This window comes from Prionailurus bengalensis, chromosome C2, assembly GCF_016509475.1.
Source record: "Prionailurus bengalensis isolate Pbe53 chromosome C2, Fcat_Pben_1.1_paternal_pri, whole genome shotgun sequence".
In the NCBI taxonomy this organism is placed as follows: domain Eukaryota; kingdom Metazoa; phylum Chordata; class Mammalia; order Carnivora; family Felidae; genus Prionailurus; species Prionailurus bengalensis.
Window position 1 is genome coordinate 154,937,311 of NC_057350.1, and position 288,358 is coordinate 155,225,668.

Here is a 288,358-nt window from a genome sequence, read left to right on the forward strand (position 1 = left end):
TGGGTCGCTGACAGGATGCTGTGGGGGTGCCGCCACACACAGGAACCTGGGAGGCAGGACCTCCAGGATTTGGGGAAGGCGCTCGTGGTGTCGGCGTGAGGCTGGGGGATGCGGAAGCTGGTCCACTGGCAAAGGTTCGCTGGTGCCGACGTTTCCCTTCAGCCCCCCAGAGCCATGGGGGGTGGGGCGGGGCATGGTAAGGGTGACAAAGATGACCAAAAAAACTGGATCAAAGTAACTCTGGAGAGGTTTCATGGCTCTTGTGAGTCCACAGCGCCTTACAGTGGAACTTGTTTGTGGCCTTTGGGGCTTGCTGTTGGTTGCTGTTCAGTTATCCCCCGGGACTATTGCTTACTGGGGTTCCTGTCTATTTCCACCGACGTGTGGAGTCAGAGCAAGTGCGATCCCCAGAGGGGAGCCCGTTTGGTGACAGCTTTCACGTGGCCCAGAGAGACTGAGTCCCGAGGCTTCTGCCTGCATGGATTTTGGAGACTGATTTGGGGAACTTGGAAAATGATGGCTTCTATCTCTTCCCGTCCAGCGAGGCAGGGGAATTCTGGTCATTGTGATGGGGAATAAGGGCAGGTGCCACCATGGACATCTTAGGATTGATGAAGCTCAGGCGTTTATAGACCAGTAGGGAGGTAGGAGGGGCCTGGCAGGGCACTCTGCTCTAGAGGGACAGGTTCTTGGACGACTGGACCAGTCATGGGCACTGGTGGAGGGGATTCGGCCATCTCAGCGAGGCAGGGGGCTATGAGGACTTTCTCCATTCTAAAATGGTTTAGGGTGGTGTGCCATTTGCCTTTAGGAGTCAAAGAGGCATCGTGCTCTTTTTTTTTTTAATGTTTATTTGTTTATCTTGAGAGAGAGAGAGAGAGAGAGCACACGAGTGGGAGAGGAGCAGAGAGAGATGGGGGGAGAGGGAGAGTCCCAAGCGGGCTCCATGCTCCCTGCAGAGCCCGACACGAGGCTTGATCTCACAACTGTGAGGTCATGACCTGAGCGGAAATCAAGAGTCAGACTCTTTTTTTTTTAAATTTTTTTTAATGTTTATTTATTTTTGAGACAGAGAGAGATAGAGCATGAACAGGGGAGGGTCAGAGAGAGGGAGACCCAGAATCCAAAACAGGCTCCAGGCTCCGAGCTGTCAGCACAGAGCCCGACACGGGGCTCGAACTCCCGGACCGCGAGATCGTGACGTGAGCCGAAGTTGGCCGCTCAACCGACTGAGCCACCCAGGCTCCCCAAGAGGAGTCTGGCATTTAATTCATGCTTTGGAGCTCACTGCCTTTTGTATTTTCTCCTGCTTTTAACTGGCCTTTCTTCCCCTGCTGACTTACCCTGGATTTCTACCCCAGGTCTGCTATAATAGTTAACACTTGCTGCAAAACAACCAAACTCAATGGCTTTGGGCTGGGAACGTGGGCTGGGCTGGGCTGGGTGGCCCTGACCTAGGCAGTGCTTTGTTGTTCTTGGTTAGAGTAGGTGACATGGCTGGGTCCTCCTCAGTCCGTGTGGCTGCTCCGCCTCCCGCAGGCCTGCCTGGGCCTGGTAACATGGCAGCGGAAGGGTCCCCAGCACGAGGTTGGTAGCTCTCCGTTCTCTTCAGGTTCAGCTTTGGAGCTCCGTGCGATCGCTTACACTACATTTCTGGCTGGTGCGATTCACACAGCCAGCTCGGATTTAAGGGGCCAGGAGACAGTCTTGACCTCTCAATGGTGGGAGCTTCCTGGGAGGGTAGAATCTATGGCCACTATGGCATTCTACCACATCTCCCGTGCCCAGCATGGAGGACCAACCGTCCTCACGGACCCGCTCACCTCTGCGAAGCTGAATTCCCGCCTCTTAACACTCACGGTGGAAGGGCAGGAACTATGTGGGCTCCTTCCTCAGTCACCAGGAAAAAATCATGTGCGCATTCAGGTCTTCGCTCAGCTTGTCGTGATAAGGGTGCTTGTCCTGAGTCCTGCCCTGTGCCAGGCCCCGGGGATACAATGGCGTCTTGTGCAATATGGCATCGTATCGGCTGTCAAGAAGCTCCATCTTGTGGGGGAGACAGGCCCCAAGGCTGATCATTTCATGCAGCGTATTAAGTGGAATGAAGGAGATATTCACAGAGTTCCATGTGTGTAATGAGTAACAGTGGGCATTTAGGAGCACGGACACAGAGCCAGGATCTGTGACAGGCCCTTGATGTCTTCTCAGCGAATCCCAGACAATCACAGGATAGAGGCTTTATTATCTCACCCTGCATCCCTGGCCAGAGCGAATTTTTGAAGCAGGGATTTAATCATGTCACCGCCATTTAAAAATGGCTTCCTGCTATGTTTTGAACCGAGCTCCTCACTGTGGCCTATGGAAGCGGAAGGAAACTAACCTCCCGATTCCCTGCCACCCCTCTCCCAGGGGCTAGCGCGGCTGTCCTCGCACAGACATCGTCGTGCCTTCTCAAGCACAGTCAGCGCCTTCTGGGCCTTCGCACTGGTTCTTTGCTTTCTCTGGAATGATCTTCCTCCAGCCCTTGAGGGTTCAGCTCAAATGCTCTCTCCTTGAGAAGCTGCCTCCCCGAGACGCCGTCCCATCCGCCTGTTTCGCTAAAGTTCACTAAAGGAGCTTCTCAGTGTCTGTAGCACTTAGTTTGTCTACTCGTCTGCGCCTCCCCGTCCTTCGCACCGCTAGCATATACCCTTCAGGAGGGCGGGACCTTCTCTCTTTTGTTCCCGAAGGTATCATCCACGTCTAGACCAGTGCCTGGACAATTTGAAGCTCGTAATAAATACTTGTTGCATGAACGAAGAAACCCCTGATTTACCGATGAGGACCCTGAGGACCCCCGTCACACTGTTGTAAGCGGCGGAGCTGGGATCTGAACCCATAATTGTGGAAGCCATCCATGGCCGTTCCCGCCATGCCATCTTGCTTAGAGAACCTGGGAACGCAGACCTCTCCCCTTTTCTGTATTTTGATCCTACGTTTTACGACCTTGCCTTTGGTGTCAGGGTGGGATCACCGTGGCCGTCCCTCTAATGGCAAATACCAAGAGCTGAGTCGCTGTGAGATGGAATCTCCGTGGCTGTTCTCTTTCATTCTAAAAGGGATACTTTTCCATATGGTGACATTTCTTTAATTGGAGTGCATTCTACGCTTGATGAGCACTTAATATAGGCTCCTTTGCCCCTTGAAAGCTCTTATTAAACCTAGGGTATACCCCACAGTGATGGTGTCCTAGAATCTGGAAACCAATTGCAGTGAAAACTCTAATTGTTTTCAAGAAAGCAGCGGTACTGGAATAAATAGCGGAGATGTCTCTCTTTCCTGTGGGTTATCTTCTTTCTCTTGTATGCAGATAGCATACAGAGCAGCCTCAGATATTTCTTTTGTTGTTAACGGTATATTTTTTCCTCCTTGTCTATCTGCCTGATAGAATCTGGGAATTGAATAATACGAGAACATAAAGATATATCTAGATTTGTTCTGACAAGTTTCATATCACCGAATATACTTGGAAAAGAATATTTGACCTTAAGAAAAATTACATTGAGAAACCCAGCTGCTGTTATAAAAACCGTGCAGCACAGAGGAAAATGATGCTCTGTCTGTTGCGGTATCCGTGTAATTTATGTCAACAGAAAGCCAATAGCTTCATCAAGATCTGAAAATAGATTTCACTTGAGAGATCTTGGGCCCTCCCTTGATCTGATAAGAAGGAAGCATGTGTATACATTCTCTGCTCCAACTCCCCAGAAGAACTTTGGTGGGAGGAAGGTGGGGGTGGGGGAAGACGGACGGTTCTTAGATTGTTCTCGTTTCACGCCAGCCCTCACCAGGGCTCCCTGGCCTTTGACAGAGAGATTTATACAGGAGCATCATGGAGGTAACTCTGGAAACAGGAAATACTTTAATAAGCATTCTTGCTAAAACTAAAGAAGCCATTTTATTTTTTTTTTTAACGTTTATTTTTGAGACAGAGAGAGACAGAGCATGAACAGGGGAGGGGCAGAGAGAGAGGAAGACACAGAATCGGAAACAGGCTCCAGGCTCTGAGCTGTCAGCACAGAGCCCGATGCGGGGCTCGAACTCACGAACCGCGAGATCATGACCTGAGCCGGAGTCAGCCGCTTAACCGACTGAGCCACCCAGGTGCCCCAGGAAGTCATTTTAAATTGATATGTTGAAATCGATATGTTTCTCCATCAAATGTAGTTTCACACAATCTTTTTTTTTTTTTAATCTGCGCGTAATGCAGGTTGCTTCATTAACCTTTTGACCTCAGTTTCCCTATCTGGAGGCAGCTGGTATGAATATTAGTCTGAAACAAGGGATGTGCATCATTTTATTTTCTGTCAGTTGAATGATGTTTCGACTGTGTCCTCCCAGTCTGCTGGCTGAGGGTGCAGTGGGCAGTGACCTCAGCCATTCATTCCGCATTTGATCACAGCCCTGGGGGCTTGCGAAATGCCACGTCAAGGGCGGCAGGCTTCAATGATCAGTCCCATGGTTACTGCTGACACACCTCCGTCCCAGCCCACCTGTCTGCTGCTCCCTAGCCACCCTAGGGCTTGGGAATCCTTTGTTCAACAGTCCATAATCTTCTTTGGAGTCTTGACCCGCCAGTGGCCCTCCACTTGGATCCCTGGGGCTTCTGGAGCCTATAGGATTCTATTTCCTCAAGCCAGGAAGGACCACTTGGAATGGTTGGGGAGGGGGATTCTCCTTTTCTCTCTGTAAGCTCCTTTCTCCTTCCTTACACCCTCCATAGACCTTCCAAATTCTCCCCTGGGCAGGGCTGGGATTAAGGCGAAGTGAATGGGGATCCATCTCAGCTGCTAAATTTAAGGGTGTACCTTAAAAATTGCAGATTTTTTAGGGTATTAACTTCGATTTTTTAAACGATTGCATTAAAATATTAATTTTCCTGATTTCCAAGTTTTTTGGTTTTTTGTTTTTGTTTTTGTTTTTGTTTTGGTGACTCCTGAAATTTTGCAGCCTCACCTGCCTCGCCCTACAGCTGACCATGGCTTTTGCAAACAAAACCAGAAGATCGTACGGTTTACTTGCCTTTTCTGTCTTGCCATGTACCTTGAGAACCAGCTTGAATTGAAGGAAAGAGGGAGGGCAACTCAGGGAGGACAAACCATCAATTAATATGCCAATGCACATGCAGGGGTACCTGGGTGGCTCAGTCGGGTTAAGCATCCAGCTCTTGGTTTCGGCTCGGGTCATGATCTCATGGTTCATGAGTTCAAGCACCACTTTGGGCTCTGCGCTCTGCGTGGACAGCATGGAGTCTGCTTGGGTTTCTCTTTCTCCCTCTCTCTGCCCCTTCCCCGCTTGCGCGCTCTCTCTCAAAAGAAATTATAAATAAATATTAAAAAAAAAAGGCACATCTAGTCACACAGAGGCGGAGGGTGGGGTTCTATCTATCACAAAAGCGTTCCAGCTTTCCCGTCTGTGCTTCCAGACACACGGAGAAGCTGGTGGGCAGGTGTGCACAAGGAAGATGCTTGATCCTCACCCACCTCCGCCCAAATTGTTTTCAGCTCAGATTCTTGGCTGCGGAGATGCGGCCACTTGACAAAGCATCCCTGGCTAGAAACATCACAGCGGGATCGAGCGTGGACCCTTCCCTGCTGGAAGGTTCTTACTTCCGTCTTCCTCATTTCTTTGAGGCTCACCTGCTTGCTTTCTGGCTGTGGCTGCGCTGCCCCTTTGCCCTCATTAAAAAACAAAAACGCAAGCCCTTTTTCCAGAAGCGTCTCCATTCTCCAAAATGTGATCGCAGGAGTTTGATTCTGTTTTTATAAAAGGCCTGCCTTTGGCCCAAAGGCACCAGCATCTTCAGACCGGAGGGTGATCCCTTTGATGGTGCTTCTTTCTTTAAACTTGCCCTCGGGGGTGGAAGCCAGTCCCAGGGAAAGCAGGGAAGGTTGTGAGAAGTCAGCAGGGCTGTTCCCCAGCCAGGAATCAGAGGGCCCAGCCTTTGTAACCGCGAGGCAGCCGCTTTCAAACTGCCCTGCGCGGCTTTTCAGCCCTCCTAAGAATCATTCGAGGGCTGAACATTGCTGTTTTTTCTCTGCTTTGCCTATTCCCTTGAAAATAGCAGAAGCACCGTGGGACGTTTTGTCCTACATTTGTGGCTTCTGAGTATTTTCCGTGGCCAGGCTGTGGGACTCGGGCCACCTTCTGCGGGCTCTGAGTGACTGAGCGTGGGTCTGGTCTTCTCAGGCTCTGCCTCCATTGTTTGGTCTGATCACCCTCAACGGAATGGAGCTGGCCGTGACCTCTCCTTCCCCCGCTTCCCTTAGCTCTGACTTGTTCCTTCCTTCCTTCACGGCAGCGGGTAGCATGCACATCCGTGCGAGGTTCATCCCCAGCAGGAATCGTGATGTTGCAAGGGCACCGCGCAGCCCAAGCGACTCAGGGAGAGTGGGCGCTTACCGCAAGGTCATGGGGGCCCCGCCGAAAAGGTCGCATGGGAACCAGAGGTCCCCTGCGCAGACTCTCCAGCCTCTCCCCGCGGACCAGGGGCTTTCAGCTAAGCCTTGGCTGGGTGTCCTCTCCACCCCTGCGTACCAGCCCGCTTCACCCCGGCTTCTGGGGCTTGCTGGCTCATGGTGGTGCGTGTGCTGCGTCAGCTCTGGCTCCGGACTCTCCGTGACCTTATAGCGTGTCCCATCAGAACTGGCTGGCTCAGCCACAGGGATCTGTCTCCAAATTCCTGGGAAAGGAATTCTGGTAGCCTGCTTAGGTCAGGTGTCTGCCCCTAACCCCGTCAGCTGTGTGTGATGCTGGGGCAGGCACATGGCACCTTCCGGAGGAGGAATTGAGGGTAGTTTTTCCAAGAGGACAGTGTGGGCTGGGCAGGAGAGAACTGGCACTTCCAGGGCCATCGCTGAGTGTCATCTCCTGCTTGCTGTCCGGTGCTCGGGGGCACACCCGTGGTGAGCCTCCCTTTCAAAGAAACCTGATGGTATTCCAGTGCTCTGACTCCCCGATCTTGTGATCTTGTCTGTTTTGGGTTCTGATGTTGACACATTGCCTAGAGGCACCCCCACCCCAAATGCCAGGATTAAATATTAAAACTATTTCCTATGTATATCTTTATTCAACACTTAAACTATAAATATTTCATCCGTCCAGAATTTGTTTTGGCACAAGGAGTTAGGTAGGGAATTCAATTCTATTCCCCCCCCCCCCCCCCCCGCCCCGGTGGCTAGCCAGCTGCCCTGACATAATTTTTCGACTTACCCCATGCAATTACTTTTTTTATTTTTTGTGTTTTTTTTTTATTTTTTTTAATATGAAATCTATTGTCAAATCGGTTTCCACACGACACCCAGTGCTCATCCCAACAGGTGCCCTCTTCCATGCCCATCACCCACCCTCCCCTCCCTCCCACTCGCCATCAACCCTCAGTTTGTTCTCAGTTTTTAAGTGCCCCATTCGATTAAAGACATTTGTTTTTCTGATGCATGAAATCAATCAGCATATAAATCAATGTATGTCGACTATATTGAGTTTCGTTCACCTGTTAGCCCATGTACCCTATTTTAATTACCCCAGGCCACTGCTTCTAAACTGCGGAGTCACTTTGTAGATCCAGTGAGGTTTTTTTTGATTGAAGCGCAGTTGACCCAATGTTACGTTAGCTTCAGGTGTACAATGTAACGCGTGGATGAGACTATACATCATGTTGGGGTCACCACTGGCGTAGCTCCCATCTGCCACCCTGAAGCGGGGCTACAGTACCACCGACTATATTCCCTATTTTGCGCCCTTCGGCCCTGACTTACTCTCTCCACAACTGGAAGCCTGCACCTCCCCCTCCCCTTCACGCTTTGTTGCCCCTCCCCCGCCCTCTCCCCTTCTGCTCATTTTTCCCCTTGCTTATCTGCACAGCTCAGACCGGTCTCTTTTGTACAACACTGGACACTGGCTGAGAGTCTTTCTGTCCATAGAGGGAGCCGTCTCGCCATGGGAGTGCCTCCTTTTTGTTGGGCATTTCCCCATCACGTCCCCTGGAGCGGACCAAAGCTGCCAAGGTCAAGTTCCCCTCCCCAGCCTGCAGGGTGCGTGGCGGGAGCCATTGGCAGCGGGAGCCGAGTACCGGTGCAGCTCTCCGCCCACGCCCGTCGTGCACGGAGGGGTGAGGGGTAGAAATGAGAAGAGCAGCTAGAAGGAGTCAGAAGGAAATCATTTTATTTAATTTAATAAGTATTTCAGACAACGCTGGATATCCATTTCTTAAGCTTATAATCCATACTCAACCATAAAAGCAAAACAAAATTGCAAATTAACTTCAAATAAAGCCACGGCATAATGCATGGCAACCTGTTGGCGTGGGTGATGTTTTGCTTCCCCTAAATTGCCTTCACTGCAACTACGGTCCTTACTGTTCTGTCCACACTCTTCGGAGTTAGGTGTACTTACCGCCGTGAACCCTGTGATGCCTCTGTTTTTACCCCATTTTTCTGCCATCACTATGGAGCTCGAAGCTGAGCCCTTGGGCCCTTAGTATAAACACTCCCTTGAGCACTTAGCCCACCATTGTTCTGTTCCATGAACATGGAGCACCGGGCACAAACTTCCCAGCACTATCTTCACAAATGCAAAACAAAGGCGTCTGTTTCGATGATTTTATCAGTCCCGTGATCCGGCATGAGTTTGCAGGAAGTTTTTAGGCCATCGTGAAAACATACAAACAGCTCACGGATCTGGGAGAGAGCCTTCGGATCCTGAGCATCCCATCCAGTTTGAGATGAAAGCAACTTTCGGTTTGACGTTGCTGGACAGACCATGGACAGACAGGCAGAGACAGACAAACCAGACCTTTCCCAGTCTTGGGCAGCAGGTGGCGCTCTTGACATTTGGAATCTGCATTGCAGGGTCAGCTTTGGATAGAATTTGCCAGTGTTGCATTGCAGTAGGTTTGTTGTCTTTTTATCTTTAAAAACACTCTCCCTGGGATAACCTTATCTGGGCCAAGTTTAGCCTCATGCAGCACAGGCTGGTGACGGGGCTGGGGTTTGGTCGTTAGGTTGCATTCAATTTTTTTCTAGCCTATGAAAGCAGTCCTGGCCCTTCCCTCGCCGCTGATGGTTTTGCTAGATTTTTGGACCCTCTTAAGCACAGGCAGCCAGCTACTTGGCCCTGGTCTACTCCAGAACCCCACACCTGTAGGTTGGCGGGTTAGTTCTAGTGCTAAGGAAAAGGCGCGGGTCTGCTCTGGCCCCCGACCAGTCTAAGGAGTCCGTGAAAATGCAGGGGTGGTGGTTCCCCCTTAGCAACATGGAAATCCAGCACGTGCGTTTTTCTTCACGGGGGTGGCAGTCATCAGGCACTTCATTTTCAAGTTGCTACGTGGCCTTGAGTTTCCATTCAGAAACTTGGGATAGCAGCATCCGCTTAGGGACGGTCGCTTACAAGATGCCTCACTTATATGATTTTTAATGCAAGCCACGTGAGCGCTTCAGGACAGATAAAATGCAGACTTGATCATAAAATTTAAGATGCAGAGATCACCTTCTGCATCTTAACTCTTTTACATTTGAACATCTGATGCCCAGGGAGGGGAAATAAACTTGCTCAAGGGGGCACGGTGAGCGGGTAATGAGCTTAGCTCTTTCCCGTCCCCATCAAGTTCTTAAAAACAAAAAAAATTAAAACGTAATGAATGTTTTCCTCCACGATAGCCCCAACTGTATGCCCGCTACCACCCCAGCCCTGTGTTCTGGGCTGCTCATCTGCTCTCTCCTACCCAGGTAATTCCTAGTGCTGAGAATGAGGGAGCCCACACCAAGAACGAGAATATTATATAGATTCGGTGTTACTTAACCCAATCCAACTTTCTAGTGTCCTAAAGTGTGGCAGTCGCATTTTTATAGACTGAAGGTATCTTTGATGACATATACATTTGTCCGTTTCCAGATTTTAGAGATGCCCATAGCAAGTGTGTGTGTGTGTGTGTGTGTGTGTGTGTGTGTGTGTGTTTTAAGTCGAGGGCTATTTAATATACAATAAAATGCACCAGTCTTAAGTATTCAGCTTGATGAGTTTTGACAACCATGTAATTGCTTTTGGAGGACAAACCTGACTATAGATCTAAGTCTTAAGGAGGATGGAGTAATACAATTTGTATCCGAGGGAAAGAAAACCACCGTCTCAAGGCTTGTCTGGAAAGGGACAAAGACTTACATGAGAGACCCTGTCAGTTCTCCTGGATCTCTTAAGAGGGGCAGCCCCTGGCTGTGCGGCCCCAGGAATTCACTGTCCTTCCTACAGCTTGTAGGAGACGATGCTCTGGCCAGCGTCGCTGAGATCTCAGGAGACAAGGGGGCCACACCAAGCACCTGTTGCTGCAAACCGCAGGTCTGATTTATGCCTCCAGGAGGCCCTCCTTAACAGCCTCACCCGCGTGGTCCACACCAGGCCCGTCTAGGTCCTCCGCGGGCACTGCGTGTGGCCCTGGGCTTTCAACGCTTGGATTTTAATCCCATACTTCTGAGGCTTTGCCTCCAGTCCCCATTTTCAATTTCCTCCTGGGTCTCTGTAATGCTGGTGGTAGGTTCCTGCAAAGCTGCTTCCTGTCAGTATGTTTGGAGTGGTTGAATCTGAGTTTTTAACTAGGGTGTGTGGGGAGGATCGCCTTTCTTCTTTTCTTTTCTTTTTTAAAAAATGTTTTAAAGTCTTGACTTATGATTTTTGAGAGACAGAGTACGAGCGGGGGAGGAACAGAGAGGGAGACACAGAATCTGAAGCAGGCTCCAATCTCTGAGCTGTCAGCACAGAGCCCGATACGGGGCTCGAACCCACGAACCGTGAGATCATGACTTGAGCTCAAGTTGGATACTTAACTGACTGAGCCACCCAGGCGCCCCACCTTTCTTGTTTTCTAATGCTGAACTCCATTCTGCTGGGGTGACTGGAAGTTTCACCCAAGTGTTACCGTGGGCATCTCTCTATCCTGGAGTTGTGTCAGGGTCCTGGGGTCATTCCCAAGGGTAAAGCGAAGGGGGGCCTCTCCCATCATGAGTCATGGGTCCACACTGGTTGATGCTGAGACATGCACTGTCCCAGCCCACTGGGCCTGTTCAGGTTCAGCCTGGAACACCAGAACCTTTGGTGAGGGCTTTGAGCTTTGGGTCTTTGGGTCTAGCTTCCCCTGTCCTAGTATCCCCTTGAGGGCTTATGACCTACCCCACCCCCACCCCACCTCCCTGCTCACCTGCCTCAGAGTGCTGTCCCCATGACTCAGGCATTCCCAACATCATAGATGTGGGACTCCTAGATATTCCCACCCTTGTCCTGCACTCTCTCCTCGCTTCTCTCTGTCCACTCCACATCTGGGACACCTCGTATTTCTTTCTCAGGGGTCCATTATAGAGCACTGGAGGAGGACAAGCTTCTAACCTCAAGATCCATCTGTATCCTGTTCTGTAAAAAATCCCCCAAGAGAAGAACTACAAAGGCTACTTGCATGAAATCCAAGGAGATAAAAACAGCCCTAGGAAAACATAGGCTAATATCTCCAAAAACAAGTATCCTGCAATTGTTTACAGTACGCTGATGGTCTGTTTTGCTTATGGTGCTCTAGAATTTTCTCTCGTGCTCCCTCTGCAGAATGTTCCAAACCCCCCATTGTCTGCTGTGATTTCTCCGGCACGATCAGGAGTCTCATGGCAGGGGCATAGGGAATATTTTTGCCTGGAAATAGTCACTTCCCGAACCCAGTTGAGCTGAAAGAACACGCCCTCCCAGCACCATAATCCTCTCTGGGGCCTCTGTCTTCAGCCACATTACTGTTCAGTTACCACCCCCCCCCCCATCTCCTCGTGTTCGCAGTAAGAGTTTTGAGGAGAGCTGGGTCTTGCCTCCTTGTGGCGTTTTAACCCACGATGCGCATGAGTTGTAAGGAGAGGTGTACTCTCACGTATTTGAAAGAAGCCTGGAAAAGGTAAAAAGAGAACTCCAAGCTGTGCCACTGGCCAGGGAATAATTTGGCAGCCGTAGATTTTCATTCTGGGTTGAGGATGGCCCTTGGAGATCACATTCGAAGGGTAAAAGGACCCTGCGTTCCCCGGGGGGCAGCCAGGTAAGGCTCTCCCTGTTGACATCTCCAGCCTCTGCAAAGAGGGGGAGGACCGGTAGGAAAGTCTCACACAGCGCAGCATCCACGTGGGCGGGCACCTTGCAGGGTTGGTCTGGCTGATGGGGTGTCTAAGGCACCCCAGCAAAGAAAATGGGTAAATGGCCTTATTTCAAATGGAACCGAGGTTTGGCGGCGTTTTTTTCTCACCACGCCCATCACCAGAACCAGGAAAATCCGGACAACTAAACAGGAGTGAGCAGGTGGGAGACATAACTAAAGACAGAGCGAAGTCTGACTTTTCTGAGTCCTCCTTGAGGTTTTGCTGGTATGTTTAGGCTCTGCAGGCTGACCCATCGTCAAGGAGCCACCAGGTGGCGTTGTGAGCAGCGTCGCTGTGGGCCACTCCGCGGGGAGGCCCCGGATGGGCCCGTGTCCCCAGGGCACCGCGTGTTGGGCCTAGGGAGCCAGCTTGGCTCTGATGCTCTGATCAGGGAATGACCTCCGTTGTACAAAGCGCAGTCCGGCTGCTGCGTCCTGACCCTGTACCTGAGGGATCCGTGTTGTATCGGCTTCTGATAAACGTTTTCCCTGACAATCTGGGTTTGGTATCTTTCTCATTTTCCGCCCTGCTAGGTTTAGTCTCTCAAAATGGGATGTTTCTGTCAGGCGAGATAAGGACGGTGTCACTGTAACAAGATGTTCTTGCTCCTGGCAGTGGAAAGCTTCGTGGATAAGCTCCAAAGTGTGCACGTAGCTCTGCCCTGATCCTTACCTAGACTCCCCGACTTAGCTTACCCTGCCCCCCGAGGTCGGGGTGGTAGGGAGTGTGGATGGACAGACCAGGCATGGGCTGGAGCTTGGACAAGGGACCAGGGGAGGGATGAGCTGAGGCCGTTGGGGGGTCAGAGGAAGGGTCTGTTAATGGGGAAAGGTTCAGATTCCAGGACACCGAAGGCTGGGGTGCAACTGTGGGAGGGGCTCGTGCACATCCTCTGTAAACATGCAAAACGGAACACTTTTATACTTTCATAAAGTCCATGTTTCTATATATGCCTTAAAAGACCAAAGAAAAACATCCTAAAGGTTCGAAGAGCCTTCCAGATCGCTGCCTTGAAATGTCCTGATTCATCACATGGGAGACTCAGGGGGACCGTCTCTTCCTGGGTTACCTGAGACACACGCCGGTGGGCTGGGGGCAGGAGTCAGGGCTGTGGCCACACTTGGAGGTGCAAAGCAGTCTGGGTTCGTGTCCGCCTAACTCTCCATCCGTGAGAAAGAAACAGGTGGTCAGGGTTTGAATGTCAGTTCTGGGAACAACCATGTCTCTCTTTCAATAGGTAACCGTGCTGATTCCTGGCTTTGGGAAGCAATAAATGTCTATGGCTACTTTGCCCAAGCCTGCCTGGAACCAGCTGTCACGAAAAGGAGATAAGATCTTGGGCTGAAATGTTTGAATTGTACCATTGTTTTCCCCCTAATAACAGAGTTGCTAACAGTTGTGAGGCTTATACCGTTTTAACCTTCTGAAAGAGTTAAGGGTCAGCCAACATTTTCAAATCGGAGTTAAATTGTGTTAAATGTACTCACAACACACTTTTGGTTATGGGTCCAGAAACCTGAGTTTTCGTATGTTGAAGAAGACAGATTTGTTATAAAAGAATTCTCTTTCTATGGTGAGAATGTGTTTTTTATCCCTGTGCAATGCAAAGCCATAGAAATATTTAGGTTTGAAAGGTGTTTGTCTGTGTGTGTGTGTGTGTGTGTGTGTGTGTTGGGGGGAGGTGTGTATAAGAGAGTCTAAAGTTTGGGGACTCAGGATGTTTAGTTTTCTGGAGAAGTTTTTGGCCAACTCCCAGGATTGGTTGAAAGTTTCTCAGAATCTCCTAGAATGCTTCTCACGTCTAGGAAAAAGCATTGCTTTTTCTAGGTAGGGACAGTCAGGCCAAGTCAAATACACAGGAGGAATGTATACATATTATCTTACCTAGAGACAGGCCTTTTCCACATTTGTCACCAGCACTGTCCTGCCCTTCTTTCCATGAGGAGAAGAGAGACATAATCCTTAAATAATTAAGCTCCCAGGTGCCCATGGTTGTCCACAAATTGAAAAATCTCCTTGACAAAATTCCCTGAGTTTTTTGGAGAGAGAAGCATGGTGAGTGCATCAGTCAGCTATCACTGTGTAACAAGCAACCACAAACAAATCTCAGTGGCATACAACAGAAAGCATTTTTCGGCTCATGCATCTGTGGGTCATCTAGATGCCTCTGTGGATCTCAGCCTGACTTGTTTATGCATCACCAGTTGGCTGAAGGTTGTCTAACCAAAGCGGGGCATGGCTGAGCCATTAGGCTTTGTCTGTGATGGCTAGGGAAACTCCAGTTCTCACTCGAGTCTCTGGGTCTCTGGCAGTGCGTCTCATCCTCTCTGGACCAGCAACCCACCCAGGGCATGTCTTTCTCATGGCAGGGGCAGAAATACAAGAGGGAGGGCCCCCCAGCAAGAGCTGGCTTTGTGTCCCATCTCCTAAGATCCCATTGGCCAAAGCAAGTTTTGTAGCTGGTCCCAAAGTCAAGGGGCGGGGAAATGCACTCACTCATGCTTACACAGGGGAACTGCAAAGTCAGATGGGAAGGGGTGTGGCTACAGGGAGGTGTAAAAAATACCCCTCCCCCCAAAATGTAATCTACCACAGTGTGAACGAGACTCTTCTGTGCATTGTATAGAAAACATCGCTGCTTCTGCATTGCCCTAAGCTTGGCACTCAGATGTAAAGGGATTCTTTCGTTACCTTTCTCTGTAACTTTTTATAGCCCTCCTCTGCTCACCCCCTAGACAAATACATCTTTTTTTTTTGCTTTGTTTTAATTAATTAATTAGTGAATTGATTGCAGAGTGGGGAAGGGGCAGAGAGACAAGGAGAGAGAGAGATTCCCAGGCAGGCTCCACACACTGAAGTGCGGTTCGAACTCACAAACCACGAGATCGTGACCCGAGCTGAAGTCAGATGCTTAACCGACGGAGCCACCCAGGCGCCCCTGTCTTTTGTTTTCGATTTACTTCTTCTTTTTTTTTTTTTAAATTATTTCTTAAAAAATTTAAGTTAGTTAACATACAGCGTAATATTAGTTTCAGGAGTAGAACCCAGTGGTTCATCACTTCCATACAGCACCCAGTGCTCATCCCAACGAGGGCCCTCCTTAAGGCCCATCCCCCATTTAGCCCATCCCCCCACCCACCTCCCTCCAGTAACCTCCAGTTTGTTCTCTGCATTTAAGAGTCTCTTATGGTTTGCCTCTGTCTCTATTTTTTGTTTTACTCCTATGCTGTATGGAGTTTGGGCATTCTTGGAGGAGACTGAGGTCATGAGGTAGGGAGGCTCTGGGCCTCATCTCTGCTATATGTTTCCCATAAAATTCCATCTAGAGGAAACAAAAGGGTTTCACAACTAGCAGGAGTTTCCAAACCACTGCTCCACGGCGTTTTACACACTCCTTAAGACGGTCTGTAATGGCAGATAATCTCCAAACCCCATTCTGCAATGTGATAAAGTGAGAAGTGGGGCTTAACACATTTCTTTTTTGTTTACGGGATCATAGAAACACTTCCAGGGGAGATGAACAGAAATGTGTCTCTGGCAAAAAAAAAAAAAAAAAAAACAAAAAATTTAGCCGTGTTGTTTTTTTAACATTGAGAGAAAGGCCATTTGACCCCAGTTCAACATTTCTGTTACGTTTATTCATTTATTTTGAGAGACAGAGAGACAGAGAGAGACAGAGAGATAGCGCACAAGCAGGGGAAGAACAGAGAGAGAGGGAGAGAGAGATCCCCAAACAGGCTCCACGCTGTCACTGCAGAGCCTGACGAGGGGCTTGAACTCACCAACTATGAGACCATGACCTGAGCTGAAATCAAGAGTTGACGCTTAACCAACCGAGCCACCCACGTGCCCCCCAGTTCAACATTTCCAACCGGAGTCTCAGTTTCTGCATCTGTCAAAGGGGGATTATCACTAATGGGGACTGTCCCCAGCGCAGGACCCCGCACCATGGACCAGCTGGTATCAGCACGCCTCTGATGGACACTTCCATAGACTTTGTCAGCGTCCCCAGAACACATTTGAGAGCACAACTCAAGATGTCTCTCTGTTTTGCTGTCCCGGGGATTCCCGGGGAGGCTGCCCAACCTCACGCAGGCACAACCCAAAAACGCCGAGGACTCAGTGCCCCAGGGATGACCCTCAAGGAAAGGGAATGGGAGTCCACCACGAATTCTCTGGTGCCTTCCGTCTTCTGGCACAATTACTTCTGAGATGTGTCCTATGCAATTCTGTAGAGTCCACACTGGCATTGAATCCCAGCGGCCCACGATGGAAATTAACTCAGGAATTCATCTTTTATTGATGTCAATGTCCATCAGCCAAAGACCACAGGACCCCTTCCAAAGTCAAGCAAGGCGAGGTTGATTAGTTTGCCTCAACAGGGAGAACACAAACCATGGGCAACTGTGAGAGAGAGAGAGAGAGACTTTTGTAGATAAAGGTGTGGACTTACGTTGGGTGATTTTGAAAAAGATTGTAAGAAGCGAGTTGGTTTTTTTTCCCCCCTGAATTGACTGCTGAATTGGGGGCTGAAGGCAATTTGATGAGTTGGTATTTTAATAATTTTTGTCTAATAGGCAGGACCAGCAAAGCAGAGCTTGGGGTGTTGTTGATAAAGGAGAAGGACTCACTTATGTCAGAAAAAAGGGGATATTTGATTATTTTCGTGATCACAAAGCGTCCTTACCTTTGTGCGATTATGGACTGGTCTTGCTTTTGTCTTGTCCTCCCGTGAGAGGCCTTATCTGATTCTTTCTGAGAGTCTGGACGTTTCTTTGTTGTCCGCAACAGTTGCCCACATTAAGCCCTTTTATCCTGCCTATATCGATTTTCCTTCCTTTCTTGTCTCTCCCCACCCCTCACCTGTACTTCCTGGGGTCACGCCTCTGATAAACTGGCTGCACCCCAGTCTCAGCTTTGCCCTTGTGAGAACCCAAAGCAGCACAAGACTTTTTTTTAAGGAACTGGACTCCTTGGGTTCCTGGAATATCTTTAAAAATCCAGAGGCAGGTCTGGCTCCGAAAATCTTAAGGCTTTTATTTATTATTATTTTTTGAACACCATAATGACTGTTACATTATGGGAGTCTGGACACAGTTATCTCCTCCCTGCCTCAGAAATATTCACTCATGAATGAAGCACATATAAATCAAAAACCAAAAGGAAACATAAAGCACAGGAACATTTCACAGCCCTTCCCAGTTTCTGCCACCTGCTGTCAGTGTTATCGGGAAGGAGTCCTCCTGTCATTACGACCTTCAGCCTTAATTCAGAGATGTCTGACCAGGAGGTTTCCTCCCACTTTTCACCACTGGCTTCTCAGCATCTTGTGACACTCCGTTGCGGCTGTACGTGTCGACGCTGGACCATCCCCCACGTCTGGCATGTATACATCAGTCATTAGTCTCGGTCACAACATGGCCTGTTCCTCCATTGAGAGAAAGACCAGATGCTCTACAAGGCAACAGGCAGGGCAGCTGGGCAGTGTGTAGGGTTATTGTTATTATTACAATTTTTCCTGATTAATAGACGTTATTTTTTAAAGACAGGTCTAGATTTACGGAGTAATTAAGCGGATAGTCCACAGAGTTCCGTGTACTCATTGTTCAACCCTTCCCCTCGCCCCTCTCCCACAAGCACAGTTATCCTGTAGTTGGCCTCTTGGGTTTGTGTGGTCCGTTCGTTACGCTCAATGAACCAACACTGATACATTACTATTAACTATAATCCCCAGTTACATGAAGGTTTGCTCTTTGTGTCACACAGTTCTTGTGGGTCTTGCCAAACGCGTACAGACATATACCCACCATTACAGTTTCGTACAGAATGATGGTTTCACCACCCTAAACATCTCTTGTGCTTCGCCGACTCACACCTACCCTCCAGTCCCCCCTTTCCCAACCCCCCCAGCTCTGTTGTGATAAATGGATTAGGAAAGGCAGGACACAATTCGACAGCCCTGGCATAGTAACTAGGGTGGCTTTGCCTCTTGACTTCTGTTTCCTCAGGAGGGCCGGGAGGGCTCCCGTATCTGTGGCCATCCTGCCGGGTTATGTGGAACGTCGTCCTGAGGGAGACGATGTGGGCAAGGTGCTCTGCACCTGGTAGGAGGCCTGGTGCGGGTTGCCCCTCTCCCCTTCCCCGTTGTGGCTTAGCTGACTGAGGCTTGGCAGTTGGAGAGAAGTGTGGCGCAGGCCCAGACACCCAGGTAATTGTCTATTCTTACGATAACTGTTTTCTCTGTCTACCTCTCAAGGGGATGAACGAGTGGCTTCTCTGGCCCCAGGCAGGAGAGAGATCTGGTGGGAAATTTAATTTTCTTTGTGAGTTTAGGAAGTCAGGCGCCGAGACTCTCATTAATCACCATGAGGACCCTCTGTTGCCCTGTTGCTTGTGAGAGTCATCTGCTCTGAACTGTCCTCTTAGGGCCAGCCGTTCAGAACAGCCTGAATTAACACCTCACGATTGGTTCAGACCTACCCTGACACCACCTGCTGAAGGCTGGCTTCCTCCAGCAAGCCCCCCACCCACCCCTCGCTGTCAGCCTTCTCAGACATTGGAATATTTCTTCCTTGCTGCAGACTCAGTCCTTTGTGGCGGGATTTCACCGTACGGACATTTCTCTCTAGCACAAACTTTCATAATGCAGATCGGAAATGATGTGATCGCTTTCTGGGGAAGCTTGGTTTGCAGTGTGGGGAGAGATGTTGGCGCTAACGTGGTGCTTGCTCCATGAAGGTAGGAAAACGTTGTACTTCGTTGGGGTGGCTCTGTGCTTGCCGTATCGTACCGGCGGTGGATTGGGCAGGGTCCTACAGGAAACAGATGGCACTTGCCAATGTAATTGAGGAGAGATCAGTGAGATGGTGAATGTTCGCAAAAGGGTACCTAGGGTGAAAGGCACCGGCAAAAGATGGTGATGCGTGGAAGGCCCAAATCAATGGGAAAGAGTTGCCTCCCGTGATGGGCGGGGGATGGTAATAGCAACTTGGCAAGACCTATAACTGTCGGAGAGGAGCTGTTTGAAAGGAGCTGTAACTTGGTGCAGACGTTTGCAGACATTCATCAAGGTATTTTCTAGCTGGGAGGGAGCTAGGGATTAAATACGTAACTTCTCTCCCCTGCCCTTCAGTTGCTTGGTGGTACCTCCATTTGCCAACAGAAGCCAGAGGGAAAAAGAGTCTGGGTGATACTTTCCACCAAGGTCAGCCTTCTGGGGTCAAGGGCAGGGCAGGGACAGGAGGACAAGAGCTGGGGCGCGGCAAGTGGTGAGTACTCAGCACGGGTGGGTTATTTAGCAGGACAAAAGTGATAAGAATGTGTGAGAAGACCAGAGCTACTAAATAAGCTGGTGGTGAAAGGGAAACACGGGCATTAGTGTGGCCCAATAGCCATGTGAAATAAAATGATACATTTTATTAAATTTCACTAAAATGAGCCCGGTGATATTTAATTTTGCGACTATAGGATAGAACTATTTAAAAAAAAGCTCTTATCTAAAATATCTACAGGAAAAATAACCCATGAATGTAAAATTCTTTTTTAAATTTATTTATAATTTATTAATTTTATTTTTTTAAATTTACATCCAAATTAGTTAGCATATAGTGCAACGGTGATTTCGGGAGTAGATTCCTTAATGCCCATTTAGCCCTTCCCCCTCCACAATTCCCCAGCAACCCTCTGTTTGTTCTCTGTATTTAAGAGTCTCTTCTGTTTTGTCCCCCTCCTTGTTTTTCTATTATTTTTGTTTCCCTTCCCTTATGTTCATCTGTTTTGTCTCTTAAAGTCCTCATATGAGTGAAGTCATATGATATTTGTCTTTCTCTGATTGGCTAATTTCACTTAGCATAATACCCTCCAGTTCCACCCACGTAGTTGCAAATGGCAAGATTTCATTCTTTTTGATTGCCGAGTAATACTCTCTTGTGTATATATACTGCATCTTCTTTCTCCATTCATCCATCGATGGACATTTGGGCTCTTTCCATACTTTGGCTATTGTTGCTAGTGCTGCTATAAACATGGGGGTGCATGTGTCCCTTCGAAACAGCACACCTGTATCCCTTGGATAAATACCCAGTAGTGCAACTGCTGGGTTGTAGGGTAGTTCTATTTTTAGTTTTTTGAGGAACCTCTGTACTGTTTTCCAGAGTGTCTGAACCAGTTTGCATTCCCACCAGCAGTACAAAATCCTCTTTCTCTGCATCCTCGCCAGCATCTGTTGTTTCCTGAGTTGTTCATTTTATCCATTCTGACAGGTGTGAGGTGGTATCTCATTGTGGTTTTGATTTGTATTTCCCTGATGATGAGTGATGTTGAGCATTCTTTCATGTGTTGGTTGGCCATCTGCATGTCTTCTTTGGAGAAGTGTCTATTCATGTCTTTTGCCCATTTCTTCACTGGATTATTTGTTTTTTGGGTATTGAGTTTGATAAGTTCTTCATGGATTTTGGATACTAACCCTTTATCTGATATGTCATTTGCAAATATCTTCTCCCATTCTGTCGGTTGCCTTTTAGTTTTGCTGATTGTTTCCTTGGCTGTGCAGAAGCTTTTTATTTTGATGATGAGGTCCCAGTAGTTCATTTTTGCTTTTGTTTCCCTCACCTCCAGAGATGTGTTGAGTAAGAAGTTGCTGTGGGCAAGATCAAAGAAGTTTTTTCCTGCTTTCTCCTCAAGGATTTTGATGGCTTCCTGTCTTACACTGAGGTCTTTCATCCATTTTGAGTTTATTTTTGTGTCTGGTGTAAGAAAGTAGTCCAGGTTCATTCTTCTGCTTGTCGCTGCCCAGTTTTCCCAGAACCACTTGCTGAAGAGACTGTCTTTATTCCACTGGGTATTCTTTCCTGCTTTGTCAAAGATGAGTTGGCCATATGTTTGTGGGTCCATTTCTGGGTTCTCTGTTCTGTTCCATTGATCTGAGTGTCTGCTCTTGTGTCAGTACCATACTGTCTTGATGGTTACAGCTTTGTAGTATAGCTTGAAGTCCGGGATTGTGATGCCTCCTAATTTGGTTTTCTTTTTCAAGATTGCTTTGGCTATACAAGGTCTTTTCTGGTTCCATACAAATTTTAGGATTATTTGTTCTAGCTCTGTGGAGAATGCTGGTGTTATTTTGATAGGGATTTTCTTGAATATATAGATTGCTTTGAGTAGTATGGACATTTTAACAATATTTGTTCTTCCTATCCAGGAGCGTGGAATATTTTTCCAGTTTTTTGTGTCTTCTTCAATTTCTTTCATAAGCTTTCTATAGTTGTCAGTGTATAGATTTTTCACCTCTTTGGTTAGATTTATTCCCAGGTATTTTATGTTTTGTTATGCAATTGTAAGTGGGATCGATTCCTTGATTTCTCTGTCGCTTCATTGTTGGTGTATAGGAATGCAACCAATTTCTGCGTGTTGATTTTATATCCTGCAACTTTGCTGAATTCATCAATCAGTTCTAGCAGTGTTTGGTGGCATCTTTTGGGCTTTTCCATATACAGTATCATGTCATCTGCAAAGAGTGCAAGTTTGACCTCCTCCTGGCCGATTTGGATGCCTTTTATTTCTTTGTGTTGTCTGATTGCAGAGGCAAAGCTTCCAATACTATGTTGAATAACAGTGGTGAGAGTGGACATCCCTGTCTTGTTCCTGACCTTAGGGGAAAGGCTGTCAGTTTTTCCCCATTGAGGACGATATTAGCATTGGGTTGTTCATATATGACTTTTATGATCTCGAGGTATGATCCTTCTATCCCTACTTTCTTGAGGCTTTTTATCAAGAAAGAATGCTATATTTTGTCAAATGCTTTCTCTGCATCTCTTGAGAGGTTCATATGATTCTTGTCCTTTCTTTTATTGATGTGATGAATCACATTAATTGTTTTGCAGATATTGAACCAGCCCTGCATCCCAGGTATAAATCCCGCTTGGTTGTGGTGAATCATTTTTTTAAATGTATTGTTGGATCCGGTTGGCTAATATCTTGTTGAGGACCTTTGCATCCATGTTCATCAGGGAAATTGGTCTATAGTTCTCCTTTTTAGTGGGGTCTCTGTCTGGTTTTGGAATCAAGGTAATTCTGGCTTCGTAGAAAGAGTTTGGAAGTTTTCCTTCCATTTCTATTCTTTGGAACAGCTTCCAGAGACTAGGTGTTAACTCTTCCTTAAATGTTTGGTAGAATTCCCCTGGAAAGCCATCTGGCCCTGGACTCTTGTTTTTTGGGAGATTTTTTATTACTAATTCGATTTCCTTACTGGTTATGGGTCTGTTCAAATTTTCTATTTCTTCTTGTGTCAGTTTTGGTAGTGTGTATGTTTCTAGGAATTTGTCCATTTCTTCCAGATTGCCCATTTTATTGGCATATAATTGCTCATAATGTTCTCTTATTATTGTTTTTATTCCTGCTGTGTTGGTTGTGATCTCTTCTCCTCCATTCTTGATTGTATTTATTTGGGTCCTTTCCTTTTTCTTTTTGATCAGACGGGCTGGTAGTTTCTCAGTTTTGTTAGTTCTTTCAAGTGAAGGTAAAGTTCTTGAAGCCCTACCTTTTTACCATATCATTTATACCCCCATAATCACTGAAATAATAATACATTTTTTTATGGTAGGAAAAAACACGTAACATAAATTTACCATCTTAACAATTTTTACGTGTACAGTACGATGTAGTTAACAATATGCGCACTGTTTTACAACAGATCTGTAAAAGTTTACCGTCTTGCATGACTGCATCTTTATACTATTAAGCAACAACTTCCCTTTTCTCTCTCTCTCTGCAGCTCCTGACAACCTCCATTATACTCTCCCTTTCTATGAATTTGACTATTCCAGGTACTTCCTGTAAGTGGAATCCTGTGCTATTTGTCTTTTTGTGATTGGCTTATTTCTCTTCGCGTCATGACCTCAAGGTTCATCTGTGTTGTAGCAACAACAATCTACGAACAGAGGGAAGTTTACCTCTTAGTTTCCGATTTCATCAGATTTTATTCCTTTTTCTTATCTGGTGGCTGTGTCCAGGATTTCTAGTGTTACACCGAATAAAAGTGGCAAGGGTTCGCATCTTTACTTGGTTCCTGATCTTAGAGGGAAAGCTTTCAGTGTTTTCAACGTTGCTTAGGACGTTAGCTGTGGGCTGTTTATATATGTCATTTATTATGTTGAGCTACTTTTCTTCTATTCATAGTTTGTTGAGTGTTTTACCATAAAACGGTATTGAATTTTGTCAAATGTTTTTTTCTGCATAATTGAGATGACCATGCGATTTTTGCCCTTCATTCTGTTATTGTGGTATATTACACGGATTTGTTTGTGTATTTTGAACCATACTTGCATCCCAGGGATAAATCCCAGTTGGTCATGGTGTGTGACCCTTTAAAGTGCTGTTAAATTCAGTTGGCCAGTATTTTGTCGGGGACTTTTGCACCAATGTTCATCGGGGATATGGGCTATAGTTGATGTTTTTGTTGTTTTTCTTGTACCTTTGTCTGGCTTTGGTTATCAGGATAATTCCATCCTCATAAAATGATTTTAAAAGTATTCCATCTTCAATTTATTTATTAATATTTTATTGTTTTTGAGAGAGACAGAGAGAGTGAGTTGTGGAGGGGCAGAGAGAGAGAGGGAGAGAGAGAATCCCAAGTAGGCTCCATGCTGTCGGCCCCTGGCATGGGGCTCGAACTCACGAATCGTGAGATCGTGACCTGAGCAGAAACCAAGAGCTGGATGCTTAACTGATTGAGGCACCCAGGCACCCCCTCCACCTTCAACTTTTAAAAAGAGTTTGAGAAGGATTAAAAAAAACCCCTTTTTTTAAAATGTGTGGTAGAGGGGCGCCTGGGTGGCGCAGTCGGTTAAGCGTCCGACTTCAGCCAGGTCACGATCTCGCGGTCCGTGAGTTCGAGCCCCGCGTCGGGCTCTGGGCTGATGGCTCAGAGCCTGGAGCATGTTTCCGATTCTGTGTCTCCCTCCCTCTCTGCCCCTCCCCCGTTCATGCTCTGTCTCTCTCTGTCCCAAAAAATAAATAAACGTTGAAAAAAAAATTAAAAAAAAAACGTGTGGTAGAATTCTCTAATGAAGCCCTTTGGTCCTGGACTTTTTTCATTGGAGGATTTTGATTACTGATTTAATTTTCTTACCAGTTACAGATCTGTTCAGATTTTCTATTTCTTCATGACTCAGTCTTGGTAGACTGTATTTTTCCAGGAGTTGATCCATTCCTTCTAGGTTATCCAATTTGTTGGTTTATATTTGCTCATAAAAGTCGCATGATCCTTTGTATTTCTGTGGTATTAGTGATGATGTCTCCTCTTTAATTTCTGATTTTAGTTATTAGAGTCTTCTCTTTTACTTTTTTACATGTTACTTATTTTTGAGAGAGAGAGAGAGCGAGAGAGAGCCAGAGAGAGAGGAAGACAGGTGATCCAAAGCAGGCTCTGTGCTGAGTGGAGAGCCTGATGTGGGGCTCAAATTCATCAACTGTGAGGTCATCACGTGAGCCGAAGTTGGGCCCATTAACCCACTGAGCCACCCAGGAACCCCTTGAGTCTTCTCTTTTTGTTCTTAGTTGATCTCGTGAAGGACCTGCCAATTTTGCAAATCTACTAAAGAACGCAACTCTTACTGGTTTCATCAATTGTTTTTTTTCTCCGTTTTGTTTATTGTTCCTCTAATCTTCATTATTTCCTACATTCTGCTAACAGGGGTTTAGTGTGTTCTTTTTTTTTCTAGTTCCTGAAAGTGTGACGTTAGATTGTTGAGTTGATCCCTGCCTTTTTAATATAGGCGTTTAACGCTGTAAATTTCTCTCTTAGAACTGCTTTTGTCGTATTCCAGAAGTGTTGGTATGTGTGTTTTTGTTTTCATTTGTCTTGGATATCTTCGAATTTCCTTTGTGATTTCTTCTTCAGCCCATTGTTTTTCGAGACTGCGTTGTTTAATTTCCACATATTTGTGAAATCTCCAGTTTTCCTACTGTTATTCATTTCTAGTTTCATTCCACTGCGGTTGGAAAGATACTTGGTATGATTTCAATCTTCTTTCATTTGTTAAGACTTGTTTAATGGCCCAACATGTGATCTCTCTGGAGACCGTTCTGTGTGTTTGCCTGAGTGGAATGCGAGCCCCTGCGGCTGGTTCATGGACAGTTCTGTTTACACCTGTAGATCCAATTAGTATTGTGTAAGTCATTTGTTTCCTTACTGACTTTCTCTGTGGTTTTTCTATCTGTCATTGAAGGTGGGCTACTAAAATCTCCTACTGAAGGAAACATTTCCTTCGTGTGTTTGGGACCTCAGATGTGAGGTGCGTATATATTTATAATTGTTATTTTTTGGGGGTCACTTGATCCTTTTATCATTATATAATGTCCTTTTTTTGGTCTCTTGTGACTTTTTTCTTTTTTTTTTTTTGACTTAGAGTCTATTTTGCCCAATGTAAGTATGGCCACTTCTGCTCTCTTTGGGTCGCCATTTGCACAGGAAACCTTTTTCTATCTTTTCATTTTCAGCCTGTGTGTCTTCGCATCTAATGGGAGTCTCTTGAAGGTGGCGTGTAGTTTCATCTTGTTTGTTTGTTTTCTTACACTGAGCCACTCTTTCTTTCGATCGAGTATTTTCATCCACTTACGTTTTAAGTAGCTACTGATAGGGCAGGACTTATTATTGTTTTCTGTCTATCTTGTAGTTGTTTTTTCCCTGTTTTTTTTCTCTTGCTGCCTTCCTTTAGGTTTCATTGATTTTGGGGGGGGGTTATTGACATGCTTTGATTTCTTTCTTATTTCCTTTTCTGTAGTTTTGTATTTTTTCTGTATTTTTCTGTATTTTTGACAAGCATTTTCTTTGTGGTTACCGTGGGGCTTATGTAAAACATCTTATAATTGTAACAATCAATTTAGGCTGATAACGACTTACCTTCAGTTGTATACAAAAGCTCTGCTCTTTTATACCTCCCTGCCCTGCCCCATCTTATGTTATTGATGTCACAAATTACATCTTTATATATTGTGTATCCAATTAACACAGTTTTAGAGTTATAGTTACCAGAATTAAAAGGGTTTTATGAAGGGTGCCTGAGTGGCTCAGTCAGTTAAATGTCTGACTTCAGCTCAGGTCATGACCTCACGGTCCGTGAGTTCGATCCCTGCGTGGGGTTCTGTACTGACATCTGGGAGCCTGGAGCCTGCTTCGGCTTCTGTGTCTCCCTCTCTCTCTGCCCCTCCCCTGCTCACACTCTGTCTCTGTCTCTGAAAAATAAACATTTAAAAATTTTTTTAAGAGGTGCTTTATGGATCACCACTGCAGAATGATAGTATTCTGTATTTGCTTATCTATTTATCTTTACCAATGAGCTTTAATTTTCCCATGTTTTTGTTTTGGTATTTACTGTTTTTTCATTTCCGCTGGCAGGACTCCCTTTACCATTAAAAGTAAGTCTAGGGGTGATGAACTCCCTCAGCTTTTGTTTATCTGGGAAAGTCTTCTCCTTTGCTTTCGAAAGATAATAAAATCCTTTTTTCAAAGGACAGTTACTTCATACTTTGGGTTATAGTCCGATACTACTTAATTTTGCTGCTCAATTTTTCCAGCTCGATGAGGAGTCCTTTCAGTTGACTCCTGTGTCCCTTTCACACACTCCCATCGTTGTGTAACTACCGCCTTACTTGCTGACGATACAAAGTGCTCTCAGCTCATCTTGTGTATTTTCTGCCCTAGGCCCAGAACCACCCATTTTCCTGAGGAAAGAGCCCTGGTTCCTTTGATTGGAGAATGAGGTTAGAAGCCAAGATCTGGGGGCCAGGTGTGCTAGTTGCTACCAGGGTGTCATTGCCAGGTCTTCTAAGCTGACCAAGCAAGAAGATGTATGTGTATACACTAACCCATCTATTTATGCATACCCATACATGATTCTCTGTGGAACAATCTGGATCTATATGAAGCTCCAGTAAGCTCATACTGGTGTTTCCAACTGTGTTCTATTACTACATGGATCGTTCTAGCCTCCTTTCTAATCTTAACTGTAACTCCCCACACCGACAGTGAGAAACTTGGCTCCCCATCTGCCATCCATTTACTTAATTGTTCAATTCCAGGATATATGTATGCAGTATCAGAATTGTTAACCCATTATTCCTATGGGAAATTACTTTATCAGCCAGAGTACGGTGCTTATGTATATTGTATGTGTGTGTGTGTGTGTGTGTGTGTGTGTTTTCCTTTAGTTTTACCTACTCTACTCATTTCCAAAGATAATCAGGTCAACGTCTTTCCCCTCCAACCCCTTTAGTGAAATTATTTCTTACGTTTGTAAATACATTTAGGTTATTTCAATATATTCTGCTTCCCATTCTAGGATTCTCTTGACCTCCCAAATAACTTTTAAAATTTACATGCATTAAACTTTGTTCTGTAAATTTCAGTGCATTTTGATGAATGCACATTTTGATGAATGCATAGAGTCATTCAAACACCATTACAGTATTTTACAGGATAGTTCCACCCCCCTAAAAATCCCCTGTGCTTCACCTATTCATCCCACTTTACAGTATGACATTTGTGTAGATCTATTTCTGTACTCTGTATCCTTCCCCAAAGATCTATAGCTGTATTCTTTTTACCAATACCAATAGCATGCATGGACTCTTCCAATGCATGATTATGAATATCTCTTAGGTATTCTCTCATTGCTTTCATTAGAGTTTCATAACTTTTCTGCATAGGTAGTGCATATTTTGCTAGATTTATAATTACATATTTCTTTTTGATGGGTGTAATGTGATAGAATTTCAAAGTTGAATTGTTCATTGCTGGTACACAACAACAGTTTTGATTCCAGCCCATCCCATGATTTTCCCATTGGATGTGGCCATCTTTGGACAACACTGGGAGGAAAAAGGGCCTATATTCTTAGGTATGACAACAACACCTGACATGTTCAATGTTATTGAAGAAAGGGAAAGGCTGGCACTTTCCTTCTCTGAGCTCTTGGAAGGCAGCCTAACTTTGGACCTCGAGTTTACCTTTGTAGAGGATTGGTTCTTTTGTCACCTTGTGATCTGGATTGATATTTTTCCCCCTTAATAATTAAGAATGATACAGAACTTTAATTCTACATGGAAGGTAGTAGCTGGCCCATTGGCTATGTCTAGTTTCTCTTCTCAGGTACCAAAATTTGCACACAAAATTCAATCAGCATTTCCATCGGAAATACCACTGAAGCTTATGTGGGCTTATAACATCTAACTTTAGATCCCTTTCTCCAAAAAGAAACATTGGAATGAAGTCCTGGGTCTTCAGAAACAGATCTCAACACAAGGATTCACATACAAGTGATTTATGAAGGAATTTCTCCCAGGAGACGGAGGAGAGGGAGTATGGGAAGCCAAGCAAAGGTGTCATGTCAGGGGAAGTCCCGCTTCAACTCAATTCTGAGAGGGGTCCAGGGGTGTAAACCACACAGCAGAATGTGTGCACCCTCAAGGAGGGAGCTAGACTTTTACACCTGTCTACCTGCCAATCACTGGCCATGGTCTGTGTAGAGAGGATACGAACCCTGGGAGCCTCTGGTCTTCTTTCTTTATGTTGTAACTGTGCAGCTCCAGTAGCTCAAGGGCAGCACTCCGAAGAGATCCCCAGAGGTAAACTGTTAGGAGTGAGGGATGCAGAGTCTGGGAAGGGGCATGCCTAACCAGTGGGAAGATCCAGGGGATCCGGGTGGAGCACTGCCAGCAAATGTCCCCTTAGGGTCTTGGGTACTGAAAATGCATGGTGGTTACGGGCAGTGTTAGCAGGATTGAACCTTGTGGCCGTCCTTTCCATTTTCGTTTCTCTCTCCCGATCTGAGGCTGTGCCCACAGCCCCTCTCCTCATACTTGAAATAGAAAAGACATGCTTTCTTGACAACGCTTTGCATTTTTGCTCTGGAGAGAGACCATCAGTCCACTGTGTCCTTTACAAGGTCATGGGACTGCCCATTTCGCTTCTCACTGGGTCAGAGCCCAAGATTGTAGCAGGTGAGCGTATCTCTTGTCTCCAAAATATATGTATGTACTGGAAATATATACAAAATCTATTTACCAAAAAATGTATTTTTCCTGGAAGGTAACGATTTTGGTTTTTTGATTGCTCGTGTGGTTTGATGCCATTGTATTTTAGTGATCGCATCTCCCAGGGGACTGGGAGGTGAAACGAGAGAAACTAATCCTGAGTACGGGCCTAGAATTCAAATGAGCTTAGTTAATAATGAGCTTCTTCTTCTTATATATTGACCCTTTCCACATGGCATTTGCATTAATGTGACTCACTTAAGGGGACACGTTTCCCTAAAAGTAGTCATAATCTGCAGTGATGCTGTCGGTAAATTTATTATTGGTTTTGGATGATGGGAGAAAAGCGCATTATTGATCAGTTCTAGAAGCTCACATTTCTAGCTGGAGGCAATGGGCATGGGAGGAGGCAGGGCCTTCAAGCCTTCTTCCATTACCTACCCTCCGTCTGCTCCTTTCTTCCTGCATGTAGACAGGACATTGACGGAATGGCAGGCTGACCCCTTCATCCCACACTCCTCTCCTGCCCAATGTAGTCATGAGAGTGATGCATTTGTGGCCGCTGCCTTTGTGATTCCAGCTTGCTGGTCCCCACCGTTCTGGATGTTTCAGGTGTCCTGCAGCCAAAGGAAATACAAATTAACAGATGTGTATGTTATCCTGGTGCAATTAATGTAAAGAGTGAGTGTTATCTTAAGGATTTGTCAGGACAATGTAGGTGAGTTTAAGACTTCTTGTTGTTGTTGTTGTGTTTTGTTTTGTTTTGTTTTTTGGCTTAAGAAATCAGACCTCATGCCAAAACTCTGCCAGTAAGCACTTCTCAAAAGGCAGTTTAAATGAGTATCCATTGAGGAGTATTAAGCTTGAAGATAAGGTTAGCAATGCCACATTATTAAAATCTGTGTTAAATGGGTATCTAATCTAATTAAATTCCTCTGTCTCGCATTTCCTACTGGAGTTACTCGTAAAGCACAGTTGCACACTGATATATACAGAGACGGATTCACGCAGGACAGAGGGCTTTCCTGAGACAGGGCACTAAAACCAGAAAATTCCCAGGCAAGCAGGACTAGTCGGTCAAGGTGGATCACTTAACGCAAACTGGGCACTAACCCTGACTCCTTCTGATTTCATTCTGACTCTACTGCTGTGGGCCATTGGTGACTCCATTCTTCCCCCCCTTCCCTCTGTCCAATCTACTGTCAAGATTTACTCAGACCATACTCAGATGTGGAAAGAAAAGCTCACTTCTTTCTTTTATTACATACAGATCCAGCTTTCCCCCAGAGCCTCCTCACCTGCCAGATACTATGAAATGCCCGAGTCTTCCAGAGCTGGCTCGGTGGGCTCCCTTTCTCTCTGGCTGGGCGCGGGCTCCCCGCCACCACATCATCCCCTTTGCGGATACAACATTTGCCCCGCTCTCTTTTCAGGCATAATAGATTTGGTGCAGGCAGAGAAACTGCCTTACTGGCAAGGGGACATAAATCAGGAAACATTTCCAGAAGTTGAACTCGTGATATTCATTCAATATGCATGATGCATTGATTACATTCTTTCAATGGTCCATGATGTAGGTTTGCTCTTGAACCACATCCAAAGATAAATATAACAAATGTGGTATAAAGACATATATCTCTGCTGGTATTTTATAACTAGATAGCTCTAGTGGAAGGAAGTTAAGACCACTGAAGATTAGAATGAAGGTTTGGGAGGATTCTTCCTGGAGAAATTTCCTCTTCTGCTGCAGTAGCCTGCCTTGTGAGCCAGCAACCTCCCTACGGCTAGGATGTTTTGGGATCGGGGATCTGTTACCGGGCTCCTTTTTGGCGTTGTCCTCCTGGAAGCAACTTGACCTTCGCTGGGTATCTGTTATTATTGATACAGACCCTCATCTCTCATTATCTGTAAATTGGCAACGGATGAGTGGCTTTAAATTCTCTCCTGATGGAACGAATGTATCAAGTTTCACATTTCCTGGAGAATCATTTCACAAAGCCATTTCTCTGAGAGGCACGTTTTTACAGTTAGTTGAATTTACTATCCCAGGAATGACAGTTAAAGATATTTTTCAGGACATATTCACCCTTCTCCCTATTATTTACTGCCGAGCTGCTAAAACTGGAGATTTACGTCTGCCATCTTACTTTTTTTTTTTTTTTTTTTGGTTTTTACATGTTTGACTTTTCTCTTTTAGTAACCGCACCTTTCGAACAGGTGGTGTGTGAACTTTGGATGTAAACATGACAACTGTGAATATTCCTAGTGACCCCCGTGTTTCCAATGCAAATGCGATATACAGAAAAAAAAACCTGTTCCTTTCTCCTCTTTGGCTCTCAAAGCATTTACTGCTTGGGTTTGAAGCTTTGCTTCTCCCCTCAAAAGTTCAATATTTGTAAATCAAGAATCAGAAGGGGTGATCGTCAACGATGCGTACTATGTGAAAGCAACCGTGTTTTCCTGGGGCGCCTGGGTGGCTCAGTCGGTTGAGCCCCACACTTTGGCTCAGGTCGTGATCTCACGGTTGGTGGGTTCGAGCCCTTTGTCGGGCTCTGTGCTGACAGCTCGGAGCCTGGAGCCTGCTTCTGATTCTGTGTCTCCCTCTCTCTCTGCCCTTCCCCCACTTGTGCTCTCTCTGTCTCTAAATAAACGTTCAACATCGAAAAAAAAAAAAAGCAACTGTGCAACCTGTCAATAGGTAACTCCTTCCCTAAGCCAATGCTAGCACGTGCAGGGTGTATAAGTTCATGTCTAGTCACTGAATTACCAGGAGAAACCAAGTTTCTTGAATTTTTTTCCCCTTGATCTTATATTCGTGTGACTACACTTATTTTAAATCCACGACAGGGATATTGGTCACCTGTTACTGCGTAACGAATTGCCACACACCTAGAAATGTAACCCAATACCTACTTATTAGCTCACAGTTCTGTGGGAGGCATGGTTGCAGTCTCTGCTCAGGGGCCCACATGCACGTTGGTACCTGGAGGCTCCGGAGGAAAAAAACCTCGGTCTCCAAGTTTATTCAGGTTTTTGGTAGACCCCAGTTCTTTGCGGTCGTAGGACCGAGATCTTGTTTTCTTGCTGGCTGTTGGTGGGAGCTCACGCTCAGCAGCTGGAAGTTGCTTGTAGGGTCTTCTCACACAGCCTTCATCTTCAAGCCAACAGTGGCAAGTGGGATCCTCCAGATGTTTGGGTTGTTGACCTGCTCTGCCATCGGCCAGAGGAAACTCTCCGCTTTCACGGAACTCGCGTAATTAAGTGAGGCCCATCTGGACCATCTCCCTTTCTTTCTTTTCTTTTATTTCTTCTTATTATTTTTTACATTTATTTATTTTTGAGAGACAGAGACAGCGTGAGCAGGGGAGGGGCAGACAGAGAGGGAGACACAGAATCCGAAGCGGGCTCCAGGCTCCGAGCTGTCAGCACGGGGCCCGACGTGGGGCTCGAACCCACGAACCGTGAGATCACGACCTGAGAGGAAGTCGGACGCCCAACTGACTGAGCCACCCAGGCGCCCCGACCATCACCCTTTCTTAAAGTTTACCATTCCATATAACATAACTCAATCATGAGAGGAATCTCTCACCACATTCACAGGTTCCACCTACTTACAAAGGGCAGGACTTAGAGCAAATGTTAGTTCACAGTCATCTTAGAATTCTGCCAACCAGGACTGGTGATAAGGATTAATGGTAATGTAGTGATCAGTCTCTTTGTGCATTGAAAGCAAGATCCCTTGAGTCTAGAATCTCGTGTTCAGCTGTGTAAAATAGGATAATAGGGATAAAAATCTTTAATTTTTGTCAAATAGAAAATTCATTGCATGATGATATTCCCTCCATAGAAAAAAGAGAGAAAGACAAAGAAGGTAGAAGGAGAAAAAAAAAATTGCTGAAGGAATTGCCAAAAAGAGTATGTAAGTTTCTCTCCTCACCGAGTGTTTCAATGTCTGGGCAAACACCAGTTTTAGTCTTCATATCTGTGGTTTAAATCCTCCTTATATTTGGGAACACCATCTTCCACACACCCAAAGTTTGATTTCCAAAAAGTTAAGTCACAATTTGCATATACCATGGGATGAAGCCATTAAATTGGTCAATATTAATAAATCTAGACTATTGTTGTATTCCAAATTGAGATAGGAGTCATCGGGTCCTATAGTAACATGTTTATTTGAATGGAAAAATGAAGTTAGACTGTCTAACTTCATAGAAAGGAACTCAGATTTGGTGATTGGTTTAATGTTAGGGCTGGCATTATCATCAGATCATACGAAAATAGCTTACCTGCTGCTACAAGTTCAATTGTAAAGTAAAAGCATCCCCTCACAAAACATTGCCTTAGCAAAGTTGAGTTAAAATTAGCTATGTTGTATTTCCCCATCCTTTTTTGAGTATACTGTGTTAAATGAAGCGACCATAATGATAGTATCAGGAATAGCCAGATATAATTAACAATCACTTGACAGGTCCTGATAAAATCTCTCACATGTACATTCTAGAAACTGAAAAAGTAAATAAATATAATGGCTGTGTAATAAAATATTTTGCAAAAAACATAGTTTCCTATTCTTTGCTTTCAGCAAAATGGAAGGACTACTGAAATTAAGTTGTCAGCATATAGGTCACTAAAATTAGTTAAAACAATTTTTTTAAATGTCTTATTTATTTTTGAGACAGAGACAGAGCATGAGCAGAGGAGGGGTAGAGAGAGAGAGGGAGACACAGAATCAGAAGCAGCTCCAGGCCCTGAGCTGTCAGCACAGAGCCCGATGCGGGGCTCGAACTCATGAGCTGTGAGATCATGACCTGAGCCGAAGTTGGATGCTCAACTGACTGAGCCACCCATGCGCCCCACAATCTTTTTAAAAAATTTTTTCTAACATTTTTTTATTTTTGAGAGACAGAGGGAGATATAACACGTGTGGGTGAGGGGCAGAGAGAAAGGGAGACACAGAGTCTGAAGCAGGCTCCAGGCTCTAAGCTGTCAGCACAGAGCCCGATGTGGGGCTTGAACCCACAAACCGTGAGATCATGACCTGAGCTGAAGTCAGATGCTTAACTGACTGAGCCACCCAAGTGCCCCTGGTAAAATTAGTTTTTAATGGTGAATCACCATGTGAGTTTTGGTATATAACAAAGAGTTCAAAGAATTGAGTACATCTGCTATACAAATCTCTTTATAGCTATAGTTATGTAAACAAAGTTTCTAAATGCTTTTGTCTATAAAAATGAAAATTAGTTAAGAAATTAATACTGACTCTTGCTGTTTTGGTGTTTATAATATTTATGCAGATACAGGATATATCTTTTAAATTTTCACATCATTATACTCCACCAAAAGTCTGCTGGAACTGATACATGAGTTCAGCAAAGTCACAGGGTACAAAATCAATGTATAGAAATCAATTGTATATTTATATACCAATAAGAAGCAACAGAAAGAGAAATAAAGAAACCGATCCCATTCACAATTGTATCAAGAATCATAAAATACCTAGGAATAAACCTAACCAAAGATGTAAAAGATCTGTATGCTGAAAACTATAGAAAGCTTATGAAGGAAATTGAAGAAGATATAAAGAAATGGAAAAACATTCTGTGCTCATGGGTTGGAAGAATAAATATTGTTAAAATGTCAATACTACCCAAAGCTATCTACACATTCAATGCAATCCCAATCAAAATTGCACCAGCATTCTTCTCGAAGCTAGAACAAGCAATCTTAAAATTTGTATGGACCACAAAAGACCCCGAATAGCCAAAGTAATATTGAAGAAGAAAACCAAAGTGGGAGGCATCACAATTCTAGACTTTAGCCTCTACTACAAAGCTGTAATCATCAAAACAGCATGATATTGGCACAAAAACAGACACATAGACCAATGCAATAGAATACAGACTCCAGAATTGGACCCACAAATGTATGGCCAACTAATCTTTGACAAAGCAGGAAAGAATATCCAGTGGAAAAAAGACAGTCTCTTTAACAAATGGTGCTGGGAGAACTGGACAGCAACACGCAGAAGAATGAAACTGGACCACTTTCTTACACTATTCATGAAAATAAACTCAAAATGGATGAAAGACCTGAATGTGAGACAGGAAACCATCAAAACCCTAGAGGAGAAAGCAGGAAAAAACCTCTCTGACCTCAGCCTCAGCAACTTCTTACTCGACACATCTCCAAAGGCAAGGGAATTAAAAGCAAAAATGAACTATTGGGACCTCATCAAGATAAAAAGCTTCTGCACTGCAAAAGAAACAATCAACAAAACTAAAAGGCAACCGATGGAATGGGAAAAGATATTTGCAAATGACATATAGGATAAAGGGCTAGTATCCAAAATCTATAAAGAACTCACCAAACTCCACACCCAAAAAACAAACAATCCAGGGGAGAAATGGGCAGAAGACATGAATAGACATTTTTCTAAAGAAGACATCCAGATGGCCAACAGACACATGAAAAGATGCTCAACGTCACTCCTCATCAGAGAAATACAAATCAAAACCACACTCAGATACCACCTCACGCCAGTCAGAGTGGCTAAAATGAACAAATCAGGAGACTATAGATGCTGGCGAGGATGTGCAGAAACAGGAACCTCTTGCACTGTTGGTGGGAATGTAAACTGGTGCAGCTGCTCTGGAAAACAGTGTGGAGGTGCCTCAAAAAATTAAGAATAGATCTACCCTATGACCCAGCAATAGCACTGCTAGGAATTTACCGAAGGGATACAGGAGTGCTGATGCGTGGGGGCACTTGTACCCCAATGTTTATAGCAGCACTCTCAACAATAGCCAAAGTATGGAAAGAGCCTAAATGCCCATCAACTAACAAATGGATAAAGATGTGGTTAATATATACAATGGAATACTACTTGGCAATGAGAAAGAATGAAATCCAGTCATTTGTAGCAACGTGGGTGAAACTGGATGGTATTAGGCTAAATGAAATAAGTCAGGCAGAGAAAGACATATCCCATATGTTTTCACTCATATGTGGATCCTGAGAAACATAACAGAAGACCATGGGGGAGAGTGAGGGGAAAGGGAAAAAAAGTTACAGAGAGGGAGGGAGGCAAACCATAAGAGACTGTTAAATACTGAGAACAAACTGAGGGTTGATGGGGGGTGGGGGAGAAGGGAAGTGGGAGATGGGCACTGAGGAGGAGGGCACCTGTTGGGATGAGCACTGGGTGTTATATGGAAACCAATTTGACAATAAATTATATAAAAAATAAAAAATAAATAAAATTTCATCGTTAAAGACGTGTTTTCCATAAAAAATTGTTATTTATGTTTAACAATTATTTTTCAGAAATTATAATATATTTTTGTTGTTTTGATATTTATTTTCAATAATTATAATGCTAATTCAACCAGAAGAAAGTTTTTAAATCTTTTTTTTTTTTTTAATTTTTTTTTTTCAACGTTTATTTATTTTTGGGACAGAGAGAGACAGAGCATGAGCGGGGGAGGGGCAGAGAGAGAGGGAGACACAGAATCGGAAACAGGCTCCAGGCTCTGAGCCATCAGCCCAGAGCCCGACGCGGGGCTCGAACTCACGGACCCCGAGATCGTGACCTGGCTGAAGTCGGACGCTTAACTGACTGCGCCACCCAGGCGCCCCTTTAAATCTTAAATGATCAATTGGATTTATGTTCTCAGTGCTTCACTCATCATCCTTGCAGTGAAGGGTGTACATTGCCCCACTCTACTGATGGTGAACTTAACCATGTGACCTGGTTTGACCAATGGAATCTCAGCAGGTGTGATGCAAGTAAAGCTTTTAGATGTGTTTGTGTGATTTGGTCTCACCTCTTGAACTTGTCATCCACGCTGATAAGAAAATGCCCCGTGTGGCCCTTGTTAAAGAAGGATGGAGAACAGAACTAAACCAACCAAGATCTAGAGCCAAGTTCAGATGTCCTGGTGCTTGAGCTTCCAGAAGCTCTTAAGCAATAAAAATAGGTATTTGTTATTGTGGCCCCTGAGATTCTGGGGCTATTTGTTATGTAGCATTATTATAGCAAAACCTGTTTAATGAACTTAGAGATGTATGCCAAATGAAATCCATGAATCAAAACTATTTGTATACCTGTTTTGCTGTAAAGGACAATATTAGAGTAATCAATGCAGAACTTTCAAGAATAAAATATAGAGTCACATTTAGATAAAATTCTGTGGAAAAAATAGGATGAAAATACAAATTCAAGAAAAGAAGACACCAGAACACAAGAGCTTGTTCATGTATTTTTTAAAAATATGAGAGTTTTCGGGCACCTGGGTGGTTCAGTAGGTTAAGCGTCCGACTTTGACTCAGGTCATGGTTTCTTGGTTTGTGAGTTCGAGCCCCGCGTCAGACTCTGTGCTGACAGCTCAGAGCCTGGAGCCTGCTTCAGGTTCTGTGTCTCCCCGTCTCTTGGCCCCTTCCCTGCTCATGCTCTGTCTCTCTCTGTCTCTCAATAATGAATAAACATTAAAAAATGTTTTTAAATATGAGAGTTTTTAAAAATAGTGGGAGTTAATATCAAATCATGTGATATATAATTTCCACCGGAGATAGTTAAATGAATGATGTAATAGTCTGATTTCAAAAACATCAATACATATACTGGATATTCTATCCTTTGCAATTATTTAAATTTACAAAGAAAAATGTGTGACTAGGTGCAGTGTTTTTCAAATTTCTCTTAGGGTAACATGTGAACAAGAAGCTTGAAGGCCACCACCATAGTTATATACAACTGGAGGATATCTTACAGATGCTTGGGTACGAAGACCTTTAAAGACCCTGGAGTCCCTCATCTAAACACTGTTCTACACATGAAGGTTAGTGCATCTGATCTGCTTTCTGGCCTTGCTTCTTGAAGTCCCACCCACCCTGTAATTTCACTGTTAAAAAAGACACGTATATAGAACTCCAGTGATCTAGATCTTTGCCGCATGCTCTACCAACAGCAACACAAAGGCAGCATTTGAAAATGAAATCTGGCAAGAATATAGAGGGATGGCTTAATTCATCTATGAAAGAAGACGTTTAGAATACTCTGCAACCCCAGACTGTGTTCAATCATGGCAATTCCCCCATTTTGGATAGTAAGGGAAACTAGCTCCTTTCAGGAAACCCCCTAAGACTAAAGATCTTGAAGTGGGGTATGTAGATCCCTGGGGCTCTTGTGTGAGTGAAGGCTAGAGCCTACTCAATGTTTGGGATAAACATTGTTCCACTTTCTGGAATATTTCACTTAAGTGCTAAACTAAGTCTGGATATATTGTGGAATAGGGTGCAAGACATATGACACAATTTAAAAGGTATCCCACAAGATTTCTAGGACATTTTGAAATTATGGTAGGATCTAGAGGCCTTACCTCCAGGACTAGTGGGTGTTGAGTTCACCATTTTCTGCTCTGAGGGACCCTTCGGTGAAATGTTGGAGAAACCTACCTTAAGGGCTTCACCTGTTTAAGGTGGTTCTTGTTGCCTTGGGGAGAGAAAGGAGCCCAGTCATCACTTTATGTTGCCCTGATGTGACCCTTGTCATCTGGTCATGCTGCTGGCCCTTTTCCTGAGGCCATTCTTCATATGGTGTTTGAGAGGAATTTGCAGAAATTCTGGAGTTTCTTCTTGGCCGACATTCAAAGGAGAATTTTATTTGCTTGGATTACAAGGAGGTCGATATCTCATTAACAGCGATGACAGATTGCAGGGGCTCTGAGACAGCCTCATACCAAATGTGAAACAACCAATATGTTTATGAAATCATTTAAGCCATAATCACAGCATCTAATGAAAGGCGCTGGTGGCTTGGCATTGGCATTTACGAGGCTGACACCATGATATGTTTCTGTGAATTATAGATTCAGCGAACTGTGTAATTTATGAGTCATGAGAAAAAAGGATCCATCTGGGCAGTTCCTGAAGCTTGTTGAGGCAAGGTGACGTCTTTAAACAACCTGAAAATAAAAATCACACTATTGCGTTATTTTGCTGTTCTGCGCAATGCCACATTCCTCTGGTCTTTGCTGTTTTCTGAGGTATTTGGGAAGCAGAGGGGGTAACGTTCTTTTCAGTCTCGCTGCAAAGCTGCTCTAGATGTGGTGCAATTATTTTCTGTTGCGGTTCAGGGGCAACCGAGCTATGGCTTGGATTGTGCTGCCTCTACTGACCTTGAAAAATTACTTGAGTTACCTGTCATCAGATAAATCGAGAGCCATAATTTGGCCCCAAACAAGATTGCAGACAGGGCCTTTGTGAGATTTCGATGGGCTCTGGGCTTTCTCATAATTTTCTACGCAATCCCTCTCTGAACTCTGGCCACACTGATCTCTATTTCAATGGGTCATGACTGTGCTCCTGGCTACTTATTTCTTTATGACCACCTTAGAAAGGCCCCGCACGTCAGCCTCCACAATCATGTATCTGTGTCGTGTTTGGGACTGCAGGTCAAATTTAATATCTGTTCAACAAATCCACGCCTACCATGCCCTTTGGTGTCTTTACCTGGAAGGTGGCGATAAGAATATTAATTTTTGTGGCGGTCGTGAGGATAAAATGGTCAGCAAGTACGAAGCACCAGCACACTGGTACTCGACCAATGTCAATTTGAGTTCCTTCCCCCTACCAGTATACATATTCAACAGGCACTCCCAGGATGGGGAAAGGGTGCCGGCGTGTCATGAAATGCTCTCTCAGTTTTTATGGGTGGAGGTGATGCTCAGAGCTAGTGAAACCAGGAGCGTGGGCTTGTAAGATGAGCACGAAAAGAACGAGACAAGTATTGGTTACATATCATTGTTGCGTGGGTTACACGCACATTTTCTCGTGCTATTCCATGTTTTTAAAAGGACCTGCAATTTGAGAAAGAAAGGTATAATTTTGTCTGTTCAATTTCAGCTTCTCGTGTGGCCCTCAAGGGCATTGCTCTCTGTGGTAATTTTATCCACACCATTCGTCTGGGTTTTGGCATTAGAGCTAGATTTAGTAGAAAGCACTAAAAGTAGCTGGAATTCATGGCGGTAGAGGCTTGGCATTGGGATCCAGTCTCCTCCTTACTTTTGTTTCTCATTATATTTGGGATATTTGAGTGATTTGGGCTGTGGTCAGATATGAGCAGGGGACCTGAAGATAATACCCTAGAAACCTCAGTCCCACCTCGGTAGTCACAGGTACTTCTTTCTGGCACAAGAGAATTATTTCACACTCACGGCCTAGCCCTGGGGTTTGTAGAAACAGAAATATAGAAATAATAGGTCAAGTTTTACTTTGTAGAAAAAGCCACCTCCCCTGTTATCATTAGAGAAATAATTAATGATGCAGACGTAGATACAATATGAACGTTCATCGCAGCTATGTTTATAGAGCAAAGAAAAGGAAAAATTATAATGATCCATAATTATCATTGAGATATCAATTTCTTTGCAACCCTCACGAAAAATAATTCCACTGCAAATGTCAGGCCAGAGGAAAACACTCTGAAGCCACTTTAGCCCTGCAACTCTTCTCAAAAGCACAACATCAAATGTCTTCAAGAAGATGGCCGGTGGCAGGGCTGGAGAGGAAAGAGCCAAACCTATAAAATGTGAAGTTTACTCCTGTCAACAGGAGCTACCTTAAACAATGGGGAGCAGTCATACAGCCTGGTGTTTCCAGTGTTCCCAGTATTGAAAAGAGTGAATGCCTGCCCCTAGGGGTAAAGGGTTGGCGCGAGATGTGATGTGAGCGGTCTGGAATCGTGCTGATATTTTCCACCCAGATTTCAGAATCTTGTACGAATCTTGGGTTTTATCTTTCAAAATGAATATGCCTCCCGTATTTTATGCCACAGTAACACCTACTTTAATATTTAACAAGTTTGAAGCTACTGCTGTTCAGTAAGGTTGATGCCCCAAGAAGCTGGACGATGTTTATCTTGGGCTTTGAAGATTCCACAGCCTTCTGCCAAGGGTCAGTTACCCTAGTTTAAGGCCTGAATTCGGTGCCATTTCTCCTTTGTTAGACGTATTCTCTGACACCCTATCTGATGGTCCCCCAGGCAGTGGTAACTCTTGGTGAGGTAGAGACGCCAGCTATGGAGCATGTCAGGAGCAAAGGGGGCGGTGGGTGGACGGCCAGGAGTGGTGAAGAGGGCAGAGGGTGGGGGTCCTCTCAGGAGAAGCAGGGAGACAGCCTGTCACAGAGAAGTGGCCTGGGTCCTGGTGAGGATCACACTCTTCAGCTTGGTCTCAGCAAGAACGTGGCCACTCTCCTTGCAGCAGGTCATGGATACCGGAAGTGCATCGTGTCCTGGAGGACGAGGCAGGTACAGCACAGATACGATGTGAGGATCAGTTAGTTGTTGTGGCTGTAGTCATTCATTCAGCTTGAATGAGGAGAAATAAGACCTAGTCCAGTACTGGACTGTCTTGAAGGAGGTGGGAAAGCACGACTCAGTCTGCAAGTCATGGGGGGCCACAGCAGAACTTCCCTCTTGGTTCCAGACCCCCAGACGGGACGGTCAAACTCAGGAACTCAAGGGCCTCTGGTGGGAGAGGGGATGGCATTCAGCCTTTACCTAAAATTCGGGGCTGAAGAAGTTGGTCTCCCAAGTCCACTGGCAGCCCCTGGACTTCTCTGGTTTTACAGGGAAGCATCGAGGGTGGTGCCAGAACTGAGTCTGTGGACCGATGTGTGTGCAAAGGTGGAGGGCTAGCAGCCAGGGAAAGAAGAGGAGAGGAGAACACGTATTCAAAGCAAGAGCACAATCTCAAAGGCAGAGGAGTCTGAGAGTAATCACTAGCCAAAGAGTGATAAAAAGGTCACTCAGAAGTGACTGTATTTCTGGCAACTTTGTCGTCAAAGGAAAGCGAGAGGTTGGCTGAGCTTTCAGCGTAGTTACAGCTTGGGGATAATGAGGCACCATTTGGTTAAAACTAAATAGGTCCAGGCATAGATTTACTGTGAATGAGTCACACAGATGATCAGCTTGAGGTTGAAAAGAGGTTTGGGATTTTTCAGAACCTCGTAATTCATTAGAACGGCCTGGTCTCCCAAGGAGATAGACAATTCTTTTTTTTTTTTTTTTTTTTTGAGAAAAGAAATATGGGTTTGTTTTTGTACAGGAGGCCTGGTTCCCTTCTCTCGTTGCCATTATTTTTAATATAAAACATAGTTGGATAAGTAATGGTGAGAAAACATGGGATGCATGAGATAGGTAGGCAGAGGCTGAGGAATTTATGACTTTATGAAATTCCTTTGAAGTCACATAACTGCACCTGCCAATTTCACATAATAAAACGATGTAAGTAACTTTTTTCAATATAAAATAAACATTCAAGAATTGTCTGTAGTACTATGTGAAAAGGACTATCTGTATTCTGCACCTAAAACTCCTTTAAAAAATTCATTTGGTTCAAAACGGGATATTTTGAGACACACAGGAAAAAAATAATTGTACGTAACTAGGCTTCTTGATGTTTACTGCAAATGTTCAAATGAATGGTTCTCCACTTTCTCATGTTCAATTCATTGGAAATTCATTGGAAATTCATTGGAAAAAACTAATTCCAAGTTGAACCCTATGATATTTATGGGACCTAATGAGGACCCTATCCTCTGCAAGAGATGCCCACTGGCTATACGGACTATCGCATCTCGTTAGGGTATCTGAAGTGGAGAGAATAGGAAGCATAATTGCTGAAAAAAGTCCATATTGTATAGTTTCCTGTGTTTACTTTCTATCAGAAGGTGGGAAAATGGTTCACTATACTCTGGTCTTGTGGTGGGAGGTGTCATCATCATTATCAATCATTATCGTCATCACCAACATCATCATTATCATCATTTTAAAGACATGACAGATTTATTTACTCATATACTTGTATATTGATGTACTACTGTGCAAGATTTTCGGACAGTCACAAAATCAGCTTTAACTAGCTGCTGATTGTTCGTCTTCCCAACAAGATAGGGAGGATGCACGTGTCAGGCAAGTGTGTAAGTGCATCAGCAGAAGGTGGTTTGTGCAAGGTACGTGCCTTGGGCCAGTTCACATGCTTTGTACCCATAAGCTGCTATTACAAACAAACAAACAAACAAACAAGCAAACAATTATAGTAGCAAACATATACAGAAAACTCTGGGGGTTCTAATACAAATAGAAAAGATGACAGCTTCATAATGTTTTCTAAGGGAAAATCAACTCTTAAAGCTTGTGCTAAGTAGCTGATTATGATCAGATTTTAGAAATTCAGTGGAGATTTCTACCTGAGACTGCTGCTTTTATTGTCATTGCATCAACACCTTTCTACTTCTGTGCTGAAAGGAAAGCAGTAGTTTAATAAAAGGACATTTATTGAAATCTCCATTTTGCCTGTTCTGTTATAAATTGTGACCTGATTTCAAAAGGAGAGCTGATTAATTAGGATAGCCATCTTTGAAGGAGGAGATGAGCCAGACCACCATACCAGGAGTAAGTCTGAGCCAGAATTGACCTTTAGCTCAATCATTTTCTGGGTAATTTTGCACAAGTCAATCTTTCTGAGCTTCAGTTTCTTCCTGTATGTAATGCTTCTTTGAGGCGCCTGTGTGGCTCACTCAGTTAAGTATCCAACTTTGTCTCAGGTCATGATCTCACAGCTCACGGGTTCGAGCCCTGCCTCGGGCTCTGTGCTGACAGCTCAGAGCCTGGAGCCTGCTTTGGATTCAGTGTCTCGCTCTCTCTGTCCCTCCCCCACTCGTGCTCCGTCTGTCTGTCTCTCAAAAATAAATAATAAACATTTTAAAAAGTATATAATGCCTGTTTGGTTTGTAAAGTTTATTATGTGGATCAATTGAGATAATAAAGGTAAACATATTCAGAAAATTGTCGAATAGTATTCACATGTGCATTGGTGTGATTAAGTCTGTCTATTCTATAGTTTTACTGATATTTTAACATCATCATCTTATAGTTCTACTGATGTTTTAACATGATTATTCTACTTAAAAATGTTCTTATTCTTTAGATTAATTAGAATTTATTTAGTCAATTTTTCCAAAGTATTTTGTTACTACTTTCATTTTCATTGTATTAAATTTATATATTAATTTGGGAAGGATTGCCATCTTGACTACATAGGTGTTTAATATGATAACAAATGCTGATCATTTTAACAGTTTTATATCCCATGGTGAAATTTTACTATTTATTTATTTCGCCTTTCAGATTTATGATCTTTACCTTTCAACTGGAAATCTAACTTATTTATATTTAATATAAAAACAGATGTACCTGGATTTAAATGTCCTGCTGTGTGTGTGTGTGTGTGTGTGTGTTTATTTTTTATATTCGGTAACCCTTTTTCCCCCACTTTTTTTGTTTAAATATTAAAAAAATTCCTCTTCCCTTCATTTGTAAGTTTGCACATTCTTTTAGTTCACATTCTTTTAGTGGTTACTCTAAAAATTGTTTTAGCCCAGCCTTACCTCCCCCGTCCCCAGAAAAAGAAAAGAAAAAAAAATAAAAATTGTTTTAGGAACCATTACCTTATCAAAGTCTAAACGATACCTTTACTCTCATTCCAGAAAAGAGAAAGACCTGAGGACACATTAGTTCTGTTTACTGGACTGATAGTCTTACAATAAATACTGAATAGTTCTCATGCTTCATCTTACATTTCACAGCCCACTCCCTGTTTGCAAGAACCTGCCTAGTATTCATGTGTCCATAGTTCAGAAATATGAGAAGGTTAATGACAAACTGAGGACAGAAGCTGGTCGATAAGTACACCTCTCTTTTGCCCTTCCTGTGGACAATTGTATGTGGCTTCTCTGGAGGCCCTGGTGAGACTGAGTTCCAGCTGTCCACAGAAGTGAACTGCTCGTTAACGAACCTTTTCATTGGCTTTTGCTCCTTTCCTGTTTTGCTTTCCCCAGTCCCCATTCCTCTATCCAGGATTATCACCCTAAATAAATTATATTTATGTTTCTGTCTCAAAATCCACTTTCTGGGGGATCACAGACTAAGACATTACATATTTTAGTTATATATCTTAACTTCACATATTTACCTTATTTACCTCTTTGTTTGCTCACAATGGAATATTATTCAGCCATCAAAAGAATGAAATCTTGCCATTTGTGGGGACATGGTTGGATCTAGAATATATTATGCTAAGCGAAATAAGTCAATCAGAGAAAGACAGATACCGTGTGATTTCACTCATGTGGAATATAAGAAACAAAACAGATGAACTTGTGGGAAAGCAGCGAGGAAAGAGAAGAGAGGGAAACAAACCACAAGAGACTCTTGACAATGGAGAACAAACTGAGTTGATGGAAGGGAGGTGTGGGGGATGGGCTAGATGGGTGATGGGCTCTAAGGAGGGCATTTGTTGTGATGAGCACTGGGTGTTGTATGTGGGTGATGAATCACTGAATTCGACTTCTGAAACCAATATTGAACTGTATGTTAACTAACTAAAATTTAAATAAAAAAAATAATAAACCAAACATTTTGAGCAGAAGATGACATAATTTGGTATTAAATTAAAAAATCTCACATTGGCTATGGGCATGTTGGAAGCAGGGCAAGATTGGCAACAAGGAGACCAGTGGAGGTCTTGCAGATGGCCAGGTGAGAGATAAAGGTGATTTGGGTGAGAATGGGTGAGATGGAGGGAAGTAGACTGATTAAAAAAATTTTTTTTAATGTTTATTTATTTTTAAGAGAGACAGAGTGCAAGCGGGGGAGGGGCAGAGAGGGAGACACAGAATCGGTAGCAGGATCCTGGCTAGTTGCTGTCAGCACAGAGCCCCACGCGGGGCTCAAACTCATCAACTGCAAGATCATGACCTGAGCCAAAGCTGGACGCTTAACCGACTGAGCCACCCAGGCACCCTGACAGATGTATTTCTGAGATAGAATTCTCAGGACTTTATATTAGCCTTATAAATGAGTGATAAAGGAAAGGCAGCTTTAAGGATGACTTCTATAATTTGGCTTTAGTAATCCAGTGGAGATCGTGCCATTCACCAAGGAAGGAGAGACTGGTCACTTCCTACTTGGTTTTCTGTCTTTTCTCCATCTTATTTAACCATGCTATGCTCCATGTTATAAGGCTCCTTATTTCCCCAGACTCCTTTGTCGGCTGGGTTTTGGTAGGTTTGGCCAATGGAGGTAGTGGCGGAAGACTGATTAGCAAGAGGAAGGAAGAAGCCAGGGGCATTTGCTCTCATTGTTCATTAGATATCCCCAGCAGAGGCTTTGTCTCTTCTATGGCTCTAGCTTCTGTCAGCCTTCATGGGCCCAACTCTCCCTGTGGTTGGCTTCTGGACTCTGGTGACACCTTCATCTCTCCTTTCCTTCCGGCCCTTTAGATGGCAAGTCTATGGGTGGCTCCGCCATCTTGTTTTCCATTGTTTGTCTTGCCAGTTCCTGGTATTAAATCCTCTCTTCTGGAAAGACCTAAAGTGATTCTGTTTTCCTGACTAGACTTTAACCGATATATCTGGGTTAGGACGAGGTTGGTTGGAAGCAGAGGGAAATACAGTTTCCTGACATTTCCAACCATTTGTGGTATCCTACAGATACCAAACTAGAGGTGTCAAAGAGTGAGTCTTCCTTGAAATCTTCCTTAATAGGAGAGGCCATATTATCATACTGAGAAGTCATACTCACACCTGTCTAGGAACATCAGGAAGACATATAAGGGCCAACACGGGGCTTGGAATCAGACATAGGTTCATTTCCTGTTTCACCACTGACTGGCTATATCAGTTAGAGTGAAACCATGGTGAAAAGATCCTCATATTCTATCTGTGGCTTAAAATAGAAATATACTGCAGCTCTCCTCCAGCCAAAAAACCAAAACCAATCAACCAACCAACCAAACAAACAAAAACCACACATGGAGATGTCAAGAAGGTGGCTGCATATGGACCCAGAACCCAGGAAGAGGTGAAAAGATACAAATTTGGGGCTCCTCTGCATGCAGCTGACACTCAGAGCTAGGGACAGATTACGTAACATAGAGAAGAGGAAGGGTCTAGGGTGGCCCTGGGGATTTTGACATTCAAAATTCAGATGGAAGAACCATCTTTAAAAGGCACCGTGAAAGGGTGAGCCAGGGAGGTAAGAGGCAAGTCAACAGAGTGTTGAGTTGCTGAAAAGAAGAGAGGAATATGGCAGGAAGAAGAGGAAATTCCAAAAGTTTGTAAGAGGTCTAGTAATATGAGATGAGACTATTGACTGTAGATGTCACTGTGGAGCTCGCTGATGCCACAGGGAGGGCTGCTTTATGCAAGGGATGTGGGTTGGAGTGGGCTGAAAGAACATGGAAACAACTCTTCCGTGAATGTTCGCTACAAAGGGACATAGTGTTTCCCAACCTCTTTTTCATTATGGTCCCTTAAGGAGGCTGTTTGGACATTTCCCCCTAATTGTTCCCACCCCCTGGAATTTCAAACCACAGATACACTGTGTAGCTGTTTATGTCCTATATTGTGTGTCAGTGTTGGTGCATAAAATGAGTAAAATTTTTTTACTCCCCTGAAAATCAATTTTATGTGCTATCGTCCCTGTTAAGAATGCATAGTTATAGCATAATAATTTCTTAGTGTCTATAGTAGGGTTCAGCAACTTATTTATTTATTTATTTTGTAAAGGGCTAGATTGTAAATATTTTAGGCTTTGCAGGCCGTATGTGGTGTCTGGTCTCCATCACATATTCTTTTCTTTTCTTTTAACAACTCTTTAAATATTAAAAAAAAAAGATTCCTAGCTTGCTGGCTATACAAAAACAGGGTGTGGGCCGGGTTTGACTCACATTCCATAGTTTGCCAACTCTCTGATTTGTCATGATAAAAATGGTCAAATTTCAGAGTGAGTAAACAAGTTTTTGCAGATTTCTTGCATGGCATTTTGAAATATATGATTTAGTTATATATTTGAAAGGCTACACAGAGTTCACTCATTCATTTGCCAAATAATGATTGACAACTTCCTGCGTTCAAAAGGTAAGAATAATTTTTATATTAAGGCAAAGTAGCCAACTAAGTAACTATGTATGAAAATGCGTCAAAACAGCCAGGAATGTGCAGAACATGTGAGGGTGAAAATTGGGGGAAGGCTGGAGTCACGCAGGGGGGCTAGCCTTGGCCCCGGATCAGAGAGACTGGGTTTGTATCTGCATTGACCTTGGTCTGGTTGCATGACCTTGGACAAGTCACTTGACTTTCTAGAGTCTCAGTGTCCTTAAATGACAAGGCGGGTATTAATAAGAAAGCACTACAGGGTCCCTGGGAAGATTAGCCTCAGTAGGATCACAAGGTGCCTGACGCCCCGTAGCAGCTCTGTCGTGTTAGTTTCCTTTTCTTCTCTCTTGTTCTTTTTTTTTTAAGTTACTTATCTATTTTGAGAGACGAAGAGAGAGAGTGTGTGAGTGGAGGAGGGGCAGAGAGAAAGAGGGAGAGAGAGAATCCCAAGCAGGCTCAGGAGACTGGCAGCATGGACCCCGATGGGGGGCTTGAACTCACAAACTGTGAGATCATGACCTGAGCTGAAATCAAGAGTCAGACACTTAATAGACTGAGCCACTCAGGCACCCCGCCCCCCCCGCTTTGCTTTTAACACGACTGAAGAAGTTCTTATGAGTGTTGTGAATTAGGTCCCAAAAGCAAATACATATACCCATTTCAGAGATAAAGACAGTGGTGACGAGCTGTTTGTGTCATGAGGACGCTGATGGAATTCAGGAAGTGTGCACAAAGGACCTGGGGGCACGCTTGTGCAGTGACTGTTTCTGGGGTGCAGGGATTGGGAGCCAGTGACACAGACAGGTGGGGTAGAGACATGCAGAGCCCCAAAGCGGGAGTTGAGCTGCACAAGGGCAGATGGAGAATCTTTCCATGCTGTGGAAGAGCTCAATGGGTCCACAAGAAGTCTGTTTTTCACAGAAGTCAAACAATTGCAAACGATTCCCAAGCCAAGTTATGGCCTCCACTCCTGGCTTCCCTGGTGTCCTATGGGGCGGGAGTATATGCCCCACGTATGGACTGACTGCAGACACCAGTTGATTAGCTGGGTTGTTACAGTGAGGCTGGAACTTTCCAGCCAGCGGGGCTGGCTTCAGTAGTCAGCGTGTGAACTGATGTGAACCTTTAGAATTGACTTCTGCTCCTCCTTTGGGGTCCCAGTTTATCCCTGTGGTTTCTCTCTTGCTTTGTTGGCAAAATCGCAATGTGTTCATGTTAATTGGATTTGTCTGGCTGAAGCTGTCTTCTGATGTCGTTACGAATGTGACATGACAATTATTATTTACAAGAATTTCGAACAAAACATACCGCTTATAAATAAATGTAAAGTTAATGTGGTGTGGAAATGACAGAAATTTAAAATGCAAGACACGAATGTCCGTCGGCCATTTTGCCCACACGTGTGGTTTTGGATGCACTGAGCGGTTACATGTTCTGCCCCAAACATGCTAGCTTTTCGCAGACAGTTGAGTAGCTCTCTGATGTTTAAAAGAGGTTGTGTCCATTTACCTTGAGATTTTGCAGAGGGAAAAACTGATGGGCTGATTTTTCAGGCCCCCCCCACCTCAGACCAGCGCTGTTCAAAGTGTGGTCTGAGGACCACACTAGTCGGCCCGCTGTTGGTGACCAGCCCGTTAGCAGGAGAGGAAGGAAATACAGAGGACACATTTAGAATTTTGATAGCAACCTGATGTTGCTGCCACCCAAGCGATGATCAACGGCTTTGTCTTTGAACAGAACCTAGACCAGTTCTGCGGTGGCCTCACGGTGAGTCTCGGGTGGTCACTTTGAGCTGCAAAGTAGTCATGCCCAGAAGGGCCACATAAATGAACAACTTGAACCTGTTGAAATTGCTTGAAACCTCCTTCTTCCATTTATGTCAACATACCTCCGTGGGACTGGTTTATCTACCACGAGTCTGTGAATGTTATTAAAACGAGACACAGAAATAATTCAGAGTTACTCTATTCCTTGTGAATCGCTTTGTCAACCTGATTTAGGGTAGCAAACCCATTTGTTACGTTAAAGTCTTTAAATGGCGCTGTACATGGTGTTTGCCCAAAATGTGCACGTAGACGTTTAAGGTGGGGAACTGCTAACTCATAATTTTTGGTTTAGTTATGAGCATGGGGTGACAAAGTTACGACTGTAATGATTCTCTACGTTTGTTGCCTCTGTGCACCCTTCCAATGAACACGACACGCAGATGTTTTCTTTCCCTTCTCTTATTTGTTCTGATTATATTTATCAATGAATTGACATATTTGTGGATATGTAATGTTGTACCCACTGAATCTAATAAAACATTTGGACTTATATTTGTATACAAGTGTCGGTTTTTTCCAAATGTCATTTTTCTAGCAATTCGTTTTTATTATATTTTATAAAACTGTAAGTCTGTAGTGGGCTGGAAATGAAGGAAAAGTGGGTTTTTTTTTTCCCACCACACAGACAGAGAAACAATTCTATAGGAGTATTTCTTCAATGAGATCCATGGAGCACGTACATCCAAATCACTTTGGGAGTGTTAATGCAGATTCCCTGAAGCAGACTGTCTGGGGTCAGGCTCTCCAGGGTATTCTGAGTCTTCCTTGAATTTGGGAAAGACCTGACTATAACGTGACTGTTTACTATGTGATACGCACTGCACCAGACGCTTTCATTTCTTAGGATTCTAGAGGGCTGGCATACAAAGGGAAGCAGAATTGTCTTGGAAATCCCGCATCATAAGGTCATTTTCAAACTCTAGACAAGAACAGAATGTTGGGTGGTACCCAGGGAAACATCGTCCCAAACCATAGTCTTTGGTTTTATTTTGGTGACTGCGGACAATCCTAAATGCCCACCATGATGGACTGTTGGCAGGTTAATTGCCAAGTAGAGAGGAGTGCACATGGCCAAAGCATTTATTAATGATTGGCTGTTTGCCTTGACAATCTCCATGACTGAATCAAGTCAACTTTGTGAACCTCTTGTAGCTTTTTTTGACAGTCAACTGTTGAGGGATAAGGAAATATATTTCAAACCAAATTTAGTCACCCCTTCTCCTCAAGTCACCCCATCCAACTGGATCCTCTTCTCAATTTCCTCATTTTTATAAGGAAAAAAACCATCTCTCCATACCTGGATTAGTGTAGTAGCCTTCGTGCTCAGGAGTTGTCAGGATTTTATTTTAAGAGGGAACCTAAAAGTATATCCCATGGCTTGATGTCCCATGGCTGTCTCCTAGTGGCAATCTTGAGGGCGTTACTTTCACTAACTTGTATCCCCTAAATGGTTCTGATTCCATAACATGCGCATGAGAACTGAGTATTTTGCTTAACATTTGGGGGGGAGGTGGAGAAAAGCATTCTGAATTTGGAGTCAAAATTAGAAAAGGCTCATCCGATTTAAGATTATAAAGTAATTCACCCATGTTTCCTTGAAGTATATTTATGTCATATTATTATTATTATTACTCTTTATTTTTCTTCTTTCTTTCTTCCTTTCTTTCTTTCTTTCTTTCTTTGTAGAGAGAGAGAGAGTGAGCAGGGAAGAGTGGCAGAGGGAGGGAGAGAGAGAATCTTAAGCAGGCTCCGTGCTCAGCTCAGAGTCCTACAGGGAACTCGATCCCAAAACCCTGGGATCATGACCTGAGCTGAAATCAAGAGTTGGATGCTTAACCCAGGTGCCCCTCATCCAGTTTTTTATAATCTTGAGTAACGTAGTCTAGAGTTAATCTTTAAGTTTTATCTCTTTCCCTAGTTATTCACACTTAGGATTTCTTCTTCATGTTTGTTTCTTTTTTTTTTTTTTTTGTAAAAACATTTTTATAATAAAGTTTCTTAAAAAGCATTTTATAAATTTTTTCAGGAAAAATAATGATCTACTTTCTCTCTTCAGGGAATGTAGTTCATACATCATCGAGGCCTCGCATGTTCTGATAGTTGAGTCTTTCGTTGCCCGATTTGCCTTTGCCCAGGGGACTTCCAGGGGTGGGTATGACAATAGGAGGGGCCTACCAGGGCCTTCAAATTTACAGCCCAGAAGCTTCCATTCTTGCCTGGGTCTAGGTAGCACTGCTGTTATTTACACACCCGAAGAGTTGGCATTAAAAAGACTGACAATGCCAAGTATGGGTGAGAAATAGGGCTTCTGGAACTCTTAAATACTACTGGTAATAAATTGTGTATCAATTGATATAAACACCAGAAAATTGTTTCGCATCCTCTGCTGGGGTCTGTGACAGAAAGTTCACCATAGGTATGCACCCAACGAAAGCGTGAACATATGTCTCCGGAGAATTAGTGCAAGGATATCAGAAAAGTGTTACTTGTACTGGCTCCAGACTGCAAAGTCAACAACCCATAGACACTAGAATAAATACATAGCTTAAGGTGGATCCATTCCTTCAGTGGAATACTATAAAGAAATGAAAATAATCTAATGCCACGATGTGGCTAAATCTCACAATGTTGAGCCAAAGAAGCCAGACCTAAACGAATACATGACTTACAATTCCATTTACGTACATTCAAACACAGGCAAACTAACATCTGGGGACAGAAGTCATGATATTGGTTGCTTTGGAGGGGGAAGGAGGGGCTTCTTACGGTGAGGGTGGCTTCTGGCTGGTAATGTATTTCTGAATCTGGGTGGTTGATAGATGGGTGCATTTTTTTGAGATGAGCTAGCAACCTGCAAGTGGATAATTCTGAACTCCTCTCTCTATAGGCTATAGTTCAATTCAGGAGATAATTTAGGGGCGCCTGGGTGGCTCAGTCGGTTGAGCGTCGGACTTTGGCTCAGGTCATGACCTCATGGTCCATGAGTTCCAATGCCGCGGCGGGCTCCTCCTGGGTGTGGGAGGGCCATGCCACATAGGCTAAGAGGGCCGGGCCTTGATGGGGTGACCTGGTTGGAAATTGGACGCACCTGCAGAGCAAGTACGAGCCTTCATCCCAGGAAGAGCAACAAAGTCCGAATGGCGGTGGCTGGGTCCGTTTCGGGAGGTGAACGCTCACCAGGAAGTGGGAGATGAAAATAGCCAAAAGGGAACCAGCAGAGCAGGCGCGGAGCTGGGGTCAAGGATCGAGGAGCAGCATGAGGTGGGGGGCCGTCTCCTTGGAGCTGTGTGGGCTGCTTAATGGGGAGAAGCTGGAGAGAAGGGGCAGAGCACCAGCACCTGATCTAATGATACCTTTCACATTTTAATCCTGCAAACGGTGTTTGTTCCAAGCTCAGGCTTCAAAATGGATAAAAACAAGTGCATACGCATCGCAGCGTGCACATTATCCACTGAATAGAACACCTGGAGGTTAGCTGTCTTCTCTAGGGAATGAGCATAAAGCTTTCCTGGCGAAGGTGCTTAGACCGCCGCTCCCCACCGTGTGGTTAGAGCTTAAAATAGCACGACGGACTGTTGGGGGGCGGAGGGGGTTGGTACTGAAGTTTGTTTGTCTTTGAATTATCGTTAGGGCCACAGTACAACGCAAGGAGAGAATGTTTTGCCAGAGCCAGGAAGTCATACAATATTTTTATTCCAGAACACTTCAGTTGGTGCTCAAATGTCAATTAAATCAGCAGATGGTTAGCGACTCCTCTGTACAAGTTCAATGGTATAATTCCAGAATTCAAAAGACCCACACGCTGTGTGTGTACGTATTTCATTTCTTCATTTCGAGCTGGGAGACCCGTCTTTCAAGTCAATTTTATTGTCAATCTGCTTGGCAGTGAAAGAGCTATGGGCTCTTCATTCTATTGAATATTGTATGAAGTCGCTGCTATGATTTCATACAGCGTCTCCTGTTTTCTTCCGGATTGTGACCTCGGCTTTTCAAGTGGATGGATGATGTACTTGTCAGCAGGGTTGCAAATGAGAGAAGTGAAACTAGAAAATGCGTCCGGGGTCGCCTAGGTGGGCAACTGTAGAATGAGAGCTGGCATGGGGACATTCTTGTGGCAGCCACTGAGGGCTTCGTCACTGCGTGGGACCCACCTGGGGTCTTGCTCAGACATGCTTGTTCACGGCTTACATCATCCAGTCACAGAACACCAACAATCACTTGGCACGTCAGATATGGGCAGGACGCGCGAACCGAAGGCAGAGGGTCTTATTTATTGGTGTGTCGACCTAATCTGGAGCTAGAAGAAAGCAGTAGAAGGGCCCCATCTCCGACAGCGGCAGGGCAGGCCAGGCCAACAAATTGTGATAGGGGAACAAGGGGCGATGGTCTCGTCCAGTTCTCTTTTGTATTTACTCTTCACAAATGCAAAGTATGAATCCCAGGTTTGTTTTTGGTCCATTGGAGAACGCAACTATCAGCTTCGGGCCCTGACATCATAATTTCGTTCTACGCCGTCCTATTCTCAGGCGTTTCCCGGCCGCGTGTGTATACCCCCTTGTCAGTGCCATAAATCATGATAGGTAAGCAAATCTTTCTCTTAACCTTTTGGAAAGATAACATGACCAATAGTTTCTGAACATACTTTTGTCAGGCTTGCTTTGGGGAGATAAATGTGGCCTGTCTTGTCCGTGCATCACTAAACAGTAGCATGATTTATGAGGAGGAGTGGGGCTTGTTCACTGTGGTTTACCCAAAGACTTCGCAAATGCCTTCTTTTTGGAAGAACCGTGGTGGGTTGTAAGAAGACACAGTAAGGATTTCCGAGAAAGACTTTGACCGTGAGGATTTCTGCAGTGGTTTCTACCCACCAAAGCGAGGCAGCACGTAGAAGTCGTCATATAGTCACTTGAATCATCTAGACACTCTTTTTGAGAGACGTGGGCCTTGGCTCTATCCGTTTTCTGTACGTTTACACAGACTGTGCCAAAAAGGTCTTCAGCGAGAAGCTTCCTTCCAGCTCCCAGTTACAGATGTGCAATCCACCTACAGAATGCAGGGAATTTAACTCAGAGGCAGAGGAGAAATGGAGTCGGCGTGGCCCGTGGGGAGAGCCCTTTACTACGGCATAAGCATGATCTGGTCCCCCCAGAGAAAGGACAAAGAGAAACTCTTTGTGTCTCATGTGTCGTGGGTGAGACACAGGCTGCGGAGTTAAGCAGGGGTTGGGTTTTGATCCCTATTTGTCAACGTGGTGAAGTTGGGCACCCCTAGGTACCTACCTTAGGTTCATCTGCTTCACTCCCTTGTCAAATGAGGACAATGTGTACCTCAGACTGTTGTAAGCATTAAAATAGACATTATCCCGGCATCCGATGGAAGCGTGTTTTCCTCCCCGGCATGAAGAATTGGAATGATCAGTCCTACCCCTATTTATAGCACATGATTATCCTTACTCCCTGTGCTGCGTCTCTGTTATTATTTTATTTGTTGCCTCTCCCACGTCCCATTCCTAATCCTGTTTCTTATTCCCAGCAGGCACTCCAGGGGAAGATCGGAGGGGTCTACACCATGCTGTTCAAATCATCGGACCCACTGCCTTGTGCCCATGAGCGAAGAGCTGCGTTTCAGCTCCCAGGGCTGTCTCTTTAGTTTAGTTCACCCTCCAGAATATATAGAAGGCTCAGATGACGTACTTCAGTTGGCAGAATGAGGTTGGGACTTTGTTTTAGGATCGATAGATCAATTAATCAATCATCAGTCAACACACACACATACACGCACACACACACACATACACATGCTTTTCTTTCTTTCCCTTTTTCTTTTCAGGTGACTTCACAGGATTCTGTTTTCTGTTTGGGGTAAATATTCACTTACATTTTTCATGTAAATTTGCAGTTTATTTTATCTGATGTTTATTTTATTTTATTTTTGGGAGAGAGAGAGAGAGAGAGAGAGAGAATGGGGAAAGGGCAGAGAGATGATCCCAAGCAGGCTCCACACATAGGCAAGCAGACACATCCCAAGCAGGCTCCAGTGTGCCCAACATAGGACTTGAAGTCACGAACTGTGAGATCACGGTCTAAGCCGAAATCCAGAACCAGATGCTTAACTGACTGAGCCACCCAGCCTCTCCTGAAGTAGTTTTAATAGTGCCCACTTTTTTTCTTTTTGCTGTTGGAATAATGGGCGCCCTCTGACTTTGGTCTTCACCTTTTGTCAGGAGTCGGATTTAATACCCATGGTCCCGTTCTAAGTCTGAGCAGATTCTGCCTGAATTCCCTTTGGAAGCGGATGTGAATAATTCTTAGCTCCAGTCCATGCTGGGTCCCTTGGCAGGGGAAAATGGAGTCATTATTTATTTATTTGTTTATAAATTTTTTTTTTTTTTAGCGTTTATTCATTTTTGAGTGAAAGAGAGAGAGAGAGGGGGAGCATGAACAGGGAAGAGGCAGAGGGGGAGGGAGACACAGAATCCAAAGCAGCCTCCAGGCTCTGAGCTGTCAGCACAGAGCCCAACGTGGGGCTCAAACCCACGAACTGCGTGATCATGACCTGAGTCGAAGTCAGACGCTTAACCGACTGAGCCACTCAGGCGCCCCTTTTATTTATTTTTTTAAATCCCCACTGTCTTCTTTCTTCTCAAACAAATCGAGTCTGTGACAATGCGTTCTCTCTATTACCTACTGCTGCTAGAACATTTGGACTTTCCCGCTTGGGGATCTCATTTCAGCGGACTGTCAGTACCCCTCTTTTTGAAAGGTTGTTTCCTTGGGCTTGCAGAATGCAATTCAGTGCAGAAAGAGAGAGGGAGGCGGGAGTCATGAGGGCGGGTGGTGCAGCCCCTGACGCCTCGCCCCCAGCCAGACCAACTGCAGAGATTATCTTTTTAAAAAATTATTTGTTTGTTTGTTTATCTAGGGGCAGAGAGAGACGGAGAGAGAAGAATCCCAAGCAGGCCCTGCATTGCCAGCGCAGAGCCTGACGTGGGGCTTGAACTCACGAACCGTGAGATCATGACCTGAGCCAAAATCAAGAGTTGGATGGTCACCACCCAGGCGCCCCAGCAGAAGTTTTCTTTTGTCAACCTTGAGGGTATTAAGAAAGCGTCACAGTTTTGTTTCATTTTAATTCATCGACCGTACCCTGTCAAATGACCCACTTGGGGGTGCCTGGGTGACTCTGTTGGTTAAGCATCCCACTGGGACTCAGGTCATGATCTCACGGCTCGTGAGTTCCAGCTCCACACAGGGCCCGCTGCTGTCAGCCTACAGCCTGCTTCGGATCCTCTGTCCCCCTCTGTCTCTGCCCCTGCCCTGCTGATAGGCGTGTTGTCTCTTTCTCTCTCTCTCTCTCTCTCCAAAATAAATAAAAATATTAAAAAAAATTAAAATGAACGTTCATGCCTTTACTTCTGTTTACTTTGATGTCGATATCGCCATCAGGGGCTTTTTTTGTCTTTATTATTTTGTTTTTCTGGCCCACGGCTTAACTTTTAACTTCTATGTACCATTTTATTTTAGGAGTTGCCATAGGCAAGATATAGTTGGGTTTCCTTTTAACCCAATGGGAGAATTGCCCCCTTTCAATAGGGATATTTAACTCATGGCCATTTGTGTGAATGAAATGGAAACATGTAGCCCCTTGTCAATTTTATTGTCCGCTTGCCTGTCTACGTGTTTTCTTTCCTTATTGTCCAGCCACTTGCTAAGTGCGTGGAATGCTTTCCATTTTGATCGCACTGTGCAACCTTTCTGGACATTCATCTCTATTTCTGTAGTGTTTAAACTTGAGATCAATTCAATGATGACAGGTTGTCGTTATGTCCTTTTAGTATTAAAATTGCTTGCATTTACCCCTGCTCGCCGTACCGTTTCCTGATCTCTGATACCCCGATTTGCAATTATAAATCTGGAGTATTATTACTGTTGAATAACTTTCGTGACATTACATATCAGTAGGTTTAGAAGATTTTTTTTAATGTTTATTTATTTATTTTGAGAGAGAGAGAGCACAAGGGAGGGAGGGACAGAGGGGGGGGGGGAGAGAATCCCAAGCAGGCTCTGGCTGTCGGCACAAAGCCTGATGTGGAGCTCGATCCCACAAACCATGAGATCATGACCCGAGCCAAAATCAAGAGTCAGCTCTTGATTAACCAACTGAGCCACCCAGACTCCCCACATTGTCAGTAGTTTTGATCCTGCTTCTTATGAACGTCAAACCAGAACTCCATTCTGATTTTGTGCTTTTAGTTTCCTGCATCATTTTCTCAGTGGTTTCTTCACTTATCCTAGCGAGCTTGTAATCTCAGTCCATATTTTAGTCTGTTCGTTTCTTGTTTATTTTTCATTTTAAAAATGGAGTTGATACATTCTTGCATTTTAGGGAGAGCACAAATTAGATCCATTATAAAAATGTCTTTTGTGTTTTATAGCAGCTTCTTTCAAGTGCTTGCTATTTCTTTGAATCATGTAGGTCAAAGGGGGAAAAGGTGAATGAAAGAAGGCTTTAGGTGTCTGATGTGAGCAACCGGGTGAATGACGACACCATTGGAACATTCCACGCTGGATATGTTAACTTTGAGATGTCTCTTAGATAATCTTCTGGTGATATATGAAGTATGAAACTCACGAGAAAGCTTGAGGGTGGAGAAGTGAATGTAGTGATTACCCATATACGGGTCCTACTGAAAACTTTAGGACCCTTGAGTTTACAAGAGAAAAGACCCAGTCCCGAGAAACGCCAACACTGACATTTTGGGGAGAGGAGGAAGAGTGTGCCAAGAAGCAGAGAAGGGGTTGATTATGTAGGGGGAAAAATAGGATATCACATGTGACAGCATCCAGGACAGGAAAGGGGTGGAAGCCACTCTTACTGGTTTAGTTGTGGCGTTAAATGAGCCATGTAGGGAATCTGGATCTTCCGGAGTAGGTTCAATTCACCCAGCCAAATATAAAACGCACGCTAACTGGATGGGATAGAGTGAACGGCCGTCCAGTGAACACTGGAATATGAGGGGAAAATGAACCTGTCTCCTCTCTAGCATCCCTCATTCACCCTGTGAGAAGAGGCAGCCTGATGGCATTAGACCAGACGGTGGGACAGCCGTGCTATGTGTTTGGGAGACTTGGCGGTGTGTGGAAACGTCTGGTTCTGGAGCACCGCATTGCTCACCCGTTCCAGCTCATTTGAGTAGACCAGGAAGTTATTGAAAACTCAGAGACCAGGAAATTATTGAAAACTCAGAGACTCAGGTTTGGAGTCTCTGCGGTCAGGAAAACCCCCCAAATTATATCCCCCAGGACTCCTCACAGAGACGGTCCCACGATGGCTGGACACGCCTCGCCCCTGTTCCCTGGTTCGCACCAAAAACAGAGACCGGGGACACCGCTGTGAAGTCCTCTGACATTCCAGATTCTGAAAGCTTGATATTTCTCTTCCCGGCCCCCTCTCCCTTTCCAATAAAATGGATTCTGGGCTGCATCCTTGCTTGTCTCGTGTTTGTCATTGAAATCTCTGGAGGTGGGTTGGGTTCACTTCCTTGAGCCCCAATTGCGGGGGAGGCCAGGCTCCCCAGTTTCTGTCTCGCACAGATAGGTCCCACCATGTGGCACATTCCCCAAAGTATAGGAAAAGGATTCAAACGATGCCACAAAGGCACAAATGAGACCAACCGCGGAAGCCGAGCGGATCCCAGTCATGTCGTCTTAAAAGCCTCAGAAATGAGGAAACAGAAAATAAGTCCTGACACAGCGTTGCAATCATTCTGTGTTGTCTTCCTTCATGGCATTTTGAACACCCGCCGTCTTAAAAAGAAACGAAGAAGCAAGAAAAAAAAAATCTGATTTCTCAAAGTTCATTTTGAAACATGAGAATAACTAGTAAGTAAGCAAGCTTCTTACGTTTTCTAACTTGCTCTCCCTGTCTTTTATTCTCTCTATTTAATTCTTTCAGACGTCACTGTCTGGAATAGACTATGAGGCCGTGGCTGGAATGGTTTGATTTTCCGGGGAGCTGTCCTGTGAAGCAGGGAGGGTATTGGCTTTGAGCTGGGGCCGGGGGTGGGGGGGTGGGGAGGTGAATGCCGTGCTCCACACTGTGTGATGTTTCCAAGCTCCATGATATGCAAATATAGGTTATGCTGTATGAGGGCTGTATGTTCCGCAGAAGGGTGAGAGGCGAGCAATGCCATGGCTTCCAGAATGGGTAAGCATTTCTTGAACTATAAAAATAGGTGTTGCGTAAAGAAGCTTTGTGATGAAGGAAAATTGGAAAATGCTGGCTTAAAGTAAAACAAGGCTATTACAGTACCAGTGACTGTATCTTCTTGAAAACAAAAAAATTTTTTTCCATTTATTTGTTTTTTTTTTTTTTCAACGTTTTTATTTATTTTTGGGACAGAGAGAGACAGAGCATGAATGGGGGAGGGGCAGAGAGAGAGGGAGACACAGAATCGGAAACAGGCTCCAGGCTCCGAGCCATCAGCCCAGAGCCCGACGTGGGGCTCGAACTCACGGACCGTGAGATCGTGACCTGGCTGAAGTCGGACGCTTAACCGACTGCGCCACCCAGGCGCCCCTCCATTTATTTGTTTTTGATAGAGAGAGACAGAGCATGAGTGGGGGAGGGGCAGAGAGAGAGGGAGACACAGAATCCGAAGTGGGCTCCGGGCTTCGAGCCACCGGCACAGAGCCCGACACGGGGCTCGAACTCACAAACTGCGAGATCATGACCGGAGCCGAAGTCGGATGCTTCACTGACTGAGCCACCCAGGCGCCCCAACCATGGACCGTATTTTCTTGTGCTGCACTTTTTTTAACTGGAGGAAACAACTCCTCCTTTCTTTCTTTCTTTTTTTCTTTTTTTTTTTTAAGTTTATCTATCTATTTTGAGAGAGAGAGAGAGAGAGAGAGAGAGAGACCGAGCAAGCAAGAGAGGGGCAGAGAGAGAGAGAGAGAGAGAGAGAATTCCAATCAGACTCTGCACTGTCAGTGGTCCGAGCCTAATGTGGGTCTCGAACTCACAAACCGTGAGTTCGTGACCTGAGCTAAAATCAAGAGTCGGACGCTTAACCGACTGAGCCACGCAGGTACCCCTCTATGCTGTACCTTTTTTCCCCCCATAATGTGGTCGTTCCATCACTGGGGGCCTATACCTCTCTCTCCCCTTCTCCATTTTGCCCATCCCCCCACTCCCCCTCCCTTCTGGAAATCATCAGTTTGTTTTTCTGTATATCGGTCTGACTTTGCTTGGGTTTGTTTATACATTTGTTTTGTCTTTAATCCCCGCATATGAGTGAAATCATATGGTATCTTTGCCTTTTTCAGTCTGATTTATTTTACTCAGCATAATACCCGCTAGGTCCATGCATGTTGTCACAAATGGCAAGATTTCATCCCTTTTTATGGCTACATAATAGACCATTATTTATAGACAGATGGCAGCTATGTTGGTGATAAGCACAGCATAACATATAGAAAGGTTGAATCATTATGTCGGACACCGGAAACTAATATGTGTATTAACTATACTCAAAGAATAGGGGCGCCTGGGTGGCTCAGTCCTTTAAGCGTCTGACTTGGGCTCAGGTCACGATCTCCCGGTTCGTGAGTTTGAGCCCCGGGTCAGGTTCTGTGCTGACAGCTTGAAGCCCAGATTCTGTGTCTCCCCCTCTCTCTGGGCTCGGGCTCTGTCTCTCTCTCTCTCTCAAAAATAAATAAGCATTAAACAATTTTTAATTAATGTAACTTTTCTGTCATGAAAAAGCAATCCACTTTTATTGGGATTACATAATTGGGATTTACGTAAATAGAAGGCTGATCCAAAGCATCCACAACCTTACCATTTGCGGACCACTGGTAACGCTTGGATGCATTTTCTTCCAGAACTTTAAAAAATGCACATATATATTTATAATTGCCAAAGTATGGGATTATGCCTTTATTTATTTTGTGCCCTGATTTTTTTTTCACTGAATAATACATGATAACAGACTTTCGTTTCCAAAACACACACCTACAGGGTTATTTTTAATGTAATGTGGGTGTATTGTAATTTATGTAATCAGCTTCTTAGTGTTGGACATTTAAGTTTGTCTACAGTATCACTATGGAAGCCTTACGTTATTAAAAATAATGCTGTGATGAATATTCCTCTGTCTACCTCCTTATAGTCTCCCTTAATACATCTTAGGGAAGTTAATTGAACTCTCTCATGCTTCAGGTTTCTCATCTGGAAGATGGGACTTTCAATAGCATCTGTCTCATGGGGATGTTATAAGGATTATCATAAATCTTCTATGTTACGTTTAGATCATCGCCTGTGATCTATCACCCAAGAGGTGTTGGCAATTATGACTGTACTGCCCTTCTCTATAACCTGTAATCTGACCCAGCTCTACTCATTATTGCCTGTATTCCCCTGGTTTTTCAGATGCTGGTCAGGGCTCCCCCAGCAGTCATCTTCCATGATAAACATGGAAGTCCAAGTGGTAAGTCCAAGTACATCCAAGGTCTCCAGGAGCCTTAGGAGGAGGATCTGGGGGTTGTAATTGTCTTGGAGTGTACCTTGCACCCCCATGTGAGTCAGCAAGGGCTGAGCCAACAGGAGAACACCCCAGTTAGTCTCTGACCCAACAACCTACAGGTTTCTGAACAGGATACCCTGCTAAGGGTGAGCATTGGTGGGTTCCCTGCCCGCTATAGCCTTTCCATCTTTATAAAAGAAGGAAGATGGTAGGTTTGTAAAATACTTACCTCCATTGGTGCACATCGCTTTTTATTACCACAATTGAAAAACAGTTGGGGGGGCGCCTGGGTGGCGCAGTCGGTTAAGCGTCCGACTTCAGCTAGGTCACGATCTCACGGTCCGGGAGTTCGAGCCCTGCGTCAGGCTCTGGGCTGATGGCTCAGAGCCTGGAGCCTGCTTCCGATTCTGTGTCTCCCTCTCTCTCTGCCCCTCCCCCGTTCATGCTCTGTCTCTCTCTGTCTCAAAAATAAATAAACGTTGAAAAAAAAATTAAAAAAAAAAAAGAAAGAAAAACAGTTGGGGTATGGGGTATGGGGACTGTTTTACCCTTAAATCCCAGAACTTTCCTGTGTTTGGTCTGGAACCTTTTCCTGTGAACTATCAGAGTGGTGTCTGGGAGGTCATAGCAATTCTGATTCTGGTTAGATTTGCTCTGTTGGAAACAAGTTGGAGGGAGGGCCCAGGGCGGCTCTAGAAGCTGTTGTTGAGGGTGGGAAAGACTCTTATCCACAGTCCTGGGTAGACTTGTCAGAAGTTCGGTGCTTTGATGGCTCCTCCGGTGTCCCAGAGGTGTCTGATGACCCTCTTCCCACCCCCGCCGAGGGGCATTAGTTTTCCTCGGGCCCTCAGATTCTTTCTGTAGATTTAGTTTCACCATATGGAGATATTTGGATGGCTCTTTGAGTCTGTGAAAAACTTGGCTCTAAACCACTTCAATACCTGTCTGTTCTGTCTGGACCTGACTTTTCAAGCTACTGTCCACCAACCCCAAACGGCTCATGGTAAGTCCCTCCTGTGGGAACAAAGGACCTTCCTCCTTCCTGCCCATGTGTGGGGGTCATCCTGGCCCTGCTCCTTGTAGCCAGGAACTCTGTTCTGTGCATGTACACTTAGCAGTAGAAACAGAACAGTCTTAGCCAATGGCTCAAGTCTCCTTGGATGCTCCTTCTCATTCTGCTTCTGTGTGTATGGTGGCTTTGTGCCTTTCTCCCACTGTAGACTGGGTCAGATGCCCACACATGAGCCAATAATTGTTGGCTGGGGGGCCAACAGTAACAAACATGGCAAGATTCTGGGGAATGATGTATGATGGGGAATGGCAAATGGGATGAGAGGGGGAGTTCCATGAAGAACAGTTCCTTGGAAGATCATCCCTTATTGACCACCATAGTGGGGATAATTTGGTAGGCAGATGAACAGATTTTGGGTATCAGTCAGCAGCTCTTGCTGCAGTGACAACCAACCTAATTCTCAACAGAATAAAACTGAACACTTATCTCCTTCTGACATTAAATGATGGCTGTGAGTTGGCTGTGATTCTAGCGCGCTCTCCCAGGCTCTAGACATCTTCTTATTCCAAGGCTCAGGCTAAAGAGCAGCCTTTCTGTTTCATACTGTTCTCATGGAAGGAGGCAAGGACGCAGGAGGCCAAAGTGAACAGAGCAGACCCAGTTAACATTTCTGCTCACGAGGGGCAGCCATCATATTTGTCCACATTCTACTGATTGACGGCAGCCAGGTGGCCAGCCCGTCAGTGGGGTAGCTTGGGACACACTCATAGTCAAGGGGCAAAGGCTGTGGGTGAAAGATCCTCATCGCTCATTGTGGGGGAAGGGCAGGTGCTGAGGGTGAACGGGAGTGAGGGCAGGACAACACGTGCAGACTCCTCTTTTAAGGAACTTAGCATTTAAGGAAATGGATGTGTAGTACATTGTGAGGGTGAGTGGTGGGCCAAGTTTTTTTGTTTTTTTTTTTTTTAATGGAGGAGATTTTTCTACATAGAGGCAAAAGGGAAAGCATAGGGAGAATATGATATAATAATTTAATACTTTTAGCCTACATTCTCTGAAAGGCTACTGTGTGTGGTCACTTTATGTTTGTCATCTTATTAGTCTTCAACAGCTTTCATGAAGCAGGTGCTATTACCTTTGTTTTACCAGTGAGGACAGTGAGGCCGATGTTATATAACTTGCTTAGACACAAAGCAAGCAGAATTGGTATTTCAGCCCATTAGATGGACTGTAAAATCTTGCCTTTTTTTAATGTTAATTTATTTTTGAGAGAGGGAGAGAGAGAACATGAGCAGGGGAGGGGCAGAGAGAGAGGGAGACACAGAATCCAAAGTGGGCTCCAGGCTCAGAGCTATCAGCACAGAGCCCGATGCAGGACTCGAACCCACGAATGGTGAGATCATGACCTGAGCTGAAGTTGGACGCTCAACCAACTGAGCTACCCAGGTGCCCCTCTTGGCTTGTTTTTTATTTTCTAAGTGAAGATGATAGAAACGTGTCCTTCTCCCCACCTCTGCCCCCATCCAGGAAATCTGATATGCATGTAGGTAGTACTTTGCATGTCTTGGAGCAGATGGCAAATGTTTGAGGTCATCGAGAGGCACAGGGTGAGATCATCCTGCTCACATGGACATTTTGCCCTCTTAACTGATTCCAGGTGTGCTATAAGCAGTGGGCAGCTTCACAGCGAATGCACGGGTCTTGGGTAAGGCTTTCTGCCTCTCTGCTAGATGTGGCCGGGTCAGCCAGAACTCTTGGCAATTGTATCCAGATGTTGCCTTTAACTGGAAAAGGAAGAGTCTACCTCAGCCTCCCTCTGGGTCCAACAGAAGAAGTTTTAGATTTAGTGTACTTCTTGGTGGATTTGCTTGACACATTGCTTTTTATTTAAGGCCAAATGTTCTGAAAACAGAGCCTGCATTGTATTTGCCAAACATGCATAAGAACACAAACAAAACTCATGTTTGCAAGCCCCAAATAAGTACTTCTTATGCCTTAAGTGCCATTTGGAAACCATCCAGTGCCACAGCATGTAAGCTTTGTGAACAATTCTCCATAATTGTTTATGCAAAGGGTGTATATTCACAATTGCATGAATGTCCTTAATTGCCTTTGATTACATGGCACACTGTGTTCTACCCTCTTGAAATGAGCGTCCTTTATACACCAATGGCTTCCTCATTTTGATATAGGTTCCTGTGGAGTGGGATTTTGTACAATGGAATTTTCTAATTGGAGCTGGGGCAAAAGAAGAGGGAGGAGAAATGGAAGGGGACACCAAATTCTGAACAAATAAAAGAAAAACTCCAGTGTAAATTGTTAACCCCACCGCTCTTCTCCCAAACAGCTCTGCAGGTGGGATAGAATTGGCACCTTGGGCAAGTTCCCTCTGGGTGGTGGAGTTACATGGCTTTCAACAGCACTGGGTGCTTCTTGGAGTCTTGTTGAGTAAATGTGAAGGGCCAACTGTGGGCAAGACAGAAGGTCATGTTAGGGAAGCGCATTTCATAATCTCCATTCATCTCCACGGTCGCTAATATTCATCCTCACCATCCATGGTGGGGATGAGGTGAACCAGACTTACGAGGAACCCTTGTCATTGGATATGGTGGTTGTCCATATGAGACTGTTTGGATGGGGGCTGGAGAGAATCTCCAGGATCACACAAGTGTTACCCCACGCTAGATGACAAGAGCAATGGGTTGGCTGCTGGCAATTTGTGGTCCTTATCAGAAGGCAGTGGCAAAGACAACAACTTAGCATCTTTACTCAAAGCTCAATACTGGTGTTACAAGGCTGAGCTGATCCAGGCCCAAGATGTGGCTTGCAAATTCTCCGTTTTACCCTCTCTATGGCAGCAGGGTTGTCTTCCTCCTCCTTTCCCCAGGGCTTAATATCATCTCTTAGACAGGGAAAGTTGCTCTATAAGAACACAACTCTACTTTCATGATCTGTGCTCTGGCCATGCTTTTTTGGTTAGTATTTGAGTGTTTGTGGCTTTGGTTTGGGTTCTGCATTGGATAAATCCAATCCAGCAATTTCGATTTGGAGGATGAAGCAGTTCAGTGGGTGGGAGTGGAGAGCAGAGATATATGTCATTGTAATAAAATACCATTTATTGAGCGGTGCACACAAGGAGCCAAACACAGCATTAGGGGCTTCTGAAACACTTTCTCCTCCAATGGATGTGCAAGGCACCTCTTACGGCATTGTAACCAATGGACAGACTATGGGTCTGAAAGTATCCATAATTTTGCAGATCTTGGAATGCAAGTGTATATACTTGACTCTAGAAGATGTGATTTTTCTAATAGCAGCCCGACTCACTTTGGAATTCGCGGGGTCGATCCCCTGGCCCCATTTCCCCCCGGGTTCCTTCTTTTCCCTGGTCTCCAGTACTCCGTGACAAGTCCTAGTGTGTTTCTCTAGCATAACAAAAACTTGTCTGACAGCAATCGTGTATACCGCTGCATTAACTGCTATTGTTTCTACTTCAGAATGCATTTCAGAAATGGGATTTTGGAGGCTAGTTCCATAGAGTTATTCCCAAAGGACCTTAAAGGAGTCTGAAGGTGCTAGAATAGGGTTTTCCAGCAGTGCTGCTTACAGACTTTTGCTAGACAAAAATGAGGCCAAAGAAGGCAACACTCTCCAAAGGGACTGTGATGTCCCCCCATATCCCTTACATCGGGCTGCTGCACGCATTCTCTCAGCTTCTGTGAATGCTGGCTGCTAATGTTTCACAGCTGGAAAATTGTCTGGGGCTGCAGGAAGCTCTCTGGCCGGAAGAGCTACGGAATGGCTAGTACGCAAGTGTAACCTCCTTTGCTTTAAGAAGGGAGACCTCTAGGGTGTGGATTTTGCTCGATAGCCCCTCCGTAGATGAGGACGAGGCCAGACTATACCTGAGACCACAACCTTGCTCAGTCTTCTCCCCTTGCCTTATCCTGCTATTTTCCTTCCTTCACAGATTTCTCCTGGGAGTGCTTTTTCCATGTGTACTTGAATCCTTGTGTACTTGAATCCTTGAACCATGTGTACTTGAATCCTTGTCTCAGGCTGTGCTTCTAGGGACATTGACCTAAGATAGTCTGCTTACCTATTTGGTTCACCCTGAGCATAGACTCTTGAATGCAATAGCTGAGCAATGTCTACATTGTTCTAGTAGCCATTCCTAATATGATCCGAAGGAATCATTTAATGGATTGTAGGAGACATTAAAAAGGCCATTTGAGAATAACTGAAACCACTTGTAGAATAACAGCCATCTAGACTTTTTGAAAAAGTGAATTCACACATAAGTACATGCAACAGCTATAGAAACTTTTAATGGAGCTCATAAACTAATTTGTAGATAATTACACGTATGCTATAATATGTATATACATTACACATATACGTATGTAACATACATATGCTAATTTTGAATTCCCTTTTCACTCAAGCTTTAGTTAGAATCTTTGATCAGGTAGATTTTTCCAAGAGCATATTCTCTCCCCTTTTTAGAGTTATTTATTTATTTATGTTTTTAGTAATCTCCACACCCACCGTGGGGCTCAAACTCACGACCCTGAGATCAAGAGTCGCGTGCTCCCCCGACTGAGCCGGCCAGGCGCTTTGGGCATATTCTCTCTTGTCATCCAGTCTGGACATCCTTTTCTTCCTTTGTCCGCGTTCTGCTGAGTGTCAATCACTCCTCTTGGCCTACCCCAATTTTGCCTTTTGCAGGAAGGCAAGGGAAGCAGAATTTTCCTATCAGAATGCTGAGTCTTATTCTCTCCTTATATCTTGGTTTGAAGTTTATTTTCAATATTGTCCAATGATTGGAAAACTGCTGAATCCTGATGGTTGGGGACAGTTTCTCTGCGATGGGGGCCTTTGCTATCTGCCCAGAACCAGCAGCCCTGTGTTGCAGCTTTGCAGCTGTGTTCTGCATTACAAGGGCTTTCTCTTTCCCCTGAAAGGATCCTGATTGGAGTCTGAGCTGAAATCGGGGCATCACAACAAATCCCATAGAAATTGTTGCAGACTAGGGGGTCCGAGTGTCGAGCTACTTCATGTCCGATATATTTAGAGTAAATGATGTAGGCTGGTGTACGTTTTTTGAAGTTGGCACGTTTCTGAGAACGTCGCCCTTTCGTGTTTGGAGGCAGGGTTTCTTCTGGATGTGTCCTTCTGAGTCTCAAAATCCTTGAAGGAGGAGGAGGAGGAGGAGGACAGGAAATTTGTATCGATTCTATTTGCTTTCCTGACCTAGGAAAAGAAGTCTGCTTCGTTGTCATAGGTCTACACGTTCTTTTGAACTTCTAAGCATTATCTATACAAAAATGGCAAAAAAAAAAAAAAAAAGAACGAAAAAAAGGGCAAACGTTGCATTTCCTAGTGCGAGTGACTGGTAGTGGTTACCAGGGATACTGTACTGAGGAGATGTTGAAATGAGGCTTCATCTAGGCTCATGGTGCAAAGGGAGTTTGATTAGCACCATCAGCCTTGGATTATCAGTGATGGGGGTGGCCCAAGGTTTGCCCTCCTACCTCCATACCATCCCGCTGGCAATTTTACACTTCCTGCTTTGTTTCTTCGGTACCTTTTAGAAACATTAGCTCTCTCTCCCGCTAGATTTTCTACTTACTGTGGAAGAGGACTGTATACTTCTCTGTAGCCACCGGGTTAGCTTTTGGCACATAGGAGGTTTGAATTGTAACAAACCATTAACGATCTGTACTAGGTAAACGATATCTATCGACTGCTCGCGCGTCACTGTTCTCCGGACAGGTGAGAATGACTCTTGGAGCTTCTCTTGCCTGTGTAACCCGTAACTGGCAGAAAGTTGCAGTTCAAAGAATCACAGGCACGAAACATGGTTTCACAATTAAAACTGAAAAAAAAAAAAAAGTAAGCGTCCAGTTGACCCGGAAACATTAAACACATACTCATTCGCCAGTGGGGCTTTAACCAATTCTTTTTTCCACTCCAAACAACGATTTGCCAAAGGAAACCACGAACTGAAATGGACTTACAACTCAAAACTGGATCCTTTCATGGAAAACTCATTATGGATTACATCTTTATCGAACACATGTCCACAAACACGCAAAACTTACCAGATGAGGGAACATAGTTCCCCATTAAATGTAAACCCTAGAAGACTTTGCATCATTGCCTCAGAGCAAGGACAAGAGAAGGTATTCAAAGTCCAAACTTCTGAAAGACACAACAGGGGTCACCATTTGAATGAATACTTTTCTTGTTTACTTTTTTAAATTCCTGAAACTTATGATATAACCTATGGGTGACTGTTTTCTGGGGAGTGAATAAGTGGATTAGATTATTATCGCCAAGTCTTGGACATTAGTACTTGGTTTTAATGACTTGTGTGACAGCCATAAGCATTCGATCACCTGTTGGAAAATACAGAAAATGTCTAAGGATACTTTTCAAATTCGTGCAACAGGTCAAGAGGCGCAAGACATCGGAAAGATGAGTCTTTAGAATGACACTCTCCAGTGAAGGAACTAACACGACACTTTTGATATGGGGCGAAAGATACACTTGTTAAGTGCCTACTAGTTGGCAAGGCTTGTGCCGGATACTGGCTGCCTTACAACGATGAAGATACCTACCTGCAAGGTAACTGGAGAGAGCACGAGTCTTTCACTGACATAATTTTCGATTCTTATCAGGCACTGTAATGGACAAATCGTAGGAGCCTGGGGAAGTCGCCCATCTTTTCTGAACCTCAGCCTCATCATCTAATGATGCTGACTTTGAATGTTATTGTATGAACTAGGTGAGATGACGCAGATCTAAAGACAGTCGGCGAGAAAGAGAAACTACTTGAATGAGCCTTGAATGGGAGCTGCTCACTGTTGGGAGATAAAGGACTGTAAGGGGTGGGCTGGCTCCCCCTCTTGATTAGGTAGGATGTGTTAGAGTCCTCCAGAGAAACCAGTGCAACCATATACATAAAATAATAATACGTATACATATATTTCTGCCAGTGTATACATACATGCATGCATACGTGTATGCACTCGTACATATACGTGCGTGTGTGCGTGTAGGGAGCTGGTTCACATGAGCGTGGGGCTAGCCAAGTCTGAAATCTGTAAGGCAGGTCAGCAAGCAGGAAACCCAGACAGAATTTCTATAGTGATCTTGAAGCAGAATTCCCTTTTCTTATGGCACCCTCAGTCTTTGCTCTTAAGGCTTCAACTGATCTGATGAAGTCCACCCATATTATGGAGGGTAAACTGCTTACGGAAACTCCGTTGACGTAAATGTCAGCCTCTCTGCAAAATTGATTTTAAAAACACCTTCTTGGCAACATCGAGACCTGTGTTTAACAAAACGGGTGGCATGGCTTAGCCTCGTTGACACATAAAACCAGCCATCACAGAGGATGAGAGAGATGAGCTGATCTCAAATTAGAATTTGCAGACTTTACAATGAAAGCTAGTTAAATGATAATAAAAATTAACATCTCAATAATAACAATAGTGACAGTAGTGAACACTGACTGAATTGTATGGACCAGGACCCAGTGCCATATGCCTTATTTACGTGGATTGTTCAGTCGTGTGGGCCACGCATTTTTTATATCACTTCTCCACGTAACTAGGGAATAGCACTCTGACAATCCTCTGTATATGTATTCAATAGAATATTATTCAGCCATAAAAAGAATAAAGCACTGATATGTTCTACACTGTGGATGAATGTTAAAAACATGCTAAGTGAAAAAAGCCAGGAGCAAAAGATCACAAATTACATGATTCTATTTACATAACATATGTAGAATGGTTAAATCCGTGGAGACATGAACGGACTGGTGGTTTCCAGGAGCCTGGCAAGGAGGGAAGGGGAATGAATGACTGCTTCATGATGTGGGATTTTCTTTCGAGGTGACAGAAATGTTTTGGACCTTGAGAAAGGAGGTGGTTGTCCTTCCAGTATCGCGTCATGGAATTTTACACTTTAAATTTATTAATTTTAATTACAAAAAATTAAAAAGTACTCTTGTGACAGGAGAAGAAAGAAACTTACAGAGAACACAGATGACACATTCCAAATGTTAGGGGTGTCAACGGTATTTGGACTTTCCAATAACTGAGAGATTTCCTTTTCCAATTCTTCTCCTCACCCTCAGGTTCTTTTTTTTCAACGTTTATTTATTTTTGGGACAGAGAGAGACAGAGCATGAACGGGGGAGGGGCAGAGAGAGAGGGAGACACAGAATCGGAAGCAGGCTCCAGGCTCTGAGCCATCAGCCCAGAGCCTGACGTGGGGCTTGAACTCCCGGACCGCGAGATCGTGACCTGGCTGAAGTCGGACGCTTAACCAACTGCGCCACCCAGGCACCCCTCCTCACCCTCAGGTTCTGATGCTCAACCTCTTCCCCCGCTGGTATGAATGGCGTGTCCCAGGGGACTCCTATGTTCGGGGGACTATTTTCTGTCTGCCATGGCTGTGCTCTGTCTCCTCTTGGACCCATACAGCCATCTTTTACCCCACTTGTGGCACTTTTCCCCAGTCCCTTGGACCTTAAATACAGGAGGGGACCCCACAATCGTCTCTGGTGAACTGTTATTTTGATTGTCTCCCTCCTCTGGCCAGTCGACTCTTGACCAAGACTCACACCGGTGAGATCTGTGGCCCAGGAGGGCGTGCCAGGAGAGAGGAATCTGAATTTTGTAGCCAGCATCTGTTATCTTTTTTTTTTCTTCTTATGGTTTACTCTTCGTCTCTCAAAGCCACTTCTGATCTCTATTACTCTCTCCCATCATTCACTTTTCTTCTTCTAACTCATGCCTTCTTCTTGAAGATGTTGTTGTATTACAACCTGGCGAGGCCAGGAAGCTTAGCTGGATGTTCCCAGTAAGGGTGGTTGAGATGGTGTTGGAGAATGAGAAGTTTGGCATTGAGATTTAGGGGATGACATGAAATGAGCAGTCGAGGTAGAGTGGACCAAAAGAACGTTGAAAGTAAGCCAAGGAACTGTGTCCGTGGTGTTGACTGGATCATCCGTATGGATGTTGGAGTGACCAAGAACAATGACAAGAATCGAGGAGAAAAAAGTCAGGAGGTGGCTACAGGAAGTAAGAGTGGCAGGTGGCACAAGCTTTGGCACGCATCGCAAAGGAGATGTGGTTTTTGAAAGTGAAGAGAGAAGAAAAGTCTACAAGTAGCAATGAGTTGCTGGAAGGACACCTATCTACCTTATTCTCCCTGATAGAGAGAGACTTGATGGCTGGGAGACAAACACAGCCACCTCCTAAGAGGACTGTAGGAGAAACATGTCCTTGGGTTCAGCCACGTTTCAGTTAGTGCATGGAGCTACAAGAAACTTCACCTGATAGCTTTCCAACTACTTTGGCATTTGACACAAAAAATTGAAATGGAATAGTGAACCCATTTTAATGGAGCACAGCAACAATTTTCCCTTAATAGGAAATGTTGATTGAGACATGGACATCCGGGCTCAAGTGCCAATTTGCTTGCTGGACAAATTGCCTGGGGCTCTTTCTATCCACGGCGATCAACCTAAATTAGGGAATTTTCCTAGGGGAGTGTTCGAAAGAGAATTACTCCTCTATAAGTTTGAAGGTGCTTACATACCTATTCAGTTGTTCAGGTTTTCACAGCTGTAAGAATGTGACTTTCCCATCCAAAGAGTATCGTCTTATTTCCAGAAGAAATATCAGAATTGAGTAACTTTTACGATATTTTGTTCGGGGGCAACCAGTCTTTTGATTTTGTTTTGCCCTTTTAGGATTGAAGTTGAGCTGACACACAACGTTACGTTCGTTTCAGGCGTGCGATATAGTGATTCAATAACTCTGTGCCTTATGCTATGGTCACTGCAAACGTAGCTACCATCTGTCACCATACAAGGCTATTACAGCACCATTGACTATATTCCTCATGCTTTTTTCCCCATGACTTATTTATTCCACAACCGAAAGCCTGAAAACACTTCCCCCTTCTCCTTCACCCATTTTGCCCATTCTCCCATCCCCTTCCACTCTGGCAACCATCAGTTTGTTCTCTGTGTTTACAGGTCTGTTTCTGCTTTGTTTGTTTGTTTTGTGGTTTAGATCCCACACATGAGTGAAATCATGCGATATTTGCCTTTTTCCATCTGGTTTATTTAACTTAGCCTAAGACCCTCTAGGTGCATCCATGCTGTCAGAAATCAGCTGGGCTTTTTAAAGGATCGGGTTTAGGTATATTCTTTTCTTTTCAGCATGGCACTTAGGTCCTAGGAAAATGTTGCAAGTTTAGAGAAACCCTGTTGTGAATTGTAAGAACATGACTCAACATCCTGTGGGGAAACAGCCACCGGCTGGACACCTGTTTGTATGACTTGATGGGTTTGTGGCTTGTTGTGCTGGGCCGTGTTCAAGAGCAGAACCGGCGGGCAGTCCTGTGACAGTAGGCTGTGGTTTTTCCATCCGGTCAGCAAAATAGCAGAAGAGGGGGTTGTGATCAGCGGGTCCTAGAGACTAAGCGAGATCATTAGCCCGGAAGTCATGTGGCCCTATGATAACAGTGAAACTTTCTTACTTAGAAAATTATGGGCATTTCTGCAGACAGTATTTTCTTAAGGAAGAAGTTCCTTCAACAGAAGTTACTTACCAAAGGCCACTCAGAACAAAGCCTTGCTTCTGGTGTTCCCATCCCTCCCCGCTCCATTCCAAAGGCCAAAGGGGAGTTGGATGTGGAGCTGAAACCCGATGGAGGTTTTCAACATGGTGCCACGGGAAATCCTACCATCCCTTTCATTTGGAGGAAACCTCAGAGAGTTGGCCGAATAATGACCTCACTGCTTTATAACAGGAGATGCACTTACACATGAAGCAGAAAGAAAATATTTAAGATAGTGCCCCCTTTTGGTGTGAAGGCACGTCATGAACAGGAATGAAATGAGATTTGCCCATCATAAAAAAGCTTTTGGTATGGACGGCCTATTTGACAGGCATCATCCTGTCCAGGCCAGGGTTCCTAGCATTGTAAACTCCCAACAGAAGGCAGAAGTTTCCAGAAAACTGACTTGTATGAAAGGTATAGTTTATGGGAGAGTCAGTCAGGACATGTTTTTTTCTTTTGTAGGCATCATCTCTACCGAAAGAATGAAGTGGCAAAGGTCTCAGGTTTGGGTGAACATACTTTAAGAAATAATTTAGAGTCATTGAGGTGCCTGGGTGGCTCAGTCGGTTGAGCATCCGACTCTTGATTTGGGCTCAGGTCATGATCTCACGGTCATAAGATCGATCCCTGCATCGGGCTCCACACTGAGCGTGAAGCTCTCCTTGGGATTCTCTTTCCCTCTCTTTCTGGCCTTCCTCCACTCGTGCTCTCTCCCTCTCTCTCTCTCAAAAAATTAAGAAATAATTTAGCGTCATAGAACATTAGAACGACTTGAAAACAACCTTAGTAAAGGCTTAGTAATGGATAGGAAAATGAGGCTCCAGTTTGTTAATGGCAGAACTGGAAAGAGATTTTGATCTTTCTCTCCTTTCCTCCCTAGTCACCTCATCTTTCCCCATAGTCCAGAATGTTCTTCCTTCTGGCCTGAATATTTATCATCTGAGCTCAAAGTTGAAGCAAATTTAAACACGATGCTATATTTCTGTTTATAGAAACATAGGAAGAGAAGTATTTTAGAAAGTCCAATTGAAGGAAAATTCAAATGGGAACATAACAGTGATTTTATGTCTATGAATACAGCCTTTTTTAAAGGTAGGAAGAGAGAAATCATCAATGATGGCATATGAAATGTTCTTAAATTGTGTGTTAACAACTTTCAGGAAAGAAAACAGAAATGTGATCTGTTTACTGGATTTCAATTCCTATATAACTCTAAACCGTTCTGGAAAAATACCCTTTCAGAAACCAATGGCAGGACAGACATTTCTCTGCATTTACTACCCAGGCTATCACATGATTATACCTTTTGGAACAAACAGATTGTATTACAAGTGTGGGCGAGTTCTATCTGAATTGCTGAAAATTGTCATAAAGCTTTATTTTAAAAATACTCATTCTACTTCTGAATATATATCGTGTTGTGTATTAACCCCTGGCAAAACGCATAGAGAAGGCTCATTGTTAATGATTAATAATTATAATGTATTTATACACTGAACTTGTAGTATGTCTTACATATTTTAGAGTATTTTGGGGGAGATTCCAAATTAGTAAAAAAGAGTTAGCCTTTATTGTAAGTGTTCTCACGTTATGATTCCACACTCTTCCTTCATTTGCTACATTAAGTTAAGAAATAGAGGAAATAAGCCTGTTTTTCTAAGCATCTGGCATACATTGTAATTCAGCCAAAGGAGCAGATAATCGATCTTTTCCAAAAAGAGTTACAGCTATTTCAGAACTGTAAGAAGTAAGGAAGGAAAAAGCCCCAACTTCTTGCATTTTCATCTTATTATCACTAGGCAAGCTAACTTTCATACTCCCATGGTTCTATAAAGTGATTTGTGGTACAAATGTAAACCACGGGTTCTTGGCACCCAGAGAATGATGACGAGATACCTATTTTAAAAATTACCTATTATTTGTCATAATTATTGATCAGTTCTTATGAGGTTATGGGTCAACAGATAGAGAAATGAAGGCTTGGGCATTGGACAAAAATAACCCCTTAGCTTGGGTGACTCTGTAATGGGTCAGGGAGGGACCTTCGCAAAACCAGAACCAACAGTAGCGAGCCCTCTACAAGTCAGCTTAAATGTTGGCATAACAGATTCTAAAGAGACAACAAGGGAGCAGAAGAGCATCTTCGAGTTCTGGAAAGGAGGTCCCAGGAGTAAGTGTGCTGTAAATACAAGTTATTCTAGTCAACTTGGCTGTGATGTTGCCTTTGGGTGATAGGAATATCAGGTCCTGGGATTTGCCACAGTCTCCTCTTTCCCCTGCTTTTCTGTGCCTTGTACAACCTTGGGACTATAATTTATATTACCGTGTGAATTTGCCTGTGTGGGAAAATGTATCCACCCGTGACTATGAATATGAATTTTTTTTTTTTAGCAGTCATCACTTACGGAATGCCTATCACGGTGCCAGGAGTGTGGTAAGCGTTTCGTACATATTATACTAATTTCTCCCACACCAGCCTTATGAGCTAGTATTTTTACTGTCCCCATTTCACAAAGGAGGACGTCAAGGTTCAGAAGTGTTAACTTAAGTCACTGCCCACGACCCCACTCTTATAAGCGGCAGAGCTGAGAGATTGGCTTAGTCTTTGAAGAGCGAAGGCATTCCTGGTGCTCTGATTTTTCATTTACCTAGTTTCTCTCTCAGATGCTCACGAGGTTGATTAGTCTGAGGAAGCCCATGAGAGACTGACCAACTCTGGAGACCAGGACAAAGCTGAGTTTCTTGGATCTGAAAAGCTGAGACCGGGGGTCTGGATAGGTGGTCCCCCCAAGCTCTCTACCTGCTTCAGCCTCCATCTTTACCAGAAAAGATCCCAACCTTGCGTTCTCTCTCTAGCTTTAACATCACAAACCTCCAGAAGGGAGCTATGGCAGTCAAGGAAGAAAATCACTACAGGAGTGTGTTTGTAGTTTCCCTATAGCAAGTGGCAAGTGGTTTGGGGAAATTCTGTAAGAAAAAAAAAATGTGGTTTGTCCCTAAATCCACAAAAGCTCCAAGTTTACAGTATGACTATTTACTTTCAGAGATTTGATAAGCCACGCCACAAAGAATAAGAACAGATTTTTTTGGTTGATAATGGCAGGACAAGTTTTTTTTTTTTTAAATTGGTGTAGAGAGGACACACAGCATTACATGTTTCCAGGGCAAGTTCTTGAGAGAAGTTCCTAACATCCAGTCTGTCTGTATGTAATGGATAGAAGTATACGTGGGTTATTTTGAGTGATAAAGCACTGGTCAAAGGTTCTGGATTGTCAGCCTTCAGGTTTCAAAGTACCCTGTTTAGCTGCAAGGAAATCTGAACGGCTTCTCCTCTGTCTGGGGGCACGCTGGTTCTGTTCTAGGAGCACGAGTCCCTGGAAGGATGCGTGTCCTGCCTTGCAATTTTCCAAGCTTTGTGTTTTTGCTGGTGAATGATCGGCTCAGCCAATTGCTTGGTCTGAGGCTAAATTATTTTTTCCGCCCCCCCTCTGAGTGGTGTTTGGCACACAAAATGCCCCTAATAGATTCTGGTTGAAAGAATGGGACGCCAGAAGTTTCAGCAGAACAGAGAAAATGGACGGAAGGAAGTAATGTAAGAACTGAAGGTGAAACATTTATTGGGCTGAACAAAGGCACACGTTTTCAGAGCGCATTTTCCTCCATGGTGCTAAGGAAGATAAATTGAATCTTGTCCAAGTCTGGTGAAATTTTATAACCTTAAGAGGAAAGGGAAAATCTTCAAACCTTCCAGACAGGAAAAAAAAAACAAACCTAAAAAGGAATTAAAAAAAAAAATAGACGGCCATCAGGCTTTACACTAAATGTTAAGAGACAAATTATTATAAAAGTCATTATGGGGACCAAGTAGTGAAATTTAAATAAGATCTGATGGTTAGATAATAGAAGTACGTCAATGTTAAAATTCTTGACCTCGGTAATAGTAACAGTTGTGATAGAAGCATGCATCGTTGATTTTAGGAAATATACACTGAAATATTCAGGAATGAAGGAGCATTCTGTCTATAATTTACTTGCAAGTGGATGACAAATACAGGGATGAGATAAATGAACAAATACAGCAAGATTAGTGAACATACGTAAAGCATATGTAGGAGTTCTTTGTACTGTTGTTGTAAACTTTTTCTAAGCGTAAAATATTATCAGAGTCAAAAGTTAACAAATTTCTGAGTGGAAGAAAATATATATTTTTTTCTTTAAACGTTTATTTTTGAGAGAAAGAGAGAGTGTGTGTGTGTGTGTGAGCTAGGGAGGAGCAGAGAGGGAGACAGAATCCAAAGCAGGCACTACGGCTCTGAGCTGTCAGCACAGATCCAGAGGCAGGGCTTGAACCCACGAGCTATGAGATCACGACCTGAGCCAAAGTTGGACACTTAACTGACCGAGCCACCCAAGTGCCCCTGGAAGAAAATATTCTGAACTCAAAATGCTAGAGTCGGAAACAAATATCAATTCTGAGAAAAAAACGAAAATATTGTTACCTGTGCAAAAAGAAATAACATTACCAATCTCGGTGGGATATTTAGTGACATTAGGTCAAGAAATGACAAAAATATCCAAGACTAAAACTATACAACACTACACAACATTGATGCAAGAAATCAAAGATGACACATATCCACAAACATATTCCCAGTTTGTGGATTAGAAGACTCAACGTAGCAAATAAGTCAGTTGTCTTGAAATTAATATGCAGGTTTAATGAAATTCTTATCAAAATCCCTAAAGATTTTTGGTAGATGTAGATGAGATTATTCTAAAGTCTGTATGAGTAAAAAGTAGGGTAGCCAAAACACTTTTGAAAAAGCAGCATAAAATGGAAGGAAGCAGTTGAGCCACTTCCAAGACTTACTAAACAACTACAATATCAAGGGATAGACACAGAGATCGGTGGAACAGAACAGAGAACCCAGAACTAGAACCATACAAATATACCCAACTGCCTCCTTTTTTTTTTTTTTTTTTTTTTTTTTGACAAACGTACGGAAGCAATTCAATGGAGGGAAGGGAGACCAACAAATGGTGCTGGAGCATTTGAACTTCAAAAGTGCGAAACGTGGACCTCAATGTAGGTCTCACATTTTATATAAATGTGAACTGAAAATGGAACATGCAAAATTATGGAAGTTTTAGAAAAAACATAAAAGGAGATCTTAGGGATCCAAGGATGGGCAGAGAGTTCTTAGATTTGATATCAAAATCATGATCCACGTGAAGGAAGAATTGATACATCGGATGTCATCAAAATGTAAAGCTTTGCTTGTGAAAGGCAAGGGTGAAGGGGATGAAAAGATAAGCTACAGAGTGGGACAAAGTATTTGCAAATCACAATCCAATAAAAGACTAGTATTTAAAACATATAAGAATCTCTCAAAACTCAACGGTAAGAAAGCAGACAATTCATGCAGAATATGGACAATAGACATGAAGGGAAACTTCTCAGAGGAGGATATACAGGTGGCAAATAGATCTACAAAGAGATGTTCAACATCTTTCGCTATTAGGAAAATGCCAATAAAACCCACAAATGAAACATCACTGGACACCTGTTGGGATGACTAAAATAAAAAAGTAGTGACCACACCAAATGCTGATGAAGATGTGGAGAAACTACCACTCATACGTGGTGGGCGGGAATGTAAAATGCTACCACCGCTCTGGGAAACAATTTGGCGGTTTCTTAAAAAAATGAAAAATGCAGCCCCCATATGACCCAGCAGTTGCACTCCTGGGAATTTATCCCGGAGAGATAAAGACTTCCAGTCGCAGCAAAGTCAGTTCATGGGTGTTTACAGAAGCGTCACCCGCAGTGGCCCATCACTAGAAACAATTCAGTTGTCTTATCCCCGGATGAATGGCAAGCACACTGTGGTATGTCCATTCCCTAGAGCACTACTCAGCAACAAAAAGGAACAAACTATTGACACAGGCAACAGCCTGGATGAATCTCCGGAGGGTTATGCTGAGTGCAGAAAACCAATCCCAAAAGGTTCCACGCTCTATGATTCCATTTCTATCGTGTTATCCAGACGACAAATTATAGAGATGGGCGATACATTAGCTAGGGGTTAAGGTGGAGATGGGGGCTGGAGGGTGAAAGGGCAACATTCAGGTTGTGATATTGTGCTATGGTTTTGTGGACCTTGGGTCGCCATGTCCAGAGGTTGGGTCGCCATGTCCAGAGTCACCCTGGTAGAAGGAGAAAGAATGTGTGTCAGCGGCTCACTGTCTCTGGTAACCCCTGACCTAGAAGTGGTTCACATCCTTGCTTATGCTCTGGCAAAGATGGCCGCATCTAATTCCAAAGGGTACTGGGAAATGTAGTTGTTTCGTAAACTATGCAGCTTCTGAGATGCGGCTATGCATGGAGTGAATAGATGTTAAGGGACAGGTGTCTGCTTGACATCTAAAAAAGCTCAAGCAATTTGGAATTATAAAAATGAGGAAGATGGATGTCTTGGCATTGTTGTTCTCGCCTCCTGCCCCCAGAGGTCACCACGATTAACGGTTTGTAATATGTCTTGGGACTTTTACTAGGTTTATGTAACCAGAGATAAACAGACCTCTCAGAGACACTCACCAAAATGAGTGCATGCTTTACACAGCATAAGGGAACTTTCTCTTTTCACGTACCAATATTTCTTTTGTTCTCCGTTTCTTCTCTCACCCCTGTAAGAGGACACACACACACACACACACACACATGCACATTTCGTTTTTTTTAATGCCCGCGTTATATTTCATAGTAGGGTGGTACCGTATTGTTTATTTATATTACTCTAGAACCATTCCCCTTTGCCCCACATATAGACAGTTTGCAATTTTACACTATTATAAGTAGCAGTGAAACAACTTTGGGCAAAAAGCTGTCTCTCTGTTTAGTATTTTTCTGTTTATGAGGTTCAGAAATAGAACTCCTGAGTCCGAGATCACTGGGTTTAAGGACTGCTAGTGTCACTTTTTTTTTTTCCACTCTTGACTCTTTTTTGGACGCCTTCAGTTTCTTGTCAGCTAAGTTTTCCTCTGCAGAGGTTTACCAAGTCAACTGAGTCAACACAGTCAAGGTTTATTCCTGGATCTGGTGTGAATTTCGTTGTTTACTTCTTGGAGTTTGCAGTTCTCACATTGGTGGAAAAACAGACCCGGGACCCTGTCTCATTCTTGGACAATTGCAATTTTCCATCCCCAGAGGAAAATGGATGGGGTGGAGGGGGACAGTCGTCAATGAAAGACAGGTCCCTGGGCCGGTCATCCCTGCCTGTTCTCAAGGGTTGCTGGGATCCTTGGTATGCGCGGTTCATGCCTCCTGACTTAACCAAGTTTCGCAGAACGTTGCAATTTCTTCCTTGGTGACCACTTCCCTTGACTGAGCACGTGCAGACACTACATCTATTCCTTGGGTTTCTGGCTTTGCTCAGCTCCAGTTCCTACTTTTGGGATGAGTAAGGTATCGCTTAGTCCTCCCCCTGTTGATTAGTTTCATGTTAGAGCAGCTCTCATTGTTCAGTTGACCCCAGCAAGAATCCTGCTGTTGTCCTTCTGAGTCCGCTTCTCTGGGACATCTGTATTTTTTGTCCCTTGTCTCCATGACTTTGGACCTGGCCCCTTCTCTCTTTATAAAAGCCATCAAAGCATCCTGGACGTTTTTCTCCCTATGGAAGTTTAATTTCTGTCTTTGAAGACCTCCCGGGGTTCTTCCCCGCTTTATTTTGGCCGATGTTCCCAGTTTCCCCTCCTCCCTTCCCTGTTGTGTCTCTTTCCCATTCGGTCTCTGTTCTGTGTGTTTTATGCTTGATCACTTCTGTTTTACTATTGGGGTGGCGGGGGGGGGGGTAGGGTCCCTGGCAGCCCCTAGTGGCAGATGGCAGGGATTCGGGCTGGCAAAGGGGCTGATGGTTCACTGTTGGGCCAGCAGTCGGAAGGGATGAGCGTGCGATTTGAAGCCCGAGTGGCACGGTCACACCCGTGTGCATGTGTGCTATGCAGCAGAAGACGGCAGAAGAGTTAGTAAGGGAAACGAAAAAGAAAACTTTGGATAGTCAAAGGGAAGAACACAGGAAATATCAGGGGCTTTAAAGAGGTCTAGAAGAAGAACGACAGGGGAACGTTTTCTTTGGGAAGCGTTGAAACACATCTCTCAAGAAAAAAAACCCTGCAAGTTCAGAAGCCAGATTACACAGAGTCTGGGAAAAAATGAGTAAGGAGTGAAACTCGGGCTCTGGCATCAGACCGTCTGGGTTCACATCTCAGCATCACCACATAGCAGCTAAGTGACAAAGGACAATCTCCTTGTTTGTCAGGTTGGTCACCTGTGAAATAGGGATAGTAAGAGTGCCTGTATTCTGGGACCGTTGTGAGGATTCAGTGAGACAATGTGTGTGTCTCAGGGTTCAATCAGAGAAACAGAACTACTCTAAGTAATAGAGAAAACAAACCTTCGAAGGATTGGACTCTGCATCGTAGAAACTGACAACTAGGCTGGGCTGTTTCTTCGTCTAGCGCCGAGGCTATAGTAGCATTAGATTAACCAGCTTGGCAGTAAGGTAAGAAAACCAAGTGCAGTCGAGAGTACAGACAAACTGGCACCCACGAAGATGAACTGACACCTGCCTGCAAACTCCATGCCGTGCCTGACATGCAGGGGGAGCCCGCACCCTCCCCTGAGATTCCATACTTGCACACGGGGAAGTCGCGGGAGGAGACAGAGCAGGTGCGGGAGTGACAGGGACAATGTGAGCCAGCTGCCATGGTGCCTCCTGCCTTATCCTGACCTCAGAGCATACAAAATGTGGAGGCTGATCTCCTCCCACTTTTCAAGTCTCGAGCAGAATTTCTCCTGTGGCTTGCCCTGACATGGAACCATTCAGGGAAGGGAATTCCGGGAGATGTGATTCCAGCTTGTGACTCTGTTGTTACAGAGCAAAGCCGACAAAGCCAGCGTGACATGTGAAAGAGTGGGCATAGAGTAAATGATAATACACTTTATTGGTGTTGTTGATTCGTGAAAGAGGTAGACAGTCTTTGAGAAAAGCAGTAATGGGACAAAGGGTGGGCCTCCCCAAGCGTCCACTGGAGGTGCATGTTGGAGGTGGACGTGGTCACTGTGGGAGATGGAAATCGTCCTGCTTCTTCCTGTCATAGGTGCTGACACGGTCTTTAAGCAGCCAGGTTGGACCTCAGTCCTCTGACATCTGCCTATCAGAGCACTCTCGCCTACTCTGTGCGCAAAAGCCTCCCCCCTCTTAGCACCTCTTGAGCTCTATTTTCCTCCTGAGAAGAGGCAAATGGTAGCTCAAAATGGGAACTTTGGGTTTTCCATGAGAGGTGCCACAACCACCCACCTCTGGAGTTCTGGCTTATCTTCTTGTGCTGACATCCCTGACTCAGAATCTTTTTTTTAAAAAACATCTATTCATTTTTGAGAGACAGAGTGTGAGGGGCAGAGAGAGCGGGAGATAGAACCCGGAGCAGGCTCCAGGCTCTGAGCTGTCGGTACAGAGCCCAACACAGGGCTCGAACCCACGGACCGCGAGATCATGACCTGAGCTGAAGTCGGACGCTTAACCGACTGAGCCACCCAAGTGCCCCACTGGCTCAGACTCTACCCAATTAGGGCACCCCCTGCCTCCACATTGCGTGGCCGCTGTGTCCCATAACCTTCCCAGCCACGGTAGAGAAAGGTAAGCTGGTTTTCTCCAAGAATCCACAACCAGGCTCTTTGGGGATCCCTGCTGACACTCTGCGTTCCCATGAACACTGGTCTTCACAGATAAACTAAAAAGCGTACACGAGGGGTGAAGAATCTGTAATGAGCCCTCTGATTCATCCCTCCATGCCTCAGTTTATTTGTATGGGAGATAAGGTTGTCAGCCACCTTCCTCAAAAGGATATTTTGAGGTTTCACATCGGAGAGTTGACATTTATTAACCAGGGTCATATGAACGCCCTGATTTAATCTCTGGAAAAATGCTTTGAGTGTTTCAGACATAGGGACCATATAAGCATAAAGAATTTTGCCCATAGCTCTTGAAGGAGGCGCTGGTCAGTTAACTGGGCTGTGGGCTACTGTTTGCTGTGTTCTGGGGAGAATCGGAGATCAGTGTATACTATGCTGGTTTATTAACTATTAACTATTCGCCCACCGAACAAAGATGTTCTGAAAATGTCTTGTAAAGAAGGAGGATCCTTTTAGTCAACAGGTTACAACAGGGCAACAGCCTCTCACTGGAGAGATACCACTCTTAGGGGACAACGGCAAAAACTGGAAGCTTCCACGTGCTGGTCGCTACACTACAAGCCTTTCAAATCAATTTCTCCCTTCATCCCTTCCACAATTCTTCCCGGTAGGTATTAGTATCGCTCAGGCTCAGAAAGATTAAGGAATTTGTCCACAAGCTAGGAAGGAACTAAGTCAGGGCTCCAACTTAAGTGGTTTGCATGAAAAAAGATCCATGGGGCCTAGATGGCTCAGTTGGTTAAGTGTCTGACTCTTGATCTCAGCTCAGGTCATGATCTCATGGTCTGTGGTATCGAGCCCCACATTGGGCTTCTCGTTGACAGTGTGGAGCCTGCTTGGGATTCTCTCTCTCTGCCCCTCCCCCCACACACTCTCTCTCTCTCATCAATCAATCAATCAGTCAATCAATCAATCAATCCGTGCTCTTCTCACTATATTATCCAACACTAATAGTTGTCTTCTAGGTCAACAGCTATACTCTTAAGCATTTACTATTTATGTTCTTATGTGATAACGTGGCAATACAGGAAAAGATAAAAATCTTTTAAGGACTATAGGTATTATATTTTAGAGCAAACGGTTAGATTAATAGCATACCTAGGCTTAAAAGAGCAAAGATGTCACTATTTTTGTGCCTTTGTGAAACAGATTATACTCCTTGGAAGAAAGTTTGTGTTAATGGCAATTCATGTGATGGGGAGGCCAAATACATCCAATTCTGGTAAGGAAGTTCCTGGGGGCTGAATCATACAAATGTTCAAAAGAAACCAGGAGCATTACTTAAAAAACAAAACAAAACAAAAAGCCTACTAGTGCGGTAACATCATGGTGTTTCAGTCCATCCCATTTCTGCTGTCTGGTCGCAAGTATCATTTCTATTTCTCCAAGAGCGAGCCATCACCAAGAATTGCTCCCTGTTTCTTGGCTGTGGTGCGTTGGAAAGATGACTTTCCAAAAGTCGTCTGTTGTAATTATCCAGATCTCAGATCGGAACCCCAGTGAAAATCCTTTTGATTTCAGCACGGAAGGAGGACATTAATAAACAAATGAGCATCATATATTTCACTCGCATCGACAGTCAGCTGAAGAGCTGACACGGGGAAACCTTCAAGAAGATGCCCTGGAAACAGGGGAGAGAAATCCTAGTTGGCTTGGCTGTGTTGCACAGATCGAGGGTGTAGGAAGTGACCTTTTGAGACGTGGAGGAGGAAGCTGTGTCCCTTCGGGCTGGTGCCGGGCCACGATCTGGAGGGGAGACACCCCCCAGAGCTGTTCTCATGTGTTGTTCTAACTGGAGGCTTTCCTTGGTAACTAAAGATTGTCTTTTTGTTACTTATTATTTTATTGTTATTATTATTTTTCACGTTTATTTCTTTATTTGGAGAGAGAGAGAGAGAGAGAGGGGGGGGGGGGGGGGGGGGGGGGGGGGGGGGGGGGGGGGGGGGGGGGGAGGGCGGAGAGAGAGGATCTCAAGCAGGGTCCCAGCTGCCAACACAGAGCGGGACACGGAAACCGCGAGATCATGACCTGAGCTGGAACCAAGAGTCTGACACTTAACTGACTGAGCCACGCAGGCGCCCCTTCATTATTTACAATTCTAAGGGTCGTCCAAGTCTTTGGATAGAGAGTAGGTGTCGTCAGAAAGAAGACCTTTTACCCTGCTGAGCACTTGGAGGTGCAAAGGGAAGGACAGAGTGGGGCTCCGGGGTGGGGGCAAGGCAGAAGGAAGCAGAAGGAGGAGGGAGGAGGGTGGGGGTGAGGGGACAGGGAGTTGATGGAGTGTCACGTGCCAGGACCCCTCTCGATGTCTCCTGCTGACATCATCATGTCAAGCGTAGGAACCTCAGCCCGTGATTTATGGGAGTGGATTTCTTGTAAACACTGGTGACAAGACTGAGTTTAGCATCCCGCCTGAGGTAGGAACAGAAACAGCTTTTGCGAGAGAATAGGAACAGGGAGAGGCAAAGAGGGGGTCCAGAAGAAACACAGGACTTGGGGAATTTCTGGAGACTGTGATAGAGGCTCAGTTGAGTACATTAATTTGAGCTCAGAGTTTGTTAAGTGGTGATTAAAACGCAATAACCAGGACTGGCTGCGTAATTTTTCTTTAAAAATATTTCTTTGATTTTTTCAGCTTATTGAGGTGCAAATGGCCAAGTTATAAGACACTTACAGTGTATATCGTTGTGATTCGATTAATGTATGCAGTGTGAAATGATTCTCCCTATCTAGCTAATTAATCATCTATCACCTCACATATTCATTTTTTTTCTCTCTCCCTCCTTCCCTCCCTCCCTTCCTTCCTTCTTTCCTTCCTGTCTTGCCTTTCTTTAATTTTGGTGAAAACATTTAAGTTCTCCTCCCTTAGAGAATTTCAAATATACAATACAGAGTTAGCAGCTGTGGTCCTCATGATATACATTAGGTCTTAGAGCTGAAAGTTTGTACCCTTCTCAAACCTTTCCATATTTCCCACACCCCTCTGCCCCTGGCAACCACTTTTCTGCTCTATTTCTATGAGTTTGGTTGGATATTTAAGTTTCCACGTGTAAGTGACACCATGGAGGATGTGTCTTTCTCTGTCTGGCTTATCTGTCTTAGCCTAATGCCATCAAGATCCATCAATGCTTCAAATGGCAGGATTTCCTTCTTTTTTATTGCTGAATAATACGGCTGAAAAATACACACACACACACACACACACAGAGGAATGTTATTGGAATATTGGAATTATATGTATATAATACATAGACACAGAGGTATCTATATATGCCATATCTTCTTTACTCATTCATTCATTCAGTTCATCCATTGATAGACATCTGGGTTCTTTCCACGTCTTAGCTGTTGTGAATAATGCCGTAATGAACATGGGGGTGCAGACATTTCTTCGACATCCTGTTTTCATTTCCTTTGGATATATGCCCAGAACTGGGGCTGCCGGATCAGACAGTAGTTCTACTTTTAATTTTTTGATGTACCTCCATACTATTTTCCACTGTGGACATTCCCAGTAATGGAGGCTATAGACTTTTCTGGCCCATGGATTTGAGACTCCCAAGGAACCCTCGATAGATTTCAGAGGTCGAAAAAACTCCAGAGAGCACCTCTGCTTTGGAGACAAATTGAGTTGCATCCAAGAAGCAGTTATTGAATGTTCGCCATACGTAGAGAACCGGGCCGGGTGCAAAGAAAATAGAGATTTACCTGGACATTTCACACCGTGTGTTGCTAAAACTGTGAGAGAAAGCAGTCCCTTCCCCTCAGCTGCTTATAATCTAGTAAGCGAGAGGGACAGGTGAGCATCTAGTTTACAAAGCAGAGGAAGGAGGAAGTCCTGGCGGGGTGTAGACAGCCAGAGAGCGATCTGTTAAACAGGCAGTAGGTGCAGGGAGGGGATTCTCGCCGCGCGTATGATGTGTATTTACAGATACGTTTTACTGAGTACTTGCCTATGAACCATGACCTGTGCTAAGATCTTTCTATTTAATTCTCCAAACGGCCTCGTGGATGGGCATTATTTGGTATTTATTTTACAGCTGAGGAAACGGGCTGGAAGTTCACACACCTGGCAAGAGCCGAGCCAGACGGGAACACAGCTGGTCTGAGGACAGAGCCCACACCCGTCCCTCCGCCACACGGGGCTGGGACAGTTGGTGGGAACACCTGGGTAGAAGGCTCACCGTTTCTCCTTCGGGGTTCTAACGCGAGTCTCACAGTTGATCTAAGACACAGACTTGTTCAGTAGGCTCTGCTTTTAACCTCCCTCATAACTCGAGACTGCAAAGTCCTAACATTCTTTCCCCTCGTGTCCCCACAACCTGAGTTGTCTCTGAAGGCGGTGGAGAGGGAGGGCAGTAAAAGGGGCCCGTGTGGAGGCAGCCCTCTCCAGCAGGTGTTCTTGGAGTTGATTCTCCGGGGGGGGGGGGCGCATGGACCTGCCACATCACACCCCTCGTGACTGGGGCTGCAGCTGAGTTCCCGGCCAAGGGAGGGGACAAAACCAAAGCTCTCGTCCAGGTCTCGCATTTAATATCTATTTGGGTGGGCTTTGCTGACTGATCCAACCTGCTATCGGCAGAGGCCGTGGCCATCCAAACACCCAGATGTGCTAAGCGCTGTGCTGGTCACGACGGAGGGGCTGCGGATTGATGTCCTTACTCCATGGTGCCCTGAACTGCCCTCAAGGAATATAGAGGCGATTTACTGCAATGAATCTGAAAAGTCACCAGCCGTCAGGAAAGAAGTGACAGACGCCAGTCGAGTGAGTCTGGTCGGGGCTGTGCAGTTTCAGAGGCACTGAGGTTGGTCTGGGGCCATCGGAGAAGAAGACTCCACCGAAGGGGCCGCGCCCGCTTCTGTTGACCTCGGGGAGCCCCCGGAGGGTTTTGAGCAGGGCAGCGGCGGGATCAAAGTGGTGCTTTTGGAAGATGATTCTGGCTTTGAGGTTGACTCTGAAGGAGAACCGCCACCAAAAAAGGCTTTGCAATGGTGGGGGAGCCGTGAGCACACGGTGCCAGGATGAGGCTGCCAAGCAGGCTGGCTAAACTTGCTGTGCTGCTGCGGGCCCCTTGTCCTTGCCCTATATGGCTACGGACTGCCACTGGGCACGGGCCTCCTTTGTTTCTAGCCTGCCCTCTCTCTCGCTCCCAGGAGCGTCTTCCCTTCCACGCCAGCTCTCCCAGTGCCAGTTCTGTTTCCACCCCACCCCCTACAGGATATTGATCTCACCCAGATTTTATGATGTCTCATAAACCTCTTGGGTTTTTTCATCTGTCTGACTCACCCCAATCATGCTATATTCTCCTAGCACAATTAGACATCTCCTTTCCCCTGTGCTTTATAAATTACTTATCGCTGCATTCAGGCGTCCGTCTTGAAATATAAAGTGCATTGGAAAAACAAATGACAGCCGGGGGTGGAGTGCCCATCATCTAACCGTCTCCTTGGGATTGCACTCACCTTTGACTGATCCCATTACCTCCTTATCGCTCAAAGCCAGAGGTCACCGAGACCAAAATTCCCCTCCGGGAGAAACTGAAATGGGCAAGGGGGAAAGCCTTTACTTTCATCTCCTGAGGCTATGAAATTTTCCAGATACGAGACTTAAGGAGGCTGGATTTTTTTCTGTAGGGACTGATGAGTCTTGGGTGGTGGTGGTGATGGGGACAGTGGAGGACGACGTGATTAAAGCGAGCAAGAAAACAGAGGTCCAGGGGAGGGAGACACCTTCTAGGGCAGTGACACTTTGCTTCATGTGTAAAACACGAGTAAGGCATGTGAAACCAATGAACTGAATCAAAGAACATACAGCCGCTTAAATCTGTAGCACAGCACAGTGCACAACCTGAACGTGTGTGTATGTGTGCACCCTATGCACCCTTGGATTGCAGTCTTACTGGCCAATCTAAGGCACCTTTCTTAGTTTTCTCATCCTCAGGGGCTAGTTTGGTCTATTACTACCCAGGAAAGGAACCGATAGCTTCCCACGCTGGTTACATATTAATACCTTGCTATTGCATTTTCCTGGTCTCTTTGGTTAGCTTTTTCCGAGTTTTGGGGAGCTCTTTGCTCCTAATCTGTGTTGGCAGGCTCTGGTCCTCCTTGGCAATGTTCTTAAAGACATTCAGGTAACAAGGACGTTGGGTTAGACTTCCGCAATCATCTCTCCCCCTTCCCGAATGGCAGTGTGAGGCCGTATGTTTCCTTTTGGTGCTGAAATGACCACAAACGTAGTGCTTAAACCATACAAAGTTATCATCTGTTGCAGTTGTGGAGGTCAAAAGTCCTAAATGGGTCTCACCGGAGTAGAGCCCGGAGGGCTGTCTCTTCTAAGGTTCAAGGAAGCTCTGTGGGGGTCCAGCCTGCAGGCTCCCAGAGCAAAAGTAAAACCCTGCAGATACCAGGATCTACCCTTTCTAAACGTCAGGTTAGTATGCACCTGTTGTTACGTCGGCTCCTTCCTGAGGGTCTCACACTCCTGGGGCTTGTAAAGAATTTCATCCTCTGCCAACACAGATCTCTGCCACAGAGTTTGGAGAAATACCGTCCGCAAGGTCTTGCTTCTTTGCTAGTTGATTCTTTAGTGCCTGGTGCTGTTCTATCTTGTACCCTACAGAATGCGCGAACCGGAATCTCTTAGGAGTCCAGCTCTCTTCCTGGGCCTTCCTCCCCCCCCTCTCCCCCCGGCCAAGTCCTGGCACCCTCACTGTCCCAACGCCCTTTGCACAGAATAAATGATACTCTTCTGATGGCTGATCCTCCTGGGTACAAGTAACATTTCTTGGTCCCAAAGCCCACGGGTTTCATTACTTTCAGCACTGGCTCAAGATTTGTCTTCCACTGCTTCATTGCGTTGAATTTTATGGTTTTAATATCACATGCCTATAAGAGTCACAGATTCTGTAAAACCGATTTCTGAATACTTAAGATTTTAACTCCCTGCCCCCCCCCCACCACCACCCCCGGTGATGGAAAGAGGAAAAAGAAACTTCTGCAGTCCTGGGATGAGAAGTTTCCTGATCTCTCTATAGCAGGAAGACTCTTGGGGGGCTCATCATGAATAGGGTGAGGAATCTGGCCCAAATCACACGTTGTCTGTTTTTAAAAAACTCCCAGGTCCCCCCTGTTGTGAAGACGTCTCTACGGTGTTTCCATTTTGATGACGTTTTAAACTATTATTCTCTGAATCGCTTTTGCTGGGGCCCTAGACATCGAGGGAGCACCCTGGTGGAGACATACTAAGAAGATAGGAAGAATGATCTCGCCTTTACAAAATCTAGCTTCACCTGAGAAAATTAATAAAAGGAAATCTTGCCTAGCACGGTGTCAGGAGGTCGTCAGGGAAGGCGGTCATCCCCGCGTGGCGTCAACGGCAGGCCCGCATCTTGCAGCTGGATGCTACCGACCTCCCAGCAGAAGGAAGGGAGGACGGCTTCCTTCTCCCCCGGTAACAGCTCAACCAATGGGAGACAGGCACGACGGCGGCCGGCCAATGAAAAGCCACTATACTTCAAACTCCCGGCGTCCTCCAATGGATTTCTTGTTTCTAACAGCCTCCCCTCCTCCCTTCCTCTACAGAAAGAGGGGTCCTCCCCTGGGTTCCACCGACTTCCTATGGTGCTGCCGTAACTTGCTTGCGTGGGGTTGCGATTCTCTGCTCTTCCCGAGTACGCCCACTTGTGATGGCAAAATAACCGGCAGTTTCATTTTTTACGGTTAACACAGCTCGTCTCCACAAAATCTCCTCCCCCCCTCCCTAAATTCTAGTGAGACTGCCCTGCTTCAGGTGTTGGTATATTCCAAAAGAGAGCGCTGAAAAGTTGCATCACTACCACTCTCAGTCTAAAATCCCATTTTTGGCCTGACAGGTTCCAGTTTTTTGTAGACCGTGTTCCTAATGAAATTAGCCTATTTCCAGCATATTCTTTAAAGATTTTGTTTTAATATTGATTAGAGCGCGAGAGAGGGAGACACAGAATCCGAAGCAGGCTCCGGGCTCCGAGCTGTCGGCACAGAGCTCCACGCGGGCCTCGAACTCACGGACCGCGAGATCGTGACCTGGGCGGAAGTCGGACGCTTAACCGACTGAGCCACCCAGGCGCCCCCGGCACATTCTTCTGGTTCATGGTTCTTGTAGCACTAATAATCCCTTTTCAGTGTTACTTGTTTGATGACAATCATTCCCAGTGGACTCCAGCGAGCATTTGTTGATTTGACTGCCAAAATGCCAACCGTGTAATGACCCAAGAAACATCCATGTTTGAAACCAGCAGCTTGCGATTCACCACGTTTGGATTTAGACTCTTAGGTACAAGTACATTTCATCAGCTTATGATATGCTTTCCACCCGTACCAGTCTCCTGGGTGGGACGCGTTGGAGCCGTGGGGAGGTCCCTACCCAACAGTGATTGCGTTTCACTGTAGCTTTTCTCCCTCAAGACTCCCTGTCCCAGTACTAAAGTTTTCAGGGAATATTTTTGGAATCTCTTCACTTTCAAGTGATTCCTTTACAGTTTCCTCCAGGGAATTAAAGAGAACGTTTACTTAGGAAATGCTTTTAGTGATTCCTCCTAAATATAGAAGGGGGAAGTTGTGGCAAAGAGCACTTCCTCCCTCCGAGGCCCGGCACCAAGCAAGCACCTGGAGACCCTTGCGGGCTGTCTCTTATTTCAGTCCACTGTTGCTGATTCTTGACTTCCTTTGTCTTTGAGAGAGACACATGGGTGCCTATCTCATAGATACCCATTCAACTTTACATCCTGCAGACACGGCTTTTCTTTTTTTTTACCAGCATCCACTGGACATTTCTAAAGATTACTCATATAGTAGAGCACAAAATAAAATGCCAATTCATTCGTCAAAGCAGAAACCCTATGGATATTTTTTGACCACAACGCACAATGGTTTTAATGACACGCACAAGCTACACCACACACACACACACACACACACACAAGCTAAGAGAAAATCAAAACTGTAATTACAGAGTATTAGAAATGAATGAAAATGGGAACACTTCCACATGGTCAAAGCTGAACTCAGAGGAAAAGTCATAACCTTGGATGATTTCTTTTTACCTCAGTAAGAATGAAAGTAAATAAACTAAGCAAATGGTTTTCAAGCAGCTAGTTCAAAAGGAGAAGATAGAGGGGCGCCTGGGTGGCGCAGTCGGTTAAGCGTCCGACTTCGGCCAGGTCACGATCTCGCGGTCCGTGAGGTCGAGCCCCGCGTCGGGCTCTGGGCTGATGGCTCAGAGCCTGGAGCCTGTTTCCGATTCCGTGTCTCCCTCTCTCTCTGCCCCTCCTCCGTTCATGCTCTGTCTCTCTCTGTCCCCCCCCCCCCAAAAAAAAAGTTGAAAAAAGGAGAAGATAGAAAAGAAAGATACTGTCATGCACAAAAACAGTCAGAGTCAGGTGGAACCTGAGAACCTGAGTTAATGAGGTCAGTGGAGAAAATCTAAAGATGACCCACCATTTTTCTTGGAAATAGGTACTCTACTTTTCCAGGTGTATTTTCAGGATTTCAGCACATCCTGAGTTCCATGAAGACATGGAAGAAGTTCAATAGCTATTTCAACTTGCTGGTGCGATGATAAAAAAAAGTCTGCCACTTTTTTATTTTTAAAAAAGAACTCTAAAATACATTGCTATCATCTTGTTAATATTTCGAGGTACAGTTAAATTTCTATTGCCCAGGGGAAGATTGAGGACTATTTAAAACTCCTTACTGGAAGCTAAGAAAAACAACAACAACATGTTCTAAGGGTCAAAAACACCAGGTGTTCTACAAAACACACAACAGAATAGCAACTGGGCAAAATCTAAGAGACCGTTACAGGATATCTTTAAACCAATTTTTTTTTTTTTTTTGGTCCAAGTTGTTTGTAAGGATTTTTGTTTTGTGCTAAATCTGTGGAACACACCTGCTCACTCGGTTTCCTGGGGAGACTATTTTGGGCAGTGCTGAACTTTCTTTTATTCCCAGATTTATACCAGCCTACGCCCGGATGGTCAGTCAGTCTTTGCTAAAGCTATTGGCCATGAGGAAGCTACTCTTCTTTTGAGTTTTTCACCCCTTGGGGACACAGATCCCACTTTCTCCTACTCCCTACAAACTGATTCCAGAGCTTCCATTTTTACTATGATTATGCATTTTTGTCCTTTTCAGTACTTCATAGGTATTTTCGTGAGAGGTAGGAAGAGAGGGGGTATTAGGTGGACCCAATATTACACGAGAATTCACTACCATAGCATTTTCCAAACTGTGTGCCTTGGAATAGTCTAGTTGATCCTAATAGGTGTTCAGTAGATCTAGATCCCCTTTTATAGATTTACTGTCAAAATTAGGCAATTAAAGGCTCTGAGAAGTCCTGAGAAAAGAAGCCTGGTTTATTTTATTTAAATCTACACTATTTGAGCACAAAATTCTTTTTTATTTATTTATGTATTTAATTAATTAATTAATTAATTTATTTATTTTTATTTTTGAGACAGAGAGAGACAGCATGAACGGGGGAGGGGCAGAGAGAGAGGGAGACACAGAATCGGAAGCAGGCTCCAGGTTCTGAGCCATCAGCCCAGAGTCTGACGCGGGGCTCGAACTCACGGACCGCAAGATCGTGACCTGAGCTGAGGTCGGATGCTTCACCGACTGAGCCACCCAGGTGCCCCAAGCACAAAATTCTTTTTCACAGCCGCCTGGGCCTGGCTCTAGGTTGGGGCCAACTAGTAAGTTTCCTTCCCGACTGCCTTTTCCTTGGGACAGCCAGGGACCTTGGACTGGCTTTTGGAGATCTGTGTTTTTTATTTTTGTTTTTTGTTTTTTTGTGTGTGTTTTTACCTGTTACAATACTTAACACCAGGCTATTTATATGTACTGTCATCTTTCCACTGATTTTGGTTTCCTCCCTTTAAAAACAAAGAACGACAACAACAAAAGAGGTTAGAGGGGGAGAGAGCCAAAGCATAAGAGACTCTTAAAAACTGAGAACAAACTGAGGGTGGATGGGGGGTGGGAGGGAGGGGGGGTGGGTGATGGGTATTGAGGAGGGCACCTGTTGGGATGAGCAGTGGGTGTTGTATGGAAGCCAATTTGACACTAAATTTCATATATTGAAAAGAAAAACAAAGAACACTAACTCCGATAATTAGTACTGTCTCACTAGTTGCTTTAAATATGTAACCCAGATGCTGGACTCTTATTCTCGATGGGAGTTGTGTGTGTGTGTGTGTTTAGAGTCGAGGAGGAAGGTGGTCTATGAAATCAACCCTACTCGTAGTCACTTGGACAGATACACGGGGTTCTCCTTGCAGCCCATGGTCCACACTAAAGGTGTCTCAGTTGTACTAGTGATGGGGTTAAAAATGTTCTATTCTTTACCTCCCGGGGCCCTGAGGAAGATTCGACCGGTTCTTCACTTCAAATTCACGACAGAATCCCAGTCCTACAGCATTGGTGGTGGAGCGTAGGGCACAGCGCCTGTTAGATATGCGCCAGCCCTCAGCTGGGCGGGGGAGGAGCTGAGGGGCTACAAAGCTGTTCTCTCACACTGTGAAGACGACCCCCCCCGGATCCCCCCCCCCCCCTTGTTTTCCTTCATATCAGCATTTCTTCTCTGCCCCTGCCCCCTCTCCAGAGTCAGTCTCCTGAAGTCTTCACCTCATCCCCATACCAAAACCGTGGCTCTTCTCCCCGCCATTTCTTGAGTCTGGGAAACCTTCAAGACTCTGGTAGGTCATAGCTATCCTTGTTCCTGCCATTTCCGTAGACAAGCAGAAGAATAATGCCGTGGTTCCTAAAATCTGTGTGTCGGGGTGTGTATGTGTGTGTGTGCGCGTGCACGCACGTGTGTGAACATCTGCGACAATCTGTGCCATCAGCAACATCTGTCTTTTTCTCTGATATCTGCATGACTCCAGACCTTGAAGGAACACTAGAAATCCTGCATTTGGAGGGTTAGTTGCCCACCAATACTTGATGTTTGGAAAAACTTTTGGGCCTCATTTCTAACACTGGCTCGAATGCAAAGTCCCTGTTCCGGTTATCTATTTCTGTATAACAAAGCACTCCAAGACTTAGTGACTTAAAAACCACCAAAGCGTATTTATTTTGTTCATAAAGCTATCCCTTGGGCAGGCCCAGCAGGGATGTTTGCTGTTCTGTGATGTCTGGGATCTCAGCCGTAGAAACGTGTGGTCTCACCACTGGGCCTCTCCCACGTGGTGGCCTCAGAGTTGAATTCACATGGTGGCTTGGGGTTCCCAGGGTGAGTGTTCCCAGAGAGCAAGGCGGAAGCTGCGAGGACGTCTTGGCCTAGACTCAGACGTCATGCCACATCACTTCTGCTGTATTCTAGTGGTCACAGAAGACCAGCCCTGATTCAGTGTGGGAGCGGGCTACACAAAGGCAAGGATATCGGGAGGCAGAGACCCCGGGGGGAACGCCTTGGGGACAGGCTACAACAGCCTCCTTCTATTCAGCTTCCAAAGGCAAACTGATTTTTCAGTGCAAGTTAAGTTTGCCTAGGATGTGACACCGCTATGCCAAAACACTTCAGTGGCTATTCTGCCAGAAAGAAGAGATCAGGACACATGTTTCTATGTTTTCTTCCAGCGCTGTGTTGTCTTTATTAAACGGAATACAGAACTAGAGGCAGAAAGGGTTTGGACTCTGGCATTCCGTTTTAGGGAATGGCAGTCCTATTATCCACCCTGGCTCTCAGAGAACCCATCTTGTCTCGGCACACTCAGTTTTGCAGGTTGTACCGGAGAGGGAGGGAATTCTGGATGCTGGCTTTAAAACGACAGTAAGGCATCCAAACTACTGTGAAACCAGCAGCCACCCTCTCTCAGCTCCCAACATCAGGCTGAGTAGTAACGAAAGAAATAAATGGAGACTAATGATACTAGGGTCTGGGGAACAATGCTTACATGCACAAGATGCACCCACTTAAGTCTTTTAAAAACCAGTTGTTCTAATGCTTTTATTGCTCTGTAACAAAATGAATCGAGCTGACATGGGTTCCAAGGTCACTGTGAATTGAAGTTTAACCGTATTAATGACTAAGTAATCGGATGCAAGTTCGAATGCTAGGAGGAGGCTTGCGGAGGAAGGCATCACAGTATATTGAATGCTTGTAAACATTAGTACAAATACAGAGTAAGAGGGACTCCCCACTTGATGTTAAAGAGGCCCCAAGTTCCTCTACTTTCTGAGGGATGAAGCACTAAAGATTCTTTTCCACTTTACATCGGCTAGGGTATAATATACTGCCCTAAAGAGGAACGGATTCAGAGTTGGCTACTTTTCTCCCAAGATGCGGTTGGGTCTCCTCCAGGTTCCTGGTTCTCTACAAGCTGGGCTCAGCCTCCAAAAGGGGGTCCTATAGGATGGCCTGAGGGAAAACGCTGTCCCTAGTACAGGGGACGTGGAATGAAACAGGGCTGATCGCTGAGATTTTTTGCCCCATTCTCTTCCTCAGGCCCATCGCCTCAGGGAAATGCTTTCATAACCCGAAAGGCTGTATATTCTTCAATAAGTAGGGCTCTTTGCCCCACCTTACCCCGCGCTTCGCCCTCTGTATTTGTCGGGCCTCGTGTCCTGCTCTGTCACCTCTGTTGGTAACTAAAGCAGCAGCTGGGACTGCCTGTCGGCCACCTTTGGGCAGAGCAGGTCTCTCTCGGTGGTTGGTGCCACCAGCTCAGCCCTCACACCTCAAGGGCACCCCACGACTGACTCAGAGGACGGAAGAGACAGTACAAATGCAAAGTGAGAGGGGCTGAGAGGAGCCCTAGGATGCTGGGGGCTGGGAAGCAGGACTTCCTGATGCAGAGACTGCAAACGTGGTGACGTGGATGGGCCGGGCGGGACTGGGGACACAGGTCTGGAACCAGAATCACACTTGGCTATAGGGATCTGAGCCTTGCACAGGGCCCATACCACAAGCTGGAGCACACTCCAGCGGGCTAACTTACATCACATGGATGGGGACTGAGGTGAATCCTCAGGGACAGTTGTGGCTACTGCCCCACCGCCACCGCCACCGCCACCTGCAAAGTGCTCAGCTCAGCCTCGCCCCCACCTTGGGCAGCCCGGCAATGCTGTGAGATGGGCCCTCTGTCCTGTGGCTGGGACTCCAGTCTCAGATCCGTGAGTCTTGTCTCACTGTTTCCCGGGTGGAGGGTCAGCGCGACAGCTCCTCTGTGTGGACACAGTGTGAGATGAGGCATCGCGGCGGAGCCCATCCACTGCAAAAGCAGGGGGGCCAGCAATCAGATGTTTTCTAGGACATCCAGGGGGACGAGGCCCCTCTTCTTTCCACTGAGGACTCTGATAAAGCCGTCCTGTTCTTCTTCAGAGGTCACGCAGATCTGAATGCCAAGGAAGAAAACACCAAAGGGTCAACAAAGAAGAAGCTAGAAGCTACTATGGCTTGAATCGCTGCAGACTGAGGCCAGGAGCACCCAACTGGAAAAGGGAGAGGAGTTTCAGGGAGTGGGACTGGCTCTGTAAGAAAAAGGTTGAATAAATATTAGGCAGATCCTGGCTTTGGAACTATGCGCAGGCGTCATATGTTTTCTGAGATTCAGCTTTATGAACGAAGATCAATAAAATGGAATTAATCATACTGTGTCCCTCTGAAGAGTCACTACGAGGACAGAATGAAATAATGCTTCCTATAGAGCCTAGCGCGTGCCATGCAATGAGTCCTCAAAACGTTTTAAAGATCCAAACAAATAGCTACCATTCAGCAGGCTCTTGTCATGTGCTTGGAAATTTATATACGTCGTATCAGAAAACCCAAAGAAGCTATTCCATTCTTGGCCCCAAGCAAAGCAAAGAGACGCTAACGTCTCCCCTAGTCCACCTGTGCCGGACTTAACAAGAAGGTGCTTAAAATCCATTTGGGTATTCTTGTCACTTACCACTGCCAGGCCACCGAACGGCATGAAGGGTGGGTGTGGTCAGAGGTAGAGAAGAGGCTTTGAAAAAGAGCCTTTGATGTGCTGTGAGTTCACCCAGTCGACCTGCTTCCGTGGGTGGTAGGTTATGTCTTAGGCTGGATTCCCCAGAAACAGAGCCTGAGACAGGAGTCCTCCTGAAGGGACTTGTTGAGCGTGTACTCTTGGGAGGTGGGAAGTGAGGGAAGCATGGCGGTCAGTGGAAGGAGCTGAGCAAAGGTGAGGTCTCAGCTGGAGGCGAGCCTGAGCCCGATCCTGCAGGGAGCTCTGGAGCATGAAGTGCACCACAGAGTGGTCCCACCTTGAGGCAGGGGGTCCGGTCTTCTGGGCCCTGTGTGTCAGTCGTTGGCCACTGGCTGACGCGGGCTGTGAGAGATGCAACCTATCAGGCCAGGCAGCTCTTGTTCCATGAAGGGGGATTAGCTGGACAAAGGGCAGCTGTGAGATACTAGCCGACACAGCCACCGGGAGATAGGTGCACCCACCTAGAGAAGGGGACGTGGGCAGGGCCCCAATAGAGACCCCTTCACATGGAAGGACAGGCATTAACAGGCCACTTAAAGAGCTTCATTTGTGACTCCTGGGGCTTGGGACACACAACAGGCTGGTATCTGGTTCATGTTTCAGAAACTTGCTGTGTGATAAGCTTGACTGGAAAGAGGATGAGACAGGAGTTAATTTAACAGAAGATGTGTTGACTGTTTCACGAAGGCCAGAGGTGATGTGTGAGAAAGGAACAGCCCAGGGGCCATGTTAGATCCTACTAGAGTCTGATGGGGTAAGGTGACCCCCGAAAAGAGGGTGAACCACCTGATTTCCAAAAACTAAGGCCTGTCATTGCCCATGACAGAAACATTGCAGGCAGGAGACCCTAGGGATGGGCAGGGAGTATATGTCTTAAAAGAACCCATTAAAATGCCCCGGGGGCAGGATTTACCATTAAAACCCGTCAAAGACGGAGTTTTCTTCCTTCTTGACATATGTCCCAAATTCGACAACCTTTACTATTAGTCTAAGCAATCTGCATCAACATCTGCTTCCTCGTGCAGATTTGTTCTAGATGCTTATTTTAAAAATTGAGTTTATAGTTTGAAATAGTTAAATAAAGAAATCAAACCTGAAAACAATTTACTGGCATACACACACACAGATGTTATATCATGGTGATGTCTAATAGGGAGAAAACCCTGGAAAAGGAATCAGAAAACTGAAATTCTGGCCAGAGCTAAGAGCCTTACACCATTACCCCATGCCTGAGAACATACCAAAAATGACTGCAGTTTGGGTCTCTGTTAGCTTTCTGGGTCTGTTTCTGAGTTTTCCGTTATTTACATTAGCAGTCAATTTCAGTCTCTCCAGCAAAATCCCACTGTGTGTCTGTACACACTACCTTTAATGTTCCTTCTCTCTCCCGAGATTTCAGCATGGAAGTGAAACATGGTTTGGTAGAGGCAATGGAAGAGTGGTCTGAGGGGGTCTCAAAGAGTAGGGAGGCCTAGAAGCACCAATGTTCATGCTTTGTTGCATGTATGGACTTACTTTGCACCTCCTAATTGGCACCCCTACAGTGATTTGATCTGGGGAGACCTTCCAAAGGACGAGGAGTTCAGTACCCACCATGCCCTCCTTGGACAGTCTTGGGAGGAGACAATAAAGGAAGTTGAAAACAGATGAACAGAAATGGTTGAAAATAGGCTTCAGTGGTTTGTACCCTTCCCAGAAATGAAGGGTCTAGAATTTAAAATTCTGGTGGTACAAATAACATAACTTGCCATGCTTGAGAACCTACCATTTTAGGAAGCAGTAACCGGGCTGGAAGCATTTCATTTCGAGGTAGAACGGAAAGATGAGCCCAGAAGATTATGGGTAGAGAAGGGCAGGAGGTGAGGGAGAACCACAGCGACTCCTTTGGTTCGGAGGGCCATGAAGAGGGTACCCAACTTGTCTTGGTTTGCCAGGGACTTTCTCAATCTTTTCACTGAAAGTCCTACATTGCAGGAAATTCGTCAGTCCCAGAGACCAAGTGGGGCTGTTGATTATCCCAGCAAATGTTTTCTTGGTCAGGCCACGTGAAAGATACCCCACTTCCTGTATTCACTCATTCATCCATTCATCCGTTCATTCAAGTTTTTATTGAGTGCCTACTATGTAATAGACACCACTCCAGAAACTTGGAAACTGGTGAAAAAAGGGCAGATCCCTGCTCTCCTGGAGCTTATTGGGCAGAACTAGGGGACAGATATTTCACTGAGTAATTACACATGTGATGAGCACATTGCTGAATGAATTAATTCCTCACTCATGGGGAAAGGGGTGCTGATGTGAGTATCTATGGCAATCTGATCTGGCCGAGGGGGTAAGAAAGACCTCCCTAAAGAAGAGGCCTTTAAGCAAAGATAGCAAGGTGAAAACGAGGGGGAAAAAGTAGGAGATGAACATATTTCAGTATCAAGGGAGTGTGGCACTTTGGAGGTGGGGAATCTGTGGGGAAAAGTCAGAGAGGCTGGAGGGGCCAAGAAAGTGTAGGAACACCAGCACCACTGAGCCCAGCAGATGCCCTTAGCTGACCTTCTGACTTCTCCCATTGACAGGAACTGGGGGACTGGCCAACCACTAAAACCATCGCCGGCAACGATCAATTCAGTTAGGATTCACCTGTGCCATGGAAGGTAGAAAAGCATTTATACTTTCTTGGGGGTCGTTTTCAAATTTTCTCCACAATAAATGCGTTTCAGTTTGGTAATCTAAAAATAATTTACCTATTTGTCTTGAAAGCTTTGACGAAAATGCAAAGAATCAATAAAAAGTAGTTTTACGGGGATGGCAGAACTTTGGATGAATTTAATGCAATACTGTTACGGTATTTAAAGTTGATTTCATGAGGGTATTTTTTAAATTTCAAAAATGCAGAAAACACACTTTGGCGTTCATGCAAACTCTAGTTGTGTTTGTAACATAAGGATAGCTTGATTCTATTTGGAAACAAGAGCTCTGCGAAAAAACAACAGAATTATGAGACAAATTAACCCCAGAGGTAGAAATGTGATGTAATCAGAGATGCATTGCATTATTTTTAGAATCGAATTCCTTCTATTTGAAATTTGACACCTAAGATAATGGGAGGCCACAAAAGTGGAGCCAGAATCTCAAAAAAATCCTTCTCAATAACAGATTTTTAAAATGTAAATTTTCTTTCAAGTGGCTGGCATTCTTCCGAAATTGGTTGCCATGCTGATGACAAGGATCGAAAACGGAAAATGGTGCGGGGCCAACGAGCCCTCGGTGCCTCTTGCTGACCCGTCTGGAACTGGAATCCATTACGTCCACATGCCTTCCACTTGGCATTGTCACAGCCATGGTGTCCTTTGGTCATCACAGGACCGCTGCAGGACGTCAAGGTGAGGTCATGGAAATGAAGGTCGTGCTCTCACTTCAGCTTTGATCCTGGGGCCTTTGTGAAGGGATTCCCTGCCTTTACCCTGAGCAGTTCTGCTTCACCAGGTCGGGAATGGAGTCCAGGAGTCTGTATTTTCAACCACCTCCCAGGTGATTAGGAGTCAGGTGGTGCAAAGACCCCACTCCCAGAAACACCAGGCTGGGCAAAGTTACGGACTTTTTAAGAGGGCTATAGGCAGGGGCACCTGGGCGGCTCAGTTGGTTAAGCGTCTGACTGGGTTTCAGCTCAGGTCATGATCTCACGGTTTGTGAGCTTGAGCCCCAAGTCGGGCACTGCGCTGACATCATAGAGCCTGCGTGACATTCTCTCTCTCTGCCCCTCCCCTGCACACACACACACACACACACATGCACACTCTCTCTCTCTCTCTCTCAATAAATAAATAAATAAACTTAAATTTATTTTTAAAGGACTATGAGCAGATCCAGTTTGTTCCTGGTTCAGGCTGTGTTGTGTCTTCAGCATGTCTAACTGAAGAGGTTGGATTGTTTGTCTCACCCCTACCCATCCTGGAAGATGGTCAGTTCAACCATAAAGAGTCCAGAATGCAGGTGTGAGCCCATTCCCAGAAAACACAATTTGGGGGACGAAGGCCAAGGAGTTGGTAGGAGTCGTTGAGCTGATGTTCTGCTTCTGGAAATTGATCAACTTGAGCAAGTTTTCATTTGCCTTCTGATTTCACGGACTTGTATATTAATAAAACAAAAACAACATTTACTTTCAAGTGGGGAAGCACAAGAATATTCTGAGGAAAAAAATCAAGCGTGCTAGCAAAATTATTTAATAACACTTTGCCAATAAAGATGAAAATCCTTCTCAAATTTATTTCATTCAAAAGACTTTCCAAGCTTTTGGACCAGGGAGGATATAATTTGGTGAGCTTGGAGAAATTTGAGGCATTGGCATGGAACCCAGCGGGAAAGTAGGTGTTTGCTTTGTGGAAGGGGGGGTGTGGGATTAGAGATGGGGTCTCAGTTTGACAAGGATGATTCCATTGCCTGGAATGACCCAGCAGGGCACTCATATGAGCAAGAATTTGTTTTCAAGGGGCTCTGTGGTCCTAGGACACCTGCCTTTTTGACATTTGCTTTCCTTGGGAGCCAAACTATGCAAATGGTGCTGTCCTGTTCAGAGGTTGGTCCACATGGTCCAGGGCACATGACTCCATGGAAAATATGGGCTTAGAACGTGCAGATCTATGCTTAAGTTCCATTCTGGCTACTGACCAGGTTTTTGCCCCCTTGAGCAAGGCAAAATCTTCTATGAGCTTTTGTTTGGGATCGCAAGTAAAATGCTGTAGGTATATATACTTTATAAATACATATGCATGACATCATTAAATAATAAGTAATAATAATCATGATACTTATAATAATTATCATTGTGACAATGTCTAGGACTGTATTAATTTATTCTTTCCTTCTCTCTCAACTGGGGGCTGGAGCTAAATATTTTTCTTTTAAATAGCCATAAAGAAAAGGTAAATCATTATTTCTTGAGGGTGTATTTGTTAGTTTGAAAATGATCATGTATTTCGATCTATGTGTGGCATATAAAATTGCTGATCAAATTAGGAAAACCAATTTTTAAAAATTATAAATCAGATATAATTACGAAGTAATGACTGATTTTTTTTTTTATGGGAGTTAGAAACTATCTTTTCAGGCAATTCCAAAAATGACATTCAAGATGTGTTTTGGGCAATTATTGAACAGGGATAGTATTAAAGCCATTAACGTGTTTTTCTTTTTGTACTTCTTTGTAGAGTGGGCCTCATCATTTCCAACCAGAGGTTTAATTGCCTCAGGAGATATTAGAATTACCATACCAACAATGGAGACAAAAGAGAGGCAAGGTTTTGATTTCCAAAATTGGAAATTAGAGTCAATTGTGAGACTCTATTAGGAAATAGAAGAAATTTCTACGGTCTGATTTTTTCGGATCATCTCCAAATACACCAAGAGCAAACTTGGAGGTCTTAGCGTATTATTTTGCTCTGTAGCAAGGATACAGGATGTGACATGAAGGAAGTTGGAGTCAGAGAAGAAGGGGCGGTAGGAAGCCCCCTCTCTCGGCTGGAAGAAGGCCAAGAAAGGCAGAGTTAGGACAAAGAGCTGAGCCGTGTGTGTCTTCTCCCTTTGTGCCTGTCAACATTCCAGAAGTGAGATGGGAGAGGGAGAAGCAAGGAGCCTGAAGACATACAGGTACAAGGCGTTCGTGCCTTACTTCTCAGGAAATCAACGGTATCACAGTGAACTCCAAGTTCAACATAGCACAAGAGCAAGATGGCACCAGACACCTCTCGATTAGATGTAGGGAGATATTCGGGCACTGGTGTGAGCTAGTCCCTGGTTACCTACGTCCTGACTGTTTTATGCAGCCATGTGAAGGTGTCTTGCATTCCAGTGAAAAGGCAGGAGCTTGGAGTCTGGACAAGTAGACATTACTGAGAAGGGTCTTCGTGACCGGAGGCAAATGCAATGAACTGTGCAACGCGTCAGCGGGGAACAGCAATGTATTCCCAAGAGACTGCGAACCATGCATTAGTGGAGACCAGCAAAAAACCCAAACTGGACTGGAGCAGGGGTCCACTTCAGAGACGAGTGGTCCTCAGAGAAAAGCACCAGGAACAGACTCCTTAGTCTGCTGCTACGATGTTATGTGTATTTCCTTTTGTGAACAGACCCCACCAGCTAAACTTGCGAACATTCTGGTTTTGCGGGTTTAGACCCTACACGCTACACAATTATCACGGGCGTGTCTGTACCTTTCCTCAAAGTGAATACTTTGAATATGACTGCATTCATTTAGATTTATGTTTGTTAGTGACCGTGACTCTGTTTTAGTCCTCCCCGCTGTGTGCGTGCATGCTGTACTCACCTGATTCTCTTTCAGTGTCATCTGCCCCTGTTCCTTACACCCAAGGAAGGTCCTAACACATCTAAAAATCTTCTCATTTTGTTGTACTCTCTGAACAAAGTTGGCCGGGAAGAAGCCAATCCTGTCTTGAATTTTTCCCTGAAAGGAAAAAGGAGGCATGCATCCACAACTATAACATCTGTCGTAATGATGGTTACCAGATAGTTACCAAATAAATAAATTTCTCTTTCTTTTAAAGAAAGAGAAATACTTACTTTCCACCAATCTTCATTGGTGTCTTCTAGAAGAGTAATCATGTCTCCTGGCCTATAATGAAGACAGAATGAGTTGAGGGAGGAAGGAGAGGGGAGACCAAAAGAAAAAAAAAGATGATTACTTTAGAGTCAGAAGCAATAGTTTTGTGTTTATACAAATAATCCTAAAATAAACAGAAGTGAAATAATTATGACATTTGACCAGTTCTTTCCACCCATAAAAATAGTTTTGTTATATATTCAAAGTAAGTGTTATTTCTGCGCTGTATTTAAAATTTTTTTAATGTTTTATTTATTTTTTGAGAGACAGAGAGAGATAGAGCATGAGTGGAGGAGGGGCAGAGAGAGAGGGAGACACAGAATCTGAAGCAGGCTCCAGGCTCCAGGCTGTCAGCACAAGGCCCGATGCGGGGCTCGAACCCACAAACTGCACTGCACGATCATGACCTGAGCTGAAGTCGGGTGCTTACCCGACTGAGCCACCCAGGTGCCCTCTCTGTGCCGTATTAAAAAAAAATATAGTAGCTCTATTTTTACATATAGATAAGGGTTCTTTATTATTCTTTTAGAAAAATTTCCTATTCATATTTGCCACTTTCTGTTATGGATGTGACATTATAATGATCTTTCTGAGGCTATTACTATGTTTTTAAAACGATGTTTCTTTCCTTTATTAAATTCTTTGTTTCCTCTAGAACTGGTTGGCCTCGTCTTTATTGTACGGCTTCTCCTTTGTGTCGAGATTTTCTCCAACATCGTGTCCCTTGGCTGTTCCTTAACGGCTGACGACAGAGGCAGACGGGTGTGGACCGCTGGGCGAGCTTCTCTACTACTACTGCCCGTGTCTGCACTGGGTCTCTCTCCCAAGTGCAAGACCTAATTCCAGGCTCTGTTTAAGCAAGCAGAGTGCAGCGACTGGGGTGTCTCATTTTTGGACCCTCGAAAATGCAGGAGGCAAGCGGTCTGGGGCCTCCTACCACTACCCCCGTGGCTAAAATCGGAGGACTCTCTTAACCCTGTTGAGGGAGACGTCAGTTTATTCGCCCGTTAAGTACAGCCGCCTTTTCCTTCCCTCCTCCTGCTCTCTAGGAAGTCTGGAGTCTAGAGTTCATCTAAACACAGCTCCTTTTCTCCTTTCTGTGAGACTTCTGTGCTCACACAGGAGCCCTCCCTAGGCCTGGGTTCTCTTTCTTTTGAGTACAGGTACTCCTCGATTTTGGCATCAAATGCTAGTCGTTATAAGCAGCGACGGGGTGTCGTGCACACGGCTGGGGGTCCGTGTCAGTTACATATTGCCGTGACAACGCTGTGTAACATACTGCCACAAAACCTCAGTGGCTCCCTCGCGTGCCCGGGGGGCGGCAGGCTGTTGGCTAGGTTGACCGGGGGAGACGTCGCCCTATTTCCGGTTTCTCACACCCCACGAGGCCAATCTGGACTTTCGTGACAGTGCCAGGATATCAAGAGTGGCAGATGGAAACATGCAGAAACACATTAAGGGCCTCTCAGGCCGGGCTTGGAACTGACATACGGTTACTTCTGCCTCACTTTATGGGGGAAAGTACGTCATAAGGCCAGTCCAGATTCAAGGGATGGCAGACAGATGCACCTTCTGTGGTGACGGAAACCGTGAAGCGTCACGGCCAAGGGCACGAGTACAGGAATTGGGGTCATGAATGCGATCAAGTCACTGGACACAGACAGCCTCGTGTTCTTCGGTGAATCTGCTGGGAGTTCAGCGTCTCCTTGGAAGTGTCCCTACATCTAAAGTCATTCTTTCCTGAGCACTGTGGTCTCCAGGCACCTTCTCTCTTCTCACTTCTATGTGCTGCATTTTGCCAGGAAAGTCTCCAAATCTGGGGGTCTCTGATAGTAGTATTTCTTGTTTTCTAGTACCATTATGGATGTATTCTTAATATATATATATGCACATGTATATGTATATATATGTACATGTATATATATACGTGTATATACACATATATATTCTGACATTTCAAGCAATATATATATGCATATATATGCATATGTATATATATGTACATGTATATATATGTGTATACATATATATGTATATATATGCATATTTATATGCGTATGTATACCTATATATGTACATGTATATATATACGTATATATGTGTGTATATACATATATATATTCTGACATTTCAAGCAATATATATCATATAAATATGTATATATATGCATATATATGCATATGTATATGTATATATATGTACATGTATATATACGTATATATATGTGTATATACATATATATATATATTCTGCCATTTCAAGGATTGGAGCAGGAGGGAAGCAGGGTCGTGTGCTCGTCTTGCCATTCCGATTCAATCTCCTCTGCTGTCATTTTCAATTCTCGGTTAATATCTGTCTTTAATGTCTGTAGAGGGGATTCCTACAGCCCTTGTTGCACCTGAAGCGTCAGACACAGAGGCGTTTTGGAATTTCACGAGTCACAGATTCGTGCTGATGCCACGGAAAGCGACGTGGTTGAAAACCACTCTTTTCCCAGGTGAGGGATTTAATTCAGCAGCAAGGACGGAAGTTGATGTAGAACAATCTTTCCAGCTCCAGCAGATTTTACTCAACCTAAGAACCTAGGGAACCACGCGTTAGTGTCAACTGCAGTGACGTTGCTGATGGTCTCGGAGAAAGTGCTAAGGAGGGGATAATGCTGGAGACTGGGGGGGAGGCATTGCAGTTGATACAGTTTTGATGCAGCTTTACAGCCTGGAGAGGGACACGCTCTTTCCCATGCCCAGAGATGGGCAGTCCTTGAGCGTAGGACCCGTGTTAACGAACCCACATACTAGGATGAGGCACTCGCTGGAATCCAAGCCATAATTTCATGAGCAATACCAGACACACTCTCGAGAGTGATGTGGATTCTGTCTCATCCTATAAAAGCACTGTCAGGATCAGAAAACTGCCTGGTGAGGGAGAAGGGGCACACTCAACTCTTCATTCCTTTTTTGTTGTCCTTGTTGTTTACCCACCCATTCCACGAATATTCCAGAAGGCCGACTCTGAAAGAGCCGTTTTACTAGGCACAGGGCGCGGAGGAAACCGGGAGACCCCGGCTGCTGGCCTTACCTAAGCTGCCCCTCCAGCCTGGGTCTGCTGTCCCCCTGAATCCCAGCTGCAAGCCCGGTGGCCCTGGGGCCAGCCCTCTGCTGTTAAGTGTGACTTCTCTGCTCAGCCCGTTCTCGATTCACTTCTCTCCTCCTTCCCCCACCACGGTGGCGGTGGCGGTGCGTGATGTCCGGCCACCAGGGGGCTCAGTCCAAACATTCTGCCCACTCGCTGACACGTAGGGAGGGCGCTTCCAGGGTTCCTGGAGGAATGGAGGCCTGGCGCCCCAAGTCCCCCTCTCCCCCGCTTGCTCTCGGGATGGACACTGCCCGTGCGCGACCCTCCGGCCGGCTTCACGCTGCCGTGGCCGAGCAGGCCTGGAGATTTTCTACTTTAACTCTCTTTATTTCCAAATTCTTGAGGATGAATTTGTCAGGCCCCCAAATATTTAAAACAAAACAAAAAACTCCCTTTGTTTAATTCAATCAGAGCTTCCTGAATTCAGGTCAGCGTTGCGCTGCACCGTAATCGGGAATTACACGCGTGCAAAATACAATGCGATTCATAAACAACAAAGGCATCAGCTTCCTCTTTGGTGCAGACTGATCAGAGCACCGCAACTGGTCTTTTCTTTTTGTCTGCTCAGTAAAACTGGGCTTGGACCCAGAGGAAGGCCTTTGGGTTGGTGTTTGGAAAGTCTTTTCAAGTGTCTCTTCTTTTTTTTTTTTTTTTGAGATGGGGAGAGGCAGAGGGAGAGAGAGAGAATCCTTTGTTTTCTTTTTAAGTTCACCTGTTTATTTTTGAGAGAGAGCATGAGCAAGGGAGGGGCAGAGAGAGAGGGGGAGACAGAGAATCCCAAGCAGGCTCCACGCTGTCAGCTCAGAGCCCGATTCAGGGCTTGATCGCAAGAACGTGGAGATCGTGACCTGAGCCGAAATTCAGGGTCGGATGCTTAACTGACTGAGCCACCCAGGTGCCCCTGGAAAGTCTTGACACGATGAAGGAACCGTGGGCTACGAACAAGAGTAGGAACAGAGTCATAGCAGCTAACTGTAGAACTATGAGTCAGCGGAGAGGGGAGAGCGTTGACCTGCGAGTGTGTGCGTCTGCGTCTGTGCATGGGAACTGCATGGGTGCCGTCTGTTCATTTTCAGCCACGCTCTGCCTCCCTCATTTCCCAGTTTTGCACTCGGACACAGGAAGCCTTCTCTTCCACGACCAGGTAACTGGTTGCAGGACTTAGAGGGCCCAGTGTCACAGGGTGTGGACGAGGTCAGCTGAGCTCAGTCAGCTTCAGGGACATCTTCTGCAAGGTGGTAGGGACACGGCTTGGTCTTCTAGGGGTGGACTTCTGGAGGGTGGAGGGGGAGTTGTCCTGAGGCGCCCCCTGCCACGTCTCTCCATTTCCCGCGTGGAGCTCAGATTCCTAGCAGCGCACAGACACCCTCCTGATGAGGACACCCCATTTGGGAAGCCCCTTCTCCACGGTCTCAGACAACCTGAGATCTCAGACTGGCCCTCCCTTAGGGCCCTCTTTGTTTTCACAGTGCTCTGGATATACCGAATATTTTGGAATGCGAAGGACATTGGTCTTCCTTTACCCTCTAGCTCTGCCAACTGAGCCAAAGGAAATTGTAGGACATCCCAGTAGTTTTTGAATGCCTGCGACACGGTAGGTTTGGGGCGTGTGTTGAGTGGACAAAATGAAAAGATTTTGCTAAGCACTGGTTTCCTCATCTTAATATTTTATCTCTTAAAATAATAGTATGTACCTCATCAATATTTTTGAGGATTAGGTGAGGTAATCCTTGTATGGCACGTTTAGCCAAGCCCACAACAGATGGTAGCTGGTATTGTTGTTAAGACATAGTTACTGCCCTCAAGATGCTGATACTCTTTTTTTTTTTTTTAACAGTAAAGAAATTTTAGGGGAGCCTGGGTGGCTCGGGTGGTTAAGTGTCTGACTCTTGATTTTGGCTCAGGTCATGATCTTACGGTTTGCGGGTTCAAGCCCTGCACTGGGCTCCGTGGGGACAGCGCAGAGCCTGCTTGGGATTCTCTCCCCTCTCTCTCTGCCTCTCCCCCATTTGCTCTCTCTACCCCTCTCTCAAAATAAATGGATAAACTTAAAAAAGAGCTAAGAGGTTTTACTCTAGGGAGATGCTGGTACTCTTAAGGGGGAAAGAAAGACATAAGGTGGTAATTTACACCAAAGTGTCGTCACCGGACAAGAAGAAATACACTGGGGCAGGGGAGGGGGACAGACAAGTGCGGAAATGACCCCCAAGCAAAAACCCCAATACAGAGGCTTCGTTGAGACTCAGCGACCTCAATTATATTTATATAACTACACACTATACGTCACAAATACAGAATGAACTATACTTACTTCGCAAAGCCGCTGTGCGGATTCATCGCTAAGGCATATGTGCTGGTCTTTAGCGCCGACCGACACACGATAAGGGCTTACACATTCTAATTTCTTCCTAAAAGTGTAACTTTTTCACTTGGAAATTTGAAGATCTAATGATTATTACCTCTTAAGTGAGTGCTCCCTTCGGTTTCTGGCAGGGACCGTTGGTTCATGAAACCATCTTTGGCCTCTTACGTGGCTTCAGTATGATTCAGAGCTTTGAAAAAGCTTTTCTCTCTCTTTACATCCCTCCTTCCCTCTTGCCCTCCGCCCCGCGTAGTGACCAGAAACGTGGCAAGGGCTGGGGGCTAGAGCTCGCACTGCGGTGCCCAGGGGCCGATGGCAATGGAGGTGTGGGAACAGTGCGGGAGGACAGCCGACCAGTCTGGCGAGGGACAGCGGGTTCAGTGAATGAAGCAGGCGTGGCCCGCTCAGTCTGCACACAAGTAAGAAGGTTCACAGAGACTTCACCAGCTACAGGCGGGATCTGAAGCCACTACTAACACCACTGAATCGAGCTGCCTCTCCCACCCACCCACGCCTTGTGGAAATTCACCAGAAGTGCCCAGTTTACTCGGCAAGTATTTTGAGACATCTTTAGCCTTTCTTACCCTTTTCCATTCATTCGGGAGAAAAAAAAAAATCAACCGATGAAACAAAAAAACCCAACCAACCGAACAAAAACAAACAACTGAGCACAAACCCAATCAATCTTACGGCCATTGGAGTCACTCAGCCAAAAGAGATGTCCTGGAAAAACCAGGTCAGGGGAACATAAGAAGGATCCAGACTGCTCCGTTAACTTCAGATCTACGGCCTAATTTTTCGCCAGACCCGCTTCTCAATTTCCATCATCCTGCTCCAGAGCTTATAGGCTGTGCCCACGGAGCAGGTGACCAGAAACTCCCGAATCCTGAAGTTTGATTCTGTCTTAATCGTGGCGTCCGTGAGACTGCCTGCGCTTCCCCCGGTGCCGAGACCAGCTCAGAGAAAAGACATTCGGCACAAGGGCCATTTGGATGGGATTTGGTAAATGTTCCTGAACTGTCACGGATCACGCTCCCCGGAACCTAATTGAAAGAGGCATCTGAGTGAGAGGGAGGCGGCAAAGCACATTAGTGGCATTCAAGAGGGTCTGGGTTTCCTGACACAGTGCGGCATCGGAACATAATATGCATCAGAGACTTTCCTCAAATAGCCTTAATTGCATTTTGATGTCCTGGTGACCGTGAAGATTATTTTTAAATCAAATTGGTGCATTAGAATTACATTTAGTTTTAATTAAGTTGATGCATTTGCCAAGCAGTAATGTGCTTAGAGAATGGAATCGAGACACCGAGGGAGTCTTATTCTCTCTTACTCTGTCTCCAGGGCTCTCCTTTTCTTATTTTATGGAGGAGTTATAAAGCCTTACAGAGTGAAGGACATAGCCACACAAGTTGTAGGCCAGAACCCGAACGCAGTCCCGAGCCCTGAACACGACCGAGGATCAGGGAACTTGCCTTGTGGCCTTGGGTATGCCATTGGCTCATCGCGTATCTTTGGATGTCACAGCCGTTCTCAAGTGGCACAGATAACTCGGAATCCAGGGGAACACTTAACCATTTGGATTTCCGAGTGGGATCTGACCCCCTAGGCCGGGGGGGGAGCCTAGGAATCTCTATTGTGATAATATTCTCCAGGAGGTTCTTAGGGCTTGTAACAAGTGGTTTGGCAATCCTAACCATAGTTTCCTCCCCTGTAGAATACTAATCGCTGGGGTAACCTCACAGATTTGCGAAAAGAACTCAAGGGGATATCGGGGAAAATTGGGAAAATTGGGAAGACTTTGAAATAGGCAGAAATAGTAGTGATCTGGGTGTTTAGCGCCCCTTTCCCCCAGCCAGCTTCTTGTCATGTGAGCTGTTTTACTTTTTCAGGAAAACTGATGGTACTGTAAATGACTCTTGTCCCTAGAAATGCATGTGAATTTTGTCTGGTGGAAAACACCCAGTAGTTACCTGTAAGTACTGACCAGTTCAGCATGCATTTGTAAATTCACGTCAGCAGTCCCGATTGCCTGTTTGTGGGATGTTTAAGCTCTCTTTTGTACCGCCTGGGACATTATACTGGTTCTCTCGTTAATTAAAGAGTCAAATAAAATTTTCGATATGTGTTCATTTTATATTTCTATAGAGTTATAATTTTACTTCAAATTAAAATTTTTTTTTAATCTTTATTTTTGAGAGAGAGAAAGAGCAAAAGCAGGGGAGGGGTGGAAAGAGAGGGAGATACAGAATCGGAAGCAGGCTCCGAGCTGTCAGCTCAGAGCCCGACGTGGGGCTCAAACTCACGAACCCCATGAGACCATGACCTAAGCTGAAGCTGGACGCCCAACCGACTGAGCCATCCGGGCACTCTACCTTAATTAAAAAAAAAGTTTATTTACTTATTTTGAGAGAGAGAGAGAGAGAGAGAGAGAGAGAGAGAGAGAATTCCAAGAAGCCTCTGCATTGTCAGTGTGGAGCCCCACGCGGGACTCCAACCTATGAATGAACCGTAAGATCATGATCTGAGCTGAAACCAAGAGCTGGACGCTTGACCAACTGAGCCACCCAGGTGCCCCAATTTTATCTTAATTTAAAAAAAACGGTCAGTGAACGGGAGTGATTTTTCATAACGCACTCTATAGATCACAAGCTTCCTGGTCCTAAAAGCAAGACGTAACAATCCTAAGAAACTCGTAAGAAGTGGTAAGAGTGGCCCACACTGGCTAAATTAATACATCGTCTCAATCTGCTGATGAGAACAAGTTGTCAACCTCATCACAGAGGGAACCCACACGGTCAATGCAGGATGGAGAGTTTGGGGTGGGAACAAGGCCAGTGGGCTGAGAGTCGGCCTCCCTGGGTTTCAGCTTGAGTCTCTGCTTTCTTCCGGTCAGTCTTTGGCCCTGGCTCTCCCAACTTACCCCCCAAAGGTAAGGAACTTATGAGGGAGCGTGAGGCAGGCTAAGGGGCAAAACTCAGGCTGGCACGCCCCTCCCCCTCCAGGTGGAATATGGGTGATCTTCCTCAGACACTCCTTGGCTACCCAAGAACAAAGGAAAGGGGTTCAAGTACCTGCCCTGGTGATGTGGGAAATGGAGGCAAATGGAAAGTTAAATTCCCCTCCTGCCTACAGCCCATTGACAAGTCCTTGAAACTGGCACAGCCCATTGACAAGTCCTTGAAACTGGCAGAGTGACCTCCTTCTAGGAGCTCAGCTGCCTCGATGATGACTCTTTGCGGGGGGCAAAAGAGAACCTTAGCTCAACATCATCCCAACCTCGAGGATCCTGTAATTCTAATCCCTTGATCTCATGCTGGCAATCATACTCCAAGCTTATGGCCCCCCGATATGCATCTGAAGGGTCTCATGACTGAGGTTTTATTTAAAGGTAATAAATGGTGTTTCCCTAGCAACAGTTAGCCCCTCAGGGTCCTGGAAACCTTGCTTCCAGAATTCCTTGGAAACTTACTCTACCCCGACCCCCTTCAAACCTGAGGGTATATAATGAGTTACCCATCACGACCCCAGTGCAGCTGTCCCTGCCCACGGGTCCTGTCCCCGTACTTTAATAAAATCACCATTTTGCACCAAAGATGTCTTCAAGAATTCTTTCTTGGCTGTCGGCTCTGGACCCCACAAACCCCCACCACCCCAAAACTTCATCAGAACCATAAACTGTCTCATTGGAATATGAACTATAACAGCTACGTGTCCACTCACTAAGCCCTACTGAAGTTGAAGATAGTCTTTCCATAATGAGGACTGGAATAGTAGTTATGAAAATAGGCTTAACACCCCTAAAAGAATGTGTACCACCTCTTCGTGACGGGGTTGGCAATTGCCCCCTATCCGGTACCTCTTAATTGATTCTCATGTTCTGTCACGAGCCATCCTTCCTTACCCCTTCCTGACTGGAAAGAGAGAATGAATGCTCGCTAACCAAGCTGCACAGGCACCCAGGGCCCCTGTGGCTGGAAGCCTTGGGTTGCTTGTCATGCCACCTGTTTGCTAAGCCTTCCCGAGGCCTCCCCAGGCTGCTCTGACGTCTCCTTGAAGTGCTGTGGATCTGGCAGCATCCCCGCCCACAAGAGCTCACAATGGAGTGAGCTTTCTCGTCCACTTTTCTGCTACGCCCAGCCCGTGACCACCTGAGCTCTTTGAGGGCAGGGTCTGTGAATTGTTCACCCAGCGAGTCGATGCTCGTTCACTATGTGGGGAGCAGGAAAGAGATGACACAAATTCTGAGAATGGTCACCCAAGGGTTAAAATCAGTTTGAACTCGATTTCGAGGGAAGCTTTGGAAAAATCAGAGAGAGATGAATTCAGGCCATCCCATCTCCAGAGGTTCTCATGAATATTAGCTAATGAGACCGATGGTTGCCTGGTTTCATTCAGACGCAACCACGGAAAAATCTGAGACTCGCTGCTTCCGAGAAAGAGGCTGGCGATTCAAGAATCTAAATCCTTATTTGGGATTACAAAAAAATACATTTTTCTTTGATTCCCCCCCCCCCCCCCCCCAGATTTAGGTGTTCAGATACACACTGAAGTGGAAATTAATTTGTATCTTTCTCAGAACTTAACAATATTGGAAAAGCAGTTCCCTCTTTCCCTCTCTTGGCTCCTAAGCTGTCTTTCTTTTTTCTTTTTTTTTTTTTCCTCTTTTTTGGCCCCTTATGAAACATGGCCATTATCATATAAATTTGTTTGGGGAGAACTAATAAAAATGAAAATGACTTCGATGTGGGAAGCCAAAATGGGTCCTTTGGAATAGGCATTATATGGTCACTACAATATGCATCTGAACCCTTCTGTCTTTTATTTACTCCCCATCCTTTATTTCAGAGCCCCTAAGATATTTTAGGGGCTTGTGTTTACTCGGAGTTATTTACACCTGCTGCTTATTTACATGATACATCAGCATGCCAAAGCCATACAAATTATCCTTATTGAAAAAAAAAAAAAGGGGCGCCTGGGTGACGCAGTCGGTTAAGCGTCCGACTTCGGCCAGGTCACGATCTCACAGTCCGGGAGTTCGAGCCCCGCGTCGGGCTCTGGGCTGATGGCTCAGAGCCTGGATCCTGCTTCCAATTCTGTGTCTCCCTCTCTCTCTGCCCCTCCCCCGTTCATGCTCTGTCTCTCTCTGTCCCAAAAATAAATAAACGTTGAAAAAAAAAAACCAAAAAACAAATTATCCTTATTGATTTTTAAAAGGCGCGTTGGTGTGAATGATCAGCAATGGCTCTAACACCATTTTGCAGACTTCTGAATCCCAAATCAGCCTGGGTAATGAATAGGACTGGTTATGTGGTAAATGTGACAGGCACACTTCACTTTCATCAACAAGCTAGGCGTGTGCTATCTTGCTAACAAAGTGTGTGTGTGTGTGTGTGTGTGTGTGTGTGTGTGAATGAATGTGTATTCGAGTGTGCATGGGTGTATGAATGTGTTTGTGTATATCTGACTGTGAATGTGTGGGAGTGTATGTGCATAGGTAAGTGTAACACACACATATCTCATCTCATCTCATCTCATCTTATCTTATCTTATCTTATCATCTTATCTCATCCTGAGAAAAAGAGAGCACCAGCAGGGGAGAGGGGCAGCAGGAGACAAAGAGAATGGAGCCCGATGCAGGGCTCAATCCCACGATCCTAGAATCGTGACCTGAGCCGAAATCAAGAATCAACTGACTAAGCCACCCAGGCGCCCCGCAAGTAGCACTTTAAAAATCTTTGCTTGTGTACTCAGCTGTTCGTGCATACAGCGTGATTTTCACAGCTCTTAAAAATTTTGAAAATAAAGGTCATTGGTGGAAGTTGTTTAAGACTAATTACAGAAGCTTATCTACTGTACAAGCTCATCGCACTCAGACAGAGGGATGGGGGTGTTCTTTAATGCTATCAGACCTCAAATTGTCAGTGACAGTTAGGGGATCCAGAGCACGACGGCCCCACATCTTTCATGTCAGTGGTAAAACGTCATGCCTACAAACCAGGAACTGCAAAGCCTACTCGTAAGATGAAGGACAGGGTATCACAGCCTCCTTATTGCTGGACAAATTGGATCAAGTCCCCTTGGGTGTGCTCAAAGGCCAGAGAGAGCCTTTGAATGCGTTTTTTGCAACTATATATCCTTAGGGTAGGGTTAATGAGGTTCAGGAGACTTGGACACCAAACATATCGTGAAAAGATGCAAATTAAGAGAAGTTTATCTAAAATATACTGTGTACCCTACTTCGTACCGGGCATGAAATCCCACCTTTTATTTACATTATCTAGTTGCATACTCAGTCTCCCTTGGAAGAAGAAAACGGAGACCCCGAGAGATTGAGTAGCTGGCTCAAGGAGATGCAGCTAGGAAGGGTCAGAGCGGGAAGGCGGACCCAGGTCTATGTGACTCCCAGTCATCGCTCTTTTCTGCCCTGCGCTCTGCACTTGATGGACAGGTAGAGTGTCATCGAGAGAACTCCAGCCATTTGGGGAGGTAATGGTGGACGCACTTACGAGGGAAGCTGATGTTGCACTGAAATGGTAGCAAAGCCGACTGTGCGAAGCCTCTGCCTTCCGACAGCATTTGGAGACCCGTGACGGGACCACGGCATTTCTAAGAGGAGTACTCGCTGCCCTAAGAATAGGGGGGTGGCATCCCAGCTTCTCCTTTCTGAGGCTTAGTCCCCCATTCAACTGTGAACGTCCAGTAAGGGTTCATCAGGGCTCCTTCTAAACCATCTTAAACCTTTGAGCTCCTTTCCTACAATTTCTTCTTGGCAAATAATATTCATCACGGGTTCGAGACCCATCTCCTCCAGGAAACAGGCCCTGACTAAGCCCTCTGAGCTTGGCTTGCTTCCTCTTCTATAGGTTTCATTATATCATCATGTACTTGACGTGCCCACGAACTGTGCGTGCCAGGCACAGCATTAGTTCATCCGTTCATTCGTGACGTATTTATTAAACATCTCCTATGTTTCAGGAACCAGGCTACACGGATGGGTAGGTTAGCAACTGCAGATTACTTGTTCGCATGGAATTTATAAGGGAGATAGAGGTTCACCACATAATCCCAGAAATATATAAATACAAGCTGAGGTAAGGGCTTTAAAGGAAAGATACATGGGGTCATGAAAGCAGGTAGCAGAGAAATCTCACCCAGACTGGGGGTATCAGGAAAGGGCGTACCGAGGAAGCAAAATCCCAGCTGAGATCTGTGAGGGCGTGCATGCATGTGGGTGCCTGTGATGGTGATGGAGGGTGGACAGGAGGAGAGGCGGGGGGACCAGCCTGCAGGAAGGAAAATCCCTCGGCAGGTAGTAGTGTGGTCCTTCTGGGGAAGAAAAGAAGCCAGTGTGGAGGGAGCAGAGAGGTGAGGGAACCGTGGTACAAGACGAAACGGAGAGGTCGCCAGGGATGAGACTGTGCTGGTCCTAGAGGTCCTTGTGAACACTGTGGTCTTCACCCAAGGGGAATGGGAGGGCACTGGAGACCTTAAAAAAATTTTTTTTAATGTTTTATTTACTTATTGAGAGAGACAGACACAGAATGTGAGTGGGTTAGGGGCAGCGAGAGAGGGAGACACAGAATCCGAAGCGGGCTCCAGGCTCCAAGCGATCAGCACAGAGCCCGACGTGGGGCTCGAACCCATGAGCTGTGAGATTATGACCTGAGCTGAGGTCGGACGCTCAACCGACTGAGCCACCCAGGTACCCCGGGCACTGGAGACCTTTAAGCAAAGATGTGTGTGTTGTGAGCAGACCAAAGGCAGGCATAATGATGATCTCCTTTTACATGTGAAGAAGCGGGGGCTTGCGTAACTTTTCTGCGTTTTATGGGGGTCCTACGGCTAGTGGGTGACTTGGCTGGGAGCTAAACCCTTATCAAGCGATGCCCACACTTTTTTTTTTTTCTCTTAAGCATTCGGTGAATCTCTGTTGATATATATTCATTCTGTCTTCCTCTGTCTCTCCTTTCTTTTTTTTTTTTTTCCAACGTTTATTTATTTTTGGCACAGAGAGAGACAGAGCATGAACGGGGGAGGGGCAGAGAGAGAGGGAGACACAGAATCGGAAACAGGCTCCAGGCTCCGAGCCGTCAGCCCAGAGCCCGACGCGGGGCTCGAACTCCTGGACCGCGAGATCGTGACCTGGCTGAAGTCGGACGCTTAACCGACTGCGCCACCCAGGCGCCCCTGTCTCTCATTTCTTAAGACTGGACTGGAAGTCCCACTTCTGGAGTAGGACTAGAACCGATCGGAGTTAACACTATCAAGATCCTACTCTGTACCAGAAACTGTTATTTTATTTAATCAAAGGGATTCCATAAGGGAGAGCCTTATTATATTTTCAAGATGACAAAACAGAGGTTCGGAAAGGTAGGTAATATGTCGTATTGTTAGAAAGGAGAGGGGTCAGGGTAGGAGTTCATTCTATCTGAGTCCCAAGTTGAGATGACCCCCAGCACAATGTACTGTCACCTTAGTGACTTCTCCACCCAAAGTGGATGGGAAGGGAGGGATGGGGAGCAAGGCTAGAAACACAGAGAACAGGCAGGGCCTGGAACCCCAGTCTGGGGAGGGATGGAGATAGGATGGCTGCAGTAGGTTCAGGCAAAGAGAACCAGTCGGACTTGAACATTAAATACATCTTGGATGCAAGGTGAAGGGAAGCCTCTGGTGGCTGGCTTGGAGCCCGGGCAGACAGACGATGACATTATTCACCCCAAGGAGCAGGCTTGTGGGAGCGAGGGTGGTGCTGTTGTGTGCCTAGGGTGGGCCAGTAGGGATGTGAATCTGGAGGTTGGTAGAAAGGTCTGGATGGTTAGCTGTTGGCAGAAGAGCTTTCCCTGTTACTGACGAGAAACAACATTGCTGAAGCAATGGGGTAGCCGCTCTGACCCACGGCTTGTTGGCTTTGCCAGTTGGGTCTTCTTCGACCTCAAGCTTACACTCCAAACCTTCCCTGTGTCTTCCTCTCATTTGTCCTCTGTCCTGAGGACACCTGTGTTCTCCCCCTGTACGAGAACTCAGGCGGATAAGAATGATATTTTGTTCAAAGGATTTTTTCCCCCTACTTTACGGTTTACGGAGAAAAGGATAATTCACAAAGCCCCAGTTCATTCAAGGAATCATACCAAATCCCCAAGGCATTGCTTTACACATTCTGAATCCAGTGCCTGGATTTTAAAATGGGAATACACAATCTTTTGGCAAAAAAAAAAAAAAGAAAAAGAAAAAGAAATAAGAAAGTATGATTTATCACTCCAATCTTGCAGTCTATGTAATGCAGGCATTTCACTCCTGGGAATGAAGAGTCCTGTTTGCCTCAAAGCAGACTGTAAATGTTTGATTCGTGACCAGACGACTTGACTTTTAATGACCTGCCACTGCCTAAAATAAGCACGAAAATTTATGACCGTCACCAGGCAGCTAGGTGCCATTTCTCAGTACCCTAATAACATCCTATATTTCTCTGAAATTGTTTTTTTTTTTCATCTGATGGCTTCAGAATAAAATGGTGGGACTGATGCAATAGGAAGTTGTCACAGTTTAAGTCCTAGATATCCAAATGGCAAGCTCAAGGACATGGTACGCTGTATTTATTGCAAAGCGAATATATATCACCCTTCATCGGCAGATAGTTGACTGTGGATGGTCAGCTGAAGGCAAGACACCCTTCCAGGGATGACCCCCTCCCCCCCCCCCCCAGCAGGCGCTAACCTCTAGGGCTTGTTATACCTCTGCTAGAATGGGGCCTCCCTTGGCAAATGTCACCACCTCCTCCCGCACTGACGCCTGACGGTTCGGGTGTGTTTACAGCTCCAGCCAGCGAGTTCAGCATGGCGATTCTCAACGAGCGATGGAGAAAACTCCGGTTACAAGAGCCCGATTGTCTGAACAAATCTAAGGTGCCAGGATTCGGGCCCCGAGCTCTGCTCTGGAAGGCCCCAAGAATCACTCGGGAGAAGATGGCAAATGAATGCTGACACCATGCTGACCCTGGGTGTGACCCAGACTCCGGCAGGATATACACGTCAGTTGTGGAGTCTCGCTGGACGAGGGGGCAGCCGAGCTGCTGAGCTTGACCTCACGGCACATAGAACCTGGGAAAGCGGGGCCAACCGGAGCCTTGTTGGCAGCCCCTTTTATGGGGCTCTGGGCAAAGTGAAAGAGGAGAGGCCGATTTCACTGAAGTGGGAGACCACACTCAGCCAAGGGTGGGGGGCACCGTTCCCCGGGCAATGGCCCAACCCGAGGAGGAGAAGCCCAAAGAGCTCCAGGGTGGAAAGACAACACCTTCCGGAAGCCATGCGAGGGGAGTGAATGGGAACCCGTAATTTGGCCTGCATGCTATTCGGGTAAGTGGGGTCCCCCTCCCAATGGAGGCTGGCTCTCTAATGTGCTGACATAGTTTTCAGCGTCCTGGAGCTCTCTGTTCTCTTTGGAAGAGGAAACAACCCATCTCCCAGGGGGCGTCTGACTAGACAAGCGGCCCCTTCTCTCCTGCTCTGGGACTAAAAAGCACCGAACCCTTAAGTTCTGGGGTCGTGAAGGCAGAAGAGCAGTGAGGCGTCTTCTTTGAGACGAGCCGGTAAACAGCACGTTACGAAACCTGTAACAGCCACCAGATCCCGAGTGTTTCCAATGCCAAGTCTCTGTGCTCTATGCTTTCTGAAGCTTACTCATTTTATCTTCAAAAATAACTCAGGGTGCAGGGGTCGTTGTTATTCTTTTATAAATAAGGAGATCAGAGTAATGAGATGTCTGTAAAATTGCTCAAGGTCACACGACAAGTAGGATGCGAACGAGGCACTGACTCCAGCTGAACTACTCCCGAGACGGGAACAACACAAACCGGTCAGGAGAAAGTTTCCGATTTCACGAGGGGCCCCAATCCCACCTTCTCCTCCCGGTGGCCATGAACTGGGAGGGACCATGAAGCAAAAGCCCAGCTCAGGGCGGGCAGCGGTGGGGAGGTGCCGTTCTCCCTCAGCTTCCACACGTGGGTGGAGTCTGATCCTTCAATCTATGTTCATTTGGAGGGACATATATGTCTTTTTATTCCCTACTAGACCCCCCAGGATGCCAAGCGCATCGGACGCCCAAGCTTCACGGAAACACCCATTGGCAGTTCTGCGGATGATGCGCTGAACCACGCTTCTTCAAGTGCGGTTCCAGATCAGTCGCGTCAGAACCACCTGCCCACCGGCTAGAAATGCAAATTCTCAAGCCCTCCCCTCGTGCCCCCCCAGACCTGCAGAATCAGAAACCGCAGGGAGAGGGCCCAGCAATCCGTCTGCTAACCGGCACAGCGGGTCACTGGATGCACAATGACATGTGAGAATCACTGCTTCATTCTTTTTTTCACGTGAAAAACATGGACTTTAAATTTTCTTTGTAGTTTTTCTTTAACAAAAAGGTTGTGTTTTTTTTTTTTTTTTACCTCATTTCCAAATCTTCATTCTCCTGTGGTACAAATTTGTACAAGGCAACATAGGTGTTCATCTGTAATGGTTCTTTGGAAAGAGATCCCTGAGAGAGAAAATTCAAAAAAAAAAAAAATGAGAGAAGGAAGGAGGAACAAACTGGGAGAAGAAAGAAACTAGAAAATGAGTAAGTGAATGCAACGTAATTCCAGCGTACGGATTGTAAATGTTAAAATATCTAACCATTATTAAAGGCTTTGTTTCCACCAGAGGTCTACTGTACATTTCTTAGCTAGGTTTGCTTTTATTTGTCAGAAATAACTACAAATTTCTTCAAATGAATTCTTCCTTTGCTATAGTTGGTCACGAGAGGTGCCAGGTTTGGCCCCAAGAAGGGGAATATTGGCTTTATAGAAACAGGGACATAGGAAGAGTAGTAAACAACTTTCACTTCCTCAAATGGATTTCACTTCCTCAACTAGCCTAAAATTTGGTATCTAGCCTATCAAAGGGGCTAAGGTATATCCATCTGGCAGTTAGTTCATGCACGTTGTGGAAAAAACATGGTTTTTGGCATCAGCTTGATTTAGTTGCTATCATAGAATCAGCATCTCCTGTGAACCTTGCAATAATGATAATAAAACTACCCTTCTGATAGTTTACTCTGTGTGCCAGGCATTATGTTACATACATTAGCATACTTGAACGTCCCAACAGCCCCCAATTGTTGTCTCCAACTTAGAGATTATACAAGAGTCTTACAAGCGGTATATAAATATTACCCATTATTATTATCCAAATGAATATCAATGCTATATATACTTTATAATATATACAATATATGCAATAAATGTAAATTATATAATATGTAAAATATAATTGTGTAATATTACTCTTGTATAACAATACACAACATAGCATATGTAATATATACACATATCATTATTTAACGTATTACATATGTGCATATTAGATTATATATGTATATACTATTGCATAATCTATTTAAACACATAATATAATAAACATATACAATATATATCAGACATAAAGAGAAGTTGTACACAACTGATTCACTCTGCATCCAAAGCTCAAGAGTACCTTATGCTATATACATTTCTGTCCTAGTCTATCCTTTTCTAATTATATAATAATTACATATGTTATATATAAATGAAATAAAATAGAATAAATATGTCCTTCTATACTATAAAATATGGTCATAATAGATTCTGTAATTGTGTACCTTACACACTTTATAGTATGTGTCAATTTGCATGTAACACGTACAATAGAAACAAAAAGTATACAACACAGTACTTATCCTTTCTACTTCTGATGCACTGCGACAGTTCTGTTCAGTGCTCTCTAGTTGTCACGCTATCTGTGCCATGGCGCATTAGGCTACGTTATTGTCTCCCATTCCACACTCTATCCTGTTCTAGACCTACTAACTTGATCTCGTAACCTACTTAGGTGGAGATCTGCAGTGTGATCTAAGGACCCTGCCTGGTCTGTTTTCTCGGACAATCCCAGAAGGAGGAAGGCAGGTTAACAGCCCAACCGATGAGAGACAGTCTTGGCTCAGCCAACGACGGGCTACTATGCTTAGAGCTCCCAGGTCCCTCCAGTGGACTTCTCCTCTATAAGAGCCTCCCAACTTCCCCCTCTGGTCCCTAGGAGAGCAGTTCTCTGCTTTGTTGGGTGGGATTGCCCGTGGTTTTGTCATAGCTAGCTTGTCCCGCACTGGAATTTCTTGCTGTTTCTGAAGAAACCCATATACGTCGTTTTTGGTAGAATGATTGTTTAAGGTTAACACAGCCATAAATACCTGGTGGTGTAAGTTCTTTGCTTGGTCTCTGAAGTCGTCAGTGCCATTTTCGGGGTAAGTAAACACTGTAGGAGACAAGAAGAAGCAGGTGCTTCCTGAATGGTTCGGAAACATGCTTGGAAGACGTGGTTTATGTATTCCCTGTTCAACAGCTTCTACTTTACTCCTCACTGCCTTGTCCTCATCCTCAGCGACCCTGCCTTCCTGTCACCTCCCGCATGATGCTTCCCCGGCCTTCCCAGGTGGCCTTCTGCACCCCCTTCTCTGCATGCCCACACCCCGGCACATGCCAGCTAGCACGCTCCTGAACTTGGCAACTGGTTGTCCGCCCCTTGGCCTCCTTTGGCAACGCCCTTCATTCACCCTTGAAACAATGTTACTCATCTCTGTCGAAAGTAGAAACTCGTAGGTTAATGGAGTGGTGGGGGAGGTATGGCCTAACTGCACTCGAATTACCTTTTCGAAATACCAGATTCTTCTGTTTCCAATGTGTTGGTTCCAGTTTCCTGATAGCTATTTTCTATTTTGCACATCCAAGTTTTAGCTTTTAAACTTCAAAATATGTCCCCATATTTTGGGGTCATAATCGATGGGTACTGGGGGGAGGGCTCTGCCTTAGCTAGTTCGGTCAGTCACATTTACCTCAGTGACACAGTGTGATGGCCTTATTCTCACCGCGTGGACCTGCCTCAAACAAAAATGTGGCAAATGTTTCCAAGTTTGCACAATGGAATTTTGGTGTCTAAATTAACCTACCGCTCAGGTGACAACATTTAAAAATAACACATTGCTGCTTTATTCTTCCCTTTGGTGTCCCTTCAAATGATTTTTAAAAATACCAGTAAAGGAAGAGAAACACACCACAGAAAGCCCTATAATCTATTTCGGTTACGCACTGACATTTCCACGGTCCTTCCAATGCACTCGATAATTGTGATGCAGAAAACATGCTTCAGAACAAGAGCCTTTGTAAACGTAGTGATGCTTAGTAAATGTCTATTCTCCACAGTGTAGTTTCAGAGCCTGTGCAGGAAATTCTATGATTCCTTTGAAGCCTAGACATAAATATGCAGTCATTGGAGGAAGTCTGGTTTGTAGGTAAGTGGAAATGATCCTATGGACCTTGTCTGCCATCTGGCTAGTCACCTGACTAGTTTGAATTGAATGGAGGCCAACAACACTTTTCCCTGGTATTATGTGATTCCCTAAAGCCTCAGGGTAAATATTTGATCCCATAAGCATAAAACTGGATACTTCTATAAGAATACTGGATACCTGAATGAAAAGAGCAGAGAATCTTTCTAGAGAATTCTTGATTGGAGATACAAAGGGAGACTACGTAGGGTACATAACAGTTTGGACCGGCTTTACAATTTTGCAATTTCACATTATTGTAGCTTTTTGTTGAATATCGGTTAGCCATCTGGTTCAAAATGTGTACCATTTTTGCGAACTATGCTGCAAATTATTTGAAGTGACCCCAAATGTATTTTCAGCTATATGACTGAAAGCATAACACTGCAAAAAAAAAAAAAAAGATTTTAAAACCCATTCCTGTGGGCTACTTCTGAGACATTGATTTGAGGGGAAAAGAATAAGGAAAAGGTACCTATTTTAATACAAATACACCATATGCTTTTTACATTTAGTGCTTTAAATTTGTTTTTTAAAAATAATTTGGGGTACCTAGGTGGCTCCGTCGGTTGAGCATCTGACTTTTGATTTCGGCTCAGGTCATGATCCCAGGGTCATGGGATCGAGGCCTGCATTGGGCTCTGTGCTGCACGTGGAGCCTGCTTAAGATTCTCTCTCTCTCTCTCTCTCTCTCTCTCTCTCTCTCTCCCTCTGCCCCCTCCCCTGCTTGTGCTTTCTCTAAAATAATCAAATAAATGTAAAAAAAATTGGTTACTGATTTCACCCATGACAACTATTCAAAGAATATGTCCATTAAGCAGGCATATGAAAAAAAATTTTTTTAACGTTTATTTACTTTTTAGAGAGAGAGAGAGAGAGAGACAGAGTTTGAGTGGGGGAGGGTCAGAGAGAGAGGGAGAATCTGAAGCAGGCTCCAGGCTCTGAGCTGTCAGCACAGAGACCGATGCGGGGCTCGAACTCACAGACTGTGAGATCATGACCTGAGCCGAAGTCAGACGCTGAACCGACTGAGCCACCCGGGGGGCCTCAAGAAGGTGTATTTTTTAATATTACAGAAGCAAATGCATCTTTAGTTTCTGCCACCTCCCCAAAGGACTTTCCTCTTTTCCTTTCCTATATTCTTCCTTTTTCATGACAGAGAATAGCCAGTGATTTTTCTTCATCAAGAACAATTGGTTTTGAGGTCAGTATTAAACTAGCCTCATAAACTAAAAGAAAGGGGCAGCCCTCTTCTCTGCAACTTTTCGTGTCCCTGAAAGAGCTCACATCATCTGGAAATTCTCCATTCCTTATCTGTTTGGTTGAGTTTACTTATAAAGTTTGTCTGGGCCTCGTATTTTCAGGGTGCAAAATTTAACATATTGATTCAGTTTCTATCGTGACTAGAAGCCAATTCAAGTTCTCAAGTTTTCTATTCCTTCCTAGGTCAGACTTTAGTCACTGATATGTTTCTTGGTATCTGCCCCTTCAAAATTTATTGGGGGGCACCTGGGTGGCTGAGTCCGTTAAGCATCTGACTCTTGGTTTCGGCTCAGGTCATGATCTCACAGCTTTGTGGGTTCGAGCCCCTCATCAGGATCTGAGCTGACAATGTGGAGCCCGCTTGGGATTCTCTGTCTCTCCCTCTCTCTGCCCTTTCCCACTCGTGCTCTGTCTCTCTCAAAACAAATAAACTTAAAAAAAATTTTTTTTTAATTATCGGCATGAAGTTGGTCATGGGAGTCTTTTATTTTCCTTTCAATCTCTGTTGTGTTCATCCTTTTTTATTATTGTGTTTTGCTTCATCACTCTCTTTTATTCTTAAAAAAACTGTGATTGTAAGTTTTATTTACCTCTTTTAAGGACTATTCTTAAAACTGGTTAACCTATCTGTGTCATTTGATAATTTCTCCTCTTACCACCTTTTTATCCTTTTCCTACTGCTTTTTGGGGGTTTATTCTAGATCTTTTTTTCTGACTTAAGTATGATGCTCAGGTGTTTGCTTTTCAGCCTTTTAATTTTTATTGTTTATTTTTATTGTTTTTTTTTAATTTTTGAGACAGAGAGAGAGAGAGAGAGAGGTGCATGCATGTGAGGAAGAGGCAGAAAGAGCGGGAGGGAGAGAATCTTAAGCAGGCTCCATGCTCAATACAGAGTCTGATGCAGGGTTTGATCTCACGAGACCAGACCGTGAGATCATGACCTGAACTGAAATCAAGAGTTGGATGCTTAACCAACTGAGACACCCAGGTGCCCCCCCGCCTTTTTATTGTTTAATGGAATACTTTCAAAGCTAAATACTCTAGTCACAATTTAGCTACATCTCACAAATTTTGATATGTAGTATTTTCATTATGACTTAGTTTTAAGTATATTCCAATTTTTATTATGAATTCCTTTTTGACACATGAGCTTTTTGAGAGTTATGTTTTAAATTCCTAAATTATGGTTGCTTCTGTATCTTTTGACTACTGGTTTCTAATTCATCTGCATGATAGTCAGAAATATATATTCTATATCATATTAATTCTGTAAAAATTTATGAAGCTCACTTTATGGTCTGCCGGTAACAATTTCATAATTGTTCTGTGTGTACTTAAAAAGAATGTGAATTCTCCATTTGTTAGATGGAGTGCCCTTTTTAACTTAATTACGATTGTCAAATGTGTCCTCAGATCCCCTAAATCCCGAATCTTTTTATGCACCTGCTTTGCCAATGACTTGAGAGGCATGTCACCACCTCTGACTATAAAGGGGAATGTCAATTTCCCTAATATTTCTGTCAACTGCTCCTTAAGTTCCTGTCATTTAAGGCTGTACAGTAAGTAGTTGTAAGTTTAGAATTTATATCTTCTGGTGAAGTAGACATAATCATGTAATGATAATTTTTTTCTCTAGTAATGCTTTTTTGGTCTTAAGTTCCATTTTTCCACACATTAATACAGCTATGCAATCTTTTGCCCGTGGGAGCTTTTAAAATAGGTGTAGGGGCGCCTGGGTGGCGCAGTCGGTTGAGCGTCCGACTTCAGCCAGGTCGCGATCTCGCAGTCCATGAGTTCGAGCCCCGCGTCGGGCTCTGGGCTGACGGCTCGGAGCCTGGAGCCTGCTTCCGATTCTGTGTCTCCCTCTCTCTCTGCCCCTCCCCCGTTCATGCTCTGTCTCTCTCTGTCCCCCCAAAAATAAATAAACGTTGAAAAAAAATTAAAAAAAAAATAGGTGTAGTTTTCCACATTTATTTGTTTATTTATTTTTGAGAGAGAGAAGTATGCTTTGTCTCTGTGCCCCCCTCCCTGTTTCTTTTAGTTTATACGGTTGAATCTATTTTTTAATCTTCTGGTGGCTACTCAACATTTTACGAGGTGTATGTTACTTAACAGAACCTAAAGTGAAATAGTACCCTTCATTTCCTTCCAATTCATACAAGGATCTTTGAATGCCCATTTCTCACTGAGATGTCTCATATTTCAGTTAACGTCTTACTGACAGCTTTTTGTTAACACTATTATCTTTTTACGTGGCCAGTGTTCACTTGGTTCTTTCTTTGTGCTTCATTCCTTGCTTCTCGGTCCCTCCTTTGAGATCACATTTTCCTCTCTGAAGTACATCATTGTGAAATTTCTTGAGCTGGTCTTTCTTCATGGCAGTGGAGACACAGCCTTTGCCTGAATATGTATATTGGAAGACAGTTTTGTGGCTGTTCCATTTATAGTTCTAAGTTAAGAGTTACTTTTTCCCCCCAGATTACTGAAGGTTCCGTTCTACTCTCCATGTGGTTCCATTCCTTTGCAGGTGATCTTTCGGTCTGCATTTTCTTTCACCTTCGAAATTGTGCGGTTTTGCCAGGATGGTCTCAGTATAAATCTTCTGAATTTGAGGGATGGTAGCTGTCATCGATTGTGAAACATATTAACCAGTATCTTCATGAACGTTGTCTCTCTCCCATTCTCTCTCTTTATGTACCTTTAAAGCGTCAGTTAGATGCACATTGGACTTTCTTGCTCGTCCTCTGTGTCTCTTTTACTGTCGTGAATTCTATCACTTTGTCACCCTGGCTATACTCTAAGCAATTTCTTTGGCTATGTGTTTCACAGCACTAATTCTCTCCTCAGCTATATCCAGTACGGTAGTAAATCCAACAATCAAATTTCTCTCTCTCTCTCTTTTTAAATTTCTAAAAGTTCTGTTTGGTTTTCTTAAAATTTGCCCGTTCCATTTCGATGGTGTCCTACTCCTTTGTTACATGTTCTAGTCCATTTTTTTTTTTAATTTTTTTTTTCAACGTTTATTTATTTTTGGGACAGAGAGAGACAGAGCATGAACGGGGGAGGGGCAGAGAGAGAGGGAGACACAGAATCGGAAACAGGCTGCAGGCTCCGAGCCGTCAGCCCAGAGCCCGACGCGGGGCTCGAACTCACGGACTGCGAGATCGTGACCTGGCTGAGGTCGGACGCTTAACCGACGGCGCCACCCAGGCGCCCCGCTAGTCCATTTTTCATACCTTTAAATATATATAGCTATGTGGTTATATATTTCTTTATTTGATAATTCCAACATAGACGATCTCTGACCAGTCTGATCATAAAAAAAGTTGTTTCGGCTCACCCTTACTCATGGTGGCTCATTTTCACATACACTTGGTGTATTTCAATTCTGAAATTACAGAAATTTCAATTCTGGAAATTTCTCAGGTCTGGGGTTTAAATTCTCTTACTTCAGAGGCCACTTGGGTTACTTCTGCCAAGTGCCTGGTGCATTTATCCGAGTGGGCCACTTTAAACAAATTAAACTAAAATGTTACATTATTCTACTTTGCCCATAGAGGTAGTACGAATTCAGGCCCTAAACCCAAGTAAGAAGAGCTTCCTCCTTCCTTTGCTTCCTTTTTGCTTTCCTTCCTACTCCTCCCCCATTTCTTCCTTTTCTTCCCCACGCGAGTTAAGGTCAATACAGCATTTTTCTTTACTAAATTCCTCTGCAGGGCGTTCTTTTTTCCTGGTGTCTCTAAAGGTACTTACTTCGGGGTATCGGCATTCTCCCAAAGGGCCTCTCATCACACCTATCACTCTGCCTGCTCATCGGGTTTTGTCCTCTATTGACCGCACATGGGCCTTTTTCTTCTCCAGTCTGAGGCCCCGGGGATGTGCAGAGTAAACACTGGTCTTCATCCGCTTATGTCTCTGGATTCCTGCTTTATTATTATTTCTAGACGCTAACGAATTGCCTTATTTTGCTGCCAGCTCCACCATGCGTTCACTAGAACTTTCTTTTAAATTATTTTTCCCAGCAAGTTGAGGCATGTGCTAGAGTGGAAAAAATTTCTCTAAACATCCAGCCCTCCACATAGCCGGAAAGAGAGTCCTTCTTGCTTTTAAACAGACCTTAACCTGCTGTAGATACCACACATCTAGATTCTAGGTATCTGCTAAGGAAGCCATTGAAATACTTGCTCCGTTTTCTGGGTGACAAACCAAAATGTGAGAGATAAAACCAGGGCATGTTAGGGGCACCGCCTGGGGGGCTCAGTTGGTTAAAAGTGTCTGAGGCTTGATTTTAGCTCGGGTCATGATCTGGTGGTTTCTGAAATGGAGCCCCGTGTAAGGGCTCTGCACTGACAGAGAAGAGCTGCTTGTGATTCTCTCTGCCCCTCCCCTGCGCACCCTCTCTCTCTGTCTCTCAAAATAAATCAATAAACATTAAAAAATTATCAAAAATCCAAAACAAACAAAAACCCCAGCACATGTTAAAGGCAAGGATAAATCTTCCAAATCCAAGCTTGCCTTTTTTCTTTCCGGGCAAAATTTCGTTGCTTTAGTGAACAGTAAGGTACCGTGGGGCTTTGCGACATCCTCCAGTGGATGTGACTAACCCAGTTTTTTTTTTAAAGAATATTTCTAGGAATTTGTCTTAATTATGTTCTATTCCCTCTGCTTCTCTTCCAAGAAAGTTATAACCACATGGAGTCATACCGAAATGCAGTTATGGAAGGCACCGGGTAACATCATTACTTGGCGTTTTTCGAGCTGAAACGGGCTTCTCTATTTCCGGTGCATCCACAAGCAGGGTTGTAAACAACAACCAGAAACAGCCAGACCTTCCCAAAGTCTTCCATGAGAGAGAACACAGAGACTTCTTACGCTTCGTGAGGAAGAAAGGGGTAGGAAGAGTACCCTCTTCCAAGGTGCCTTTGGAAATCTTCCTCAAGGATTTTGACATGACTCTTGGCTGGCAGAAACAGTATCTGTCTGCCCTGTGTGTTTTTTAGAACACAAATGAAACGTGTCGCCCAGAACAGCTTGTGACCGGAAGCCACGCACTGCTTCTGAAAAGCCAGCACCCTCCTCGCCATGGCCGTGGGGAGGCCGGTGGCCGCCTGGATACACAAGCAGAGTGTTTTCTCTGTGTTGTTTCCCAAATTGCATGGACAGGGGATTAAATCCAATCAAAGGAAAATGTTTTGAGGCAAACTGCTACATAATTAATCCCTCTAGCTTCCAAGGGCACATTGTAAAGAAAGCTCCTGCTGATCAAAGGAATAGTTAATAGATCTCCAAAGCTTTTTAGAGGTTTATTGCTTGCTAAATTCTTCCAACAGATTTCTTTGAATAAGGCTCTGAAAATGCCTCTTAACAGAAAAGAAATGGCAACTGTTCAACTGTGTCTTTCAGTGTATTACTTTGTGCCTCCGTTTCCTTATCTATACAGTGTGTGTGTGTGTGTGTGTGTGTGTGTTGGAGGAGAGAGAGTTGGGCTAAATGACTTCTTATCCTGCTTCTTGAACTTTAATAAGATTCGTGTGCAAATTCTGATTCTGCAGCTCTGGAAATGGCCTGAGGTGCTGCGTTTCTAACGGCCTCTCAAGTGATGCCCAGGCTGCTGGCCCATGGGCCACACTTGAGAGCAGTGAGGCTCTAGGCTGCCCCTCTGACACTTGATGACCTCATGGTGGATTGATTAAGAGTAACATGCTTCATTCGGATGATTCCTAAATATAGCTCCTCGCGTTATAAAAACCTACTGAAGAGCACTTTTTGAGGAATCCCCGGGGCAAATAGAGACCTTAACTACTGAGGAATGGGTGAGCAAGAGTGCCAGAAACGCTGGCCAGGATGCCTGAGGCAGGGAGGTAAGGGGTGGGTACATGCTGGGAATGACTGTGGAGAGGAGAAAACAGGATGTACTGACAGACTGGCTAGGAGACTGGCCAAGAGGGCAGAGTCAAGTCTGATGCCAGAAGCTTCGACTTGGTCAACTAGCAGAGTGGAGCTCCTATTTACTGAGCAGAGACAACTGAGAGCCAGGTGGCGTGGCTGGGGCGGGCGAGGGGACCAAGGGTCCGGTTTGGGCGTGTTAACGTTCCGATGTCGACTTCACATTCAAGATGGCCAAGTCCAGCGGGCGATATGCACCTGGAGGCAGCAAGGAGCCTGAAATTTCAGAGTCGTCGATGTATGGAATAGTTATTTACCCTGGTTCTTTCATTTAACGGCCACAGCACCTCATGGATTCTGTATTATCATTATCTTCGTTTCGGAAAGGAGGAGACGGGGACGGAGAGATTAGGGCACGGCTTGGAGGCCACAGGACCGCTGAATGAAGTCCAGCGGTCAGCCTCCAGAGCGAGGAGGGGCCGAGGACCAAATACGTCCGGTGCAGTTAGTGACGAGCAGACCATCGGCAATTTGGCGATTTGGTGTCAGTGAGCGATGCGGGTGGAAGTGAGGCTCAGAGGACAGAGCAGCTGATCAGACTAGAAGTCTTAAAATGAAGGTCTAGGTTAATACCAGCGTCTGGTGGGTCTGTGCTCAGCTGCTGAAGACGTCCGGGGCTGCTGACCAAATTCAGTGGCTGTATCCGCACTGCCAGACAGACTCCTGCGGCATCACTGCCCGGCCGTGACATTCCCCGGGCGGCCGGCACCGTCTGATTTGTCTCTCCGATGGTGCTACCAAGCGCTCAGTGAACGTCCGCATTGATCCAAAAGTGCCGCTCTCCCCATGATGCCAGAGCATCCTTGGCCTAGCAGTGAGCTTTAGCAGATGTGAGCGGGCTTGGTAAGGGGGGGGGGGCTGGTGAACACTGATGCGTATTGAGGCAGGAGTCGTGGAGGATTCTCCCGAGGGAATCACAGAAACACCGTCCTAACTAGAGAAGAGACATAAATGAACTCCTGGAGCTAAGGAAGCAGAAGCGATAGCTTGTAAGACAGCTGCTGATAAAGCAGCTACGGAGGACTGATTGCAGACCTTCTGCTCCTCTGGCAAAGGCAGAGGCAACTAGTCAAGTGGAAGATCTACCCAAGACGGCACGTCCCCGTGCTTCCCATGCAGGGATGAGAGCTGGCAGGGATAACTTCCGCCCCGGAGGACGCATTCAGCCCAGGTTAACAACGCAAATCAGAACCCACCACTTTGCTAGGTCATGAGGCACCCTGAGGACAGCTTTGTGGCTCACGTACTTTTGCGGGGCATGGTAAACACTTCATAAATACCTTTTGCATAAATGAGTGGAGATTAAGAGAGGCTCGGCATCAGAGAGGCTCGGCAAGATGCATCCATAAGAGCTGGTTGTTTCTTTAAACTCTGGCTTAATGTTCTTTCTTAACGTTAGCAAGCAACATACGTAGTTAGCATTCCATGTAAATTTTAGAAATTATCGTAACAAAGGCCTAAGCTATTAGAAAATTAAGTACTATTAATACGGAACGTTTGGCTATGGGTAGATCATACCGAGAAGTTTTTGAGTGTTCGTTATGTCTGCTGGGGAGAAGCCACATGGGAGGTCCATACTCGCCTGGTACACCACCCCCTTGGTATGAGGTACTTCAGCTGTGTCGGGGAGTAGCTTCTTCCAGAATAGGTTGCTCATCTAATGTAGGTCAGTGGGGGAAATGATGCATTAACAAAAAGGTCCAGAAGTGACTACTGGAGCCCAATGTAGCTAAGTCCGCACTTACTTAGTCCTGGATGAGAACCCAGGAGACAGAACTCAAGGGAACGTCGCAGTCACGTCAAGGAAGTCCATCGGTACTTATGCCCAGTTTGCCTCCAGAATATTGAACACTTGCTAAGACCGAATTCCGGAGCGAGCAGAGAAGGAAGACACCTGGCAGTCAACACTCCCTGCCCGCAGACCTTGATGCACAGTGTGGTTCACTTCCGTGCTGGGGCAACGCCCGCCCCTCCCCCCCCCCCCCCCCCCCACTCACCACTGTTGCTGCGTTTTCGTGAGTCATACCCGCCTCCTGGCCCGTCAGATTCTTCAGGAACCTCCACGAGATCTGAAGTCTTAGAGAAAAGAGGGAAGAGCTGGAATGAACAAAATCATTTCAGTGGGCCAACTGGGCAGAGATTTTGACGTCAGTAGAAGAACTAAGGAGGAATTTGCCTGATTCTCAATGATTGAGAACCCGATCACTGCTGTCCAGTCTATTTGGCTAAATTTAGAAAGGGTGTGTGTTCTCTCGTGGGCACCATGGCTCCCTGCAGGTGTGTTTGCAGGGCTCAGGGGGTGGGCACATGATAGGCGCTCAGTGAGCGTTGCATGAATGTCTAGATGCACAGGTCATAGCCTTCTTCCCAGGAAGAGACAACAGAGAGAACTCAGAAGTCCTGCCCGTACCCTGTCGTGTCAAATTCTCACTAAAACTAGAGCTCTTTTGTAGGTGAGTTCTAAATATAGGCAGTCCCCAAGATGGTTTGACTTTGATTTTTTGACTTTACGATGGTGCGAAAGCAAGACACGTTCGGTAGAAACTGTACATCGAATTTTGAATTTGGATCTTTCCCCGGGCTGGAGTTATGTGGGATGATCCTCTCTGGTGACACGGAACAGTGACCACAGCTCTAGGACAGTCACCCGATCACGAGGGTGGACAACAGGTACGCTGACAACCCTTCTGTGTCCACATGGCCATTCTTTCGTCACTTGTACGGTAGCCAATCGATTACATGAGAGAGTCACCAGTTCATTATCAAATAGGCTTTTTTGCTAGATGAGTGTGGCCAACTGTAGGGGAATGGAAGTGTTCTGAGCACGCTGAAGTTGGGCCAGGCTAAGTAAGCCATGACGTTCCGGAGCTTAGGTGTAATGGGTGCATTTTTAACGTGACATTTTCAACTTATGATGAGTTTATCAGTATGTAACCCCACTGTACGTTGAGGAAGATTTGTATTAATTATAGAGAACAAGATGGAGTATTGAGGGATGCATTACCTAGGTATGAGTTAAATGCTATTGCCCTTGCTGCAAAATTGTTTATGTAATACTCTTCTTTTTTTTTTCTTTTAATACGAGAAGCTATAGTCATTATAGCTTATAGTTGGTCAACCTAACCTGCTTAGGTTACAGAAATAACAACAACATCTCCTCTAAGTGGCTAATGGTTATGTTCTATATGTATATTATCCATTTATTCTTCACAGTAATCCTATGCTAGACCTACCTTTCAGGTAGGGATGTGGAGCCCAGGGAGAAATCAGTAACTCTTCTCCAGGTCCCACAGCTAGTAAGTGCTGGAGCTGGGGTTTGAACCTCCCGTGTTGTCTCCAGAGCTCATGCACTGTGCTTTATCCAGCGATGTGGGGCAGCGGCTCACATGGGCTGGTGACAGCCTTCATGGCCATCTCATTGGGGGCCTGAAATAGGCCTGGGTGGGAGTATTTACACCACAGAAATTGGCCAGTGATACAGATCAGAGACCAGCCCCAGCTGCCAGTTAAACACTTAGGAGCGTACCCCTGATTGCCGATGCCCCAGCTTTCATCTGCCCGGCTCCCTCCTCTTTGAAAGGGGAATTCAGGCGGCCTCAGAGGAGAGTCACATTTTTAAAACAATTTGTTTGTATCTCAACAGAGAGGAACAAGTTGGCCTTCCCAGCCCATCCAGGGGGCTAGAGCACATTAGCATCACCTTCTAGAGACTGATTTTTCTCACAATTTAGCTTTAGGCTTTTCCCCAGCCATTCTTACTTTCATGACACATCAGAAAAGAAGAAAACAACACAGATGTCACGGGGTCTCTAAGTCACGCATCCCCTGCTCCTTTGAGGCTATTTCTGACCAAAAGTTGCTCTTATTATGTTAATTTAATCTGATGAAACTGAAGAGTGTTCGCACACTAGCCAACCAACTCCCAGAAAGTTTTCGAATCTGGTTTCTGCTGGCCTTCCCAAGCCATCAAACCTTTTATACTCTAGGACATTTGAAAGCACATTAAAGGAAACATAACGATTTCGAAACAGCCAGGCAGGGACTTGCCTACAAAGTAAAGCCGGTGCTTCGACAGCTCTGGAAGAAAATAAACGCGTGGGACAGAGCTTTGCTATGTGGGAATATGTTAGCTCTAGGACATAACGAACTGCAAGGAAGGCGAGCGACTGAAGTTCATTACCACGTGACCCTGCAGGAAGGAAGCAACATCATTTTAAAGTACCGATCAATTGTTTCTGTTTTCTTCATTGAGGCAAGGTGGACTCTGGGGAAAGAGTGTAGTGACAGATACTTAAGGACAATTTGATCTGTCTTTGTCTCCCTGCAGCTCTGAGAACGACGCCTTCAGAGAGCACAGTTCCGAGAAAACTTCCTGGCAGAGCCGGTGGCAGGAAGTTGAAATGGGCTGTGATGAATGAATACCTTATTGACATGCAGAAAACCATGGCTTTTGCCCTCGAAACCAGGCTGTAGGGTCCAGACGTGGCTAGAAACAAAACCACTTTAGACAGAAAAGCAAACCGGACATCCCTAAGTTGTCTCCCTGATGGTCTTGCCATTGCTACCATGACTAAAAAAATATGGAGGCGGACACGTTATGTTCGTTGCCTACGGTGGAGTGTTTCTGAGGAGGTCTCCTCATCATGGGTTCAGCACAGTTCAGAACGGCAGGGGCCAGGGACAGCCGTGTGCTGCTGGTGCGGCCACCTCGGGGCCACCTCTGGGGAGCCCCCCCGTCTGCTCTTGCCTCCCTGGGCTGGTCTTCCATTTGCCTTTCCACTAGTGCGAGTATCAGCCAAGCATGGGAGATACACGTGCTGCACGTGGACTGAGGATACACTGGCTGTCACCAGAGACTTGAGAAAGGCCCATGCGAGCAAGCAGGTAAAGTGGACGGGGGTCTCTCCACTCCGGCCGGAGCAGTTTGTAGTTTTCTTTTGGACGGAAGTCTTGACTCGGAAGGGGTGAATGTGGCCTTGGGGGAAGCACCTTACTGGCAGCGATGGCCCTTCTCACTCTCCTAACAAAGAAGATGCCACATGGTGTGTGGGGTTAAAGACATGATCTGTACCTAGATCAGTGGTTCTCAAACTTGGGTGGGCATCAGAATCACCCGGAGGGCTAATGAAGCACACAGAGGCCCCGGGCTTGTTGCAGCAGGACAGGGCCCTGCTCTTTATATTTTTACAAAGCTCTTCAGTGGATCCAGATACCCCCCCCCCCCCAACAAAGTTTGAGAATCGGTGGTATAAAACAATACAAATTAGAGGCCAATCGAGAGTCCTTGTGTTTGGGCAGCTTATTCTAGTTGAAAGAGAGAGAAAAATGAAACACAAAGTGCAAAATACCAAGCAATCTGAAAATCACTGTGATACATGAACTTGTTGCTCTGGGCGCCCAGGGAAAGGGCACCTGACGCAGACCTGGAAGAGAGATGCTGTCTACACAGAGGTAGAAACAAGATGTGGGCAAGGCCCAGCAACACTCAGGCGATGTGAATGGGAATAAAGGATAAGGACATCCAAAAATGCTCTCCCCCGTGAAAAACACAAGAACACGGGCAAAAAGCGTCCAAATCAACTTTTTCAAAACTCCAGAAAGCAACCAGTTCTCTGGGAAGAACGTGGCTACCTAGAGAGTTGCAAAGTGTGCTCAGTGCTGGGAACATGAGTAACGAGAGGCTGCGTGTATCTCTGAGGGTTCTGAGGTCAGCCTTGAAGAATCCCTTGTTAATTCTTCAAGCATTTCCTGAGGGCCCCCTAGGTGCCAGCCCCCCGTATAATGAGATGACTAGGGAACAGAGAGCCCTGATGGCTAGTCGCTGGGTCTGTAATTTTGGAAAGAGAGGCAAAAGCAGACAATTATGCTTCAATTGTCTCTATCCTATAAGAAAGGAAGTTTTTGAAGATCTAGGCGGGGAGCAATTCATCGTGCTTCGGGGAGTCTGAGAACTCTTCATGGTTTGTGTAAAAAAAAGACCAACAAGTTGGTCTTAAAGAACTTCAACTAGGGGAACGGCAAGTCCTAAGATGGAGATGTCAAAGAGTTTGGTGCGTTCAAGGGAAGGTGGGTCTTTAGGGCAGTGACAGGCCTCATATGCCATGCTGGAGTCTGGGCATAAGCAAATCAATACAGTGTTTCAATTAGGAACCCTGCACAAAGAATTTCTTCAAAAGAAGACAAATCTGGAGGTACTAATACGAGTAGACTCGAAAGGAAGAGGGGAACACAGCTATTTCTTGGAAATAATCTGGGTGAGAGATGGTGGGATTCAAACCTCCAGCACTGGGGACAGAGACAAAAGGCACTTTTGATACACATTTCTGAGTTCTGAGTGACAGGACCCAATCACCGATGGGACATCAGTTTAGCTTGGACATGCTGATTTAGAGATTTCTGTAGGACCAGTCTGGTACTTGGACAGGAGGTTAGGACAATACGTATCTGGAGTCATCAGCTTTAGACATGGTGCTTGGACCAGTGGAATGCGAACGAGATAACCAGGAAGAGCATGGGGCACAGAATGGCCAAGCCAAAGCAGAGCCCTCCGAACAGCCCTGGCTTAAGGAGTGATTGGAGGAACATCAGAGGAGACGGGCTGAGCGGGAGAGCAGGGTGGAACCCTGGGGGAGGGGGTGTCTAGCCTCTTACAGAGCCCAGTAATCGGCCCCATTCAGGGATGGCCTGGGAACTGCCCTTCTTGGACAACACAGCTGCCTTTCTAATGGATTACACCCTTGCTTCACTTCATAATAACGACTCAAATTCAAGGGCTAGATGCTTAATGAAAATAACATAGCGGCAACTGCCACGTATTGGGTGCGAGGCCCTATGCTAGAAGCTTTACGTATACTCTTACTATTAACCAACCCACGTAGCATCCGTAACCAATGTATATGGTAAGATAAATCCCATCCACATGTACTCTGTATGTTTTCATCACATTGAGCAGCACTTTTACCCTTCTTTTAGGAAATGAGTTAACGCTGCCACAGGGACTGCCGATTTGATGTACAGCCTCCCGAGGGAGATCATGAGGGGCAAGGACCTTAAAATGTCACAACTCACACCTGCGCTGCTTGACCGCAACGTCTGCCGAAACATACTCCATCTTTACTCCGAAATCCCGCAGCGCTCATGTGACTTAGTTGGTATCATACCCTCCACACGTATGTTCTTATTCTTAAGAAAAACGGTACAAGACCTCTAAGAGTGTATTTCTTAAAAAATGCTAAAGAATGCCACCCGCTTTCTTCTCTATTGCATTGGTCTCCTGTGACAAGTTGTGAATTCTGAGGGTAGCAAGCCACGTCCTCCACTTCTTGGTGTCCTCTACGGTGCTCGTGAACTGGGGGCACCTCGTTCGCGTTTGCCGAGTAAGACGGAGAGCGGATGGACGTCAGTTTTGTGTTCAGCCGGGACACAGAGTCGAACAAGTTTTGGTTCTTCCCTCTTAGCAATCAGCGGGATGCATGAAGAACAGGGCTTTCGGGGAGTTTAAAGGTGGCATCTAGGGTAACCATGTGGCACCAGAGGACCTGCAACCCTACCTACTCAGCCACCCGACCTCCATATCTACCCACAGACCACAATCTAGGTTATCCTGCCGATTAACCTGCACCCACTGAGGGAGCTGCTTCAACTCAGCCCCTGAGGACCCCTCTCGGGGGTAAGCCCCGCCCTTCTCCCACGATCCACGGGACCCAGCCGGGCAGACCACCTGGCCGCTCATCTGTGCCCGGAAGCCCCAGTCCGATAGGGGATGCGACGGTAGCTGGGTGCGAGCTATCCTACCCGGAACATGCACTGGCAGGTCCTTGCCTCTGCCGGAGGGATGGTGGCCTTCAGCGTGATCTGCAGAGCTGTATGGCATCTTGGGGCATTTATAGAAATTCTGGTTGGGGTAGCCAGCCATAGGATGACGACAGCATGCAGCGGGGATGCATGGGAACAGTGATTTTAGAGCAAGTAAAATGTAGAAGCAGTGTCTGGGAGGGTGAGTGTCCCATGGAACCAGGCCCCCACTAATGATACAGCTCAAGCGCCTCTGGGGAGGGGGCAGCCCTCGTGTGAAGCCCAGGGAAGTAACTCATCATACCGAGAAACGACTGAGAAAGGGCTGTAGTTTTGAACTGGGATGTAGCTGGAAGGAGAACTGGACACAACTGGGACGCTCCTGCTCCCGCTACTCGTTGGGGGAAACCTTTCTGTGTGTTGACCGACATGTTGTTATCTATTATCGGTGGAAGGGGAAGGTGGGGGGAGTGCATGGACAGTCAAGGAGCAGAGGCCAAGAGCATGGTCTTTGAGGATGAGAGTAAAATGATCCCTGGGTGCTGGCCACAGAAAGGCAAGTGGCCCAAGGCATCTGGGACTTCCCTTCGGAGGCTGCCTGACTCCCAACAGACCCGCCCTCCTGACGCATTTAGGGGGAAACCCATCGCTGCTGCGGTGCCCGAGGCCCTCCCTCCCAGAGCTCTGCAGGTGGACCCAGGGAAGAAGGGGACAATTACAGAGGTTCTGTGAGGCGAGTCAGAGCCACTGCCCGAGCTGCCCTTCTTTGTTCTCTGGGCCAGGGAGGTGCCGAAGCGGAGGGTCTCGTAGACAGGGTCCACCTTATTGCCACAGGCTGCAATGGAAGAGAAAGGTCGTCTGAGTGACAGGTTTCCTCAACTTACCATCAGGGATGCAGCCAAGCCTTTATCACATCTCCTGGGTCAACAGCCCTTGAGAAGAAGCCTTTGTGGGGAAGACCCACTAATCCCTGGGAAAATGGAGCTCTGTGTGGTCGGGCTTTCCTGGCAGATTTCCCACCCCTGTAATAGGTGCTCATTGGCCAGGTCCTTCCCCTGCACCCATCACTTATAACCAGAGCTCTCTGCTCCCAGACACTTCCTGATTCATTGGTTTTCCTCATTTGTTATCTGTCCCCAGGACTCCAACTTCAAGGTTCTTCCCAGGGACCAGCTTTATTTCTTCTAGGGTGAGGTTTTGCTCGCCAAGGTGTGAAGCCTTGAGCGAGACACAAAGTCTGCAGTAGGAGGCAAGTGTTGAAAGAATTGGGCATCACCAGGCCTCGTGAATTTCTCTTTAAAAGCTTTCTGACTTATCCATTTCTAGTTTAAAACTCGCCCCCCATCCAAAGGCAAAAATAGACGTAGGGATTCTCAGAGAGAGAGAGAGAGAGAGATGGAAGTAAACCGAAAGATATTGTTAAAGAATAAATTCAAGCCAGAAATATCTATACATATAAGACATCTTTTTGGTCCTCATTAAAGAATAAGTGATATTCACAGAGTTCCTTCCAAACATTGGTCTATCATTTACAATTATTTTTTTTACAACAATTATGAAAAGCAGCCTTTGCTGTTCTCCCTTTACAGGGTCTGACAGGTTGGGTAAAGGGTCCGGACACACAGTTAGTGGGTCAGCGGGGAAGCTGGGCTTCGAGTCGGCTCTGTGAGATGCTACGCTCCATGCTATTCCATCCCAAAGGAATGGCATTCCCAAAGGAACAGCATTCCCAAAGGAATGGCTATTCCCAAAGGAATAGCATATCAGCAGTCTTTGGGACTTGGGTGTTTTTCAAGCTTCATCAGGGAAAGGAGAATTTGCTCCACCTAATGTATCCCCTCCAGCAAAGCCAACAGTCGTAACCCAATCAGCCAGCAGACAGACACACGAACACACCCCACTGGGCCTGCGGTCCTGGGAGAACAGCAGCCGTGAATGCGGACCATGCTGCTCAAAACCCAGCTCGGCCCATCAGTGTCCCAACTCACCGATGGGCATAACTTCTTTAATGCATCCAAACTGTTCATGAATGAGCAAAGGGGAGCTGTAGTAACGCCGAAACCCTTTTGGCTGGAGAGAGAATGAGAAAGAGAAGGGCTTAATGTCACTGATGAGATGGAGAGAACCACACAAGAGGTCTGAAGATAATACCAGCTGGTTTCGCCAGGGGCACCCCTCTGTCGCCCTTTAAGATGCTGGCTCGTCCTACAAGTTATCCCCGGGGGGCGGGAGGTACAGGTGGCAGTAAGCAAGCTACAATTGCACCTAGAAAGCAAGCCCCAGCCCTGTCCTTCCCTTTCTTGCCTCTCCTCCTTCTCAGACCATAGCAGCCTCCCTTGTGCCCAGACTCCTCTCCCATCATCTCATCTCCCAGGATCCAAATGGACTGGCATGCATTATTTCAACCTGGCTTACTATTGAGGTTTATTAAAATCATAAAAGGCCTGGAAAAGTGGAAGCCGACCCGAGAGGGAGGCCGTAAGGCCCTTGTGTATATGACAAGCTCCACCCAGAGCCATCTGCCTTGTGTTCTAGACTCTGTTATGTTTTTCTGACCCCTCATTCATGGTCTTTGCTTTGGCTTGCGGGCATCTCCATTGGCCGAGGAGGAGGATGGGATCAGGTGAGGCAGGGGTTTTAGAAAAGAGGATACTGCCAACCAGAGTAAGGAGATGAACTCACTAAGAACCTGACTAATTATATCCCAGTGTTGGAAGGGAATTTTGTGGCCCAGACCCTACTACAAGTCTAGAATCCTCTCCGATATTCCTGGAAGGTGGTATCTTCCTTTTTTTTGAATACTGCCCGTGATGGGGAGGGGGGAGGTTGGTGGGAGGAGTGCTCAGTAACCCTGAAGGCAGGCCTTTGGTGACACTGTCTCTGGTTGGTAAGACTTGGCATCTACTGATCCTCAGTCTTTTCCCTGGAGCCACAGAGCAGGATAGAATTCCTCAGGTCTTAAATTTTTTTGAAGATCGCTGTCATAGCCTAAGTATCTACCTCTAGGGTAGACATTCTCGTCCCTTCGACAGTTCTTTGGCCATCCTAGTTTCAATACCCTCAAAAGAGGTTCCTTTTAATCAACATGGGGCGGCAGTACCGAGCCCACACTCCCAAGATGGTAGACCCGCCCAGAATGGGCCAGGGCCACCTGACCTTCCTGGCTTTGGCTGCCAAGATCTGTCAAAGTGGTGTGTCAATTTTTATTACTCTCCCCATTTATGAACGCGGTGGTTAATCTCTCTCCCCTTCTTGACATCCCCGGTGCTGTCAGCCAATGGAGCACTGAGGTGACCAGCCACCCTAGGTTTTCTGGGCTGACGGGGTTCCCGGGATGCCCAACTTTCATCTTTAAAACACGGACGGTCCCAGGACGTGGGACTTCTGGTGCCGACGTTGAAAAAGTCCCAACCCCGGACAAGCTGGCCACTCTGTTAAAGACCCTGAGCCCTTTCACATGGGGAGCGTCTGTCTCTTAGGTTGATAAAGCTCCTCTTCTGGTTGATCATTATGCCAATAAGGAAGCCCGGTTGGCAGCCCTGGGGTTCTGGGGCCGCCTTCCTAGTGTCCGGCTACCAGGGTGTTGCGGGGAGGGACCTCGGGACGTGCAGGGGGTTCTGGGCTCACTCCTGGCACCAGCCCTTACCAGCTTGCCCATGCACCGCTGGGGTGCTAGGCCATCCATGCACTTGTGGTGGAGGCTCATCTTACAGGCCTTGCAGCGCAGCCCATGCTTAGCGTTTGCTCCTGTCAGACACGCGCGAGCTTCGGTTAGGATGCGACCCCCCTTTACCTGTCCGACTCGCATCAAGTCCCTGAAAGTGGTTGCTCCCCAAACCCAGGTACTTCTTCTCGTCCGTCACTGTCACATGATGTCTTGGAATGGACAAGATACTGTGGCCCATTCTTTTCCCTTCTCCCACCTCTTCTACTAAGGTACCAGCTCTGCTTTCTTCCTACTCCCTTCCTCCCCATCGCTCCAGAAAATCTCAGTCTCCTCCATTGTTCACGCAGCTCAGGCTGGTAAGTGCTGGTCTCTCTACCCTTCCTACAGGCCGCCCGTCTCTGTTCTTCTATACGTCTTGCCAAGTAGTGGAAGTGCTGGAAATTTTGCCCATTTTTACCTGAGTTCCCCTCACAGAGTCTGAGCTGTCAGACAGATTCTCAGAAAAATGGCCGACAAAGGGGGAAGAGCATGGTCTGTGTGCGAGGGGGGCTGACGGTACTTAGTGTGGGGACAGGGGACTGGATCCGACACCAGCCCTTGTCTGGCAAAAGAGGAAGAGGAGGTGGGCAGCTGTGAGAGCACTGCTACAGGAGTCACACAGCCTCCTGGGACAGGAGGCACCAGGGGACAGGGCGTCATGATGGGGTGGGAAGAAAGGAGGAGAGGAGGAGAGAGGAGAGAGGCACCCTGGGGACCGCGCTGTTGCAGTGAGGCTCAAGGCAGCAGGGCTGGGGGGTAGACAAGATGGCTGGTGCGGGGGCCTCAGGGAGCTGGGAGGGGTGTCGGCCACCTGCAGTCTGTGTGTTACAGAGCAGTTGCCGGGAGACTAGGTGAAGATATCAGTGCGGGACGTTTGTCTGTCTCCACTTGGTCCAAGACAAGAGGTGCGAAACAGAGCGAGCTGGTCGGCTCCTAACAGGCCTCAAAAATGGGCTGCCAAAATGGAGTGCAGAGCTCTTGGATAATCGAGCACACGAAGCACATTAGAAAAGGTTGAGGGAGGCGCCTGGGTGGCTCAGTCGGTTAAGCGTCTGACTTCAGCTCCGGTCATGATCTCAGGGTCCGTGGGTTGGAGCCCGCGTCGGGCTCTGTGCTGACAGCTCGGAGCCTGGAGCCTGCTTCGGATTCTGTGTCTCCTTCTCTCTCTCTCTCCGCCCTTCACTCCCCCTCCTCACCCCCCGCTCATGCTCTCTCTCTCTCTCAAAAATAAAATAAACATTAAAAAAGTTTTTAAGAAAGAAAAGGGAGAAAGGTGGGGGGCTGGAGAGGGTGCCCTTGTGGAGCCACTGAGGCACTGTTACTTTTATCGTGCCCCTTCCACAAAATGAGAAGGACAGGGCCTTCTTCTCTACCGAGTCTTACTTAGAGTGGCATTAAGGAGATGATTTTAAAAGCTTGGCTTCTGTCTCCTGGAGCCTGTGGGACCCACAGCTGCGGCTGTGAACGAGGAATGTTCACACGAAGAATGTTGTTCAAGAAGACCACTGGGGAGGCCATGGGACTCCCTACATCTCACAGGCATTATTAATACGTACATATACCCTGAGACACGAGGCCTCAAGTATCCCACGGCACGCACAGCTGACTCCCGAAGCGAAATGAGAAGACCACCCCAAGGTCATGTGGGAAACACAACCCTCTTCTCTGCCGTTGCCTCCTGGGCTCTTGTCCGGACAAATTCCTAACTGAACTAGTTTATCTGTTTTTGTCTTCCTCCCGTGCACACACAGGGACCAGAACAATCGTTTACAAACGCACTTGAATCACCTCCCTCTCTTGTGTAAACATCTTTCAGTAGGTTCTTCCCGTCTTTCTGACATTATACAAAATGCTCAGCAAGGTGGGCAGGCTTTGGATGATGTGGTGGGAGCCCGTATCTGCCTTGATCTCAGGCCCATGCCCTTGTTCGCTATGCTCTAGCCACATGGCCTTCTGCAAATCCCCTGGATGCACAAGCTCTTAAATTCCTCAGGGTCTTTCACACACGCCGCCCTACGTGCCTAGAACACTGTCTCTATTACTCTCCACTTGGCTAGCCGGTGAAGAGACCTTTGGGTCTCTTGCCATTTCTTCAACGAAGCTTTCTTGGCAACATTCCCCCTTTTCTGTCTAAATGATCTTTTTTATTTTTGTTTTAATTCTTTCTTACAGCACTCTGTTGTTATTTTTTCCCCAGGCTTTATCACAATTATTTATTCGAGAGTTTGTTTATGTATGCCTTTCCTCCTGGGCTGTGAACCCAATGAGGCTCAGGGCTGTGTTTGCTCATTTGCTACCATGTACCCAGCTCTGACTACAACATCCAATAAATATGTGTTAAATACATTAACGAACAAATTCTCTCATGGTCGCACATGTACCGAAACAGGGGTGATTGCTTTAGATAATGAAGTGGAGTTGATTCATTGATGGTGTAGAAACAGCATTCAAGGGCCGGGAGAGGACTTGAAGATCATCTGTATGTACGATTTCGTTTCGCAGATGAGAAGCCTGAGGGTCCAGGTCAGAGGATGTATTGCCTAGTTTCACCTTTCCACTACTCGACCCCAAGCTTCCTCGCTTTAGCGGGGTTAAGGTACAGGAAGATATGAATGGGGCTAATTAGATGATAAAGAAAAAAGGAAGCACAAGAACACGATATTCAGCTGGGAAAAGCAATGGGCAAACTCTTGTCTGACAAAGACCCTACAAGCCCTTCAGGAGGTATTACCGGAAAACTCCCTTTGAGCACATATCCTTGAACACAAAGCGCGTCCGCTCTTACAACCACAGAACGTCAGAGTGACATGTAAACAAACCAGAAATTACTGGGGATGTGTGCTTAGTCATAAATACTAGCTGGAAAGCCACTCTTCCTTTTTTGAGAGTAACCACGGAGCCAAAAGACTACAACGTCTTCAGCATATTGGACTTTTCAAAGCAACTCCTTATATTTTGTTTTCAAGTTACAGAACGCTATTTGTGCCCTGGGAGAGAATGTAAGTAAAAGCTTCGAAGAGGAGTTATTTCATTGTGTGCTGAACTCTGAAGTAGCACCATTATACAGTAAAGTTTATTTTCCTTCAGACCTGCATCCCATAATTTCAGTTTTCCTTGTCTGTTCTAATACACTCCGCTATCTGAATGAGTCAGATCACCAGCAATTATTTGATTTGAGGTGTTCCTATGTCTCCTGTGCAATAACAGGAGTGACTGAAGAGGAAAGCCTGTATTTTGTGGCTTAGAGAAGAGTTCAAAGGAATAATTCACATCACTCAGTGGTGTCCGTTTACCGTAGCAAGATACGGGGAAGCTCTGGTCTGACTCATTATTAGTGACCTTCATCACAGAGGCATCACTTAATGGCACCCTGATGCCTCGGTAAGAGTGGGAGAAATACGATTTTAAGTTAGAATCCGTCACATGCTGGCTCCTTAAAGTTGAGAAAGCTACTAACATTCCTGGAGCCTCAGCTGTGTCCTTATCATATGGGAATACTACTAAGTACTCCTAGGGTTGCTAATGGTAATAGTGTCAAAAGATATGCAAAGGGGATTGCATGGGTTTAAATACTTGGAAGCATAAAGATGTCACTGGACGTTAAATACACATGGTGGACCGGCCACACGAGATTCCCATTTATTCATACCAGGAATAAAAAGTGATAGAAGCCCCCAAATCACAAGGTTACTGGGAGAAGTGGCCAGAGCAGAAGAGAATTCAACATGTATTTAGAGGATCAACTGGTTGGGGCACCTGGGTGGCTCGGTCGGTTAAGCGTCCGACTTCGGCTCAGGTCATGATTTCGCGTGATCTCGCGTGATCTCGCGTGATCTCGCGTCAGTTCCGGCCTCGCGTCGGGCTCTGTGCTGACCGCTCAGAGCCTGGAGCCTGTTTCAGATTCTGTGTCTCCCTCTCTCTCTGCCCCTCCCCTGTTCATGCTCTGTCTCTCTCTGTCTCAAAAATAAATAAACATTAAAAAAAATTAAAAAAAAATAGAGGATCAATTGGAAAAATGGCAAGGAATTTAGCAGAAAAGAGGACTGGATTTCCTAATAGCAACTTGGAAACGGGAAAATCAGGGACCTTCAAACACTGGGAATTTCAAAATTCTGAGAGATAGTAGTTTCCAACCTAGAATTTTATACCCACGCAAATTACCAACAATTATGTAGGCAGAACACACTCATACTCGGGGACCACACTCAGGGATTCGAAATCTTTTCTTTCTCAGAAAACTACTGAAGAAAGTGCCTTAGAAAGATGAGGGAATACAGGAAGCAAGAGGGAATTGTTGGATCCAATGCACGACAGAAGGACTGACACAGAGGAGAGGGAAATGACATGCTCCTGTGATAGGTCTGCAGTGGCCCTAGATGGGCGCTACAAGATGAAGGCCATACTCTTGGGAAACAAATGGAACTTCCAAGTTGATTAATGCCCTTCAGGTTTGGACAGTGCAACAGATATGGCATTTGGCAGATACATGGAAGCACCTGGGGGAAAAAACAGTTATAGGTGCATAAAAAGTCAAGAGAGTTAAAAAGGTAATCTCTTTTTAAAAAATGTTTATTTATTTATTTTGAGAGAGTGAGCATGAGCGGGAGAGGGGCAAAGAGACAGAGAGGGGAGGAGGAATCCCAAGCAGGCTCTGTGCTGTCATCAGGCAGAGCCTGATGTGGGGTTCGATGCAACAAACCACGAGATCATGACCTGAGCTGAGACCAGGAGTTGGGTGCTCAACTGAATGAGCCACCCAGGTGTCCCAAAACGGCAATTTCTAATTGAGGGAATACAGAAGCTGTGTAGGAAAAAATGTAATCACGGTATCATATTTGAATCAGAAGTCAGAAACAGTCACGACAGTGTATAGAACTATCAAGCTAACACAAAATTGTGACAAAACTACTTGGGAAGATGAGAGCAAGGAAGAGGGGGAAAGCAAGGGGTACTGGAGGGGTGAGAGCAGCCAACGGATCCCATAACCATCGGTTTCTTCCGTGGGGTCTGAGCTGCTGAGATAAATCTAAGATAGTTCTATGCGTTCCAGCTGAAAATTGTTAAGAATGGTAGTTCCTATACTCACATGGGGCTTGGAATGGATCCATGTAAGCCGATGCAACACTGATGAACTGTCAGGCACTGGGCTGTGTTATGAGTACGGTATCATTTACCACCAGGGATAAGGGAGCTGTCCACAGAAGAACGAAGAGTTGACACTCTCATGAATAAAGCTCTCTACATCGATGTTGGGAGAAATATGAAAGGGGTTTTCTCAACGCAAATGCATCAGCTACATTGGATGACAGGCTCCTTTTATTTGAAAAATAAAATTGGTCACGTGCATCTATAAAACAATTGGCCAGAGTCGTTCTGATAAGATTCTGCCGCTAAGCCGTTGCTTAGCTTTTGGCCAAATATCGTATTTTATCGGTTAAAGATAAAACAAGGGAAACCAAGGGTTTACCATCGGGACCACTTAACCAGAGAAATGGTATGAGGAATGAGTAAAAATAAGCCTGTATAGAAAAAGAAATGGAATCATAATACAGTACTTAATTCTGCAGGGAACAATAGTTGTAATTGTGGGTAATAATTCGTTTGCTTCCAGATTCTACAGCCACGGAATTACTCCTACAATTTACTTGGTTGCAATGAATGTAAATTAGACAATAAAAAAGACTCTTCACTGTGATTTGGGGAAGAAACTTAAAAAAATTTAGAACGAAGTACATAAAAATATGACTATAAAGAGATCCATAAATAGTTCTTGGATTCCATGAAGTATCTATAAAGAATTCACAGATGAATAAAGATAAGAAAAGTTCAAAGACATACCAGCCCCTGTCCCTAAGGGTTTAGGTACTAACTACCTCTGATCTCCGCCAGTACAGGCCCGCCACGGCTGGGAGAAGAAATGGCAAGACATCCCAGCATCAGGAGCGTGCGGATACCAGGGATTCGTGTCACAGAAGGGTCTCAAGGCCAGCGAGATGAAAGCAAAAGCAACTGGTGCATGTTTTTGGTGCCTGGGAAGACCAGAGGCACTTAAGGGCTAGAAACTACGTGAACCGTGAACCGTAGAAAGAGGACAGTGTTTTTAAACTAAAGGCTGTAACAAAAGCTCTGCTGAATAATAAAGACAGGCAGTATAACAGAGCTGGCATCATCCACGGCCCTTTATCCCTGGATAAACACTACCACAAGGGATGGGAAAGAATTAGGTGGGAATCTGTTAAGAAGCCCTCGGTGACGGGACCCCCACCTGCTTGCCTTGCTTCATTTTCAGGGTACTCCACCTTGACCTCCTGCGTTTTCCCAGATCCTTTGTGGTTCTTGGCAAAGGTGGCTGGATTAGCCTTCTGAAGCGTGCGTGCACGGCCTCTTCTGCGTTTCTTCGTTCAACTGCTAAACAGCTTCCCATCCGGAACCCCTCTGAAGTATTTTCCAGAGCCGCCCACACACACACCCTCCCCCCCTTCCTTTATACGGGACCTGTCACTCTCTGCAGCTCCTTACTGTTCCCAGAGTACCTTTCACGACAGGCCCTTGACACGGAAGGGCGGGCAGTTCATTCATCGCTGGAAGCCTTGTGGCCAGGAAAGTGCTTGGCTCGGGACGCTACAGTCCATCAGGAACGAAAGCCCACCCGGGCCTGGGCCAGAGAAGTGCCCAGGCGAAGAGAATGCTGGGGGTCCACCCCACTCATTCTATGGAAAGAGCTAGATTTCTCCTTGTGGTCTGGAATCCCGGAGGCTTGTGTCACTCCGGGGTTCTACTCTGCCCGCAGATCCGGACTCTACGGGCCTCCGCCTAGCTGGTCCTCCTTTTCATACCCACGTTCCAACGCGACTGCACCCCGGCCCGCAGGGACTCAGAACGCCCCAGGGTCTGGGTGACCCCACGATCCAGGCCAGACACTGTTCCACGTGATGCCTGCCTGACCTAGGAAGTGAGCTGAAAGCCGATTCGGGGAATCGCTCCCTCTGTTTCTGCTACCGGCTCTCCGTACCCTCTTTGGAGCACCTGTTGAAAACTATCTGGACTGGAACCAAACTGGCCCTGCCCCTTGACTCGTATCATTTTGTCTGTGAGTGCTTTGTTATCCTGACGGAGAGATGCGTCAGATTTCCATCATTCCTTTACCGCACACATACGACCCCGACATCTTGCCCCTCCCTACCTAAACATGCCTGATTATAGCCGGGGGTAAACAAAACTGCGGTCAAGGTTTCCCGTCCCGATGCAATGAAATCACAACCGACAGCGCCGCGTCAATGATGGCCTGAAGGATCACCCGCGGCGTGTTGATTTCCAGGATAGGCATGCTTAAAATCTAGAACTTTGGTGCCCTTATTAGCAACCGTGCTTCCAAATCCAAATAACATAGGACGATTCGGAGGAATCGAAGCTCCATGTAGAATTAAAAATAATCCATGCAGAACGCAGGAGGTGTTTCCATGACTTTCACACGCTGCTCCTCGACGTCAGCTAAGCCAAATGGAGTCACTGGGCGCGATGGTCTCTTCCCGCGTGGACAATGGGTGACTTGAGAGGAAGCCAAATGAGTGGAGGAAAAACCAAGCACAGTTAAGCCGGAAGGAGCCTGGCAGTCAATGCACACACACACTTGCACACGCACACATGCCTGCACGCTCGCTCGTGGGCGCACACACACACATTTGAGATGAAAGACCACTGTACCAGAAGTCAGAAATGGATTCTCATCCTGATCCTGCAGGAAGAAAGGATAGCAGGAGGAATTAAAAATTATCGAGCTCTTGTGTAGTGTTAGGCAGTTTTCCTGGAGGTCTCTTGATGTAATCACTAATTATTACCTGTTCTATGCAAAGCATCATTTTAACTGAAGAAGGCAGGGGTGACGGAGAACTTCAACGGCAGAGAAAGAGGACATGTTGAGCTGGGGTGAATATGTAACTCACTAGCTGTGGAACTCAATATTGCAACTTCCCCCCCCCCCTTTTTTTTTTTTAGCCCCACAGTCTTATGAGGTAGGGATTTTTCTTCTCTCATTTCTACGGAGAGTGACCTGAAGCCCAGGGATACAGGACTAGCCAGGACAGAGATGGGATGAGGGTCCAGGTCTATGCAACTTGGAAGCCCGGCTCTCTTCCCTCGCCCCTGCTGCCCCCTGCCAGCCATCTGCACTTTGGCATCTCTACCTTGATCTGGTCTGGATTTCTTCTTCTACCGAACTTGAATGGGAAACATTACAGAGCCATCCACGGTCCTCCCAGCTCTGACTACCTACGAGAATGAGAGAATGAAAATACAAATGTGTCACCGCGGTCCATGAGGGTAGAGTTGGAAGACTGGACGAGAAGGAACAAGGAGTTTCCCCGAGGAGATTCTGGGTCTGCAAATGGTTCTTGTCCCAGCATCCTCTTTGGAAGAGGCATTCTGATCACATGTGGTGGGTTACAAACAGGCTCTCACAGCTGACGGGGGCACACAGGAGTTTTCTGGATGAGCCAGCCACCGCAAGGCTGCGGGTCCACGTAAGAGATACGTGCAAGGAGTTACAGGTTCTACGGCTCGGCAGCTCAGTGCACGCTCTTGGATACACGCAGAAGGAAACAGAGTCCTTCCCACTGTAGATGCTAATTGTCAAGCCCACTAAGCCGGCGATTACTTACGAGATCCTTAATGCATCAGGAGCCAAGGCTGCAAACGCATTAGCCAATATAAGTGCACACTGACGTCTCTAGCTTTGATACGCACTTATTCAGGGACTGATTTTTTGTTTGGAAGATGACACTGATGTCATAGATGTTCTCATCTTGGTTGATCCTTTTATTTTGTTTTGTAAATGTTTATTTACTTTGAGAGAGCGAGAGAGTGCATGAGTGGGGAGAGGGGCAGAGAGAGAGAGAGAGGAGAGAGAATCCCAAGCAGGCTCTGTGCAGCGCAGCTCCCGATGCGGGGCGTGAACTCACAAACCGTGCGATCACGATCCGATCTGAAATCAAGAGTCGGACGCCTAAGAGCCACCCAGGTGCCCCGGTTGATTCTTTTAAAAGGAAGAGTGGAGCCAACGTGGAGAAATCTAAACCAAAGAATACAAGAGCACAAAAGCAGGATAGCTGTTCTACAACTTGTAACTTCCATGCGTAGACTGTATTAGATTTGTGTGTTCGGATCTGGATATGCGTGTGTAACACACGCATATACAAAACACAAATGCACCATGGCGAGGTGGAAGAGGTTGGATTTATGGCATCAGAAGATTTAGATATGAGACTTTAGCTCTGAGACCTTGGATGGAACCTTGTTCTCTGACCTCAGTCTCCCCATCTGAGAAAGGGCGTCTTGACCACAAAGTGGGAAAAGCAAGGGGCCCTCTCTTTAGGATGCGCAATTCAAGTTGCAAAAGGAAACGGTAACAGGGCTAGAAAGTACCCCACCTGCAGGTCTGAACGGTGGCTCTCCCTGAGGTCATGATTTCCAAATTCCTTGAAGGTTGAACTGGACATTCCAAACTTAGGATCTGATGAGGCATGACCCAGAGAGCACGCAGCCTACCTTCTGCTCTCCCGTGTGTATGCCACCCAAATTCCTGCACTCAGTTTACAAACAAGCGGATTGAGCCTTGCTCTGTAACAGGTGACCTCAGATGCCTTTTAAATACGAATAAGGCAACAAATACTAAAGAAGTGTATTCTTTACAGAAGTCACTCCATTGTTCTTTTACAAGCAAGATTCATATTTATTAACTACGTTAACATTTTTATTTCAATAATACTTGAACACTTAAATATAATAATGTATAATGATGACATGTTCTTTGTGCATTAATGTGATAAGCTAACCGTTTAAGGACCTCTAACAACCTGATGCAGACCGAACGGATGGAAGTTTTAGGAGCCATGGCCAAAGGGAGAGAATTAGAACTAGAGGTTAAAGTACCTGTGCACCATCAGTGTGCACGACCTCGATCCCTCAGCTTTCCTGGGAGAATGCCTGCACTGCAAACTTGGGCTTTCTTCTGGAACATCTCTGTGTATCACAGGACCACGTGTATCCCTAGAGGATCTGTATGAAAGGGCCACACTGGGCAAGGATGGAGAGCGAGAATATTAAAACAAACAAGCACACATCCCCCAGAGCAGGACAAAATGAATAGGTATGCACTTTCATCCAGCCTATGGACAGACGGGCCACTGAGAAGTCAAGCTGCACATTTCAGATCAGACTAGGATTTGGAAAGCTCCGGCAGGGATTGTGGACAGAAACTGTCTGAATTGAGAAGGTCCATTCTATCGACATGAGTGGGTCTCTCCCTTGTCCTCATCTGCCACTCTGATTTTAGGGAAGTGGGAGAGAAAAAAGAGGCTGAGGGCTGGGGAGGACCATGGAGCTTAGCCTGCTCTGGAGTTTACTCCTTCTGGATGGAGAGGGGACAGAATTATTCCTCCGTGCTCACTCTCTGGTACCAATCTTGCCCACACCAAGCACGCCACCAGTGACATTTTCATGACATTCACCACAGCGCTAGGAGTGCTCTTTTGTCATCTTGTATAGTATTTTTAAAATGTTATCTTGCAAGCTAATCAAGGGAAGGCATAATTTCCAGAAGGAAGGCAGATAACTCCCAATTCCAATTCCTTTTTTGAAAAACATATTTCAAGAATCTGGAGAGTCTGGCAGCAGAATGGAGGATTCCTCCAGAAGAAAACCCGTCAACAGTGCAAAGCTTGGCCATAAAGGAGTTTTTGGGTTTTTTTGTCTTTTTCATTTTAGTTTGGTTTTTCTTTGTGAGGAGTTAGACTAGGGGCCAGAAAAGCATCTCTGTAAAGGGCAGGAGAGCAAATATTTTAGGCTTTGCAAGCCACACGGTTTCCCTGCATCTATCCCACTCTACCGTTATAGCATGAAGCAGACACAAATAACAACTAACCAAGTGAGTGTGGCTGTATCTCCATAAAACTCTATTTAGAGACGCTGAAATTTAAATTCATATAATTTTCATGTGTTATGAAACACTCTTCCCTGGATTTTCTCTCAACAATTAAAAAATGTAAAAACCATTCTTATCTCCTGGCTCGAAACAGGTGGTGGGGCCAGATTTGGCCTGTGGGTCGTAACTTTTTCCTTTTCCCCAGTACCTTTTTTTTTTTTAAATTGAGGTGCAATTCACATAACAAAATTAACCACTGTTGAGTGAAGAATTCGGTGGTATTCTGTACGTTCACAATATTGTGCCACCACCGCTTTCATCTGATTCCAAAACGTTTTCATCACCCCCAAAATAACCCCATACCCAAAAGGCAATTATTTCCCATCCTTCCCTCCCCTAGCTTCTGGGAACCATCAATCTGCTTTGTGTCTCTATGGGTTTACCGATTTCATGTAAACGGAATCAAGATGTAGCCTTTGTGTCTGGGTTCTCCTGCTAAGTTTGGTTTCGAGGTTTATCCCCTTTGTAACACGTATCAGTATTCCATTTTCCATTCCTTCTTATGGCTGGATATTCATATATATGGATATTATATATTTTATAATATACAAAAGAGTTTATTATTAGAAATAGCTATTAATCTAATTACTCATAGAACTAGACTTCTTCTGATGTAAGCTCTTTTTTTTTTTTAATTTTTTTTTTAACGTTTACTTATTTTTGAGACAGAGAGAGACAGAGCATGAACCGGGGAGGGTCACAGAGAGAGGGAGACACAGAATCTGAAACAGGCTCCAGGCTCTGAGCTGTCAGCACAGAGCCCGACGCGGGGCTCGAACCCACGGACCGTGAGATCGTGACCTGAGCCGAAGTCGGACGCTTAACCGACCGAGCCACCCAGGTGCCCCTGATGTAAGCACTTCTTGAAGGTGGGTTAGAAGGATATTCTATAATATAATAAAGGGGGAGTCTCTCTGATACTTAATGAGGAAGCATTAGAAGGTCTCTCTCACCAGCCCACCAAACTGCTCTCATCCTTACCAGACACCAGATGAATCTAGTAGTCGAAGTTCATCCCATAATTGACCTACCAGCGGTAGCATGTAATAAGGCTGATATTCTCTTTAACGTTTTCTTTCTTGGCTTCTAAGATGCTACATCTCCTTGGTTAATCCCTACCACACTAGGCACTTCTTCCTGGTCTCTTACCGGCTCCTCCTTTTCTCTCCAACTTTTTAACCCTGGAGAGTCCCAGGGCTCCACCCTTGGTCCTCTGCTCTTTTCTGTCTACACGTAACTCCTTTGGTCAGAGCCTCCAACGTATCCCTTTATTTATTTTTTTTTTCAACGTTTATTTATTTTTGGGACAGAGAGAGACAGAGCATGAACGGGGGAGGGGCAGAGAGAGAGGGAGACACAGAATCGGAAACAGGCTCCAGGCTCTGAGCCATCAGCCCAGAGCCCGACGCGGGACTCGAACTCACGGACCGCGAGATCGTGACCTGGCTGAAGTCGGACGCTTAACCGACTGCGCCACCCAGGCGCCCCAAACGTATCCCTCACAGGCTGATGACTCCAATATCTGTATCTCTTACCTAGACAAGCCCCTCAGACTCCAAATCTACTCACACACCTGACCGCTTGACATTTTTCTAGTTGGCTGTCAAATAAACATTTCAAAGTCCGACACATCTGAGACTGAATGAGTGATCCTTTTCCCTCAACACGTGGCCCAGAACCTCTTCGGCCTGCTGTGTCCCCATTGCAGTCGATGGCAACACCATTTTCCCAAGTGACTTGGGCCAGAAACTTTGTGGGCAGCATCCTTGTCTGCTGATTTCCTCATGCAGCCCATGCGCAGAAAATCCTGCTGGGCACTTCCTTCCAAATGTATCAGGAATCTAGACCCTTCTCTCTTACCTGCACTGCTGTGACAGCCTCTCGTCTGTCCTCTCTGCTTCGATCCTTACCCCCTCCCTCCAAAGTCTTAGGAGCTGCTATTCTGTACATAGCAGCTAAAGCAACCTTTTGCAAATACAATTACATTACAGAGTAAAAGCGAGAGTCTTCACAATGGTCTCCAGGGTTACACACGATCTCTTTTTCTGCTCATCATCCACTCTGGTCCACTGCGCACTGGCTGCCAGGCTATTACTTAACACACAAGGCATACTCCTGCCTAAGTCTTGAGCTCTGGTTGTTTCCTTCACTTGGAATGCTCTTTGCCCAGAGTTCTCTCACCTTCTGCGCCTTTTACTCAGGTCTGATCTCAACAAGCTTACCCTGAGCACTTCCCGTGATACTGAAATCTGTCCCTTCCTCTGAACTCCTGATCTTTCTCACCTGGCTTTACATTATTCTTCCTTCTACATCACTTATGACCTTAGAGAATTCTTCCATCTATCCATCCATCCATCCATCCATCCATCCATCCACCCAGCCATCCATTGTCTCCCCAACCAAAATGTCAACTTGACAAGAGTCAAGATCATTTCCTGGTTTATTCACTGATACATCCTAAGTGCTTAGAACAAAACCTAACAGAAAGGAGATACTCCACAAATATTTGTTGAATGAATTCTTTTTAAGTTTGAAAGAAGACAAAGATGTCTGATGTTAGGAATACTCAGCACGGTATTATTAAATAAGAAATGGAGGGATGCCAATTTTCTCCAAATAGTTTTGCAAATTTACCAGAATTCCAGTTGAAATCTCCATGGGATTTGGGTGGGGGACTTCATAAAGTGATTCTAAAATTAATCTTGAAGAATAAATGCCTGAGAATAGCAAAACATTTTGAAAAAGAATCTATGATAGCCCATAATAATAATTAAGCCAGAGGGCTATTGGTGCTGAACAAACAGAATAACCGATGAAGTGAACTGAAAACCAAAAAATATACTTTAAGTATCTTTCAAGAATTTAATGTTTTATAAAAGCGACTTTTGAATCAGCAGTGAAAAGTGGGATTGTAAAACAAATATTGGTGAATCACTTGGTAAATTGTTTGGGGAAAAGACCAGGTACATAACTCCCAACATATTCTGAAATAAAGTTTGGATGGGTTATGGAATTTACATAATAGTTGAAACTATTAAATTAATTGAAGAAAATATAAATACTAGCTTATTTATTCTTGAATAGAGAAAGTCTTTCTCAGAATGATTCTATGAAAGAAAACAATATACCAAAAGATTGATAAAGTTGGTTACATTGAAAATATGCTCACTAATACAAAGCTGAAAGGCAGATATACTTTATAAAATTTCTTTATAAAATTTTCTTTATAAAATTTTCTTTTAAAATTTTCTTTATAAAATTCAGGATATTGTAACATATTATATGGGATTAAGGAGCCTTTGTTTCCAATTAAAAAAATATATAAATAAGCAGAAAGATATATGGTCCAAAGGCACAACATGAGACCATGTAAAAGAAATGGAATTAAAAGTTAAGCATTTCTTGGGGCGCCTGGGTGACTCAGTTGGTTGAGCATCCGACTTCAGCTCAGGTCATGATCTCGCGGTTTGTGAGTTCCAGCCCCGCGTCGGGCTCTGTGCTGACAGCTCAGAGCCCGGAGCCTGCTTCGGATTCTGTCTCTCTCTCTCTCTCTCTCTGCCCCTCCTCCACTCACACTCTCTCTCTCTCTCCTTCTCTGGAAATAAATAAATACTAAAAAAAATTTTTTTTAAATATTTAAAAAAAGTTAAGCCATCTTAAATGGCAGATTTAATTAGTAATCAAATAGCTGGAAGTAAATATAGCAAGATATCCATTTTTCTCCTATCACATGTGCAAAGATTAAAAAAGAAAAAAAGAAAACCATCAGTGCTTGGATGCGGGGCGATGGGTATGACAGCACCACTGTCCGGTTACTTTGGGAACACGCACCAAAAACTTGAAACAGATGCATCATTCTTCGCTACGGCAATTTCAATTTCAGAACTGGTCTTAGAAATCATTAAATATGTCTGCAAAGACTTAACTCCAAAGACGCTTACCGTCACCTTGCGAATAATACCACACAATGGGGAATAAGAAGAATATCCCAGAATAAAGGATGAGTTAATAAGAGCTTGGTAAACCCACACCCAAAATACGTTTTGGCTAGTGAGACAATTTTTAACCGAATAATGATCGGCAGGATATGATGCTCACACTATAAGGCCGGAGTGCCAAAATTAGGGTAATACACATGTTGAGAAATCTCTCATTTAAGATGAACATAAACATACATGTAAAAATGTCTGGCAGAGCAGATGTAAGACATTAATATTTCTGTCTCGGGGTGGAATTATACATAGTTTTTAGTTCTTGTTTCTACGTATTTGTACTTTCTCATTTTCTATAAAGAGTGTATTTCCCTTCTGTAATGAGAAGTAAGATACTCCATTTTTTTAAGTTTATTGACTTATTTTGAGAGAGAGTGTGAGCAGGGGAGGGGCAGAGAGAGAGGGAGAGAGAGAGAGAATCCCCAGCGGGCTCCGCGCTCAGCATGGAGCCTGACCTGGGGCTCGAACTCATGACCACGACATCATGAGCTGAGCCGAAACCAAGAGTTGGACGCTTCACCGACTGAGCCACCCTGGCGGTCCAAGATGCTATGTATTTTTTGAAAGGAAGTGGTGTTATTTGTGAAGAATTAGAAAAACCAGGTCATGTCGAGGTGAGAGGAATCACCCTGGGGGTTCCCACTGTCAGGAATTTGCGGTTGGGGTCGGGAGTCTAACAGCTTGGGGGGAAAAAGAGGGCAGCAACCCTCCCCCATGCCCACTCACCACCACCTAGGCCTCGGGTAGCGTGGAGAGTGTGGTCCTGGATGCCAAGTCCTGTCACTTCGGCAAGTCCCTGCCGCCCACTGGCTCCCGTGCCGCGCGCCCTGAGCCTGCGGGCATGCACAGCAGGCTTTGTTTTCCTTTCCTGGAACAACATCCTTCAAGGTGGGGCCTCCCTCCGAGTTCCTCAGGACTCACTGTGCAACACAATGTCAATCTGCAGACTGCCCAGACTATTCCATCTCGATTCCCTCTGGCTGGCAAGGGAAAAGTGCCCATCTCCAACCCCCCGCCTTTGGCCCCAAATTTAATGAGTAGCTTTCACTGCTTTCTAGATTTCAAAGTGTTTTTCTTAAATCCAAGTTTCTCAGCCCCTGCACTAGTGACATTTGGGGCCTGATAACTCTTTGCTGTGTGTGTGTGTGTGTGTGTGTGTGCTGGGCTACCCCGTGCATTGTAGCATGGTTAGCAGTGTCCCTAGCCTCTACCCAGTAGCACCCTTTGCCCAGAATCGCGACAACCGAAACACCACCTGGCGTGGTCAAATGTCCCTGGAGATAAGGTTGTTAGATAAAACGCAGAAAGCCCAGTTAAATTTTGAGATAACGCATGATTATTTTTTAAAGTTCACTTAATGTATTTTGAGAGAAAGAGAGAGACACTGAGCCGAAGCAGGGGAGGGGCAGAGAGAGGGAGAGACAGAATCCCAAGCCGGCTCTGCAATGTCAGTGCAGAGCTCTATGTGGGCCTCAAACTCACAAATCACGAGATGGTGACCTGAGTCGAGATCAAGAGTCAGATGCTTAACCGACGGAGCCACCCAGGCGTCCCGACAAATTATTTTTTAATATAAGAATATCTCAAATATTGCACGGGACACCTGGGTCCCAAATATTGCCTGTGACACACACTAAAAAATTATTGGTTGCTCTTCTGAAATTCAAATGTAACTGGGTGTCCTGTCTTTTTACTTGCTCAATCTTGAAACCCTTTCTGGGAGGCAAAATCGCCCCCAGTTGAGAACCATGAACAAAAGGCAACAACTATTTTCAGCCCTCTTTTATAGGTGAGGAAACTGAAGCTTTGGGGGAGAGAAATCCTTGGTCCAAGGCCACACGGAAACAAGAGTGCAGAGGAGAGATCTGAACCCAGGTTTCCTGATGACAAATTCCCTCTTTCTTCCTGCACACAGAACTACTCGCCTTTTCTCCCGAGAGGCTGAAAACGGAGAGACCACTGGGGTCAGGGCCACTATGCAGACGGTGCTCTGAATCACCAACGATTACGTTCTTTCCATATGTTCTCTGTAACACAACAATCCCTTGAAGTTAGTTATTATTCCACATTTAACAGATGGAAAATTAAGGATCAGAGAGTTTAAACAATTTACCCAAGTATATTTAGCTCGTAAGTGGTAGGGCTGGAATCCTAAAGCAGCTCTGACTTAATCCTGATTTTGCATCTCTGGCTGGTGTCCTTTGCTAATGTGTTTCTTTTCCTCAATCAACTAGGTCTGACTGAAATCTTCGAGCTACCTTTTGCGGTTTCATGGTCCCAGAGCTTTGATTCATACATTCGAAAGCCAGGGATAAAAGGATGAACTGGTCCAGAACTCTTCTCAAATACTATTTCAGGCAAAAACCGACCGGTTTGCTTTGCAGACATGGTGCCTCCCATGCGACGAGCCTACCCAAAGAACATAGAGGCAATGGCTAACCTGGACAAATCTGTAGGCTTTATCAGTTTCTGAGAAATTAAGAGCTGATTCCCTGTTATATGTTTTAAAAAGAAAACATGGCATAACTTGGCTTCTTTACACCCAATGGGGAGGTGCTTCCAAGAACTATAATGAGTTTGGTAGGAAGTGGTAAACTCGTATTCATCCTTCAAGGCCCACCTCAAATCTCACATTCTTTTTTTTTTTTTAAGCTTATTTATTTTTGAGACAGTGAGAGCGAGAGAGAGCGAGTGGCGGAGGGGCAGAGAGAGAGAGAGGGAGAGACAGAATCCTAAGCAGGCTCCATGCTACCAGCACAGAGACTGACACAGGGCTTGAACTCACAAACCGTGAGAACACGACCTGAGCTTGAAATCAAGAGTCGGACGCTCAGCTGACTTGAGTTCTTTCTGGGACTTTCATTGACCTCTTCCTTCTCGGGTAGAACTATTATTAGTTTCCTCGCTTGGATTTTCCTGGCACTTTTTATATGCCTTGGTGCATATATTTACATGTGTATGTGTCTCCCCAGTTATTTATTAAGCCTCCCATGTTTATTATCTATGGAAAGAAAAGAAGTAGAACATCTATGCAAGAGAAAAAGTTAGAAATCTTATGAACATTTAAGATTAGCTCTTCGATTTCTGTACCTCATTTCTCTTTCCCAGGCACCTAAGGCAAGGCCTTCCACGTAGGTCTTAGCGACTTGCTGAGTGAAGGGTGTCACCGAATCTAGTCGGGAAGATACCTTGGTGCCTCACAACTGAAAGTGTGGCCCACAGACCAGCATGATGGGCACTGCCTGAGACCCTGAGAGGAACGAAGAATCTCAGGATCCAGCCAGACCCGCTAAACCAGCTAAGTCACCAAGACTTCCAGGTGATCTGCATGCGTATTCCACTTTCGAGAAGTCCTGCCTTTGAGATCAGCAGCCCAGGGATGGCAAATACACGGGGCAGGGACTGAAGAAGTGCTTCATTCCGCATACGTGGCAGGCATCACTCACCCATCACAGTAGCGTTCTCACTGCACGACAGGGCAGCTAGAAGCTTCTCTGGGCAATCACTGCCAATCAATTAGTATGGAAACCAACTTGCACCTCCCCCCAGATCTAGCAAGCACTCTCATTTTACAGATGAAGAAACAGGCCCAAAGAAGGGAAGCGGTCTGACCAACATTAACCCCCTCCTTCACGGCAGGGATGATATTAAACTACCACTGTCCAGCCTCTTGTGCTCATGTTCTTGCCCCACCGTGCTGGGAAGTTAGGCAGGCACAGCTCGAACCAGGACCGATCATTCTTTCTCACCATCCCCCACAGAGAGCCCTAGGTTACCTGTCACTGTCCTCGTGCTGTGGTGTATCAGAAAGAGCTCGAGCTCTTCTGGACTTAGAGCAAGACGGCCTCAATTGCCCCCAATCTTCAGATATCGCTCAATACTTAGAAAGTTTTCTGCTACAGGGGAAACCAGGGAACATATTTTCCATCGCAGTTGAACTCTAGCCACGGGACCTCGATTAAAAATAACCCATCCTCTCTCTCCCCTACTTGATGATGAAACACCATCAAGCAAGCAGAAAGGACCACTAAACACCGGGCAGACCCCTGGGCCATTTTCCCCGCCTATACTCCCCACTCCTTTCCACCCCCCTCTAGCTTCAAAAAAAAATTAATGGCATTCATTGTTTATAAATGCTTCTCTGTTGATCTTTCCTATTTCGGTTCCTGACTGCTAGTGGAAAAACTCTCCCCACTTCCCCCGCCCCTCCCGCACTGCGCTTTAAATATAGCAACGGGAGTTGGGTTGGCTCAGGGCTTTGTGTTTGGAGTCCACAGCCTCTGCCCTCTGGGTCACCAGTTCACGTCGCAATACCCCGGCCACCGCGCTTTCCTTCTATTACGTGTGTTTGGCTTAAATTTTTGCGAGAAGACATCCTCCTGAACGACCACTTTCCCACGACCATCTGGGAACTATCTGAGCTTGACGTCCCTGACCCCGGTATTGATGATCCCGGCTGCCCTGTCTGCCGCCTTGTCCGGGGTCTCTGGTTTTCACACTCCCATTCGCTTTCTTCAGAACTGTTCTAGCTTAAGGCTTGAGCGCTGGCATTTCTCCTGAGGGGTCCCTAGAAGGGACTGGTCAGTCTAGGCTTTCTCCTTCTCTCCATCCCCAAAGTGCCTGCCTGGGAGTACCAACCTTTTGTACGTAAAGACGGCTTTCATAACAGTGACCAGCTTTTGAGTTTCGCGGTCCACAAGGAATCTTCACACGTATCACTTTATTTGGTTAGTAGTAAATCCCAACAAGTCGGTGGAGGTCTACCAGCCGTCCGAGGTCACTCGCTCTACCAAGAGCGGAACCACCCCGGCTCCTCTGTCCCATTCTGCCCCCCTCCTGCTCTCTCCCGCAGGTCTGTATTTTGGGTTTATTTGCAGTGATCCACGAACAGATGTTTGCTAGTGCGCCCACTACTGTCAGGGGTAGTGAGCAAAGTTTCACTTCCTATAAATCTAATGGGACAAAGCCCTTGCTCCTTTGCCTTTGTTGGCAAAGGTTTTAGAATAAGTGTCAAGCCGGGGAAGCTTCCGTGTAATTCTTCAGGCAATGGGAGAGTGGAGCATTCCTGAGAAGGCAGGAACTCGCTGTCAGTTTGCTTTCAGCTGAGGTTTGGCAACAGAGGAGGAGGTAGAGATGGGTTGAAAGAACACACCTGAGGGACTTCTTGAACTAGTTCATGTGAAATGTGCTGGACGAAGCCTGGGCTGGGGCGGGGGCAGCAGGGGAGAGAAGTCGGCCCAGCCTGACTGCAGAGAGGTCAGTGTGTGCACGGATGGGGTTTCTGGAGAAAGGGGACAGGGCGGAGTCACCGACGGCCTTGAGGCTCTCCCTGGCCAGGAGGTGAGCGCGTGAAGGAGCCACCTGCCCCAGAAGGAATGGTCCCTCGGTGAATTGGCAGATTTTATGGGCCAAGATGCTGCTCTGCTCCACTGTGGACGTATTCGAGCATTCTGGCATCGCCAAGGCCTCCGGGCAGCCAAGTTCTGGCCGTCGAAGTGAGAGACTGGGCCCTCGGAGAGAAGGCAGGCGGGCAGCAGCTCAGCCCCTCCTCCTCCCTCCCTCCCCCCCCCCCAGGGGGAGGGTGGCAGGACAGGAAATGGGGGGAAGCAAGGAAAGTTACTATAACCGGACACTACTGCTTTTGGACTCGGTCTCATTTAATCTTTATCCCAAATCTACCAGATAGGCAGTTTTGATTTCTATTTTTAAAATGGGAAAACAGATGCTCAGCCGCTGTTCCCCGAAACGTCCTTTTCACACAGGGATACCAGGCGGATCGCGTGCAAAGTGATACAGGCCTTCGGGGTCACACGGAGGCCGGTTCAGTGCCCCACCTCGGTTTTAGTGAGCAACTCTCGTTCCCTTTCGTGGCATGAGAACAGGGTAAAGGTGACGCTTCGGTCTTGGGCTGTGTGGCATCGTGGACAGGCTGAAGCGACGTGAATTCTTTAAACGATGTTCTTGCTGTGGCAATGGCAGCACACCTCTCCCTGACCCAGGGCGTGGGCGCACGTGCGATGCACACACGGGGGCCCTCCTGCATTCGTCTGTGGTCTCACGTTGTTGGGGTGTGGAGGGCAGGGTAACCATAGACTTTGGCATTTTCTTGCCAGGTAAGCTTCGAGTGTGATAGAATGATCTAGGCTTTGTTTCCTCTCCTTCAGCAACCAGGCAGTGTTTGGTAAGCTACGAAGGAAATGCTTTCATAGTATTTAGCAATGGATTTCTCCCCCCACCCCACCCCTATCTGCAGTCCTTGGTAGCTGGGTCCCAATGCACAGGTGTCTCCCATAGATACACACACACACACACACACACACACACACACACCCTGCCTGATGCTTTGAGTCCCAGATACACACAAAGCGCTGCTCTATATCTTATTACCAGCCTAGTTCTGTCACTTTATGATGTGGTATCCACTGCGGCTGCACAAGCAACCTTCTAAAGTAGGTCAGTGGAACATTCTCCATGAAAGCAGCTGAGTGGAAGCGCAGGATACACGTCTTCCAACAGGTCTGTATCTCCCGTGCTCACAACAGGAGACGGCCCGTTCCCATGGATCCCTAGTCTCCGAACACAGAATTAACAATGGAACGGATCCCAGGGCAGGCGGCCTCCCTATATTTGTCGTGACTTGGTCTGAACCTCAAGCAGGAAGGCATGAATCAGCAGTATCACAGTCAGGCAAAGGTTTCGCCATCTCGAGTTTAGAAAACTCTCAAAGCGTATCCGGGATTCAGAGAGGCGCCCGCTTTCTGATTGCTCCGAGTCTGCCTGGGACGATTCCTTCTCCCTTCCTTCTGTCCTGGGCACCTTTTTTATTTCTTGATGGATGGGACAAGAAAAAAATGTCTGAAGCCCAGTGGATCATGGGAAAACATGGAAACACATATGTTCAGCATATATTTGCTATGGTATTACTAGATGTTACTAGATCACCTAGCTGGTGATCTACAGGGAATGGCTAAAAACTGAACAAAAGACCACCTTAAATTATCACTCTCCCCTCTCTGATGGGTTATTCACGCGGGGAAAATACTTTCCTGTATTGTCCCTTTTTTTCTGCTAAGTTATAATCTTAAAAGACTCCAAAAATGCCAGTATCTTCTTTGGGGCACACAAAACATTATTCTTCTGGGAAATTATTGCTGTGCTGTGATTCAAGAAATCACCAAGGCGTTTGCAAACATCATGATCTATAATTTAAGAGGGACAGTTGCTTTCTTTTGGCTTTAAAAATGACGTTCCCCCCAACTGGTACATGGGGGAGGGGAAGGAACAAAATAACTTAGAGGGGGAAGGAGCCAAACCATAAGAGACTCTTAAAAACTGAGAACAAACTGAGGGTTGAGGGGGGTGGGAGGGAGGGGAAAGTGGGTGATGGGCATGGAGGAGGGCACCTGTTGGGATGAGCACTGGGTGTTGTATGGAAACCCATTTGACAATAAATTTCATATTAAAAAAAAAGACTTTGGCCAATTACTAGTAAAACAAACAGTCCACGGAAATAAAAATCATGCCTTCTCTTTGGGAAATGTTTATATTCTGGAGACCTTCTCCACTTGGTCCCCTTTCTTCTTCTGAGATGTTTAAGGATGGGGTGTAGGAGGGAGACAGGGTGTATGTCTTTCTAATACCAGCTTGGGTACATTATGAAAAACAGATTTAGGAGCATATGCGTAGGTATGGCCAACATGCTACTAAGGTCTAGACAAACTAGATTCTGACAGTTCCTCTGGCTTCCTGACTTCCTCAAACTGGCCCCGAAACGGGGTTCAGCTATTCTCCCAACAGTGATCTGGCTTCAGGACATCCCAGTCGGGTCACCTGGATGGGGGTGGGGGGATAGCTTGGGAAGGCCCGTGAGAGCATCGTGAGAGGCCCGTTAAACCCACCTTGTCCACTGCACGCCATGGTCTGTCATGGAAGGAGGCCCAAGGGGTCTTTAGCTTAAAGTGGGAGGGGCTCCTTGTCAATTCTTCCAGTTTCTAGATACCTTCTCTCTCATTTCCTTTGCTACCTCCCAGGCTCCCCACCTGAATGAATGAAGACGTCAGACATCAGCACAGGGCCGGGCACACAGTGGGTGCTCAATCAAAACGGAAGAATGGGTGGGGAATACAGGGAAGCGGGGAATGGAACGTCACCATCCAAGCCCTTGTGAGAGGTACTACCAGACAGGAACTGCCACCCCGGATGATCCAATTATTGTCATAGGGCAGCCGTTTCCAGATCTTTAGATTTCACGGACTAATAGAAACGGGGAGAGCCAGCCACTAGCCGCAGTGAAAGCAGACTGGTCAGGGAGACAAAGCCATAGGACACGGCTGAGGGATATCTGCAGAAACTGTGAGAAACCCTGAGTTGCTCTTCGGTCGGCCCCAATCTGCAAGAGGTTTATTAGCCAAGCAAGTGGCCCCGTGGCCACTCACTCCTGTATGCCTTTGGTACTGAAAATACACACCGGGCAACTGAGACACAAAACAAAAACAGAGCTTAAGAGTGGGGACGTTAGGGGGCGCCTGGGTGGCGCAGTCGGTTAAGCGTCCGGCTTCAGCCAGGTCACGATCTCGCGGTCCGGGAGTTCGAGCCCCGCGTCGGGCTCTGGGCTGATGGCTCCCCCGTTCATGCTCTGTCTCTCTCTGTCCCAAAAATAAATAAAAAACGTTGGAAAAAAAAATTAAAAAAAAAAAGAGTGGAGACGTTATGTAATAGAACAGATAGTAAATACTGAAATCAGTTACAATTAGAACCGTCTAAATAGATGTATAATCTTATTATAAGGTGTGCATATATCTTTTTTTTTTTTTTTTCAACGTTTATTTATTTTTGGGACAGAGAGAGACAGAGCATGAACGGGGGAGGGGCAGAGAGAGAGGGAGTCACAGAATCGGAAACAGGCTCCAGGCTCTGAGCCATCAGCCCAGAGCCCGACGCGGGGCCCGAACTCACGGACCGCGAGATCGTGACCTGGCTGAAGCTGGACGCTTAACCGACTGCGCCACCCAGGCGCCCCTAAGGTGTGCATATATCTTAAGACTTACTCTCAAAGGTCTGACTTGCCAAACATTGGAGGTACAAGTAAAAGTCTGGATCGGCAAAAGGGACACACTTACTTGAGTCAGGATTAGAAATCTGGTAAGTTATCTGGAGTAACGGAGAAATCAAAATGCCATATGTATTTTCACCTTTTAGTAACCTGAGAGGCGAGGAAGAACGGTGTTTTGGGAAAACCTCAGAGGTAATCATTAGGACAAGAGTACATTACATATCTTCCCAAACACGGGAAGTTATAAAAGGAAAAGAACACACAAACCACACGACTAACACACACACACACACACACACACACACACACCCCAGAAGGAAACAGAAAGCACAATAGAAACTGTATAGTAAAAGACAGAAGGAAAGCCAACTATTTCACTCAGAGCAATGAATGCGAATCCATAAATCTCTTTGAATTTGGAATAAAAATTCAAGTTGGGGAAAAAAAAAGAAGTCTGAAGTCCAATTATGCTGAGTTGCCAAAGCAGCACTTAGATAACGTGACAAAAAAAGGTTTAAAGTCACAGGTGGATAAAGGCAAATACACACAAAACGAAGTTGGGAGTTTTACCGTAATGGTGGGAATGCAGGACACGCGGGTTAAACAGGATGGGATGGCCTTGTACTTGTATGTGGCTATAATGCAAAATAAAGATATCCCTGTTATGACCCCCTTTGCGCCACCTTTGCGTTAAAATATGCAACAGAAAGGGGAAATGAAGAGAAATGTCACGGAGGAAGAAATAAGGCTTCTGCGTCAAGCTTCCTTTAGGGCAGGCTGAAGCCTTAATATACCTGGGGATAACTTTCAGAGGGATTAGGAATTTTCCATATCCTTTCTCTGCTTTGTTTTTAATTTACTTCTGTTTCTTTTATTTTTAAGTTTATTTATTTATCTTGAAAGAGAGAGAGGGCACGTGCACGCGGGGGGCAGAGAGAGAGAGAGAGAGGGAGAGAGAGAGAACCCCAAGCAGGATCTGCGCTGTCAGCACAGAGCCCCATGCTGGGCTCCATCCCACGAACCATGAGATCATGACCTGGGCCATAATCAAGAGTTGGGTGCCTAACCGACTGAGCCATCCAGGCGCTCCAATTCGCTTCTACGTCTGTTGGCGTACTTCAGGGCAGACTGGTTTTTTCCCACCCACTAATTAGCATTTTCTAAAACCTCCGTGCGTGCAATGTGTGTGCTACCTGCTATGGGAACAGGCACATCAGGGAGACTCATGTCTTCAAGCGGCTCACCAAAGTCTAGGCTGTTTGAGGAACGGTATGAACGTTCAGGGAAGTAGGTGGCCACCAAGGAACTCGAGAAAGCACTGTAACTGGGTCTTCGCAGATCTCGGAATGGGACAGATGGAGAGGTGGAGCAGGAAAGATGTTCCACAAGGAAAGACAAAACGCCAGCACACTGAAAACGGGCTCCCAAACCACGATCGGGACCGTCCCCAGGGAGCAGGATGTCTGAGGGAGGGGGGCTGGTCGAGGATCTTTCATTTTCGAGGCAATGACGTGTAGCTCCCACGAGATGCCCCAGAGCCTAACACCAGCCCACACCCCCCGGTTGCCTCCACGTCTGCGTGAGACTCCCAGAAACCTCCTTCCTTGGAGCCCACCAGCATCCACGGCTGTTCAATCTCCCCTGGAAGGAGTGTGGATTATTTTTTCTTGTAAGTCGTTTCCTGTGAGAGATGGCTTAGCACGTGGCAGCAGGCATCGCATTTTGGGAAACCGACGGAAGACGGCAGAAGTGTTCTCTGCCCCTTTAGTTGAAAGGCGCGGAGTCCAATGCTCTCTGAGAACATTGGCCCTGAACTGGAGTCTTGGGAACTCTTGAATGAATTTGCCTTTGTGAGCACTGAGAGGGCTTTCTGAACTGAGATACAAGCCCCACACTCTTCAACAGCAGCCAAGTGGAATCGGGGAAAAGTAGGTGTTGGGATAGAGCACTCCGTGGTTATAATCCCTCTGTTCCACTGCCTGTTCTCCACTGATAAGGCTCGGGAGCTTCCAGCATCGCAGGACTTCAGAATGCTAACGCGGGCTCCGAATATCCAGAGGGAGCACAGTGCACAGCGTTTTCCAAACGTACACTTTATTGGGGGAAAATCTGCCCCCTCCCCAAATCTGCGGAGCTCGCTTCTGGAGTTATTTTTAGAAGCTCTTCCCTTCGGTGTCTTTCATCATTGCGGACTTGAGAACCCCGAGCGAGTTTAAACCCTCTTCTGGATGGGATCTCTTCAGCTCCTGGAGGACCCTGATCGTGCTCCCCGAAGGCTTCTCCAGGCCAAACACAGCCACGCCCTGCGAACATTCCTCATCTGGTAGAGTCACCATCTCCACACCCCACCTGTGCTCCGTATTTTTTCAGTCAAATACGCCACCAGCATGAACACGATTCTCTCAAGGGGGCCGGAGGAGCAAAGAATACAAAGAAATGACCTGTGTCGGACCGGGCGTTATATTGCAAGGTTGTCCTCTGGTAAAAAAAAAAAGTAGCAGTTACATTAGTGCTACTTGGAAGCAGTGAAGACACCAGAGGAGAAGGATCCCGTTGGACAAAGCACCGAGGTCTCCGTACTGGATTTTAAGACGGACACGTACCATGACCCAAAAGAAAGCAATCTACATGAAACTTAAGAAAAAGGTCCTAGAGAGTGTTTGTGATTTTTCTCATTTAGAAGCTGTACAGCTGCTAAAACAATCGTCTGGTCAACCGACTGATGACAGCTCCGAGGTTTCATTCTATTCTGAGAACACACAGATGTGACATTTGCTTTTCCATATTCCCCTTGATTTCTGTTTTGGCCTTTCCCATCAAGAGACGACTTCACTGGTGAGTCAACACTGTCTTGTCTTTTTAGCTTTATGTACAAATGTATATGCGTCTGTGTGTGTGTGTGTGTGTGTGTGTGTGTAGTTTTTTCTTCCATTCAACGTTTGGTTAATATTTTATGGCTGTTTTTGAGCAATCAGATGACGTCAGGACAGGTCAGGAAACAATTAAACTAATGGTCAAACGAGCATTAGCAGACAGGTCTTGGACTCCTGTCATGCAAGATATCCTCATGTTATAATGTTACCATGTGACCATTCATTCTGATGGTAACACGGTGTTATAGGTACATCAAGGCCACGGTCCATCTGCATTTTATATTCATTCGTAGTGGAGGACGCTTTTATATTGCATCCAAGATTACAGACGTAGGGATGCTGTGAGTGCCTTGTCCAGATCTGAGTTCTTTCTCCTGCCGATGCTGTGACTGTTCGGTCTGAAGCCAACTCTGACTGAGAGCACGCCCCTGCCCTGCCTCTTCTGCGCAGGGCAGCAGAATCCGAATCCCTTCTCCTGAGGGCACGCTCCACAAGAAACCACTCTCACAAGAATCTCTACCTCAGGTCCAGTCCTAGGGCTGCTCACCTAAAACAAAGCCAGAGTTATTTTCCCCGGCGGTCGCCACTCGGACGGTTTGAAGGTGAACGATTCTTTGAGCAGTGACTGTATAAGCAACTTGATATGTCAAGCACAGACATCCGGCTGTTTTGCTAAATATGTGTTTAGGAAATATGAGCCCACTGAATAGGCTGTCTTCTAAGTGGATGCCGACTAAGAACATTTAGTTAATTAAAAAATAGTTTGGGAAACAAGGCATGTGACAGTCAACAGGAGAATGGAGTCCTTTGGAAGAAAAACCTCTTTAACTGATGGAGTGGACTCGTGCATTGAGATAGTTATGGCGATAGGTTAGATATGGTGATAGTTATTTTGACTTGTTCAAGTCTCTGAAATTTCAATGAGAGGCAGATTACCGCAAGCAGACTCAATGCTCTCCCAAAATGAGGGTGCTGTTGATGGAATACATTTAAGTTGATACACGATGCAGAGGAGTCCCCACCCCTCATGCCCATGGCCAAAGCCTGAGGGTGGCCAGAGTCGATCCGCTTGGTGGGGAAAAGATGTCCATTAAACCAAGAGGATTCTCCCAGTCTAAGGCTGGGTCATCAGTCTTCTTGACTCAAAGGCTGGGAAAGTCAGCACTGGGGCTGAGGTACACCTACCTATTTCTCTTATGTCCCATGAAAGGTTGGGTTGACCGCCTTTGGCTTGCAGAGCTGACCCATTTTTCTAGAAGGGGACAGCCTAAGGAGGTGATCGTAAAAGGTAGCCATGTCCTGGAGGCAAGATCAGACTGGCAGAAGGGCCTGCCACAGTGCCTGCTCAACCCCAGGGTCTGTGTGCCACATTTGCAGGGGAGGTGCAAATCTGAGGACAAGGGCAAAGCTGGCGACTGGGAATGAGCCATAGAGTGAAAGAGCTGAGGAAATTAGCAACATACGGGTGGGGTCCTGGTTTACTTTCACTGGTAGACGAAAATGTGTAGCCTTCCCAGCTTTAGGGCACAGACAGTCAGGCAAGGAACAAATGTGACACCGTGTCAACCCAATGAGTGTTCATTCCAAATTAGAAATCCTAGACAGTGAGAATGCCAGGTTCCTTTTACTTTTTATTTTTTGTAAGAGTTTTCATTTATTTTGAGAGAGAGAGAATGAGAGAGCAGGGGAGGAGCAGAGAGAAGGGGAGAGAGAGAGAGAGAGAGAGAGAGAGAGAGAGAGAATTCCAAGCAGGCTCCATGGTGTCAGCATGGAGCCCCCCGTGGGGATCAAACTCATGAACCATGAGATCATGACCTGAGCCAAAACCAAGAGTTGGATGCTTAACTGACCGAGCCATCCAGGCGCCCCAGATTCCTTTTGTTTTTAAACAAACATCCATCAGCTGGAAAACCTCACAAATGAGATTTGACTGTTCCTGGCCATCACGATGTAGCCTTTGGTTCTCAGTTGAAAGGAAAAAAAAACCTGCTCTAATACGTTTTCTGAAATGTCACTCTCAGGAGATAGCAGCAGATAGTCTTTCCCTGGAATCTGGGATATGAGAATGACCTGTGGCTGGAAGGAAGCGAATCTTCAGATGATACATGTAGAGACAGGAGGCTAAGTCTGAAGAGTAAGGAAAGAGAAAGGGGGCAGATGGACTGTGCACTGTGACCCCAGACTAGTGTGCTCCGTGCCTCGTCTCAGGAAGTGAGAACATTTGCCAGCCTCTGCTTCACATAGCTTCCTCTCCTCACCTCCCTCCTCGGCCACCTCCCTTTCCCCCTTCTTCCTGCCTCAAATTGCTTCTCTCATTCTCTTCCTCTTTCGTAGAAGGAGCCTGCCTTCTTTACTTCGCTTTCATCTTGGAAAAGAGCAGTGTGCCTTGATGATGATTTCTTTAGATGTTCATTTATTTTATTTTTGAGAGAGAGAGAGAGAGCGAGCGAGCACAACCAGAAGAGGGGCAGAAAGAGAGGGCGAGAGAGAATCCCAAGCAGGCTCTGTGCTGTCAGCGCAGAGCCTGAGGTTGGGCTGAATCTCACGAACTGTGAGATCATGACCTGAACGGAAACCAAGAGGAGGACGCTTCACCGACTGAGCCACCAGGCACCCCTCTGTCTTTTTCAAGATAAAATGGCAGCTACAATATAAATTTAATTCTAATAAAGGAAAAGTACAGTAAGAATTCTCTTCAGCACGGGGCACATCTCTTGGTGATTTTCAAGATGGGAGTCCTTCAAAATTGTTGCTGTACTTGAGAAGTACCTAAATCGTCCCTTAGCGTATTGATTGTGACATTCTTCAGAGGCAAACTCATTTCTGTTACTCATTTTCAAAACACATGTTCCTTTGTCTTTTCACACTTGTCACAGTGAGATTTAAGCTAGAGACACAGCATCACCCATTTAAGGGTTATGAATAGCACTGCCTTGAAAAGGCCTGGTGCAAATTTGTGTGGAATTCAAAGTGATGCATTGGACTTGGAAGAATGTCAGGCAGACGCGCAGACTAGGTTGGAGGCCAAGTTTCCTGTGTCCTGAGCATGGAACATGAGACCCTCTCCCACCATGCTCACAGTCAGATCCAAATCATCGCTTCCAGATGGAGAAATGGAATGGAAGGGTGGTACAGCACCCAAGACTCGTGCAGTCTACCAAACAAAAGAGGTTCAGTAATCAAGAGGCCACCCTAAGTAAGCACGGAGGAAGATTGGATTATGGGCCCCATTCTTCCCCCATCCCTGTACCTGTGCCTCTGGCCAGGTGGCTCTGAAGTCCCTGCCACTAGAGGCTGAGAGCATTTCTCCATTCCTTGGTGTGGGCTGGGTCCACGCTCTGGTGGAATGCCACCAATCCAAGGCTTTAAGAAACTTTGTATGCCTCCACTTGTCCTCACCATGAGGAGAGCACAACCTGTCTGGCCCACTCGTCCAAGGAAGGGGTAGGAGAAGAAGAAAAGCATATGCGAGGCAGCCAAACCCCAGCTGATCTCAAGATGCCTGAGTAAGAGTCAAAGAAGGCTACTCCAAGTGTTGGAGTTTGAGAGGACTTGTTTGTTACACAGCGTTACTGAGAACCCCCTGAGTGATACAAGCGTTGCTCTGAAATGTGGCTTGTTCTAAGGAAGAACATGAATAATGGTGGCTAGAAAATGAGAGTGTGAATGGATAATGGTCCTCTGAAGATGAGGACAGCCCTGTGTGTCTGTTTGCAAGACGGGAAGATGTTCCTCCCCATTCTGAACATCCCACTCCTTAACCGGGTCTCGGCCAAGCGTGAAGGGAAATGTAGAATCCTGCCTTCCTGGCCACATTGGAAACCACTGACAGGTCCGAGCTCGGCGATGACAGACGTGGGCTTCTTCGGGAAGCTCAGACATTTCAAATCTCATTATGAAGACTATCAGATAGATAAGGAAGTAAGAAAAGACTTTCGGATGACCACCGCCTGACAGACGTTAAGCTACTCAGCAGTCACAAGGGAAGCCATTCATTCACAGGTCAAGTGCCTGGGGTAACTGGGTTATAGCCTCACTGAAACTTGCCTTTTAACTTTGCTCCTTGCTCCCAACCCTTTCCTCTAAAGCCGCATAGCATGAGTCTCTTGACTCTCCCAACATGGTACTTTAAAACACAGCTGCACATCCCAAGTCTCGTACACACCAAACTCCCAAAGCTTCCTTATGATTTTGTTTGGATGCACCGCTCACCATTCTGATCACTCGTGTAGACACCCACTTGCTTGTCCATCTCCCTTATAAAATATGAAATGGAGAATTAGAGACAATCCTTGATGTGAACCTAAAACACTGCCATGTAGATGAGGGGCTTCTTAACGGGTGGATGTTATTTTTCCAACTACTTATGCCTATTAAGCTTAACTTTTTTCTGTAAAACGAATTTGGCTTATCCTGTGAATAGATTTCTCTGCTTCAGGAGAGTAATGACTATTTTCTCCTCTGATGATACTACCAACTCCAATGGGCTCCCTTTACGGAGAACCTTCTAGATGCCTGGTGCTTCCCATCTGCCAGCTCATGAATCCATTCAAAACCCTGAGGTTTTCATAGCTGCATAGAATGAGGACACAGGTTCAGAGAAGGTGAGTCACTGGCACTAGGTCACACGGCTGCATGGGGTTCAACTTCAGGCTGATTCCATGAACGGAGTCTTTCTACTATCCTCATCCCCTCACCTCACTTTATCTGGGAAGGGAAAGGCTAATTATGTCATGGGAATAGGCATGACATACGGGTCAGCGTTCTCCCCATTCTGTGCACTGACCAGAAAGGCGTCTCTTTGCCCACTCCAAATGAAAATGGCCTCTCACTATGCGACACGACAAAGCCATCGGCTGGAGTACGACAATCACATGACTGGCCTCAGAACCCGGATGGAAAGGAACCAACAGAGGCCAGTCTTGTGATCTTCAACCAAAGTTTTCTTCTATGATTGTGGTGGACACTGCTGATGCCTTGCCCAGATACCCCTACCGGGTGTCCGGGGGCAGACGAACGGCCTCCCAGAGGTGTCTCCCTCCTTCCCCAGAACCTGTGACCATGTTACGTTACATGGCAAGGGGAAATCAAGGTTACAGACGGAAGGAAGGCCGCCAGTCAGGTGGCCTTGAGACGGAAGGATCATCCAGATGGGTGCAAGAGGGACAGTGAGGACCAAGGAGACGGCAGTGTGAGAAAGATGTACCTGCCATCATAACTCTGAACACAGAAGGGGCCACAGGCCAAGGTGTGGACAGCCTATCAAAGCTGGAGAAGGCAAGGACATACACCCTCCCCTAGAACCTCCAGAAAGAAACGTATCTCCCGACCCCTTGGTTTTAGCCCGCTGAGACCCACCGCGGACTTTCAACCTCCAGAACTATAAGACAGTGACTCTGTGTTGTTTTAACCTCCTAGATTTGTGATAATCGGTGACAGCAGCGAAAAGCCCCGACTGCTCCGGAGACGCGTGTGCTGGCTCCCGATGGCTCACAGCGACCCCTTTCTCCAGACAACTGCCTTCAACGGAGCATGAACCACTGGACCCAGCGGGTTAAGAAAGGGCCTCCACCAGGGGAGGAGGGAGGGGCCACTGCCAGCAGGATACAAAAGGCTGGCCTCCAGGAAGGCCTGGCTGTGTAACCCTGGAGCCAGACTCCCGCCAGGCGGGGACCGCTTCCTTATTTAGCGACTTCCCTGCCCCATCTGCTTCCTCCCTCCCCCTTCTCCCCCGAGTGCCCCCTCAACAGATCCCAGAGGTCTAACTCCCCTCTGGGGCTCTGCTTCTAGGGAATGTGACCTGAGGCAACCATCACCCTCAGAAGGGATGCCAGCCTGTAGGAAATTGGCGCTGGAGGGACACGGCAGGGCCGGACAGAAGTGCCTGTGTCAGGGTAGGAGCGCTGGGCCATGAGGCTAGAGAACAAACCAGCTTTTGCCTGGGACCTCGCTGGGCCCCGGGCCCGGCTTGCGAGTCTGAGGTTCTGGACCTTAACAGCGTCCCTCCCTGAAACGTTCGTGGCCAAGCCCAACTCTGAAGCATCTAGGACGTCAACGAGCGGGAGCAGATCTCCCACACCTGTTGGCCTCAGAGTACTTAGGGCACCCCACGAATTGGCCCAGCGACACCTCTGGAGGGTCAGGGGCATCTCAGGAAGACGGTGCACAACTGGATCGGCCCTGCATCTTTCATTTTCGGCTTCGCTTCCATTTGGGATGACCTCTCCCTTCTCCTAGCGGGGGGATGGTGGCGGGGGGGACATCCTCGGACCCCCTGAGAGCAGACACAGGCCTGTCTCCTTGCTCTTTCTTCCTGTTCTGCGGTGACGGGTCAATTACCAGGGTATACTGCTGCTCTCGAAACAACGGGCTCAAGTTCACTCTGAATCCCACCCGAACTGCCTGTAGCTGGGACGTTTTGGGGGGTCCTTCCTGTCATCTGGGCACACCCCATAAGACTCTCAGGCTGCCACCACGAGCGGGTCCGTGCCAGGCACAGAGACGTAATGGTGGCTAATTCACCTTTCCCGCCCCGTTCAGTGCCTCCCCCAGAATCATCCCCCCCACACCTGCCCGTCTGGCTCATCCGCTTGTAATTCACCAAGCAACAGACCCCCCTCCCCAGGCTGCCCAGACACACGTCGCTGTGCGCCCTGGAGCGGATGCTGTGATGTGTCACTCGGGCCCCCCTGCAGAATTCCACGCCCAAGCGTCCCACCGATTCCCTCTCTGCTAACTGCCCTTGGCTGAAAAGAGCTGCTCCGTTCAGATCATGCCCCCTCCCAAGGGCTGCCCGTACGCAGTGAGAGGTGAGGCAGGGGCACCAAGTCCCGGACCTCCAGCCTCCAAGCAGACGACCGTACAGGGCTCCCCGGGGACCCGGCCCAAATTGCACCTGCTTCACCATCCAATGCCTCCCTCTGCCCCATCCTGCCTCCCTTCCCTTTGCCCAGCTATCGATCCCCCAAACAACCTGCCCTCGTGCACGCCTCTGAGGCTCGGAACCCGTCCTGGAACCCGGACCCGGGCCGCACCGCTCTCACCGGCCTGTCCGGCGGGCGTGGGGACCTGGAGGTGGGGGTGGGGGAGGCCTTACCCACGATCATGTGGTTGCACACATCGCAGAAGGTGGGCTTCTTGAAGATGTGCTCCTGAAAGGCGTGGGCCTTGCCGCCAGCCCCGGGGTGCAGGGCGGCCCTGGTGGGTGTGGACGTCAGGCTTCCGGGCGCAGGGAGCGGGCTGGAGCTGGGGCTGACCTCGGCCAGCATGTCCCCCTGCAGCTTCACGTCGCTGTTGGTTCGCTGGAAGAAGTTGTCGGCGCTTTTGCTCCGTAAACTCTTGGTCTTGAAAGAAAGTGATCGTTTTAGTTTCTGGAGCTGCAATGCAATGACAGAACACGCTCTTACGATCGATCATGCAGACTCAGGCTGCGGGGGTGAGGTCGGCTGCAGACGCTTGTGCCATCCCGCCCCCCCACCCCCACCCCGGGACACCCTCGGACCCAAGGAGGCTCATGTGCGTCCCCGCGTGGGTGGGGTGAGGTCAGGGCCTGGAGGGAGTTGGCCCGCTCTCTCCCCGCCCCCTCCCGAGCCAGAAGACCCAAAGAGCACGCACGGCGCCTGTGCTTCTGCCCCTGCTCCTGGAGGTCCCACCAGCGTGCCATCAGAACGTCCCGTGACGCTGGACTTTTGACACCACCCGCCTTCTGAATTTGAATCCCTGGAACGACTAAGCGTTCGACCTTCTGGGCTCGGTGGCCGCGTCTGCGATGCCAGGACCTCTGCTGGATGTTCTCTCTTATGGTCACTTAGCAGCCACCCATCTCTATACACAGCAGAGCAAGAGAGGCCGCTGCGTGACTGGGAATCCACGTGGCCAAAGTGTCCACAGAACACGAACTAGAAACTCTCAAGCCTGCGTGGGTCTGAAGCGTACAGACGGGTAATCTGGGCGTGTGCGTGGGATTATCTGCCTGACCTTCTCTGCTCTTCTCCCCGCTTTGCTGCTGGGGTTTGGCCATGGCAAACGGGATCGTTTTTCCTTTGCCCTCGGAATTGGAATTACGAAGGGTTAAAACGTGGGTTTGGCAAAGCCTTAATTTCCGAACGGTCTGGCTTTGGTCCGGTCTGTACCACCAATCTAGCCTTCACATTGGAGCCAGAAGGGTCTTTTGGAAACACAGATGTGAGCATGTGAGCCTGGGGGTCTTCGTGAAGTTTCTTGAAACTTCATGAAGTCTCGTTTGTTCTTAAATCTAAAGAGACGCTCCTTGTCATGGGCTCCAGGGACTGGCAGATTCTGGGTCCCCGTGACAGCTTGCACCAGCGTGTACCTTGCTCTGTCCATGGCAGCCACGGTGGCCTTTTAGAAGTCCGCGATATTTACTATGCTTTCTCCTCACTGTCCCTTTTGTGCAAGTGTTTCCCTTTCGCCCAAATAAGAGGAACGGAGCGCTTAGTGGCTGTGTGGTCTGCGAGAGGTCACTTTACCTAGAAGGTAGTTTCCTTTCGTAATTGGATGTCCATGGGGACTCTGCCTGTCGCCTGGAATTAATGTCTTTGACCCAAAGCTGCAGATAAAAAGGTGGTAAAGCACACTCGTCTAATAAGGCCCCCTGCAAGTGTGGTCAACCCCCCCAAGATGAGTTGATAAGCCCATGCTAAACCTAGTCACCTCTGCATCTCCCCTCCAACCTCTTCCATAGCAGATCAGGAAGATGTGGTCTTCGGTGCTTGGGGTAGACTGCAAAAACGCCCCAATTTTCTACCCTTCCCCTTCCCCATTCACCTCTGCAATGTGACTTTGCAGACCCACCAGTCCAAGGTAGCGTATCTCCTCACTCCTTGGATCTTGTTGGTTTGGGGAATTTGACCAAGAGAAGGTGGCAGAAACAGTTCCGAGCCAGTTCCGAGCCCAGACCTCAAGCTGCCTGGCATGCTCTGTCCTCCCTCTTGGAAACCAAACTACCATAGGAGCTAAGCCAGTCCCGCCTGAAGGATGATGACGGGCACACAGTCCCGTCACTTCCCATCACATGAGTAAGACCCCTGAAGCACAGCCACCCTGTTTCCCTGCGTGGAATAAAGAGTCTAGATGAGACCAGAAGAACCGTCGAGCTGAGTCCCATCCAAATCGCCAACCCACAGAACCATCAACTAAAGAGATGACCGGTGTTTGAAATCATTAGGTTGGGTGCCTATTGTGTGTAGACGGCAATACGTTGCTTCTTCCCACCTTCCTGGAATGTGGTGGGATTGTCATTCCTTGCCCAAGAGATGTTGGTTGTGGCTGTGTGAAGCCAGGGAGCCATCCAGGGAAGAGGCCTGCAGGGCCCTCTAGCGGAGCCCCACTAAGGCCAGCAATGAGGCATCATTAGCCAGAAAGTTCTGGCCAGAGAAGCAGCAACACCCTACATTAAAAGGTCCGAGACAGTGGGCCCTTTTCTCTACAGCCCAAACCCACCAGAGGAGCTAGAAACATCACAGGAGGAGGAGGAGAAGCTCACGAGTTATTTGGGAGTTGTTTGTTCTCGTACCATAACCTGGCCCATCCTGACTGATACAGGGGAGCAGGGCCGCGCGTCCTTGGGAGCCCTGCATTTATTGTGAAGAGGACCTTCCCTATCTAGCAAAACTAAGTGACATGGGGCATGAAAAGCACTCGCTGAAACAGCCACACCAAGGTGGGGACCCGGAAACCATAAAGGAGCAGAACAGACCCTTCCTCACTTCCGTTCCTTCCAGCTAGGAACTGGGCGGGTGCTGGAGGAAGGAGGGATTAAATAGATGGGACGAGAGTTTTATTTTAGACAGATTTTTAATAAATTCAAGTGACCAGGAAGTTAAGGAATCTGCCAAGATTTTCTCATGGGCTGTGGCAACCTAGGGCGACGGTGGTTTATCAGACTAAATTTCATCACATAGAAAAATAAAGTCTTTCTGTCTCCCCTTCCCTGTCCCCCTCGTGGAGTTCAGATGGTTCAATAAATGGGCTACTCTCACGGCTCCAAAACAGAACAATAGCACCCATTCTGATGATAATAATGGCACCTACCCTGAGGGCTTCACCAGGCGCCCCTTCTTTATCTTCCCAATCATCCAGAAGGCACTGCTGTTCTCCCCCTGGAGAAATGGCCCAGGGAGGTTAAGGGATTTGCCCGAGGTCACACAGCTCACAGGAGTCAAGACCAAGGTTCAGAATGAAATTTACCTGCCTCTAAACCCACCCTGTTTGCACTGCCAGTGATTGACAGGTGATGGAGGCGGATGAGGGAGAGTTACCCCTCACCCCCAGGGGGGATGGAACTACTCTTGGTGTACCTTTAGAATGGGAAGGGAGGTGAAGCAAAAAAGCACATGTACATTTTTGGGAGCTATTTCCTTTATTTTATGTCTTTCCAATTTTTCAGAAGTAGTAAGGGGGGGGGGAGGAATGCCTCTTTATCAAAGGGAGCATCAGACTCCCCTTTAAGGCTTCTCTAACAGACCGTGCGTCTCTTCCCTGCTAGGACAGGGAAGGTGATGGGGTGTTGCTTATGTACGTCCGGTCTGGTCTCCCTCCTGTGCTCACGTGCTTTATTTCTGCCCCCAGAACCTGCCAAATACGGTATTCCGTGTTCCCTGGAAGGTTAGCATGATGCCGAGACACCTGTAGCATTTTCCTTGTCCTGGGGGACGCGGCTGGAAATTGTGTCAGACTTTTCAGAGCCTGCCTGCCTGCAGAGCTGGAGAATTTGCCTCGGAAGCCAATGTGACAGCTCTTTTTCAAGTGGACAGCTTAAAAGAAATGCCTACAAGTTAAACAAAGTCTGAGCAGTGAGCTCAAAGGAACACACTTTCTCCAACTATTCCCAAGAGGAGAAGCCGGACGGGAATATATACAATGCAGAAATAGAAGCAAACCCTGATAATAGCGGGAATCACAAAATGATTAGCTTCCATGCCCCACTGCCACAGCCCGGGTCCTTTTATAATAATAATGGTTGAAGGAACAGATACTCTTTGCCATTTGCTAGAAACTGCTCTATATACTTTAATTCATGTTATTATCCTCGTGACGTGATGAGTAAGAGATCATTCACTGATTCAATAATTCATTCAAGGAATATCTATTGTGTCACTACGATGAGCCCGGCCCTGACCTTGGTTTTGCAGACACAGCAGCGTAAAAAAGTAAAATCCTTTCTCTTAAGGGTTTGAGGTCTAGTGGGTAGAAATAGAAAGTAAATAAATAATCAGAGATGTATGTAACAGCATTTGGGTAAGGATAAGAGCCATGAAGGAAACAGAAGTGGAGCCAGGCTTTAGGAGGTGACAAGGAAGGCTTCTCTGACTGGTGACACTGGAGCAGAGGCACACAAGAAGTGAAGTCATGAGGTACGGTGGAGAAGAGCGTTCTGGGTAGCGGGGGAAACCAAGGGCAAAGGCCCTGACAAGGTGGCTGTTTGAGGAATACCAGGGAGTCAGTGTGTCTGGGGCAGCAGGTGGAAAGAGAAAGAGGGCCGAGAGGTCAAGGGTCAGCTTCATGCTAGGCCTGGCAGGCCAGGGCAAGGGCCTTGGAACGTATCCTGAGGGTGACAGTATGAGCAGGGAAGTGACAAGGTGTGGCTTGAATTTCCAAAGGGTTACTCTGGCTGCTGTGTAGAAAACAGACTATAGGAGGCCAAGATGGAAGCTGGGAGACCAGTTAGAGACTCTTCCAATTATCCTGGGAGAATTACCTTTGGGTTGGCTTAGCAGAGTTACAGTACAACACGGTTGAACTTGGGGTATATCTGGAAGGTAGGACCAACTGGGCCTGCTTAAGGATCAGACGTGGAGTGTGAAGGAACGAGGGGGCTCAAGAATGATTTCAAGGTTTGGGGCTTGAGCAAGTGGTCAAATGGAGGGACTATTTTTTCAAATAAAGAGCCCTAGAGAAGAAGCAAGTTGGCGTGGGCAAGTGGAGTGGGAGGCAGAGCTGCGTTGGGGAAAGTGAGTTTGACGTGCTTATGTGGAATTTCACGTGGAGCTGGATATGTGACCCCCGGATTCAGGCGAGAGGTCTGAGCTGGGGAAATACATGTGCAAGTCATGAGCACGTAGGTAGTACTCACAACCAAGAGACTTGATGAGATCGCTGCGGTCAGTGCGACGCTGAAGAGAAGTGCTCCGAGGAAGGAGACCTGGAGGTCAGGAAGATGAGGGAAATATTACAAGGTCAAGAAGACTGAGGGAAACCAAAGGCAGCTGAGAAGGAGACACTGGCGAAGAAAGAGAGGGAGGTTTTAGAAGCTCCGGGAATAAAACGATTCAAGAGGAAAAGAGAAGAACGAAGCATATCCAATAAGTCATGTGAGGGCTAGGGGTTGGCTTGGACAATGTCTTTGGGGGACCTTAACGGGAAATGGCTGTCAGCTGTGGAATGAAGATCCATATGCAGAGCTCTCTCAACTCCAGAGCCCCTTCGGTCAAATGGACTTTCGTAAGGTTTTCCACCCTTGACGTCCTCCCGGTAAAAAAATCCTGTTTGGCGTGCCCCAGCTTCCTGGTGCCAGCTGGAATGGTAGCGATCATCCATGTGGATTATTGAGGCAATCTCACCAACATCTGACCCATTCGTGGCCTGATTTCTTTTTTAAAAATATTTATTTATTTTGAGAGAGAGAGAGAAAGAGACAAAGAGAGTGCTCAGGCACAAGCAGGGAGGAACAGAGAGAGAGAGAGGGAGAGAGAGAGAGAGAGAGAGAGAGAGAGAGAATCCTAAGCAGACTCCATGCTCAGCACAGAGCCCTGCATGGGGCTCGAACTCACCAACTGTGAGATCACGACCTGAGCCGAGCTCAAGAGACGCTTCACCGACGGAGCCACCCAGATGCCCCGAAGCCCGATTTCTTTTAAGACAAACACAATCTATTCCAGGTCCTGATTGGCTTCAGTTTGGATGTGACTTCAAAGTCAGTTAATAGTCCTCTTACATCTACCCGGCTTGGTCAAAACCAGCAAGAACTGGCTGTTTGTATGTCGGCAAAGCAACGGTTACCGAGTGTGATCGGTTGAAGGCCCATCGATGAGCGGTGTGGCTTGGGCAGGCCCTCAAGCTCCTTAGCTTGGAATCTTTACAGTAAAGAGAGAGGAAGGGCTTGGTGGTTGCTGAGTTCCCTTCCTGCTCTGGCAAGTCAGCGCGGTGAGGGAATACAAAAGACTTTGAACGGTCTCCACTTATAGGAAGTCTAAGATAGAACTCTGGAGACGAGTAGCAATGCTTAAGACGGTCCAAGGGTGACACAAGACCCTAAATTATATTATCAAGTGATAAGTGGAGTGTTTTCATCACGGCCTATTCTGGTATGTCAGAAAAGGGAGCTTTGAATGGCGTCTGGAATAGTCTGGAGACATTCTTTCAAACCATAAAGGGTGCATTGACTTTCAGACACACAACTGAACCGTGTAGGGGATGGTAAGCCGCAGAGACCCACGGCAGGTGTTCCGGAGGAAGAAACCGGCTCTGAACGCCAAGTCGGGGTAGGACCTGGGCGTCTCAGAGGCGCACGCCGGGGACGGACAGGTTGGGAAGCCGCTCCCTCTGGCCGTCAGGCTAGCTGCCGTGTCTCCTCCAAAGGCATTTCTCCGTAGCTCCCAGGTCCACGGCGGCTAGAACAGGAAGGCTGTGGTCGCAGGCAGCTTCTGCCTACTCCTCACCTGTTCGTCTTTGTCGGAGAAATTGAAGATCATCAATTTCCCGAGATACCAGCATCTTCCTTTCTGAAAGTCCTAAAGGTGGTGGAAGTTTTGTTTGGGGTTTTCTTGGTTCTGTCCCGAGAACAGTCCTCACCAACAGGGAGTTGGTTAGATCTTGTTTCATGGCAAACATCAAGGTAATAATTGATACCTCACTCTCTTGGTACAGCAATACGCACGCACACGCGCGTGCACACACACACACACACACACACACACACACACACCTACTTTTTATCTGACGTACCTTTCCACGAAACAGCCCTGTGAATTGAGCAGGGCAACTATCACCCCCAAGTGACAGATGAACAAACGAGACACAAGATGTGAAGTGACATTCCCGAGGCCCACAGAAGAGGATGTGCTTAATGGGGAGGAGACGAACGGTTTTAAGGACTGTCGGACTGTCTTATGTGCAGGGACAGAGGATGATTTCGAAGCCGAGGAGGATGCACTCAAGGCTCTGCCCTTCTAAGCCTGTGGGTCTCCAGCAGCGTGAGCACACGGAAGTTACTTAACTTCTCTGAGTCTCGGCTTCCCCATCCACAGAATGGGGATAAGAACACTTGCCTTGCAGGTATGTCTGCCTATGCAGGATTAAGTACCAGGAGCATCTAAAACCCGTGGCATAACCCTGGCACTCAGGGGCCACGTCCTAACGCTCAACGTCTCAAAAGCCCCCGAACACCACCGTCCTTTCTGGTTGGCATGAGGTGGGGAGCATGGCTTTTATCCTTCCCCTTCGTGTGGATGCCAATTTCACAATCCCGGGGCCGTTCCATCACCTTCTAGGGGTGGGTCAAGATTCCGCTTGGGAGAGAGTATTACATGTGCTCAGAAGAAATACTTCGAGAAGACAGAGGCAAGGGAAGATGGTACCTCAAAGACCAAACTCAATAATAATAACAGTAATGAGATGCCACTGTGTTCTGGGAAGCCCTTAGGAGGCTGAGATTTACAGTGTGAGGGACTGAGCTGCACTACGACGTACATCAGAGGTGAGCTGGGTGGAGGGGGCAGGCTGCCATGCGGGAGGCGTCTGGGGAAAAGGCAATGAGGAAATTCAGAGGTGGTATGGCTTCTGGAGTCAGGCAGCTACTGGAGAGGGTAAGCGTTATAAACCTCCTCATTCTTCTCGGAATCTTCGGAAGTCTTCATTTCTCACCCACACTTTGGCGAGGGGGCCCTTTTTCAGGGAGGATATGGGCATAGGCACCAGCACCTGGATTAGGGTGGAACCCGTGGGCCCATTTGGGAGTAAACTCCCAAATCCCGCCAGAGAGAGGGCCTGCCTGACCAGGAGGCTGGGACTGAGAATCCTGGTCCTGAACCACGTGGCCCAGCAAGTGGGAGTCACACTGGGCCCTCTGATGCCGTGGCCAGTCCCCTCTCTGCTGCTGCTGTCACCGTTGTGACAGCTTCCAAGGAGGGATACAGCCCCAGGGACCACATCATGGTTTTTATTCCCACGAGCAGAGAGAGGGCTGGGCCCCAGGAAGACCAATGAACACAGAGGAAATGGAAAAGTGACTTCTAAAAGATGGAAAAACTGTTTTTTTTTCAGGGGCAAATGAGTTTAGAATGGGGATCGTTCTTGATTCTGATTCATACATTAAATGGTTCTATTGATGAAGTGACGAACGAAGGAACAAAAGTATTTACACTTGATTATGCTGGGCCTCATTTATTAACACCACCTCCCACAGTGCCTTGCAAATGGTAGGGACTTATTACGGGCTGAATTGTGTTCCCCAAATTAATATATAGAAGCCCAAATTAATATATATATTAACAGATAGAATATATGTAGAAATATGTATTTCGAGCCCTAACCCTCGAAACCTCAGCATGTGACTGTATTTGGAGACAGGGCCTTTCTTTCTTTCTTTCTTTCTTTCTTTCTTTCTTTCTTTCTTTCTTTCTTTCTTTCTTTCTTTCTTTTCCTTTCTTTCTTTCTATTTAAAGGGTTTTTAAAAATTTTATTTATTTTGGGGGTGGGAGGGAGAGAGGGAGAAAGAGTGAGCATGAGCAGGAGGGGCGGCGAGAGGGAAAGAGAGAGAATCTCAAGCAGGCTCCACGCTGACGTTACAGAGCCTGATGCGAGGCTCGAACCCATGACCTGTGAGGTAAGGACCTGAGCTGAAATCAAGAGTCGGATGCTCAACCACCTGAGCCACCCGGGCACCCGAGAGGCAGGGCCTATAAATCGGTGATTCAGCTAAATCGAGGCCTTTAGGGTGGGCCCTAATCCAGTCTGACTGGCGTCTCTACAAGAAGAATGGAAGCCTGGGTGGCTTGGCTTGGCCAGGCCGTTTTGCCGGTGCCTGTCCTTCCTCACACACGTCCCTGGACACCTTCTGTCCATTATCTAAGTTGCAACTCCCATGTCGCTTCCCACGCCCTGTCCCAAGTCTCCCCTGACTTCTCCATTTCTGTGCAGCTCCCGGCGTCTCGCCATTCCTGTAGGAATAGTACGCCACCACGATTAACCTTCTGCATACTTCCAGTCTATACACTGCGCTCAAGAGCTATTCTCTTCCTTCTCGTTATCGCCAGCCCACAGGTGTGGGTTTGGGGATGGGGACGGGCATTCTGTGTTGAATACGTGGATGCACGACTTCCTGCCTTACATGTTGGAGCTGTCCCCGTTTGGTAGTGAGAACTACCAAAGTAGACTCATCCTTTCGACATTTTGGCCTGTTAGAATCTCCTGGAAGAATTCTCTGAGTTTTTCTCATCCCTGATCTTGAACGCCATTTTCTGCCAGTACCCAAGGCTAATCCCTTTTCCTGTGCCAACGTCTCTTGTGTTCCCGCTTCTCTCCAAGCCACGCCAACTCTGACCCTCTCCCGCTGCGTTATGGCTTTGGTCCCCCCCTTTACAACCCACTTGTGCAGGCTTCTCTTCCAGGGGTTGGGGAGGGTTGCCTGCCCGGCTTAGGCAGGAGCTGGGGCCAAGGATCCAGAACGGGCACAGGGGTGCATCCGGCCAGTCTGCGGCATGAGGGGGTGGAACGGAAGGAGACAGATGAGTGTGTGCCTGTTGACCTCGAGCCCTGAAACCAACGGGAAAGTTCTCCTCCTCACATTCAAAGGGGGCAAGAGAGGCGAGGGCACACACGCGAGGCTGAAGAGCTGCGATGGTGGTCGGGCAAGCCCGATGAGGGGGCTAAACCCCGAAAACCAGGAGATGGCCGTAAGATGACCCAACGACCTGCAGGGGGAGGGAGCACCTTCGACAGTATATATGTCGGCCTTCATGGACAGGCAGAGAGTAAAAGGGAGCTGTGGTCCTAAAATGGGTCCTGTCACTCCCAGACCACCCCCTGCGGGTGGATGCCACCGGGGTGGGTGCAGGCCACGGGAGCAGCGGTCTGCTCTGCTTCCCTCTCGCTTGCTGTATGGAGAAGGCACCGGGAACCAAGGCTTCTTGGTGGAACCAAGGCTTCTTGGCGGCATCTTGGCGGCATCTTGGTGGAACATACGGGAGAGTCGGGTTCCCATGGAGACAGGCCCTGAACCGGTGGCCTTGTGCGCTGGAGGGCCCGGGAAGCAGTCCCCCAGCCGGTTTCCCTCCCTTTCCAGGCCCCCAGTCAGTCAACGGCATGCCACTTTATCGAATTTATCAGGCCTCCGACCTCAGAACTGCCCTCGACGCCAGCTTCCCCCTCACACTTCGTGTCCGGTCCATTAGCCGACAGACTAGCCAACGAGACTGTCAGGACACATGCGGAATCCACTCCCTTCACATCACTGCCTCCGCCCTTCTCCCGGTCCAGCCTGACATCCCGTCTCACCCACGCAACTGCTTCCTCGGGGCCACCCGGGAAATTACATCAGCTGCAACCGATGTGCTTGCCCCCTCGTCCTCTCCTTCCTGCAAAGCGGACCGAAGTGACTGTCAGATGGAAGTCAGGCCGCTGGACGCCCCCGCTCTGAATCTCGCCCGAGTGCCTCATCGCACCGAAAATGCAGCTCACGTCCTTTCGGGGGCCTCTCAGGCCCGAGGTGAGCGGACCTGTGACCGCTCTGACTGCCGTCCTTCATCCGTTACTCTGCCCCGGGGGCCCCCCGGTCTCTGTGCTGGTGCCCAAAGGCACCAGGAACGCGGCCACATCGGGGCCTCTGCTCCTGTTCTCTCTTCCTGCAACGCTCTTTCGTCCACACGGTTAGTGGACTCGTCCCCTCCACCAGCTCTCTGCACAAAGGTCATTTCACAAGAGACTTTCCTTGACCCCCACGCTCTGCCCCCCCACCGACCCTGTTCAGAAGGCTTATTGCTACTTTAGTTAAGCTTTTTGTTCTGAAAACCTTGAAACCCACACAAAACCGGCAAGAATAGTTCCACGAATGCTGCTCAGGCCCTACACTCAGCTTCGCCAACTATGGATGTTTGCAATATTTGCCTCCTATTATTCTCCCTCAGTAACAGGTATTGTTTTGATCGTTGTCATCCTTGCTATTGTTTTCATCAGTGAACTATTTCAGAATGAGCTGCAGATGCCGTGACCCTCTATCCCTAAATATTCCAGTGTGTCTCCGCCGAGAACAAAGATATGCATTGTGTTACGTAAACGCGATGCGATAAATTAACGCTGATGGGATACTATTATCTCTTAGGCAAGTCACATTCAAATTTTGACAACCCTTGAGGATCTAATCTAAGATTACTCACTGCTTTCAGTTTTCCTGTATTTTCTTTTTAATTGAAGGACAGTTGTCACACAATGTTCTATGACTTTCAGGTGTACAACATAGCGATTCAACAGTTCTATATACATTGCTGAGTGCTCGCCATGGTAAGTGCAGTTAAGTCTCATTTAATTTGGAATAGTGGCTCAGCTTTTGTCTTTGGGACAGCCCTATTTTATTTTACTTTATTTTGAAATGTTTTATTTATTTTTGAGAGAGAGAGAGAGGGAGAGAGAGAGAGAGAGAGAGCACAAGCTGGGGAGGGGCAGAGAGAGAGAGGGAGACACAGAATCCAAAGCCGGCTCTGGGCTCCGAGCTGTCAGCACAGAGCCCGATGTGGGGCTCAAACTCATGAATCGTGAGATCATGACCTGAGCCAAAGTCAGATGCTTAACCGACTGAGCCACCCACGAACCCTGTGACAGCTCTATTTTAGATAGATCAGAGCTTGAAGAATGTCTCTGTCTTGCAGGATGTCCTTCAACCTCGGCTTGTCTGATGTGTCTTCAAAGATTTAGACTATGCATTTTAGGCAGAAATATCGTAAAAGTGATGCTATGACCTTCTCGATATATCATATCAGGGGCCATATGATACCTATTTGTCACTTTACGTTTTATGTTATATACTCATCCATTCACTTGTTGATGATCTGCCCCCCAAACTAGAAGGTAGTCACCATGGAGGGCAGACAAGTTTCACTGTTCCATTAACTTCTGTATCTCAGAGCCACAAACAAAGCCCGGCACGTGATAGGTGCTCAAGAAATAGTGAGAGGTATGGCTCACTCTAAACCAGAAAAACTGCTTACCCCAGCATCCTCCAGAGAATTCCAGAAAATGTTCCTTCTCCTACATATTCTTGAGCAGTTACAACATGCCGGAAGGCCTCGAGACACCTTGAGCGGCCGGGATGAGGCCTGTATATGCATCCTTGGGGTTCTCAGGCACTTACATCCAAGACTGACCTAGCAGGAAAGTTGCAGCAGCCAAGTGGAGGCTGTGCAGAGCAGGGCCCAGGGAGCCGTGGTGCCAGGGAGGGCATGTGAGGCTGTGCCAGCAGGCAGTCAGGCTAGGTGACACTCATAGGGGTGGAGGGGGGCGAGGTGCTCCCCAGGCTCACAGACTTTCCGATCAGTGCCATCAGCCCTCCGACCATTAAGAGGGTCTGCTCTACTCATCACCTGTCAGAGCGGGACATGACTGAGGCCTCCCGGAGCTCTTGTGTGCAAAACGCCCCGCTGATTCACAAGGGGAAGGGTGAGTGTGAAGGCCGAATCAACAAGATGGAGACGGAAGGAAGGAAGCCACCACAGCTCACTTTCCCAGTGCAAGTTCTCGAACAAAGGCTGAACTCAGCCTTAGCGGGGGTGTTTGTGGGTGGAGGCAGGGAGGGTCTTGGAGGCAGACGAATGGAAGGGCAGTGAAGTAACAGTCAGGCTTACGTTGTGTTTCAGATGGGGAGAACTTTTTTATTACCTGAAAATGAGACTCTTATGACCAACAATGGAAGAAGCCATGACATCTGCCCAAAACGTTGTCAAGAAGCAATGAACAGAATTCCAACCAACCATGTGAGAGGAGGGTAAGAAGAAAAATAAAACCGAGAGCTGAGGGCACCCCACTGGGTTCAGCACACCTAATAAACTGGTGTCCCTATCCCTATTTAAGACTTGTTTTCATAGACACTATGTAATTAGTGACGGGATCAGAACTTGAACCCAAGCTCTGAGTTTCCACCTGAATAGCTTTCCCATAGCCTGGTTCTGCTCTTTTGTGTTGTATTTACTCAGGAAAAACTTACTTATATGCCTTGAAAAAAGTGGCTAATAGATTAAGTCAGTTTGTATGCTGAATCCTATGTGTATTTCATACATTGTGTATGATCCTTGACTTTTCATTTTCAAACCACTGTAGAGCACGTCTAAAGCTGCCCATTAGATTTACAGGAACCTACTAGTAAATGGTTTTCGATTAAACAGCTTGCAGCTTTTAAGGCAGCTTGGAGAATCAGAGCAGCAAGGAGCAAGAATCCCACTGTTTAGAGCCTCATCTGGCACTTTCTCTGGGTTTAGCAATCTATCTAGCTAAAGATTAGATAAGGGCAATTTCCTTTGCCGAATGAACAACAAAAAAGTTGCTTCTTCCGGATAATTAAAAAGACAAAAGACAAACAAAAAAAGACAAAAAACAAAACAAACCCAGAGTTAGATGACACTAAATGAGGGGGATTAAAAAAAACAAACAAACAACACACTACAGATTTTAAACATTAGCCATTAGGTGTTGGAGAATTATTCTGAACTTTCAGCCTCAAGGCTCTGGGTTCCCTCACCTACCAGAGAGTAACCCAGTGATAAACTGCATGACCTATTTCTTTTTTTCAACTTTTTATTTTAAAAATAATTTTATCTATACAGAAAAGTTGCAAAATAGTAGAGTCCTCATCTATCTGTCACCCAGTTTCCCTAATATTAACATCTTACCCAACTGTAGAAAACTGTAGCCAGGAAATGAACACTGATAGACAACTAACGAATCTATAGACCTTATTGGATTTTGCTAGTTGTCCGGGAAAGTCTTTTTTCTATCCCGGGATCCAATCCAGGATTCCATAGGGCATCTAGTCCTGTTTTCTTAGTTTCTTCAATCCATACCAGGTTCTCAGTCTATCTCCTGTACCTTGACCCTTTTGGAGACTACTAGCCAGTATTTTTGTAGAACGTCTTTCAATTTGGGTCTGATGTTTTCTTATTAGATTGAGTCTACATATTTCTCGTAACAATAGGACAAAAATGATACATTCTTCTCAGTGCAACATATTAGGATGTATCTGATGTCAATATGTCCCCTTACTGGTGATACTAACTTTGGTTGCTGGATTAAGGTGATTCCTGCCAGGTGGCTCCACCGTAAAATTACTGCATATTTCTTGGAGGAGAAATACTTTGAGACCGTGCAAATATTCTGTTTCTCATCACACACTTCAGGATCTATTGGGGATTCTTGCCTGCAAAACTTATCACATGGTGTTTTTACCTAATGGCGATGTTGATTTCCATCAGTCCTTTCCTTCTGTATTTATTCATTAGCAGTCTATTGTAGAATTCTCCTTCACTTCTTTATTTATTCACTCAGTTACTCCTTTCTATTAGTGTGGGTTGAGGAACGCGTGCTTTATTCCATGAGTTACAATTTGCTACCATCATTATTTATTTTCTTGCTCAAACTGTCCCGGGTTTCGTCATTGGGAGCTCCTTTAGATTGGCATCTGGTCCTTTTTGACATGCCCCAATTATTTTTCAATCCTTCCTTACCTTCTAACACGGCAGAACTCTCTGGGCATATCTCGTATTTTCTCTGTTCCAATTTTGCAGTCAGCCATTTCTCCAAGGAAGCCTGGTTAGTTTCATTTTGTAATGGTTCTTACAAACTGACATCCAGGTACTAGATGTGTTCATTGCCACTGGGATGATACTCATCTGAGGCTCTCTCAGTAGACAGAACTGGGAAATATATTCATGAGTAGTCATATACCCAAACACACACACACACACATATATGTGTGCATTTATTTTTATATCAGTCTATCTGTATAACTATTAAAAACCATGAGTTCATATAGATGTACTCCCTTACTTATTAAAAAAAAAAGTTTCCTTGTTCCCTGGTGAACACGTGCGTGGTTGGACTCTGAAGTTAGTGTCCTTGAGAAAGAGACGGAAATTAGTTGGGAGAAAATATACAGGCCAAAAGAGAAAAATTAGAAAAAAAAATGAAGGAGCAGAGAAGCTACTTAAGAGAGGAATCTTGTAGTCATTTAATAAATGCTTTTGAAAATGTTTATTTATTTATTTTAGCGGGGAGAGAGGGGGGGAGGGAGGGAGAGAAAGAATCCCAAGCAGGCTCTGCACTGTCAGCACAGGGTCTGATGTGGGGCTCGATCCTACGAACCGTGAGATCATGACTTCAGCTGAAACCTAAGAGTTGGACGCTTAACCGACTGAGCCACCCAGGCGCCCTTAATAAATGTTTTTTAAATTAAGTGGGTGAAAGGATCTCTTCACTTCAACACATATTTATTAGCTGCCTGCTATTTGTCACCCCTTCTGCTAGGGATGAGGAGGGCTACCCCATGCCCCTTGTCCTTGTTTTCATCTTGGGGGGATATATAGATGATCCATGGCATTAGTATGGCACTAAACTCAGTCTTGCAAGCCAGAAACAAACAAACAAAAAGAATATTGGAAAATGCAGGGTTTGGGGGTGGCAATATTTTAGGCTGATAGACTATTTGTAGGCAAAGGCAAGAAAATGAGGACCAGCACAGGAAAGGAACTTCAAGTTTAAAGGCGTAAGAAGGCAGACAGGGACCTAAGAAGAAAGGAGCTTGACAATAAGCCTGGACACTAGCTTATAGCAACCGATAATTGCTGGCAAGAATTAATAAGGGAAGAACTTACTTGTATGTATATATTTACACTTTACAAAGTTACTGATGCATACATATGGTAAAAAAATATATATATTGTACAATACAAAAAGGGACTTACTGAAAAGTAAGTTGTCTTCTCACATTAGATCCCTAGCTCAACTCAGAGTCGAGCATTAACAGCTTCTTCTTCCAGAAATGTTCTGTGCACATACCTGCATGTAAGTGTGCAGCGCATCCTCATTTGAAAAACACGAGTGTGAGTATATTGTGCACATTTATCCATATCTTGCTTTTCCATTTCATAAGGTATGTTGCGATCTTTCTATCACATGTGTCTAACAGAATGGGAGATCTAACTCATTCTTTACTCGCGCATCTAATATTCCATCAAAGAGAAGGGCCAGACATTGGATTGTTTCCAGCATATTCTTGAGGCAGAACGCTGCACTGGTTTGCCAAAATCCATTTTCATTTTCTTACTGGGTAGAGGGTTACGTTACATTTCCCAAGGCTTTCGGCAGACAATCGCCCAAGTGGGACAGCATTCTTGCTAATGGAGTATAACGACAAGGTATGTATCACTTCTGAAACTAGGCTGTCAGGCTGTGTGCACGCCTGCTCTGACCTCTCTCCGCCTTCCGCCCCAGCTGCAAAATGGATGTGGTGTTGATCCTGCTTCAACCACGGAGGTTATGGCCATGCTAGAAAATGGGAGAGCAGGATCGTGGAAGGAAATGGGTCCTTGAATGACCACGAGTAGAGTTGCCCTGCTTACCTGAACAGTTTTCCTTGAAACTATGAGAGAAAGAAATAAGTATTTCTTGAGCCACTGAGTATTTGTTGGGCTTCTTTGTTACAGCAGCCTATCCTTACCCTCACTGGTGTACCTCCGATTACAAACAATACTGGTGCAAACATTTTGTACTTACATCTTTGCATATCTAAAAGCATTAGTGCTCGAAGTAGACTTGCTTGGCCAAATATCTATTGTTTTCAAATTGTGTTTAATGTGTATTTATTTTTGAGACAGAGACAGACAGAGCATGAACGGGGGAGGGGCAGAGAGAGAGGGAGACCCAGAATCCGAAGCGGGCTCCAGGCTCCGAGCTGTTGGCACGGAGCCCGACGCGGGGCTCGAACCCACGGACCGGGAGATCATGGCCAGAGCCGAAGTCGGAGGCTCAACCGACGGAGCCGCCCAGGCACCCCCAAATATCTGTTTTTAAATTCACAGTCCCGTTGGTTGATATGAGAGAGTGTCTTTTTCTCCATACCTTGGCCAGCTTGTTATATATTTTTTACATATTTGCCAATTTCACGGGTAAAAAATGGTATCCAGACTTTAAAAACTTTCCATACCTTAATGATCAGCAGGACTAAATTTTTTTATGTTGACAAGCTGATTTATGTGGAATAAATGAGCAGAAACTAAATGCTCAAGACAGTAATTTTTTTTCCAGTAGGTTATAAATCTTGTTATTGACACATAAATGTTTTATAGATTTATAAATTTACTTTGTGTAGTACATATTTTTCTCCATTCGTCATTTATCTTTGACTTTATTCCCAGAATGTGTTTACAGTGGCTGAATTAAAATTTTTCCTGGAGTCAAGTTTATCATCGGCTGCTGCTAATGGCCTACACGATCTGAGGACTTACTGTTGGCTTATTCTGTGGTCCCTGAGACTGTGTATTACCTAACTCATGATATACACTCCCACTGACCTCCTTCTAGCTTAAGATATAAAAAAAAAAAAAGCTCTAACAAAATCAACAGGAATACTAAAGTGTTCACAGGAGGCTTTTCTCACTATGTTCAGGTACAAATTCTAGATCTTGAAAAACTCTTTTCCCTTAGAAATGAAAGGCCATAAAACCCAAAGCAATAATATGGTGCCTGTGAAAACTTCTAAAGCATAAAAGGAGTAAAGATTATAGCACTCAGAGAGTATAGGAAGAACCTAATCACTACTGGAATAAAAAATAAATCGCATGTACTTTCTACTCTGTGCGCTCAACCCAGCTGGGGAAATACGATCCCTGCAAAGTGAGATCCGTGAGCTGCAGTGACCAAACTAGATTAGCAGGGGAGGGATCTGGAAGAGTTAAGGAAAGAATTTGTCACAAACCAGTAAAAGCACAGTAAGATCAAACAACAGGAGAAGTGAAAGCAGGAAGGTGATCGATCCAGTGACACGGGGGGTGGGTGGTGGGCGAATATGTTTGAGAGGATCCCACGCAAAATAAAGGCAGGATATAGTAAGCTGAAAAACATTAGAGCAGATAAGATTAGAGAAGCTATCAAGAACTAATTGGATCCTGAAGAAGACTTCAGAATGACTAAAGTAGCTGCACTGCTCAAAGATAAGAGCGAGTTCCTGGCTAAATGAGGAAAACAGACCCAAATCTGTCAAGGAGGGCATCACCATGTGCCGGGTCAGCCTAGTGAAAAGAGACATCTCTCCTCCTGCCGGAATGTTCAAGTATCCTGTCAGAAAGGTGAGGTGTCAACAGTAAAGAAGGACATCTGGGCACACAGGCAGGAAGAGGGGTCATCCCTACAGAAAGAGACCTCGGTCTCACTTCAAATCTCTCTTCTATCACCTGAAACACCCTAAGACAAAATTATGGCCCACATCTTCTCAAGCCCAGACAAATGACCATTCATGAGCACAGAAAGCAAAGGATGGGAAAATATGGAGAACACAAGGAATAAAAGGACTTTGCTGGAAATAATTTAAACATGGGTAAGTTAAAATGACTGGTACAAACAGGTCACAGAGAAAAGTCACCTGTTCTCAATTTATAATTAAACAGAGGACAGATGATTTAGAATTTTTTGTAAGTTTGTTTATTTATTTAAGAAATCTCTACACCCAATGTGGGCTCAAACTCAAGACCTTGAGATCAAGAGTTGCATCCCCTTCTAAGGGCCGGCCAGGTGCCCTTAGAAGTGTTTTAACGGGAGCGAAAACCTCATGACTTCTAGTAACAAAACACAAGCAGTGGGGGCCAGTGGTGGGGGGTGGTGGTGGGGGATGGAGGAGGAAATCAGGCTGTGTTAATTTCCTCATTCTATATGGAGAAAAGTGACAGGGATGACAACAATGGTATTAGGTACAGCTGACATTTGAGTCCTTCCTATGTGTCACATACTGTTCACAGAACTTCCATGTACCATCGCTTCGATCTACGAATCTGCCCTATCAGGCAGGTGTTATTATTATTATATTATCCTCAGGATAAAAAGGAGACTGCGCTATTCTATTCTCAACAGTAATAATTCACATAGTTGCAATAAGTGTTAGCAAAAATTAAAAAGTAGCCACTAGTATAGTATAAAATTGTATTGTCTTCAACTTACCAGAAAAATAATTCCTACAGCAAAGAGTAGTTCAAAAAAAAAAAAAAAGAAAGAAAGGAAAAGAAAAGGGCAAGGAGCATGAAGACGTTTAGAAAGAGAAACTGAAATGACAGAGATAAAATCACACGCATGTAAATAAGTGCTAATAGATTACGTTCCTCTTAAATTTAAAATGTACTTTAGAAGAGCCCCACCCAAACAAAAATACCTCCTAGAGATTAAATAAGAGAATGGCAAATGCCGACAAAGGAGAGGGATACTCGCAGTATTGATATCACACAGGGTAGAACTTAAGTTAAGAAAAATGTGAGTGGGACAGAATGGGAAGTTGGTGGTTACTGGCACAATCCATAATGATGCTGAAACAGTTGTGAACTGTTAGGCACCAAATAACAAGACATTGGAATGTATAAAGCTTTTAAAATCTAAAAAGAAAGAGAACGAAATGAATCCACAAAGACTTTACCAGATTTTCTTCAATCCAGGATAAATCTAACACTGTAAAAGAAACATAAAATACCTGAACAGTTGAATGTATAATGTTGATTTAATTGGGAGTATCAGGTTCTCTACATGTCAGTAAACACGTTTTCTTTTCAGGGGCCCACGAAACGCTCACAAATATTATCTTATAAGCAACCACAAAGGAATCCTCAATGAGTTCCTCAACATAGATAACTAGACGGGGCATGTACAATGAACACAGAGCTATAGGACAAGAATTTAACAACCAGAAGGCAAATAAGGGACGACATAAAAACACCCAAACATTTGGAAATGAACTCTCCCCCCTCCCCATTTCATCAGCTTGCAGGTGCACACACACCCGCTTCTGTTTTAGGATACTCAGAAAATAACGATGAGAATGAGAATTATAAAAATCTAGGGGATATATATTCAGGAGTGACTCCAAAGCCATAAAAGATCTTATTGTTACAGATGAAATGGTGAAAATTGGCAAACTAAGAACGTAACTTAAAAAAAAAAAAAAGAACAAGGAAATGAGTACAAGGAAACCAGGAGACAGTGTTTAATAGATAAATGCAGAAGTTAAAGAAAAATCAGAGAATAGATGAATTCAAGAGCTAGTGTATTAAAAAATATGAAAATAGAAAACACTTTATTCTGATCAAGAGGAAAAAAAGCATCTCCACTAAATACACAAAATGTAGAATGAGAAAGGAGGCATAATCACAAATGCAAGTGATTTGCAATCCTTTAGTAATAGACTTGAAAATTTGGTTAAATTTAAAAAGATAACTTTCTAAGAAAAAAAATAAATCACTAAGATTTATTTAGAAATGGCAGAAGAGTGAATTAGCTCAATTACCATAGAAAATACAGAAAATAATCATCTGCAAAAAGGTGGTTGGATCCAGTGTCTCATGGGCAAGTTCCTCCCCTCCCCACCAAATTGAAGGAACAAATAAATGCTATACCTTGTGAGCTACACCATAGTATAGATACAAATGGGTGACTTTCTAATTCATTCTTTCCTCACCCTATTATAAATACCATTGCTTGAACTTTATGAGGAGAATGGTCCCCAAAGTGTCCAAACATCCACATTCTACAAACTAATTTCATTTCTGAATACAGAGGGGGAGCATTCTAAATACAATAGGAGGAAATCAAATAAATCTGTTTGCTGAAAGATTATATTTTGTGGTTAATGAGGGCTTATTCTAGGAATAGACTGTTACTTACATTGCTCTGAAAAATTCTGGCCATCAACAGTAAAGCAAACAATAGAAAATTTTTGTGAGTGTGTATGTGTGTGTCACTGTGTGTCTATGTGTGTGCATGAAGTATACTATTTATCACCAAAAGAAGACTAAGCAGACTGTGCTCCCTGATTCTCCTGAATCATATCCAGGGGTGGGAGATGCCACACACACACATACAAGGCTCCCCAACATAGGAAAATAGAGAAACCAGCAGGTCTTTGGGTTCCATCGTATCGGAAAACAAACAAACACACACACAGCTTAAACTTGGAAGAGAATTGAGCGCCATGAGACACATGGGGAAACACTTTTTGTTAGACCCTTCTCCTCTCCTACAGGGATTTAGGAAGCTCATTGTCTCCCACACTCTTGTCCATGCAGGGCACTGAAACGGCCATGCCAGCTTGGGGCCAGCTGGGGGCGTGGGGTAACATCAGGGATCTCCAGATGCCTGTTGCCACTGGGGACAGAGATACCATGGGCAAGCCACAGACTCACCCGAACTCCTCCCTGACTTCCCCTCTACCTGTAGGGTATATGGCAGCTCTTGATATGAAAGAAATGCCAGTGTAGAGGTGTGGGGGAGTTTCCTGAAGAGCAGGGTGACCTGGTTGGGACAGAGGGGCTGTAAACAGGAAATGGTTGAGTCCAGATAACAATACCAGAGGTTGTCTGCTCTTGGTGTATCCTTCTCCACTAAAACTCATCAGGGGCATGGTCTACAGCTTGGGCTTTTGCATCTGATGGACTTCCCACCAGCTACAAATCACTAGCCAAGGCAGCAAATACTCCCAGGATAATGTTAGCTCACGGGGAAAATTAACTTGATACAGTGAAGAAAATTAATGGGCCAGAATAGAATGCAAATTTAGCACAGGCATAATAAATATCCCAAAGAATTAAGGGACACTGTTAGCACGATGCGGGAATAAGCACACTGTCACAGAGAACCAATTAGACATGTGGAGACACTAAATATAAAAATTTAAGAGTTGATACACAGAACTCAAGAGAAAGGCTGACAGCAGCGAGGATACTTTTCTGTAGGCAAGTGAAGTGTTTTATTAAAGGACATCTAAAAATACCTGAGTAAATAGAAAGGTATTCCATGTTCATGGATGGCACAACCTAACATTTTTTACTAAGTTAATTCTCTCCAAATTCCTGTAAAAATTCAATGTAATTCCAATAGGGTATCTTGAACAGGTTAACATCTGAATATAGTATGAAAACTACCCTACAGACTAAACGATCAGAACAAAGAGTAAAGGCACTATTAAAAAGAAGAGTAAGATGGTGATATCCCAACCAGATTTGAAGACATACTACAAAGCCACAGGAATAAAAAGATACGTGTTATTTATGTATAACTCTACAAAGCGAAGGACCCAAATTAAACATAGAACCCTGAAACAGTGTGTGGGTGTGTGAAGAACTGTGTGAGTGCTACAACAGTTTGTCAGGAAAACATTAGCACTCCACAGAGACAGACAAATTGGGTTCCTTCCTCTCCTTTACCACACACACATTCACAGTTGAATTAAAAATCTAAATGGGGGGGCGCCCGGGTAGCTCCGTTCGTTAAGCGTCCAACTCTTGGTTTTGGCTCAGGTCATGGGTTCGAGCCCTGTGTTGGGCTCGGTGCTGACAGTGAGAAGCCTGCTTGGGATTCTCTCTTGCTTTGCCCCTTTCCTCTCTCTCAGAATAAATGAATAAGCATTTTAAAAAAATCTAAATGTGGAAGAAGAAAGCTAACGAATGAAAATGAAGGAGAGTATCTTGGCGCCCAGGGTAGGGAAAACCTCTTAAACAGACCCAGTCATCATAAACCAGGCAAGAAAATACAGGTGGGTTTTATAGCATTAACAACAATTTCTGGCATGTGCTTGACGTTGCTCTTTGATGGGAGTGAGAAGTAAACATTCGCAATGATAAACCATGAGACCTGGGGACTGTTGTCAGGGTAGTCGCACAACTGACCAATGCAACTAGCAAGCCAAAATGGAGAAGGTTAGTGTGGCTTATGCCTGGTATTAATTGCAGGGGGTCTGGCAAGAGGTTGGGGATTTCTGTGTGTAAAACAGAGCTGCGAATGTCTAATAGTGAAATGGTAGATCAGTGTTTGGAATTTTAATGGAAAGCTAACAGGTGACTCTGCTAGAAATACAAGGAAACGAAGAACACATTGTCTGTTGTGTAGTTTAGTATTACCATACCAAAATCCAGGCATAAGTTCTGCACCCCAATTAATAAAAAAAATCTAGAGAGGCAAGTTTGGTCATTCTCACTGGAACGTAAAATCCTCAAGAGCAGACAGAGATTTGTCTGTTTTGTTCATTCCTGGTTGCCCAGCGCACAGAGCTGTGCTGCCCGACCTGGAACCAAAGGCAACATATGGCCGTAGGGCACTTAGAACGTAGCTGGTTTGAACTGAGATGCGCTGTATGTAAAACACACCCTGACTTGGGAGACTTGGTGCAAAGAGAAAAATAAAGAACATAAAACCTCTCTGCAACAATTTTTTATATTGGTTACATATTGCAATGATGGTATTTTAGATATTGGGTTAAGAAGATATAGTTTTGAAATTAACTTCATCTGCTTTTAAAAATCTGTGATAATGTGCCACTAGAAAACTTAAATGCCTTGCATTATATTTTTATCGGACAATGCTTCCTAGAGTAATGACTGGAATATTACAGGTGCTAAAAGACGCTGAAGGAAAGAATGAATAAGCAAGTTAGTTCAAATGACTCTTTTAATCAGCATGAATTAGGTTGGTTTTTTTTTTCTTTCTATTTGTTGTGTAGTCTTATCTCATTGCATATAACTGGAAATGTTCTATTAACTGGGAAAAGAGTGGCTTCAGTGGGGACGGCTAATTTAGCAGTTCTCAAAAGAAGAGGAACAATGTACGGAACACTATTGCTTGTAACCAGATTTCATTCATAGGGAAGTTACTGAGTACTTACGTACATACTGTTACATACACGTGACACTTACACACACCCTCCCATTAAACTCATTCTACAATTCCATGACAGACCGCTATTCCAAGATAGATGAAGATACTGAGGGTCAGAGTGCTAAAGCACATGGCACAAGTGGTGAACCCGGGAATCAATTCTGTTCACTCTGACCAAGCCAGACATTCGCAGGCAGCCCAGTCTTACCACGTCCCTCTATCCCGCAGGGGGCGCTTTCTTGCCTCCGAGCCTTTGCTCATGCCGTTCCTCGGCTGGGGAACACCCTCTCACCCTTTCAGAAAGCCACCTGCTACATCAGGGTTGCAACAGTTGGCATTTGTTTGTTTCTCGTCTATATCCTTCCGAAAATGTGAACTCCCGAAGTGCAGGCAGGCTTTCTGTCTTGTTCACTGGGAAACCTTAGCAACTGGTGTTGAAATGCCCTGTATACAGGAAGTGCTCAAAGATCATGGCTTCCTGGATCCATGAAGATTCTTCCATTGTTCCCGTAAGAACCAACTGCTTCTTGGGTCTGCTGTAGCTTAATGCTTGCAATCCAAATATAGTTCTTATTTCACCTTGTAGGGTATTATGATCCACTCTCTTTCTGTGTCTGCCCACCCAAGGCTTATAAATTCCTTGTAGATTGGATTAGCTCTCAATTGTGCCTCTCCCAAAGCAGTATTCAGTCTTTTTCCCCTGTAAGTCTTAGCTGGCTGACTCCGTTAGCTACGTACCCAACTTCCAGTTTCTGCTTCCCTTTTCCTTGCAAAGCCTCCATTTCTCTTGGAACAACAGGGTGCCCAGCTTTCCCGGTCCAGCGTGAAATGGCCGCGACAGGGCCGTGGCCAAGGAAATGTACATCCGATCTAGGTGTCTCCGGAGAGTCTCCTTTTCCCGACAAAAGAGGGAAGACGTATGCGGCCCTGCCTTCCCCTCTTTCCTTCTTGTCTGACACACAGACACGCTGTCTAAAATTATAGTGCCACCTCGCCGTCTCGGGACATCAAACACAAGGACGGAAGCCAACAGGCCACGGCGGCAGAGCAGAGAAAGGGAAAATCCTGACAGCTTTGCTGAGTAGCTGTGCCAAGGCCAGCAACTTCCCATCTCGAGATTTCTTGCTACGTGAGGAAAACAAACCCATAGCTGTTTATCACTGGAAGCCTGGTGGGGTTTTTTTTTTTTTTGTCACTTTTAGCCAAAATTATCTTTAACTCATCCAGCTGATGTCTTTAACTGGTACAGAGTATATATACCATACTCCCAAGATTATATGCAGACTTTCGACAAACCCCAAATATTATTGTAGGGAAGCACAGCCCTGCAAAATTTTGAAATACGAGGAGACCGAGGCTCAGAGAGGAAAGCACTTGAGAACATCCCCCACCAGCAAGCACCCTTTGCGCCTGGCCATCCTCGCAACCTGAGACAGGAGTCTGTTGTGTGTGTTCGAGGAACGCCAAGGGGCTTGAACATCAGTGACCAGAACAAACTGAGGGAAAGACAGGAGGAGGAAAGGATACAGACAAGAACGTGTCCCGAGCCGTCACCATTTGAGGAGTGGCATCTACTGAGATGTCACACGGTGGGGAGAAGCACATGTGATGGGGGAGGGGATGGAAACAGGGCGACTGGCTTCGCTGGGTTGATTTTGAGATGACTGTTAGATCCCCATGTGAAGACGTGGTATACAGAGAGTTCAGATCTGCTAAATTTACAGTCCCAACCATCGCACCAAACTATTCGGATGAAGCCAGAGGCCAGATGGCAAGGCACCAGACTGAGCTGTATAGGTTATAAGACGCGCTTGAAGATGAAGACAGAGATCAGTCAGGAATTAACCAACACGCATCCTGAGATTTTAGCCTTGCAACTCATTTTGCTGCCAAGCCCGCTGATACGTGACCGAAAAGATGGGTGTATTTATTTGTTCGGTCAATTGCCTCAGCCTGAGAAATGTGCCGGTTGGATTTTAATGCAGACAACAGAGAGAACAGCTTCCCTTTAAGATTTTCTCCGAAACAAACAAAATACACACACACACACACACACACACACACACACACACACAGGCTGTTACACTTTATGCAGCATGGTAATGGATTAAGTGCCCAGGGCCCTGGGGAGCGGACTTCTCCCAGTGGTCAAGCCACTGGGGTTTGCATTCTGGTTCTCATTCCTAATAGCTTCATTCACTCCTTTGTGAATCGAAAACATAGGCCGTTGAGATAATTCAAAGAGAGAAGCTCCAAGATGCTCTTAGCCCAGAGTCTGGGGCAAAGTATCAACCTAATAAATATTAGCCATGATTTGCTTACATTTACAGGAGCACGCAACACGGACGCTCATAACCCACTGAACACGTAGCTTCACACCCATGCACGGATAAACACACACCGGCAAATAGCACACGCACGCACAGAGGCAGAAAATGCCTTGAATTTTCTCATTCCCCCACTGCCTGTCTCGCCCGCCTTTGGCTTGATAACATTCCTTTTTAATGCTTTTCAAGAATGGAAAGATTATTTTCTTTTTTGTCTCCCCAAGAGCTGACTTTTACTACGGATGTCTGCCGTGGTTCACAGCTGGCTGTCCTCCTGAGTGAATGACAAATACCCTCAGCAAATCACATTCTCTAAAAATAGACCACCCCCGATGATCTTACCTTCAATTCTCATTTCCATATACCTTGAAGGGAAGAGAAAAATTCCACTCTTTTCAGAGATTTACTGCTAACCTATCCCGAGCAATGTGCCTCTACAGAAATGAACAGATCTCTCTCTCTCTCTCTCTCTTTTTTCAAAATGCCCTAGTTTTGAACATACATATACATGTATGTCTCACCATACAATTCCCCAAGAGTTCGCTTGACTTTCTGGGTCAAGGACCACTTAGTTCACATCATCCATACTGCTGGGACGCATATACTTATGGCAAAAACAAAAGCCAAAAAAAAAAAAAAATTCAACACACTACAATATTTAGAATGCATTTTATATTGGGAAAATCAACACCATTGTCCCCATGCTAACAGAGCCTGAGCCTGAATTCTATTTACCTCCTTACCACCTGAAGATGCATAAACCAGCTAATTCCGATTGCGGATCACTCTGCTTCCCTGATCTGGACTGGAAAGAGTCATTCTCTCAAGACCTAAGTACCAAATCATCACCGGCTCCTCCAAAATCTGTCCTGGCACACTCACTCTGGACCTTCAAACCGGGGAGCACTGAATCTCGAGGGCTACTGGAAATATGCCAAATCTATATGTATATGTCTAGATGTCATTCAGGAAAACTGAGGGCAACGGATTTTGCAAATGTCATGTTGGTGACTTTGACACCATGCCCTGGACAGAGGGACCTCCTCTTTATGCTTCTGGCGCCGTCGTCATCATCATCAACATTGTGATTAATATTTGCAGCTACAGTATGTACGTAAATAAAGGAAATACAATATTTGACGCTGATTCACTGTGATCTAGGGCAGGTGCCACAATTTAAGATTAATACACACACACACACCCAGATTATTTAGTACCTATAACTGCAGTTATCAGGAAACCTAGATTCAACCTAATAAGGATATTGCTTCCCATACCAAGAGGCTGTAAGGCAGGGAGTCACTAAGGGATGGCAGCAGAATAACATCATGAAGAAGTTGAGTTCTTTTCATCATGTGACTTTGCCTTCCTCATCCCAGCCTTAAAGTTAGCATCCCTCATGGTCAAACAATGGCTGCCTATCGAACAGCAGACCAGACATCTTCCCTTATGTCTGGTCTTACTGGCCTGGAGAACCTTTTCCAGCAGCTCGTCATCAGACTGCCCTCCGCCCCTTGGCCGGAGAACAGTGACATGTGTCCCTCCTACCCCGATCACTGGCAAGGAGAACGAAACTGCCATGGTTGGCTTAGATCAATCAGGATTTACCTCCTTGGTACATGAGCTGAGCACAGTGGCTCCTGAAAAAAAAAAACAAAAAAACAACGGGGCTGCCACTAGGGTGACTAGTAAGGCGATATTAGCATTTCATTAGGAGAAAGAGGAGTAAATGGCTATGGGTAGGCAACCCTCAGGGTCTCTTAAACGTACAGGGACCCCCGGTACAGAATGACGGGAAGGAGGGGAGACACAGAAGAGGAAGGCAAAGCCTTAGGGGTGCAAATACATAACCCCCGCCCCAGGGTGTGCCGGGGCCTGTGAACATGATGAAGCACGGCCTCGGCCTCGGCTAGGACACATTCTCTGAGAAAGGTGATGATGGGGCGATCACGCCCTGAATTACTATGTTACATAAAATGTCGTCCTAGCAGACTAGAGGGAGGCCTTGGGAAGCCCCCCCTGGCCTGGGGGGAGCAACAAAACGGGGGTCTCGGCCATGCACCCGCCAGGAACTGAATTCCTCCAACAACCAGTGAGCTTAGAACTCAGATGAGACTGCAGAGCTGGCTGACACCTCAGTTTTGTCCTGCTAACATAGATGCCAAGCAAAGGAGCCCATTAGCCTGCACCTAGACTCCTGACCCACAGGAATGGGGACCGGATACACGTGGGGCGTTTTAAGCTGCCAAACTCGTGGTATTTTGTCATGCGATAGAAGTGAATACGCCCACTTTGGACTCTTGGATGAGCCGGAAATAAACTCACTCTTTGCAAGTTAAGCCATCAAGCTTTGGTGGTTCATAGCAACTAGTGCTCCCTTAACCAATCGCAATGTAGTATTAACAAGATTGCTGGTGCAAAGGCAGCAAAATCCCCATCAAATGTTCAGGGACTGTCTCCTCTGGAAATCTTGTCATAGAGACGGTCTCCCGGGGCTGGCCTGTAGCATGGCTGTACCTGCTAACGAAATGGAATTCGGAAGAGCGGTGACTTATTCGCTGTCGCCTCCAAACGGCATCGCTTTTCATTTATGGGGTCTGGTTTGCTCCAATTAGTTATAATCCGGGCCAGATGCATAAAGCATGATATCTCTGAGGATCATCAGGGCTGTGCGTCACATTTAGGCAGCGGAAAAGATCTTGCATTTCTGGAAGGTGCTAACGTTTTTATTTGACTTTGTTTTCATTTCATTTCATTTTAATTTAATTTTATATTTTGAGAGGGGGGAGAGGGGCAGAGAGAGAGGGGGGGGAGTGAGAATCCCAAGCAGGCCCTGCGCTGGCAGCCCAGAGCTGACGCGGAGCTCGATCTCATGAACCGCGAGATCGTGACCTGAAGCGAAATCAAGACTTGGACGCGTCATCCGTCGACCGAGCCACCCAGGTGCCCCTATTTATTTTTGAATAAAGCAAACACACAAACATCTGGTCCACCCTAGTAGGCCTCCAGGCTTGTTAAAAATGTCACGTAGCCTTTTGAATAGACCTGACGGCTTTCGCCGCGATGGACATGTAGTAAATACCAGGTACTGTGCTGGTAATCTACACATGCCTTCCTTACTTGGTGTTTACCACAACCCTGAAAAGGAAGTAATATAGATCTCATTTTCTTGATGAGACACTTGAGACTTAGGTTGGACAACGTGCCTGAGATCACAGCTTTTGAATGGCACAGCCGAGAATCAAACCCCGGTCCATACGTGATACGTGTATGGACCGGTCTTTCATCCCTACCTGAAGTCATTCGTCATTCGTCCAAAATTCCACTTCCAGGCACCAGCTATGGTGTGATACATAAGACAATAGAGCAAAGGTTGGTAAACTTTTTCTGTAAAGGGCCACTTAGGCTTTGGGGGCCATGGTTCTTTCACAACGGCTCTGTGATAGTGTGAAATGGCCGCAGGAGATACATAAGCGAGTGAGCATGGAAGGGCTCCAATAAAATGCCAGGCACAAAACCAGGCGGGGGGCTGGATTTGGCTCGCGGGCTGTAGGTTGCGGACTCCCCGGTCCAGCGAGAAGACGGTTGAATCGCGGCACGCCCTGGCAAGTGCAGCGAGATACGCACACAGGAGCATGGAGAAGGGCCCCCCCCCGTGGAAGGTACAGTGCACAGCCTGGTTAGCCACCCCCTGCTGTCTGGATGCCGGTGGCTACAGGCTCTCCGTGAAGGGATCTACTTCGTCCGAGGGCACTGCTTCTCCGCTGAGGCCTGGACGATGTGCCCTTCCCTCAATTTGGGGCAACCTAATTGATGGGCCACCCTAGCTTCAGAGCTCCCCAGGGAGCGGGCTGAGGCCTCTGTGGTCACTGCACCGAAGCAGAATGCGTCCTTCTGCTCGGTCCTGCTGGTCTCTTCCAGGGACCGTCCTCAAGGGCGCCTCTCAGGGAGCTCCCGGCAGGCGACTCTCCACCTCCGAGTCTGTGTGCAGGGGCGCCTGGGAGACGCGGAGGAGGCTTCCGGTCAGAGGGAAAAGCAAGGGCAGAGACAGGGTATCGAGAAACACAGGAGGGACTCCGCGAACCACACGTGGTTCACAGTGGCTGGAGTGTCACGCGTGGCTGAGGCCACGCCAGGCTTCGAGAGCAAGCATTTTTTACAAGTGAGGGTGGGTTCACGGCTAAGAGGCAGGCATGGTGGGGGGCAGGGGGGAGGCTGGACCCTTCTCCTTCAGACCATGAGGTGGGGGTACGGGCCTGCAGCTGCCCCCACCGAGAGGGCTGCGTGTCTTGGGGAAGGTCTGGCCTCGGGGAGCCACCAGGTGGAGGAAATATGAAGCCCCTCACAAGCATGGCCACCCTGCCTCAAGGTTTCAGAGGCCACAGCGGGAGGCTGGGCCTCGGAGAGGGGCACACGCATCGGGGACAGCAAGCCCGGGCCAGAGCGGAGAAGCCAGAAGGGAGAGCGCCTGGCTGCGAGGGCTTGCACCCGGGGTGGGGGTGGGGGGGGGCTAAGCAAGGAGGTGATGGGGGCTGACAGCTCGGGACAGCTCGGGGCAGGGCTGCTTCTCCAGGGAGGGCCCGGAGGAGGCCTCGGTTAGAGCCGGGGCCCCGGCGACTTTCTCTGTTGGTGGCCTAATACCTGGACACTGTGGCTTCGCCAGAGAGGTCGTGGCTAAACGCACGGGGACTCCAAAAGCCAAGAGGGAGGGGAGCGGGGTCGGAGGGTGCGAACAGGGCCATACAGGAAGGGAAGGACATGCACAAGCCGCTTTTCTGGCACCCGGATCTCCTAAAGCCCAGTGAGACCCATAAAAAACGGTCTACGCCTTTCCTGGGGCCGCTGCATGGCCCAGTGAGCTGAGCGCCCTGACTCTTGATTTCAGCTCAGTCATGATCCCAGGGTTCTGGGATCAAGCCCCACGTCGGGCTCCGTGCTGAACGTGGAGGCTGCTTGGGATTCTCTCCCTCTCCCTCTCTCCCCCCCCCCCCCCCCCCCCCCCCCCACCCCCCGCTCTCTGAAATAATAATAAAAAAAATTTTTCTTCTTATTTTACAGTTTAAAAAAATGAACAATATATGATCTTTAACAAAATTCAAATAACGTGGATGCACAGTATCCCCCCCCCCCCCCCCCGCCATTCATGGTTTTCTGGCCCCACGGTCCGGAAGCAGAGGCTCCCCCTCCCGACAAATCATCAGAAGGTCAACAGCGGCCTGACACTGGGTCACATGCCCATGTCATTCTCACCTCCTCTCAGGCATTTTATGTTCTCGGGTCATCACGAGAAGAATGAATGCAGAACGCTGAGAGGGTTTGGGACAGACCACATCCACATAACTTTTATTATACTAAACCGTTACGACTGTTCTATTTTACTATTAGTTATTATTACTCTCTTACTGTGCCTACGTTGTAAATTAAGGTATGGGAGGGTAGGAAAAAACACAGCATATTCAGGGTTTGCTACTCCCCAGTTTCTGGCGTCCACTGGGGGTCCTGGGACACATCTCCCACAGTAAAGGGGGATTGCTGTGTGTGTCATAAAGAAAGAGAATTACTTTATATAATTTCTATCACCATCCTTTTTTTTTTAAGTTTATTTATTTATTTCGAGAGAGATAGCGAGCGTGTGAGCACAGAGCGGGGCTCGAACCCACAAACCGTGAGACCGTGGCCTGAGCTGAAATCAAGAGTTGGATGCTCAACCGACTGAGCCACCCAGGTGCCTCTCTATCACCATTCTTAACATTCCAGAATTTACCAATATATACTGTTACTTAAAAATTTTGGGCATCTATCCTTTGATCTACTATTTCCATCCTTAAAAATTTTTTTAATGTTTATTTTTGAGAGAGAGAGAGAGAGAGAGAGTGGGGAGGGGCAGAGAGAGAGAGAGAGAGAGAGAGAGAGAGAGAGAGAGATTGAGAATCTGAAGCAGGCTCCAGGCTCCGAGCTGTCAGCATAGAGCCCGACACGGGGCTCGAACCCATGAACCACGAGATCATGACCTGAGCCGAGGTCGGACACCTAACCAACAGAGCCACCCAGGTGCCCCCTATTTCAATACTTTTTAAATACATGAGTAATCTTACATTTCGTTCCATGACTTGTTCTTTCCACATCAGATTACAGTCATACGCATCATAAGTTTTACTAATATTTTTCCACGCTGTGGATACAGTGTATTACATGTGATCACTATATTGGTGGCAATTTGGGGTGGTTCTAATTTTTGCTCTTGTCGGCACTGCAGCAATGAACGTTACCCTATGCATATCTGTATACACAAATGCACGGGCACATTGAGTAATAATAATAAAAACTGACTTGTCCGCGGTCTGCTGTGGGTCGGGCATTGTGCTAAGTGCTCGCACGTGTTACTCATTTAATTCTCTCAATTACCCTCTGAAGTCGGTTTCCTAACGATCCCAATACTACAAATGAAGAGACTGTGCCTAAGAGAGGTTCAGGAAACTGCCACTAATTCCCCAAGAAGCAGAGTGGACTGGACTTGCTAATTTTCATTTTTTTTAAGTTTATTTATTTATTTTGAGAGAGAGAGAGAGCGAGCAGCGGAGGGGCAGAAAGAAAGGGAGGGAGAGAGAGGAAGACAGAGAGAATCCCAAGCAGGCTAGATGCTGTCAGCTAAGAGCCTAATGTGGGGCGTGATCTCAGGGACCTTGAGATCCTGATCTGAGCTGAAACCAAAAGTCAGATGGTTAACTGACTGAGCCATCGAAGTGCGCCACTAAGTTTCATTTTTTAAACAAACGTCCTGTCGTTATAGGATCAGAACTAACTTGAGTGGGACTGACATCTTTACAGTATTTGAGTCTGCCCATCTAGAAAACGTCCTGTCTTGGGGCGCCTGGGTGGCTCGGTTGGTTAAACATCTAAGTCTTGATCTCAGCTCGGGTCTTGATCTCGGGGTCGTGAGTTCAAGCTCGGCACTGGGCTCCGTCCTGGGTGCATGAGCCTACTTAAGATGAACAGGTGGATAAAAATGTCATGTCTTTTCACGTACTTAAATACACGTGTTTGTCTTTCCATACCGCTTGCCTGTTCCGTCACACCGGATGTGCAGATTTCCCGTTAAAGACATTCCGAGGTATGTCACAGTTGTTCTTGCTGGTTCGAAGGCAACGGATGGATTTTCTGTTTTGATTCTGAGCTTGTGGTGTACCCAAGTATCCTATTAGTCGTAAGAGTTCCAACTGATTATTTTAAACAGATAGACTTTCTTATCAACTGCTCAGGGATGGAAGCGTTGTCTCTTTGCTTCTAATATTAATTCTTGCTCATGCTTCTCATCCTGGAACTTCCAAGGCAACGGTGAGTGTGTGTGCCTTGTTCCTTCCTTTAAAGGGACTCACGGGGTGGTTCCTGCAGTTTTCTGGTGGATAGTCTACAGCAAGTAAATACATCCCAGCTTGCTAGGGATCCTTTTTGGTAATCAGGGATCCCAACTGGTCCCGCATCAGTGGAGCCAAAGCAATTTTCTCCTGTTTCCTACCAAAGAAGGGGATTACATATTTATTTGTGTTTCACTGCCCTTGCTTTTTTGGGGGTACATTCTCCTCGGTTATGAGAAATCATTTTATCGCTCGGCATGGACTGGGGCCTTCCGATCTGAACATATAAAGCCAATTTTATGTAATTGGCTTTAAACCCAATTTCTTTTCCATAGTTTAACTTTTTTTCTTCTTATTTTTTTTTCTATTTCTTTTCAGCTGCTCTCTCTCAGTGGTGATGATTGGGCTGGTCTCGTTTCTACTTTCAATAGGAGACTTTTCTCTTATAAATTACCTTCCTTGGGCGTATCTTTTGGGGGACACATTACCTTCCACCTTTGCTGCTCTGTCTTCACAGTTGTTTATCCTACTTTTGAGACCTTGCACCGATCGTTTTGTTTTGTTTTTATTTTGGAAACCCCATTTTTTCCCCAAAATTTGTTCCTATCCACTGATGGTTTGTTTTACTTTTTTTATTTTTTATTTTTATTTATTTATTTATTTTTTTTTCAACGTTTATTTATTTTTGGGACAGAGAGAGACAGAGCATGAACGGGGGAGGGGCAGAGAGAGAGGGAGACACAGAATCGGAAACAGGCTCCAGGCTCTGAGCCATCATCAGCCCAGAGCCCGACGCGGGGCTCGAACTCCCGGACCGCGAGATCGTGACCTGGCTGAAGTCGGACGCTTAACCGACTGCGCCACCCAGGCGCCCCTATTTTTTTTTTTTAAAAACGATTTCTTTTTTTAATTTTTTTTTTCAATGTTTATTTATTTTTGGGACAGAGAGAGACAGAGCATGAACGGGGGAGGGGCAGAGAGAGAGGGAGACACAGAATCGGAAACGGGCTCCAGGCTCCGAGCCATCAGCCCAGAGCCCGATGCGGGGCTCGAACTCAGGGACCGCGAGATCGTGACCTGGCTGAAGTTGGACGCTTAACCGACTGCGCCACCCAGGCGCCCCTGATGGTTTGTTTTAAATAGAAACGCATTCTTCTGATATGGTCACAGTACATTTGAATGTCTCCGAAGTTGCCAGTTGGGAAGTTTTTACGTGTGGCCATAATCCTTGTGCTAGCTCCCGCTTCTCCGGGTTAGCGTGCCGGGTTTTCGTATGCTGGCCCTTCTCGTATGTGCTTCTGTTCACACTTGTGGGCGACGAACTAGCATGATCATGTGGGGGGCTGGGGTCTGTCTCCTCTGCTCCCCTGCGTCTGTCAGATTCGGGAATGTGGAGAGGCAGCCTTTGCTTTGGGGTACGTGGCTGGGGATCAAGTAGGCAGGACGGACACTCCCATAAATGCCAACGTCTGGAGGATTCTACTTGGAGAACTGAATGCTTTCATATATCTTATTCCTGGGTAGAGCTGTCTTCTGTTATTGTCTTGTAGTCAGGAGTTCTGAAGTCTGGAATTATCTTGGGCTCTGGCCCTCTGCCTGGGCCCTGCATCCGTTCTGGGTGACCTCCTAGGCCGATGCTTTGCGTTGTTCAGACTCAACTCCTGAGGTGCTCGCTTCGGGCAGAAGCCCGTGCTTCTAGCTCTTTGCAAATTCGGAGAATGAGGAGGAATGACGGGGACTCTGTAAGGTGGGCAGCTCTTCGTGACTTACCTGGGGGCCTGCTGAGACCACCCCTGCTCTTTGCGGCCGCTGACTCAGTCTCCAGGGATCTTCTGGTGACATCTGCACTCGTGTGCGTAACTACCAACTCCAGACCCTGCTTTGGACGACAGCTGTCTCTCATCTGCTTTCTCCATTACCTCAATGCTCTCTGCTTCCAATCTCCCACAACTTTCTCACCAATTCCAGCCTGCTGACGCTATCTTTCCGGGTTTTCCCACACTGTCAGCCATGTGATCTCTTCCCAGACGGTTTCTGCTATGCCAATGGGAGTTTTGAGAGGAAAGACAATTAAACACCTACACCTGGTTTGGTTTCTGAATGGCGAGTCTGTAATGATCTTTATTTTTATTAAGTGTGTTTATTTACTTTGAGAGACAGAAAGAGGACACACAAGTGAGCGGGGGAGGGACAGAGAAAGAGGGGGAGAGAGAGAAGCCCAAGCAGGCCCCGCGCCATCAGCAGGGAGCCTGACGTAGGGCTTGATCCCACGAACTGTGAGCTCATGACCTGAGCAGAAATCGAGGCTCAGACGCTTAACTGACTGAGCCCCCCAGGCGCCCCAAGACGTTAATGACCTATCACGCAGGGCTGACCATTTGCTTGGACAAGTTACCTTCTCAGCCCCAGTTTGGTTACCTCGGACTGAGTATTAACCTACGACAAGGGGGCTCTTCTCAGGATTGCAGACAGGATTTAAAGAGCCCGGTGAGTAGCAAGCAGTCGGTACACAAGGACCCAGCAAATGGCACCTGCTGCTACCATTTGCGGGCTTCGGATTCTGTGTCTCCCCTTCTCTCTGCCCCTCCCATGCTCACGCTCTCTGTTTCTCAATAATAAATTTAAAAAGTCACACAAAAAAATATATTAAATGTTTACTTTGGCTTTGTGGGGAATAAAACGTGAAAACAGATGTAAAGCCTTCCCCTACAAGCTGTCGCCGCTTTGAGAATGTGGATACGGAAAAAGGAAAACCAACCAGCCAACGGCCGGGACTCAGAGCCGCAACTGGGTATGAACTTGAGCGTAGACCCCTGGCAGCCACAGGCCTCCAGGCAGGTCAGGTCACTTCCCCGGGCCTGGGCCCCTGCGGCTTCCTCAACCTTAAAACGAGGATAAATGAAACGATGCGCGTAGATCGCCTTGCACAGCGAGTCCCCAGGAAAGGTCTGCCCCCCACCTCCTTGCCCGCGCTCTTGCCCCGCCAGGCTCTCCTGCAGGGACGGCTTCGTCGGTGAAGGCCTGTGTGTGGTCGCGCTTACCGGGGCCCTGCATTGGGTTTAATTCTCTTCTGCTGCGGTCTTACAATGCTTCACGGCGTTTGAACAAGTTGCTCCTCGTTTCATTTTGCACGAGCCCCCACGCATCACGTGGCTGGCTTTGCTCGCTGTGACACAACGCGCGGGAGAATCCCTACTGCTGTCTTCCCAGGGGCAGAGGAAGCAGGTCCCCAGGTGCCCAAAGGCAGCAGCTCTGGAGTCCTGTGGCTACAGCCCTCCCAGCTTCATCTCCAGCCACGTCCCTAGAGCAGTGAGCGCAGGCTTCTTGGGTTCCCTGCGGCAGCTGAAAACTGTGGCTCCGATTCGACTTGGTATTTTCTGTCTGGGTTCTTAAGGTATCTCTCTGCAAGACTTCGGAAGTGATGCGCCTTACTGCCTTTTTGTTTATGACTTTGAAAAAAAAAAAAAGAGTATTTCCTGAGCATAAGAAAACCTCCATGAATATGCTGGAAAAGGCAGGCTCAGGCTGTGCGTGGCCTTGGATGTGAAATCCCTGCCAAGGAAATGCATAGCTGGGAGGTTCCCCTGCCTCCTTCATGAACCTCCAGTTGGCCATCTGTTCTCTGTTTCCAGAGGGGACACAGACTGCTTTTCACAAGCCAATATGACTCCAAAATGAAGGGAAAGCAACCTTCTTAGAGGCTTGATTTCCTGGTGGTTTCAAAATTGACACAAAAGTTTGGACGTTTTGGGAAGGAAAACCTCAGTCCCGTGAAGCTAACCTCCTTTGCTTTCTTTATCCGCGTCCACAGCCGGTGAAGGAGGTGGTCGGTACAGGAGGCTGAGAGACGCTGGGTCATCAGCGTGCTCCTGGTGCTTCCCTCCCGCCAGTGAATTAATTCTGGCCATCTATGGGTTGAGAGAGGCTAGGGCCGGAGCCCTTGCATACGTGCAGATTATCTTGAGTCAAGAGAACCGCTGTATATAACCACAGCCAGAGCGATGCACAGAGGCAGCTGCTTCAATGGCCACAGTTCTCAAAAAGGCTTTGTACGCACAGTGTCAGCATCACCTGAACCTTGTCTGAACTGCAAAATAGGTCCCATCCCAGACCTACCAGATCAGAGCTTCTGGGGGCAGGGTCTCGTCTGTGTTTTCACAGCCTCCCCTCCCTAGCATGATGCTGGTACACGCTCACATCAGCAACCAACTGCTCTCCGGTGTTCTTTGGAGGGATTCATGAGGCTTCTTAACCCAGTGTAGATGCCTAAACGGTCTGTCCTGCGGCTTCGGGTAGTCCTTCTTGTTGTGGAAGTGGGAGAAGAAGTCAACCTCCCTGGGCCTCAGTTTCCCCAACCCTGAAGCTACGGGATTGTCTGGGATGATCTCATCCATTCTTTCCACGTGGTATTTTCTATGCTCGAGGATTCAAAACGACCCAGTGACCTTCTCAGACAGTTCTAGAACACATGGACAGATGGTCATCTGACAGCAGATGGATGAACAGTTATTACAACATATCTATTTATATATTTCTATTTCTGTATCTATTTGCCTATCTTATGGTCTAGCTGAATCTGGAACATGGCAGCCCAGGTTTGGACTCCGATGACCTAAATTTGACACTTACCGGCTACTTATCATCTGTCAAATTGGGAAATTTGCAAGGGAGGTGATGAATATACAGTGTCCACCACCAGGTCTGGAACTTGAAAGCTTCCAAAGGGCAGCCACGGTTACTTTGTTGCCTTACACCCACAAACCTGAGCATTATCTCCACCCCCCTTTAAAGCACATTCATCCCTTTCTTTCCTTATCCATCTCTCCCAATATTCCCCACGACACTCGAGCACAAGTGCTCCTACTTCGAGTGGGGCTGTGTGAGGCCCAGAACTGATGGTTCTGCGGTCAAACCCACGAAACCTAGAGCCACCGTCCAAGTAGATGGCTCCGGGCACTGATTCCAACGACTTCTAAGTCAGTCGGAAGAACTTCTCTAAAAACCTGCCCATGTACGCAAGTCACGTTAGTTAAAATCTTTCTAAGGCTCTGGAGTTTGTTTCCTTGTGGCAGCAAGTTTCTCGGTGGGGGGGGGGGGGTTCTTTATCCTGAGGCTAAAAGGATGCCCACTTATCCTTAGAGGATAAGACCACTAAGGTCATCTTGGAGGAGCAAGGCAACTGGGCCGCCCCTGGCTCTTTCCGCACTTCAAGTTGGCCAACTGAACTTGTAACACGTGGCATCCTTCTCCTTGAAATGCCCTTTCTTCCTGGCGGGGGGTGGGGTGGTATATGGGATTCCATCAGTGCTCAGTCCCACCAAGATCCCTAGCTTACTCTCCTGCTCTGCGTCACCTGCTGCGTTATGGCGTAGGCGACCAGCTCCCCCAGCCAGCGGCTGTTATATGCTTTCATCTGGTGTCTGTCAGACTGTCTTCAAATGCAGCCCTTTTTTTTTGTTTTGTTTTTTGTTTTTTGACCAAAGATGTTAGCAAAATTCCTGTGTGGAGCATGAAAGAGGGAAAGGGCCACTCTGGCTAAAACAACAGAGGGAGAGGTGGGGGGAGGCCGTGGGTCCCCCACCCGAGTCGTCTCTACTGGGGCCCCTGAGCCCACCTCACAGCTGCTTCGGTTTGCGGATGGCTCCTTCTTCTGGGAATTGCCCTCAGCCAATGGGAAGTGTCTCCTGTAGGAGATGATGTACGTGCCTGCACCCACCCCTCCACTTCCGGCCAAAGACTGACCCGTACAGAGTGACACAGTCCAGTCATGTCACCTTGAGGCAGGGACAACTCGGTGGTGCAGCTGATGCCCCAGAGCCCCACTGTGGATCAGGGAAGACTTCACCTTAGGCTGCATTCTTGTTCAGTCCCGTCTCCTGTCCTCTCCTGCTTCCTTCCCTTCTTGTAGGTTTTTTCCTAAGAGCATGCCTTCAGTAAATTACATGCTTCTGAAGCTCATGCTTTGCTTCTAGAGACCCCAACTTAAGGTGAAAGATAAGGGAATAATAATAATAATAATAAAAAACAAAACCAGAGAAGCCTGGTAACTTCTGCAGGTACATCAACTTTATATGCTGGAAGCCAGCTTCCTCCGAGGTGCCTCTATATGATTCGGTGAATCTGACCACTGGGGACGAGGTCAAAGCTGTGGCTCCTCAATGGCCACTGTGAGTTTCACAGCTGCTGTCCAGAGCCTGGGAACCAGGTGCATGGGCTTTAAGAGTGACATTTAGGCTCTCTGGACTGATGTCCAACCAGGCTATGGACAGACTTATAAGTGTAGGTCCAATGAAGAACCAGAAAGTGTCAGGGCGCCTGGGTGGCTCAGTCGGTTGAGGGTCCGACTTCGGCTCAGGTCATGATCTCACGGCTTGTGAGTTCAAGCCCCACATCAGGCCCTGTGCTGACAGCTTGGAGCCTGGAGCCCACTTTGGATTCTGTGTCTCCCTCTTTCTCTGCCTCTCCCCTGCTCATGCTCTGTCTCTGTCTCTGTCTTTCTCTCTCTCTCTCTCTCTCTCAAAACTACACATTAAAAAAAAAAAAAAGAACCAGAAAGCGTCCTTCCATGAAGCTGAAGGGCTTGGCACTTTGCTCTTGGCTCCCTACAGCAGTTTAAAATGTCTTTCGTCTTCGACCCTATGATTTATTATGAATTAGAGAATCAGGTTTTTTTTACTTCCTTCTATCTGCAAAGGTCATCCTATGGGCAGTCTATGAAAGGAACTTTGCCGAAGTAATTCTAACCACAGGAACAAACAAATCACCTAGGAAACAGTGCGTATTGCTTTTTCAGGCAAGTTCATAAAACCCATGAAATTCTAGAGAACTTGGGTTATCAGACCCAGACTGAATGTATTCCTTCTGGAAAAAAGAGCATTCATAGCAAGAATCTGCACATTTGAGGGTTTGAGGGGTTTCAGTGGCTCGAGTCGTGATCTGACGTGAAGCCTCCTGATTTTACATTGTGTGCTTCCTCGAATTCATCAGAAGAACTGTAACTGTAGGTTTTAATTTTGTAAGCTGGATGTTTTTTTCCTTTTGCTCCTTTTCTTTCCTCACGTAACTTATTCATGGAACATGTATCTGGATCATTTCGCTTATAGGCTATGTACCTGCCTGGCTATATCTACAGGCTATATAAAGAGTCCACTATGGCAGTTAGAAAAAAATCCACGCTGGAGTAATTGACAATAATGAGACCTTGTATTTAGGAACTTATCTTTTCAAATGTTTCAATTGGAAGGTCAGGTCCTCCGGGGGTGATTCCCAACAAACTGACCAACATCTGAAGCATCCAGTAAAAATGTGTTAATTAAACAAATGGATACCAGCTTTGCCTTTTAAGCAAGAATTAGGAAACACAAAACCTATCAGGAACTCAGAAACTGGCTTGTAGAAAATGCAGCCAAGAACCAGGATATATCAGCAAAAGCCTGATGAACTTCCAGATCACTAAGTAAACAAGGAAACAAACCCCGAAGACACAACAATCCTCTATTTATCTCCCTCTGTTGTCAATGTCTTTAGCATGGATTTTTTTTTAACCTGGTAGTCCATTAGGGTTCAGTTTCCATTCTGTTTTCAGGAACATGAAATTCCAACCAGTTTGATGATTGATTGATCTTCCAACACGAAAGCAAATTAGAAGAAGCAAGTTGAAAGCCTCAAAGCAGTCTGCAGAGAGAACTGGCCTTCGAGAAGGAAGGTTAGAAAAATGGTGGAATCGGGCACAAGAGCCAGGAGAGCAGTGCAGAATCCTCGGTACAGGGGACAAAAACTCCCCTACGTGCATAAAGTTCAATAACTTGTGTTTACATGGGAATCCCGAGTAATTAGGAAAAGTCAAGTACAAAACCGATATAATTGCTTTGAAATTGACAGAGCACGTTCACCTCTGTTATAAGTGAATGAAATTCCATGTGGCATATTCTGGGTTTGAAGGCAGGGAAAGGTGAGCCAGATTAGAGAGAGATTTGCAAGGACGATTCTCAACAGGGAAACGCCTGGCACACACGAGGACACGTTCTCTGTTATCAGGAAGGTTTGACCAACTAGGATGATCCCTTTCTGAGCGTCCTTCCCTGATAAGGTTTCCTGGTACTTCTCTGAGGTGCAAGGAACTCACTTCCCCCAAGATATGGAACTCCAAGAAAATGCTTCTGGAACAAAACGTCGTCACTGAGTTTGCATGGTAGTATTAATGTTATCAGCCAATCATCCCTAGCATTTTTCAATCATAAATCTGACTTAAAAGATTTACTGCATCTGTATCATGTGACTATTATTATTGCTTTTCCCAGGAACTTCGTCTCAAATTTCTTAATAAGAGTCAGTAGGAAAATACTGTTCAATGAACAGAGATCCAATTTATAAATTTTTTTCGTATGTGTATCAAAGTCACATGTACCCCACCCGAAGAAACCTCGGTTTAATATCATCTAAAGAGATGTAGTTAAAGAAGTCAGTCTGCAAATCTCATTCAGCTTATTAAGGGGCCTCCTGGCTGAACACGGCCTCCACCCCCGTGCAGCCTGGCTCTCCGTGGAGGAACCAGGCACTCGCCCTGGTCTTTGAAAGGCTTCTCAGGCTTGCTCTTTCCTCTTCCTTCCCTTTTCCCCTCTGCATGTTCTTGAGACTGGATTGTTCCCCTTCCCGATTTAGGTTCTCTCCAGGCCGGTCCAGCTGCCATTTCCCTGGTACAGCATTAATGGCTCCTCTCGTCCTCACTCTTCAAATCTAACTCTCTCCTCTGCCCAGCTTCTAAGACGTTCATCTGACCTCGTCGACTTTCCTGACCTGCGCCTTCTTCCCTATGTGCAAAATCAATCACGCCAATCCTACTGTCTCCATCTTTGAAAGGTCATCCGTAAGACAGAAGTCACGCTCCACGTTGCTCAAGTTTACTGCGGTTGCTACCCAGACATGCTTGCACAGGGCTTCCTCCCTTTAACTTTTTAGGAAGCGTCCCGAGTTCTTCGTTCTCCCTCACGCCTCGCATCACCACTCCCAGCAAATCTCATGGGTTCTCCTTTCACAATGTATCCTGAAGCCTGTCGCTTCTTAGAGATTCTGCCAACTGATACCTGTGCCCACACAGCATTCTCCCTCATCTGGACTACTCTAGCTTTCTAAGCGCCCTCCTTATTTCCACCCTTGCTATGCTGTAGTCCCACTGCGTGCAGCGGCCTCGGGAACCTTTGTACGGTGTAAACCCGGTACCGTCCAGACCCGCTTCCTCCCGGGCTTTCTCAAGTGGTGGTCTCTCCAAGTGACAGCAAAATCCAGATTCTTTAGCATGGCCCTTGCAGACCCACAGGATTTAGCTGGCGCTGTCTAGAAGAATGTTCCGCAATGATAAAAATGTTCTGTAATCGACGGTGTCTACTGTGGTAACCACTCGCCATAGATGATTACAAGCACTCGAAACGTGGCTAGTGTGACAAAAGAACTGAGTTTTTAATGGATTTAAAATCAGGGAGCCACACATACGTCACGGCTACCATACTGGACAGTACGGTTCTAGCCCCGGGACTTACCTCTTTAGAGGTGAGTATCGCCTTCTGGGCTCAGCACTCAGCCACAAGCACCCAAGGTTTCTTGCTGTTCCTCAAGGCACACAAACCTGTTCCCGCCCAGGGCTTTGTCCAGATCTCTCCCCTAGTCTCCTCTCACCCTAGATCTTGAAATGACAGCTGACACCCTCACTCCATTCTGGGCTGTGACTCAAGGTCACTTTCTCGTAGAATCTGTCCCCGATCAGAAAAGCTCTAATGCTACCCGCTTCCACGCTGCACCCTTCCACAGAGCCTGCGCACTGCCTGAAATAAACGTTACGCATTTTGTCACCCTGTTTGTTATCTGTCTTCTCTACTTTCTCCAGAAGTGTGGGTATGGAGTAGGTGGGAAATTGGCTTTAGGCAGAGTTGAGGTTTCTCTAGGCGATTCTGAACAAAGGGACAGAAGGGCACAGGAGTTCAGCGCGTTGGCGAGGGAGTAATTACGATGATGACAAAAAGGAATCTGGGAACCTAAAATGCGTGAGGGACAAATAAAAGGCAGTGAGCTTGCCGGCTAAGGGATTTTATGGTCTGGTCGGGCTGAAACACTCCTGGAGTAGAGGTGTCAGAGGGGATTAGATGGAAAGATGCCAGGTGCAGGTCACAGGACGGGAAGCCTCTCGGGGATGATCACAGAAGCCGGTGGGGATGTGGAAGAGAACGGAAGACGAGACCTTAGGAGGAGAAAAGCTCAAGGACTGAAAAATCCAGGGTATCCGGAAGAGTCACCTGTAGCCCGTGAACGTCGCCAACGGTCAGGCCAGAAGTGAGGCTGCAACGGGTGACAGCGGGCCTGGCTCTGCCATCGCGGGGGACAGACAGACCCGCCAGGGCGGGCAGGTGACTGCGGAGTTGGGAGGGGGGGTGCTGACCCTGGGGAGGGTGGCAAACAGGGCCGGATCAGCAGGCGAGCAGATCTGTGTGGAGGGCGGGCACACGGTGACAGGGCTTCTGCCAGTGACCAGCATCACCGGGGCGAGGGGCCGTGGGGATCCCTCCCCGAGTTCTCCAAGTTACCCTGCTCTGATAAAACTCAGAGTGTTGGAGATGGAGGGAGGGCAGCCGGGGGTCCTCTAGCACCTCTTCTTACTACTTTCCCTCATGTCGGGTTGGGGGGCAAAGAACAGTGGCATTCCTGTTCTGGATCCCTCCTCTTGGGCCTCTTCTTGTGTCCGGACTCAGTCCTCCAGGCCGTGGTCACAGCCGCGGCCGGCCCTGGGGGAAACATGCCGATGGGAACTTCAAGCTCTGGGGCCCTTAGCAACAGGCAGCGCGGGCAAGCTTCGTTTCCAGATCAATGAAGCACCCCCCGGGGGCTGACAGCCATCTTGTTTCCTGGGGGCGGGGGGGGGGTCATCGAGGATGACTTCTGGTTTTCGGGCTCGGGTTGGTGGACTTCGTGCATCATGCTCACATGTGGGTGAGAATATGTAAAGAACTGGGCTGGCATCTGAGTTGAGAACGAGGGGTTTGGTTGAGAGGGGGGCTGAATTGAAAAGGTATGGGGGGGGGGAGAGCAAGACAGGCTGTCCAAAAGGTAGCTGGGTATGTCAGTCGAGAGCTCAGAAGACCGATGTCAGTGCTGGATGCAGATTTGCAAGTTACGGGCCGGTGGGTGAAATGGAAATAGGTAAGACGTGCCAGGAGGCACGCAGAGAGATGACGGAGAGTGACAAGGGACTGAGGGCTGACAGCAGGAGGCTGGGGAGGACCAACACGGGAGTGACGGCTGGAGGGGAAGTCACAGCCCAAAGGGCCAGAGAGGAACTGTTCTACCAATAGGAAGGGAATCAACGAAGTGAGGGATTTAAGGAGGGGGCACTGGGGTTTAACACAGCCCCTGATCCCAACCCGGATCGAGGCACCGATGCTGTATAAACACAGAGAACTACAAAACCGGGTGTGCACAGCATGGGAGCGCAGGGGCACCCGCTAGAGAAAGTGAAGATAGGGAGAGATTGAGGGGAGGTGCAGGGCTCCTTCTATGACAACTCATCCAGAGATGCTATTAAGATTTAAAGGAAATGAATAAGCTTATGGAAAAAACCAAATTAACAAACCTGAATCATGCCAATTTGTAAAAAAAAAAAAAAAAAAAAAAAAGAGAGAGAGAGAGAGAGAAAGACAGAAGAGAATAAAATAAAAAACAATGTGTTCAAAATTTATTCGAAAATAGGTGCTAGGTCTAGATATTATTAGCAGGGTTTTTTCCCCCCCCACATCAAATGAGGGGCTCTGGGTTCTACAAATTGTTCCACAGAAAAAATAAAAACAAAACAAGTGAAAGTCTCCGTGGACATCCTCTCAAATTGATTTCTAAAACTTGGCATATTCTTAAAAATAAAATCTGACCAAGAACACAAAGTAACAGTCACAGAACAATCTCCCTTATGTATATGGATGTAAAAATAATACAGTATTGGCAATCAAATCCCAGCAGTTTATTAAAAGAAAATCCTCATGGCCAAGTAGGATCTTTTCCAGGAATGTAAGAGGGTTTAATATTAGGCTATCTATTAATATAATCCATCACATAAAGAGGCCAAAGGACAAGAAAAAAAAATCACATGATTACTTCGATACTTGCCAAAAAATCGCTGGAAACAATTCCACGTCCATTCCTGATGGAAATTCTTAGTAAGCTAAGAACATTCCCCATCTTAACACGAGAAAGACTGTCTCAGTTTAATTGGGAACAGGAGTGGGAAGTCTGGGATTTGCAGAGAAGGAGGTCTTAAGAAATGATTTGGTTGCAAATGGATTTGTCTTGAAGTTAAATTTGCAAAACACCACCTTGTATTTCTTAGGCGGAATGTGTAAGTTTGTAGTGGCTTTCCCAGTGGGTTGATGAACAAGAGTGCTAAGGCCACCCCGTAGTACCAACAACTGTACAATAAACACTTATAGACAGTGTGCATTTACAGTAAAATATTGCTGGCATTTAAAGTGGGCCAGGTATTAGCTCCATACCTCCGCTCATATTTACCCTGTTTGGGGAGTTCTCATGCAATAAGCCTTATCCCAAGCCTACTCTACTCCCCCACCTCCAAAAATGAGAGTTATATTTAGAGAGGCAAAATTATTATTGCAGGTATTATGATAATCTAATAACAATAACTAGCATTTACTTACTATGGGCTCAACACTGTGGTAAGCGCTTAGCATACACTCCTTAATTTAACCCTAGCGATGATGCTGCAGACGGGATTATGCTCACTTTCCAGAAAGAACAGTGAAGGTCAGGAAAGGGAAGGACAGGGAAGCTTATATAAGCGGCATCTCAAAGTGGCGCCGTGGGATTTGGACCACTAAGCGACGCTGTATTTCCTTATTGATGGAATGGATGAAATGGAACCTAAAAGATCTTAGATTATAAAATTAATATAAAACAAATTTCCTGTATGTCAGTTCTCACCACGGATGGTTCATAACGGTAACCCAGAGTATAAAATACCCAAACAATACCTAACAGAGAATTGGGCAAAAAGTATTTGAGGAAAACTCCCAAGCACTTACAAATGTCATAAAAGACACATCGACGACGAAAGATACGTATACTATGTTCCTGGATACAAAATCCCGACACTTGTAAAGATTTCACTGAAACGATCAAGGTTTCACGCAAGTACTTTCCAAATATTATTTTTGTAACTTGATGAAAAAACAAAAAAGGTATGCAGCTAAGTAAATAAAACTCCCGGGAGGTACCTGTATTGCCAATTATCTATGATAAAGCTACAATAATTAAAACATTATAATAGTAATGCCAAAATACTCTATAGTAATGTATGCAAAATCACTAGAATTTAACAGATAACTCTAAAGGAGAACTTAGTACATATTAGCATTTATTACATAATAAATGTAACATTTCAAATCAGCAAAAAAAGGATGAATTATTCAATAACTGGTTTAGAAATACTTATTAATCCCTGGGGGAAAAATTAGAGTTCTTCCATACCACATAACACCATAAATTCCATAGGGATTAAGGTGATAAAATGAACAGGTATATATTAAGAATCTAGAGACACAAACAGGTTAATATTTATCTGCTCCCAGGGTGGGGAAGACTCTTCTAAATATATGGAAAAAAGAAGCCACAGCTAAATGAATCTGAGACATTTAACAACATAAAAGAAATCTTCTAGATTGAAAATGTAATAAAATCAAAAAGCAAATTTCAGTCTGGGAAAATGTTACAACATCTATGAAAGATCATCGCTTTAATATTTATAAAGAATTTTTAAAAATCAATAGGAAATGGATGAACGTTCTATTAAAATGGATGAGGACATGAGCAGATAATATGCAAAAGAAAGACTAGTTTTTAAAACACAGAAATAACCCTGTGTGTAGTTAAAACAATAAGAAAACCCCATATGTCTTTGTCCTTCAAATTTTCTGATGTAAAAGGCTACGATACTATAACTCAACCAAAAAGCCCAAACAACCTGATTTAAAAACGGGCAAAGGCCTTGAATGGGCATGTCTCCAAAGGAGACATACAAATGGCCAATAAGTACGTGAAATGATGCTCAACTTCCCATCAGGGAAATACAAAATAAAAACCATGATGGGATACCGTTTAATGCCCAGGAGGATAAAAAATAAATAAAACAAAACAGAAAATAACAACTGTTGGAGAGGATGCAGAGAGACTGGAACCCTGGTTCCTGTGAACAAGGGTTTTGCTGCTGTGAGTCTAAAATGGTGCAGCCAGTGGGGAAAAAGCAATATGATGATGCCTCAAAAAAATCAAACAGAAAACTTACCATGTAATACAGCGATCACTCTTTGGGCTATACACATAAAAGAAATGAAAGCAGGGACTTGAACTGATATTTATATACCCAAGTTCGTAATAGTACTATTCACAATAGCCAAAAAGTGGAAGCAACTCAAATATCCACTGATGGGTGAATGGATAAATAAAATGTGACATATTCATACAATGGAATACTATTCAGCCTTAACAAAAGGCGATTCTGACATATATTCCAAAACCTGAATGAACCTTAAAGATTTATGGTAAGTGAAATAAGCCAATGACAGAGGGGTGAATATTACGTGACTCCTGATATGAGGTACCTAGAGTAGTCAAATTCATAGAATTGGAAACTGGAATGTCAGAGGCCAGGGAAAGGAGATGGGGAATAACTGTTTAATGGGCACAGAGTTTCAGTCTGGGCAGGTGACAAGGTTCTGGAGAGGGATGGTGGTGAGGGCTGCACAACAGTGTGAATGTATTTAACGTCAAAGAACTGTACACTTAAAAATATGGTTAAAATGGGAAATAGTATGTTATGCATATTTTACCACCAATTAAAAAAAAACACCTAGGGGGATTGGATAGAGGGGATATTTGAAAAACAAAGAAAGAATGAACTAGAAACAAATTTCTCACCAACTTGGGTTGATGATAAAGAAATCCTAGCATAGCCATAAAGTGGAAAATCCACACAAACATACACATTTCCTGAGAATTCATAATCACAGATTGCCTTTACATAGATTTGAGGCTCGAATTTCTACAACACAGTTTGGTCTGAGAACCCCCAAACTGAAGACGTAACAGAAAATTGGGTTCTCAGTTAATGATACCCTGGGATACTTGCAGAAGCAAACACACTTGAGTGGTCTATATCACGGGTAGAACAAAGGTGGCAATTCAGTTCAATCATGAATCTCGACCCCTACCTCACACCATACCAAAAGAGCAATTCCAAGTGGATTATAAACCTATGTGTGAAAGGCAAAACATAACATTTCTGGGAAAGAATGTAAGAGAATACCTTCATGCCTCTCGGGTAAGCAAAGATTTCATAAACAGAACACAGAAAGCACTAACAACCATAAGAGGGTGAATTAATAAACTAATTAAATAAGAATTTCTGTTAAGAAGAGAAGAGGTAAGCTGCAGAGTAGGAGACGATATCTCCAATACATTTATCTCTGAAAGTAGTTGTATCTAGAATCATGTAATGAATTCCTGTAAATTAAAAGGAACATGACAGACAACCTAACAGGAAAAGAAACAAAAGGCTTGACCGACTACTGCACCCAAGACAATATTCAAATGCCAAAACGCACAAAAACTGCCAACTGCTAGATTCATTATTCGTTGCGGAAATACAAGTTAAAAACACAGTGGGATGCCATTAATCTCCTATGACAACGGCTGCAGTGAAAAAGACAGACAATAATACCAAGTATTGGTAGGATAAGGAGGAGGCTGAACTCTACATTGTTGGAGGGAGTATGAATTAGTACAGCTACTTTGGAAAGCTGACAATGCCTACCAAGGCTGAACCCATGTCTGCCCTACAACCCAGCGATGCTGTTCCAACAGATATCTATAAGGATAGATAGAAGATATCTATAAGGCTGGATACAAGATATCTATAAGGATAGATACAAGATATCTATAAGGATAGATAGAAAATATCTATAAGGATATATATAAGATATCTATAAGGACATATATAAGATGATCATAGGGTCCTACTTGAAGCAGCCCAAACCAAGAAATAATCCATATGTTTATCATCAGTAGAGTGGGTACACAGTGAACCGTTCCTACTGTGGAATGCTATACAGCAAGGAAAATAAAAATGATTGCCACACGCACGGGCATACATGAAGCTCGTAACATCCTGCTAAGTGACAGCAGCCAGGCATAAAGGAGTCTCCACTACATGATTCCATTTCCACAAAGCACACATGACTGAAATTAATTTATGGTGTTAGAAGGATATCGTTTACTTTTGGGGAGCTAGAGATGAGAGAAGGGGGTCTGAGGGAGATTCCAAAGTGCTGGTAACATCTGATTTCTTGACTTTTGCATTGGTTACAGACAGATCAAAAGTTTATTGTTTGAAAATTAATTAAGCTGGAATCTTATGGTGTGTGCACTTTTTGGTAGGATGCCATACTTCAATAAAAAAGTTTACTAAGAGATGAAAAGCTACGGTAATAGTCTTTCTTGAGGGCACCGTGTCGACGAGAATACGAGACCTTGGAAGTGTTTATATCCAGACCCAACAGCTCTACTTCCTATGAAACCAGTCAGAAATATATTCAAATGTTTATGTGTCAGGATATAAATTTCAATGTTTTTATTATTTATTTATGTATGTATGTATGTTCGTATGTATGTTTAATTATTTTTGACAGAGTGAGAGCGGGGAGGGGCAGAGAGAGAGGGAGACACAGAATCCAAAGCAGGTTCCAGGCTCTGAGCTGTCAGCACAGAGCCCGACGCGGGGCTTGAACCCACAAACTGTGAGATCATGACCTGAGCCGAAGTCGGATGCTTAACCGACTGCGTCACCCAGGTGCCCCAAATTTCAATGTTTTTAAATATGTGAAAGGTAAAAAGAACCTAAATATGCGTCAGAAGGGACCAATGAAATAGATGCGGCCTAACAGTGAAGTAGAATGTTGTACTATTTTTATTATTGATGTTATTATCTCAGAGTATATGGGAAATTTCTGTATAACATCAGGTTCAAGAAAAAGTACATCATGCATTTACGTATACACTGTTCCAATTTTGTTTCAAGTACGTGTGTGCACACATATAAAGGAAACGTAAGTGGAAAAATATGGCAAGTAACGAAACAACCCTTATATCTAGGTTGTATGATAAAGAACTTTTTTCTTTATAGTTTTCTGTCTTCCACCTTTTATTTTTGATTATGAAAATAGCATAATAAGAGCATAGCTAGCCTTGTAAATCCAGCTGCATCTGAGACATGCTTAAGATTATCTGGCAGTGTGGAAGTCAACAGTGGGTCACTTGTCGGAGCCATTTGTTTGGAAAGGAAGGATAAATGGGAAGGGAAGAAGAGAAGTAATCACAAATGGTTCCTTCAGGTACGGTGCTTGGAAAGAAGAGAATCTCGACAATCTACAGTTCTTATGCAATTCCTATTCTCTCTTCAGTTTCTTTGATGGTCTAAGCCAGCGTTCCTCAAACTTGGCTGTACAATGAAATCGCTAAGGAAGCGCTACAACAATACTCATGCTTGGGACCCTCGTTCAGAGATTTCAGTTTAGCGCTCTAACCTGTGGACTGGACTCCCCAAGAGATTTGGATGCAAAGCGAAGGTGCCATCATCTCCCCTGAGTAGAAGTTAAAATCCTTACCAACGATAGCTTCATATATGTGTATGGGACAAGCTGGGCGCAAAGACAGCACTCAATAAACAGCTGCTGATTGATGGACATGCCCTTTCCGGGAGACGCATTCTCATGGTGAAGAGATTTTTCTCCGCTAACTTGGATGGTGGTCCACATTCAGAGAGAACCATCCAGGAATAAGGGGAGTCCTTGGTTCCTGGCTCCAATGGGCCACTGGGTGGCTTATATCACCCTTTCAAAATTGAAGCCACAGGCTGGTGAGTCTGTGGCTTATCTTCCCGGGGATACAAAACAGCTAAGGTGTAACACGCTCTACAGTCAACAGCATCGGTATAGTCCAAGGGGAGAAAAACTCAGTTATACTATTGCAGTATCGGGTTTGGTTACTGAAATGATTCCGGTGATATCTGGGGTTGGCTGGTGACAGAAGTCATCTAATGTGAAGCAGGAAGAGAAAGTCAACAATGTCACACGCTTTTAAATGCTTAAGACGTATTAGGTCACTGGCCTTACAGAAACAAAACAAAACATGTCAACTGGGTATCAGCATGCCCACTCTAGAGATTAGGAAGCTGAGGCTCAGAGAGGTTAGGCAACTATCCCACAGTCACAGGGCAACTGATAAGGAAAGATCTCAACTCTCGTCTATTGGACCTGAAAACCTATAATCTCTCCACATCATCAAAATGTGACCTTGGGTCATATAAGTGATGGCCAAGAGCATCCATATTAAACCTTCATATTAGACCCTCGTAAGGTTTTCTATGTTGCCATTATGTCGGTAGGAGAAAAGATATTCATTGAAATAAGAGATGCTGAAACATGACATTTTTCTTAGTATTCCATGCTCTCCGTCAGCACTTAAAAAAAATGAGGTTGTGGTCTTTCTGGAATCGTTAATGGAAAGACAGAAGGGTGAGGTTCATCAGTGGCTTTCAAACTCTTCAATGCAACTAATTTTATGAAAAAGAAAACCACATGAACTACATTACTACTTCTGTTTACAGGAATGTGCCCTGGGGACTAAACTCCAAGACAGGGTTCTCAAGCAAAAATGCTGCCACTTAGCAATGTGTGTGATTTTAGGCAAGTCATTGCCTCTTCCTCTTGGCCTCTGTTTCCTCAAGAGAAAAAAGGAGAGGATATTTAAATAACCAGTGAAGGTGACAGATAGTTTACTGATCTGACCTAAGCCATGGATCCTTTCTCCGGATGCCGCACATCTACGTGTAACTGCACGATGCTCAATGCCGGTTCTGGTTGTTCACGGATCTCCCAAGGACCATCCGTGGCCCCCCCAAGAATTTACTGACCCTCGACAGAAAAGTATGTGAGCATGTGATAATGGTAGTCATGTTTCCCAAAGAAGCTTTCAGAGATGCAGCCTGAAATATTTATGGATGAAATGATTTGATGTTTGGAACTGGGTTTCAAATGATCCAGTGTGTGTGAGGAGGGACGGTGGCGGTAGTGGGAGGTAAGAGATGAAAAGAGACCATCCATGAATCAATCGGTCATTGGTGAAGCCAGGTGATTAGTCACAGACCGACTGATCTTTAGACTGTTTTCTCTGCTTTTGTGTATGTTGGCATTTTCCGTACCAAAATCAATATACACAATAGAAAGTATCCATAATTTAAAAAAACACTGAGAGTAGATGATCTCCAGTGTTCCCAGCGCCCATAATCTATGATGTACCATTCCGAACAGTCTGCAAAAAAAAGTGGACTTCTGGAAACATCTTATGGGCTCAGGGCACTGAACTATCATCGTCCTCTCCTAATGGACTTTCTCGACCAAAGGATTTATTGCGGCCCCGCTTTCTAGACGATTCTGTGACATCCCATTTAGTTGTTTCCATAAGTATATTTTCAGGGGTGGGGAGGGGGATAGTAGAAAAACCAAACACTGAGAAGCTGGACAAGACTTGGTTTTTCATCATTTCATATGATAATGTGGCTCAATTTATTTTCAAAGATTTCTTCTCGAGAGAAGCCCGAAATACTGCTGTAGGTGACTTTGAGTGGCGTGTGGAATACTTGAGTGGGGTGTTAGGGGAACCAGGAGGAAGGCAAACAGTGCCCAAGCGGGACAGGGAGTTGTGGTGGAGGGCTGGGCTCCAGAGCTATGCCGCCTGGGGCTCTGGCCTAGCTGTGGCTCTCAGCTAGCTCTGTGATCTTGGGCAAGTCCCCTAACCTTTCTGAGCTCTGCTTCCTATTCATAAAATAAGGCCCTCTCACAGGGTGACTGTGAAGATCCAAGTTGTACCTGATACACGGCACACATTCAGCAGATGCTGACCATAGTTCGCTCAGCTACGCGAATACAAAAGCAGATCTTCAAAAAGATGTATGACGTAGACCAAAATGTTATCGGTAGTCACCTCGGGATGGTGAGCCAATGAGGGACTTTTTTTTTTCTTTCTTTTTTTTGGTCCGGGCTTTTCAAATTTGTACAAAGGGTATTTGTCACCCTTCCAATCAGAGAAGAAAAGGGGTTTTGTTTTTGTTTTTTTTTAGGAAGTAATTTTAAAAGTCTTTCTTGAGGAAGCTTAATGCTCAGAGGGACTTAAAACATTTTAGTGGTATTTTCACAGACCATTTCAGAAGTGCCTACTAATGCCTTGTTCCTTCCTTCCTTCCTTTCCTTCCATCCTCAGGGTGGAACATCCGTGTAAACAGCCGTGAGCTTTCAAATCTGACACTCCTGGTGTAGAATAAATAGAGCCTTCTTAGGTGTGGGCGGTTCAGCCTTTCTGAGGGACAAGGGCTTTGAGAATATCACCAATGCCACCCCAAAAAACTCACATTCAGCCACACTGTTTTGCCTTCAGCTTCCTGGGGTTCATGGCCCCCCCGGCGGCCCATCTCCACTGACAAGAACACCGACCATAAATTTCGGGCCGTATACGCGCACTTCAGGTGTCTAGGCCACTTGGAGAAAAACTTGCATGTGCGAAATTTGAAACCACAGTCAGATAAATCAGTGGATAATTATGGGTATCGCATATGTAGTTTTTCCTCTGCCAAGGAATTTGCATTGGGGTATCTATAAATAGCAAATCCATACAGTGTGTTTAAACCACGCTGCCGCATCCGCAAATGCTAAGCCCTCTCCAGAACACGCCTACTGCGGGAGCAGCCGGCCCAACTGAGAAAGTTGAGTACTAGTCTCACTCTTGAGTTCTGCTGCCTTCATTTACCGTATTCCAGATCAGCTCTGAGACGGCCACTAACCCACACCACCCACAGCCCTTAGGTGGCTGACGGTCAGTGACAAGACAGTGAGGAGATGCCCAGAAACTTCCAGTCAGAGGAGAGGTGGTGTGTGTGTGTTCAGGGTGTGAGGCTGCTTCGGGGTGGATCATCTGTGGTGGGGTGGACCCGCCTCAGCTCAGGAAGGAAAAGGATAAACCCTGATGGGGCTCTTACAGGTACTGGGCCGTTTCATGAATTCTTAACAGTGGTTCTGGAAGGGGGGGCGGTGGGGCTTCTGCCCCCTTTCCAACTGAGATTTAGGCAAGTTGACACATATATCCCTGATCAGACATTGGCCATAAAATGAAATGAAACAAGATAAGATAAAGTATAAAATAAAATAAAACAAAATAAAATAAAATAAAATAATAAAATAATAAAATAAAATAAAATAATAAAATAAAACAAAACAAAATAAAATAAAATAATAAAATAATATAATAAATAAAATAAAATAAAATAATAAAATTAAATAAAATAATAAAATAAAATAAAGTAAAATAAAATAAAATAAAATAAAATAAAACAAAATAAAACAAAATAAAGTAAAATAAAATAAAACAAAATAAAATAAAATAAAATAAAATAAAATAAAGTAAAATAAAATAAAGTAAAATAAAATAAAGTAAAATAAAATAAAATAAAATAAAGTAAAGTAAAATAAAATAAAATAAAAGTAAAATAAAGTAAAATAAAATGCCAAGCTCTCTTTGATGGCTTACTGCCAGAGGCTGAGATGTGTCCCAGAGCCCGGCATCACTTACACCGAGAGCCACTTAGCTGGGATTTTGATCCTGTTGGTTTGCCAACGGCTCTGACGGGTGTATGCAAAGGGACAGAGGGATGAGGCCTGTCTCTGCCCCGTCTGACCTGCCCTCCGAACCGGCATCCCCCTTGCCTTCGCTCCTGCACAGCAACTGCCCAGCATTCCGAAGATGCCTGGGGAGCTCTCAAGGAGATCTGCACAAGGCGCCAGGAGCCCTGCACGTAAAGGAATCCTCGCGACCACAAGCTCCATCTTACGATTTTCACCCCGGGCCGCGAGGCCACGTGGCGGGTCACGGCCAGCGGCCACGCTTTACGCCCTCCGCGTCCGAGATTCCCAAGCACGTGCCTGGCACCCAGCAGCGATTCAGAGGAAGCGGAACCGTGGCAGGGGTGCTGCGGGGGTGGCTCTGTGTATGTGCGTTAGCGCCACTCGCAAAAGCAAGTGTAAGTTCTTCACGTATTAACTTCCACAAGAGGAACAGCAACTTTCCCACGCACGCGGCTCTTCCCTTCGCTCGGCTTCTCCGAAGTCAGGGGTGAGCCCTTGACTTACGCCAAACGTCTCGTCTCGGAGACGCCCGGGACACAGACAACCCCTGGCCGGCCGCAGGCGCCCTAGCCCTTCCGCAGGTGCATCCCTCGCTGTCTATCCTCCTTCAGCCTTCAGACGCCGCTCAACACCCACCCCGCGCTTGGGGCACCGGCGGGCGGAAAGCGCGGAACCGCCCAGCCGCCAGCCACCCGCGAAAGCGGGCTCTCTGAGCCCGGGAGTCGGGGCGCACCGCCCGGCGTGCGCTCCGGGGGGAGAAGCCCGCGCAGCCTCGGGTCTGCGTGGGCAGGAGGCCGGGTCCACGCGACGCGCTCCAGCAGCTCTCCTGCGCGTCCTGCCCGACACTCAGGTCTCGGGGGAGCCCGGCTCCAGCTAGGGGCACGTCTCCCGCCGGCACCGGCGCCAGTCCGGGGACACGACGGTGGACACAGAGAAGGGCAGGAGGAGAGTGAGTTCGTGCTCTCTTGGGGCGAGTGCGCGCGGTACCTTGGATTCCTGGCTGCCGGTGGATGCCGGAGAGGGCGGCTGCTCGGCGCTCGGCGCCTCCTTGGGCAGCCCGTCCACGCCGTCCTCGCGGGCGCCGCTCGGGGGGATCATCGTGGCGGCGCGGGAACGGAGTTGGGCTCCCGGAGGAACCGCGAGGCTGGCCTTCCCGCCGCACGCCGGCGCGCTCGCTCGCTCAGCGGCCGGTCCCGGGGGCCCCCATGCCCGCCCCGCCCCGCCGCCCCCGCGCCCTCCCCCGGACTCGCCGGTGCGCACGCCCGCGGCCCCCGGCCGGCCCAGCGCACGGGCGGGACTGGCAGCCGGGACTGGCAGCCGGCAGCGGGGCGCGGGGGAGGCGGGGCGGCGGGGCGGGGCGGGGCGGGGCTGCGCGGCCGCCGCGGGGGGCGGGGGTCAAGGCGCTGGGCGTCCTGCCGCCCGGCCGGACGCGCGTCGCCCGGGGGCGGCGAGGGGGTGCCCAGGAGGGGCGGTGCGGGGACGAGGCGCCCGAGGAGGAGCCGGCCGGGAGGGAGCACCTGCGCCCGCCGCCCGGTTCCTCACCCCAAGGAACAGCGACTCCAGCGGAGACGGTGACTTAGCTCGGCTATTTATAGGGCGCAGCGACGGGCGTGGGGAGAGAGCCGGGGTTTCCCTGCTCGAAGGCGGGCTGCGCTCCCCGGTTCGGCTTTGGACTAAAGCAGAAGCGCGGTGCGGGCGAGGCCGCGTCCCCGTTTTGTGCGCTCGTGCGCGCAGCCCTCTGCGCTTTGTCGCGTGTTTCGTCCTCGCGGCCGCCCTCTTGGGCCGGGTACCGTGGCTTCCACTCTATAGACGAGGAGACCGAGGCTCTGGGGAGGCGAAGTACTTTGCTCCAAGTCATTGGGTTGTAAGTAGCGGCGCTGGGACTGGAGCCCGTGTTGGCTTCAGAATCCGTGTCTTTGGACCCTGGACCCTCAGGTGGAGGCGGTTCTGCAAGGCCGAAGAGCCCACGGGGCTTTGCCGGATAGCAAGGAGTTCAGGGCTGTTCGCAGAAGGACAAACCAGTCTGCCTTAAGGAAGCCTTTGGAAACACAGAGGTGGCCCCATTGGGTACGGGGACCGAAGGATCCATTAGTTTTCCCAGGACCCCTCCTCAGCCTGCAGGGAAAGGAAATACATCTGGCTATTTAAAAGCCCTTAATTTTCATAAATGCAAACCTCCCTCAGTTGCCTAACAGAAAATCGTGACCTTGTGTCCAGCTTTTCCTGATCAGCCGTAAATTGGGCGAGGCCAGCGTCGTGGGAACGCCACCTGTGCGGTCTCACCCGGGCCGCTGTACTTGCTCTGATGCTCTCCTGTCACCATCTTGAAGTCCCCTTGTTTTTTAACTTTTAAATTGTTTTCGGGCGGAGGGTGGCCGCCACACAATGTTACATTAGTTTCAGGTGTAGGACACAGTGATTCAGCATCGCTGTTCGCTGCGCTGTGTCTGCCGCGTGCGTTGCTCCTGTGTCACCATCGGATGCTGTTGCGGTGCCACTCACCATATTCCCTGTGCTGCGCGTTTCATCCCGGTGACTTACTCTCTCCATGACTGGAAGCCGGTGCCTTTGACTCCCCTTCACCCTTTTCGCCCAACTTCCCCTCCCCGTTCTCCTCTGGCAAGCACCAGTTTGTTCTCTGGATCTATGGGTCTGTTTGAAATTCTTGAGAATATCTGAACAAGGGGCCCTGCATTTTCATTTGGTATCAGATCCTGGGGATCGTGTATCTGGTCCTGCGTGTTTGCCTTAGCTCATGTCCTTTGGAGAGAACTTACTACTCTATCGTAGACGTCGATTAGAAGCTCCTGTTCTAAGTGCCAGGCTCCTAATGGGCATTTGGCTCTCAGAGAGCTCCGAATACCCTAGTGGCCCGTAGCTTCTCATTGGACCAGGCCAGATGGGCTAACCCAAATGGCCACAGCTCTTTCCTCTTCGAAATGCAATTCCTAATTGCTCAACAGGTACGAAATTCGAGCAGCTGAAACCACAAGAGTGGCAACCAGAGGACACAATGACAGGGGCGACAGTTTCAACACATCTTTGTCAAGCATCTGCTCTGGACCAGACTTGGTGCTAGAAAATCGTGATGGAGCAGGGAGGAAACAGATTCGGTCTCTTGTCCTGGAATGTAGAGCCTGGTGAGAGAGAGAGAGAGAGAGACAGAGATTAATTAAATCACTCACACACACACACACACACACACACACACACACACATTTTTTGAACTGTGATCGAGAAAACTATAGGGACATAATGAGTGCACACAAATGCAGGCACCGAGTGAGGGTGTGGGCAGAGAATGGTCTTCCAAGGAAGTGAACCCCCCCTCGCTCCCCCCAAGGCCAATGGGCAAGTCCAATCTTGGTGGGCAAGCACATTGTGACAAATACAAGGAATTTTTCATCTTTGGATCTTGTTTGCTTTTTTAAGAATTGAAGGGCAGCTGTATGATATCACTCTGCATTTTCGTAAATGCTTAGCTCTGGTTAATAGTCATTAGCCAATGGTACAAGTTAAATGTTGTCCCCCTGAGGGAAATTGGAAAGAAGCTAGTACGTCCTTGTTCCTCACCCCACCTCTACCCTAGTAACAGAATTCCTTGGTCTGAGAAATAGTAGGTACCTTTCTTAGGAGATTGTGGAATTACCTATAGTTGCCCAAACGAATCCAGCCTTTGCTCATGTATTTTTTGCACGTAAATCCCTTTCCATCTTATTTTTATGGGCACCTAGCTAACTTCTCTTATGCTTCAAAACACATCTCCAAACATTTATTACTCTTGAAAGCTCCTCCCTTGACCCCTTTGGTCTGCTTGAGATTCCCAAAGCAATGCCATACACTCATGGCATCCCGTCCCAAGTTATCAATGACGAAGCGTCCTGTCCTCCCCCTGGCCCGTGAGCCGCACTTGGGCAGGGATCTTGTCGTGTTATCTTGTTTCCTCAGTTCCTGGCACAATGTTTGCAAACAAGATGGTGAGAGAAGGAAAGGCTCCTAGGATGGCCCAGGCATTGGTTCCTCTGAGAGCCCTGCATGCACTAGATGGAGAAAGAAAGACCCGGTGTCAGACGCTGCAGTGACATTTTAGCTATGGCTATTCATTTCTACTGTAGGCAGGGGAAGTCTGAGGAAATTCAGGTTGCAAATAATTGTCCTAAGTCTTGAGTCTGCAACGGGACCCTGTGATTTTTGCACATGCCCTTCATGGTCCACTTCTCTCTGGTTGCTAGTTAAGTATCAAGCCAGCACAAGTGTGAGGGGTGCAAGAATCTGTCTCCAAACTTGATCTGTGAGCTACCACTCCTGGGTCACTTACGCATTTCGTTAATTTGTAAAGAGGGCCAAGCCCTCCTTGTGACGGCCTGCAACCTCTTCCTGCAGTAATGCTGCTGAGCAGAAAAGTGTCTCATGCTTTCAACTTTCTCCCATTGTTCTGATCCAAGTTTGGATACATGGACAGGACTTTCAAGCTGTGGACTTTGACTTCTTCTAGAGCCATTTGGTAAAAGGCTACTAGCAAGACTATTTATGACCTTTAAAAGCCATGCTTATGAAGGGTACAAAAAAGAAAAGCAAGGCAAGGAAGAGAGAGGGTGATCAGAATGACCAGGGGATGGGGAACGGATAAGAATAAAGGAGAGAGGGTTTCAGTAAGTTGGTTCTCCTTGTCTCATGCATCATAGTCATTGTGAATATCTTAGATATGTGAAGGGATTGGGGTTTGGCAATCAAACTGATGATACTAATAATGGCTAACCTGTACTGGGATTCTTCTATGTCGAAGAAGTTTTCTATATATTATTTCATTTCATCTTTCATGTAATAAAATGGTTATGCTAGGTTCCACAGTGAGTGTGGGAACAGGGACTTGGAATCAGATACATCCTGCTCCTGGGCCGAGTTTGGGCTGCCCTGTTCTGCCGCCCCTTAGACAAATGGGGAACCCAGACCTGGTGAAGAGGCTGCGGGCCTTCAAGGGAAGAGTCACGTGGACTGCGAGCCAGAAGCATAATGGCAGCATAGGGAGGGTCCTCAAAGAATGAAGAGTTGCCTACTCCGTTCTTAAAAGTGAATAATAACCACATCTACATTTTGGAGGCGACAGGCAAGAAGTCAAGACAAATGTGTCAGGAGGCACCAATCGCTACCATCCAACCTGTTAAGTGCCCCGGGAAGGCCAGCAGTAGTCGTCACCTCCGGCCACCTTGCCTGAGGGAGTTAGTTGCCCGCATGCCAGAGAAACCTAATGCTTTGCCCAAAGTCCTACCGCTAACATCACCAGCCCCTACTTTGAGCGACGGTTCATGCCAGACTCGAGTCCTCACAACAACTCCTGATTAGTCTCCCCTCAGCATCAAAGCTAATCATTTAATTTGGAGACTCACATTGTCAGGGCGAATGAGATTCAGCGTCCTGGTCCTTAACCTGTTTTTTGGAGTGCCAATTAATAATAATGACAGCAATGATAATAGCAGGTTATATTTGAACAGCACTGTTTGCGTAGAAACGATCTCCCACTGGATGGACCTACAAAAGGCAGCCTCTTAGAGCTGGTTTAGAGATCTGTTCTCTCAAAGGCAAATTGGTGGGCTGCTTCTAGTTGGCTATAACCTCTGGGAGATTAGAGGGAGACTTGAATCTTTGGACTGAGTGGAAGGGCCATGAGCCTAATGTTTAAACATCCCAACTCCTCCACTGAAAAGCAACAAGACCTTAGACAATTGACTTGATCTGTCTTAGCCTTGGTTGCCTCAAGTCTAAAATGAGATAATGATCCCTGCTTCGTAGAGTTTCTGTAAAGATTAGAGGGTTAAATGCCTGGTCAAAATTAGCCTCATATGATTTATCATCATCATCATCATCATCATCATCATGAGTCATATGATTTTGCTCAAAAATGTTCACTTTGGGTTGGGTTTTCTGTCCCTTACAGCCAAATGCATGTACAATGTGAAAACAGTTGCATTTCTATACACTATTAATGAAATAGCAGGAAAAGGAATTATGAAAACTGCCCCATTTACATTTGCACCAAAAATAATAAGATGCCTAGGAATAAACTTAACCAAGGAGGTGAAAGACTTGAACTCAGGAAATTGTAAAACACTGGTGTAAGAAATTGAAGATGACACAAACAAATGGAAAGATATCCCATGCTCATGGATTGGAATAACCAATATTGTTACATTGTCCATACTACCCCAAACAATCTACAGATTTAATGCAATCTCCATCAAAATACCCACAGCATTTCTAACAGAGCTAGAAAAAAGAATTCTAAAAATGTTACGGCCAAACAAAAGACTCTGAATCGTCAAACCAACCTTGAGAAGTAGCAACAAGCTGGAGGTATCACATTTCTAAAATTGTGAATAGCTCCTAACTGGAAACTTCAGATGCAATAGATACCTACAATTTATTACAGATTTTAGTCTTTTGATTAATAATTAGCATTTACCTTTATATATCCTCTTCTATGAGTTCAGGGTAATAGTTTAAGAGACAGGAGAACCCCTTCACCCTGGCCTTTTTGTTCTTCAAAATGCCTGTTTTATTCTTTCTCCCAGTTTTGGTACTTCTTGCCATTTTCTGCATCTGAGAATCTTTTACCACTGTTCCCCACAGACAGCTCTCTGCTAGTTTTGGACCTTAGAGCCTACCATCTAAAGAATCCAGTTTCTTTATTTTCTTATTTCGTGTCCTTTAGAATCTAAGTTCTGTGAGGTTGAGGACTTCGTGTTTCCTCTTCTTCATCTGTTTTTGGTGCTTAGGTGTTCATATAATAGTGCTCAGTTAATATTCATTAAATGAGTGAAAGATAACACGTCAGTCTGGAGAGAAGTTTACGGGTCTGATGAAAAACTCTTTTGTAGAGGGGAAAATTGAAACTCACGTAGGTTGAACACTTGTGCAAAGTCAATTAATATATGGCACAATAAACCAGTGTCTGTCTACTTGCTTACCGCTCCCCAGTGTTCATTGCTTTATTCAGATCTGGAATATATGAATGAACTGCCAATGGCACATGTTTCTTTCCTGAGTTTTCAAGTTTATTGTGATACCATGCAAAGAACTTCCAAATACTCTTTTCCAAGTCAATACCTTTGTCATTATTCCACCAATATCAAAAAGAATCCCAGGGAAACTAAAAATCTTCCAAAATTCTACCACCTATTGGTAACAACCATTAGCATTTTGGTAAGCCTCATTCTCAAAGCATATATGTATGGTATATATGGGTATATATATGGGTATATATGGGTATGTTTTAAATTTATGTGTATTTACATAAAAATGATCTCTGGACACGGAGTGGTTTTATAACTTCCTTTCCCTTAATAAAATGTCATAGAGATAGATCTGTTTCAATAACTATAAGTATGCATTATGCTTTTTCAAATGAGTGTGTATCCCATTTGTATAAATGTGCCATTATTTATTTATGAAGGAACGTTTATGATTTTTTGCTAGGAACTGTTAGAGGGCAATTAAAAACTCACTATCTCTCTGGTATTCCTAAACATCAACCCGGCAAGGTAAGTACTATTAGACCCATTTTGCAGATGAGGTCATCGGAAGCCTGAGAGCCTTTTGTGACTTCCCCAATGGGATATGGTTAAGTGCAGAGTAGGGATTCCAGCCCACATCTTCAGACTCTAAACTTCAGGCACGTAAGCCAACCGTGACCCTCAGCGCGACTGCTGCTGTATCAGGGGCTTGAGCAACATGATCCGAGAGCACAGGCAGGAGAGGATAAAGTCCACCCGTGGAAAGGACGTTTAGGAAGGTTCCAGTGGGATTTGAAAGGTGACTGTGGTTTTGCTGGAAGGGATCTTAAGCAGAACGTACAGTATCGACACGGGGATGGAAGAGTGCTCACGCAGGGATGTTTAGGTTGGCTCTTAGGAAACTACGGTTCCTTTTTCTTTGTGGGTAAAATGTACTGATCTCACGCGCACTGCTCAAAAAAAAAAAACAACCCAAAAAACAGGGAAATGCTGGAGAAATCTTTTGAATAATCATCGTGAATACTATTACAAACGGCCTGTGGGGAAAGTTGGATCCCAGTCAGCCTGGGAGGAATAGCACTGGTTAGGAACAAAGAGAGGACGAAAGCATCACAGGATTTCTGGAGGGTTGGATGGGTCACAGAATAAGAAAGAGCCAGCGTCCGGAGTTCTAAGAGACACACGTAGGATCTTCATGCCTGGCCGACACAGAGAGTTGTGGCTCCCGCTGAGGGAGACTTCTACGTATTCCGCTTGTGGGGCCCTAAAACGCAAACGCACGTGTAACTCGCACACTTACAGCCTTCAGAGGATTATGAATATCCAGGGTGGGCTCCGTTAATCATTTTGTATCCTAAATGACATCCCTAGAAGTGAGCGGTAGGAGGGACTCTCAAAACGAAAAACCAGAACTCCAGCAAAAAATGGATAATAGTTCCTGCTCCTTATCCCCAAAGCTTTGCACTTGCTTTGAAATATGTTCTAAAACCTTGTAATGTCATGCTGGGGGCAAATGAACCTCGCAAATTCCCTTTACTGTTTTCCAGGGAGGGGTTATATTACTGCTTTGTCCTTCTGCCTTCTGTAACCCTCTGTGTTCCTCCGGTAACTCACTTGGCAGCCATGAGCCATCCGTCAGGCACTTGACAATCGGCTTGGAAAAGATGACTCAGGCCTTAAGCCTTAAATGCCACTCTCTTCCCTCTGCAGCCGAGGGCAACTTAGCCATAAAGCCTGCACTGGGGAAGCGTCCCTATGTTTCATCTGTCTTTACTCTGGTGGAGTTGGCCAGAAAAGTGGGGATTTTGTCTGCTCAGTTAATAAAGATAACTCGATGCAGGTAATGATGATGCAGGGGGTCAGTAATGACGGTGACATTACTCGGACAAACCTTTGGAGGTGGTTGTTGACTGGTCCCCTGTTTCCTCCCTGAAATGCAAGTTGCCAGAATGCAGGAGCCTATCAAGCAACGGCCTAGTACTCCGAGGATGCCCAGCCTGGCTGGTGGCTTTGTGCCGCGCGGAATCCCGGAATTCCCAAGAATGCAGTTAGAGCTGCCACGGTAGGCAAAGAGAGAAACACCCAGATTTTAAATAAAATCTGCAGTATTTTACTGTTTGCTTTTCCTCGACCACCTTATCCGGTGAGTCGCCATGACCACCACTTGTGTGGTCATGGGAGGAAGGAGCTTTTCGGCTTAAGGTATTGGAGATCGTGGGGCACCTGGGGGGCTCAGTCACTTGAGCTTCAGACTCTTGATTTTGGCTCAGGTCATGATCCCAGGATCGTGGGATCTAGGCCTACGTCAGGCTCTGTGCTGGGTGTTGAGCCTCCTTGGGGTTCTCTCTCTCTCTCTCTCTCTCTCTCTCTCTCTTTCTCTCTCCCTCTCCCTCTCCCCCTCTGCCCTTTCCCCCCTAAAATAAAAAAAAAAAGATATTTGAGATGATTACAAAATAAGGTAGAGGTGTCTAAATAAATGAAGTCCTTACTTGATTTGCTGATTTATTTATTGACAGTGGCTGGCACCTGCTATGTATAAGGCACTTTATTAGGTCCAAGGATGTAGAGGGGTATATGCCTCTTCTCTGACCCAAAGGGAAATTCTGCTTATTGAGGAAGGCAGAACTGATAACCACGAGTATGAAAAGAGAGCAACCAGGGCAGGAAAGAGGCAATTCTATGGAGGAGCTAGGGGAAGATTCACCCAAGGGGAAAACATTATCATTGGGAGGTAAGGAGCAGCTTTCCAGAAGGAGAAGAGGAAGGTCATTCTTGGCCTCTTGCTATGAGCTTACTTCTCTGCTTATGTTTTCTGTGGCTATTTATTATATTATTGTTACTCTAGGGGAAGTGGAGGGACCTAGAAATGTCGTCATCAATCCTGGCAATTCCCCTTGCTCATTTTAATTTGTCTGATTAATTGTTCCAAATAGAGCCCACTTCATTCTCAAAATTCCCTTCCCTCAATGACACCCCCTATCATGTTTTGCACATATACACCTTAGACATGTATGCCTATCTGCGAAATCTGTGGAGTTAATTTATGTGGATAAGTGTTTTAAATCGCATAAAACACATCGCACTATAGCATATTTTGTCTTTCTAACTTACTGCAGGAAAAACAGTTTCATTTTGAAAAGTAACTCAAAAGTGACGTATGCAAAGATCATTTAAAATGGATGATGACCCGTGTTGTTGAATGTATTTTCTTCCCTTGCTGTCTAGAATTTGATTGTATGAATCTGTCGTAATTTATTTAATCCAGTGTGTGTGGATGGACTGTTACGTTGTTTTCATTTCTTCCCAACCACAGATAGGGCTGCTTTGAACCTCGTATATGACTTTCGGTGTGACTGCATAAGCATTGGTTATGGGTTCCATTTGTCCCCTCAACATGGATGCTGCATTATGTTTTATTTTATCACTGTGGCTTTAGTTGCGTTTCCGTGATGGCTAACAACGTGGAGCCCCTTGTCATACTTGTTTTTCCACGGTACAAAACAAAACAAAACAAAACACATACGCAACCCAGTTCAAATGACCAAGGACTTCTCATCAGGAATCATGGAGGCCAGAGAGAAGCAGCACCTGTTTCGAGCACTGAAAGGAAAGAACCATCAACCCTGAACTCTATGATCGGTGAAAATACCCTTCAGAAATGAAGGGGACGTCAAGACACTCTTAGATTAGAAAGTGCTCAGAGGATATGTTACTAGAAGGTCATCGTAAATAATGGCTGAAGGAACTTCTCCAAATGGAAAGGTAATGATAAGAGAAACAAACTGGGTGCATGAGCAAAGAAGAAACACAGAGCAAGCGAAACTTATCAGTAAAGAGAGCAGGCTTTCGATCTCTTCTTGAGTTGTGTAAGTTATGTTTGACTGCTAAAGGAAAAAACAGTGACCGTTCTAGGGTTCTAGAGGTATGTAGAGAGGATATTTAAGACATATTATGAATGAGGGAAGGTAAGAGGAATGTAAAGAAAGCGAGGTTTTAATATTTCACTCAAACTGGCCAAATGACAACACCAGTAGATTGTGCTAAGTCATGTATACATAATGTAATTCCTAGAGCAAGTATTAAAAATGCTATACATAGCTAAGATCTGCTTCTTTGGAGCCCAAGTCACTGGGGCCATAAACTTTTAGAAATAATGACTGAATGCAAATTTTTATGAACTTCTGGAAGCTGAGGGTAGAACAAGTTGAGAGTGAGAAACTCTGGGGACCCCGTCTTGGGGGGGGGACCCATGCTTTCATGGGCTTAACTTTTATGACTCTCACTGGCTTCTCACAGTGAAGATCACAGAAAAACCTCCTCATGTTTTGGGCAGGGAGAGGGCAAAATAACCATTTTGCCTTAGGCTCAGGGCACTCTCCATAACAAAGTCAAACGCTCCAGAGGAACGCCAGAAAAACCACTTTTTCAGAACCCTATCTGACCTGGAGGGGAGGACATAAGCACCGTACTCTGGTTGATCAGGTTGTTCCCACAGGGATAGAGGTTAACAATTCTGCCAGTGTTACCCATGCGTACTGAAATTGGACCGTTATGTTAATGGATAGCAGATGATAGCTGATGGTGGCAGCCGGGGTTCCCACTGTTGGCATGAGATGTACAGATGCGTAAGGGAAGGGACCAGAATGAGCCCATGGCAATGGATTAAAGTTGGAGACGTCTGAGCTCATATGTAGCTTAATACAGACACAGATGGTGACGTGCGGAGATTAGTAATATATATAAATATATTTATATATCTTTTATATATTATATTCCATACCTTATGTATACACCTCATATACCTTATCACTTATATTAACATATACCTTATTAATGTGTGTGTACATATGTGCATGGGTGGTATGCACACATATTTGTATTTTGCTATTTTAGAAGACCTACAAGAAAGTACGCCCAGTAGCAACAAACACACCAAGTGCCCAGATCTTGGTTTCCAATATCATTTTCATTAAAAAAAAGAGCCATGTATAGAGCACTGACATTGATTGTTGTGCCCTACCCATAAACAGTGGTCTAAGCCATGCCGTTTCCATCACCAGAAACGCAACAGCAACAGGAAGTCTAGGAGGACCCTGTAGACCAGAGAGGGAACACATCTTGCCCAAGGGCACAGAACAATTGAGTGGAGGCATTCTAACTGCAGAGTCAAGTGCTCCTATGTTCTATCACCTCCGAACTGAGCCCCTGCCAGGATTGAGAATGCAAGTGGGGAAAATCAGATATATCCTCGTGACTTAAACACCTTATCTTTCATTCACAGGCATAGATAATTAGAGCCCAGGTATAAGTTAGTTCAAACACATTGGAGAAAGTGGTGCTACCAATGGAAACATGGCAATGAAAAGCTCCCTCGTTAGGCGTCTTCGTGGCTGGCAGTTTGATTTTTGTAGCCCTTATGCGTGTTCTTACAAACATTCATGTTTTAGGTTCAGATAGAACTCAGAATGATGCTGTTGCCTGCCAGGAAACTGCCATTCATAAGTGCATCACCGAAGCTTCTTTTGATGGTTCTATCCGGAAGGACAATCGTGTTGCCTTCAGCAAGGTTTTAATGTTTCAGGATTACCACAATTGAGGGGAGAAGAGAAGGTCAGGGGGACTCCGGGAATCACAGAAGGAACAATTTCAAAACGTAAATAGTATACAGTCATTGCAGCCGGCTTAGGTTGATGCCAATTTCTGACTCCAGTTAGAATACAAACACTTTTGGCTATTAGATGTTACTTGAACTTACCTGAAAGATATTACATCTACATTACTGAAAAGGGAACATCATACTCCCCCCTGCCCCACCTCTCCCTTGGGAGATGAATGTGAGGCCATTATGTGCCAAGGAGTCAGAGAAAACAGAAAATTCAGCTGCTCAACTTTGTGGTGCAGAGGCAATGGTTAAAAAAAAGAAAGTTGGATTTAGGGGCACAACCCCACAAAAACAGAGCACTTCACCAAATAGCATTTCAAAACCTATTGACCGACATGTGAAACGCCCACGGAAACTGAAAAATCAAAGAAATAAATAAAATTCCCATTGTGTGTCTTTAAAACCTGTCACAGGAGATTTTATGGTGCTAGCAGTTACAGGGCATGTAGCGTCCCCTAGGGCCACTATGCATAGTCACTATTTCTATGTGCCAGGCACTATGAGTGCCTTTGAGTGAATTCTTATTTAATGCTCTCAGCAACCTCCGAGATGATGGCTCTGATTATTTCCACGTTAGAGAGGAGGGAGCCGAGTTTAAAGAGGTGCATGGGGTACCCGGGCGGCTCAGTGGGGTAAGCGGCCACCTCTTGATTTTGGCTCAGGTCGTGATCTCACAGTTCGTGGGTTTGAGGCCCGTGGCCAGTGGAGAGCGTGCTGGGGATTCTCTCCCTCCCTCTCTCTTGGCCCGACCCCTACTCACGCTGTCTCTGCCTCTCTCAAAATAAATTTAAAAAAATAATAAAAAAAAAAGAGGCGAAGCAAATTATCCAGAGCCCCTGAGCCTATGAATTAGCTTTTCTTCACAACCAACCGCGTCCTAACTTAGCACTTAGCACCCGTTGCTTCGGTTCGGAAGTTTGTGGGTAAGCAATCGCGGTGGGCTTAGCTGGGTGCTTCCAGTGCTAGCCTCCTCGGGGTCCCTCGCGCATCCGAGGTCACCTACCAGCCGGGTCTCGCCGTCTCTCAGCCAACAGTGGGCGATCCGGCTGGTCTCAGCGTCCCAGGAGCCCGCAGAGGACCAGCTGCCTCGCTCAGGGCTTGTCAGATTGCTGCTTGTGTCGCAAGGCAGGGGGCATGGCGATGCCAGACGCAAGGGGGTAAAGGGGACGCCGCCTCTTGCCTGGAGGAGCTTCCCGCTGGGAGGCGAGCAGGGGACTTGGGCCGCTTTTGGAAACGCGCGACCTCAGTTAGCAAGTGCCAGAGCCAGGCTCTGAACGCTGACCCCAAAGTCCCCGTGCCTGATACTGACCGAAAACGGATCCCTTCGTGGTTTCCAAGAATACCGCCCCACTGTGGAGGGACCTCGCCTTCTCTTTATGCGACACCCGCCCCCTGCTTGGCTCCAGCTTCTTCTGCTGCCCTCTGGCCACCCCTGTTCTGTGCGCCCAACCACTGGAGCTCTGATCACATCGGAATGAATCACTTGTCACAACACACTGTTCACTCTCCAGACGAGGCGGGGATTAGGCCTCACTAGTATCTACGGCCCCGATGCTTGGCCCAGTTTCTGGTACCGGCTCGGCACCGAAAACGACTTCCTGTAGAAAGTCATGATAAGGCACCTGCTGGCAAGCAGCTGCGGCCGTCTTCCTGACGTCATAGAACAACTGGCCACACTCGCGGTGGCCGCCTTCAGCTCAGCGTGCTCGGATCCTTTGGCAAGGGCGATGTCCACATTTGATTGTCGGCCCCTCGATTTTAGAGAAGGACTCTGCTGCTTCTTTTATTTTACGTGGCTCCTGTAATGCCAGCGACGTGAGTCTTTTAGGGAAATGAACATTAGAGGCACCGAACGAGAAAGGCATGAAGAGCCAACTTTGCACTCGGCTCAGTAACATCAAGGATGGGGGGGCGGGGGTGCAGCTGAGATTCCCCAGCTTGTCTGTGATTGTTAAGGAGGATGCTCAAAAAGCACCTTAAGAGAAACACGTCCTCGGAAGCCCCTTCCTTCCTTCCTTCCTGGAAATAGCGAGGCCACGCCGAAATACTGCCCCGAGGGGCCCCATGGCTAAATTGAGAACCGTGGCTTCGCTTGTGTTTTCCTTGTTCTTCGTGGCCAGTGTTGGCTCCTCTGGGAGGCCTCCAGGGCCAGTTCGGTGCTCGTCTGTCTGGTTCCCTCTCTCTGGTCCTCACCCCTCGTTTGTCATCCGCTCTGACGGGCACAACTGTCGTGTTGGTGGTATTTCCGACGTCAGCGTCCCCCAGTGTAGATCTCAACGTTGAGCTTAACTTTCTGTATTTTGTTATTTTTGAATGAAAGCTACTGTAATCGAAAGAACAGATTCAGGCAGGTAGAAATAAAAAAGAATAACGCACGTCTCCGCCACCGTTGGCGAATCAATTCCTTTCTCTTTTCCATGTGCGGTTCAGCCCCGATCTGCACACATAGGAGCCGTCCTCCCCAGCTGCAGTCATCGTGAAGGAAATGATTCTGGTGTAGGTTTTAAAATTTTTCCACTGGTGTTACACCTTAAAAATATTTCGATCACCTGACTTTTCATTTTTTTTAACGTTGATTTATTTTTGAGAGAGGGAGAGAGGCAGAGGGCGAGCAGGGGAGGGGCAGAGACAGAGGGAGACACAGAATTCGAAGCAGGCTCCAGGCTCCCAGCTGTCGGCACAGAGCCCGACGCGGGGCTCGAACCCACTGACCGCGAGATCATGACCTGAGGGGAAGTCAGAGACTTAACCAACTGAGCCAGCCAGGAGCCCCTATAAATAACACTTTTGAGGGGCGCCTGGGTGGCGCAGTCGGTTGAGCGTCCGACTTCAGCCAGGTCACGATCTCGCGGTCCGGGAGTTCGAGCCCCGCGTCGGGCTCTGGGCTGATGGCTCAGAGCCTGGAGCCTGTTTCCGATTCTGTGTCTCCCTCTCTCTCTGCCCCTCCCCCGTTCATGCTCTGTCTCTCTCTGTCCCAAAAATGAATAAACGTTGAAAAAAAAAAAAAATTTAAAAAAAAAAAAAAAAAAAGAAAAAAAAAAAAAATAACACTTTTGAACGCGGACTATGTGCCAACCCCAATCTCACCATTCTTAACCCAACTTGACCCTCAGGGAAGCCAAGTGCCTCACTCAATCTTACAAATCCCATGAAACCATGCGCCTAAAATCCAGTCTGTTTTCCAAACCAGCACCCCTTTCCCGAAGGCCACGATTGTTGCGTTCCGGTTCCTTCCAAGCATATCCTGCCACTGGTGCTGCCGTGTTAATTTTGTTTCAGTTCTTCGCTTGGGTGCTTTTAAAGCTGGCTTTGGCCACGTGTCTTGGCCTCTGATCTTGATGGGATCAGCTGGTGTAACCTTGTAGGGACTTATGGTGGCCACTTACCGTCCCAAATCTTCCAGACACGCCTGACCCCGGTGAGACATAAAGCGAAAAATAATTGCCATGGTATGGCACGTCTGTTCACTGTCTCAGGTACCCGTTTCCTTTCTGGTCAAATCAGGTCCTTCAGAGAGATACTCTCTGCTATTCTATTTACATCCTTCTGGCACTATGATTCTATCCCTGTTTCCTGACGCGTTCTCCACCCACAACTAACTATGTTGTTAATTTTCTAGTTGAAATTAAAAAACAAAATTCCTTAAGTGCTATCGCAAAGAATTTCCCATGTGAGTATCCCATTTTCTTATTAGTCTAACTGCATTAAAATGCTATTGAAATTCTTTAGACGTTTTCTGTGTGGGTGCCCAAATTATGGTATTCATTCACTGAACACATTAATGAAATATTAGCATTGTCAGAATTATAGACACAATGACTAATTCCCAGAGGAAGAGCTGTAAAATAGGATAAGTTCAAAAAGGAGACATTGGGGAGCCTGGGTGGCTCAGTTGGTTGAGATTCTCTTTCTCTTTCCCTCTGCCTCTCTCTTTTTAAAAAACAAAAGCAAAACAAAACCCCAAAAGGAGACATAACCTCTAAAACTAAAACTGAAATGCTGATGAGTCTTTGGCCTTGTAATTCCTACTTTATGATCCTTGGAGATTTGTGATTTTCGAAATCATCTTTTGTTTGCAAGAACCCTAAGATCAAGCGAGACTATAATATTCATCACACAAGTTAAGTTTATTAATTGGAAAAAATACATGTGGTATAATTGTGTTATAGCAATAGAATATATTAAAATGACACGGTGTTAAGTAAGAACTCTTAATATTGCTAATAAGTAATTGTTTTATGCTTCAAACATGTGTTAGTTTCTGTGTATTGTTTCTAAACTCACTCCCAATCCTGCAATCCAGGTTCTACGAATTCTACTAAATTTACGATATTGAAATTTAGTGAGTGACTAATACATTGTTCTCAGACTGATATCAAAGAGAAAGTCAAGTTTTCTTTAGTAACTGGTGTACAGAAAACTACCACTTGCTTAATTAACTAGACATGTTTTACTTACTTGGGTATATTTTTTAAATCTTCCTTCTTCCCTCCCTTCTGTCTCCCCTCCCTCCCTGTCCCTACCTTTCTTTCTTTCTCTTTCTTTCTTTCTCTTTCTCTTTCTCTTCCTCTTTCTCTTTCTCTTTCTCTCTTTTTCTTTCTTTTTCCTTTCTTTTTCTTTTCTTTCTCTTTCTTTCTTTCTTTCTTTTTTTCTCTTTCTTTCTTTCTTTCTTTCTTTCTTTCTTTCTTTCATTTTTGCACAAATACAACCAAGATATATAACATGAATGGAAATTACAAATATTAATTGTGAACATTCATGTACAAATAAGTGATCCAGCTTAAAAAGAGAATGTTACCGACACCTTCACTGTCTCTCCCTCAACCTCTGGCTTCATGGGGAATTTCCTAGGACCAGTCAGTGGAGAAGGAAAATGGTGGTGTCTCAGTCTATCTGGGCTGCTGTAACAAAATACCGGAGATGGGGTAGCTTTTAAACAACAGAAATTTACTTCTCACGGTTCTGGAGGCTGCTTTTAGAGACGGCTAGGACCTAACTGACCCAGTGATGCCATCGCAGTGTTTGTGATCTCATGTTATTTTCTGTGTTAGAGTTTCAAACTTTTCCAGATAGAAAAGAAAAATCCTGAATGTGTTGGGGCAAAAGAATTGACTTGCGTTTGCCTCTCAAATACCACTTCCTACCACTCTCCTCTGCTTTCCATCCTGCTCTCTGCTCGGAGAGGCTGACCTATATGGAAACCACCAGTGATGTCTCGTCTAGGATTGCCTGATAAAATACGGGGGGGGGGGGGGTCGGAGAGTTAACATTTGAATTTCAGATCAGCAACAAATAAGGACTTAAGCATAGGTATGTCCTCTGAAATATTTGGGATATACTTAGGCTAAAAATTTATTTGTGGTTTATCTGAACTTGGAATTTACCCGTGTGTCCTGCATTTTAAAAATTTGCTAAATCTGGCCAGCCTAATTTCATCCCACCTGGCTCCTGGCTGGGTTCCACCACAGGGGAGCTCCAGCAGGAGACTGACGAGAGGTGGGTGAGAGAGTTCAAAATATTCATTTTTCTGCCTCCCTTTGTGCAAGGTGACCTTGGGCTGGCTTTGTTCCTTGCCTGGAGCTCAGCGCCTCTCACAGAGACTTTTTCTAGAAGACTCTCTCCTTCCAGGTTCCTGGGACGAGCACTTCCTTTTGATTCTGGAGGCCGAGGGATAGGAACACCTGTGCTGATTTTACCAGCCCTGTGTTACTTGCTATCCCTACGAAGCCCTCCGATCGTATTTATCGCTTTGTAAATAGTTTCTTGGTAAATTGACCCTCCTTCAGTCATCCTACTGAAGGAGCATTGACAAGACCAAGGTCAAGGTAGCTCTAAAAAAAGTGATTCCGTTGCAGAGTGAAGGATGAATGGAATTTACTGCTACAACTTCTTACTTAGCGCAAAACCTTGCTTCCTCTTCGGATCTAGTTGAGTCCCTGACGTATTTAGGCCTCGAGGCGAGTCTCCATCCTCACGGAACTTATGATCTAATAAAGATATTTAACGGGAAGGAAACCAACTTTAGTTTGTCACCATTTCAGCCGTTTTATATACTTTCTCTCAAGTCCTCCTCCTAAAAGGTAAACAGAGAAGGTGTTCTTAACTCCACAGATGAAGGAAATGGGGCTCAGAGAGATTCATGGGAAATTTTAAGCATCCTTCCGGAAGTCTTCCCATCAGAGCATGCCAGAACCTTAGTTCTAATGAGGCTCACTCACCGGGCCCAATTCTAGCTGAGATTGCTGGGCACGTTCTATAAGCCAGACTTTGTTCTTGGCACTATACACATATTTATTAATCGGGTCCTCCCTAAATCCCTGTGAGGTAGGAACACATATTAACACCATTTTAGAGCTAAGGAAATTGGGCATTTTCTCAGGTGGTCTCACGGGCAGGAAGTGGTGGGCCCGGGGTTTGAGGCCACATCCATCATGCCACAGTGCCACGTTTTGCCCTCAGTGGTGGGTGGCTCTTAATCTTGTGGACCAGTCCCAAGAGACACATGAGATAAGCCAACGCATGTGAACATATGGACAGGGGGTCTGTGTAGTGCTGGGCAGGGGGGTCTGCTCTTCTGCTGGGCAATCCTGCATCTGGTTGTTGCCAGAGTTTGTCTGAACAGGGGACAGACGTTCTCTGGTTCTGGAGGGAGCGTCACTCGCCGAGGGCCTTACTGCCCACTGGTCCGTCAGAACCGTGCACAGAACGGGCCACTGCCTCCAGCTCTTCCAGAAAGACCTTCCTCTCTAAGCGTATTTCTCAAAACCTGGCCGCAGCCGGTTTGAGGCCTCTCCTCGACTCCCGAAAGCCACCGAGATACTGAAACTTGAAGTTTTTCTCTGAATCTCAACTGCCCTCAGTCCACCATAGAGAGAGCATTTTCCTTCCTACCGATTCATGGCAGCCCAATTCAGGATGGTCGTTAGGGAAGAGGGAAGGAGAAGGAGGTAAGAGAGAGAGGCCCAGGAGAATTTTATAGTAAGCGTATCGTTATTTGCGGATAACAGAGCTGTCTACTTGAAAAGCACAGGGGGACTAACTCAGAGACCATGAAACCTCATTAGAGAGTTCACTTGGGCGCTTGGTTAGAAACTTAAAACAGAAATCGCAATAGCTTTCGTCTTTCCCTGTAATAAGTGAGAGAGATAATGCAAACGAGGCTCTGTTCAAACAGCAGGAATACTTTAAAGGTACATTAAGGAATTTACTTTATAATATTACATGGAACTTATTTATATAATGAATGAAATAAAACAATAACAGCAAAAGCCACCACACGCCCGATACACAAACTACGCCCTTAGCCCGTACCAGCTGAATCAGTAAACAGAGAACAAAATTTGAGATTTTAACACGTGGTGAGGGGGACCCTGTCTCTGGATGGTAGGAACGTATTACCAGACGTCGAGGGTCACTAAAAGAATCACCAGTTTTATTTCCAGAACTCTGATACTTGAAATTGGGCCACGCTTCAACTCAGGGCCAGTCAATTAACCCTCCCAACTTTTCATGTCCTCATCTTTAGAGTTGAAGTCCTTCCGTGAAGTTGTCAAACTGGCCAAGCAATAAAATTGTCTCTGAAAGCTCTTTGCACAACGTGATGGGTTATATACGCATACCCTTTGGTAACGGAAGTCAGACCTGGCAGGGTCGGGCCACTGAAAGGGGTCACTGGCACAGGGTCCACAGTGACAGCTTATTATTTACTGATGGCTGGGGCGCTTCCCCACTGCGACTGGTCTCCACAGTGGCAGCAGCCATGCGGCCGGGTTCCAGGCTCAGGCTCTCTGACACTGCTCAGGATGACCTGGATACGATCTGCCAGTCAATCTGAGGACTGCCTCGAGGAGCTCTGTGCTCTGATGGGAATGCTCTTTCAGCCTTGACAGTGAAAACTGCAGACCACTCTCCAGCTGACCCATCACCCCCATGCGTTTTAAAAGGGAGTTGTGACCCCACAAAGTTACTGGGTTTGGTAGGAAGCTTCGAGGAGTGTAATTATGTGGGCAGATATTTTTAACCTTAATCTAGGATTAGAAATGGGCAGAAGAGGGGCGCCTGGGTGGCTTAGTCGGTGAGGTGACTGACCTCGGCTCAGGTCACGATCTCATGGCTGGTGGGTTCGAGCCCCGTGTCGGGTTCTGTGTGGAAGGCTCGCTTGGAGCCTGGAGACTGCTTCAGATTCTGGGTCTCCTTCTCTCCCTGCCCCTCCCCCACTTGTGCTCTGTCTCACTCCGTCTCTCAAAAATAAATACATGTAAAACAGAAAAATTAAAAAAAAAATAGGCAGAAGAATTTGATAGCCCTGTGCAGAGGACCCGATTGGAGTCTACCTGACCCCTAAACTGTGCTAGCCCCGCCCCCACCTCCTGTCCTATTTCCAGACCCCAGATTTTGAGATCCCTGTGGTGAGCACCTCCTTAGAGTTCGTTGTGAAAAAGCAGCCACCCCTGAAAAAAAATGGAGCACATCAAATGCGGGAGTGTTCCAAATTAGTCTCCAAGCTAGGAGCTGATAATGTAAATTGCCTTGGTAGGACCACCTAAAGGGAGCTTTCTTTGGAACGTCTATTTTTAGCTCAGAGCCTGGGAGCAACAAAGACCCAGCAAAAAGACTGCTCCTGCTTGACAAATGATGGAATGCACACACCCTGGGGTGGGTTTTCCTTCCCCGTTTCTCCAGCGCCACACTCACGAGGATTGAGGGGGAGTCCAGGCTGTGTGGCCTCAGTTACTGACGTCATTGTGATCCCAGTTTTTCCTACTTTCAGAGGCAGATGTCTCTACTGCAAGGGATTGGAAAGGAGTGGGAGCTTCTTTGTTGAAGCACCATCTAAACAAGGCACCGGCATCCCCAACGTTCACCCGCACAGCCCCTTTTCATGAGAAGGGAGATGATTCATTTTCAGGAATACGAAATAAATGCTGTGCTGTCTGGTTAACAGTAGGCTTACAACCTATTAGAAATATGTAAGAATTGCCCGCTGGCAGTGGAGTCCCAGACCCTTAGACACTTCCCTTCCTGGTTCTTCTGCCCCTCTCCTTTTGGGAGGCTTATTTTCATGCTTTGCAATGAGTATGTGCCAAAGAACAAAGGGAGGAGGGCCTGAAAGTCTCTGCGTCACCTCAGGGAACCTACATGCATTCCAATCAGACTACTTTTTGCCTTACGGGGGCATAGGCATTGTCCCGGTAAGGCCGTAACCTCTGTAGTACTCAGCCAATGAAGAACCAGGGGAGGGACTTGCCTCTGTAGTACTTAGCCAATGAGGAATCAGGGGAGGGACTTCACGCTAGGAGATAAATTGTCTGCTGTAACTGCCCGAGTGTGCCTGTCCGTCAGACATCCGTTCTTGCCAGAATATTGGTTAAAGTCTCGCTTTGCTGCGTTCCGAGTGTCCCTCCTTTGATTGGGTTGGTAGACTTATTTCTCACACCTTTCTGTGGCTTCCCCTCGTCTCTCATCAGCAGGCGAAGGACAGCTGCCTTTCTCCTTGACTAGCTGTTTTCTCCATTCCCTTCACCCTTCCCATCACCACCTCCCCTCCCACCTTCTGTCCCCCTAAAAAGAAAAACAGCAAGAAAGAGCCCTGAAGGAAAACAATATGCGACACCATCTCTTGCCTGGATTATAAAAATCATCTCCCAGATGGTTTTCTGTTCTCTTTGGCCTGTTCTTCTGAAAACTGCCAAAGGGGTATTTCCAAAACAAACTGACTGTGAGCCCCTTGCAAGTCTATAAGCTCCCCAAAGGCAGTAATCATCCGTGTGTCCTTGCCTCTGGATCCAGTGCCTGGCACATAGTAGATGCTGAACAAATGTTTGCTTAATTGGAATAGGACTGAGGGTCTGTCATTCATTAACCATGCATGACAAAGCTTTCTCCTCAACCTAAGTGGAGGTCTGCGTGCCAGTCCCCCACTCCTCCCCCAGACTGGCCTCAAAGGTAGTCCATAGCACATTTTGTTCTAGAAGCGTTTCCCTGGCAAGGAGTTAAATTGCGTAACACGGCTTAAGACAAGAGGAAAGACGCAAGCTAAAAAGCCTTTGAGTTCTGAGTTTCTGCTAACCTCTGGGAGAGGCACTGCTGACACAGGTCATCACATATGTGTCTCAAAGATTGTTCTTTGAAATTGCTGACATTAGACATTTTATGAGAAACAAAACAGCAATGTCAGAAAGTTCAATATAATGTATGCTGAGAGCCACGTGCTGGGCTTGCAAGGCATATAGTGTGGAAATAGGCAGACCCCGTCCCTGCCTTTAGAGACTTTACATGTCTTTCACATAACACGTGCATTCAGCTTTATGATAGGGAACTATCAGGTGCATAACGAAAGGGGAGAAGGGAGCCTTATGGCAGAACCTGCCGCCTTTTTGCCCACATCTAATTTCTCCTCTTCTTCCTGGGAATACAGCTGGACTACATTTCCCAATCTCCCTTGCAGTTAGGCGTGGTCACCTGACAGACATCTTAGCCAATGGAATGTGAGACGATGGGATGCCTGCCAACTTCGTGTTGGCTCATAAAACTTCCCATCTACACTCCCTATGCTCTTACCCTGGTCTAGCTGACCAGGATGGAAATAATCACGGGGATCTTAGAAGCCACGTGTTGAAGAACTTGGAGACCCCATCAACCTGTGTGCTTGAATTATCCTGCCTTGAATTACTACGTGAGTGAGACGCCCACTTCTATGGGTTTGAGCCATTCCGGTGTTGAAGTCCAGTTTTTAGAGCCGCTGGATTTACCCTAAATAGCATAGGAGACTATTTAAGTTTAGGGTCAGGAGAGGGCTGGTGGAAGTGACATTTCAACTGAGACCTGAAACATGAATTAAAGTTATCTGTGCCATGCCTGAAGGAGATAGTTTTCAGGGTGCAGGACCATGTGTATAAAGGTGCTGAGAAGCCATCTGGGGACATCAAAGAAGCCCAGCAAGGTTGGGAAGCAGGTGGCTTGACAGACACTAGAGAGGAAGGCTGAGGCCAGTTCCTACAGGGTCTTTTAATCACATGAAGGATCTGGGGTACCAAAAATAGAGGAATAAAAAGAGAAAGAATAATTTGAAAAAAAAAAAAAGATAAAACCGTCCCAAATTTATTGAAAAACACCAATCTACCTAGCCAGGAAGCTCACGGCACTCCAAGTAGAATACACGTGAAAAAGATACACAAATAAACACATCACAGCAAAAATACTAAATGCCAAGGATGAGGAGAAAATCTGGGAGTGGAGCAGGAGAAAAATGACTCCTGATTAACAAGGAAACCCAATAAGATTAACATCTGACTTCTCAGCAGAAATCATGGAGGCCAGAAAGCAATGGAATAACAGAAGCAAGGCTGGAGGGAAAAAAAAAAAGCTGTCAATCAAGAATCCTGGGAGTGGTGTCACCGAGATGACAACATAGGTTGGTTGTTCCTAACTTCACTCTCCCTCACAAGAAGAACCACTAATGACTACTGAAGAACAAGACCCCGCCGAGAGAATCCTAGAACACGAGGGTGAGAACTTTGGGGGGACACGATCCAGGCCCCAGTCCTAATGTTTTCTCACTTATTATATGGTCACTAGCATGGTGAAGAGGCTCCCTGCATGCGATCAGTAGTGTCGTATCCTCCATTTTGCCTCCATCGGACCTCTGCTTCATTTTGTCATACCTAGACTGTTCTTGGCACATCTAACTTTTATGGCCACAAAGATGAAAATATCTTACCCCACCCCTTGTCCCGAGGCACTGGGGGTTGGGACTTCCACATACGAATCTGAGAGGGACACAGTGCAGCCTGTAACTCAGTAGAGTCAGGGAAGTGAAACAATTGTAAAAAGCAGGAAGCAAGGCTTGGTCTGCATGAAACGCATCTGGGTTTGTTAAACTAGTTTTAAGTCAACAGTCCCTCACAGGAGAAAGAGTATTGATGCTTTCGATTTATTTTGAAAAGCACGAGAAGAGTCCAAGGAGGTTGTTACAGCCTGAGTTGTGTCCCTCCCCAATTCCTGTGCCGAAGGTCTAACTTCCAGTGCCTCAGAAGGTACCTGTTTGGAGATGGGGCCTTTGAAGAGGTCATTAAAGGTTAAGCAGGTAATTAGGTGGGTTCTAATCCCATAAAAGAAGAGTATCTTAGCATGCAGAGCACAGAGGAAGCACGGAGAGAAGTGAGTCATCTGCAAGCCCACGAGAGAGGCCCTCAGACAAAAGTGACCTTGCCGACATCTGGATCTTAGACTTCGAGCCTCCAGAACTGTGAGAAAATAAATTTCTGTTGTTTCAGCCACCTGGTCTGTAGAGCTTTGTTCTGGTGGTCCCGGCAAACTAACGCTAGGGGCACGGAAGGTTGAAGTATAGATACATGAGACAGGAAGTACAGGAAAACGTTAGAATCTAGGGGGTGAGCGTACGGATGTTCACTGTAAAATTCTTAGTATGTTTGAGAATTTTTCGCAAAACATTTTTTGGGGGGAAAGCTACCGTAGAATTCATAACTTAGGTTTACCAGTTCATAACATAGTCAATGAACAATATCAGAAGTTTGTGACTTAATGCAGTCATCGTTTACCTCATTTTGAACTATCTTCCTCTCTCTTTTTTGGCTATCATTATAGACGAATCTCTCCTTCTTCAGATTCAATGTATTCCATCTGACTGTAAGGACCATTTTCCTTTTTTATGACTAAATTGTCACTATTGGACCTCCACGAATCCTCTCTTCTGGTGGGGCTCACGCATCTCTGAACACATCTTACTTCCTTGTAATATGTCTGGGTCGCGTTTTCCTGCCTCAGGCTTCTGGTTTTGTTTTTTTTTTTTTTAAATGCACTTGTTTACAAAGATGGCTTTCTTCAAGTAATTTGAACGCTTTGTTTTTGATGCAGGTGACTCAGTGATCACAATGATTTGTGGGCCGATGCCAAAGAATGAAACCCAGCTCGGCTGGGAGGGATTCTTGGTGACCAACTACAGTCCTAGGATTCCTCATTTACTTCCTTACACCGTTCATGCAAAATGAACCTGGCCTTCCTCTTCCTCTTCTTCCCGGCAGGTGGGGGCATCAGAGTCAGGAGTCCCCAGGAGTGGTTGCAATCAAGAGAAGCCAGGTCCTCAGCCTTTTGCTAGTTTATTCTTCACCGATAACCTGTTCTGACATGGCCCGAGAAACAGTGGAGTCCTTTATTGTGAGTCACTATGGACAGATTGTTTGAAAGAGTGCTGGGCAGGCTTACAAGGGATCTGAGAGTCTGTTCTGTTCGTTCAGTTTATTCGGGAGCCAGAATGAATTGTCTTTGCTGGTAGAACCTGGCTCAGGCCCCTGTGGGCTTTCGTCTGCCTGGGTCTCCGGCAAAGAGGCGTGTGCAATCCTGTTTTCCACAAGGGGCGGGGCTCCGGTTGCTGGGCTGGGCAAACTGGGTCAGTGCTGTATCTCCTCTTTTATTCCTCCTAATTCTACTGTTTTACACGACTGAGGTGGTCCCCGACCTCGAAGTAAACCTCAGGGCTGCTGAACTGTATTTTCTCAGGGAAGAAGTAATAGTATGTTCTACCAAAAACAGAGGCCCTACATATTGTGGCAGACGAGCCAGAGGTAACGGTGGGTATGAGCATAACCAAATGGTACAGGGACCGGTTTCTGTCACACAGCCCTTCCCGTGTCATAGCAGATTCTCTCAGCCTGAGCAGATGCCAGGATCTTGGGCCTGGGCATCGCACCTCACCGTGGTACTTACTGAAATGGAGGGCTGCCCGGATGCCCCCTGCTTCCCTCGCCCACTTGCCCGTGGTGGTGTTCCTAAGAGCACCCCTCCCCCATCAAACCACCTGTACGTAAATCTCTGTCTCAGGCTGTGTTCCCAGGGAGCCCAACCCACGACAGCCACCCTGTGGGCTCTGAGCAAACGTTCTCCAGGCACCCGAGACCGCACGTCTTCGGACGCCCCTCCGGAGGCGTGTCGCTCCTGGTCTCCCCACTTGAGACAGGAGACCCAATGGGCCCCAGCCGGCACCCCCACTTACATGAGCGGGGAGTGCAGGAGACTTAACGGGCTATGGGTTAAACCATCGATCAAAAGGAGAGGACACCCGGGCGATACATTCTTCTCGCCTCTCTCATGGTCCATTGTGAGCAACAGGAATCACGTGGTCTTGCTAAAGAGGGGCCTTGGGCGATGGTTGGGCCCCATGATAAATTTATTTAGAGAGCACAAGAGGGGAAGAGGCAGAGAGAGAGACGGAGAGAGAGAAATTCCCAAGCAGGCTATCAGCGTGGAGACAACACTCACAAACCACGAGTGACCTGAGCAGAATCCAAGAGTCGGACACTTAACCGACCAAGCCACCCAGATGCCCCCTAGAGTAACTATTACGGAAGCTTTCACTATGCCAAATCGTTCAGATTGGAAAGTATCAGAAAACAGAATTCTTATTACTCCACTGTGAGAGAAACACAGCCCGTATTAAAATCAGAAGACTTCGGCAGGGAATGTTTTTATAATAAAACTTTGTGACTTTGACAACATGGACTATGTCCACCAAAACATGGACATGTCCACCAAAAACATGTCATCAAAGTTGCAAGTACAAGTGGTTATAGCCTATTTCAGTTCTATTTTTACATTCACCTAAAATCTAGATATCCCCCAATACCGTTATGTGTGATTCCCGGTCGTTTTGGGTGTATTTCAATTTTTTTTGTTTTTCTTCCTCCCCACCTGTGATGGATAATTTTATGTGTCAACTTGGCCGGGCCACAGTACTGAGATATTTGGTCCAACATTATTTTTCTGTAAATGCCCTTCTATGTATGAGATTAGCATTTAAATCAGTAGGCTTTGAGTAAAGCAGATTACCTTTCATAAGGTGAGTGGGCCTCATCCAGAGAGTTGAAGGCCTTAATAGAAAAAGAATGGCTTTCCCGAGCAAGAAGATATTCTGGTAGTGGGACTACCTTTGGATTTGAACGGAAGTGCTTTCCTGAGTCTCCAGCCTGCTCTCCTGCCCTGAAGATTTTGAACTTTGCAAGTCTCGACAAACACATAAGCCAATTGCTTAAAATAAATCTCTCTCTACATACATACACCCTATTGCTTCTGTTTCTCTAGAGAACCATGACGAATATTCTACCGAAGAGCAAACTAATTTAAGGTTAAAAGTCAAATAAATTTTAGGGCATTTCCAATTTTATATTCTGTAGTAACTTTACTTCCAACAGATTAGTGCCCACAAAAATTCACAACACGCCTAAGACATTTTTCCAACCCAATTTGGAATGTATGAGAGAGAATTTCTTAGTATTAGCTCTCCAAGTTTTATTATACACATATTTCTACACTTGATCTTAGCCAAAAGGCCGAGAAGTGATATCATACACATATTTCTAATACCTTTAAATGTGTTGGTTTCCGTGAAAAGATTTTAACATTAAGTCTCCAAATGGAAAACAGTTCAAACTTATATTGTGAGACTTTTGCTTTTTTAAAATCACCTTTTCCTAGAGAAGCCACAGAATCTGAGACCTCAGTATGAGGTTCTAAAACAGGCCAAAAGATGGAAAAAATTTCTCCTAATGTTCAGCTAGGAAAAATATCGTGTTGACAAGCATTGTTAAAACCATAATGCCGTTTATTAATGAGTGGTCTATATACGCTCTTTCCCATCTCTTTTAGCTTTGGTCAAACAAATCTCTTTCCAAAACAAATTTATTCCTGGAATACAGGAAATAATGACTGAAAACATAATTCAGAAAAATACAATGTGATAGATAATGATTTTCTTGTTGATTCCATTATGCCCACTGTAATTCGGTACAGTTGAGGACTATCAGCCATCCTGGAAATAATAAAACTTAGTTTTCAAAATTCTCGCACATTTAGTCCAAACACTGCAAACGATTTCTCCTGCCAGCTCACACATACACACTTGTTTCATAAAGAAGTTGTAGGGAAAAAAGTAGGTTAGTAAGAAATAAAAATGGTACATTTTCACTCAAATAAACTGATATTGTTGAAAATCAGTGTTTCTGCTCAATTAGCTACCAACACCATTGATACAGTTCTTTGATCTCAAGGATTTTTTGATCCTTTGATCTATACTGTAACTATCTATACTGTATAACTAACTATACTGTAACTGATTAGTTTCTTAATGTTTTAGGTAAGATGACCTTTTTTTTTTTTTTTTTTTAAATGTTTATTTATTTTTGAGACAGAGAGAGACAGAGCATGAACGGGGGAGGGGCAGAGAGAGAGGGAGACACAGAATCGGAAGCAGGCTCCAGGCTCCGAGCCATCAGCCCAGAGCCCGACGCGGGGCTCGAACTCACGGACCGCGAGATCGTGACCTGAGCTGAAGTCGGACGCTTAACCGACTGAGCCACCCAGGCGCCCCTAAGATGACCTTTTATGAGCACGTTTCCAGTGTGTGTTCATTGCCTCAACTTACACGGTCGCCTCCCCAGAAGGTGCACGCCCTTTGCCGTCTAGTGTAGAAGGTGGTTGCATGGAATTACGTTTGCACATTTCCCTGGGAGCCAACATTCTCCTCCAGGCCACAGCAAGTTCCCTGGTTTTTCTGGCAAGCTGGCCCTTTGTCACCTCCTCCTCTGCCGGTGAAACCAGGTGCCGTCTCACATGTACTCAGCTCCCCCCTCTCCCGCTGAAGTCCTCGGTCACCGGTTCAGTCTTTGTTGCCCCAGGATGTGTTTACGGACGCATCCCCGACCTGCCTTTGAAGCCATAGTTCTTTTACTATGACGGACTATTTCCATGGCTCCCACTTCATCTGCTTTAAACGTCCTCCAATCCCTGCAGTCTTTTTTCTTTCTTTCTTTCTTTCTTTCTTTCTTTCTTTCTTTCTTTTTATTTATTTTTTTAATTATAATTATTTTTGCTTTATTTTTTTTCAATACATGAAGTTTATTGTCAAATTGGTTTCCCTACAACACCCAGTGCTCATCCCAAAAGGTGCCCTCCTCAATACCCATCACCCACCCCCCCCTCCCTCCCACCCCCCATCAGCCCTCAGTTTGTTCTCAGTTTTTAAGAGTCTCTTATGCTTTGGCTCTCTCCCACTCTAACCTCTTTTTTTTTTTTTTCCTTCCCCTCCCCCATGGGTTTCTGTTAAGTTTCTCAGGATCCACGTAAGAGTGAAAACATATGGCATCTGTCTTTCTCTGTATGGCTTATTTCACTTAGCATAACACTCTCCAGTTCCATCCACGTTGCTACAAAGGGCCATATTTCATTCTTTCTCATTGCCACGTAGTATTCCATTGTGTATATAAACCACAATTTCTTTATCCATTCATCAGTGGATGGACATTTAGGCTCTTTCCATCATTTGGCTATTGTTGAGAGTGCTGCTATAAACATTGGGGTACAAGTGCCCCTATGCCTCAGCACTCCTGTATCCCTTGGGTAAATTCCTAGCAGTGCTATTGCTGGGTCATAGGGTAGGTCTATTTTTAATTTTTTGAGGAACCTCCACACTGTTTTCCGCAACCAACGGAATGGGAAAAGATATTTACAAATGACATATCGGACAAAGGGCTAGTATCCAAAATCTATAAAGAGCTCACCAAACTCCACACCCGAAAAACAAATAACCCAGTGCAGAAATGGGCAGAAAACATGAATAGACACTTCTCTAAAGAAGACATCCGGATGGCCAACAGGCACATGAAAAGATGCTCAACGTCGCTCCTCATCAGGGAAATACAAATCAAAACCACACTCAGATATCACCTCAAGCCCGTACTTGATCAGTTTTAAGCCACCGGAGCAAAACCCATTCAGTCGCCCTCAGGCTCCACAGACTCCAATGTCCCTCCTCTGTCCTCTTTAAGCTCCCTACAGACCTGGCACAGCCCCCTTAGTTAGTTAGTGCTGCGCTGGAGGTCAAATAGCATCACGGGTTGACCACGGGCGGGGCTGAATTTCTGTAAGCGTTCGTCCCCGTCCAGGGCTGTTCCCCTCACCTTCCTCTTGGCCTAGCCTTGCAAAAGGTCCATCTTTCCCTCTGTGCTGGCTTTTAAACCACTACCGCGCCTTCAGGCGTTAACTCCAAGATTATAATTTCCAAGAACAATCTTGGACTTCCTTCCCTTACAGGCCCCCTTGTTCTTCCCCACCCCACCCATGTCCACACCTGGCCCCGTAGTCGATCGCGTGTGCACTGCCTGCTGAGTGAGGTGCTCCGAGGGGGGTCCGATGCCAGGCCGGTCCTGGCCTGCCTCACCCTCCGGGGCATGGGTCCGTCCAATCCTGTGCAGCCTCCGGCACCCCTGTTCCAGTTATCTCGGCTGGGGCTGCTCCTGCAGTGAGGAGGCGAGCACATCCGTGACCGCAAGGTTTTGGGGGAGGGCGGTTCTCCTGAGCAGGGACCCCTGTGCCCCTTAGCAACAGCGGTCACTCGCAGAAGTCTGGGGGTGGGTACAGCAGCCTGCCGCGGGGGGCCCGGGGGAGGGCGCCACCCTGGACATTTTCTGACCCTGCAGGAAGGCAGCCGTGAATCATGCGAGTAGGTAGGCATAAAAGCACTTGAGCTCCCGGCCAGGCAAAGCCTGCGTGCTTTGTGTTTTCAGCACGGGGCGGCTGGGGGGCAGAGACAGTGTCCATCTCACGCGACTGGTCGGTCTGAGCCCTGGGAAGCCAGTTCTCCAGCCTCGCACACCTTCTGCCTTTCCCCCAACTGTAGGGATGCTCACTGATGTTCTCCACGGTTCTTCCTCGGAGGGTGCCGGCTGCAGGTCTGGCTTGAAGCACGTTTCCAGAGAGGAGCGCGGGCAGCTAGGTCACCGTTTACAAGAAGGGAGGGCTAAATCGAGTGACCGGTCTGAAATGTGCCATTCTGCAGCCCGCTAGACCCAAGAGTGCTGTGGATAGGCTGCGGGAAGCGGGCTGGGAGGGGGGTGCTGGTCTGCTCATTTTCCCACTGTGCTGTGGTCTGGACTGCAAACTGAATTGCAGGGTCCACTCCTCAGGTGTCCCCTGCCGCCCTCGCTGGGACCCCGGGAGAGCAATCTGACGTTTTCCGGAAGACTGCTTCGTGGTAGACGCTGGGCTCAATTCGTGAGTCTGACTTTACGGACGAGGAAATGCACAATGGGGGTGTTCAGGCGGCATATTCCAGAACAGACCATGCTAAGAAACCCCGAGCCAAGGTTCACGCCCCGGCCCAAAGCTGCGAGATTTCTGCTAACCCCTACTGCCCTCCATTGTGAGTTAAGGTAAGAAGCTAACTCAGCATACCCCCCCCCCCCCAAATCTGTCCCCAATGTGTGTTCAGTGGAATGGCTGTACTTTCTCAGCCGGAACACGTTGGACGAAAAGCCTGAGCATAAGGCAGAGGTTGGCAAACTTTTTTGTAAAGGGCCAAATAGTAGATGTCTCAGGCTTTGCCAACCTTCCACTCTCTGTCCCAGCTACTCAACTCCGCTGTTACACTGTGAAGGCAGCCATACGGCAGACAGTGAGGAAGCAAATAGGTGTGGCTTCACTCCGGTGAAACGTTAGGACGCTGGTATTTGAATTTCGCATCATTTTCGCTGGTCACAACACACTTCTCCTTTCCCCTCGCAACCAGCAAAAAATGTAAAAACTATCCTCAACTCCCAGGCTGTACAAAAATAGGAGGATGGCAGGATTTGAATTGGCCTGTGGACCACAGTTCACGCACACGCACGCACACACACACACACCCAGGATGTGTCATGGCACTTGGAGCAGTGAAACTCCTTGAGTCTAGAGAGATTTTCCTCATGCCGAATTCTCAGTCTTCAGGTATCACACAGTAGTGACATAGCAGTATTTTAGACGATGTATAGGACGTGTAAAACATGACAGCCACAATAGGGAAAAAACCAAGAAATGATGGACACGAATAAAACGTGCGATGGGCTGAGCCGCAGAACCCAAGTTGTTATACGCAGGTAACGTGTATGTGATTTGTTGGAACAATGCTAGGTTTATGTATATGCTGACTTTAAAACCTAGTCTCAACTAACACCTGTGTGTTTTATACAATTGATTTTTAGGGCGATTATTTGAAATAATCAAGATTGAATAGGGGGATTCGTGTCAAATGAGTGTGAGAGAAACAGGCCTTTGAACGGATTCAATTATTTGCTCCTTGGATGTTTCGGAGTGGACTAGGTGGTTAAAAAAAATAAAAGAAAAAGAAAGAAAAGGGTCTTATAAAAAAAAGTGTTATGAATGACTGAGTGACAAAGTATTGGCTGTGGCTGGGAAACCATTGGGGCATCTGGGAGGCTCAGTCGGTTGAGTGTCTGACTCTTGATTTCAGCTCAGGTCATGATCATGGTTCGTGAGTTTGAGCCCCGCATTGGGCACTGACAATGTGGAGCCTGCTCGGGATTCTCTCCCTCCCTCTCTCTTCCTCCCTCTCTCTCTCTCCCTCTCTCTCTCTCTCTCTCAAAATAAATAACCTTAAAAAAAAGAATTAATGATACTATCACTTAGTATTTGTGTAGTATTGTATTATTTACAAAAAAGCTTCTCCCTGTTGCCTTTTGCTTAATGCACCTCCAGTCTTGCCATCGTAAGTGTCTCACTAATTTAATAATGAGATCCCAGCAATTCGCAAGTAATACATTTAGTAGCGTATGTTTAGGACAAGAACTCAAATATTTTCTGATTCTTAGTCCAGTGTTCTTTTCCCTATACTTTGGGAGGTTGCTGGATAGTACATGACAAAGCAAGTTCTAGAATTCAACTAGCTGAGAAATGGTGAGATAAACTGGTGTCTTTGCTTCAGGACGCCCCAGAACTTTTCATAGGCTGATGTGAAATGTAAATTGCCAAAAGGGGACCATAGGATGGGGTGTTTCCCAAATTTATTTGGTTCTAGAATCCTTTTTAGGAGCATAGGGGTCAAGAGCGTATGTTTCGCGTCGCCCTGGGTGAGGGTTAAGATTGGACAAAGTACCTAAACCTCTCTCAGCCCCTGCGCCCGCGTGCATAAAAAAGCATTATCGTGTTGGCTTTTTCGTGGAGTGGCTGGGAAGGGTCGGTGTGTGTGACGTAGAATTGCTTAATTATATGTAATTGTTAAATTACATCGGTCCCCGTTTCTGCTACCCAAAAGAAATCCAAAGAGGACCTTCCATTTCGTGACAGATTTTATGTAGGTCTTTTGTGAAACTGAAGTGAACCTTCAGAAAGTAAGGGACACTCTGCTTTACGCTCTTTCAGTTTATGATTTAAGATTTCGTAAGAGTGCTCTACTTTCGGACAGCGGGGAAAACGTGTCGCTGTTTTACAGTCGCACGCATATCTGGCGCACACACCGTCAAATCCAACCTCTTTTTCAAAGATGAAGCAGTTCAGGGAAGTGAAATGATTTTCTCAAGGTCATGCGACCCGCGAGAGACACAGCTGGAATGCAGCAGGCTTCAAGGGCAGAGCTTTGTTTGTCATTACGAGAAAACTGAAACCAGATACGCACTTTGATGTGGCAACTGGAAGCTGGTGGTCTTTGCCTCGATTTTTAAAAAAGATAAAACGAACAACTGAGTATTGGGCAGGAACGGGGACGCCTGGCTGGTGTTTTGTCCACCTTCTGTCCGAGGGATGTGTTGTCCTCTTTGGTGAGATTGATTTGCAACTCCCTGCATTGCTACACCACTGATCTCGATGTAACTATACAATTTGGGGAGAGTTGGAACCAGGCCATTTTGCCAGAAAATGATTAAGACAAACTCTAAGAATATTGTGAACTTTATCGGGAAAATCAATTCTTCTAACAAGGAAGTGAATCGCTATTGATTTTTTTCTTCTTCTCTAATTGGACTCGGAGCCCTGATAGCTTTTCATATGTGGTGACAGTTTGCTTTCAGCAAATGCATTTTTCACTTTGCAGTGGAGTGGAACAGGCTCTCAAAAGCCTGCAGCACTCTCTCTCTTTGTTGTCCTGCTCTGGAAGGTTAGCATGGAAGCTTTTAGACCTCCGCTGTTTACAATCACATGATGTTCATTAGGCTTTTTGCTGTCCTTAATGGGCAATCTCTGCATTTCTGCAAGTAGATACATGGGGGTGAAGAAGGGTCGACTCGGGGCAGGTGATGCATCATGGGAAAACAGCCCAGAGGTAACTAACATGATGAGAAAACAGCCACGATGTAACTAACATGATTAGTGAAGCAGCAAAGCCACAGCTTGCAAGACACATGCTTACACCAACGCGCTGCATCGTTTGCAAGCACAACAGAGTGGTAACAGTCCTGGTGGGAGGTGGGCATAGGACAGGTGGTTGCTGGCTGAGCTGCTGGAGAGGGGGGTGTCTCCGACCGGGGCGGTGCGCCTTGATGGATGCCAGAAGAACTTAGGACATTCCTGGGCATGTGCTGTTGGAGAGAGGCCGGAGGAAGGAAGGGGGTGCCCCCGAATCTCCCTTTGCTTGCCTCCACCTGATTTCCCTCACTTCCTTCCCTTCTTTTGTTTCTCTGTATTGTTATTTCAATTCACAATCTTGGCATGATTTGATAGATTTAGTTTCTGAGATGTATGTTGAGTTTTTTGTTTTTTAGATTTATCACTTGATTCTTCTAGCTCTTGGGTTTTCCCATCTTTTTGCTTCCTTCCCATTTTCTTTTCTTCTTTTTTTCTACCCTACTGTGCTGGAAAGGGTTAACTCGGCAGGCCTGGCTTGCTCCAGCCTTGTAGATTCCCAAGAAAGACCCAGTGGCTGGTTCCTGGGAGAATGCGTGCTGGGTCCTTGGGATATTCTGCCTGATGAGAGTGTTGTTGGATGCCCCGGCCTCAGGACTCACGGGGTAGATAAGGTCAGTCACGCGGGGGCCACAGGCGGAGCCCCAGTGAAAATCGTAGACACCAAGGCTCCCGCAAGCTTCTCCGGTTGGCAAACCTTTGCACGTGTCCTCAGACGTTGCTGGGAGAATTAAGCCCATCCACTAACTCCACTGGGAGAAGACAGCTGGAAGATTGCTTCTGGTTTTTCCCGGTCGCTACTCCCTGTGCATTTCTCTTTGCTGATTTTATTCTGTGCTTTCACCGTAATAAACCATAACCACGAGGCCCACAGCTTTTGAGTGCCATGAGTCATTCTAGTGAATCGTGAACCATGAGCAAGGTTTGGGGGACCCTTGACACACTTGGATTTTCATTTTCATTTAAAACAAATGTTAATTGTCCTCTGATTCTTAATCCTTAACTTTTCATTTTCTCTTTCTTAACTAATATTCTGACACCAGTTTTTATGCTCTATTGGTTTCGCATTCATATTACATGCTTTTATGCCTGATCAGCTTTTTATCTTTTCTTCCTAAGGTTTTATTTGTACATCATTTTTTGCTATTGGATTTATATATTTGTTGTTTTTAAAATTCTCTTCTAATCATTTTAATTTCCTGTTTTGTTTCCAGTTTCCAGTTTCACTTCTTCTTAATCTCTCCACTCTGGTTATTGTTTCATTGTATTTGTTACAGCCTTTCATCTTACCTGTATTTTGTAATGCTTAAGACTTGTGGTTACACGGAACAGCAGGAAAGCCAGGCTGCAGATGTGGCTTGGAGAAAACTAGACAAAGTCGCAGAGAGGGCACGGGACACTCTCTTTCTCTTTGGTTGTCCCTGAAGCCACGCTTCCATCTCCCTATTTGGTCTTCAACATCTCTTTTCAAAGCTGGCTTTCAAAATTCCTTCTTATGTCAAACTTGGGAGGTTGCTATTTTAATAAGTCCTTAAGAACATTCCAGATGGAATGTTCAGAGCAAATTGAGAAGGTAGGACCTCCATGAAACAAATCTAATTAGGGTGCTATGTAATCACAAAAGTTAAAAAGCAAATTCAGGGGCACCTGGCTGGCTTAGTCCGTTAAGCGACCGACTCTTGATGTCAGTTAAGGGGCGTGAGATAGAGCCCTACGTTGGGCTCCAAGCTGGGATGGAGCCTGCTTAGGATTGTCTCTCTCTCTTTCTCTCTTTACCCCTCTCCCTTCCCCTGCTGGCACGCTCTTTCTTTCTAAAAGAGACAGACAGAGAGAGAGAGAGGGAGAGAGAGAAATCGTTATTATTCAAGTTTGGAAAATACCTGAGAATAGAGCAAACCCACAAAAAGATGGATCATAAGAGATATTATTAATATTATTTACATTTAAATATTATAAGGCTTGGAGGACAAATATACAAGATCTAGTATCTATGAAAACACACACAGAGGAGGAGAGAGCGGCAGGTGATGGATGGAAATACAAAGCAAGAAGAGCCAGGAGTCAGAGAAGGAGGAGGAGGAGTGGATATTGCTGTGAAGCTGAAGGAAGGCAGGTTTTTTCAGGTAAAGGAGCCCATCAAGTGCACGTGAGGACACCTACCAAGGTCATGTTTATGATACTTTATGCATTTTCTAGAAAGTAATAAAAATGCAAGGTTGCTGAAAGGACTTGGTAAAGAAAAAAAGCAAACTAAAATAATAGAAGAAATGAACAATTAAAAAGCACCAAATCAAGGAAGTAAAAGACACCAAATGGATCAAGAAAGCCAAAATGGGTTTTTCTGGAAAGACTTAAAAATAAAATGTTGGCAGTCTAGGAAATTACAAAACAGATAGCAACAATAAAAGGGGGGAAAAAAGAAGGGAAATACAGACTGAAGTAAATTAAAAAATTCGAATAGAATAATATGTACAACATATAGAAAGTTTTCACTTATATACGTGGTTTAGTCTTGTTGCCCATAATAGGATAGTGTCAAAGAAATAGTTGCTGTAGGGGCGCCTGGGTGGCTCAGTCGGTTGGGCGTCCGACTTCGGCTCAGGTCATGATCTCATTGTTGGTGGGTTCAAGCCCCGCATCAGGCTCTGTGCTGACAGCTCAGAGCCTGGAGCCTACAGATTCTTTCTCCCTCTCTCTCTGCACCACCCCCTTGGCTTGCATTCTGTATCTGTCTTTCTAAAAAATAAACAAACATTACAAAAAAATTAAAAAAAAAGAAATAGTTGCTGTACCTAGAAACCACAAGGAGGATCAAAGGAAAAACATCTATGTGAAAATTCTAGGACATGAAAGTCACATACAAATTATATTTTAATACCTTTATAAGAAATCTTTAGAGCTCTAGTTTAGAAGTTAAAAAACCAAATGTATTAAAATAATGATAGGTAGGGGTGCCTGGGGGGCTCAGTAGGTTAAGCGTCCGGTTCTTGATTTCAGCGGAGTTCGTGATCTCATGGTTCTAGAGTCTGAGCCCCATGTGGGACTATGTGCTGACAGTACTCGCCTCTCTCTCTTTCCCTCTCTTTCTGCCCCTCCCCTGCTCTCTCTTTCTCTCAAAATAAATACATAAATGTTTAAAAATGAAATAAATAAAATAAAATAAAATAAAATAAAATAAAATAAAATAGCTATAACTTGTCAGTGGATACACATTGCCCTACTTTGCTTTGTTTCTCTTTCTCTACGGCAGGTGAGCACTTTAAATCAATGTCATCCAACGGGGTGCTCCAGCCCTACCCCTAGGTCCTGGGATTTTTATAGTGGTATTTTGTCTCTGGATACTTGCTAGTTGGTTTTCTTGGTGGTGGTGGTGGCGGGGGGGAGGGTAGGGGGGCTGAAGATTCATTTTGATTACCTTACCTGAAACTTTTCATTCTTGTTTCTTTTTCTGTTTTATTGAATGACTTTGTCACTTATGAATACAGCCGTATTTTTTTTTTCTCATTTGACTTATTGAGCCAATGACTTACATTAATAGACTACGTAACGTTTAGCCATCTTTTCGTTAATGGGAGGAAAGTGCTGTTGGGTTCAAGTGCTGCTGGTTTTTGTTTGCTGATATTCTAATGGATACTTTGTACCAACAGTGACAAATTTGGTCGGGTTTCCATATTGCTGTGTTTTAGTTTACCTTTTTTTATAGGTTGGTATTCAAATAGGGTTGTTGAAAAAGTATTTTGGAAATGTTTCTTTCTTTTTGGATACTCCGGAAAAAATTTTGTTTGCATTGTGTTTTCCTTAAAGGGTCAAGTGGTTTCAAATTCCTAAATTCTCTGTACCTGGTGGATATTGGCCGTTGGTCTTTAACTTTTTTCATAATTTTTATAATGATACATATTTTAGATACTAAGATGAACAGCTATGTACTCATGACCCAGATTAAGAAATAGAATGTTAGTGTACTTTAGAAACTTCATGTATGTTTCTTTAATTTTATTCCGCTTCCCCCCCCCTTAAGTTAACAATTTCTTAAATGTTGTGTTGATCATCTCCTTGGTTTCTTTATGGTTTCGACACGTTTTTGTCTCCTCAAGCTAAGTATTGCTCAGTTTTTGCCTGCTGTTGTAGTTTATATACATGGAACGAAACCAAATACATTCTTCTAGGATGTGCATTTTTCCTGTAAGTTCTTAGGTGCCATCTGTATTGACGCATGTGGCGGTAGTCCGTTCATTTTCATACATGCCCCAATTTGCTAATCCATTTTGCGCTTGATAGATACTTGGATGATTTCCAGTTGTTTTCCTGCTTTGAACATTCTTGTACATCTCAATGAATGTTTTTAAGTTTTTAAAAAAAATTTTTTTTTAATGTTTATTTTTGAGAGAGGGAGAGAGGGACAGAGCATGAGCGGGGGAGGGTCAGAGAGAGAGAAGGAGACACAGAATCCCAAGCCGGCCGCAGGGTCTGAGCTGTCAGCACAGAGCCCGATGCGGGGCTCGAACTCACGGACTGTGAGATCATGACCTGAGCCGAAGTCGGATGCCCAACCGACTGAGCCACCCGGGTGCCCCAAGAGTTTTAATAGTGTATGTAGCTAGCCATGCAGTTGTGTTTGTGGTTGTGTATCAAAAATGTCAAGAGTGGGGTGCCTGGGTGGCGCCGTCGGTTAAGCGTCCGACTTCAGCCAGGTCACGATCTCGCGGCCCGTGAGTTCGAGCCCCGCGTCGGGCTCTGGGCTGATGGCTCAGAGCCTGGAGCCTGTTTCTGATTCTGTGTCTCCCTCTCTCTCTGCCCCTCCCCTGTTCATGCTCTGTCTCTCTCTGTCCCAAAAATAAATAGACGTTGAAAAAAAAATTTTTAAAAAAATGTCAAGAGTGTTTTATAAGAGCACTTTAAATTTTTTTCCAGTGACATGGAGTGAAATTGTATCTTCTTGTGCTTTTGATAAGAACAAATGAAGTTAAAACTTTTTTTTTTTTTTTACCGTATGTTTGTTCGCCACTTGGATTTCCTCATCTGTTTTTATCTCTCACCCATTTTTCCTTCCGAGTTGTCTAATTTTTTTCTTACTTTTTTTTCGAATTATGATACTATTCCTCTATCAGTTTCTGCTTTTGCAAACATATTCTGCCTTTTTTACTATTGTGGGAGGCCAAGAACATGTGACCCCAGCTGACCCAGGAGCTGGACCCTGACATTCAGAGGCTGCTCACCTCACCAACTGTCCTTAGAATGAATGCTGCATCTGCCTTTTCCACACCAGGAGCTGTTCCAAGGTCATAGCCTTAAGGGAGTAAGGTGTTTTGGGGACCATCTGGACGGAATATATGACTGGGTCCCACCAAGGCCTGTATGCAAACCTTTAGGATTGTAGCAGTGGGTGCAGAGCCCTCCTGGCCTTGAAGTTCCCTTCTTGTTAAACCTGCCACCTCCCAACCTGCAGGTGACTGTCCCTTCAGTCTCTCCCTGCCGCATGTGTACAAGGGCCAGTTTGGAAACCAACACTTAGATAGAACACCTTATTTTTAATGCAGTTGATTTTATATGTCTTTTCATTGTGGTTTGCTCCTTTTTTATATCTTAAACCATATTCTACCCAGAGACCTATGTAAGTTTAAAATATTTTGTTTTAACATATTTAAGCCACTTAGAGGTGTTTTTAAGTAAGTTACATGATTAGCACACATTTCTTTTCTCCCTCCCTTTCTTCTTTCTTTTTTCTTTTTCTTTCTTTCTTTCTTTCTTTCTTTCCCTTCTTCCTTCTTTTCTTTTCTTTTCTTTTCTTTTCTTTTCTTTTCTTTTTTCTTTCTTTCGGAAAGGATCCATTTTCTTATCTTTTTAAAAATTTTTGTTAATGTTTATTTATTTTTGAGAGAGACAGAGACAGAATGCGAGTGGGTTGGGGCAGAGAGAGAGGGAGGCACAGAATCCGAAGCAGGCTCCAGGCTCCGAGCTGCCAGCACAGAGCCTGACGCGGGGCTCGAACTCACGAGCTGTGAGATATGACCTGAGCCGAAGTCGGACGCCCAACCGACTGAGCCACCCAGGCGCCCCGTCCATTTTCTAATCTTTAAATAGATAATCTAATTTTCCCAGGGCCATTAAGACATCAATCATTTTCCCATTGGTCAGAAATGCTTATTGTGCAACATGGGAAGCTTCCACATAGGTGAGAGTCTCTGTATGTCTGAAAATTCTCTCCTGTTGTTTATTTGCTATTCTGTGCTATTTGTCCATCTTGGTGTTTTTAGCATATTGTCTTAATTATTGTAGCTTTAAAATCCATCTTGATTTTTAATAGGGCAAGTCTTCCTCTTTGTTCTTCTGCAAAATGTCTTAGCTGTTCTGGCTCTTTGGTTTTCCTTGTAAATTTTATAGTACCTGGGGGTAGGGGCAGGGCTTTGGGATTTTGGTTAGAATTGTATCAACTGCATTAGACAGTTTGGGGTATTGACATCTTGATGGCATTGGTTTTTCTTATCCAGAAACAAAATACGCATCACTGTTTATTCAGTTCTTCTTTAATGACTTTCATTAAAGTTTTATACAGTTTTCTCTGAAAATTAACATTTTAATGGTATTTTTCTAAGTATATTATACTTTTGATGCTTTTGCAAATGTTTTAAAATTACATTTCAATTACATAAAATTACATGCAATTGTTCACTGCATATAAAATGTGACACTGTTTTCTTGCTAACCAGTCTTGCTAAAATCTCTCATCTCTTTTGATAACGTGTCGGGTTTTTCAAATGTGCCGCTCCGATCATCTGCAAAAGCATCAGCAGTGTGTCCTCTTTTCTGACCATTACCCACTTTGTTTCTTTCTTATGACATTGACTAGGACTTTGGATAAATACAGAGTAAAGGAGTTGATGGCGGTTATCATCGCCTTGTTCCTAATCTGAGACAGAATGCTTTGCACGTTTCAACATAAAAGAATATATTTGTTCTATTTTGTTTTTTAACATATGGTGTTTTAGTTTGCTCGGGCTGCCATAACAAAATACCTACCATCCATTGGGCGGCTTACACAACAGAAATTTATTTTGTCCCGGGTCGGAAGTCTGAGATCAAGGTGCCAGCAAGGTTGCTTCTGCCGAGGGCTCTCGCCTCGGTTTACAGAGGGTGGCCTTCTCCCTGGGCTCACACGGCCCTTCCCTGTGCTCCGCATCCTGGGTGTCTCCTTTTGTGTCCAAATTTCCTGTTACAAAGACACCGATCAGATCGGACGTAGCTTACCCTAACAGCCTCACTTGGATTCGATCACCCCTTTAAAGGCCCTTTTTTCAAATATTCACATTCTGCGGTGCGGGGATTAGGACTTCAGTGTGAATTTGGGGGCACACCATCCAGCCGATAGCATGTGGTTTCTTTCTTTTATTCTTCTTTATCAAAAAAAAAAAAGTAAATATCATGAATATATGTTTAATTTCAGAAATGCTTTTCCTGCATCTGTTGAAATGGTCTATATTTTCTTTTTTAAACAGTACATTGTTAATTTCACTAGTAATTTCTAATTTTCGTATTTTCTTTTTTTAAAGTTAGCTCTGTCTATTCCACATTTTGATACGTAGTATTTGAATTATATTTTGCACCTAAATATTTTTCTAATTTTTATATTAATTTCTGCAAGTCATTATTTATTTAGAAACATTTCTTAATTTCAGATAGATATGTGTGTGTATATATGTATATATATTTTTTTTCATTACCCTTTTAAAAATTGTTTTCTAGTTTAATTTTTTGGTGATTGGAGAACACATTGTTTTCAATGCTACACATTTTCACTGAGATTTGTCTTGGGGTATAAAGTAGTCTATCATTGAAAATTGTGTGTGTGAAAAAAATGTGTGGCATCTAATTTTCTATGTCTATTGATTAATCTTGTCAACATTGCTGTTCGAATTGTCTACTTAAAGTTCTGTTTGTTTTTTTGGCTTGCTTCATCTGTTGTTTATTGAGAAACTGATGTTAAAATCTCCCATGACGATGGTGAATTTTTTAGTCTCTCCTAGCGGAGCTGTTAATTTTTACTTTATATATTTTGAGTCTCTGTCATCAGGTAAAGTTTACTTTGACTTGCTAAATAAAATATTATTTATTTTAGATATTATTTATATTTATTTATATAATTTATATTAATAATATAATAATATACTATTATTTATATTTATATTATGTATTTACATTTAAATGTGTAGAGATTTATTTTAGATCTATTAATCTATAAAGTCAGGAGGACAAAAAAATGAAGTAAAACTACCTTTAACTATTTTCCATAAAAGTATATGAAAACTAGGTTTTCCCTTTTATTTTTATTTTTATTTAAAAAAAATTTTTTTTTAACGTTTTATTTATTTTTGAGACAGAGAGAGACAGAGCATGAACGGGGGAGGGGCAGAGAGAGAAGGAGACACAGAATCAGAAACAGGCTCCAGGCTCTGAGCCATCAGCCCAGAGCCTGACGCGGGGCTCGAACTCCCGGACTGCGAGATTGTGACCGGAGCTGAAGTCGGATGCTTTAACCGACTGAGCCACCCAGGCGCCCCTAGGTTTCCCCTTTTAAATCTTAGTCAAATTAGAATCCTATTTTCAAAACTGTAACTTCATATATAGTTTTCAAAGATTCAAATCCATAATGATACTAAAATGGGATGAAGTGTACTATGTAAAATTAAAATATATCAACATATCAAGCGAAAGTCATCAGCATTAAAATGATAAATTAACAAAACCATCACTGCCCTTTTGACATTGGCACAAATCTCTATGACAGAAACACAAGACAAAACAAAACAAAAAAACCAAACCAAAAAAAAAAAACAAAACAAACAAACCCCGATGAGGCGTATATAATTGTTTTAAAGAGGTGAACGCACACATAATAGAAACACAAAATTCTGCTGCCCACTTAAAAAAAAAATCTATAATCTCTTTTTCCAACTGTTTTAGGACACTTATAAAAAATGCATTACGAACTGAAGAACAAGGAAAATCCCAATTAATTATCAAATCCAGAAATTATACGGTGGTGCCATCATGCAGATCTTACCACCGTGTGCAAAGTATGGCAAAATCTAGGGAAATCTGAAGATCTAACATGTATTTTCCATGAATTACGATAAAGGGGCTAAAACTAGGACATGTAAGCTATGCACTCACACATAATATTTTGTCCAATATATAATTAAACATTCAATGACACAATATTAAGAACATGTGGTCATGTCCAAATGGAAGGGCAAACCTTCTAGAATGGAGTCAACGTTGTATTTCTATGATTCTGCCTATTTACTTATAGCCTCTAGTGTTCAGGCACAAATAGGAGGGCTTATCCATCACTGCTTTTGGGCTTTTGGCCACATACTTCTATACATTGGTCTTGCTTTCTCCTCTGTGTCATTTCAGTCTAACTTGTGTTGAACAGTAGCCAGATGTGATTTGGGACTGTGGAGGTGAGGTGGCTGTGACCACAGCCGTTCTCCTTGGGATCCCAAGTTGGGATAACTGGGGTAAACCCTGGGAGTAGCTGAGAGTCAGCAAAGGACCCCAACACCTCTTCAGCAAAACCACCACCTAAATCCAAAGTAAGTTAGCCAAAATATGTATGGCCACAGTTGAACGTTTGTTTGAAGACAAAATCGTTTCTTTTCGTGTCTTCAGTCAGCCGAAGAATTTCATGTACGGCTTTATTATTTCAGATTTTTAGATTTAAATCTCTTGCTCACAACACCCTCTGTGACACTTGGACATCAGCTGTGTTGGCTTTGTCTGTGTTTACAGAGCAGATAAGTCACGTTCTCTTTGATTTAGCACAGCTGTGTGGCAGCAAACTCTTGCAGAGCCCAAGTAAGGAAGGCAAACTACCCATAAAACTAGAGAACAACAAAAATATTAAAGTTACAGAATTTTCTGTGGGTTGCTCGTGGAGTGAGAGACCATCTAGTTACAGAGATAATGAGGGAAAAGTCGCTTTTCCAAGAAAGACCCACTTATCTGTACAGCATGAAAGCTAGAAAATCTGTTGCCTTATGCTTAGAAAAATGAAAACAGGCATAATTCAACAGAGAACATCTGAAACTGAAAAAGGCTTTGCGAGTCTACCATTTAAAAAATGTTTCATTGAACATACGTACATATATAGAAACGTATGTATTTATTGTAAGCGTCTGCATCATCAGATTTTCACAAAATGAACACAGGCACGCATCTGGCACCCAGATGGAGATATAGAATATTGCCAGCATGTGCTTCCTTCCAGGAGATACCCTCTACCTCCCAAGTGTAACACTCTCCTGGTTTCTAACAGTACAGATTAGCGTTGGCTGTGTTTCTACGCGCTGGACTGAACCACGCGACCATTATGCAAACGTACCTGGAGTCTGTTGCCCAACATTTGTTGGTAAGAATTATTAGTGTGATGCATATCATTGTAGACCCTCTGTTTTCATTGTGGTGTAATATTTCACTATGTCAACATATAACAATTAGTAACAGGTGATTGGCATTTGGGTAGATACTCTCCTGTTCAATTTCCTGGAAGAGAACTTGCTTTTATCGTTTTTTGCTTGAAATCTCTTCCTCCTTGGGAGTCAGCTTGGCCCCCTTCTAGTGGCCCAGGGGCAGTGCTGGAGGGACCCACACCGCTGTGGGTAGCGTGTGCCGTCCTCCAGCACCTTGCAAGATCTTCACCAGGGGCTCCGTGCTCACCAGTTGGCTGCTGGATGCACTGTAAATAAAAGGAACAATCTTTGTTTTGTGCACAACACCGGGAGCCCCAGGAGAAGTCCCCACGTCCAGCCTCCAGGCGCGGGACTTCTTTCTGTCCCCCCCCCCCGCAAAGCGTGGACTGTGTGTATGCTGGGGGGGTCCCAGCGCATACCTCTGCTTCCTGTGGTGGGGCTTTCTGTTGCCACCGGTCTTGCGGCATTTCTGCCACTTGTCCCCAGAGATGCCCATTGCTCTCGTGCTGGCTGCCGAAGTGTATCTGTTGCATCTTGGGTGAGTTTGGGTACTATGCGTCCTTAAGGAATTTGTTAGTTTCATCTAAATTATTGAATTTATTGGCGTAAAATTGCAGAAAATATTCCATCATTATCCTTTTAATATCTTTAAAATATTCCCTCGTTATCCTTTCAATATCTTTAGTGTCTGTAGCGACAACACTTCTCTCATTCCTGAAATTGGTAACATGCGTCTTCTCATTTTTACTTCTGATCAGTCTGTTTAGATACTCATCAACTTTGCTGATCTCCAAGAGCCAGCTTTTGGTTTTACATTGTTTATCTCAGGGAACATTCCTCTCTCTGCGTCAGCTTTGATATTAATATAGTCATCCTTTCTTTCGATTAGTGTTAAAATGACATATTTTTCATTGCAACTTTCACCCATTTGTGTCTTTATATTAAGTGTTGCTTGTAAACAGCATATCACTGCATCTTGATTTTATGTATTTATTTTGAGAGAGAGAGCGTGTGTGTGGGGGCGGGGAGGGGCAGAGAGAGATGGAGAGAGAATCCCAAGCGGGCTCTGCACTGTCAGCTTGGAGCCAGATGTGGGTCTTGACCCACAATTCATCAGATCGCGACCTGAGCTGAAGTCAGACACTTAAACTGAGCCACCCAGGTGCCCGGCCTCTTGATTTTTTTAAATTATTTTTTAAATAACATGACATATAACATTATATTATATCATATTATATTACAACATTATATTAACTTCAGGTGTACAATATGATGTTTGTTACATAGAAAACAAAATGATCACCACAATAATTCTAGTCGACATCCATCACCATACAGAGTTACAGTTTTTTTTTTTTGTGATGAGAATTTTTAAGATCTACTCTCTTCACAGCTTTTAAATATACAATATAGTATCATTAACTAGATCTTGATTTTTAATCCAATCTGACAATCTCTGGCTTTTAATGGGGTATTGAGCTCATTTGCATATAATGTGATTATTGATATGATTAGGTGCAAAACTATCATCTTGCTTTTTTTGGTCTCATCTGCTCTTTGTTACCCCCTTTTTCCTTTTTCTTTCTTTTTTTTTGTGCCTTCTTTTGGATCAGTTGAATACATTTTATGATTCCCTTTTATCTGAGTTGATTGGTTACTTATAACTTTTTGCTCTATTTTGTTGATTGCTTTAGGATTCTAATATACCTCCTTAATATCACAGTCTATCTTTTTTTTCAAGTTTTTATTTAAATTCCAGTTAGTTAACATACAGTGTAATATTAGTTTCAGGTGTAGAATTTCGTGATTCCACACTTACATACATCACAATAAAATGCTTCTGCACAGCAAAGGAAACGATCAATAAAACCAAAAGGCAATCTGCATCATGGGAGAAGATATTTGCAAATGACCTATCTGATAAAGGGTTAGTATCCAAAATCTATAAAGAACTTATACAACTGGACCCCCCAAAATCAAATAATCTAGTTAAAAAAATGGGCAGAAGACATAAATAGACATTTTTCCAAAGAACACATATAGATGGCCAACAGGCACATGGAAAGAGGCTCCACATCACTCATCATCAGGGAAATACACATCAAAACCACAAGGAGATACCACCTCACGCCAGTCAGAATGGCTAACATTAACACCACTAAAGAAACAATAGGTATTGGCGAGATGCCAATCTGCAAAGGGGAACCCTCTTACACTGTTGGTGGGAATGCAAACTGGTGCAGCCACTCTGGGAAAATCTTATGGAGGGTCCTCAAAAAAGTTAAAAATAGAAGTATCCTATAATTCAGCAATTTCACTACTAGGTATTTACACAAAGGGTACGAAAGTACTAATTCGAAGGGGTACAGGCACCCCAATGTTGATAGCAGGACTATCAACAATAGCCAAATTATGGAAAGAGCCCAAATGCCCATCGACTGATGAATGGCTGAAGAAGATAAGATACACACACACACACACACACACACACACACACAATGGAATTAGTCATCCGTAAAAAGAATGAAATCTCGCCATTTGCAATGACGTGGATAGAGCTACAGTGTACTATGCTAAGCAAAATAAGTCAATCAGAGAAAGACAAATACCATATGCTTTCACTTATATGTGGATTTCCCAGTCTACTTTCAAGAGACATTCTATCACTTCACATATTGTATAAAAAGCTCACAGGAATTTACTTCCATTTCCCTCTCCTGGCTTTTCTGTTATCATTGCCATACATCTTACTTGAGCATGTTATATATACAATATTAAGCAACCTATAAATAATATGTTGTTATCTTTGTTTCTGCAATCAATTTAACTTTATAGAGATTTAAATAATGGAAAAACATTCTCATAAAATTACTCAGGTAGTGACCATCTCTGGTGCTCTTACTTCCTTTGGGCTGGCTCTCGTTTTCAATCAGAAGAACTTACTTTAACCCTTGCAACACAGGCCTGCTTGTGATGAAATCCTTTAGCTTTTGTATATCTGAAGTAGACCTTACCTTATCTCCATTTTTGAAACATTTTGTTGGGCATTGAATTATTCTGTGTTGATAGTGTTTTCTCCCCTTTAATTACTTTATTTTTTTATTTTATGTTTTTTAAAGTAGACTATACCTTTTGTCTTTATTTTATTTTGAGAGAGAGACAGAGTTGCGAGCAGGGGAGGGGCAGAGAGAGAGGGAGACACGGAACCCGAAGCGGGCTCCAGGCTCCGCGCTGTCAGCCCAGAGCCCGACGTGGGGCTCGAACCCATGGACCGTGAGATCGTGACCTGAACTGAAGTCGGACGCTTAACCCCCTGAGCCACCCAGGCGCCCCTCCCTTTAATTGCTTTACATATAATGCTCCCCTCTCTTCTCCCTTGCATTGTTTCCATATTGGTTGCATACCATCGTTGTAACATACCATACCATAAAGTCCAGACTTCAGGCAACACAAACCCCTTATTTTCCAGTTCGGTCAGTCATCAGTCCTGGGTGGGTTTCACGGAGCTGAAATCAAGGTGTCGGCGGATGGTGTTACTTTCTGGAGGCCCCAGGACAGAGTTTCCTGCCCTTTTGGCTCGTTTGTAGAATGAACTTCTTTTTGGCAGTGCGTGGCATCAGGCTTACTGTTTTCTTGCTGGCTCTGAACTCAGAGCTGTTGTCTGAGCTTCCAGAAGTCGCTGCCCTCCTTGGTTTGTGAGCAACTTCCTCCACCTTCACAGCTAGCTCGGGTCCCATCCCTAGTTAGAGCCAGGAAGATTTCTCTGGTTGTAACACGTGGTTCGATTGGGCCCGCCCGGATAAACCAGGGTTCTCTCTCCATCTCCAGGTCCTAACCTTAATCACAGAGGCACAGCCTCTTTTGTCAAGGTAAAGGGATATACTCATAGGTTTAGGAGTTAAGGGTACGGAAATCTTTGGGGCGCTATTATTCTTCAGACCGGTTCCAGTGAGAAATGTTTGTCATTTTTCTCTTTGTTCCTCTGTATAATGTGTGTGTGTGTGTGTGTGTGTGTGTGTGTGTGTGTGTTTTGTTGTTGTTGTTCTTCTGGCTTTTTTTTTTTTTTGGTGGTTGTTGTTCCGGCTTCTTTTAAGGTTTTTCTCTGTATCACTGGTTCTCAGCAATTTGATTAGGGTCTCTTCATGTTTCTTGTGCTTGGAGTTTATCGAGTTTCTTGGGTCTTTACAGCTTTCATCACATTTCGAAAAATCAGTTCATATCATTTTCTTGTTTCCTCTGTCCTTTCCCTCAATATATATTGTAATGTTTGGGGGCCGCAGAACTCACTGAAGGTGTTTTCATTTTTTGATGGTTTCTGTCTGTATTTCCCTTTGGATAGTTTCTGTTGCTATGTCTTAGACTTCACTGATCTTTTATCCTTTTTTTTTCCTGGCAATATCTAGTCTTCCATTAAACTCATTCAGGGTTTTTTTTTTTTTTTTTTCATCTAGGTCGTCAGACTTTTCATCTCTAGAGATTCGAACGGGATCTTTTTACCTTTTTGCACACCTGGAATTCAGTTTTAATAACTTTGATCTCCTTGTCTGCTATTTCTAATATCTTTATCAGTTCTATGTCAGTTGTGATTAATTTTTCCTCCTCATTGGAGTCATATTTTCCTGTTTGTTTGTTTGTTTGTTTGTTTGTTTTTGCAATGCCTGGTAATCTTAGAATTGATGTGAGCCATTCTGAATTTTACCTTGTTGGGTACTGGACGTTTTTGCATTTCTGTAAATATTCCTAAGCTCTGTCCTGGGACAGTTATCTGACTTACAAACAGTTTGGTCCCTTTATGTCTTATTTCTATGATTTGTTAGGTGGGACTAGGACGGGAGTAGCATGTAGTCTGGGGCTAATTGTTCCCTACCACCAAGATGAGAACCTTCTGTGAATTCTGCTTATTGCTCTGTGAAATAGGAACTTTTCTAGTCTGGCCGGCGGGAGATCTTCTCAGCTTTGGGTGGGAGAGCCTGGTTCCCCTCCAGTCCTCTCTGATGGCTCTTCCCTGGCTTCTGGTAGTTTCCTCACATGTCATGGGATGATCTCTGCTGAACAGATAGATGGCGGGATCTTTGTAAGATATGCATGTTCTCTCTGTGCAGCTCTCTGTCCGTGACTCTGTTCTGCAAATTCTAGTTGCCTCGATCTCGCAAGAATATCCGGTCCATCCCCTCAATTTAGGGAGCCTGCTGGGCTCTGCTTGGATTCCCTCCTGTACCACATACTGGAAACGTTCTCCCTTTCTCTCTTTTTATTTATTTTGAGAGAGACAGAAAAAAACGCGAGCAGGGGAAGGGCAGAGAGAGAGGGAGAGACAGAATCCCAAGCAGGTTCGCACTGCCAGCGCAGAGCCCGATGCGGGGCTCAAATCCATGAAGCCGTGAGATCACGACTGGAGCCGAAACCAAGGGTTGGATGCTGAACTGACTGAGTCCCCCAGGCGCCCCTGGAAACTTTCTCCAGGTTGTAGACTAGACCGCTGTGGGGCTCAACTGATTTGTTTTCCCTCTTTGAAGGATCGCTGTTTACGTCACCTGCAAGGTGTCTTGGAAACTGTTGTCTTACTTATTTTATCTGTGTATTTATTTTTTAATTTTCAGTTGTTTCACAAAGCAGTGTACATCTGGTACATTTACCCCGTCGTTCTCAGAGTCAGAAGTAATCCTACGAATTTCTAAAATAACCATCGTCCACACCTTTCATTTATAGAGATCTTTAATCTATTCCCCACGGGCGTATCTGTGTGTGCATCCATCTATCTTTATGAAATGGGATAAAACTTTATGCTTTAGTTTTTTTTTTTTAATTTTTTTTTTTTCAACGTTTATTTATTTTTGGGACAGAGAGAGACAGAGCATGAACGGGGGAGGGGCAGAGAGAGAGAGGGAGATACAGAATCGGAAACAGGCTCCAGGCTCTGAGCCATCAGCCCAGAGCCCGACGCGGGGCTCGAACTCGCGGACCGCGAGATCGTGACCTGGCTGAAGTCGGACGCTTAACCGACTGCGCCACCCAGGCGCCCCTATGCTTTAGTTTTTAATTTTTATGCTTTTAAGTTTTATTTATTTAAGTAATCTCTACACCCAACGTGAGGCTTGACCCCACGACCCTGAGATCAAGAGTCACATGCTCTTCTGGCTAAGGCAGCAAGGCACCCCGAAACTTTATGTTTTAAATGGAATGAAAGCACAGGTAAGTGTAAGCATAATGTAAGTATCGAGGTGAGATTGACTTAAGTAGTCAAACTGTCAGGGGTCGGATTATTTCAACGATGGACAGAGTGTCACGGATCTTTCAGGAATTCTAATGAAGGAAGTCCACAGGAGGGTTTCCTATCACAGAAATAACATCTCTTTCAGCATCATGGTTGTAACTCACATTGTTGTCTTTATTGGAATATCTCAGGTCCTAGCTAGCATTGACATCTTCCCAGTAAATACACACGTTTCAGAGGAGTGTAGAGGATATGTGGAAATATGCTCTGAGTTGCTCTAAATATCATACGAGGAAAATTATCTAGGTTCTTCTTACATTCTGTGAGCATGAGAATGTTTTTCCTCTCAATTCTTCCGTACCACATTAAATTGTCCCTCAGTTTCTACCGATTCTTAAATCTGGAGACTCCTGTCTCTAACAGTCCTGATCCACAAATTGCTATTATCAATTGACACAATTACTGACATGAAGTCTTTTGTTGTTTTAATTTTTATTTATTTTGAGAGAGAGAGAGAGAGAGAGAGAGAGAGAGAGTGGGGGAGGGGAAGAGAGAGAAAAGGGGAGAGAGAGAAAGAGAGAATCTCAAGCAGGTTCCACACTGTCAGCATAGCACTGGATACGGGGCTCGAACTTACGAACTGTGAGATCATGATCTGAGCCGAAACCACGAGTCAGATGCTTAACCGACGTGAGCCACCCAGGTGCCCCATCTCATTTTTTAACCTTTGATGAACTTCTGGTTTCAAAAAGATGATGTAAAGTTGGTATTGTCTATTTTTGTATTCATAAAAACTAGGACAATAATAGAAAGACAGCCTCAGTCTTTGATGGAACTAAGATACACCTGAAAACTTGCACCGTAAATAGGCTAAACAACTCTAGTACGACAGAGGTGTGGGACGCTTCAGAGAGAGTGCTCACGAAAAGCCAAATCAGGGTACTTCCCTATGTGTGTGCCAGGACTTTGGTACAAAACTAACAATCCCTCGTTTGTCACAGCAGGTGCTGGGTGCCTGATCTGGCCGCAGGATCATCCCTAGATTTCCATTGGTACCAAATCTGAAATACTTGAGCATTTATGCAGGAAACTGTGTGTTCATGAGGCAATTTTAAAAAGAGAGGCTCACAGTGGGAGTCACAGATGCCCATCTTGGTGGTCTGGGAAGAAGTGAAGGCCACAGATTTACATTCCCATCCACAAAACGCTGTTTCATGAGAACTCCTCAAAGTCAGGAACATGATGGCCTTTTCAATCGGCTGCCTGCTTTTAGCCGGTCCAGGAAGAATTGATCTCATTCACTTGTGAGCAATTAATTAAAAGGACCCCAAACAGATCTTTCACAAAATGCTACCAGTGAAACAAAAACTACCACAACAGATGATTGAAGGAATGGGAGAAAATTACAAATAAAAAAGATTTATGTTACATTGGTAGACATGAAAACTGTCATCAAATCTATCTCCCCAAGTTAAAAAAAAAATTAGCGAAGCAATTGTCTCTGTAAGCACACAGACAAAAGGGATGAGAAACAGAGGACAAGACAACAGAAAAGGATAAAATGTAAGTTAGATAAATGTAGGAAATATAAATAAGAAAAAGACAATCTAATTAAAAATGGGCAAGGGGCACCTGGGTGGCTTAGTCGGTTAAACGTCCGACTTTGGCTCAGGTCATGATCTCAGGGTTCGTGAGTTTGAGCCCCGCCTCGGGCTCTGTGCTGACAGCTCAGAGCCTGGAGCCTGCTTCGGATTCTGCGTCTCCCTCTCTCTCTCTCCCTTTCCCCCCCACCTCAAAAATAAATAAACATGAAAATCTTTTTTTAAAAAAATCGGGCAAGTGATTTGAACAGGCACTTTACGAAAACAGGATATCCGAAGGGCAAATACTCATATGTAAAGAGATCCATGAAAAGGAAATTTAAAACAAATTGAATAATCAAAATGACAAAAAGGGCAACAATACCAGTGTCGTTGAGGACACATAGAGCAAGACAGATTTCTCTCCAGTGCCGATGGGAACGTCCACTGACAAACTTTTTTTTGAAACATGCTGGGCAGTATATAAAATTGAAGCTGTGTCTAGTCCGATAGCCAATAAAGCTATTTACCAACAGTTTTAGTTTTTCCTTCTTTTGGACACTTGATGGAATTCTTTGTTTCCACCCCTCTCATCACGTAATTTGCTTTTGCCAATGAACCGTGACCAAGAGCAAAATGTGTCACTCCTTTTTGTGTGAACGCCTTAAGGTCGAATGCAATAATTTGCCATATTCCATTTTCCTTGGCTACAGCAGTCATTTCTTACGTGACGGAAACTCTAGCCTTCTACGTTGCTGAGTGAGATCCTCAGCTCCCCAAGATAGACACAGGGAGATGCAGAGTGGGTGAGAAATAAAGCTTTGCTGTTTCAACCACGGAGATTTGGGGATCGTTTGTTACTAGAGCCTAGCCTAGTTCATCCCTGACTGATACATAAACTCCATTCTCCTCCCAGTTACATTCCCTGGAATACCAAACTATTTTTGTGACAGGTACCCTTTGGTAGTCTGATAAAGCCTAGGGATCCTTTTTCACAGTAACTCAAAAAAATTTTAAATACATAGTACACATGGAATTTACAAAGGAAAACAATTGTGTCAGAAAACCGCTGTCATATATTAAAACAACAGATTTGTGCTATAGTAAACATTGTCCATCCTTGTTAATATATTAAATAACAGCATCTAGTAGGTTTAATAACTACCATGATTTCGAAATAGTGATGAACACAAATGAACACATATGTCTAGACGCCTGCAACTATAACATGGCATAAAATATCTGTTCTTTGTATTACGACAAAGTTATCTGCGACCAAGTTACAGGTATAGGCCTTGTTTTTCTTTTGTCTACATCTGTAATGGAAGAAAATGCCACATTTCAGATTGAAGTGAGTGAAAATAAAGATGCAATTTTTCCCCATTGAAGTTCATGGATTCTCTGAATTCTATCCGCGGACCCAAGGGTTAAGGACATCTTTGTGGAGATACCCATTAGGGTTGAGGTAGAAGGCCACATTTCACAAGATTGTTTGTAATTGTAAAAAGTTAGGAAGATTACCCATCTCATTAAAAGATAAATAAGCAAAAAAAAAAAAAGTACATTCGTACAGTGGAATGTTATTTAGCAATAAGATTAACAGTCTTCAATTGTACATAGCTACACGAAATAATCTAAGCATACACGCTGTGTCATTCTGTCCAAAAGGGGCAGAGCTAAACTATGGTTTTTAGGTTGCCAACATAGTTGCTAAAGTTATTCAGCAAAGCAAAGAATGATGACCACAAAAGTCAGTGTGTTTAGCTCTAAGGGGGAAGGATAATGTTGAAATTGCAAGGGTCATGTCTGGGGGC

The 288,358-nt window shown here is 45.6% G+C and overlaps 1 protein-coding gene across 2 annotated transcripts; it reads right to left on the reverse strand.

Moving 5' to 3' along the window:
• Positions 1 to 96,585: 96,585 nt before the first annotated feature.
• STAC (SH3 and cysteine rich domain) lies at positions 96,586 to 234,643 on the reverse strand. Of its 2 annotated transcripts, none has more exons than XM_043595806.1 (11): positions 234,418 to 234,643; positions 178,169 to 178,415; positions 144,118 to 144,218; positions 142,460 to 142,541; positions 141,191 to 141,306; positions 134,675 to 134,753; positions 124,335 to 124,399; positions 122,521 to 122,609; positions 105,544 to 105,595; positions 105,290 to 105,427; positions 96,586 to 98,361 (listed from the first exon to the last, which is right to left on the reverse strand). In XM_043595806.1, exons 1-11 carry the CDS (start codon positions 234,526 to 234,528, stop codon positions 98,263 to 98,265), a joined length of 1,179 nt encoding a protein of 392 aa, XP_043451741.1. In that variant the 5' UTR covers positions 234,529 to 234,643; the 3' UTR covers positions 96,586 to 98,262. The 2 variants fall into 2 exon arrangements, with proteins under 2 accessions (XP_043451741.1, XP_043451740.1); XM_043595805.1 differs by having other exon boundaries at positions 178,169 to 178,448.
• Positions 234,644 to 288,358: the final 53,715 nt, after the last annotated feature.

Coding starts and splice junctions, on each gene's coding strand:
- STAC (XM_043595805.1), bottom strand. CDS start 234,528: ATGATCCCCCCGAGCGGCGCCCGCGAGGACGGCGTGGACGGGCTGCCC. Junction 178,449..234,417: donor CCGGCAGCCAGGAATCCAAG/GTACCGCGCGCA, acceptor ATTGCATTGCAG/CTCCAGAAACTAAAACGATC. Junction 142,542..144,117: donor AGCGGTGCATGGGCAAGCTG/GTAAGGGCTGGT, acceptor TTCTCTCTCCAG/CCAAAAGGGTTTCGGCGTTA.